The following is a 288,358-nucleotide window of genomic DNA, read 5'->3' on the forward strand; positions in this document are numbered from 1 at the left end:
TAGTATAGGGCTGGTACCTCCCGCCAGCAGAGTGAGTGAGAACCGAGGAACATGTTTCTTCTCGGGATTTTAGGATGATTCTCAACGATGTGTAGCTCTTACCAGAGCAGGCTGTCGTAGCTCAGGAGTTTTTACAAGCTCAGTTTTCCTATCGAAGGATTATTTAGCTAATTTACACAGCGTATTTGAACTTTCGATTTCATTTTCTCACAACACTCAAATGTCTTCCAGTATTGGAAACAAGATTTTCCTCTTTGATTCATACATCACATTCTGTTCAAATGGCTCTAAGCACAATGGGACTTTACATCTGAGGTCATCAGTCCCCTAGACTTAGAACTACTTAAACGTAACTAACCTAAGGACAGCACACACATTCATGCCCGAGGCAGGATTCGAACCTGCGACCGTAGCGGTCGCGTGGTTCCAGACCGTAGCGCCTAGAACCGCTCGCCCATAAAGGGCGGCCGAGTGCATTAAAAGACACAGTCAACTTCGTTCGAACCCCTCTTCTTCCCAGGGCGGCTAGCCGTAACTAGTTGTCACTGATATGTTCCTCTGGTTTTATAAGTAATCAAAAGCTAAGGGTGCTTGCGAAAACAGTATTTTTGTTGTTTTGCGAAGTTTGGATACTGTTAACGCACAGTGTGAAAGACAGCATATATTCCATCAAGATAATAATAGAAATGGAGGAGACCTGTTACTTTTTTCTGGATTCTGTGCGGATATTGCTCTGAATAAAATGACAACGATTATGTAGCATATATAAATCTTGCTGGATATTACATGGACATTTTCTTGTAACCTACCTTTCCCATTTCTTTTACTCGGATATTGACCGAAAATGGTTGATAAACTGATAACATTGTGAAATACAGAAAGGAGGTATTGAAATTAGTATAAGAGTTGCACATGTACAGAATTCTAGTTACTAAAGAATAAGAAATATGAAAATGACAAACTAACAGAGACGTAATTGTCTGTGGTTAGAGATGCTAAATCGTAGTGTCCAGATAGTTTCAGTGAAGGCCATGGCAAATTCCCCCAGTATCACAGAATGTTCAAAAGGCTGTCGGTATAATCAGTTGAAACCATAAAGTCTGTAAATGAGTCTGCCATCATGTTATGGTACTTTATTTGAAAAGATCCGTGTTGATGACGTAAACTGTAGATTTCATAATTACCGGTTTCGCTATTGCTTCGCAAATCTGTTACAATTAGAAAACCGATGGATTAACTATCTAAGTTCCATTAGCTGAAGCAAAATTTAAAACAGGCCTAGAGATACATAACAAAAATGAGATACGATTATCAGCTATGCGTACGAGCCATACATAAAATACAAGTATGTTGGTGTAGGTATCAACGTCAAAATCTAAATATCTAGGTACACACTACGTGCTGATGATGGTCTGGATCCGTCCAGTATTTACACATTTAATTGGGGCCCAGTTTGGGGAACTAATTCAGGTTTGTGTGGCCAACATGTATCGTAAATTCAGTAGTTAAAATGCATTGTGCATAGTCGCAAATAAAATTATTTCTTACGTCAAAATGAGAGTCTTACAGTAAAACACCGACTTAAATAAATATCTGAAAAGCAAACCAATACTGAAACACACGTGAAACGTGTAAAGATTAATAATAGAAAACTGCTAGCTTGGCAGCGTAAATAACAGATAACTGTATGAAAGCCGTCCACAGCTCGTGGTCTAGCGGTAGCGTTCTCGCTTCCCGGGTTCGATTCCCGGCGGGGTCAGGGATTTTCTCTGCCTCGAGATGACTGGTGTTGTGTGTCTATCATCATCATTTCATCATCATTAACTCGCAAGTCGCCGAAGTGGCGTCAGCTAAAAAGGACTTACAAAACGGCGGCCGAACAACCCGACATTGGGTCTTCCGGCCCGCAATGCCATACGATAATTTCATTTCATTTTTTGTGTAAAAGCCAGAAAAAACATATCCATATGTGTAAGATAATTAACAAAACAGTGACCCTTAATTAAAATCTCGACTGTAGAAGACACAGTCGAATAGGAATCCCAGTGGCGCAACCACGAGGCTTCAATGTAGGAAGTTTTTGTTTTCCTGTAGGGGAGCTTACAGAAGAAGGCCTAGTCTCCCCAAAGCTGGTGGCCGGCGCACACCACCGCACACCAAGCTGCTGAAGCGATGTATTCTGCTTAAACTAGTAGGTTTCTGAATCTATCAGAATAAGTATTCAAGTTCAACTCAATCTGTTCATTCAGCAGTAATTAGGTTTGCCTCTTTCTATGTACGTAAATCCCCATTTCTTCCTGTAGGTTCAGTAACTGTTCTTTTGGCGCCTTATATTATCTTCTAAATTCCCTTCTATCAGTTTTTTTTTTTTTTCATTCACAGTGTACGTAATATGTAAATTCTGTGAAATGCGACCGGAATTTTCTTCTTGTCTGACAATATAAAACCTTTCACAGACTTGGCAGTTCATCTTGTAGACACTCAATTCTAAATATTGGTTTCTATTGCTGCCAACTTTGTTACATGGCATAGAACCAGCTGTCCTTTAGTTTGAAATAAGATGTTTACTTTTGTTTTTCTAAAGGCTTGTGCAACTCTGCGTGAAACTGCACCATTGTATTACATAGCGACAAGAAACTTCAAGCCCACTGTATCTATTGTCTCCATCTTGCCAACAATTTTTCGTTTTAGTTTGCTATAAAGGTTCGTTACATCACGATCCCTATACCCGTTTGTCTTGGCTACTTGTTTAACGCATTTAATTCTTCCCCTTTATTGTTATGGGAGAATGTTAGATTTAACATCCTGATGATCACGGCTCTGAAGTACGCCCGTTTAGGCTTCTTAGCATGACAGGATTTCGCATTTATAGTCGTGTCAGTAGCCGTCGTCTTCCTAGATATGCTAATCTTATACCTTCTGTCATTTCTAGTTAGCCTAAGATCCAAAAATATCAGTGCTTCCTTCTTCTTTCAGTACCACTGTGAAATTAAATTTTTCGTGCACCCTACCCATTCATTCTGCTACCTCACGTATTTCATTTTCATTACCTTTGTACAGTAGTATGACGTCGTTTACATAACGTCATCTTTCTCCGTTTGCTCTTCGCCGCTCACACTGTTCGTCTCCAGCACATCCCCTCTCTCAGTTTCCATTTCCTTCTCCCTCTTCTCTCTGTTTATCTCCTTCCCCCTCATCTTTCTGTCCAGTTCCTTCTCTCGCTCTCCCCCCTCTGTCCATCCCCTCCTCCCCTCTCTGTCAATCTCCTCCTCCCCGTCTGTCTCTATCTCCTCCTTCCCTCTTCGCTTTCTGTCCATCATATTGACTGCCTACCTTCTCTGTCCATCTCCCTTTGTGCTCCATTCTTCTGCCTGTTGATCTGCTCTTGAACCCTCTCTCTGTCCATCTCCTCCTTCTCCTATCCCTGACCATTTCCTCCTTCCGTCTCTGTTCATCAACACCTTGCCCCTCTCTCTCTGCACATCTCTTCCTCTCGTGTTCTCTCTGCCTATCTCCTCCTCTTCCCTATCTCGCTGTCCGTTTCTTTCTACCTCTCTGTCTATGCGCCTCCTCTTCACCATCCTCTCTGCATCCAACTCCTTCCGATCCCTCTTTGTTTGTCCATCTGTGTCTTAGTTCACACCATCCTCAGACTATCTGTCCATCTCCTTCACCGCATTTTCTCTATATCTCCTGCTCTTCACCTCTCTCTATAACCACCACCTTCTCCTCGCTCTCTATCTGTCCATCTCCCTTCCCTCATACCTCTGTCCGCTTCATCCTCCTGCATGTAACCATTGCAAGCGGTATGTGTACCGTATTTTGTTGAAAATGTGGCAGTGGTTTAGGAGGAGATGTTGAACATATGCGTATACATGTATACCTCTAGTTTTATACATACAAGAATAAAGATACTATTAAATTTTACTTACGAATTAGTTCTGCTATTTATCACACCAACAATGTTTACAGTAGGTGTACACAAGAGTTGCCTTATAGATTGATTGACGATCTTTCTGTTTACTGCACCACAAAAGCATTTGGCACACGAATGCTGAATCTTTTAAGGTTTTATACCTACAACCTGCCAGGCAGTATTTACCAGCCCAGCCGATATGCTACTCGAGAAATCCACTTGACGGTATTATTGGCACTATGACTAAACACTTCGGGCAGTCGGGACTTCGCGATTCCCGTCCATGGTAGAGTGCATGGAACCGCTAACGCAGTCTGCCCTAGAGTGAGGTAATAGTTTAAACATGGGTACTTACGTATTACCGATAAAATCGCACGTTTCGAATTTAAACGGTCCTGGCAACTCGTTCGGAAGCAAAGGAGGCCACGAAAAGCAGACGGGACAAGTACATTGAAGCTGACTTACTCGTCCCCCTCCAGTAGGACTACGTTAGATGCGTAGCTACACTACTGGCCATTAAAATTGCTACACCAAGAAGAAATGCAGATGATAAACAGGTATTCATTGGACAAATATATTATACTAGAACTGACATGTGATTACATTTTCACGCAATTTGGGAGCATAGATCCTGAGAAATCAGTACCCAGAACAACCACCTCTGGCCGTAATATCGGCCTTCATACGCCTGGGCATTGAGTCAAACAGAGCTTGGATGGCGTGTACAGGTACAGCTGCCCATGCAGCTTCAACACGATACCACAGTTCATCAAGAGTGCTGACTGACGTATTGTGACGAGCCAGTTCTCGCCCACCATTGACCACACGTTTTCAATTGGTGAGAGATCAGGAGAATGTGATGGCCAGGGCAGCAGTGAAACATTTTCTGTATCCAGAAAGGTCCGTACAGGACCTGCAACATGCGGTCGTACATTATCCTGCTGAAATGTAGGGTTTCGCAGGGCTCAAATGAATGGTAGAGGCACGGGTCGTAACACATCTGAAATGTAACGTCCAGTATTCAAAGTGCCGTAAATGCGAACAAGAGGTGACCGAGACGAGTAACCAATGGCACCCCATTCCATCACGCCGGGTGACACGCCAGTATGGAGATGACGCATACAGGCTTCCAATGTGCGTTCACCGCGATGTCGCCAAACACGGATGTGACTATCATGATGCTGTAAACAGCACCTGGATTCATCCGAAAAAATGAAGTTTTGCCATTCGTGCACCCAGGTTCGTCATTGTGTACACCATCGGAGGAGCTCCTGTCTGTGATGCTGCGTCAAGGGTAACCTCAGCCATGATCTCCGAGCTGATAAGGTCCATGCTGATGCAAACGTCGTCGAACTGTTCGTGCAGATGGTTGTTGTCTTGCAAACGTCCCCTTCTGTTGGCTCAAGGATCGAGAGGTGGCAGCACGATCCGTTACAGCATGCGGATAAGATGCCTGTCATCTCGACTGTTAGTGATACGAGGTCGTTGGGACCCAGCACTGCGTTTCGTATTACCTCATGAACGCACCGATTCCATATTCTGCTAACAGTCATTGGATCTCGACGAACGTGAGCAGCAATGTCGCGATACGATAAACCGTAATCGTGATAGGCTACAATCCTACCTTTATCAAAGTCGGAAAAGTGATGGTACGCATTTCTCCTCCTTACACGAGGCATCACAACAACGTTTCGCCAGGCAACGCCAGTCAACTGTTGTTTGTGTATGAGAAATCGGTAGGAAACTTTCCTCATGTCAGCACGTTGTAGGTGTCGCCACCGGCGCGAACCTTGTATGAATGCTCTGAAAAGCTAATCATTTGCATATCACAGCATCTTCTTCATGTCGGTTAAATTTCGCGCCTGTAGCACGTCATCTTCGTGGTGTAGCAATTTTAATGGCCAGTAGTGTGTCAGGGAATAAGTAATCGAGCTTAATAGCTCAAAGCGTTCGGTCACGCCGCCATTCTGTCTGCATCTTGAAGAGTCGAGAGTGGTGGGCTTTTGAGTTTCAGAGAAAGCAAGACCAACCGCTGGTGATGGAAATCGCTAGGCAACCTGTCTGTTGGCTAACTTATCGAGTTCCAGCACGAGGCTCGCCATACTTGTGCATGGCGGCTGCAGGAGCTGGGGAAGTTTCACCAATGTGGGGAGCTGGTATCTAGTTAGCCAGTGCCCTGTGAGCGACTTTGGCCGACGGACTGCAAACTGTCTACTATCCGGGTGGAGGAAACGTAACCTCGCGGCCTCCTAGCCACCTAGACGTCTTCAGGCATCGTCCCGGTCGGCGTAGGAGGCGACTAGGACGTCGCTGCCCGGCATCAGGACATCCAGCGCCGGCTAATGCACGCAGGCGCACGACATGGGGCAGCGAGTACGCACAGGATGCTCACCGCACACGACTCCGCAGGGCCTGGGGAGCCGGCGCGCGACTTTGCGCCTGGCGTCCCACGGGCGCCGCGATAACAGCCACAGCGACCCAAGACAGGCGTGCGTGGACCTGATCGAGGCGGCAGCGCATTCCGCAGTCGGCTGTGTCCGCATGCACGCACTTCTGCTCTGAGGCTGGCCGTAGTGGTGTGCAACTGTGCATACACAGGAAAAGAAATCCACTAGTGTACAGCTGCACTGTTGATGACAGGGCGGCCGGAGTGTCCGTGCGATTCTAGGCGCTTCAGTGTGGAACCGCGCGACCGCTACGGTCGAAGGTTCGAATCCTGCCTCGGGCATGGATGTGTGTGATGTCCTTAGGTTACTTACAAGGGAACCTCACCATCGCACCCCCCTCAGATTCAGTTATAAGTTGGCACAGTGGATAGGCGTTGGAAAACTGAACATAGATTGTTGTGGACTGGCAAGACAGCCAATCCACAATGACGGGTAGCCGAAAGGCACGCGTTTAAGCTCACGCAGGCTGGCGTGAGGTCTGGAACAGGTAAGGGAATTTATAGTAGCAAAGAACGTAAGTAACTACTGGAATACTTAACTTTAATTCATAATTGGTGAACAGCGGTCTGACGGTACATGCATCACAAGATAAATAGCAATTGATAATGGCGCCTTGCTAGGTCGTAGCAAATGACGTAGCTGAAGGCTATGCTAACTATCGTCTCGGAAATAAGAGCTTATTTTGTCAGTGAACTATCGCTAGCAAAGTCGGCTGTACAACTGGGCGAATGCTAGGAAGTCTCTCTAGACCTGCCGTGTGGCGGCGCTCGGTCTGCAATCACTGTCAGTGGCGACACGCGGGTCCGACGTATACTAACGGACCGCAGCCGATTTAAAGGCTACCACCTACAAGTGTGGTGTCTGGCGGTGACACCACACAGATCAATCGAGGAAACAGGAAGAAGTTGTGTGGACGTATGAAAAAATAAGCACAACATACAAACTGAGTAGTCCAAGCAAAGGATATGCAACATCAAGGATAATCTGAGCTCAGAGGCGCCGTGGTCCTGTGGTTAGAGTGAGCGCCTACGGAGCGAGAGGTCTTTGCTTCAAGTCTACCCTCGAGTGAAAATTTAATTTTTTGTTTTCAGACAATTATCAAAGTTCAGGCACTCACACGTAATCAACTTCGCTCTCCAAAATTCCAGGACATGTTCAGATTTGCTTGGACATACGCAGGATTTGACGGTCTACACAAGGAAAAAAATTGAAAACGTTGAAAACGTATGTTTTGACAGAGCACAGGGAAAACTGTGAGACTGTGAAACTGTTGCATTCATTTGTTGCAGTTTATATGACAAACTCTTACGTTTTCAACACTTTTTTGGGAGTGATTATCACATCCACAAGAAAACCTAAATCGGGCGAGGTAGAAGAATCTTTTTACCCTAAAATATTAACTCGAGGTAAGACTTGATCCAAGGACCTCTCGTTCCGCAGGTGTTCACGCTAACCACGAGACCACGGCGCTAATGACCTAAAACTTTCCTTGATGTTCCTTATCTTGCGCATGCACTACCCAGTTTGTATATTTTGCTCATTTTTTTCGTAGTTCCACACAACTTCTTCCTGTTTTCTCGATTGATCTGTGTTCAGTATTTCAAGGCCTATACACTGTGCCAACTTATAACTAAATCTGAGGTGGGTGCGATGGGGAGGTTCCCTTGTTAGGTTTAAGTAGTTCTAAGTTCCAGGCGACTGATGACCTCCGCTGTTATGTCCCATAGTGCTCAGAGCCATTTGTTGATGACAAACAGCTGGAGGCACCGTCTGGCGTAAAATATCTAGGCGTAACAGTCCAGAGGGATCTTAAGTGAAATGCCTACTTAAAACGGATGGTGCGAAAATCAGACACTAAACATAGATCGATCGGAAAAATCTTAAGGAAATGTAACTCATCCGCGAAAGAAGTGCCTAATAACGCGCTTGTTCGGCCGATTATTATTGGTTCAAATGTTTCAAATGGCTTTGAGTACTATGGGACTTAACATCTGAGGTCATCTAGCCCCTAGATTTAGAACTACTGAAACCTAACTAACCTAAGGCATCACACTCATCCACGCCAGAAGCAGGATTTGAACCTGCGACTGTATCAGCAATGTGGTTCCGAACTGAAGCGCCTAGAACCCTCGGCCACCACGGCCGGCTGACTCATACTGTTCATCTATCTGGGATCCCTGTCAGGTAGGACTGATAGAGGAGGTAGAGAAGATCCAACGAAGACCGGCGCGTTTCGTCACGGGATCGTAAAGCTGGCGAGAGACCGTTACGGAGATGGTAAACAAACTCCACTGGCACACGTTACAAGAGAGGCCTTGTACGTCACGGAGAGATTTACTACTGGAATTTCGGGACAGAACTTTTCAGGAGGAGTCAGACAACGTATTATTTTCGCCCACATACATCACGCATATTGACCACGAGGAGACAATTTGTAGAAATTGCAGGCAGTACAGAGGCTTACCAGCAATCATTCTTCCCACTCACTATTCGCGAGTTTGAAAGGATCAGATCGCGGTACCGAAAGTACCGTCCGCCACACACAATTAGGTGGCTTGCAGAATATAGTGTAGATGTAGATGTAGATGTATAACCCTACGTGAGTAAACGTCTGTCGGTACTGCCACTGATTCACTGCACGCCCCGACGTATATTTACCGCTCACTCAGCATTGCTCTCGCATCCTGACGGGTATCGACCTAGAATTTGCCGTGCCTCTGTGCTTCTACATCACCATGTATGTGGCTAAGTAAGACCGATGTACACGGCGGTCCATTGATCGTGACTTGGCCAAATATCTCACGAAATAAGCGTCAAACGAAAGAGACTACAAGGAATGAAACTTGTCTAGCTTGAAGTGGGAAACCAGATGCCGCTATAGTTCGCCCGCTAGATGGCGCTACCATAGGTCAAACGGATATCAACTGCGTTTTTCTAAATAGGAACCTACATTTTTATTATACATTGGTCTAGTACGTAAAGTAATATGAATGTTTTATTTGGACCACTTTTTTCGCTTTGTGATAGATGGCGCTGTAATAGTCACAAACATATGGCTCACAATTTTAGACGAACAGTTGGTAACAGGTAGGTTTTTTAAATTAGAACGTAGGTACGTTTGAACATTTTATTTCGGTTGTTCCAATGTGATACATGTACCTTTGTGAACGTACGCTGTTACAGCTTGATTACCTGTAAATACCACATTAATGCAATAAATGCTCAAAAAGACGTCCGTCAACCTCAATGCATTTGGCTATACGTGTAAATACATTCCTCTCAACAGCAAGTAGTTCGCCTTCCGTAATGTTCCCACATGCATTATCAATGCGATGACGCATGTTGTCAGGCGTTGTCGGTGGATCACGATAGCAAATATCCCTCAACTTTCCCCACAGAAAGAAATCCTAGGACGTCAGATCCGGTGAACGTGCGGGCCATGGTATGGTGCTTCGACGACTAATCCACCCGTCACGAAATATGCTATTCAATACCGCTTCAACCGCACGTGAGCTATGTGCCGGACATCCATCATGTTGGAAGTACATCGTCATTCTGTCATGCAGTGAAACATCTTGTAGTAACATCGGTAGAACATTAAGTAGGAAATCAGCATACATTGCACCATTTAGATTGCCATCGATTAAATGGGAGCTAATTATCCTTCCTCCCATAATGACGCACCATACATTAACCGGCCAAGGTCGCTGATGTTCCACTTGTCGCAGCCATCGTTGATTTTCCGTTGCCCAATAGCGCATATTATGCCGGTTTACCTTACCGCTGTTGGTGAATGACGCTTCGTTGCTGAATAGAACGCGTGCAAAAAATCTGCCATCGTCCCGTAATTTATCTTGAGCCCAGTGGCAGTACTGTACACGACGTTCAAAGTCGTCGCCATGCAATTCCTGGTGCATAGAAATATGGTACAGGTGCAATCGATGTTAATGTAGCATTCTCAACACAGACGTTTTTGAGAATCCCCATACTCGCGCAGTTTGTCTGCTATTGATATCCGGCGAACGGTCCGGAGACTTGGATGATGTCCAGGATGCCGAGCAGCATACATGGCACAGGCCCGTTGGGCATTTTGATCACAATAGCCATACATCAACACGATATCGACCTCTTCCGCAATTGGTAAACGGTCCATTTTAACATGGGTAATGTATCACGAAGCAAATACCGTTCGCACTGGCGGAATGTTACGTGATACCACGTACTTACACGTTTGTGACTACTACAGCGCCATCTATCACAAAGCGAAAAAAGTGGTCCAACTAAATTATTCATATTTCTATACGTACTACACGAATATGTAATAGAAAATGGGGGTTCCTATTTAAAAAATCGCAGTTGATATCAGTTTGACCTATGGCAGCGCCATCTAGCGGGCCAACCATAACGCCATCTGGTTTCCCCCTTCAAGCTAGAGAAGTTTCGTTCTTTGTAGTTTTTTCGTTTGACGCTTATTTCGTGAGATATTTCCCCGGTCTCGATCAATAGACCACCCTTATTTACTGACGGTTAGTTATCAAAAGTGTCCAGACACCTGTTAGCGGCCATTAATATGGCGTGTGTCTTCCTTTCGCCTGTGTGGCGGCTTGAATTCTGCTGTAGACACTTTCAATGAGATATCTGAATGTTCGTTGAGGAATGACAATATTATTGGGCACACGTTTGTTGGGGGTGCAGCACCAGAATGACCTTAGGGAAGAGTTGAAACGTCACTGCCAGCAGTGTACAAGATTGTCAAGAATGTCTTTCTGTTACTCATCGCACTGCGACGTGTCGTCTCTGACCGCGGTCTGTTTCAGAATCAACGGCCCAGGGAAAGATGTGGTTTCAGCGATGCCATTTGTGTCGTCCCATACGGAACTTTCGTGTCGATTTTGACCGACGGTGCGTCTGAAATGACACCTATAACAAAACCGCGTCATTTCGACAGTGGTTGTCACGGTTCTGACCTCCTACGCAGAGAATTCAATAGAAGGGATGAAATGTGAATAAGAGGTGGTTGTCACTACCTCCTCATCGTGTGACATGTCCACCGTGGCACTGCGCAGAATTGTGGTGAAATTTGCTGCCAATATGGCATCCGTAACCCACCTTACACTCAGATGAACTTCTCGGCAGTGGCCTTCTTTCCGCGTTTGTCGACAACTTGCCGTCCGATGCGTGGCCGAGACCGAGAATGACGTCACAGGCCGCCACGTTTGCACCATTACAGAAGGATGTGCTAGGCACGTTCGAGCCAAATTTCAAATTTCCGCGTTGCAATGGAATGCAGTTACGGGGTTTCTAAAAAGTGAACCTTTAATTCTGTTGCACTGTGTAGTTTGCGAGTGATTTTCCTGTGGCTGGCCTGATACACCTGGCGTGTAATCGCTTGTTTGCATTTGTATTGGGCTATCTCTAGCTGTTTTTAGCATGTTTCGCAACTTCTGGTGGACGTGAGTTAGCCATCAGATTTACTATTTTTATACTGCTAAGTGGTGTGGTCTGTTAGTGTTTGCGCAAACTTCGCGTTTTAGTATTGTCTAGGGAGCTGCATGCTCAAATAATTGCTCGACAACTTTCTTGATGGTTGTATTTCTTGTACTCGCCAACCTGGCGTCACTTGTTGGTGCATGTGTTTTCTTGATTTTAAGGTCTAGGATGAATGCAGTTTGCATATTGCAGGGCAGCTAATTGTTATTTTACAGTTATTGTACTGAATTTAAGAGGAACTCCGAAGAAACCTTGCTGTATTGTTCTGTCTGTCTACGAATGGAACCAAGTTCAGAGATAATTTTAAAAAACAGAAAGGTTAATAGAGGCACTACAGGGTATGTTTAATCCCTTATACACCATTAGACAAAGGCATTATACGTCTTTGTGAAACAGCTGGCCATCTAATTTCATGTATGCACTTCGTTATAAGTTGTTTACAGGTGCACTACATTTGAGAGTGGTTCCCTCTTGTGCTATTATCGCGTTGCGTGTTTGTTGGTCTCGCTCTCTTACCGCAGAGAGCTTAAAGCGATGTATTTAGTGTTTTTGTTGCTGGCTGTAGACATCCACTAACTGTTTTAACGGTTAGTATCTCTAATTGGGCACTGAACGCAGTTTTTTTGCCTCAAGGTGGGTCTGTTTTAATTGTAAGGCGCTAGTAGGTAATCTTCTGCTATAATGTCTGATAGTACTCCCAGTTAATTCTACAACTTTATTAATAATCTGAATTACTGGTATTATGGTTAATTATTCATGACCGTTAGCGTCAAGTCTTGTGGCTCAAGCTATTTGTGAAAATCTTTGACAGCGCCAACTCCATTTGCCGATGGCGGAGTGAATTTCGCGTTCACAGTTGGTCTCATCTGTACCCAAGTTCAGTACTCGAGAGATTTCACTTACTACAAATATCTTATTGACCGTGAGCCAGGAATTTAACCGTGTTGAAAAAAAAGTTGTAACCCGTCCGCCAGCAGGGGCGTATTTGAATTAATATTATACACATATTTATGGGGGGCATTCTTGTGTTCTAGAGAACTGTTTTGTACCAACCTGATTAGACCTAGGCCACTAATTTAATAGTTCAAGATTATTCAGCAACACGATAAATCAGTTTAATCTAAAAGCTGTAAATTCAACTAAATACCTAGGTATTACAGTTGCGAACAACTTAAATTGGAAAGAACACACAGAAAATGTTGTGGGGAAAGCCAACCGAAGACTGCGTTTTAAAGGCAAGACATTCGGAAATTGTAACAAAACTGCTAAGGAGACTGCCCACACTACGATTGTCCGTCCTCATTTAAAGTACTGCTGCGCGGTGTGGGATCCTTACCAGATAGGCCTGACGGGGTACATCGAAAAAGTTCAAATAAAGGCAGCACTATCGCGAAATACGGGAGAGAGTATCACAGAAATGAAACAGGATTTGGGCTGGAAATCATTGAAAAAAAGATGTTTTTCGTTGCGACGGAATCTTCTCATGAAATTCCAATCATCAACTTACTCCTCCGAATGCGAAAATATTTTGTTGACACCGACCTGCATAGGGAGGAACGATCACCACGATAAAATAAGGGAAATCAGAGCTCGTACGGAAAGACATAGGTGTTCATTCTATCCGCGCGCTATACGAGATTGGAATAATAGAGAACTGTGAAGGTGGTTCGATGAACTCTCTGCCAGGCACGTAAATGTGCTTTCAAGAGTATGCATGTAGATGTACATGTAGACTATTATTATTATTATTATTATTATTATTATTATTATTGTCGTTGGACCAGAAGATCTTGGTCGAAAATTGCTAATGTTGTCTTGACTTGTTTTTGTATATTATTTCAAGGCACTGCAATACTCGTACAGTTGTTTTGTATTTAAAAATTGTGAACATTGTACTTAATTGTTTTTGAATTAAAATTTTTGGTTAATGGATATTGACTCTTGCAACTTAATTGCTATCCCTTACTAGTAACAGATTGTTTTGTTTAAAATATAATAAATTGTTATAATTGAAATGCCATTTAATTTGTCCAGTGCCTTAAGACAAACCAGCCACCTCATTATCACTTCAACTGTGTGTGTGCAGGGTGACAATTATTGAAGCGTAAATTAGTAACAACTTACAACGTGCACACACCTCATTCATGTAAACGTCACTACAGATATTTGGATTTAGATTATGACATGTTGGATAATTGTCACCCTGTGTGTACCGTTTATCAGTCATCTAGCGACTGGATGGTGCAGAATTCGAACCAACATCGTTTTAAAAAAAGCTTGAGCTACATAGGGCATGGAGATATAGGCTACAAGGAAAATGTGAACATGTGAGTAAGCAAATCCGATGTCTATTATAAAACCGTTGGTCATTTTATTCAGAGTAACATCCACACAGAATCCAGAAAGCTCATCAGGATTTCTCCATTCCTGTTATTATGTTGTTGAAACATGTGCTCACATTCATACTGTGTTTTAACATCCACCACACTTTGGTAAACAAGAAAACACTCTCTTCACAAGCACTCTCAGTTGATGAATACTTCTCAGAAACACAGCAAAATGATATCTGGGACATGCTAGTTACGACTAGCCAACATTACAGGAAGTGGGATTGGAGCAAAGTTGATCGTATCTTTTAATGTGCTCAGAGATGCAGCATTAACAGGGACACCGGCGAAGTTAATGGTGTCTGGATACCAGCTGAGTGGTGCTGCCGCAACTTGCGCTCCTGAGTGAAGTGCGACGCCACCGAAGTTCACTTTGTCAGGATACTGGCTCACTGGCAGAGCTGTGGTCCGCACAGCTCCGTGCACAGGGACTCCAGCGACGTTTATAGTGTCCGGATACTGGCCCACTGGTGCGTCCTGGAGCTGCACACTGCCGTAGACTGGGACACCACCGAAGGTGACGGTTTCTGAAGACCAGGTCCCTGGTACAGCTGCTGGTCCAACCTGGATGGCAGGCGAAGGCACAGTAACGGCAGCGTTTGTGGTGCCAGGCTTACCGAGGGTTGTTACCTGCACGGAGATTTCCATACATATAGATATCTGTTGGCACTCCAGTAAATCTAAAAAAGGCGGCTATATTAAGCACTGGAGTATTTAATGTAACAAACAGGCAGTATAAGTTAGAGATGATCTGAAAGAGACTTCTTATCAGTTCACCAACAATTAGGCCCACTTTGCCAATGGCTCAGTGGTTTGTCAGTGAAATGAAGATGCTCTTACAAAGCATACTGTATGGAACGGCTAACGACCAAACGAAAATAACGGAAATAATATGCTTTACTAATGTGTGAACCACCTGCATGTTGAAGGAAAAAAGATAAGAGGTTAACGTCTGAACAACGAAGGGATCATTAGAGTGAAGAAGAATCCTCGATTGGGAAAGAAAAAGAAAGCAACCGAATCGTGCTCTTTGAAATGAACCATCGTTGCATTCGTTATATGTGATACAATACAAGGAAATCAACTAAACCTTTACTCTCAATATTACAGGAGCTGAACCACCCTCATGTCCAATACAGTTCCTGTGTTTCAATACTTCGACACTTCCCTTGGTATTCACATTATAGATACCTACGTATCATCCAGTGACTACAGCTATCCTATTACTACTGTTGTTAAGGTAGACCAGCACAACTATCCAGAGCGACCTTCAGTGGAATGAACACATAAGATAAATATTGGGAAAAGCAGACACCAGACTCATATTCACAGGAAGGATCTTAAGGAAATCCACGAAGGAACTGGCATGTAAGGCGTTTGTTCCACCGAATCTTGGTACCGTAAATCTGTCTGTGACCCCCAACAGGCAGGACTGATAGAAGAGGTAGAGAAGATCCAACTAAAAGCTGTACGTTTCCTCATGGGATCGTTTACCCGGTACGAGAGCGTTTCTGTGCTGCTTTAAAACTGCATTTACAAGGGAGGCGTCGTGCATCGCGGGGATATTTACTATTCAAATTTCAAGAAAGCACTTTTCGGGAAGCGACGGACAACATGTTACTTACCCCCACATACTACTCGCGTAATGTCCACGAGGAGAAAATTCCAGAATTTAGAGGCAATACACAGGCTTAGCGACAATTATTCTTCCCTCTTGGTATTCTCGAGTGGAACAGGGTTGGAGAGCTCAGTTAGTGGTACGAAAAGTAACATCCATCACACACCATTAGGTGGCTTGAGAAGTATGACGCAGATTTAGACGAACATTTTTTTTATTGTTAACTGTCGTTCAGAAAATTTTCTTTGAAGGAAACGAAACATAATACTCAATATATACACGCGCCAGCACACATACACAAACACACACAAACAGACACACACGCACACACATACACGCACACACACACACACACACACACACACACACACACACATACAAACATATGTTCAACCACAGGCACATACGCAAACGCAACAGGCCTTTCGGTATTTGTCTTTGATTTCACCACCAGTTTTTTCGGTTGACTATATATTTATGTGATTAGGGCTAGATGACTAGGACGGGCGTTTAGGATTCCATGAATACGGACTCGATAGGTGCAACATTTCGCAGCTTTTAGTTTCAAAATTAACTTTACGGAATTAGTTACTGAAAGTAACAAGCAAAACGTTTCCTCCTTCCATCAGTTCCACAGAAGTATCGTACTCGTATTTTACACCAGTACTTGATTAGATAGAACGCCAGAGACCCTGTGACTGACAGTGATTAACTCTGGTCAGTGCTGTCTCACATTTACACTTCACTCTGTCGACAAAAGGTTAAAAACAAGATCTAAAGGACGTCAAGCCAGTTGTTTGCAAATGTTGCTGTATTATACAGGTGATTAGTAAAATCAAAGAACGTCTTAAGTAGCCATGTTATGAAAACATAAAGATAGAAATATGTCACTCAAAAAGTCTCAAGTATTCTCAAACACGTAAGAATGAGTTTAGTTGTGCAGAAAGAAGTTACACATTATTTTCAGAATCGACAGAGAGTACAGAAATACACCGGTGAAAAAATTTCATACCTTATACACTTCATTAAGCTGCAGTTGTTGAGGAACACCTGCATAGCTGGTATGCCAGTTATTGAGGACTGCTCCTTGTTCAGTGTTGATGGTATTCAAGGAGTCAGGCCGAAGAAGAGAGACAAAGGGAGTACCAATAAAAGAACTGACAGGGAAGTTGACACTGGAACTCTGAATAGGGAGACAGTAACGAGCAATTGCATCAGTTTCGCTGGGAAGGGGAAATGCGGGTAGGGGAGTGAAGGGCGGGTATACGCTAACGCTGCTGCCAGGAAAGTTGTAGGATAGCTTACTGCAGAGGGACACGATGTCGGCACTGGTCCAAGGATGTGAGGTAAGTGGGTTATTTCCAGGTACAGTAACTTGGATGGATTTGTCAGAAGGTTTAGTGCCAGTCATTTCAGTCAGTCGTGGATTGACTGGTTCAGAGTGTTGGGGTTTAACTGGTACGGCAGGTTTACTTTCTCCACTGTCGGCTGCCTTATCCTCAAGGCTGACAGCGCGGGATGTTTCGGCCGATGTTTCACACTCAACTTCAGCGTCGACAGGAATGGCGACGGCTAGCGCGAGCACTGCACTCAGGATCACCTGTGACAGAGCCAGTCGACAAATTTCGTTACAGATTTTTGTATAATGTTTTGTTTACAAAGTGAAAGCGACATTCATCATTTCATTGTCAAAATAATGGTTGCTTTGGCTGTCAGCGGAACTACTATCTGTTACGTAGAGCTACAACTGACTTCATGTTAATTCAGTCTACGATGGAATGGGGTGTTGATTAAGTGTTGTATTAGACTTTCAAGTCTTTTCATGCGTGAACAAATGCATAACACATCTACAAAGGTTTCCCGAAATGTATGCACAAGAATAATAATTTTGTCAAACGTGAACGTAAAATAATCTTAGTGGAAATTTATATAAGTTTCGAAGCCTAAATACTTAACATTTTATTGCCTATGACGACATAAAAGTAAAATATAAGCACGCTCTACATTTAATTTCCTTCTGTTTCCGAGGCACAGGTTGTCGGAATTTGTTTTGTCTGCTGTGTTTTTATTTCTATGCATACGTAGATTTCACACCAATTATGCCAAAGAGGTGAAACGAACTAGCTTAAAATACTTCGTTCTTTAATATTTGGTTCATTTGTCTGTTATAGACTGCTTCATATGTGTTTAATAAATTTTGTTTATGTTATGAAGAGATTATATCGGAAGAAAAATAATTTTAAGTCCACTAAAATTGCAAATAAAGCTAGTATCTGCAAGTACATCTGGATACTTGACTATAATAACAAAAAACAATACAAATAATCTTTGTAAGCAATCAAATCGAAAGCGATGTGATGGTGGATATTGTATGAAACAAATAGAGAAATTTACAGTTACATATGATGACAATGCCTAAACTCGTACGTGTCTTCAGTAAAGGTGAAACTGAAAGCTTAAATATGTTGTTTAGAGTACCTAGATATTTCGTAGCTGAGAATACTGAGTTGGAGAAAACTTCTCAACTACGAGAACCGGCTCTGGCAAGTGTATCACGTTGTAGAGCATCGAACAAACTTATTAACAAAGGAAATGAATATCTGTATGAGTCTGCGATCATTGCGGACCATTCGTGAACTTCTCAATTAGGCATATGTTTCAGTACTGACACAAACCCTTTTTCTGTAATTATAAGCCTTTTCGTGATTGTACCTTTAAAAATATATTTAACCTTACAATTTGTTATCTCTTATTAGCTTGTTGTTACGTTACAAAGGGCTAACTCTCTGTGTGTTCCTGTCATCTTAATCTGGTGATGGAAGTAGCCGAAACGTTGCAATAAACAAAAAAGTATTTTAGTAAGCGATCTAGACGTTCCTATTCACCACCAAGTTAAAACTGAGCTGTAGCGTGTTCCTCGGTTCTTCACTCACCAGAGTCCTCATGTCTGCTGGTGTGGAATTCCTGCACTGTGCTGCGTAGCCTCCTGTGATGGCTTAAATAGCTGCCGAGAAGGGGCAATCACTGTCCGGTGTGTTATCTCTCACGTCCCCCTACCCTGTTATCACATACACAGTCAGATGTACGTCTCGTATCGTAGCATTGAGAATGTGCACGTACCGTTGATAATGCCTACCTCCATTCTACTTTCTCGTCCGACTGAAACCGACGTCCACGCATATCTTTCTTCAGGTCGCAGAAGGTGCGAAAATCCTACGGTTAAATATCCGGGCTGTAAGGAGGATGTTGCATCTTTTCCCAACCAAATCAGTGAAGCATAGCCTTCACCCAACTGGCAGTGTGGGGGCGGGAGCTATCGTGCAAAGGGATGATGCTGTCCGACAGCGGTCCTGGGCATTTTGACTTTTTGGCACATCGCAGTATTTGGAAAGTGTTTTCATAGCGCAGCGCATACGTTGTGGCTGCACGCTCTAGAAACTCGACCAACAGAGGGCCCCTGCGGTCGAAGAAAAAGGTCATTATTACCTTACGAGAACTTGGGGGAACAGCGCTGCATTTCTTTGGCGGGGGAAGTGTGGTATGTCTCCACTGTTGGCTTTGCCGTTTGCCCTCTAGCTGTTGGGATGCTGTCGGAAGGAATCATCCTGTTACACGCTAATGCCCGCCCCCACACTGCCAATCGGACGAAGGCTACGCTTCTGCGATTTGCTTGGGAGACCCTGAAACATCCTCTGTACAGCCAGGACCTTTCAGCGTGTGATTTTCACGTCTTTGGCGACCGAAAGAAAGATATGAGTGGATGCTGGTTTCAGTCGGACGAAGAAGTGCAAGAGTTGGGGCCGTTGTGGATACCTCAGCGGCCGACAGAGTTCTACGAAACAGTGGTTGATACTCTCGTCTCCAGGTTGGGTAAATGACTTAACACGTGCTGGGACTACTTTTTAATGGAACTATTCCGTAGTCCATTGTGGTGAGTGTTTGGTTTTCATTTGACTGCCCCTCATAGTTATTTTAAGTCATTACGGTAGAGGTTGTTACTGTCAACATCACATGTAATGTGCTCTTCATACAAGTTCAGTTTACTCTCAGTTTCAAAGCAGTTAAGTACAGATTGTTGTCTATGGAATCGAAACCAGAAATATCATATTTTAATCAAACTGAACACCGCTAGTATCTTATACATATATGTATATATCTACAAAAAGAGGTTAACATTTCCCCAACGGACACCAAGCTCGTATTTCTCAAGCATTCATACCTAATATTGGAAATTTAGGCGAACTTTCGAACGCGATATCAAATTTTGAATTTATTCTTGCTGGCATAACAATCTAAGCGGAATAGGCAGAAACGAAGGTGTCATACGTTAAGTTTCATTTAAATGATTTTGTTGGCTAAAAAGTTCTTTCCTAATCATTAGATTTAGATTCAAATGACATTGTCCAACTTTAATGTGCCATCTTTGTGACACCTGTAGTAGGAAGAAGTTATTCGAAGTACAAAGCTTTGTTGGCTGACAATAGGAGCTCTTTTTAAATTGAAGATATGCTCAGGGTCATGAGTGTATATTGCAAGTCAGAGCTTGTAAATTTAATTGAAAATGAGGATGTGAAAGAAAAATTTGTTCTGTTAATAAAAAGCGTGATATAATATCAAATTTCGTAGTATAACTTGCTTCTCATTTTTGTTCATATCGCGATCATTTTAGGTCACAAAAATCATAACCCTACTGATCAACACTAGTAACACGTACGGTAACGTAACATGTACTGAATAACCTCACTCAGGAACAGTGCTATCTGTCGCCAGATTTTGTGAAGCAGTACCTACGACTGATGAAATAACCAACACCATGGTTACATGAAACATAAATAGAACACGGAAAATATGATCACTTACTTTAAATATTCTACGTCACTATGCATTGTCAATATTTTGAAGTTACTTTCTCACTGTGCCCCGTATTCTGTGATCATCAGAGCCTGCATTTAGAACCGCTGCATTGTAACACGAATTTTAGTAGTTGTCAATGCTTCTCGCAGCTGAATCAATTGACTTCCATTTTAAATTTTAAATGAATGTTATGTGCTCGATGCTTTCATCGTACTATGTGATACAGGTACATGCCTGCTGACTCAGATAATGCATTCCATTATATTGATAATTTATGTTTATGGATCGTCTGACAGCAACTGAATAAAACACAATATTAATGCCATACGCGTTTCGCCTTTATTTTCTGCAAGGAATCGTCAGTGGCAGGGCGTTCATAAGAGGGAGAACAACACGAAAAATGCAACAGGAGCATAAAATGTAAGAAACTGTCCACGCAACCTGCCACTGATGATGCCTTGCAGAAAATAAAGACGAAACGCGTATGGCACTAAAATTGTGTTTTATTCAGTTGCTGTCAGACGGTCCATAAGTAAAAATTATCAATACACCGTAATATTACACGCAAATGAGGAAGACAGGACTACAAAAGTTGAAGATGTCAATGCATTCCCTCTTCGCGCGTATGAATTCCGTCATTACAACATTGTGTGTGAATGCTTCGTTACACATATCCATTATACTTATTCAGTTAATGATAATTGCTGACTAAATATTAAAATACTTTTATCTTCAGAAAAGAAAATTAAAATTGCAGAAGTAAATGAAGTTTGGGGGCATTGTGAGTGCTTTAAATATATTTACTGTACTATAACTACGATTTGCAAAAGCCCGATTTAAGCATCCATAGTGCATAGTAAAGAAGAGATGTAAAAGTGAATAAGTGTAGAACTGGTTATGCAACACAGTGGAGCTAGATTCTTATCGTGGACTCGTGCACGCTGGGGGACTGATGACCTTCGCTGTTTGGTCCCCCCTTAAACATCCAACAACCACCACCACACGTGCACGCTCTTCACGCTACGATGCTAGAGAGGACTAGCGTTGGTTATCAGATCATGTCCGCTGCCGCAGCAGGTGCACACCTGTCTGTATATATGATAGCAGGGTAGGAGAACGTGAGAGATAACATACCGGGCAGTACATACCCTTTCTCTGCGGCTGTTTAAACCCTCGGGTAAGGTGACATAGTATAGGGCTGGTACCTCCCGCCAGCAGAGTGAGTGAGAACCGAGGAACATGTTTCTTCTCGGGATTTTAGGATGATTCTCAACGATGTGTAGCTCTTACCAGAGCAAGCTGTCGTAGCTCAGGAGTTTTTACAAGCTCGGTTTTCCTATCGAAGGATTATTTAGCTGATTTACACAGCGTATTTGAACTTTCGATTTCATTTTCTCACAACAGTCAAATGTCTTCCAGTATTGGAAATAAGATTTTTCTCTTCGATTCATACATCACATTCTGTACAAATGGCTCTAAGCACTATGGGAGTTTACATTCGAGGTCATCAGTCCCCTAGACTTAGAACTACTTAAACGTAACTAACCTAAGGACAGCACACACATTCATGCCCGAGGCAGGATTCGAACCTGCAACCGTAGCGGTCGCGTGGTTCCAGACTGTAGCGCCTAGAACCGCTCACCCACAAGGGGCGGCCGAGTGCATTAAAAGACACAGTCAACTTCGTTCGAACCCCTCTTCTTCCCAGGGCGGCTAGCCGTAACTAGTTGTCACAGATATGTTCCTCTGGTTTTATAAGTAATCAAAAGCTAAGGGTGCTTGCGAAAACAGTATTTTCGTTGTTTAGCGAAGTGTGGATCCTGTTAACGCACAGTGTGAAAGACAGCATATTTTCCATCAAGATAATAATAGAAATGGAGGAGACCTGTTACTTTTTTCTGGATTATGTAACATATATAAATCTTGCTGGATCTTACATGGACATTTTCTTGTAACCTACCTTTCCCATTTCTTTTAATCAGATATTGATCAAAAACGGTTGATAAAACTGATAACATTGTGAACTACAAAAAGGAGGTATTGAAATTAGTATAAGAGTTGCACATGTACAGAAATCTAATTACCAAAGAAGAAGAAATATGAAAATGACAAACTAACAGAGACGTAATTGTCTGTGGTTAGAGATGGTAAATCGTAGTGTCCAGATAGTTTCAGTGAAGGCCATGGAAAATTCTCCCAGTATCACAGAATGTTCAAAAGGTTGTCGGTATAATCAGTTGAAACCATAAAGTCTGTAAATGAGTCTGCCATCATGTTATGGTACTTTATTTGAAAAGATCCGTGTTGATCACGTAAACTGTAGATTTCATAATTACCGGTTTCGCCATTGCTTCGCAAATCCGTTACAATTAGAAAACCGATGGATTAACTATCTAAGTTACATTAGCTGAAGCAAAATTTAAAACAGGCCCAGAAATACATAAAAAACAAAAATGAGATATGATTATCAGCCACGCGTACGAGCCATACATAAAATACAAGTATTTTGGTGTAGGTATCAACGTCAAAATCTAAATATCTGGGTACATACTATGTGCTGATGATGGCCTGGATCCGTCCAGTATTTATACATTTAATTGGGACCCAGTTTGGGGCACTAATTAAAGTTTGTGTGGCCAACATGTATCGTAAATTCAGTAGTTAAAATGCAATGTGCGTAGTCACAAATATAATTATTTCTTATGACAAAATGAGAGTCTTACAGTAAAACACCGACTTAAATAAATATCTGAAAAGCAAACCAATACTGAAACACACGTGAAACGTGTAAAGATTAATAATAGAAAACTGCTAGCTTGGCAGCGTAAATAACAGATAACTGTATGAAAGCCGTCCACAGCTCGTGGTCTAGCGGTAGCGTTCTCGCTTCCCGGGTTCGATTCCCGGCGAGGTCAGGGATTTTCTCTGCCTCGAGATGACTGGTGTTGTGTGTCTATCATCATCATTTCATCATCATTAACTCGCAAGTCGCCGAAGTGGCGTCAGCTAAAAAGGACTTACAAAACGGCGGCCGAACAACCCGACATTGGGTCTTCCGGCCCGCAATGCCATACGATAATTTCATTTCATTTTTTGTGTAAAAGCCAGAAAAAACATATCCATATGTGTAAGATAATTAACAAAACAGTGACCCTTAATTAAAATCTCGACTGTAGAAGACACAGTCGAATAGGAATCCCAGTGGCGCAACCACGAGGCTTCTCTGTAGGAAGTTTTTGTTTCCCTGTAGGGGAGCTTACAGAAGAAGGTCTAGTCTCCCCAAAGCTGGTGGCCGGCGCACACCACCGCACACCAAGCTGCTGAAGCGATGTATTCTGCTTAAACTAGTAGGTTTCTGAATCTATCAGAATAAGTATTCAAGTTCAACTCAATCTGTTCATTCAGCAGTAATTAGGTTTGCCTCTTTCTATGTACGTAAATCCCCATTTCTTCCTGTAGGTTCAGTAACTGTTCTTTTGGCGCCTTATATTATCTTCTAAATTCCCTTCTATCAGTTTTTTTTTCATTCACAGTGTACGTGATATGTATATTCTGTAAAATGCGACCGGAATTTTCTTCTTGTCTGACAATATAAAACCTTTCACAGACTTGGCAGTTCATCTTGTAGACACTCAATTCTAAATATTGGTTTCTATTGCTGCCAACATTGTTACATGGCATAGAACCAGCTGTCCTTTAGTTTGAAATAAGATGTTTACTTTTGTTTTTCTAAAGGCTTGTGCAACTCTGCGTGAAACTGCACCATTGTATTACATAGCGACAAGAAACTTCAAGCCCACTGTATCTATTGTCTCCATCTTGCCAACAATTTTTCGTTTTAGTTTGCTATAAAGGTTCGTTACATCACGATCCCTATACCCGTTTGTCTTGGCTACTTGTTTAACGCATTTAATTCTTCCCCTTTATTGTTATGGGAGAATGTTAGATTTAACATCCTGATGATCACGGCTCTGAAGTACGCCCGTTTAGGCTTCTTAGCATGACAGGATTTCGCATTTATAGTCGTGTCAGTAGCGTCGTCTTCCTAGATATGCTAATCTTTTACCTTCTGTCATTTCTAGTTAGCCTAAGATCCAAAAATATCAGTGCTTCCTTCTTCTTTCAGTACCACTGTGAAATTAAATTTTTCGTGCACCCTACCCATTCATTCTGCTACCTCACGTATTTCATTTTCATTACCTTTGTACAGTAGTATGACGTCGTTTACATAACGTCATCTTTCTCCGTTTGCTCTTCGCCGCTCACTCTGTTCGTCTCCAGCACACCCCCTCTCTCAGTATCCATTTCCTTCTCCTCCCTCTCTCTGTTCATCTCATTCCCCCTCACCTTTCTGTCCAGTTCCTTCTCTCGCTCTCTCCCCTCTGTCCATCCCCTCCTCCCCTCTCTGTCAATCTCCTCCTCCCCGTCTGTCTCTATCTCCTCCTTCCCTCTTCGCTTTCTGTCCATCATATTGACTGCCTACCTTCTCTGTCCATCTCCCTTTGTGCTCCATTCTTCTGCCTGTTGATCTCCTCTTGAACCCTCTCTCTGTCCATCTCCTCCTTCTCCTATCCCTGACCATTTCCTCCTTCCGTCTCTGTTCATCAACACCTTGCCCCTCTCTCTCTGCACATCTCTTCCTCTCGTGTTCTCTCTGCCTATCTCCTCCTCTTCCCTATCTCGCTGTCCGTTTCTTTCTACCTCTCTGTCTATGCGCCTCCTCTTCACCATCCTCTCTCCATCCAACTCCTTCCGATCCCTCTTTGTTTGTCCATCTGTGTCTTAGTCCACACCATCCTCAGACTATCTGTCCATCTCCTTCACCGCATTTTCTCTATATCTCCAGCTCTTCACCTCTCTCTATAACCACCACCTTATCCTCGCTCTCTATCTGTCCATCTCCCTTCCCTCATACCTCTGTCCGCTTCATCCTCACCCTTCCCTCAGTGTTCATCACCAGCCATCTACCCCTCACTCTGCTCAGCCACGCCCCTCCGCAAATGTAACCATTGCAAGCGGTATGTGTACCGTATTTTGTTGAAAATGAGGCAGTGGTTTAGGAGGAGATGTTGAACATATGCATATACATGTATACCTCTAGTTTTATACATACAAGAATAAAGATACTATTAAATTTTACTTACGAATTAGTTCTGCTATTTATCACACCAACAATGTTTACAGTAGGTGTACACAAGAGTTGCCTTATAGATTGATTGACGATCTTTCTGTTTACTGCACTACAAAAGCATTTGGCACATGAATGCTGAATCTTTTAAGGTTTTATACCTACAACCTGCCAGGCAGTATTTACCAGCCCAGCCGATATGCTACTCGAGAAATCCACTTGACGGTATTATTGGCACTATGACTAAACACTTCGGGCAGTCGGGACTTCGCGATACCCGTCCATGGTAGAGTGCATGGAACCGCTAACGCAGTCTGCCCTAGAGTGAGGTAATAGTTTAAACATGGGTACTTACGTATTACCGATAAAATCGCACGTTTCGAATTTAAACGGTCCTGGCAACTCGTTCGGAAGCAAAGGAGGCCACGAAAAGCAGACGGGACAAGTACATTGAAGCTGACTTACTCGTCCCCCTCCAGTAGGACTACGTTAGATGCGTAGCTACACTACTGGCCATTAAAATTGCTACACCAAGAAGAAATGCAGATGATAAACAGGTATTCATTGGACAAATATATTATACTAGAACTGACATGTGATTACATTTTCACGCAATTTGGGAGCATAGATCCTGAGAAATCAGTACCCAGAACAACCACCTCTTGCCGTAATATCGGCCTTCATACGCCTGGGCATTGAGTCAAACAGAGCTTGGATGGCGTGTACAGGTACAGCTGCCCATGCAGCTTCAACACGATACCACAGTTCATCAAGAGTGCTGACTGACGTATTGTGACGAGCCAGTTCTCGTCCACCATTGACCACACGTTTTCAATTGGTGAGAGATCAGGAGAATGTGATGGCCAGGGCAGCAGTGAAACATTTTCTGTATCCAGAAAGGTCCGTACAGGACCTGCAACATGCGGTCGTACATTATCCTGCTGAAATGTAGGGTTTCGCAGGGCTCAAATGAATGGTAGAGGCACGGGTCGTAACACATCTGAAATGTAACGTCCAGTGTTCAAAGTGCCGTAAATGCGAACAAGAGGTGACCGAGACGAGTAACCAATGGCACCCCATTCCATCACGCCGGGTGACACGCCAGTATGGCGATGACGCATACAGGCTTCCAATGTGCGTTCACCGCGATGTCGCCAAACACGGATGTGACTATCATGATGCTGTAAACATCACCTGGATTCATCCGAAAAAATGAAGTTTTGCCATTCGTGCACCCAGGTTCGTCATTGTGTACACCATCGGAGGAGCTCCTGTCTGTGATGCTGCGTCAAGGGTAACCTCAGCCATGATCTCCGAGCTGATAAGGTCCATGCTGATGCAAACGTCGTCGAACTGTTCGTGCAGATGGTTGTTGTCTTGCAAACGTCCCCTTCTGTTGGCTCAAGGATCGAGAGGTGGCAGCACGATCCGTTACAGCATGCGGATAAGATGCCTGTCATCTCGACTGCTAGTGATACGAGGTCGTTGGGACCCAGCACTGCGTTTCGTATTACCTCATGAACGCACCGATTCCATATTCTGCTAACAGTCATTGGATCTCGACCAACGTGAGCAGCAATGTCGCGATACGATAAACCGTAATCGTGATAGGCTACAATCCGACCTTTATCAAAGTCGGAAAAGTGATGGTACGCATTTCTCCTCCTTACACGAGGCATCACAACAACGTTTCGCCAGGCAACGCCAGTCAACTGTTGTTTGTGTATGAGAAATCGGTAGGAAACTTTCCTCATGTCAGCACGTTGTAGGTGTCGCCACCGGCGCGAACCTTGTATGAATGCTCTGAAAAGCTAATCATTTGCATATCACAGCATCTTCTTCATGTCGGTTAAATTTCGCGCCTGTAGCACGTCATCTTCGTGGTGTAGCAATTTTAATGGCCAGTAGTGTGTCAGGGAATAAGTAATCGAGCTTAGGAGCTCAAAGCGTTCGGTCACGCCGCCATTCTGTCTGCATCTTGAAGAGTCGAGAGTGGTGGGCTTTTGAGTTTCAGAGAAAGCAAGACCAACCGCTGGTGATGGAAATCGCTAGGCAACCTGTCTGTTGGCTAACTTATCGAGTTCCAGCACGAGGCTCGCCATACTTGTGCATGGCGGCTGCAGGAGCTGGGGAAGTTTCACCAATGTGGGGAGCTGGTATCTAGTTAGCCAGTGCCCTGTGAGCGACTTTGGCCGACGGACTGCAAACTGTCTACTATCCGGGTGGAGGAAACGTAACCTCGCGGCCTCCTAGCCACCTAGACGTCTTCAGGCATCGTCCCGGTCGGCGTAGGAGGCGACTAGGACGTCGCTGCCCGGCATCAGGACATCCAGCGCCGGCTAATGCTCGCAGGCGCACGACATGGGGCAGCGAGTACGCACAGGATGCTCACCGCACACGACTCCGCAGGGCCTGGGGAGCCGGCGCGCGACTTTGCGCCTGGCGTCCCACGGGCGCCGCGATAACAGCCAAGCGACCCAAGACAGGCGTGCGTGGACCTGATCGAGGCGGCAGCGCATTCCGCAGTCGGCTGTGTCTGCATGCACACACTTCTGCTCTGAGGCTGGCCGTAGTGGTGTACATACACAGGAAAAGAAATCCACTAGTGTACAGCTGCACTGTTGATGACAGGGCGGCCGGAGTGTCCGTGCGATTCTAGGCGCTTCAGTGTGGAACCGCGCGACCGCTACGGTCGAAGGTTCGAATCCTGCCTCGGGCATGGATGTGTGTGATGTCCTTAGGTTACTTACAAGGGAACCTCACCATCGCACCCCCCTCAGATTCAGTTATAAGTTGGCACAGTGGATAGGCGTTGAAAAACTGAACACAGATTGTTGTGGGCTGGCAAGACAGCCAATCCACAATGACGGGTAGCCGAAAGGCACGCGTTTAAGCTCACGCAGGCTGGCGTGAGGTCTGGAACAGGTAATGGAATTTATGGTAGCAAAGAACGTAAGTAACTACTGGAATACTAAACTTTAATTCATAATTGGTGAACATCGGTCTGACGGTACATGCATCACAAGATAAATAGCAATTGATAATGGCGCCTTACTAGGTCGTAGCAAATGACGTAGCTGAAGGCTATGCTAACTATCGTCTCGGCAAATAAGAGCTTATTTTGTCAGTGAACTATCGCTAGCAAAGTCGGCTGTACAACTGGGCGAGTGCTAGGAAGTCTCTCTAGACCTGCCGTGTGGCGGCGCTCGGTCTGCAATCACTGACAGTGGTGACACGCGGGTCCGACGTATACTAACGGACCGCGGCCGATTTAAAGGCTACCACCTAGCAAGTGTGGTGTCTGGCGGTGACACCACACAGATCAATCGAGAAAACAGGAAGAAGTTGTGTGGACGTATGAAAAAAATAAGCACAATATACAAACTGAGTAGTCCAAGCAAAGGATATGCAACATCAAGGATAATCTGAGCTCAGAGGCGCCGTGGTCCTGTGGTTGGCGTGAGCGCCTACGGAGCGAGAGGTCCTTGCTTCAAGTCTACCCTCGAGTGAAAATTTAATTTTTTGCTTTCAGACAATTATCAAAGTTCAGGCACTCACACGTAATCAACTTCGCTCTCCAAAATTCCAGGACATGTTCAGATTTGCTTGGACATACGCAGGATTTGACGGTCTACACACGGAAAAAATTGAAAACGTTGAAAACGTATGTTTTGACAGAACACAGGGAAAACTGTGCGACTGTGGAACTGTTGCATTCATTTGTTGCAGTTTATATGACAAACTCTTATGTTTTCTACACTTTTTTGGGAGTGATTATCACATCCACAAGAAAACCTAAATCGGGCGAGGTAGAAGAATCTTTTTACCCTAAAATATTAACTCGAGGGAAGACTTGATCCAAGGACCTCTCGTTCCGCAGGTGTTCACGCTAACCACGGGACCACGGCGCTAATGACCTAAAACTTTCCTTGATGTTCCCTATCTTGCGCATGCACTACCCAGTTTGTATATTTTGCTTATTTTTTTCGTAGATCCAAACAACTTCTTCCTGTTTTCTCGATTGATCTGTGTTCAGTATTTCAAGGCCTATACACTGTGCCAACTTATAACTAAATCTGAGGTGGGTGCGATGGGGAGGTTCCCTTGTTAGGCTTAAGTAGTTCTAAGTTCCAGGCGACGGATGACCTCCGCTGTTATGTCCCATAGTGCTCAGAGCCATTTGTTGATGACAAACAGCTGGAGGCACCGTCTGGCGTAAAATATCTAGGCGTAACTGTCCAGAGGGATCTTAAGTGAAATGCCTACTTAAAACGGATGGTGCGAAAATCAGACACTAAACATAGATTGATCGGAAGAATCTTAAGGAAATGTAACTCATCCGCGAAAGAAGTGCCTAATAACGCGCCTGTTCGGCCGATTCTTATTGGTTCAAATGTTTCAAATAGCTTTGAGTACTATGGGACTTAACATCTGAGGTCATCTAGCCCCTAGATTTAGAACTACTTAAACCTAACTAACCTAAGGCATCACACTCATCCACGCCAGAAGCAGGATTTGAACCTGCGACTGTATCAGCAATGTGGTTCCGAACTGAAGCGCCTAGAACCCTCGGCCACCACGGCCGGCTGACTCATATTGTTCATCTATCTGGGATCCCTGTCAGGTAGGACTGATAGAGGAGGTAGAGAAGATCCAACGAAGACCGGCGCGTTTCGTCACGGGATCGTAAAGCTGACGAGAGACCGTTACGGAGATGGTAAACAAACTCCACTGGCACACGTTACAAGAGAGGCCTTGTACGTCACGGAGAGATTTACTACTGGAATTTCGGGACAGAACTTTTCAGGAGGAGTCAGACAACGTATTATTTTCGCCCACATACATCACGCATATTGACCACGAGGAGACAATTTGTAGAAATTGCAGGCAGTACAGACGCTTACCAGCAGTCATTCTTCCCACTCACTATTCGCGAGTTTGAAAGGATCAGATCGCGGTACCGAAAGTACCGTCCGCCACACACAATTAAGTGGCTTGCAGAATATGATGTAGATGTAGATGTAGATGTATAACCCTGCGTGAGTAAACGTCTGTCGGTACTGCCACTGATTCACTGCACGCCCCGACGTATATTTACCGCTCACTCAGCATTGCTCTCGCATCCTGACGGGTATCGACCTAGAATTTGCCGTGCCTCTGTACTTCTACATCACCATGTATGTGGCTAAGTAAGACCGATGTACACGGCGGTCCATTGATCGTGACTTGGCCAAATATCTCACGAAATAAGCGTCAAACGAAAGAGACTACAAAGAATGAAACTTGTCTAGCTTGAAGTGGGAAACCAGATGCCGCTATAGTTCGCCCGCTAGATGGCGCTACCATAGGTCAAACGGATATCAACTGCGTTTTTCTAAATAGGAACCCACATTTTTATTATATATTGGTCTAGTACGTAAAGAAATATGAATGTTTTATTTGGACCACTTTTTTCGCTTTGTGATAGATGGCGCTGTAATAGTCACAAACATATGGCTCACAATTTTAGACGAACAGTTGGTAATAGGTAGGTTTTTTAAATTAGAACGTAGGTACGTTTGAACATTTTATTTCGGTTGTTCCAATGTGATACATGTACCTTTGTGAACGTACGCTGTTACAGCTTGATTACCTGTAAATACCACATTGATGCAATAAATGCTCAGAATGATGTCCGTCAACCTCAATGCATTTGGCTATACGTGTAAATACATTCCTCTCAACAGCAAGTAGTTCGCCTTCCGTAATGTTCGCACATGCATTATCAATGCGATGACGCATGTTGTCAGGCGTTGTCGGTGGAACACGATAGCAAATATCCTTCAACTTTCCCCACAGAAAGAAATCCTAGGACGTCAGATCCGGTGAACGTGCGGGCCATGGTAGGGTGCTTCGACGACTAATCCACCCGTCACGAAATATGCTATTCAATACCGCTTCAACCGCACGTGAGCTATGTGCCGAACATCCATCATGTTGAAAGTACATCGCCATTCTGTCATGCATGAAACATCTTGTAGTAGCATCGGGAGAACATTACGTAGGAAATCAGCATACATTGCACCATTTAGATTGCCATCGATAAAATGGGAGCTAATTATCCTTCCTCCCATAATGACGCACCATACATTAACCGGCCAAGGTCGCTGATGTTCCACTTGTTGCAGCCATCGTGGATTTTCCGTTGCCCAATAGCGCATATTATGCCGGTTTACCTTACCGCTGTTGGTGGATGACGCTTCGTCGCTGAATAGAACGCGTGCTAAAAATCTGTCATCGTCCCGTAATTTATCTTGAGCCCAGTGGCAGAACTGTACACGACGTTCAAAGTCGTCGCCATGCAATTCCTGGTGCGTAGAAATACGGTACAGGTGCAATCGATGTTAATGTAGCATTCTCAACACAGACGTTTTTGAGAATCCCCATACTCGCGCAGTTTGTCTGCTATTGATATCCGGCGAACGGTCCGGAGACTTGGATGATGTCCAGGATGCCGAGCAGCATACATGGCACAGGCCCGTTGGGCATTTTGATCACAATAGCCATACATCAACACGATATCGACCTCTTCCGCAATTGGTAAACGGTCCATTTTAACATGGGTAATGTATCACGAAGCAAATACCGTTCGCACTGGCGGAATGTTACGTGATACCACGTACTTACACGTTTGTGACTACTACAGCGCCATCTATCACAAAGCGAAAAAAGTGGTCCAACTAAATTATTCATATTTCTATACGAACTACACGAATATGTAATAGAAAATGGGGGTTCCTATTTAAAAAATCGCAGTTGATATCAGTTTGACCTATGGCAGCGCCATCTAGCGGGCCAACCATAACGCCATCTGGTTTCCCCCTTCAAGCTAGAGAAGTTTCGTTCTTTGTAGTTTTTTCGTTTGACGCTTATTTCGTGAGATATTTCCCCGGTCACGATCAATAGACCACCCTTATTTACTGACGGTTAGTTATCAAAAGTGTCCAGACACCTGTTAGCGGCCATTAATATGGCGTGTGTCTTCATTTCGCCTGTATGGCGGCTTGAATTCTGCTGTAGACACTTTCAATGAGATATCTGAATGTTCGTTGACGAATGACAATATTATTGGGCACACGTTTGTTGGGGGTGCAGCACCACAATGACCTTAGGGAAGAGTTGAAACGTCACTGCCAGCAGTGCACAAGATTGTCAAGAACATCTTTCTGTTACTCATCGCACTGCGACGTGTCGTCTCCGACCGCGGTCTGTTTCAGAAACAACGGCCCAGGGAAAGATGTGGTTTCAGCGATGCCATTTGTGTCGTCCCATGCGGAACTTTCGTGTCGATTCTGACCGACGGTGTGTCTGAAATGACACCTATAACAAAACCGCGTCATTTCGACAGTGGTTGTCACGGTTCTGACCTCCATTCGCAGAGACTTCAATAGAAGGGATGAAATGTGAATAAAGGTGGTTGTCACTACCTCCTCATCGTGTGACATGTCCACCGTGGCACTGGGCAGAATTGTGGTGAAATTTGCTGCCAATATGGCATCAGTAACCCACCTTATACTCAGATGAACTTCTCGGCAGTGGCCTTTTTTGCCGCGTTTGTCGACAACTTGCCGTCCGATGCGTGGCCGAGACCGAGGATGACGTCACAGGCCGCCACGTTTGCACCATTACAGAAGGATGTGCTAGGCACCTTCGAGCCAAATTTCAAATTTCCGCGTTGCAATGGAATGCAGTTACGGGGTTTCTAAAAAGTGAACCTTTAATTCTGTTGCACTGTGTAGTTTGCGAGTGATTTTCCTGTGGCTGGCCTGATACACCTGGCGTGTAATCGCTTGTTTGCATTTGTATTGGGCTATCTCTAGCTGTTTTTAGCATGTTTCGCAACTTCTGGTGGACGTGAGTTAGCCATCAGATTTACTATTTTTGTACTGGTAAGTGGTGTGGTGTGTTAGTGTTTGCGCAAACTTCGCGTTTTAGTATTGTCTAGGGAGCTGCATGCTCAAATAATTGCTTGACAACTTTCTTGATGGTTGTATTTCTTGTACTCGCCAACCTGGCCTCACTAGTTGGTGCATGTGTTTTCTTGATTTTAAGGTCTAGGATGAATGCAGTTTGCATATTGCAGGGTAGCTAATTGTTATTTTACAGTTATTGTACTGAATTTAAGAGGAACTCCGAAACAACCTTGCTGTATTGTTCTGTCTGTCTACGAATGGAACCAAGTTCAGAGATAATTTAAAAAAAAAGAAAGGTTAAAAGAGGCACTACAGGGTATGTTTAATCCCTTATACACCATTAGACAAAGGCATTATACGTCTTTGTGAAACAGCTGGCCATCTAATTTCATGTATGCACTTCGTTATAAGTTGTTTACAGGTGCACTACATTTGAGAGTGGTTCCCTCTTGTGCCATTATCGCGTTGCGTGTTTGTTGGTCTCGCTCTCTTACCGCAGAGAGCTTAAAGCGATGTATTTAGTGTTTTTATTGCTGGCTGTAGACATCCACTAACTGTTTTAACGGTTAGTATCTCTAATTGGGCACTGAACGCAGTTTTTTTGCCTCAAGGCGGTTCTGTTTTAATTGTAAGGCGCTAGTAGGTAATCTTCTGCTATAATGTCTGATAGTACTCCCAGTTAATTCTACAACTTTATTAATAATCTGAATTACTGCTATTATGGTTAATTATTCATGACCGTTAGCGTCAAGTCTTGTGGCTCAAGCTGTAAGTAGGCTGTTTAGGTTTTTTTATTGGTAACGCCACCTCTGTATGAAAATCACTGGCTGTGCTGTGGGCAGTCTGTGTCTGCTTTGCATTGTTGTAATACTCGCCATTGTAGTGTTAGGCAGCTGGCTGTGAACAGCGCGTAGCGTTGCGCAGTTGGAGGTGAGCCGCCAGCAGTGGTGGATGTGGGGAGAGAGATGGCGGAGTTTTGAAATTTGTCATGAACTGCTATATTTATATATGATGATATCAAGGTAAATACATTGTTTGTTCTCTATTAATATCATTCATTTGCTAACTATCCCTTTCAGTAGTTAGTGCCTTCCATAGTTTGAATCTTTTATTTAGCTGGCAGTAGTGGCGCTCGCTGTATTGCAGTAGCTTGAGCAGCGAAGATTTTTGTGAGGTAAGTGATTTGTGAAAGGTATAGTTTAATGTTAGTCAGGGCCATTCTTTTGTAGGGAATTTTGAAAGTCAGATTGCGTTGCGCTAACAAAATATTGTGTGTCAGTTTAAGCACAGTCATGTAGAATTGTTCAAAGGGGACGTTTCATATGTCGACCCTTAGCCGAGGATACCTCACTGGAATCTTCTGATTTTTTCTTGTAGTTTGTGTAATTAGTGTAGCTATTGTTTATTGCTAGCGCGTAATTGTAGAGAAAATCTCCTTTGTAGTTGCAGTCTTTCATTGTTGTACAGTAAAACAGTTGTGGCATGCATGTAGATTTGCACCAAGTGTTTCGCAGCTGCAATTAACTAGATATTATTTTCAGTGCTATGTTAATGTGTTCTCTTATTTTTGATCTTCAAATTGTGTTTTTCTGTGTTGGCGTGTGAAATACTGTGACAATAATGGCGTGTGAAAAACGTAATACTAGGCTCCAAAGTAAACTGAGAAATGACAGTGAAAATGAAAGCAGTGTGTTAGCGCCGCCGAGTAATGAATTAACTGATGTTCAAAGTAGTAATTTGGTAATTGTGCATAGGGAAATGGAGCGGGCTGCAAACAATGGTGTAGACAGTGAAACAGGTAGTGAACAGGGAAGCATTATCGATCGATCGGTCGGCAACAGCTCGCCTCAGGAATCCGAAATGACAGGACACAATTTCGCAAATACTGTAGATTCAGGTTTTGGGTCATCACCGTTTTCTCAAATAAGTAAAAACACATTTTCTGCTTGTCAAAATGTGAATGTTGGCGGTGCAAATGCACTGCCGAAAAGCGTAGAGAAACAGATTCCAGACACTAATATATTATTATTGCAATTAATGCAACAAATGGAACAAAATCAGAGACAAATGGGACAAAATCTTAAAAAGTGAGACACAGTGGAACAAAATCTTAAAACGTTAGACACAATGGAACAACATCAGAGACAAACACAGCAACAGTTAGACACAATGGAACAAAATCAGAGACAAACACAGCAAAAGCTTCAAAAGTTAGACACAATGGAACAAAATCAGAGACAAACACAGCAAAAGCTTCAAAAGTTAGACACAGTGGAACAAAATCTTAAAAAGTTAGACTCATTGGAACAAACACTTGAACAAACACGTGAAGATTTAACTACTGAGTTACATAACATTGAATCGAAATGTCAAAAAGTCTGTAATGACGTAAAAACACAAATTTGTGAGCATTTTCAAGCTATTTTTTCGCGGCATGAAAATGCATTACAGAATCACGTAGCAGCCATAAAAAAACTGCAAACCATTGTTCATGAAAATCATGAGACCTTGTGGGCTAAAATTGACTCAGTTGCATCTACCGATACGGTTACACAACTTGCAAAAACTCAGGAAAACTTAAAGGACACAGTAGATTCGATTTCAACACAAATGGACACTCTGAAACTTGGTTCAGAAAAACACACTGAGGAAATGTGTTCACTATCGGAGAAAGTAGCCGAACTTTCGGATCAGGTCACTAACTTATCTACAAAGGTAGATGATGATCTGAATGACACAAGACCTGTAGCCTTCACTGACACAGAAGAGTATGAACAAATTAGAAAATTCAAACAGAATCAAAATCAAATCAATACACAGTACAAAAGAGATATCCGGGAAGTACAAGATCAGCTGACACAGGTAGTACAAGAATTACGTATTTCAGAGGATACTCGCCCCCCAATACGGGAAGAGGGACACAGAAATACGGAACAGCCACAAAATAATAACACAGGGCATTTCGGAAGTTATGAAAGAAATTGGCAATGTGCACCGAATTTTGAGATGGAACGGCCGACACGACCTAACAATGACCGATATGCGACTCGGCGACATGATGATTTTGACTATAAGCTGTTCATTACTACACGTAAATTCAAAACATTTAAGAATTCTGGCAACGACATTCATCCACAAGCATGGCTCCATCAATTCTCGCATTGTTTTCCTCCCAACTGGTCGTTAGAACACAGATTAGAATTTATGTGTGGCTACTTGGAGAATGAACCAGCTGTAAGAATGCGATCGGTAATTCACGATTGCCACGTTGAAGGAGAGTTTTACCATGCCTTCCTCTCAGCATATTGGTCTCAAGCCACACAAGACCGAGTAAAACATAGCATCATAATGATGAAACGTTTCGAACAATCTGAATTTTCCAGTCTTATGAAATATTTTGAAGACATGTTGCATGAGAATCAGTATCTTTCAAACCCATACAGCCCTTCAGAACTCATCCGCATTTGCTTAATCAAACTGCCTGAACATTTAAGACATATTATTTTGGCAGGACGTTGCAAAGACGACATTGAAGCATTTCAGGGACTCTTACAAGAATTAGAAATTGACACTGACAATCGCAGAACGCGAAACCAGGAACACAACAATTACAGGTCACATCCGTCGCAATTCCGCGATGAAAGAAGTAATAACTTGACACGACAAGGCTATTCTCACAACACAAATCGTGACCAAAACAGACACCACCCGTATGACAACCGTTGGCAGAGTAGTAATAACTACAGGGAAAGATCACCTCTCCGTGGTAATGACTATCACAGAGACAATAAGATAAACAGACAATATGGGAACCAAAATAAATACTATCAAGGGAGACAGAATAACTTTAGACGCAACGGACCAGCGCGCAGTTACGATTCAGGGAGAAATTCTCCACCATGTGACCGACAAGAAAGAAACTATGGAATCTACCGACGTGACGACAGACGATATGATCGTAACGACAGACCTGAATTGCATCAGAACTGGCGGGATTCAAACAGAGCAGGGCCCTCTCGTCACGGTGGATTTGTAGAAGTTAGGTCTCCAAATCCCAATAACGACGCGCGCCAACAAAGAGACAATAGGCAATGACTCACACCGCTGGCAGCAACAAAACGTACTTATGAAACTGATGACGCAGCTGCCAAGCTAGTAATTACGTAAAAATGGAAGACATTAGGGACATCTTACTCCAGGAACACGACGTAAAACTTAACAACATTGCATATCCTGTGATTCACATTACTGTAAATGACGTAAAATTTACGGCAGTACTTGACTCTGGCAGTCCCATCTCAGTAATTAGTGAAACAGCCTTTAGCAAATGCAACAAATCGAACGATGCCCCACACTTCCGTTACGTAAGATTAAATTACAAGGTGCAATCTTTGGAAAAAGTGTAGATGTACGCCAACAAACCAACTTAGAATTCTTTTGTCAAAGCCACAGCTTCTCTACGAACTTTCTTATTGTTCCATTATTGTCGACGGAAATTATATTGGGAGTAGACTTTTTGAATGAATTCAAAGCAATCTTAAACTTTCACGATGCTGAAATAAGTTTAGAGAAAGAAGGTAAGTCAATAGCTTTGAAACTTGAAGACTGGCTCTCAAACCATGATGAGGAAATTAATCGGCTTTACGTTCTGTTAGACAACAGTTCGGAATTTTCTACGGAACTAGACACTAACAATCACTCTGCAAGTACTGACAGGGATGACATCGACGGCATATTTGAAATTAATGAGTTAATTCAGAATAAAATTTAAACAATTGAGAATTGTAATGACACTGATAGGCAGGACCTTTTTGAGATTTTACAAGCACATTCCACAGTTTTTACTCACAAAACAGGAACAATCAAGGGATTTCAATACCAATTTCGTGTTCGTGAGCATACTAAATTTTGTGTTAGACCATACGTAATTCCGGCGCATTATAGGGACCGTGTTGGAACAGAAATACAATCTATGCTTAATGAGGGCATTATTGAGCCTGCAGTAAGCTCATACAACAACCGATTACATGTTGTTGAGAAGAAAAATGGATCGATCAGGCTTGTTTTAGATTCGAGACAAATCAATACTATCATCATTCCTGAAACAGACAGGCCGCAGACGATGGAAGAACTTCTTCAAAATTTTAATGGTGTAAAAGTGTTGTCTTCCATTGATCTCAGATCCAGCTTTTATCAGATCGAACTTCATCCAGAATGTAGAAAATACACAGCTTTCCTTTGTTTCGGCGTTTGTTATCAGTTTCGGAAACTTCCTTTTGGTTTGAACATTTCTTCGGCAGCATTCATTCGTGGGTTAAATACCATATTACCTGAGTTCTTAAAACGTCACATCACCTTATATGTGGACGATATTCTGATAGCAGAAGCTTCATGGGAACAACATAATCGCATCCTCAACAGTTTGTTACGTATTTTTGCAGAATCTGGAATTACAGTTAACTTGGAAAAGTCTGAATTCGGTAGGACAAAGGTGAAGTTTTTGGGACATATTATTTCTTCTGAAGGCATTCAGCCGGATCCTGAAAAGTTAGAAGCAATCAGAGCCATTCCAGTTCCATCCACAAAAAGACAAGTCCGCAGTTTTCTAGGTCTCGTAAATTTTTACCGTCGTTTTCTGAATATGCAAATTCTTGTTACACCAAAACTTTGATCTCTCACTGGAAAAAATACTACTTGGAACTGGGACGAACAAGCACAATTGGAATTCAATTCTTTGAACGAAGCGTTACTTCACGCGCCAATCTTAGCTCATCCAGATCTGTCACAAGATTTCTGCCTTAGCACGGATTCTTCTAAAGTCGGTCTTGGTGCCCATTTATTTCAAGAAGCCATAGAAAATGACACTACCATTCAGAAAACCATTGCTTTTGCTAGCCGAGTGCTAACAAAATCTGAAAAAAATTATTCCGTTACTGAATTAGAAGCTTTAGCTATAGTTTGGGCATTTAACAACTTCCGTTTCTTTCTTTCTGGTAAGCACGTAAAAGTATACAGTGATCATCGTGCATTACAATTTCTTATGTCTTCAAAATTAAATCATGACAGGTTAAAACGTTGGGCATTGTTTCTGCAAGAATTCCGCTTCACAATAGTCTACATTCCCGGCAAGGAGAACATTGTAGCGGACGCGCTGTCACGCGCACCGGCTGGGCTTGAGAAAAGTAACACAGAAGGCAATCTCGAGAAAAATTTCAGTATTCTTTACATTCAGAAAGTCGCCTTTGAAAACTTCATCACCACATCTTTAAAGGACATTGCTCATGAACAAGATAAAGATCCGATTTGGAAAGACATCAAAAGTAAATGGCATGAAAAGACATACACTCAGATTCGGCATTATTACCTGGTTAGAAACAACATACTCTTCAAACGCTGCACTGTTGATGACAAGCTATGGGTACTTTGCATTCCAGACGATTTTGTTAATAAGCTCATTTGGTACATTCATTTCAGCTACGCACATTTTGGTCCACGAAAATGTTATCATATTCTTCGAACGACTTGTTATTTTAACAATATGGAAAAGCGAATTCGAAGAGTCTTGTCTATTTGTAAACTTTGTCAAAAGGCGAAACCATCTACTATCTCACATCGTGCTCCGTTGTTTCCTATCATTCCTTCTAAATTAAAAGAATTTGCTGCTGTTGATCTCGTGGGACCCCTTGTCAGAACATCCAATGGATTTTCGTACGTTCTAGTCGCTGTTGAACTTACTTCAAAATTTGTTTCTTTCACTCCGTTACGTAAAGCCACTGGACGATCGGTATCCAACGCCTTTGTTAAAAATTTCTTACGTGAAGTTGGCCACGTTGCTAAAGTCATTTCAGATAACGGACCGCAATTTAGATCTGCTGTTTGGTCACGCACGCTTCGGAATCATAAAATCAAACCTGTTTTTATTTCATTGTACTCACCACATTGCAACCCATCTGAAAGGATTATGAAAGAAATCAATAAGCTTTGCAGACTTTATTGTCACAGAAAGCATCAGCATTGGGACAGATATTTACACTTATTTCAAAATGTGCTGAATGAAATGCCTCATGATTCCACTGCTTTACCACCTATTCTTGTACTGAAGAATGAAGAACCACCGAACAGAATCAGAGAGCTTGTACCTTTCCCGAATACACGTAAACTTCGACACAAAGACATAATTGATTTGGCTCTTAAAAATATTAAATCTGCAGCAGACAAAAGGAGAAAACTACACGATAAAGCAAATGCAAAGAAATTTTATATTGGTCAGAAAGTTCTCATTAAAGCTCATTCATTGTCACATAAGAAGAAACACTTGGGTCACAAATTCTTTCTAGTTTACCATGGACCTTACAGAATCCGTCGTATACCACATGATAATTGCGTTGAAGTTGAAACTCTGCATACTAGGAAGAGTAAAGGTTTACACCACATTTCACATGTAAAACCGTTTATTGAAAGATAATCTGCTTTTTAACTTTGTCTTTGCCATAAAACTTTTCACTTCACATTTCTAGTATGCTTTGTCAGACTTAAGAAACTGTTAACATGCAACAATGTTTGAAGTTAAATATCCAGTCTAGAAACTAGGGAACATTTTTAAACAGAAATTACGAATGCATTGTTATAGTGAACAGACGACACAGTGTTGTATTTGTACATTCTTGCTTGTTAGTTGCACGATTATGTAACGACTATCAGGCTTACATACTTAGGACACATACTGGTACTGCTAATGAGATTTTAATGCAACATTTTGGTTTACTTGAAAATACATTCTGGGTTTAATGTACTTTCTGTGAGATACCAGACGACACAGTGGTTAGTTTCAGTGACAACTACACGGTTTTATCACGACGCTACTAATGAGTGACAATTTACAATGTTGCTTTTGCGGTGTATCTGTTTTATATCTGCACAGTTTTTCTGAATTCTTCTGGAAATCAAAACATGTTTTATTAGTAACTTTTGTGGTATAGCTACAAGGAGACAGCCTTTTCCATAGCACAACAATACGTTACAGCACAGTACTTTCATCATCACAACAATAAGCGTAATAACTAAGATATCTCTACGCAAAGCATTTCACTTTTGTTTATCATGAGGTAAGTACATTGGCTTCTGCAGAACTTAGCTTTCCGAGGAAAATAACTACGACACTTCCACAGAGATTATCTTACAACAAGATGCACATTTAGCGCTACAGGACACGCATTTCAGTGATTAATTTTGTACTTAAAACATTTATTTTTAAAGATTTTTGAATTACAAAGAAAGTTTTCCGTGATACATTTCATTCCATTGCTGTAATCTGTAACACCTGAGGGTATAATTACATTAATCCTCAGGGGGGTACACGCTTACTTTGTGTACCATGTGTGTGGCAACCACAAGGAACCCTAGCTAATATGGTATTTGCTTATACAACTTTACACATCGGTACCATATTTCTCCAACACATAATTACACAGCTATCTGATCATTTAACTGAGAGATAAACATTTTTTTACTACATCAGTGTCACATGTTTACGGAATACACAGTTGGGTAACTTCACACTTATGAAACTGTATTTTGTCTGTACTTTGTAAACTGTTCATATTTTTTCAGAACCATTGTGATACTATGACAGCTTTGAATGATATATTTGGTAAGGGAGCATGATTTTAAAGTACGTTTGAGGCAGATGACACTATTGAAATGAGCAGAGAATATTTTTTTAGGTTTTGAAATTATTGCAGAAAGCTACGACGTTTTTGAGATTTGACTGAGGTGTTATGATGTTATTATTACGACGACGATGTGTACTATGCTGTTGAGATATGTTTATGATCAATAAGATGATGCTACCGCATATGAGGAATAACAAGTATGTTGGAAACCAAGAATCGTACTTTAAGGGTTATGAAATGTGTGTAAATGCGTGACTGTATCACAATGCTGACGAATATTTTATTTGGACACCTATATTTATAGGATTTTCTTTCTACATATTTGCAACGCTAATTCTTGACCTGTGAAATATTTTTATGTGAGACTGTCACTGTAGCGGAAACTGCTGTCGTAAATATTTCCGTAAGAAAGTTAAGTGACCACCTGCACGTGTGTCGTCGGCACACCGCTGTGTCAGACACCTGGAGAACATGCCATTAAGGTGTGCCTTTCCGGAAGCACAGGTAGAAAAAAAAAGAGGGGAGGCCATTATCCTCGCTATTGACATTTCCTTGTTGAAAGCATACTGTGGAGCTCGTAATTTATGATATTTACTGAAATGCCTAACGAAATGACGAGAAATATTTTTACATCTGCATACCTGATTATGACAAGTGTCTTTCTACGAGAGTTGAGAGCTACTGACTTACGAAATGCCACATAGCTATTGAAAAATGTTTTTATGCTTTGGTTTGCGTAATTGCTTATTTCATTTGACATCTGTTTCCCAGCTGTGTTGTAGCATTGGTTTCATAAAATAAAATTAAATGCATTTGCTAATGTGAACACTTTCTGTCAACAGATCTATTAAATAATAATTTTGTGATCCACATTCTTCAAAAAAGGAGCACTTGGAAAGGAAAGAACAATAAGAAGGGACTAGTAACAGTAACTGGACACATAATTTTCTTTTCAAGTACATGGTAATACACTCCTGGAAATGGAAAAAGGAACACATTGACACCGGTGTGTCAGACCCGCCATACTTGCTCCGGACACTGCGAGAGGGCTGTACAAGCAATGATCACACGCACGGCACAGCGGACACACCAGGAACCGCGGTGTTGGCCGTCGAATGGCGCTAGCTGCGCAGCATTTGTGCACCGCCGCCGTCAGTGTCAGCCAGTTTTCCGTGGCATACGGAGCTCCATCGCAGTCTTTAACACTGGTAGCATGCCGCGACAGCGTGGACGTGAACCGTATGTGCAGTTGACGGACTTTGAGCGAGGGCGTATAGTGGGCATGCGGGAGGCCGGGTGGACGTACCGCCGAATTGCTCAACACGTGGGGCGTGAGGTCTCCACAGTACATCGATGTTGTCGCCAGTGGTCGGCGGAAGGTGCACGTGCCCGTCGACCTGGGACCGGACCGCAGCGACGCACGGATGCACGCCAAGACCGTAGGATCCTACGCAGTGCCTTAGGGGACCGCACCGCCACTTCCCAGCAAATTAGGGACACTGTTGCTCCTGGGGTATCGGCGAGGACCATTCGCAACCGTCTCCATGAAGCTGGCCTACGGTCCCTCACACCGTTAGGCCGTCTTCCGCTCACGCCCCAACATCGTGCAGCCCGCCTCCAGTGGTGTCGCGACAGGCGTGAATGGAGGGACGAATGGAGACGTGTCGTCTTCAGCGATGAGAGTCGCTTCTGCCTTGGTGCCAATGATGGTCGTATGCGTGTTTGGCGCCGTGCAGGTGAGCGCCACAATCAGGACTGCATACGACCGAGGCACACAGGGCCAACACCCGGCATCATGGTGTGGGGAGCGATCTCCTACACTGGCCGTACACCACTGGTGATCGTCGAGGGGACACTGAATAGTGCACGGTACATCCAAACCGTCATCGAACCCATCGTTCTACCATTCCTAGACCGGCAAGGGAACTTGCTGTTCCAACAGGACAATGCACGTCCGCATGTATCCCGTGCCACCCAACGTGCTCTAGAAGGTGTAAGTCAACTACCCTGGCCAGCAAGATCTCCGGATCTGTCCCCCATTGAGCATGTTTGGGACTGGATGAAGCGTCGTCTCACGCGGTCTGCACGTCCAGCACGAACGCTGGTCCAACTGAGGCGCCAGGTGGAAATGGCATGGCAAGCCGTTCCACAGGACTACATCCAGCATCTCTACGATCGTCTCCATGGGAGAATAGCAGCCTGCATTGCTGCGAAAGGTGGATATACACTGTACTAGTGCCGACATTGTGCATGCTCTGTTGCCTGTGTCTATGTGCCTGTGGTTCTGTCAGTGTGATCATGTGATGTATCTGACCCCAGGAATGTGTCAATAAAGTTTCCCCTTCCTGGGACAATGAATTCACGGTGTTCTTATTTCAATTTCCAGGAGTGTATTTTTTTTACAATAAGTTGTTGTGGTGCACCACTTTAATTACTTAGACATTAAGATGTGATTATTCATTTCCCTTATCTGCATTGTTATCTTTAGTGTACTATTTTTTCTGCGTGAGCTATGTCATGTTTAGATATAAGCTGCTGTTTGCCAGGCATAGTGCTACTGAACTTTAATTTGTGTTACTCTGCTAAGCCATATTTATTTTTTGTTTGCTGCGCATTGCCTCATATTAGTTGTAATGTTGAATTGCTTGGTAATTTAGATTTACTGTAGCTTGCTTTGCGATTTTCCATTTTTTAATTGCTGTTTATATTAATTGTTTTATGTGCTGCTGCATTGCCTCGTCCCTTAGTTTAGCATCTGAGCTCAGTAGATCTAAGTTAGCTTAAGAGGGGGTAGACTATATAAGAAACTGACTATGGAGAATAGGTAAAGAATGCATTGCGAAGTTATATGAAAAAGATTTGGGCCCAAATGAGTATTGTACAAGCAGAAATAATTATTTTGAAATAAATATGAACAGAATACAGAAAGCAGGCTTAGATAGGACTTTTTGGGAATAATGATGAACAAAGGGAGATCTCCATGCAAAATACTGCAGTAAAACAAACCCTGTCCTTTCCCTTTTGTGTTATCCCACTATATGTTTGTGTACTCTTGTGTATTTGTTTTCTTCCTGTCTCTGTGTACTGTTTCATAGAACTTTTTTCTCTTCTAATACTAAGCTACATTCACTATGATGAGGAATACTGTTATCCTCAAATATAATTGGCATTAATAATATGTAATTTACCTTGTAAATATGCTTAGACATTATTTATTCTGTTTTGTTTTAATGCTCATGTGTAAAGTTGATGTTCCAAAAGCTATTCTGATCTTTTATGTATCTACTTATCTCATAATTCCTGTAACATTGATGTATATGTTTATTTCTATTCTTTTGTAAAGCCTGTTTTACTACAAATGTTATCTGTATTCTTATGTTCTTTAATGATGTATTTTGTACCTTTGTTATTGTATACTTATGTTATAAAATTGTAATTGTCACCAGTTCATGATATTATTAACTTGTTAGTTACATTTCACTGCACACGTTTCTGTTGGTCATAGTATATGGACAATATGTGAGAAGTAGGGACTGTTAGTGTTTGCACGTGTGTTGATAATTCAGCAAGGGACTGGATAACAGCATTGCTCGTTCTAAGGACAATTCCAAAAAACTTTGTGAGTGCACAAGTGGTGGTTTATGGACTTGCTATATTCTCCGCAAGACTCTTCGATGGTGAATGTGCACCTGCACAATCGCAACAGATGGCTGCTGGCCATCTCTACAAGGACTACAGTGGGTCTGCACCTCTGGTGGCCCACCAATACCATTATCTCTACAAGGACTACAGTGGGTCTGCATCTATGATGACGCACCAACGCCATTATTTCTACAAGGACTGCAGTGGGTCTGCACCTCTGGTGGCCCACCAATACCACAATCTCTACCAGGACACCAGTGGGTCTGCTCTGTGATGACCTACCTACCAATATCCTTCAAAACTTCGAATGACTCTGCTGTGGGTTTGCTCCATTGTGGCCAATTACCTGTCAGCATGTCAAGAGTCAGCACTGTCTTTCCGTTGGAAGGACAACACTACTTCTTCAAGACTGCATGGAAATCCACTACTTCCGTGTGCATTTTCTTCTACTGCTCAGACTTTGAGAAAAACACTACTATTTTACCGTGATGAACGATCAGGACTGTCTTTATGGACTGTGAGAAAATTTAAGCTTTTGACCAACATTGTATTAATAAGTGTGTGCATTTGATTTCTTTGCTATTGTAATTATGAAAAATTTTTTCAAATCTGTATTGGCCACTGCCCAACCCAATTTGTAAAATTTTTTGTGGGGAGCATGGGGGCTATGTAAGTAGGCTGTTTAGGTTTTTTTATTGGTAACGCCACCTCTGTATGAAAATCACTGGCTGTGCTGTGGGCAGCCTGTGTCTGCTTTGCATTGTTGTAATACTCGCCATTGTAGTGTTAGGCAGCTGGCTGTGAACAGCGCGTAGCGTTGCGCAGTTGGAGGTGAGCCGCCAGCAGTGGTGGATGTGGGGAGAGAGATGGCGGAGTTTTGAAATTTGTCATGAACTGCTATATTTATATATGATGATATCAAGGTAAATACATTGTTTGTTCTCTATTAATATCTTTCATTTGCTAACTATCCCTTTCAGTAGTTAGTGCCTTCCATACTTTGAATCTTTTATTTAGCTGGCAGTAGTGGCGCTCGCTGTATTGCAGTAGCTTGAGCAGCGAAGATTTTTGTGAGGTAAGTGATTTGTGAAAGGTAAAGTTTAATGTAAGTCAGGGCCATTCTTTTGTAGGGAATTTTGAAAGTCAGATTGCGTTGCGCTAACAAAATATTGTGTGTCAGTTTAAGCACAGTCATATAGAATTGTTCAAAGGGGACGTTTCAAAGCTATTTGTGAAAATCTTTGACAGCGCCAACTGCATTTGCCGATGGCAGAGTGTTTTAAAATGAAAAGTGAATTTCGCGTTCACAGTTGGTCTCATCTGTACCTAAATTCAGTACTCGAGAGATTTCACTTCCTGCAAATATCTTATTGACCGTGAGCCAGGAATTTAACCGTGTTGAAAAAAAGTTGTAACCTGTCCGCCAGCAAGGGCGTATTTGGATTAATATTATACACATATTTATGGGGGGCATTCTTGTATTCTAAAGAACTATTTTGTAACAACCTGATTAGACCTAGGCCACTAATTTAGTAGTTCAAGATTATTCAGCAACACGATAAATCAGTCTAATATAAAAGCTGTAAATTCAACTAAATACCTAGGTATTACAGTTGCGAACAACTTAAATTGGAAAGAACACACAGAAAATGTTGTGGGGAAGGCTAACCGAAGACTGCATTTTAAAGGCAGGACACTTAGAAAATGTAACAGAACTATTAAGGAGACTGCCTATACTACGATTGTCCGTCCTCATTTCAAGTACTGCTGCGCGGTATGGGATCCTTACCAGATAGGACTGACGGGGTACATCGAAAAAGTTCAAATAAAGGCAGCACTATCGCGAAATATGGGAGAGAGTGTCACAGAAATGAAACAGGATTTGCGCTGGAAATTCCAATCATCAACTTACTCCTCCGAATGCGAAAATATTTTGTTGACACCGACCTGCGTAGGGAGGAACTATCACCACAATAAAATGAGGGAAATCAGAGCTCATACGGAAAGACATAGGTGTTCATTCTACCCGCGCGCTATACGAGATTGGAATAATAGAGAACTGTGAAGGTGGTTCGATGAACTCTCTGCCAGGCACGTAAATGTGATTTCAAGAGTATGCATGTAGATGTACATGTAGACTATTATTATTATTATTATTATTATTGTCGTTGGACCAGAAGATCTTGGTCGAAAATTGCTAATGTTGTCTTGACTTCTTTTTGTATATTATTTCAAGGCACTGAAATACTCGTACAGTTGTTTTGTACTTAAAAATTGTGAACATTGTACTTAATTGTTTTTGAATTAAAATTTTTGGTTAATGGATATTGACTCTTGCAACTTAATTGCTATCCCTTGCCGGTAACAGATTGTTTTGTTTAAAATATAATAAATTGTTATAATTGAAATGCCATTTAATTTGTCCAGTGCCTTAAGACAAACCAGCCACCTCATTATCACTTCAACTGTGTGTGTGCAGGGTGACAATTATTGAAGCGTAAATTAGTAACAACTTACAACGTGCACACACCTCATTCATGTAAACGTCACTACAGATATTTGGATTTAGATTATGACATGTTGGATAATTGTCACCCTGTGTGTACCGTTTATCAGTCATCTAGCGACTGGATGGTGCATAATTCGAACCAACATCGTTTTAAAAAAAGTTTGAGCTACATAGGGCATGGAGATATAGGCTACAGGGAAAATGTGAACACGTGAGTAAGCAAATCCGATGTATATTATAAAACCGTTGGTCATTTTATTCAGAGTAACATCAACACAGAATCCAGAAAGCTGATCGGGATTTCTCCATTCCTGTTATTATGTTGTTGAAACATGTGCTCACATTCATACTGTGTTTTAACGTCCACCACACTTTGGTAAACAAGAAAACACTCTCTTCACAAGCACTCTCAGTTAATGAATACTTCTCAGAAACACAGCAAAATGACATCTGGGACATGCTAGTTACGACTAGCCAACATTACAGGAAGTGGGATTGGAGCAAAGTTGATCGTATCTTTTAATGTGCTCAGAGATGCAGCATTAACAGGGACACCGGCGAAGTTAATGGTGTCTGGATACCAGCTGAGTGGTGCTGCCGCAACGTGCGCTCCTGGGTGAAGTGCGACGCCACCGAAGTTCACTTTGTCAGGATACTGGCTCACTGGCAGAGCAGTGGTCTGCACAGTTCCGAGCACAGGGACTCCAGCGACGTTTATAGTGTCCGGATACTGGCTCACTGGTGCGCCACCGAAGGTGACGGTTTCTGAAGACCAGGTCCCTGGTACAGCTGCTGGTCCAACCTGGATGGCAGGTGACGGCACAGGGACGGCAGCGTTTGTGGTGCCAGGCTTACCGAGGGTTGTTACCTGCACAGAGATTTCCGTACGTATAGATATCTGTTGGCACTCCAGTAAATCTAAAAAAGGCGGCTATGATTAAGCACTGGAGTATTTCATATAACAAACAGGCAGTAGTAGGTAGAGATGATCTGAAAGAGTATTCTTATCAGTTCACCAACAATTAGGCTCACTTTGTTGAAGGCTCAGTGGTTTGTCAGTGAAATTAAGATGCTCTTACAAAGTATACTGTAGGAACGGCTAACGACCAAACAAAAATAACGGAAATAATATGCTTTACCAATGTGTGAACCACCTGCATGTTGAAGGATAAAGAGATAAAAGTTTCACTCCATGAAGAAGGAAATAATACGTTTTACCAGTAAGTGAACCACCTGCATGTTGAAGGAAAAAAGATAAGAGGTTAACGTCTGAACAACGAAGGGATCATTAGAGTGAAGAAGAATCCTCGATTGGGAAAGAAAAAGAAAGCAACCGAATCGTGCTCTTTGAAATGAACCATCGTTGCATTCGTTATATGTGATACAATACAAGGAAATCAACTAAACCTTTACTCTCAATATTACAGGAGCTGAACCACCCTCATGTCCAATACAGTTCCTGTGTTTCAATACTTCGACACTTCCCTTGGTATTTACATTATAGATACCTACGTATCATCCAGTGACTACAGCTATCCTATTACTACTGTTGTTAAGGTAGACCAGCACAACTATCCAGAGCGACCTTCAGTGGAATGAACACATAAGATAAATATTGGGAAAAGCAGACACCAGACTCATATTCACAGGAAGGATCTTAAGGAAATCCACGAAGGAACTGGCATGTAAGGCGTTTGTTCCACCGAATCTTGGTACCGTAAATCTGTCTGTGACCCCCAACAGGCAGGACTGATAGAAGAGATAGAGAAGATCCAACTAAAAGCTGTACGTTTCCTCATGGGATCGTTTACCCGGTACGAGAGCGTTTCTGTGCTGCTCTAAAACTGCATTTACAAGGGAGGCGTCGTGCATCGCGGGGATATTTACTATTCAAATTTCAAGAAAGCACTTTTCGGGAAGCGACGGACAACATGTTACTTACCCCCACATACTACTCGCGTAATGTCCACGAGGAGAAAATTCCAGAATTTAGAGGCAATACACAGGCTTAGCGACAATTATTCTTCCCTCTTGGTATTCTCGAGTGGAACAGGGTTGGAGAGCTCAGTTAGTGGTACGAAAAGTAACATCCATCACACACCATTAGGTGGCTTGAGAAGTATGACGCAGATTTAGACGAACATTTTTTTTATTGTTAACTGCCGTTCAGAAAATTTTCTTTGAAGCAAACGAAACATAATACTCAATATATACACGCGCCAGCACACAAACACAAACACACACAAACAGACACACACACACACACATACAACCATATGTTCAACCACAGGCACATACGCAAACGCAACAGGCCTTTCGGTATTTGTCTTTGATTTCACCACCAGTTTTTTCGGTTGACTATATATTTGTGTGATTAGGGCTAGATGACTAGGACGGGCGTTTAGGATTCCCTGAATACGGACTCGATAGGTGCAACATTTCGCAGCTTTTAGTTTCAAAATTAACTTTACGGAATTAGTTACTGAACGTAACAAGCAAAACGTTTCCTCCTTCCATCAGTTCCACAGAAGTATCGTACTCGTATTTTACACCAGTACTTGATTACATAGAACGCCAGAACCCTGTGATTGACAGTGATTAACTCTGGTCAGTGCTGTCTCACATTTACACTTCACTCTGTCGACAAAAGATTAAAAACAATATCTAAAGGACGTCAAGCCAGTTGTTTGCAAATGTTGCTGTATTTACATTTGTAAAATCAAAGAACGTCTTAAGTAGCCATGTTATGAAAACATAAAGATAGAAATATGTCACTCAAAAAGTCTCAAGTATTCTCAAACATGTAAGAATGAGTTTAGTTGAGCAGAAAGAAGTTACACATTATTTTCAGAATCCACAGATAGTACTGAAATACACCAGTGAAAAAATTTCATACCTTATACACTTCATTAAGCTGCAGTTGTTGAGGAACACCTGCATAGCTGGTATGCCAGTTATTGAGGACTGCTCCTTGTTCAGTGTTGATGGTATTCAAGGAGTCAGGCCGAAGAAGAGAGACAAAGGGAGTACCAATAAAAGAACTGACAGGGAAGTTGACACTGGAACTCTGAATAGGGAGACAGTAACGAGCAATTGCATCCGTTTCGCTGGGAAGGGGAAATGCGGGTAGGGGAGTGATGGGCGGGTATACGCTAACGCTGCTGCCAGGAAAGTTGTAGGATAGCTTACTGCAGAGGGACACGATGTCGGCACTGGTCCAAGGAAGTGAGGTAAGTGGGTTATTTCCAGGTACAGTAACTTGGATGGATTTGTCAGAGGGTTTAGTGCCAGTCATTTCAGTCAGTCGTGGATTGACTGGTTCAGAGTGTTGGGGTTTAACTGGTACGGCAGGTTTACTTTCTCCACTGTCGGCTGCCTTATCCTCGAGGCTGACAGCGAGGGATGTTTCGGCCGATGTTTCACACTCAACTTCAGCGTCGACAGGAAAGGCGACGGCTAGGACGAGCACTGCACTCAGGATCACCTGTGACAGAACGAGTCGACAAATTTCGTTACAGATTTTTGTATAATGTTTTGTTTCCAAAGTGAAAGCGACATTCTTCATTTCATTGTCAAAACAATGGTTGATTTGGCTGTCAGCGGAACTACTATCTGTTACGTAGAGGTACAACTGACTTCATGTTAACTCAGTCTACGATGGAATGGGGTGTTGATTAAGTGTTATGTTAGACTTTCAAGTCTTTTCATGCGTGAACAAATGCATAACACATGTACAGTGGTTTCCCAAAATGTATGCACAAGAATAATAATTTTGTCAAACGTGAACGTAAAATAATCTTAGTGGAAATTTATATAAGTTTCGAAGCCTAAATGCTTGCATTTTATTGCCTATGACGACATAAAAGTAAAATATAAGCACGCTCTACATCTTATTTCCTTCTGTTTCCGAAGCACAGGTTGTCGGAATTTGTTTTGTCTGCTGTGTTTTTATTTTTATGCATACGTAGTTTTCACACCAATTATGCCAAAGAGGTGAAACGAACTAGCTTAAAATTCTTCGTTTTTTAATATTTGGTTCATTTGTCTGTTATAGACTACTTCATATGTGTTTAATAAATTTTGTTTATGTTATGAAGAGATTATATCGGAAGAAAAATAATTTTAAGTCCATTAAAATTGCAAATAAAGCTAGTATCTGCAAGTACATCTGGATACCTGACTATAATAACAAAAAACAATACAAATAATCTTTGTAAGCAACCAAATCGAAAGCGATGTGATGGTGGATATTGTATGAAACAAATAGAGAAATTTACAGTTACATATGATGACAATGCCTAAACCCGTACGAGTCTTCAGTAAAGGTGAAACTGAAAGCTTAAATATGTTGTTTAGAGTACCTAGATATTTCGTAGTTGAGTATACTGAGTTGGAGAAAACTTCTCAACTACGAGGACCTGCTCTGGCAAGTGTATCACGTTGTAGAGCATGGAACAAACTTATTAACAAAGGAAATGAATATCTGTATGAGTCTGCGATCATTGCGGACCTTTCGTGAACTTCTCAATTAGGCATATGTTTCAGTACTGACACAAACTCTTTTTCTGTATTTATAAGCCTTTTCGTGATTGTACCTTTAAAAATATTTTTAACCTTACAATTAGTTATCTCTTATTAGCTTGTTGTTACGTTACAAAGGGCTAACTCTCTGTGTGTTCCTGTCATCTTAATCTGGTGATGGAAGTAGCCGAAACGTCGCAATAAACAAAAACGTATTTTAGTAAGCGATCTAGACATTCCTCTTCACCACCAAGTTAAAACTGAGCTGTAGCGTGTTCCTCAGTTCTTCACTCACCAGAGTCCTCATGTCTGCTGGTGTGGAATTCCTGCACTGCTGCGTAGCCTCCTGTGATGGCTTAAATAGCTGCGGAGAAGGGGGAATCACTGTCCGGTGTGTTATCTCTCACGTCCCCCTACCCTGTTATCACATGCACAGTCAGATGTACGTCTCGTATCGTAGCATTAAGAATGTGCACGTACCGTTGATAATGCCTACCTCCATTCCACTTCCTCGTCCGACTGAAACCGACGTCCACGCATATCTTTCATCAGGTCGCAGAAGGTGCGAAAATCCTACGGTAAAAGATCCGGGCTGTACGGAGGATGTTGTATCGTTTCCCAACCAAATCAGTGAAGCATAGCCTTCACCCGACTAGCAGTGTGGGGGCGGGAGCTATCGTGCAAAGGGATGACTCCGTCCGACAGCGCTCCTGGGCATTTTGACTTTTTGGCACATCGCAGAATTTGGAAAGTGTTTTCATAGTGCTGCGCATACGTTGTGGCTGCACGCTCTAGAAACTCGACCAACAGAGGGCCCCTGCAGTCGAAGAAAAAGGTCATTATTACCTTACGAGAACTTGGGGGAACAGCGTTGCATTTCTTTCGCGGGGAAAGTGTGGTATGTCTCCACTGTTGGCTTTGCCGTTTGCCCTCTAGCTGTTGGGATGCTGTCGCAAGGATTCATCCTGTTACACGCTAATGCCCGCCCCCACACTGCCAATCGGACGAAGGCTACGCTTCTGCGATTTGCTTGGGAGACCCTGAAACATCCTCTGTACAGCCAGGACCTTTCAACGTGTGATTTTCACGTCTTTGGCGACCGAAAGAAAGACATCAGTGGATGCTGGTTTCAGTCGGACGAAGAAGTGCAAGAGTTGGGGCCGTTGTGGATACCTCAGCGGCCGACAGAGTTCTACGAAACAGTGGTTGATACTCTCGTCTCCAGGTTGGGTAAATGACTTAACACGTGCTGGGACTACTTTTTAATGGAACTATTCCGTAGTCCATTGTGGTGAGTGTATGGTTTTCATTTGACTGCCCCTCATAGTTATTTTAAGTCATTACGGTAGAGGTTGTTACTGTCAACATCACATGTAATGTGCTCTTCATACAAGTTCAGTTTACTCTCAGTTTCAAAGCAGTTAAGTACAGATTGTTGTCTATGGAATCGAAACCAGAAAGATCATATTTTAATCAAACTGAACACCGCTAGTATCTTATACATATATGTATATATCTACAAAAAGAGGTTATCATTTCCCCAACGGACACCAAGCTCGTATTTCTCAAGCATTCATACCTAATATTGGAAATTTAGGCGAACTTTCGAACGCGATATCAAATTTTGAATTTATTCTTGCTGCCATAACAATCTAAGCGGAATAGGAAGAAACGAAGGTGTCATACGTTAAGTTTCATTTAAATGATTTTGTTGGCTAAAAAGTTCTTTCCTAATCATTAGATTTAGATTCAAATGACATTGTCCAACTTTAATGTGCCATCTTTGTGACACCTGTAGTAGGAAGAAGTTATTCGAAGTACAAAGCTTTGTTGGCTGACAATAGGAGCTCTTTTTAATTTGAAAATATGCTCAGGGTCTTGAGTGTATATTGCAAGTCAGAGCTTGTAAATTTAATTGAAAATGAGGATGTGAAAGAAAAATTTGTTCTGTTAATAAAAAGCGTGATATATTATCAAATTTCGTAGTATAACTTGCTCCTCATTTTTGTTCATATCGCGATCATTTTAGGTCACAAAAATCATAACCCTACTGATCAACACTAATAACACGTACGGTAACGTAACATGTACTGGATAACCTCACTCAGGAACAGTGCTATTTGTCGCCAGATTTTGTGAAGCAGTACCTACGATTGATGAAATAACCAACACCGTGGTTACATGAAACATAAATAGAACACAGAAAATATGATCACTTACTTTAAATATTCTACGTCGCTATGCATTGTCAATATTTCGAAGTTACTTTCTTATTTTGCCCCGTATTCTGTGATCATCAGAGACTGCATTTAGAACCGCTGCATTGTAACACGAATTTTAGTAGTTGTCAATGCTTCTCGCAGCTGAATCAATTGACTTCCATTTTAAATTTAAAAACAAGTCCTTTAAAAAAAAAAAAAAAAAAAAAAAAAAAAAAAAATGTGCTGCATGCTTTCATCGTACTATGTATTACAGGTACATGCCTGCTGACTCAGATAATGCATTCCATTATATTGATAATTTATGTTTATGGATCGTCTGACAGCAACTGAATAAAACACAATATTAATGCCATACGCGTTTCGCCTTTATTTTCTGCAAGGAATCGTCAGTGGCAGGGCGTTCATAAGAGGGAGAACAACACGAAAAATGCAACAGGAGCATAAAATGTAAGAAACTGTCCACGCAACCTGCCACTGATGATGCCTTGCAGAAAATAAAGACGAAACGCGTATGGCACTAAAATTGTGTTTTATTCAGTTGCTGTCAGACGGTCCATAAGTAAAAATTATCAATACACCGTAATATTACACGCAAATGAGGAAGACAAGACTACAAAAGTTGAAGATGTCAATGCATTCCCTCTTCGCGCGTATGAATTCCGTCATTACAACATTGTGTGTGAATGCTTCGTTACACATGTCCATTATACATATTCAGTTAATGATAATTGCTGACTAAATATTAAAATACTTTTATCTTCAGAAAAGAAAATTAAAATTGCAGAAGTAAATGAAGTTTGGGGGCGTTGTGAGTGCTTTAAATATATTTACTGTACTATAACTACGATTTGCAAATGCCCGATTTAAGCATCCATAGTGCATAGTAAAGAAGAGATGTAAAAGTGAATAAGTGTAGAACTGGTTATGCAACACAGTGGAGCTAGATTCTTATCGTGGACACGTGCACGCTCTTAACACTACGATGCTAGAGAGGACTAGCGTTGGTTATCAGATCATGTCCGCTGCCGCAGCAGGTGCACGCCTGTCTGTATATATGATAGCAGGGTAGGAGAACGTGAGAGATAACATACCGGGCAGTACATACCCTTTCTCTGCGGCTATTTAAACCCTCGCGTAAGGTGACATAGTATAGGGCTGGTACCTCCCGCCAGCAGAGTGAGTGAGAACCGAGGAACATGTTTCTTCTCGGGATTTTAGGATGATTCTCAACAATGTGTAGCTCTTACCAGAGCAAGCTGTCGTAGCTCAGGAGTTTTTACAAGCTCGGTTTTCCTATCGAAGGATTATTTAGCTGATTTACACAGCGTATTTGAACTTTCGATTTCATTTTCTCACAACAGTCAAATGTCTTTCAGTATTGGAAACAAGATTTTTCTCTTCGATTCATACATCACATTCTGTTCAAATGGCTCTAAGCACTATGGGAGATTACATCTGAGGTCATCAGTCCCCTAGACTTAGAACTACTTAAACGTAACTAACCTAAGGACAGCACACACATTCATGCCCGAGGCAGGATTCGAACCTGCGACCGTAGCGGTCGCGTGGTTCCAGACTGTAGCGCCTAGAACCGCTCACCCACAAGGGGCGGCCGAGTGCATTAAAAGACACAGTCAACTTCGTTCGAACCCCTCTTCTTCCCAGGGCGGCTAGCCGTAACTAGTTGTCACAGATATGTTCCTCTGGTTTTATAAGTAATCAAAAGCTAAGGGTGCTTGCGAAAACAGTATTTTCGTTGTTTAGCGAAGTGTGGATCCTGTTAACGCACAGTGTGAAAGACAGCATATTTTCCATCAAGATAATAATAGAAATGGAGGAGACCTGTTACTTTTTTTTGGATTATGTAACATATATAAATCTTGCTGGATCTTACATGGACATTTTCTTGTAACCTACCTTTCCCATTTCTTTTAATCAGATATTGACCAAAAACGGTTGATAAAACTGATAACATTGTGAACTACAAAAAGGAGGTATTGAAATTAGTATAAGAGTTGCACATGTACAGAAATCTAATTACCAAAGAAGAAGAAATATGAAAATGACAAACTAACAGAGACGTAATTGTCTGTGGTTAGAGATGGTAAATCGTAGTGTCCAGATAGTTTCAGTGAAGGCCATGGAAAATTCTCCCAGTATCAAAGAATGTTCAAAAGGTTGTCGGTATAATCAGTTGAAACCATAAAGTCTGTAAATGAGTCTGCCATCATGTTATGGTACTTTATTTGAAAAGATCCGTGTTGATCACGTAAACTGTAGATTTCATAATTACCGGTTTCGCCATTGCTTCGCAAATCCGTTACAATTAGAAAACCGATGGATTAACTATCTAAGTTACATTAGCTGAAGCAAAATTTAAAACAGGCCCAGAAATACATAAAAAACAAAAATGAGATATGATTATCAGCCACGCGTACGAGCCATACATAAAATAAAAGTATGTTGGTGTAGGTATCAACGTCAAAATCTAAATATCTGGGTACATACTATGTGCTGATGATGGCCTGGATCCGTCCAGTATTTATACATTTAATTGGGACCCAGTTTGGGGCACTAATTAAAGTTTGTGTGGCCAACATGTATCGTAAATTCAGTAGTTAAAATGCAATGTGCATAGTCATAAATATAATTATTTCTTATGATAAAATGAGAGTCTTACAGTAAAACACCGACTTAAATAAAATATCTGAAAAGCAAACCAATACTGAAACACACATGAAACGTGTAAAGATTAATAGTAGAAAGCTGCTAGCTTGGCAGCGTAAATAACAGATAACTGTATGAAAGCCGTCCACAGCTCGTGGTCTAGCGGTAGCGTTCTCACTTCCCGGGTTCGATTCCCGGCGGGGTCAGGGATTTTCTCTGCCTCGAGATGACTGGTGTTGTGTGTCTATCATCATCATTTCATCATCATTGACTCGCAAGTCGCCGAAGTGGCGTCAGCTAAAAAGGACTTACAAAACGGCGGCCGAACAATCCGACATGGGGTCTCCCGGCCAGCCATGCCATACGATCATTTCATTTCATTTTTTGTGTAAAAGCCAGGATAAACTTAACCATATGTGTAAGATAATTATCAAAACAGTGACCCTTAATTAAAATCTCGACTGTGAAAGACACAGTCGAGTAGGAATGCCAGTGGCGCAACCATGAGGCTTCTCTGTAGGAAGTTTTTGTTTTCCTGTGGGGGAGCTGACAGAATAAGGCCTAGTCTCCCCAAAGCTGGTGGCCGGCGCACACCACCGCACACCAAGCTGCTGAACGGATCGATTCTGCTTAAACTAGTAGGTTTCTGGAACTATCAGAATAAGTATCCAAGTTCAACTCAATCTGTTCATTCAGCAGTAATTAGGTTTGCCTCTTTCTATGTACGTAAATCCCCATTTCTTCCTGTAAGTTCAGTAACTGTTCTTTTGGCGCCTTATATTATGTTCTAAATTCCCTTCTACCAGCTTTTTTTTTCATGCACAGTGTACGTAATATGTCTATTCTGTAAAATGCGTCCGGAATTTTCTTCTTGTCTGATAATATAAAACTTTTCACAGACTTGGCAGTTCATCTTGTAGACACTCAATTCTAAATATTGGTTGCTATTGTTGCCAACTTTGTTACATGGCCTAGAACCAGCTGTCCTTTAGTTTGAAATAAGATGTTTACTTTTGTTTTTCTTAAGGCTTGTGCAACTCTGTGTGAAACTGCACCATTGTATTACATAGTGACAAGAAACTTCAAGCCCACTGTATCTATTGTCTCCATCTTGCCAAGAATTTTTCGTTTTAGTTTGCTATAAAGGTTCGTTACATCACGATCCCTATACCCGTTTGTCCTGGCTATTTGTTTAACGCATTTAATTCTTCCACTTTATTGTTATGGGAGAATGTTAGATTTAGCATCCTGATGACCACGGCTCTGAAGTACGCCCGTTTAGGCTTCGTAGCATGACAGGATTTCGCATTTATAGTCGTGTCAGTAGCGTCGTCTTCCTAGATATGCTAATCTTTTACCTTCTGTCATTTCTAGTTAGCCTAAGATCCAAAAATATCAGTGCTTCCTTCTTCTTTCAGTACCACTGTGAAATTAAATTTTTCGTGCACCCTACCCATTCATTCTGCTACCTCACGTATTTCATTTTCATTACCTTTGTACAGTAGTATGACGTCGTTTACATAACGTCATCTTTCTCCGTTTGCTCTTCACCGCTCACTCTGTTCGTCTCCAGCACACCCTCTTTCTCAGTAACCATTTCCTTCTCCCTCCTCTCTCTGTTCATCTCCTTCCCCCTCATCTTTCTGTCCAGTTCCTTCTCTCGCTCTCCCCCCTCTGTCCATCCCCTCCTCCCCTCTCTGTCAATCTCCTCCTCTCCGTCTGTCTCTATCTCCTCCTTCCCTCTTCGCTTTCTGTCCATCATGTTCACTACCTACCTTCTCTGTCCATCTCCCTTTGTGCTCCATTCTTCTGCCTGTTGATCTCCTCTTGAACCCTCTCTCTGTCCATCTCCTCCTTCTCCTATTCCTGACCATTTCCTCCTTCCGTCTCTGTTCATCAACACCTTGCCCCTCTCTCTCTGCACATCTCTTCCTCTCGTATTCTCTCTGCCTATCTCCTCCTCTTCCCTATCTCGCTGTCCGTTTCTTTCTACCTCTCTGTCTATGCGCCTCCTCTTCACCATCCTCTCTCCATCCAACTCCTTCCGATCCCTCTTTGTTTGTCCATCTGTGTCTTAGTCCACACCATCCTCAGACTATCTGTCCATCTCCTTCACCGCATTTTCTCTACCATGGCTACCCGTCCATGGCAGAGTGCATGGAACCGCTAACGCAGTCTGCCCTAGAGTGAGGTAATAGTTTGTAACAAGGGTACTTACATATTACCGAGAAAATCACACGTTTCGAATTTAAACGTTCCTGGCAACTCGTTCGGAAGCAAAGGAGGCCACGAAAAGCAGACGGGACAAGTACATTGAAGCTGACTTACTCGTCCCCCTCCAGTAGGACTACGTTAGATGCGTAGCTACACTACTGGCCATTAAAATTGCTACACCAAGAAGAAATACAGATGATAAACGGGTATTCATTGGACAAATATATTATACTAGAACTGGCATGTGATTACATTTTCACGCAATTTGGGAGCATAGATCCTGAGAAATCAGTACCCAGAACAACCACCTCTGGCCGTAATAACGGCCTTCATACGCCTGGGCATTGAGTCAAACAGAGCTTGGATGGCGTGTACAGGTGCATATGCCCATGCAGCTTCAACACGATACCACAGTTCATCAAGAGTAGTGACTGGCGTATTGTGATCAGCCAGTAGCTCGGCCACCATTGACCAGACGTTTTCAATTGGTGAGAGATCTGGAGAATGTGTTGGCCAGGGTAGCAGTCAAACATTTTCTGTATCCAGAAAGGTCCGTACAGGACCTGGAACATGCGGTCGTACATTATCCTGCTGAAATGTAGGGTTTCGCAGGGATCAAATGAAGGGAAGAGCCACGGGTCGTAACACATCTGAAATGTAACGTCCACTGTTCAAAGTGCCGTAAATGCGAACAAGAGGTGACCGAGACATGTAACCAATGGCACCCCATTCCATCACGCCGGGTGACACGCCAGTATGGCGATGACGCATACAGGCTTCCAATGTGCGTTCACCGCGATGTCGCCAAACACGGATGTGACCATCATGATGTTGTAAACAGAACCTGGATTCATCCGAAAAAATGACGTTTTGCCATTCGTGCACCCAGGTTCGTCATTGAGTGCACTATCGGAGGCGGTCCTGTCTGTGTTGCTGCGTCAAGAGTAACCTCAGCCATGGTCTCCGAGCTGATAAGGTCCATGCTGCTGCAAACGTCGTCGAGCTGTTCGTGTAGATGGTTGTCGTCTTGCAAACGTCCCCATCTGTTGACTCAGGGATCGAGACGTGGCTGCACGATCCGTTACAGCCATGCGGATAAGATGCCTGTCATCTCGACTGCTAGTGATACGAGGCCGTTGGGATGCAGCACGGCGTTCCGTATTGCCCTCCTGAACCCACCGACTCAATTTGCTGCTATCAGTTATTGGAACAGGAATGTCACGATACGATAAACCACAATCGCTATAGGCTACAATCCGACCTTTATCAAAGTCGGAAAAGTGATGGTACGCATTTCTCCTCCTTACACGAGGCAGTATGAGAAATCGATTGGAAACTTTCCTCATGTCAGCACGTTGTAGGTGTCGCCACCGGCGCGAACCTTGTATGAATGCTCTGAAAAGCTAATCATTTGCATATCACAGCATCTTCATCATGTCGGTTAAATTTCGCGTCTGTAGCACGTCATCTTCGTGATGTAGCACTTTTAATGGCCAGTAGTGTGTCAGGGAATAAGTAGTCGAGCCTAGGCGCTCAAAGCGTTCGGTCACGCCGCCATTCTGTCTGCATCTTCAAGCGTCGAGAATGGTGGGCTTTTGAGTTTCAGACAAAGCAAGACCAACCGCTGGTGATGGAAATCGCTAGGCAACCTGTCTGCTGATTAACTCATCGAGTTCCAGCAGGAGGCTCGCCATACTTGTGCATGGCGACTGCAGGAGCTGGGGAAGTTTCGCCAATGCGGGGAGCTGGTATCTAGCCAGCCTCTGCCCTCTGAGCGACTTCAGCCGACGGACTGCAAACTGTCTACTATCCGGGTGGAGGAAACGTAACCTCGCGGCCTCCTAGCCACCTAGACGTCTTCAGGCACCGTCCCGGTCGGCGTAGGAGGCGACTAGGACGTCGCTGCTCGCCATCAGGACATCCAGCGCCGGCTAACGCACGCAGGCGCACGACATGGGGCAGCGAGTACACACAGGATGCTCGGCGGACACGACTCCGCAGGGCCTGGGCAGCCGGCGCGCGACCATGCGCCTGGCGTCCCACGGACGCCGCGATAACAGCCACAGCGACCCAAGACAGGCGTGAGTGGACCTGATCGACTCGGCAGCGCATTCCGCAGTCGTCTGTGTCCGCATGCACACACTTCTGCTCTGAGGCTGGCCGTAGTGGTGTGCATACACAGGAAAAGAAATCCACTACTGTACAGCTGTACTGTTGATGACAGGCCGGCCGGAGTTTCCGTGCGATTCTAGGCGCATCAGTGTGGAACCGCGCGACCGCTACGGTCGAAGGTTCGAATCCTGCCTCGGGCATGGATGTGCGTGATGTCCTTAGGTTACTTACAAGGGAACCTCACCATCGCACCCCCGTCAGATTCAGTTATAAGTTGACACAGTGGATAGGCGTTGAAAAACTGAACACAGATTGTTGTGGACTGGCAAGACAGCCAATCCACAATGACAGGTAGCCGAAAGGCACGCGATTAAGCTCAAGCAGACTGGCGAGAGGTCTGGAACAGGTAAGGGAATTTAAAGTAGCAAAGAACGTAAGTAACAACTGGAATACTAAACTTTAATTCATAATTGGTGAACATCGGTCTGACGGTACATGCATCACAAGATAAATAGCAATTGATAATGGCGCCTTGCTAGGTCGTAGCAAATGACGTAGCTGAAGGCTATGCTAACTATCGTCTCGGCAAATGAGAGCATAATTTGTCAGTGAACCATCGCTAGCAAAGTCGGCTGTACAACTGGGCGAGTGCTAGGAAGTCTCTCTAGACCTGCCGTGTGGCGGCGCTCGGTCTGCAATCACTGACAGTGGCGACACGCGGGTCCGACGTATACTAACGGACCGCGGCCGATTTAAAGGCTACCACCTAGCAAGTGTGGTGTCTGGCGGTGACACCACACAGGTCAATCGAGAAAACAGGAAGAAGTTGTGTGGAAGTATGAAAAAAATAAGCACAATATACAAACTGAGTAGTCCAAGCGCAGGATATGCAACATCAAGTATAATCTGAGCTCAGGAGCGCCGTGGTCCCGTGGTAGCGTGAACACTTACGGAGCGTGAGGTCCTTGGTTCAAGTCTACCCTCCAGTGAAAATCTAATTTTTTGTTTTCAGACAATTATCAAAGTTCAGGCACTCACACATAATCAACTTCGCTCTCCAAAATTCCAGGACATGTTCAGATTTGCTTGGACATACGCAGGATTTGACGGTCTACACACGGAAGAAATTGAAAACGTTAAAAACGTATGTTTTGACAGAGCACAGGGAAAACTGCGCGACTGTGAAACTGTTGCATTCATTTGTTGCTGTTTATGTGACAAACTCTTATGTTTTCATCACTTTTTTGGGAGTGATTATCACATCCACAAGAAAACCTAAATCGGGCGAGGCAGAAGACTCTTTTTACCCATTCGCCAAGTGTACAAGTTATGTGGGTCGACAACATATTCCTGTCATGTGAAGCACATGCCGTCACCAGTGTCGTATAGAATATATCAGACGTGTTTTCCTGTGGAGGAATCGGTTGACCTATGGCCTTGCGATCAAATGTTTTCGGTTCCCCTTGGAGAGGCACGTCCTTTCGTCTACTAATCGCACGGTTTTGCGGTGCGGTCGCAAAACACACACACTAAACTTATTACAGTGAACAGAGACGTCAATGAACGAACGGACAGATCAAAACTTTGCGAAAATAGAGAAATTAAAATATTAACTCGAGGGAAGGCCTGAACCAAGGACCTCTCGTTCGGCAGGTGTTCACGCTAACCACGGGACCACGGCGCTAATGACCTAAAACTGTTCTTGATGTTCCCTATCTTGCACATGCACTACCCAGTTTGTATATTTTGCTTATTTTTTTCATAGTTCCACACAACTTCTTCCTGTTTTCTCGATTGATCTGTGTTCAGTATTTCAAGGCCTATACACTGTGCCAACTTATAACTAAATCTGAGGTGGGTGCGATGGGGAGGTTCCCTTGTTAGGCTTAAGTAGTTCTAAGTTCCAGGCGACGGATGACCTCCGCTGTTATGTCCCATAGTGCTCAGAGCCATTTGTTGTTGACAAACAGCTGGAGGCAACGTCTGCCGTAAAATATCTAGGCGTAACTGTCCAGAGGGATCTTAAGTGAAATGCCTACTTAAAACGGATGGTGCGAAAATCAGACACTAAACATAGATTGATCGGAAAAATCTTAAGGAAATGTAACTCATCCGCGAAAGAAGTGCCTAATAACGCGCTTGTTCGGCCGATTCTTATTGGTTCAAACGGTTCAAATGGCTCTGAGTACTATGGGACTTAACATTTGAGGTCATCTGGCCCCTAGATTTAGAACTACTTAAACCTAACTATCCTAAGGCATCACACACATACACGCCGGATCAGGATTTGAACCTGCGACTGTATCAGCAGTGTGGTTCCGCGCTGAAGCGCCTAGAACCGCTCGGCCACTAAGGCCGGCTGACTCATATTGTTCATCTATCTGGGATCCCTGTCAGGTAGGACTGATAGAGGAGGTAGAGAAGATCCAACGAAGACCGGCGCGTTTCGTCACGGGATCGTAAAGCTGGCGAGAGACCGTTACGGAGATGGTAAACAAAATCCACTGGCACACGTTGCAAGAGAGGCCTTGTACGTCACGGAGAGATTTACTACTGGAATTTCGGGACAGAACGTTTCAGGAGGAGTCAGACAACGTATTATTTTAGCCCACATACATCACGCAAATTGACCACGAGGAGATAATTTGTAGAAATTGCAGCCAGTACAGAGGCTTACCAACAATCATTCTTCCCACTCACTAATCGCGAGTTTGAAAGGATCAGATCGCTGTACCGAAAGTACCGTTCGCCACACACAATTAGGTGGCTTGCGGAAATTGATGTAGATGTAGATGTAGATGTGTAAGCCTGCGTGAATAAACGTCTGTCAGTACTGCCACTGATTCACTGCACGCCCCGACGTATATTTACCGCTCACTCAGCATTGCTCTCGCATCCTGACGGGTATCGACCTGGAATTTGCCGTGCCTCTGTACTTCTTCATCACCATGTATGTGTCTAAGTCAGACCGATATACAGGGCGGTGCATTGATCGTGACTTGGCCAAATATCTCCCGAAATAAGCATCAAACGAAAAAACTACAAAGAATGAAACTTGTCTAGCTTGAAGGGGGAAACCAGATGCCGCTATAGTTCGCCCGCTAGAGGGCGCTGCCATAGGTCAAACGGATATCAACTGCGTTTTTCTAAACAGGAACCCACATTTTTATTATAGATTAGTCTAGTACGTAAAGAAATATGAATGATTTATTTGGACCACTTTTTTCGCTTTGTGATAGATGGCGCTGTAATAGTCACAAACATATGGCTCACAATTTTAGACGTACAGTTGGCAACAGGTAGTTTTTTTAAATTAAAATGCAGAACGTAGGTACGTTTGAACATTTTATTTCGGTTGTTCCAATGTGATACATGTACCTTTGTGAACTTACCATTTCTGAGAACGCACGCTGTTACAGCGTGATTACCCATCAAATCCACATTAATGCAACAAATGCTCAAAATGATGCCCGTCAACCTCAATGCATTTGGCAACACGTGTAACGACATTCCTCTCAACAGCGAGTAGTTCGCCTTCCGTAATGTTCGCACATGCATTGACAATGCGCTGACGCATGTTGTCAGGCGTTGTCGGTGGATCACGATAGCAAATATCCTTCAACTTTCCCCACAGATAGATATCCGAGGACGTCAGATCCGGTGAACGTACGGACCATGGTATGGTGCTTCGACGACCAATCCACCCGACACGAAATATGCTATTCAATACCGCTTCAACCGCACGTGAGCTATGTGCCGGACATCCATCATGTTGGAAGTACATCGCCATTCTGTCATGCATGAAACATCTTGTAGTAGCATCGGTAGAACATTACGTAGGAAATCAGCATACATTGCACCATTTAGGTTGCCATCGATATTCCTCCCATAATGACGCACCAGACATTAACCGACCAAGGTCGCTGATGTTCCACTTGTCGCAGCCATCGTGGATTTTCCGTTGCCCAATAGTGCATAGTATGCCGGTTTACCTTACCGCTGTTGGTGAATGACGCTTCGTCGCTGAATTGAACGCGTGCAAAAAATCTGTCATCGTCCCGTAAATTATCTTGACCCCAGTGGCAGAATTGTGCAGGACGTTCAAAGTCGTCGCCATGCGATTCCTGTTTCATAGAAATATGGTACAGGTGCAATCGATGCTGATGTAGCATTCTCAACACCTACGTTTTTGAGATTCCTCATTCTCGAGCAGTTTGTCTGCTGTTGATATCCGGCGAACGATCCGGAGACTTGGGTGATGTCCAGGATGCCGAGCAGCATACATGGCACACGCCTGTTGGGCATTTTGATCACAATAGCCATACATCAACACGAAATCGACCTTCTCCGCAATTGGTAAACGGTCCATTTTAACACGGGTAATGTATCACGAAGCAAATACCGTTCACACTGGCGGAATGTTACGTCATACCACGTACTTACACGTTTGTGACTACTACAGCGCCATCTGTCACAAAGCGAAAAAAGTGGTCCAACTAGAATATTCATATTTCTATACGTACTACACCAATATGTAATAAAAATGGGGGTTCCTATTTAAAGAATCGCAGTTGATATCCGTTTGACCTATGGCAGCGCCATCTAGCGAGCCAACCATAACGCCATCTGGTTTCCCCCTTCAAGCTAGAGAAGTTTCATTCTTTGTAGTTTTTTCGTTTGACGCTTATTTCGTGAGATATTTGCCATGTCACGATCAATGGACTACCCTGTATAATAACCTTATTTACTGACGCTTAGTTATCAAAAGTGTCCAGACACCTGTTAGCGGCCATTAATATGGTGTGTATCTTCCTTTCGCCTGTATGGCGGCTTGAATTCTGCCGTAGACACTTCCAATGAGATATCTGAATGTTCGTTGAGGAATGACAATATTATTGGGCACAAGGCATCTTTATGCATCTGTTGCTTAACGAGGGGGTCCATTTTAATCTGAAATAAACAGTAGTCGGCTGCAAACGATTCCTCAACTGTATGCAGCACACTACGGTGTAGAACGTGTTTGTATCTTTCCACATTTATAATATTCTTAAGCTCAATAAGGTGACCACACCCTAACCGAGCAAAACACCGTATACCGTAACATCACATTCTTTATACTTCACTTCTGGCACGACTCACTATGGCAGGTAATGTTCTCTTGGCATTCGCCAAACTTGAAGCCTTTCATCGTATTGCGACGGCATATAGCGTAATTCGTCCAAAGGCCGATGGCGCTGCAGTTTACACCAGCTCTACCGTCGCTTAATACTGACTACAGGAAGATTTCAAACACTATCTCTTGTTATTGCTGTCTCTACGCGCACAATCGTTACTGTTGCTGGACTGCTGGTGGCACTTTGGATCTCACCATTAATTCCTCGTGCTTATTTCGTGCCATTATTTACTGTCATCCTCCGCAATAATCGACGGTCTCTACCAGTTAGTACATGAGGTTATCTGCTCGTAGCTTAATTGCTGTTATACCTATGCCTGTCCTATGGTCTAGGGATGCCGGCATGGTAGCTCAGCGTAATCGGTGGGAGGGTTATCTGCTCTTTGTAATAAAAAGAACTGAGTGAGCGGATCAACGATGAACTTCGACAGCTGTCATGGGACGTCCTTCCCGAACAAATGCAAAGAGAAAAAAAGGAGTGAGGTTGCGCCTTTCATTAGTAATCAAGACGTCCTCGGTCCCGGGTTCGAATCCTGCCACTGCTTAAATTTTGACTAATAATCAGCATTTACGGCTGAAGACTTCCGGCATAATAAGTCACCCTCATTCTGTCAACGGACTTGTCAAAGAGAGCGGAGGAGCGGAAAGAGGTTCACGGCGCTCTCTTGTCCTAGGGGTGAGAAACAGCTCCTAAAGGCGGAAGTATCAGCAATGATCAACGGCATGACTAAGCAGAAGGTAGTGGAAACCGCTGCATTAAAGAGACGTAACGCGTAACCACAGGACATGTGGCCTGTAATTGAAGAAAAAGTGTCATGATGGTCTCTCCACTGGCAAACGATTCTGGAATAGTCTCCCATTCGGATCTCCGGGAGCGGAACGCCAAGGGGGAGTTGACCATGAGTAAAAGACTGAATAATCAACGAAAGTTTAACGTTCTACTAGTTGGGGCGTGGAATTTCAGAGGCTTGAGCGTGGTAGCGAAACTAAAAAATCTGAAAAGGACAATGCAAAGGCTCAATCTAGATATAGGTGGGGCCAGTAAAGTGAGGTGGAAAGAAGACAAGGATTTCTTGTCAGATGAGTATACGGTAATATCAACAGTAGCAGAAAAATGATATAACAGGAGTAGGATTCGTTATGAATAGAAAGGCAGGGTAGAGAGTGGGTTAATGTGAACAGTTTGTAAGGGGTTCACCACCCTGCTGGAGCAAATTTAATCTCAATCTATTCCTCATTCGCTAGAACGACAATTCACAGTCGCTGCCTGAGACATAAAATATCTTTGCCCCTGTTAAAAGAGAGCTGCAATAGAGTCGCACGTGACAGCACACTATGCCGCAGTTGCAGTCGCTCGCTGCTACAGTGTAGTTGTACTCTGTCGCTCGTACAGCGGAGTTAATAGTTAGTAGTTGTTAAAGTCACAATGCAGAACAAATTCTAAAATTTTATTACAAGGAACTGAATAATAATTGTGATCAGCCGCAGAGCCAAATGATACCATGGAATGAGATGATGGTGAACAAATAAATAATTGTTAGTGTAATGAAAAATCAACAGTGTAATTAAGTCATCCATCTATTGTAAGGTAAATTTTATTATTTTTATTGGCATGCGCGTAGTTAAGTCACTTTTCTGAGATGTTAATATGTATTTGTTTCAATCTTTTCTTTTGTGATTTGTCAGCACCAGTTGACTCAGATTTGTAATATATTCAATTTTCCCGTGGAATGGATAGTACATCTTTATCTATAACGTAAAAAAGTTTTTAGAATATAATTGTTTTTCCCCTTAAGTCATTGCCAGTCCCGATCCAGTCATTTATCTAAATTAAAATATTCCAGAATTTTTGTCAGATCATAGTCACGTGTTCCTTAGTAATCAGACGAGCAACTGTGGAGCTGTGTCACTAACTAAAGTTAGTTTTTCTAATAATTCAGATCTCAGGCAAATGTCATCCAGTATTAGTTGATAGGCCAGCATTGCACTAAGCTGTCCCATTTACGAGCATATATCAAGACAGCGTTATCCGGCGACACCATGACGAGGTAAGAATTTTTCAGTTTATTTCTCTCGGACGGATTCAGATTGATTTCACAGAGCCATGGCATAGCGCTGCTAACGTCAAAATGTATCAGTTTTTCATGAGTTAAGATTTACCGGTTTTCATAGGTCAGAATTAAATTATTCAAATTTAATTGTCTTTATTTTTCATTTTCTGTTTGAGAAGGTTACACATGATTATTTAATGTCTAATGAGTACAGAATATGAACTGACAGTAAATCGAGGAAAGACAAAAGTAATGAGAAGTACCAGGAATGAGAACAGCGAGAAACTTAACATCAGGACTGATGGTCACCAAGTTAGATGAAGTTAACGAATCCTGATACCTAGGCAGTAAAGTAACCGATGACGGACGGAGCAAGGACGACATCAAAAGGAGACTAGCAATTGAAAGAAGGGCATTCCTGGCCAAGAGAAGTCTACTATTATCAAACATAGACCTTAATTTTGAGGAGCAAATTTGTGAGGAAGTACGTCTGGAGCACAGCTTTGTACCGTAATGAAACATGGACTGTGGGAAAACCAGAAGAGAAGAGAATCGAAGCATTTGAGATGTGGTGCTACAGACGAATGTCGAAAATTAGGTTGTCGACGGGACGTTAAACACTAACCACCACCACCACCTCGAAAATTAGGTGGACTGGTAAGGTAATGAATGAGGAGGTTCTGCGTAGAAACGGAGATTAAAGGAATATGTGGACCTTAATTTTTTTGCTGGGGGTTCACAAATAACAATTGGCGATTTTTGTAATGTACTTATGTCTGAATTGGATGCAGTGTATTAATTACTACCAGTATAGGCTTTTTCTTTCTTTTGATAGCCTGTATGTTGTGTTCGACAGCGTTATGTTTTGATATGGTTTTGTGGATCAAAGTCACTGAAATATTTCGTGATGCCTCTAAAAATTATTAATAATGATATCCTTCTGAACTTTCTTCGGTAGTGAAAGAATTTTCCATAGTCCTAAATGAAACCATCTGGACATTCCGGTTTACCTTCTGTCGCCGCAGAATGTCTCTATTAGATTGTTATCATTTTTATTTCTCCTCTTTTAATAAGTATCATTCTGCATGTGTTTCTAGATATTACTGTCTTGTTAACATCTCCTTTTTGTAATTCCCACTGTTGTCGATCTTATCACCCTTTTTTTGATCAAATCTTGGGTAAAGAGGAATTGGAGACATTGGTTACGTGTAACAAGAGTAATTAAAATGTATGTGCTTTACAAAATGGTTCGTCATTTTATTCAGAATAGCATCAACACAGATACCAGAAACCTGAGTCAGTACTACTCCATTTCTATTGTTACGTTAATGGAATATATGCTTACATTCACACTGTTAACAAGAGCCAAACTTAAATAAACAATAAAAACTGTCTTCATAAGACCTTTGGGTTTTGATTGCTTCTCAAAACCAATGGAAAAGGATACCTGCGACAATCTAATTACGACCAGCTGACATGACGGGCAGAGGGATTTGACCAAAGTTGGTCACATCTTTTAATGTGCTTGAAGATGCAATTTTAACAGGGACACCAGCAAAGCTAAAAGTGTCTGGATACAAGCTGAGTGCTGCTGCGGGGCCTTGCGCTGGAAGCCGAACTGGAACGCCCCCGAAGGTGATGGCTTCTGGAGACCAAGTCGCTGGTACAGCAGTTGGTCCACCCTCGATGACACCTGGCGTCTCTGTGACGGCGGCTGCTGTCATCCCTGGCTTCCCGAAGGTTATTACCTGCACAGAGATTTCCATTCATACAAATGCATGTTGCCATTCCACTAAATATAAATAAATTTGGAAAGGCGAAAAAATTAGCTAACCAATTGAGTAACAAAAATTGTTAGAACGCTTGACCTAGCTTTCTATCACTATAAAATTATCTTATTCAGAAGGATATTGTGGCGCTTGTTATATAACTTTATCATTATTGAAACCAAGGTCAAGAGTTCCAATAAAGCCATGTTTCGCAACTGGTTGGCTGATTTTTGTCACCCTTTCTAAGAATATCACTTTGCAGTTGCTGTTTACAGCCATATTCAAGGTTTAAAATAGAAATAAGATTGAAATGATTGTGCACTGGAGTATTCCATACACCACACAGCTGAAAATAGAGCCGATTTGTTCCCCACCAAACATCAATCTCCCTTTAGAAAAAACTCAGTGGTTTGTGACTCAAAACCAATACGCTCTTGGATATCACACAGTACAAATCTACTAACGACGAAACTTATGTGACGGAAATAATATGCTCCACCGGAATGTGAACCATCTACTCTTTGAGGGAAAAAAGACAAAGGTTTAACGTGTGAACAGCGAAGGGATCATTAAACTAAAGAACAATCTCCGACTGGGGAAGAAAGAGAATGGAACAAATCAGTGCTCTTTGAAATAAGGCATCGTTGCTTTCGTTCTATGTGATATGCGGACATCAATTAAAACTTTATTTTGCATGATGTTACAGGAATTTGATCCACCCTCATCCCCAATACGAATTTAGTGCCTTACCTTACCACAACATCTGACTTGGTATTTACACTATGAGTAAGCATCATCCAATGAAGCCAGCCATCCGATGACTACTGTTGTTTAGGAAAAGTAGTATAATTTTTGGCCCGCTAATGGGCAGTTTCGAAACTTTTGTCCGAAGGCAACGAAAGAAGATACTCAGCACACACCCACACCGCCACCCCCCCCCCCCCCCACATATATATATATATATATATATATATATATATATATATATATATATATATCTGTGTGTGTGTGTGTGTGTGTGGCTTTTCAGGTATAACATTTCGTTGAGATTTCTTTTGGTATGTAAATTAGACATTCAAATTAACACGATACAACATATGACTTAACAAGCTGCACATACCCTCTTTCCTCTTATAATCATAATAATTTATAACATTTTTTGATTACATGTGACGCCAGATAACTTGTGTTTGGCACTGATTAATTCTGGGCAGTATTGTCAGTTATAAGGACAGAAGGTAAGAGTCTGTCAAGAAAAGATTAAAAGTAATGTTTAAAGAACGCAACCCAGATCTTCACAAATTTAGTTATACATATAGCTGTTTAGTAGAACCAATGAACGCTATATCTATGTTTTAATGATACAAATATATAAATCTGTAACGAAAAAAGCCTCAAGCGATCTAACAAGAGAGAGGAAAAAGTTTACTTATGTAAAACAATTTACTGCCAATTTTCGAAAGGAAAAAATAGTACAAAAATATATCAGTGAAAAATTCCATACCTTATACACTTCATCAAGCGGTAACTGTTGTGGAACACCTGCATAGCTGGTAGGCCAGTTTTGGAGGACTGCTGCTTGATCAGTGTTGAGGCTATTGAAGAAGGACTCAGGCCGAAGAACAGAGGCAAAGGGAGTGCCAGTCATAGAACTGACAGGAAAGTTTACTCTGGAAGTCTGAATGGGGAGACAGTAACGAACAACTGCATCGGTTTCTCTGGGAAGGGGAAATGCGGGTAGGGGAGTGAAGGGCGGGTACATTCTAACGCTGCTGCCAGGAAAGTTGTAGGATAGCTTACTGCAGAGGGAGACGATGTCGGCACTGGTCCAAGGAAGTGAGGTAAGTGGGTTATTTCCAGGTACAGTAACTTGGATGGATTTGTCAGAGGGTTTAGTGCCAGTCATTTCAGACGATCGTGGATTGAGTGGTTCAGAGTGTTGGGGTTTAACTGGTACGGCAGGTTTACTTTCTCCACTGTCGGCTGCCTTATCCTCGAGGCTGACAGCGTGGGATGTTTCGGCCGATGTTTCACACTCAACTTCAGCGTCGACAGGAATGGCGACGGCTAGGGCGAGCACTGCACTCAGGATCACCTGTGACAGAACGAGTCGATAAATTTCGTTACATAAGTTACTATATACAATTTTGTTTTCAAAGTGAAATCTTCACACATCGTATTTCGTGAAAAGGATAGTAGCTGTTACTGTAAGTGGAATTCCTGTAAGTGGAAATACAAAAGTAATATACATAACTTGATGATTGCTAAGGAACAGAGACATGGATGGACAGGATTAATCAAGGCAGTGATGGAGGAGATGAAAACCACAGTACATACGTAAGAGAGGTGAAGTGGTAAATATACAACGAGAAATGGTACAGATTTCACCACATGGGAAACCAGGATAGCAGTCATAAATAATGTTCGTGTTTGACACAGATTAGACACCCAACACAAAGGCCAATATCAGAGTCTCAGTAAGGAATATGTTCCCCCCGGACACTAATGTACATTTTATACCTGTTATCCATGTTGGCTACCAAACTGTTAATGAGTCCAGAATGAGATTTTCACTCTGCAGCGGAGAATGCGCTGATATGAAACTTCCTGGCAGATTAAAACTGTGTGCCTGACCGCGACTCGAACTCGGTTCAAATGGTTCAAATGGCTCTGAGCACTATGGGACTTAACTTCTGAGGTCATCAGTCCCGTAGAACTTAGAACTACTTAAACCTAACTAACCTAAGGACATCACACACATCCATGCCCGAGGCAGGATTCGAACCTGCGACCGTAGCTGCGTCGCGGTTCCAGACTGTAGCGCCTAGAACCGTTCGGCGACTCCGGCCGGCTCGAACTCGGGACCTCTGCCTTTCGCGGGCAAGTGCTCTACCAACTGAGCGACCCAAGCACAACTCACGCCCCGTCCTCACATTTTCACTTCTGCCAGTACCTCGTCTCCTACCTTCCAAACTTTACACAAGCTCTCCTGCGAACCTTGCAGAACTAGCACTCCTGAAAGAAAGAATATTGCGGAGACATGACTTAGTCACAGCCTATGGGATGGTTCCAGAATGAGATTTTCCCTCTGCAGCAGAGTTTGGAAGATAGGAGACGAGGTACTGGCAGAAGTGAAACTGTGAGGACGGGGCGTGAGTCGTGCTTGGGTAGCTCAGATGGTAGAGCGCTTGTCCGCGAAAGGCAAAGGTCCCGTGTTGATGAGTCGTTTCGGAAGGCAGTTTTCCGCTCTTGCACGGTTTAGGGAAGGGTATTAGTGGGGAAAGACGCCTGCAGAAAGCATCCCAGACATGCCTGATATGGTTTCGATCCGGGGAGTACGCAGGGCGTTCCAACTTTCAATACCTTCACTTTCCGGTGTGTCCGACAACTCAGCGCTCTTGTGTGGTCGAGCATTGTCGTCCTTAGACAGACTGTCGGGATTTACCGCAGTTGTAAACTGGCGGCAATGGTCCAGAATAACCTCCCTACAATAGCACTGTGCTGTAAAGGAACCTCTCACAAAAATATGCAACAGTGTTCGGGCATTAGGCATAATGCTTGACCAGATCATGACGCTTAGGCCGTACCGAAGACGTTCATGTGCATTCTGTGGTGTGTAACGTGCTGCTCTTTCTCTCCACATCAACTGGTGGCGAAAATCACTTTCCACAGTCAAACGGGGTTTGTCGGTGAACATCGCTCTGGATCACTGTTGCTGATCCCAACCAATATGCTCCCTATACCAGTGAACCTTTTTCTCGACGATGACGATGTTGAAATGGGATGCATTTAACAGGTTTTCGAGTGAATAGGTTATGGCAGACAAGTGCGCCGGTAGCGGTTGCAAGGTCTGTGCAATCTGCCTCAGTGGTCTGTTGCTTTTCGCCACCAGGGCTACGTATCGATCTCCTCGTGGTGCGGTGGTCCGTCTACGAGCACCGCCTTTTTTTCTCTTAGCCTTTCCGATTTCGGCTGCCTCTTTCGATAGCAACATGTAATTGTCGTATGACAAGAGCCTCCCGTCGGGTAGACCGTTCGCCGGTTCAAGTCTTTCGATCTGACGCCACTTCGGCGAGGTGTGCGTCGATGGGGATGTAATGATGATGATTAGTACAACACAACACCCAGTCCCTAAGCGGAGAAAATCTCCGATCTAGCCGGGAATCGAACCCGGGCCCTTAGGATGGACATTCTGTCGCGCTGACCACTCAGCTACCAGGGGCGAACTTTTATGATAGTGAGATGGCACTTTAGGATATACTCATCACTGTGACTGACAATCCCGACACTGTGATCAGCTTCGAGCCGTCCAACGTCTCGTCCAAGACCGTAAGCTCTCAAATAATGTCTTGCAGACATGTTACCGCACCACACGAAATGTCACAGTAATCAGTTCAACAAGAACCGTTGTCAAACAATGTACTTCATGAACTGTAGAATGAATAAAGGACCTTCGTGCACAGGCTTTGCTTCAGTTAACATGTCCCGCCCTCTACATGGTCGAGCGTTCCGTAGGAATCAGATGTTGTTCGTAAGCAGTTGTGAAGTAGTGTGTATACCTCATGGCATGCTTCATGCTTCTCGTTTAATTAACTTCAGCGCCTGACCTGACTTTGATTGATTCTACGTAGGTAATATTAATAATTAAGTGCGTAAAACATCTACTCCAATTTTCCGATATGTACACGTACAAATAATTATTATACGCAAGAGTTTTATCAATAATGAACGTAAACTCATGTAACTGATAATTTCATGGAAGGTTTCAGGACTAAATGTATATACTTTAAGGACTATGAGGACATGAAACTATCACATAACCAAACTGTGTATTTTATTTCCTTTTGTATATTTTATTTCCTTCTATTCCCGAAGGGCACATTACAGAAATTCACTGCATTATTAGTGCTTTCTGTTTTGTGTATACGTTATTTTGTCAGTTTGTCTATTATAGACCGTATTATACTGAGGACATAATAGTCATGGGGTAGCGATATGCACATACACTGAGGGCGGTAGTACTGTGCATACAAGGTATGAAAGGGCCGTGAAGTAGCGGAGCTATCATTTGTACTCAGATGACCCGTGTGAAAAAGTTGCCTACGTGGTTACGACCGCGCAACTGAAATTAACAGACTTTGAACGTGTAATGGTAGTCGAAGCTAGACTAATAGGACTTTCCATTTCGGAAATCGTTAGCGTAATCAATATTCCGAGAGCCAAAGAGAAAAGAGTGTGCCGAGAATACCACATTTTAAGCATTATCTCTCGCCACGGACAACTCAATCTCCGATGGCCATCACCTGAACGAGAGCAGCGGCGTTTGCGTAGAGTCGTCAGCGCTAACAGATAAGCAACGCTGCGTAAAATAATCGCAGAAATCAGCGTGGGCAAACGACTCACGAGGACAGTGTGGGGAAATTTGTGGTTAATGGCGTATGGCATCAGACGACCGACGCGAGTGCTTTTGCTAACAGCACGGCATCTGTAGCACCTCTCCTGGGTTTGTCGCCATACCAGTTGAACGCTCGACATCTGGAAAACAGTTGTCTCGTCAGATAGGTCCCGATTTCAGTCGGTAAGAGCTGTTGGTTGGGTTCGAGTATGTTGAGACCTCCAGGTTGTAAACCGTTCACTGACTGTAAACGGTATTGTTCGCCTACTTGGAGAGCATTTGAAGCCATTTGTGGACTCCATTCTCCCAAACAACGAAGGAATTTTTATGCGTGACAATGCGCCATGCCACTGAGCCACAACTGTTCGCGATTGGTTTGCAAGACATTCTGGACAATTCGATCCAATGATTTGGCCACCCAGACCACCCAACATGAATCCCATCGAACATTTACGGGACATAATGGAGACGTCCGTTCGTGCACAAAATCCTGCACCGGCAAGAGTTTCGCAACTACCGGCGTCTATAGAGGCAACAGGGCTCACTATTTCTGTAGGGGACTTCCAGCGACTTGTGTAGTCCATGCCACTAGAGCTGCTGCATGCACTACGTCGGGCAAAAGAAAGTCAAACACGATATTCGGAGGTATTCCACGACTTTTGACACCTCAGTGTACGTGTATTTTACTAATTCCAATCCCAAAGAAAGCAGGTGTTGACAGACGTGAAAATTACCGAACTATCAGTTTAATAAGTCACAGCTGCAAAATACTAACACGAATTCTTTACAGACGAATGGAAACACTGGTAGAAGCCGACCTCGGGGAAGATCAGTTTGTATTCCGTAGAAATGTTGGAGCACGTGAGGCAGTACTGACCTTACGACTTATCTTAGAAGAAAAATTAAGGAAAGGGAAACCTACGTTTCTAGCATTTGTAGACTTAGAGAAAGCTTTTGACAATATTGACTGGAATACTCTCTTTCGCATTCTAAAGGTGGCAGGTGTAAAATGCAGGGAGCGAAAGGCCATTTACAATTTGTACAGAAACCAGGTGGCAGTTATAAGAGTCGAGGGACATGAAAGGGAAGCAGTGGTTGGGAAGGTAGTGAGTCAGGGTTGTAGCCTCTCCCCAATGTTATTCAATCTGTATATTGAGCAAGCAGTAAAGGAAACAAAAGAATAATTTGGTGTAGGTATTAAAATCCATGGAGAAGAAATAAAAACTTTGAGGTTTGCCGATGATATTGTAATTCTGTCAGAGACAGCAAAGGACTTGGAAGAACAGTTGAACGGAATGGAAAGTGTCCTGAAAGGAGGGTATAAGATGAACATCAACAAAAGCAAAGCGAGGATAATGGAATGTAGTCGAATTAAGTCGGGTGATGCTGAGGGAATTAGATCAGGAAATGACAAACTTAAAGTAGTAAAGGAGTTTTGCTATTTGGGGAGCAAAATAACTCATGATGGTCGAAGTAGAGAGGATATAAAATGTAGACTAGCAATGGCAAGGAAAGCGTTTCTGAAGAAGAAAAATTTGTTAACATCGAGTATAGATTTAAGTGTCAGGAAGTCGTTTCTGAAAGTATTTGTATGGAGTGTAGCCATGTATGGAAGTGAAACATGGACGATAAATAGTTTGGACAAGAAGAGAATAGAAGCTTTCGAAATGTGGTGCTACAGAAGAATGCTGAAGATTAGATGGGTAAATCACATGACTAATGAGGAGGTATTGAATAGAATTGGGGAGAAGAGGAATTTGTGGCACAACTTGACAAGAAGAAGGGACCGGTTGGTAGGACTTGTTCTGAGGCATCAGGGGATCACAAATGTAGCATTGGAGGGCAATGTGGAGGGTAAAAATCGTAGAGGGAGACCAAGAGATGAATACACTAAGCAGATTCAGAAGGATGTAGGTTGCAGTAAGCACTGGGAGATGAAGAAGCCTGCACAGGATAGAGTAGCATGGAGAGCTGCATCAAACCAGTCTCAGAACAGAAGACCACAATAACAACAACAACATACTGGCGTTTTGAAATGACTGTATAGAAAGCTCCAGCAAAAAAGTAATTTTAGGTGCATCATAGTTGCAAATTAATGTAGTATCTAAAAGTACATATGAAGGCTTGACGCATAACAACACAACAACAGTAATGTTTGTAAGCAACCTAACGGAAAGCTATGTAACTGCAACTTATGATTCAAAGAGAGAAAGTTTCAATTTAATATGGTTATGAGATCTGAACACATCTAAATATGCTGTAAGGCTGAGTACGATCGTTTAAGTATTCTGTAGAGACTGGTTAAATACATTGTAGGTAGGAAACATAAATTGGTGAATACGCCAGGACCATGAGGTCTGTGTTTGTTAGGCGCTGCAAGTCGTAGGGAATCAACCGAAAACCTGAGCTGCAACATATTCTCCTGTTCTATGAGGTACTCACCAGAATCTTCATGTTTGCTAGCGGCAAATAGCCGCACTATACTGTGCCACCTTCCGTGAGGGCTTAAGTAGGCGCAGGCAGGAACAAACCACGGTCCGGTGTGTTATCTCTCACGTTCTCCTACCCTGTTATGAGATATACTGACAAGTTTACGTCTGATACGCAGTCTGAAATGAACGATAACGAACGTTATTCCTCTCCCGTATCGTACTCCTAAGGCTGTGCACGTACCACTGATAAGGGTCTCCCTCCATTCCGTTACATGTCGAGTTATTTAGTTATTCATTTTCAGCTTGATATCTCTCCTTCACCCTCACGTACACACGATGGAGGCAGTATGTCTGGGTTTGCAAACCATTGTTGTAATACACAGACCACGTCCCTAATCTCACTCCACAAGTTTCACTTACTCTCTTCTCCACTCTGAATCTGTGATCTCATTCCGTGAACTGTATATGGCATGAAAACTTCAGGACATTCGATTAAATCTCGCTAATCGGTCCTGTGCCAGTGCTTCCGTATTGTGATTACATGGAGAATAATTTTTTCTCAGTTTTAGCGGTATAATTCGAACAAAGAAAGAAGAGGAAATGCCGCGTTAGGTAAAGAACTTCGTCTTTTAATGTTCTTTCCCATCGTTGTTTTCACTGATTCCATAGCACCTCCACCTCTTCTGCTTCGAGCTAGGCATTTAATTTTTCAGTTCTAACATACCGCAATACGATTTTACGTATCCTATCTTTACATCATTACTGTCCCTATTATAGGTTAAATCTTCAGCTGCTTCTTGGTGTGCAAACATTGATAATTCATTAATACTTAACAAATGTCAAAGTAAACGGACACTCAGAATTATCAACTAATACAGCAACTACCCTTCACCAGGAAAATGTATTAGTTTGAAAACTAACTATGAATTTTTTGACAGATGTAACTTTACCTTGTAAAATTCCAGAACACTGAGAGAGGGCTGAATGGCTTTCAGGTCTAAAGCCATAAAATTTGAAGTAAACAAGAAGTCATCTTCGGAGATGCAGTGAAGAAATGTTCTCGATATTAAGTCAATATAGCAACTATCGTAACTTGTGGCGTTCACAACGAAATTCTGATTTTCATATGTATATGTTAACCTGTAGAAAACTGAAAACGGGTATGCAAAGGCTCAATCTAGATTGAGTATGCGTTAGTGAAGTGAAATAGATTACAGGTGAAGCAATAATTAGGTGTTCGTCATACATAGATAACACTTTTTGATTTACCTAGCTCAAGATTTGTTTGTACTCTTGTCTGACTTCCTGCTTCATGTTGTGTATCATACTATACAGGATTTTATCGTCTGCTGGTAGCAACGTTCTCAGTTTCGTTGATAGTTTTACAGCCATACTTGTAGCTTCAATAATTTAGTAGTCCTCAACTGTCCCCAGGAGCCGCTGAGGAAAATTTTGTTGAAGTTGTTTTCGGCGACTCGATCTCAGTAGTAGGACAGAAGCGTATTTAGTCGATACAGGCTGTAGCGGAGCAATTCGTGGATTGCTCATAAGTTTCGCCAGCAACATTTATATATATATTTTTTGTACGTCAAGACTTTTTGGTTAATCAGAGACACCTGCTGCGTAATGTCCTACATTGCTTCTCTAAGACACTTGTAATCCGCCATTCCTCTCACATTTCGTTTGGGTCCTGGTGGTATGAGCAAGTCATACTGAGATAGTTTGTTGTATTTCATTGTTACGCCGAAAACTCTGTAGCTTCAGTTAGAACATGACAGTACTTTAATTCGGGCTTGAAATCCTTTTTTCTCCGATTCTGAAGCTTTAAAACTATAATGTTTTATATTTTTCTTTCTACGGTAGTTTAACAGTATTAGCAACGCTTTGAGTGTAAGAGAATTAAAAGCTTTTAGTTCAGATACATGGATAAATGCTGATGCTGGAATTTTAAATATGACTCCACATTACGATACACAGCCGAACTATTGTAAGTACCACCTACACAGTTTTTATCGTTCGAAAAACAGGTGGAAATCAATCTTGAGGGAAATGCAGTCGGATGAATTTTTACTGGCATATGTTTATTAATTTCGCTGTAGGTAAAAGACAAGTGTACAAGTACTTCAGGCAGTTGTACTTAGGAACCGTGCATGGATACTTTGTATTTTTCTTGGTGGTCATTTTGTACATGCAAAACTCAATAATCGTTTCCATGATGACGTATAAGAAAAGTCAAAGTTTTGTATAATCTGACCTCTCCAAACAATCGGGATTTATTTCCTAGTGTACCATGGAAGACTGAAGTTGTATTTTTAAACTGTTTTTCATCGTGTTCTTTCCCATTGCGTGGATGATTTTGACTTTCCATACAGATGCAAGATGAAAGTTATCAGGTGTGGACATACAGATTAAATTATCTCCTAAAGTTACCTTCATAATTTTGTGGTTATCTTCAAGAAATGTCTCCAGTTCTGGTATCATTTCTCGCATCACAAACGCGGAGAACGTCACAAGAGAGTGCAAAACAAAATGGTGTAACCAATTGATAAGGTGGAACACCGTGAAATAATTAGTTTTCCGCAACTGAAGTGTAGCAGCTCTACAAAAAATCATGTTGATATGGCAGAATTACACTCCTGGAAATTGAAATAAGAACACCGTGAATTCATTGTCCCAGGAAGGGGAAACTTTATTGACACATTCCTGGGGTCAGATACATCACATGATCACACTGACAGAACCACAGGCACATAGACTCAGGCAACAGAGCATGCACAATGTCGGCACTAGTACAGTGTATATCCACCTTTCGCAACAATGCAGGCTGCTATTCTCCCATGGAGACGATCGTAGAGATGCTGGATGTAGTCCTGTGAAACGGCTTGCCATGCCATTTCCACCTGGCGCCTCAGTTGGACCAGCGTTCGTGCTGGACGTGCAGACCGCGTGAGACAACGCTTCATCCAGTCCCAATCATGCTCAATGGGGGACAGATCCGGAGATCTTGCTGGCCAGGGTAGTTGACTTACACCTTCTAGAGCACGTTGGGTGGCACGGGATACATGCGGACGTGCATTGTCCTGTTGGAACAGCAAGTTCCCTTGCCGGTCTATGAATGGTAGAACGATGGGTTCGATGACGGTTTGGATGTACCGTGCACTATTCAGTGTCCCCTCGACGATCACCAGTGGTGTACGGCCAGTGTAGGAGATCGCTCCCCACACCATGATGCCGGGTTTTGGCCCTGTGTGCCTCGGTCGTATGCAGTCCTGATTGTGGCGCTCACCTGCACGGCGCCAAACACGCATACGACCATCATTGGCACCAAGGCAGAAGCGACTCTCATCGCTGAAGACGACACGTCTCCATTCGTCCCTCCATTCACGCCTGTCGCGACACCACTGGAGGTGGGCTGCACGATGTTGGGGCGTGAGCGTAAGACGGCCTAACGGTGTGCGGGACCGTAGCCCAGCTTCATGGAGACGGTTGCGAATGGTCCTCGCCGATACCCCAGGAGCAACAGTGTCCCTAATTTGCTGGGAAGTGGCGGTGCGGTCCCCTACGGCACTGCGTAGGATTCTACGGTCTTGGCGTGCATCCGTGCGTCGCTGCGGTCCGGTCCCAGGTCGACGGGCACGTGCACCTTCCGCCGACCACTGGCGACAACATCGATGTACTGTGGAGACCTCACGCCCCACGTGTTGAGCAAAATGGCGGTACGTCCACCCGGCCTCCCGCATGCCCACTATACGCCCTCGCTCAAAGTCCGTCAACTGCACATACGGTTCACGTCCACGCTGTCGCGGCATGCTACCAGTGTTAAAGACTGCGATGGAGCTCCGTATGCCACGACAAACTGGCTGACACTGACGGCGGCGGTGCACAAATGCTGCGCAGCTAGCGCCATTCGACGGCCAACACCGCGGTTCCTGGTGTGTCCGCTGTGCCGTGCGTGTGATCATTGCTTGTACAGCCCTCTCGCAGTGTCCGGAGCAAGTATGGTGGGTCTGACACACCGGTGTCAATGTGTTCCTTTTTCCATTTCCAGGAGTGTATACGGCACAACGTACCATCATGTGACATTGTGGCTAACCGGTGCTGCCTCCTCCAGAGCGGTCAAACAAATCTAAATGTCGACGAACGAAGTGGCGGACCATCTTCAGTGCAGAACCTGGCGACCTTGGTGCTCTAAAACCGACCTGTCGTTATCAAGACGATAGTGCAAAAACATGAAAAACAGTCATCGACCATTTTTAACACCTTGTATGATATTTTGAATATGGAAAACGTTATCGCCTGATGAGGTACACGTCAGCCGCATCCTTTCAGAAACAATGCCAAACCGAGACAACACATGAAGTATTGCAGCTACGTCAGGCGAAACAAGCTAACTTCCTTAGCCTCTCAATCACCCTGGGTGAGTGCTGAATGTATCACTACGATCTCAAAACAATGGCGCCATCCAAGGAGTGGAAACAGGTGTATTCACCACCGCCGAAACAGACGATGACCTAACGTAATCGAAAAATGAAGATATGATACCTTTGGAGACCGTCATGATAGTAGATTATCTGACAGTTCTTGGCCTGTATCCTACGTAACTTTACAAACTCGAATACAAATGAGTGATTGTTGTGCCTGCAGCAGTGTGAGCACTTAGGAGAACACTCTATGGGATTTTGCGCTGTTCGAACATGGAGCGGATAGTGGGCCTGATGCATTAAAGACGCTGAATCGCAAAGTAGCTCTGAGAAACGAATAGATGTGATGCATGTTGAACGATACTGGAGCGGTAATATCCACGATGGCCGAGGAACCTCGCAAGACGTTCAACTACACTCCTGGAAATGGAAAAAAGAACACATTGACACCGGTGTGTCAGACCCACCATACTTGCTCCGGACACTGCGAGAGGGCTGTACAAGCAATGATCACACGCACGGCACAGCGGACACACCAGGAACCGCGGTGTTGGCCGTCGAATGGCGCTAGCTGCGCAGCATTTGTGCACCGCCGCCGTCAGTGTCAGCCAGTTTGCCGTGGCATACGGAGCTCCATCGCAGTCTTTAACACTGGTAGCATGCCGCGACAGCGTGGAAGTGAACCGTATGTGCAGTTGACGGACTTTGAGCGAGGGCGTATAGTGGGCATGCGGGAGGCCGTGTGGACGTACCGCCGAATTGCTCAACACGTGGGGCGTGAGGTCTCCACAGTACATCGATGTTGTCGCCAGTGGTCGGCGGAAGGTGCACGTGCCCGTCGACCTGGGACCGGACCGCAGCGACGCACGGATGCACGCCAAGACCGTAGGATCCTACGCAGTGCCGTAGGGGACCGCACGGCCACTTCCCAGCAAATTAGGGACACTGTTGCTCCTGGGGTATCGGCGAGGACCATTCGCAACCGTCTCCATGAAGCTGGGCTACGGTCCCGCACACCGTTAGGCCGTCTTACGCTCACGCCCCAACATCGTGCAGCCCGCCTCCAGTGGTGTCGCGACAGGCGTGAATGGAGGGACGAATGGAGACGTGTCGTCTTCAGCGATGAGAGTCGCTTCTGCCTTGGTGCCAATGATGGTCGTATGCGTGTTTGGCGCCGTGCAGGTGAGCGCCACAATCAGGACTGCATACGACCGAGGCACACAGGGCCAAAACCCGGCATCATGGTGTGGGGAGCGATCTCCTACACTGGCCGTACACCACTGGTGATCGTCGAGGGGACACTGAATAGTGCACGGTACATCCAAACCGTCATCGAACCCATCGTTCTACCATTCCTAGACCGGCAAGGGAACTTGCTGTTCCAACAGGACAATGCACGTCCGCATGTATCCCGTGCCACCCAACGTGCTCTAGAAGGTGTAAGTCAACTACCCTGGCCAGCAAGATCTCCGGATCTGTCCCCCATTGAGCATGTTTGGGACTGGATGAAGCGTCGTCTCACGCGGTCTGCACGTCCAGCACGAACGCTGGTCCAACTGAGGCGCCAGGTGGAAATGGCATGGCAAGCCGTTCCACAGGACTACATCCAGCATCTCTACGATCGTCTCCATGGGAGAATAGCAGCCTGCATTGCTGCGAAAGGTGGATATACACTGTACTAGTGCCGACATTGTGCATGCTCTGTTGCCTGTGTCTATGTGCCTGTGGTTCTGTCAGTGTGATCATGTGATGTATCTGACCCCAGGAATGTGTCAATAAAGTTTCCCCTTCCTAGGACAATGAATTCACGGTGTTCTTATTTCAATTTCCAGGAGTGTATTAGATAGCATGTTACCATCCCAACAAGTGAACATCCCTTACGCATAAAGGGTAAGCGAGCACTGAACGAAAGAACGTCACGACTGTTCATTGTTTTACTGAAAGTGATTGTGGAAATGTGGATTGGAAGAAGTTACAGTGAATTGTCAAGTCAGTTGTCACAATGGAAACGCTACTGATGTGTTGCCCTATGACCAGTGAATTCAGCATATTGTAGCAGCACCACCGTTTAGGATGGGGAAAGTTAGTTTTCTCCGATATTCGGAGCACGAGTTACAGCCAGGTGCGGGCTGGATTGCAGTAAGTTACGCATACCAGCAGTTGCGAAGGCAAAAAGAGGCCCCGGGGGGCGTAGAACTGCTGGAGAGGGCACACAGCAGTTTCCCTGGCGCAAGTCACAGGCAGATGAGGGCCACTGGCAAACCTAAGTGTTATGCATACGTGATGTGAAGCGACACACTTGACAAAACAGGGGCACACAGCCGAGTATAAATAGGTATCGTTTTCTAACGAGATTCATTGAAATGTGACAGCTCTCCTGGATAGTGGGGCGTGTCACACCACCGGCTACACGCAGAGCAAATGGGGTGCCAGCATTCCACTCCACAGTGGGTCACTGGTTCGACCCTCTGAGGCCGATGCGGGTTCCGCAGCTAGCCAGGGCGGGCCACTCATCGTCTCGCTGCCACAGACAGTTGTCTCAGTTCCCAACACATGCCGGAGACTTCCGAGGCGAGGGCCGCAGATTCGGACGCTGGATTGCGGGCGGACGTTGCCACTGCGTTCTCAGCTATGATAGCGAGGAAGAATCAGCAGTGGGGCTGGCCTACAGCTCCCGGGGGAGCAGTGCGGAGTCAACAGGGATGGTGGCCACTGAGTTGGTTGCTGGTACAGCCATCCTGACATCATTGGAACTAAGTTGGCCGGCCAAGGCCGCCATGACACAGCGTTGCGTTGCACAGGCCACGGGGGTGCTTCCTCAGCATTGTGGGGCCCAGTGACACATACCAAGGTGAACCGAGCACTGTAATGGAAGCAAATAAATCATTTGGAAAGTTCTCGCTAAGTTTCAGTATGCCACATTTGGCATATGATAGCACTGCAATGCAGATGTTTTGACAGCAGCAGTTCGTGAATAGTTCCAGTTGCAGAAGCAACCTTCTGTAGTTGAGATGTATTAAGTCTGCAAGAATGATGGTCCCAACGTATAAATACACTCCTGGTAATTGAAATAAGAACACCGTGAATTCATTGTCCCAGGAAGGGGAAACTTTATTGACACATTCCTGGGGTCAGATACATCACATGATCACACTGACAGACCCACAGGCACATAGACACAGGCAACAGAGCATGCATAATGTCGGCACTAGTACAGTGTATATCCACGTTTCGCAGCAATGCAGGCTGCTATTCTCCCATGGAGACGATCGTAGAGATGCTGGATGTAGTCCTGTGGAACGGCTTGCCATGCCATTTCCACCTGGCGCCTCAGTTGGACCAGCGTTCGTGCTGGACGTGCAGACCGCGTGAGACGACGCTTCATCCAGTCCCAAACATGCTCAATGGGGGACAGATCCGGAGATCTTGCTGGCCAGGGTAGCTGACTTACACCTTCTAGAGCACGTTGGGTGGCACGGGATACATGCGGACGTGCATTGTCCTGTTGGAACAGCAAGTTCCCTTGCCGGTCTAGGAATGGTAGAACGATGGGTTCGATGAGGGTTTGGATGTACCGTGCACTATTCAATGTCCCCTCGACGATCACCAGTGGTGTACGGCCAGTGTAGGAGATCGCTCCCCACACCATGATGCCGGGTGTTGGCCCTGTGTACCTCGGTCGTATGCAGTCCTGATTGTGGCGCTCACCTGCACGGCGCCAAACACGCATACGACCATCATTGGCACCAAGACAAAAGCGACTCTCATCGCTGAAGACGACACGTCTCCATTCGTCCCTCCATTCACGCCTGTCGCGACACCACTGGAGGCGGGCTGCACGATGTTGGGGCGTGAGCGGAAGACGGCCTAACGGTGTGCGGGACCGTAGCCCAGCTTCATGGAGACGGTTGCGAATGGTCCTCGCCGATACCCCAGGAGCAACAGTGTCCCTAATTTGCTGGGAAGTGGCGGTGCGGTCCCCTACGGCACTGCGTAGGATCCTACGGTCTTGGCGTGCATCCGTGCGTCGCTGCGGTCCGGTCCCAGGTCGACGGGCACGTGCACCTTCCGCCGACCACTGGCAACAACATCGATGTACTGTGGAGATCTCACGCCCCACGTGTTGAGCAATTCGGCGGTACGTCCACCCGGCCTCCCGCATGCCCACTACACGCCCTCGCTCAAAGTCCGTCAACTGCACATACGGTTCACGTCCACGCTGTCGCGGCATGCTACCAGTGTTAAAGACTGCGATGGAGCTCCGTATGCCACGGCAAACTGGCTGACACTGACGGCGGCGGTGCACAAATGCTGCGCAGCTAGCGCCATTCGACGGCCAACACCGCGGTTCCTGGTGTGTCCGCTGTACCGTGCGTGTGATCATTGCTTGTACAGCCCTCTCGCAGTGTCCGGAGCAAGTATGGTGGGTCTGACACACCGGTGTCAATGTGTTCTTTTTTCCATTTCCAGGAGTGTAAAAAGAGGAAAGTGCCGATTTCAGCTTTGAAGAACTAACCTCAGGAATGTTATTAGTAGACGAGTAGTTTGTTATGAGATTGACAGGAAGTTTTGTAGTAGTGGAAGTAGTACTTTTCCATATGTTTTTGTTGAGGTATTCTTTTTTCTTTGTAGTATTAGTATGAGTAGTGTTATAATCTTTTTCTTCGTAGTATTTCTAAAACCAAGTAATAATAATTATCATACACGCTTTACATTACCTACAAAAATATTTATGTGCTAGATAATAGCCTTAATTCTGAAGAATGAGATAAAACTATTGAACACCATTCGAATCATTCCAGGTACTTCTATTGATGTACTGTCGAAGGTGCATTGCGCTGTGTTGCCAACTGAGAAAAAGATTCGGGCCAACTGTGATAGTAGTCGATGCTCCAGCAAAAAACTGCAGGCGGTGCTAGCTGGCAGTGTGGTTGCAGTACTCCTAGTTACTGTTCTGCGGCCGCTAGCTGGCTGCTCTTCTGATGCGGCAGCCACGACGCTGTACTCGGCAGACCACTGGAGCCAACAGCTGAGCAACTTCCTTACAGCAACGATATCAATACCGATACACCACTGATGCCTTAAATTTATTATCGTGGACCATTTCTTGAAATATCTAGAACTACATCCTAAGTAAAAGGCAAGACTTGTTGTCATTCTGTGGTGTGTCAGTATTATTCTGAGTTCAGAAACTACTGTTCTTATGGTGCATATAATGTTCCGATACTTCAGTAACACATCACTGGCTGCAGAATCCCGAACCACACTGTTTTCATAGAAGATATTTGCATATTTAGTACCACAACTCTTTTAATACACACGAAATCGATCCTTAATTGCTTTCATTGTATTTGCAAATTTATAAATCTGTACAAATCTATGTTTGTATTTTGTATTAATCGAATAATTTATTACTTTTTTTGTAAATGCTGTCGCAGAAGCCGCATGGTAATTATTAGGTCGGTGCGTACGTTCGTAGTGCTTTTGTTTTGGATGTTGGTATTCTGGTTGCTATGGATTGCTTTATCGAATGCCTTTTTTATTAGTAGTTCACCGTTGCTATTGAAGTTTGCATATTGAAATAGTGAGTGTAGCTGTGGACGCTAGACAATGGAGTGCCTATGGGGAAATCGGAACATTTCCTACACAATACTGTTTTGTCTAAAACTGACATGGTGTGACCGTGGATGTGTACAATTAATGTAGGTTAATTCTTACAAAGAAGAAAACAGCACCAGCCACTGGCTGCGCCTTGAATGGACGTAATGCCTTTGGACAGAGCACGGCAAGTATATTGTTTTTTGGTTTTGACGTTGGTGGCTCTCCACCTTCAGGAAGACTTTCGCGGTTTGATGATCGTTTAAATGCATTAATCCACAAATGTCCACATCAGTGTACTCGAGAACTGCCAAATCCGATGAACTGTGGCCATTACACCATCGTGCTACATTTGCATGCAAAGGGGAAGGTTCGAAATTTGGGTGTGTGGGTACCACATGCTCTAAGCCAAAATCACAAAAATCAGCAGGTGACCATGTGTGCATCTCTGCTTGATAGTCATCAATTTGCTCATAAACAACACCAACCATTCCTATCCTATCTCTTTACTGGTGACGATAAATGATTGTCTGTGCTAACATTAGGATAAGAAAGAAATGACTCAGCCCAAATGGTGTAGCAACTACATATACATAGACCTGCGCGCATCCACAAAAGATAATGCTATGCATCTGGTGTAACAGCGACTCTGTGGTGTATTACGAATGCTTCCACGAGGTGTAAGCATAACTGCCGACAACTATTGTTAACAACTGAGACGTCTTGAAGATGCAATCCAAGGAAAATGACCAGGAAGAGTGGTTGAATTGATGCCACTCCACGACAATGCCCTCAATCATTCTGGCACACTGACAATAACAACAATACAGGACGTCGGTTGGGAAGACACACCTTATTCACCTGGTTTTGCGCCATCAGATATTCACGATTTTCGCACTCTATCGAACAACCTTAAGGAAACATACTTTCGGGATGAGAATGCTCGACGAATTCTTCGCCTCAAAAGCATGTGATTTCTGTAGTCATAGAATCGAAAAGCTACCCTAGCGTTGGCAGTATGTTGTAAATAGTGAACGAGACCACATTATTGACGACTAAAGCCTGTGTTGTTCATCTGTTGTGTCTAGCAAAGTTAAGAGAAAACGCCACTAACTTATCCACCAAAACAATATGTAGCCTCCTACATACCCTTTCATAAATCATTTTGTCTTGTTTACATCTCAGATAATTATTTCATTTAATGTTCTTGTTTTCTAATAAATAAATGAGAATAAATAATAAAGTCATTATTTAGGAGTAGAAATCCGCATGCAAGCGTAAATAACACATATATCATAGAGAAATGTGAAAATACTTTTATTCAGAACAGGATACAGACAAAAAGTTCACTGTCTTTTTTTGGTTCTTTCAGCTTCATGGTAAACGAGGGAAAGGACTGACTATACAATTTAGTATGAAGGAGCTCCCAGAACACGAATAGGAACACCGCCAAAGTAGATCAAGTTTGGAGAATGGCTGTTCGCTGCTGCGTCTTGTTGGATTCTAGCGCCGACGGGGACACCACCGAAATGCATGGTGTTGGGGTACAGGGTGAAAGAAGCAGCAGAAGTCCGTAGTGCGATGCGAGACTCGAGGCTGTCTGCAGGCTGGCCAAGTGGCAGAGACACAGGTCTGGCCTCGGTGCTCGAGTCTCTACTTGTGGACTCGACGGCGTCTGTGGCGGCGTCTGTGGAGGCGGCGGTGGAAGCGGCGGCGCCGACTTTGGCCGTGTTACTCGCTGTGTTGGATGCCAGATCCTATGCAGATTATAAGAGTTTCCGTTACCTACAGGTGCATGGTGACTTACCAGCCAAGGTACTGAGCACATCGTAGAAGAGCTTTGTAGCAAGTTCATGGTCTTAATTTAATGTTGGAAGGAAATAACATAATGTAATCTGTATAAAAACTGCGAGACAGAGAAATTAAATTCTTTGCAATCATTATCAATACGTGATACACTGATATCGCTGGGACACTGGCAGGTTGTTGTGACCCTCACTCAGTACATGCTCAGCAAACGCGGAGTCTGAATTCTGCAACCTCCAGCTGCGTTCATGTTCAGCCAGCCTTGTTGCTATGTCTCTGCCTGACTGACCGATGTAAAATTTGTCACAATCAGGACAGGTGATTTTGTATACCCCACTGTTGGCTAAAAACTGGATCATCTTTGCCATTAAAGTACGCTGGGTTGTCGTGTTCTTAACATAGTAGAAAAGCCTAAACTTTCAGGCTTTCAGTATTTTAGCTACATTCTGTGATACCTCACCTAGATATGGTAGGGTACACCAATTCTTGCAGGTAGCGGATGGGGAAGCAGATGGGGCATATGGGAGGGGTACAATTATCCGTTTTTGTTTCCTGTGCAAGATCTGGTCAATAAGAACTGGACTGTAGCCATTGGCTGTGGCAATAAATTTTATTGCATCCACCTCTGCTTTAAAATCATCTCTGGACATAGGGATAAATTTGAGACGGTATACCACTGAGTAGAAAGCTGTAAGTCTGTGAGCTATAGGGTGTTTTGAGCAAGAAGGTATTACTGTGTCTGCAGTTGTAGTTTTTCTATAAATTTTGAAATAATGTGTGTGTGTACTGATGTCAGTAGTGGGATCTAAGAACTTTATGGGTATGTTGCCAATCTCCATTATAAACTGAATATTTTTATGTTAACTGCTTAGGTTTTTCAAAAATGTGTTGAATTGTCTTGTAGAACCAGTCCACATACACAGACAGGACATCATCTATATATCTAAACCAGTGTTTGATATTTGCACTCCAGGTTTCTGTTTTTTTTTTTGGAAATTTTGTTCAAAACGGTCTGCCAATACTGGACTAAGAGGGTAACCCACAGCTAAGCCATCTAATTGTTTATAAAGAGTCTTTTGGAACTGAAAAGCCAAGCAAGTCTGTGTGGTCAGTCTCAAGTCATCCAATTCCACAGAACTGACATTAGACTTCTGCAACAGCTCTGTCAGAATACCAATGCATTCCACCCCTGGTATGTTGCAAAACAAAATGCAAACATCAAAGGATACTAATTCATCACTTTGTGAGACAGTGTGCCGCTGCCACCCTTGAAAGAGAGTATTCGAGTCGACATTGTCAAAAGCTTTCAGTAAGTCTACAAATGCAAGAATCGTAGGTTTGCCTTTCCTCAACCTGTCTTCTAAGACGTAGGGCCAGTATTGCCTCACATGTTCCAACATTTCTACGGAATCCTAACTGATCTCCCCGAAGTCGGCTTCTACCACCGTCTTCATTCGTCTGTAAAGAATTCGTGTTAGTATTTTGCAATCGTGACTTATAAACTGGTAGTTCAGTAATTTCCACACCTGTCAACACCTGCTTTCTTTGGGATTGGAATTATTATATTCTCTTTGAAGTCCGAGGATATTTCATTTGTCTTATACATGTTGCTCACCAAATGGAAGAGTTTTGTCAAGGCTGGTTCAGTTGCTCTAATGGAATGTGGTCTGCTCCCAGGGCCATGATTTGACTTAGATCTTTCAGTGCTCTGTCAATTTCTTCACCCATTATCATATCTCCCATTTCATTTTCCTCTACGTCCTCTTCCATTTCCATCATATTGCCCTCAAGTACAAAGCCCTTTTATAGACCCTCTATATAGTCCTTCCAACTTCTTGCTTTCCTTTCTTTGCTCAGTACTGGTTTGCCATCTGTGCTCCTGATATTTATACAGGTGGTTCTGTTTTCTCCAAAGGTCTCTTTAATTTTCCTGTAGACAGTAACTATCTTACCCCTAGCGATATGAGCTTCTACATTCTTACATTTGCTCTCTAGCCATTCCTGCTTAGCCATTTTGCACTTCCCAACGATCTCATTTTTGAGACGTTTGTATTCTGTTTCATTTGCTTCATTTACTGAATTTTTATATTTTCTCCTTTCATCAATTAAATTCATTAAATTTGTACTAGACCTTGTATTTTATATACTTGATTCTTTGCTGCCTTTACTATTTCATCTCTCAAAGCTACACATTCTCCTTCTACTGTATTTCTTTCCCCTGTTCTTGTCACTCGTCTCCTAATGCTATCTCTGAAACTGTCTACAAACTTTGGTTCTTTCAGTTTATCAAGGCCCCATATTCTTAAATTCCTGCCTTTTTGCAGTTTCTTCAGTTTTAATCTACGGTTCATAACCAATAAATTGTGGTCAGAGTGCACACCTGTCCTTGGAAATGTATTACAGTTTGAAATCTGGTACCTAAATTTCTGTCTTACCCCTGGATAATCTAATTGAAACCTTCCAGTGTCTCCAGGCCTATTCCACGTATACAACCTTCTTTCATGATCCAAGTGTTAGCTATGATTAAGTTGTGCTCTGTGCAAAATTCTACCAAACGGCTTCCTCTTCCATTTCTTACCCCAGTCCATATTCACCTACTACTATTCCTTCTGTTCCTCTTCCTACTATCGAATTCCAGTCCCCCACAAATATGAAAGTTACGTCTCCCGTAACTATCTGAATGACTTCTCTTATCGCATCGTACATTTCTTTAATCTCTTCATCATCTACGAAACTAGTTGGCGTATGAACTTGTACTACTGTTGTAGGCGTAGGCTTCGTGTCTGTCTTGGCTACAATAATGCGTTCACTATACTGTCCATAGCAGCTTATCCGTGTTCTTAATTTTTTATTCATTATTAAACCTATTCGAGCATTACTGTTATTTGATTTTGTATTTACCCTATATTCACCTGACCAGAAATCCTGTTCCGCCTGCAACCGAACTTCACTAGTTCCCATGACATCTAACTTTAACCTACCCATTTCCCTTTATAAATTTTCTGAGCTACCTGTCCGATTAAGGGATCTGACATTCCACGCTCCGATCCGTAGAACGCCAGTTTGAGTTGCTCCTGATAACGACATCCTCCTGAGTAGTCCCGGCCCGGAGATCCGAATGGAGGACTGTTTTACTTTTGGAATATTTTACGCAAGAGGATGCCATCATCATTTAACCATGCAGTAAAGCCGGATGCCATCGGGAAAAATTACGACAGTAGTTTCTCTTTGCTTTCAGCGGTTCGTAGTACAAGCACTGGAAGGCCCTTTTCGTTGATGTTACAAGGCCAAATCAGTCCATCATCCACACTGTTGCGCCTGCAACTACTGAAAAGGCTGCTGCCTCTCTTCAGGAACCACAGGTTTGTCTAGCTTCACAACAGACACCCCTCCGTTGTGGTTGTACCTACGATACGGCTATCTGGGTCACTGAGGCACGCAAGCCTCCCCACCGACGGCAAATTCCATGGTTCATAGAGTCAGTGGGCTTGGCGGTGGTGGGAGGGGGAGTGGGGGAGCCACGCATATCTGTATCATTTCCGTAGTGAAAATTATATTGCCCATTTATATATATTTCTGCAACATATAAGAGGTACATATGATATTGATACACCACTTTGCAGCTTAAGTTCTAAGCTAAATACCAATGCTACGTATTTTGCGGGATACTAACACCGTTTTCCACAGGGAAGTCGAACCTATATGCGCGAACTGTCACAAGGACTGGTGATTAATACTCATTGATATTACAAAAGAAATAAACTTAGTAGGGAACATTCCACCTTTTTGCAATGAATTACTTAAAACTTACTAAGTAAAACGAATATAACGACAACATTGCAATTAATTACTCATAGGTAACAAAATTACGGCAAATAGACCAGGAATATGGTCTTTGGAGTGACAGAAGAGTTTTCGTAAAAGAAGGAAGAGGGTTGTACAATCTTTGACGGAACATTAGCTTTTAAGAGATTCGAACGAAATGCCACAGACAGGTGACACAGATACGTGAACACGCCAACTTTGGAGAAGGAAATTCTCATTATTAAGTCATCTGTACTGGCAGTTATCTTTTACGATTTTGTAAAAAACGAGGAAAGGCTAATCTGGATGATCCTGTCCAATAAAGAGAGCAAGGCAAGATCAAGTAAGTATGAAACTAACATATTCTGTGGTTAACGCTAAATCGTCGTTTGAAATTACTATTCACTATGTCTGTGTCTGATTATTGGAATACATTTGAGCCTAATTCATTCATTTGAGCGACGTTTATTTATTTATTTATTTATTGTTCCGTGGGACCAAATCTCCATGGTCATGGAACGAGTCAATACATGAAATTATAACACGATAGTAGAAACAGATAAAATGAAATACAAGAAACGTATTCAGGCGACAATTCGTAAGATTAAATATAGAAAATCAACAATGGAACACTGGAATTTGCTTAATTTTTCAGCTCTTCCAGGAGCTCCTCGACAGAATTGAAGGAGTGAGCCATGAGCAAACTCTTCAGTTCAGACTTAAAAGCGTTTGGGCTACTGCTAAGATTTTTGAGTTCTTGGGGTACCTTATTGAAAATGGATGCAGCAGAATACTGCACTCCTTTCTGCACAAGAGTCAAGGAAGTGCATTCCACATGCAGATTGGATTTCTGCCTAGTATTAACTGAGTGAAAGCTGCTAAGTCTTGGGAATAGTCTAATATTGCTAACAACAAACGACATTAAAGAAAATATGTACTGTGAGGGCAATGTCAGAATTCCCAGACCATTGAATAGAGGTCGACAGGAGGTTCTCGAACTTACACCACATATAGCTCGAACAGCCCGTTTTTGAGCCGAAAATACCCTTTTTGAATCAGAAGAATTACCCCAAAAAATAATACCATACGACATAAGCGTATGAAAATATGCGAAGCAGATTACTTTTCGTGTTGAAACGTCACTTATTTCAGTTACTGTTCTAATGGTAAATAAAGCAGCATTTAGTTTCTGAACAAGATCCTGAACATGGGCTTTCCACAACAGCTTATTATCTCTCCGAACGCCTAGGAACTTGAACTGTTCCGTCTCGCTTATAATGCGCCCATTCTGTCTGATCAAAATATCAGTTCTTGTTGAATTTTTGGGTTAGAAACTGTAAAAACTGAGTCTTACTGTGATTTAGCATCAAATTATTTTCCACAAACCACAAACTTATTTCATGAACTACATTATTTGATAATGTTTCAATATTACACACAAGATCCTTCATTACTAAGCTGGTGTCACCAGCAAACAAATATTTTTGAATCACCTGTAATACTAGAAGGCATATCATTTACATAAATAAGAAACAGCAATGGCCCTAGCACTGACTCTTGGGGAATACCCCACTTAATAGTGCCCCATTGGGACTGAACATCACTACCACTCTCAATATTGCGGAGAATTACCTTCTGCTTTCTGTTCTTAAAGTAAGAGGCGAACCAATTGTAAGCTACTCCCCTTACTCCATAATGGTCCAACTTCTGCAGTAATATTTTGTGGTTAACACGGTCAAACGCATTCTTAAATCAAAGAAAACACCTACTTTTCGCAACCTTTTATTTAATCCGTCCAAAACCTCACAGAGAATATAGCATTTTCAGTTGTTAAACCGTTTCTAAATCCAAACTGTACATTTGACAGCAAATTATGTGAATTTAAATGCTCCAGTAACATTGTATATACAACCTTCTCGATAACTTTAGCAAACACCGATGGCATAGAAATAGGTCTATAATTGTCAACATTATCCCTGTCTCCCTTTTCATAAAGTGGCTTCACTACCGAGTACATTAATCGGCCTGCAAAACGAACACTCCTAAAGGAAAAGTTACAGATATGACTAAGTACTGGGCTAACATACATAGAACAATACTTCAGTATTCTGCTAGATACCCCGTCATATCCATGAGAGTTCTTGGTCTTTAGTGATTTAATTATTAACTCAATCTCCCTCTTGTCAATGTCATGGAGGAGCATTTCAGGTAACAGTCTCGGAACACTTTTTTCTACGAGCGCTGTATGATTCCCTGTTGGGACATGGTTTCTATTTAGTTCACCTGCTATATTCAGAAGGTGATTATTAAATACTGTACATATATGCGACTTACAGGGTGTCTAGAAAAGGACTCCCTGATTTAAAAATTAAATATCTCAAAAACAAAGTTCGATTGAGGAATGCAGTAAACGGTATGTTTATTGTGAAAGCTGTAAGAAGTTTATACAGCAGTTTGAAATAATAGTGACAAAAGCTGCTAACAGATGGCGCTGTACGCTGTACAGCTCATATCAGCATACATAAGTGAAATAATCGTATGAAAACAATCTTAGCAAACAATCACGTCACAATGTTTTCAAAATGTTCACCATTAGCACTACAGAGGTGGTGCAAACGAAGAATGAAATTCGCCAATCACATTTCGTAGTGTCTCAACCGAAATGGATTCACATGCCACAGAGATCGCCGATTGAAACTCGTCCAGCGTGGCGGGATGCTTCGGGTAGACCATGTCTTTCACTGTGCCCCACAAAAAAAAAAAGTCACAGGGAGTCAAATCCGGCGAATATGGAGGCCAATCCATGCCTGCACCAGTGAACTTGGGATATTCCAAAGCAATTACTCGATTCCCGAAGTATTCCACAAGAAAGCGAAACCCTTGTTCGGTCCGATGTGGTCTGGCTCCATCTTGCGTAAACCATTCAGTACCTGGTAGATCCTGTAACGTTTGCTGTGTGGCGACAAATTGTTCCAAAATTGCAACGTAACGTGCACCAGTGACCGTTTCTCAAATGAAAAAAGGGCCAATAATGCATCTGCTGCATACTGCAGCCCACACAGTAACTTTAGGACAATACAGGGGTTTCGCTTCACACCAATATGGCTTTTCGGAACCCCAAAATCGCCAGTTCTGCTTATTCACGTATCCATTCAGGTGGAAGTGTGCTTCATCTGTAAACCAGATGCAGCCAACATTAAATCCTTCACTATCAATCATTATGAGCATCTGATTAGCAAAGGCAACCCTTTGTTGCACAGCTTGTACGGGTATGGCCCGATGCGTTTGAATTTTGAATGGAAACATGTGTAGGCTCTTTCTCAGTATTTTAAGCGTGCTGGAACGCTTCAAACCAGTCTCAGATGCAATTCTACGGACGGATGACATTGGATTTCGCTAAATAATTCCAGAAACTGTGGCGATATTTTCAGGCGTAACTGCGGTTTGCTTGCGGCCAACATGCCACACTAGATCATCAGTTACGCTGCCTGTTCGTTGAAATTTTGCGAAGAGCGTACGAATGGTTTTCGCATCGGGTCCTTTTGGAACATTAAATCGTGCGTGAAAACTTCGCCTTGTTGCCGTAGGACTCTCTTCTAACCTGTGGTACTCTAGCACCAGAAAAACGCGTTGTTCAATGGAGTACATGGTTTTAATCTCTTCCTTCGGTACGCTAACCTCCTTTCACTTTTCAATAGTGGAACTGATCGCTCTGGGCTTCGGATCACTATTTATACTAGGCATTACGTATGGCGATTACAGCGCCATCTGTTAGCAGCTTTTGTAACTATCATTTCAAACTGCTGTATAAACTTCTTACAGCTTTCACAATAAACATACCGTTTACTGCATTCCTCTATCGATCTTTGTTTTCGGGATATTTAATTTTGAAATCAGGGAGTCCTTTTCTGGACACCCTGTATCAGTAACACGGACATTCCCACTACGCACTGATTCTATATCCTCAACCTGTCTCTGCAGACCAGCCACTTCCTTTACGACTGACCATATGGTTTTAATTTTATCCTGAGACTTAGCTATTCTATCTGCATACCACATACTTTTTGCCTTCCTAATTACTTTTTTAAGCACCTTACAATACTGTTAGTAATGGGCTGCTGCATTTAGATTTTGACTGTTTCTAACGTTTTGATATAATTGCCAGTTTGTTCTACAAGATATTCTTATCCCTCTAGTCAGCCACCCAGGCTGCCTGCTTGTGCTAGTACCCTGTTTTGTACATTCTAACGGAAAGCAACTTTCAAAGAGCACGAGAAAAGTCTTGAGGAAAGCATTATATTTATCGTCTAATGTATCAGCACTATAAACGTCTTGCCACTCTTGTTCCTTGATAAGGTTTACAAAGGTCTCTAGAGCAACTGGATCAGCTTTCCTAAAGAAGTTGGTAACTATATTTAACATGTGTTACAGCACAAAAATCTTTTAGAGTAAAACTTGTGCATCATGATCTGAAAGGCCATTCACTTATTTGCTTACAGAATGCCCTTCTAGTAATGAGGAATAAACAAAAATTTTGTCTATGGTTGATCTACTGTTCCCATGCACTCTCGTTGGAAAGAATACGGTTTGCATAAGATTATATGAATTAAAGAGGTCTACCAGCATCCTTTTCCTTGCACAGTCACTTATACAATTAATATTGAAGGCACCACATATAACTAACTTTTTATATTTCCTATAAAGTGAACCAAGAACCTCCTCTAGCTATGGCAAAAATGTTGTGAAATCGGAGTCTGGGGATCTATAAATAACATCAGTTAGAAGTTTAACTCCACTAAATTTAACCACACCTGCACAACATTCAAACGCCTTTTCAGTGCAGTACTTTGAAACATCAATTGACTCAAATGGGATACCGTTTTTCACCTACATGACTACTCCCCCATACCGCAAAGAGCTCCTAGAAAAGTTGCCAGCCAACCTGTATCCTGATAAAGGATGCCTCTGAATTATCTCCTTATTTAAGAAGTGTTTAGATATAATAAAAATTTCAGAGTCAACATCTATAAGCAGTTCACTAACTTTATCTCTAATACCTTGTATATTTTGATGAAATATACTAATTCCCTCGTTACTCGGATACCTAAGCTTTGTCGAAAGTGGTTTCTTTGTTAGAGAGACTTCCCTTAAGCAGGAATACCTATCAGCTGACTTCAGTCTAAAAAAGGTACAGCTCTAACACCCACAACTACCGGAATTTTCCCATGAGTGATCCCACCACCCCCACCTATTCTGTCACTTATAAATATTGCCAACCTCCCCATTTAACACCTGTTGAGGTGCAGGCCATGTCTAGTGAAACCCGTCCTGCTGATAGACTCCACCGACACCATTGAAATATGACTCATGCCTTCTGTCATCAGCGCACCCCCAAGTCTCATGTCATTACGTTTGATAGCTGTAATCCCACAATCACTACCTGATCCTCTTTAGTAAAATCCCTACATAACCCCCCTATGTTAACAGTCACCTGAGCCAATCCTGCGTTATGCTTCACAATGCTGGTGACCTGGCACTCACTCCCCAACACTTCCTGCAACCGCTGGCCTACACCTCTACCATGAGAACTACCTAACAGGAGAACCTTCTTCTTTCTCTTAGACTTTGCAACTGTCCTAGCCACCGTAACTGCTGAGGTCTGCGGCATACTTCTTACATCTACAGCTACTAGAGATTCCTCTCCACTAGACTCTGACAGTTGGTCATATCTATTGCAAACACCAATAGTAAAATTATCTTAAAATCTCCTTCTCCTAGCAGATCTCTTGCTAACAGCCAGCTCCCATTCCCCAACCCCCTTCTCCCTCCTCATCCTATCTAGCTCCTCCTGTGCGTTTTTCAACTGCACCTGAAGGGCACAGATCTTGCGCTCCTGCTCCTCTATCAACTTACTCTTGCTACGTAACCTGCAGTTCCAGGAGAGGATCTCACCAGAATGCCCACTGCGTTCCCCCCAGTGAAAATACTTCGAACAAGTCTCACACCGCAATCCACTACTCACGAACCTATGGTAAAGCCCACACTTCTCACTCATGGTAAAATTTTACAGTTATTGAAACAAGAAAACTACTTTATCGAAGTTCCGCTAGTACCATAAGAAGATTTTAAAAAGCTGACTACAATAATCACAAAATTACTCTGCAAGGGAAGTTACTACTTTTATTAACAGTATTAATAAACAGCAAATGAGAATATAACAAAAGACTAACACAGAAAAAAAATCAAACGTCTCATGACACAGTAACGAAACTGAAAACAGTTCACAAAAATTTCTTCTGAAATTATTTCACCAGAAAACACCAAGAATACCGGTTGAAGACTACTAAAGTTCCTAAATAAACCACTATACACAAACAATTAATTAGAACTTAGCTGTCGATGCGCCGCTGCAGCTGCAACTGGTCAGCGCGGAATGTAAACACAGGTAAGAGGTTAAGTTGCTCGATACGAAACACTCACAAATATCAGGTCACAACACAAGAAAGGCGGAGGTGAATGAAGAAACCACTAATAAGTCACTTATATAGTAAATATTACCACAAAAACCGTTAAAATATGTATCTGAAACCTAAAAATATATGAAAACTTAGAGAACGATCACCCACGTAGTCACGCGCTTATCACGTCACATGATGATTCCTAGATAGTTTTGTTAGTTGAATTTTTGGAAGCCATCTTATAATTGTGTTCTTCGCCAAAACACGAATTAGGAGGGATATTCTTCGCAGGAATGGCTGAAATCAATCTAGCAAATGTCACTCGGCTCAGGACTTCAGTTTATTCTGATCTCTCTCTTTCTAAAGCACTACCACACCCATCCTGTCGCAGGGTAGCCACAGGTAATTATAACAACCAAGCATATTTCTCAGATACACCAATTTCTACAAGTAAATAGACAAAAAAATTAATTTTCAGAGTATAATGTGATCTATTTAACAGGGGCGAGACAGAGAAAAAAAATTCTTTGCAGGAATTAACAATACGTGATACATCGATATCCCAAGTTAATAATCTGAAAAATGTCTTCCACATGGAAGAAAGTTCATGCTGATTTTAATTATCGTACCTTACTAAGATCGTTGAGTGACAAATATTCGGGAGCAGATACGTAGATGGAAGGCCGATTAAGCATAACTGCCTCTTGGGCAGTATTCATCACGTTGCCGAAGGAACCGCCGTTGTCAGGTGAGACAAAAACAGGGTGCAGACCAGTAACTGGGTATCTCATCGGGAAACCATGTTGCGGACTCGTGACAACGGAACTCAGAACAGGATACGTGGAAGGGACGCCAACATCGGAAAGGAAGCAGAGTACAGATGAACTAAATGGAAAACTTAAGTCCCCACTGCTGACGGGAAGGCTGCTAGGTGAAGTGTAAATGGGTAACTGGGTAGACTTGGCGGTGTGGAACGGGTAATAAGGATTCGGATAGACAGGTAGGTTGCTAGATGCAACGCCGATGAGGGATCTGTCCTGAAGGTCTCCACTTCCGGATGTCTTCACGTTTGATACCTGCGGCGTCGCACTGGGCACATCATCAAGGATGTTAGGTCTGGCTGCAGCAACTGCGAACAATGCCAGCAGGATTCTCTGTGAAAAAAAAAAAAAATACAATTTGCTTCATTAATCTCGATGAACTTAAAAGTCTCCAAGTACACTGCCATCACGCATTACTGTTGCCATCTGTCCTTACTGTACAAAGGGGAGGCAACTAGTAACTACTGCGTTCTTGTAACTGGTCGTGATTACTGCCGACTGAATCCATTCCATGGACACATGTAGTCCAAACACACACAGTCACGTACAAGCCAAATTATTCGCGCAAAAACACATAAACACTCACACACACACACAAACACACACACACACACACACACACACACCCATGCGCACTCTCGCACAGTAAGAAGTATGCAGCTCTGTTTAAACTAATAACTGTTAATTTAAAACTGAATCAACGATTTACTATTGACGACTTTACTACATCAGGAAGCGTATAATCATTAGATTATTATATCAATGATGTCGGAATTTTGAAACGTGTAAAAATTGTTTGAAATGCTGTAATTAGGTACAGCCAACATAAATTTCAAAGAGGAATATTGGGGTATGAAAGTAAAGCCAATAACACACGGCATTCTTAGCACTGCGTCTGTTGATAAATTTAATTAAAATAGTTTACTGCTTCACTCACTCGTTTATTGTACCACTAAGGTTAGGATGTTTCACACTATCGTGTTCCGGAATGTTGTTGTGGTCTTCAGTCCTGAGACTGGTTTGATGCAGCTCTCCATGCTACTCTATCCTGTGCAAGCTTCTTCATCTCCCAGTACCTACTGCAACCTACATCCTTCTTAATCTGCTTAGTGTATTCATCTCTTGGTCTCCCTCTACGATTTTTACCCTCCACGCTGCCCTCCAATACTAAATTGGTGATCCCTTGATGCCTCAGAACATGTCCTACCAACCGATCTCTTCTTCTGGTCAAGTTGTGCCACAAACTTCTCTTCTCCCCAATCCTATTCAATACTTCCTCATTAGTTATGTGATCTACCCATCTAATCTTCAGCATTCTTCTGTAGCACCACATTTCGAAAGCTTCTATTCTCTTCTTGTTCAAACTATTTATCGACCACGTTTCACTTCCATACATGGCTACACTCCATACAAATACTTTCAGAAATGAATTCCTGACACTTAAATCTATACTCGATGTTAACAAATTTCTCTTCTTCAGAAAAACTTTCCTTGCCATTGCCAGTCTACATTTTATATCCTCTCTACTTCGACCATCATGAGTTATTTTGCTCCCCAAATAGCAAAACTCCTTTACTACTTTAAGTGTCTCATTTCCTAATCTAATTCCCTCAGCATCACCCGACTTAATTAGACTACATTTCATTATCCTTGTTTTGTTTTTATTGATATTCATCTTATATCCTCCTTTCAAGACACTGTCCATTCCATTCAACTGCTCTTCCAAGTCCTTTACTGTCTCTGACAGAATTACAATGTCATCGGCGAACCTCAAAGTTTTTATTTCTTCTCCATGAATTTTAATACCTACTCCGAATTTTTCTTTTGTTTCCTTTACTGCTTGCTCAATATACAGATTGAACAACATCGGGGAGAGGCTACAACCCTGTCTTACTCCCTTCCCAACCACTGCTTCCCTTTCATGTCCCTTGACTCTTATAACTGCCATCTGGTTTCTGTACAAATTGTAAATAGCCTTTCGCTACCTGTATTTTACCCCTGCCACCTTTAGAATTTGAAAGAGAGTATTCCAGTCAACATTGTCAAAAGCTTTCTCCGCATGCAGCTAGCTTCCGGAATGTAGCAACAAATATTTCGATATTATCTGTAAATCTAAATTAGTGTTCTCAACGATCCTTTACCTTCGGAGCTATTAATGCAGCAGTAGGCTGTGACTGGCAGTAAATGGCTTCTTAAGTGCAGCAAGATTGAGAACATCCTGTACCGTCTATAACCAATGTATAAAACGTGAGGGAAAATATAAGCGAATTAAATTAGCAGCTGTATCTCTGTTGGGTAGTGACATTACAGAAAATAACATATAGTAGAAATGAACATGTTACGAAAAAGTGTGATCAGGAAGACACTCTGCCTTAACGAAACTGCACCAGGTGTGAAAATGTTCAGCTAAGCCGATGGTGTCTTCAAGACCCAGAGTATCTCTACGTTAAGGATAAATTTACTTCTTCGGACAATCTCGCGTTTTTTGTACGCTGATGAAATTACTGCCCAAAGTAGGAATAGGAAAGTTTATTTTAATAACGAGATACATGGGAAATGAGCCGCTACTGAATTTATTAATTGTAAGTTTGTGACCTACTGATGCAGTCATATCAGAAAGAAACAAATACGCAGCTGAAATTGAGATATTACACAACTGCGCAAGGTACTCACCAGAGTCCTCATGTTTGCTGACGAAGTGTAACGATGTTGTTCTGCGCCGCTGAGCCGCTGACCTGAGGGCTTAAATAGTCGTGGACGGGGATGGCGCACTGCCCGGTGCACCATTATCTCTCACGTCCTGGTTCCTCTTTATCTCGTTCACAGCTAGGTCTACGCAATCTGTAGTTTCGCACATGAGCTGATAAGCTACGTTTCCCCACGCTCGTATGGCAGAAATCTGCACGTATAAGTGATAAGTCTCTGACATCAGAGTTTCAATTCATCTGTTAACTTCGTCACATAACTCTCCCTACCTCATTCGCTATTAGTGTTATGAACTCCGAGTGCTTCCACTCACCGGAGAAATAATCAGCTAAATGTGTTCGTCGTTTATTCATAGATTACAGAACACCGCCTGTCTGCTTTGTTTTGCAGTTCTTTACTTTTGTCAGTACAGATATACAGCAATATGATACGTCGCTTTCTTAAGTCCGTATTTTCCGCTCTTAACTTTCTTGTTGACTATCTGATTTACTATAGGAATGAGTGAGGTGGCATTAGCTATATGACTCGTTTCTTAGTGAATCAGATTTAAATAGGCCGTCATCTTGATTTACGTCTTAGCTGTTCTCTTAAATCATTCTCTTCAATTGAAAGGGACTCTCCGCTTCTTTCCCGTCAATAACTTTCTCTCTTACTATGAAACTGCGATCTGTTTCACCAGTTTCCCAAACAAGCTACTAATCGTAGTGGTTCAGAGCTTGGCGGTCCGGAGTATTAATGCAAATAGATGGCTGTAACCCAGGCATTATTATGGTATGAAGACAGTAAGTATGATGAGCCCTGATGGCCTGAAACTTTCATTATAGCAGAACACACTCATTCCGCTAACGACTGTATTAATTCTTTAGATAACAGCATATACAGTGTATCTCCAGAGCCTTAGCGTCAAGCCGAGACGCAGTAGCTGATCCAGTGCTGAGTTTCGCTTCGCGTTACGCACGGTTGAAAACGAATGTTTGAGGAGGTGCTGGGTCTTGATTGTGACAGAAACTTTGGAATTATTGAGTGCAGTAGAAAAACTTCAGAAAGGGGTATTTACGTTCCTCAAGACTGGATTGATGTAATCACCAAGGCATCAAGACGTTTAGAGGAAGTGAAAGTGGGTGACAAGGATTTTGTCACACTAGACGTGATAGAATCATTTTTTCTCAAATCTGTATAGGGAATTCAGAAAATACAGTGGTTGCACTTCAAAAAAGATGAACCATGGATATTGTTTTACAAATGTATCTTCAACGAAGATTTTGAATTCTACACCTACAATATGAAAGCAAAAAGCATTGGAAGATATGTTCAGATACTCCGAAGACTAACTCACAGAACAACTCCGCCAAAAATTAAGGAAAAAAAGTACAAAGACTTACTGAACCGTCTACCATTTGTGCCTCCTGTGCATCATAGTTTTTACACAGAACTCAGTTCTGCAGTCCCTCCACAAGAAGAAAGAAATCGATTAATCCTGCAGAGGAAAACCACAAGAGAAACTAATAAGTGTCGGTCCTTGTCAACACCACGTGCAGCACGCGATCAAGAACAGTCGATAATAGTGAGTGATAACTCGAAAGATGAAAATGACATTATTTTTGACAGTGATTCAAATTAAGAATGCAGTAGTAGAAGAAAATTATTATAGTTGTTTCCATTACTTTCCTAAATTTATTTTTTTTAATCAAAAGGAAAGATTAGGCATTTTCAGTTTTTCTATAATTTGCAAAGAAACATTTTTCTAGATTTTTCAACATTAATTATTACTGTATTTAATGTGCATTATGTATTATGATTCATAATAAACTAAATAATTTGAAAATACTTTTAATATTTCTTTGAGATCATACCTGTCTAACTCTCACTTGAAAGCCAAGGGGTACAAATTATCAATGACAATTGTTAAATGACTAATTATTTTGGTGTAGATATATGAGGGACACAAACATAAAACTATATCTTCAAATGATATGCAATTATGTTTTCTATATTTATGTCCTAGAATTAACTATTCAACTTTAACTTTAAACTTTATTATCTCAAAACTAACTTTTTGTCTCTTGTGCCCCTTGGCCTCTCACCTCCTCATATAATAACAGAAAAATAAGTATACAAACAACATTTTAATATATCAGTATTTTAGTTGGAATAGGTTTTGCCTCCGAAACAAGGCTTCAGTATGACAACTTGTAACGCAACGGCGTTACATTTTCGTTGTCATAGTATGTTGGCAATATCTGAGATTAATGATTATTTCGTTGTGAATATGCGGAGAGTGACATTACAAGATCATCGTAGAAGTATATTGTGAATAGCAGTTTAAGACATTCTTTCGTTGCTATACGCTTACGTACGTAAATCTTTCAAATTTGTGAAGTGTGGTCTCTTCCCGGGGAAACGATAATGTACTATATTGAAAAGAGTGGTACTCAGATAAGATATTGCCCCGCCGTTAGGCCTATGAACTGACGTACTTTTTCCGTGGCCGTTTCAATTTGTGGAACGCCTTTTCTTCAGGAGAGACCAAAGAGACGGTGTAAAGTTAGCAGGTGGGCTGGTTGTTTCCGTTTCCGGCACACCTTTTCTTTTGAATGGGGCGTGCGGTAGCAATCTGAAGTGGGAGAAGTAGCCAGCTAGCAGTGGTTGAGTAAAATGATGGAATGGTGTATTCATCAAAACTTTAATGGGTTTTGCTGACTTTGGTGAAATTTATGGTGGAAGGTGATAATTAGTACTTCTGCAGTAATAAGTCCTCTCACCTAAATTTTAGCTATGGATGCAGGATATTTCCGAGCAAAATTATGGTGATGTAATAAATGTATCATTTTATTTCAAGAATGGTTCCCAAAGTTAGACAATATGCTCTGTCTAAACAATATGAGACGTGAAGGTACGGTGGATGCAAATTTGCACCACATTCTCATCTGCATTGTTCTTCACAGGAGCTACTGACAGTTAATCTCGTAACACACAATGAAATTTTCACTCTTGAGGAGTATGCGCTGATATTAAACTTCCTGTCGGAGTAAACTGTATGTCGGATTGAGACTCGAACTCGGGACCTTTGCCTTTCAGGAGCCAGTATTCTACTGCCGGAGAACGTCTGCGATGTTTGGAAGGGATGAAATGAAGCACTGATGGAAGTAAAACTGTGAGAACAGGTTCTGAATCTTGTACAAACGTTCAAATGTGTGTGGATTCCTAAGCGACCAAACTTCTGAGAGGTCATCGGTCCCTAGACTTACACACTACTTAAACTTATTTAATCTAACTTATGCTAAGAACAACAGACTGTAATATAATAAAAATATTTTAAAAAATTTAAATGAAGGAATTACATTGTCTCGTCTATTGAAAACATTGTATCGTCAAGGTTATTCTGTTGTGAAACGTCGCTATCATTTGTCACTCTGCGACACTCATCTCTGATCTACTTAAACTTTCTGCAGTATGCATGCAATGCGCCTGAACTATTGTTCGATCTCGCAGTTCTAATCCATCTTGGCTGATTGTGTTTTCGCCATCGCTATCAACAATGGGCATATATTTTTCGGTCGTGTTATATGAATTTGCAAAAAATGGAAATTTCACAAAAATGTTAAAAATTTCATACACTAATTATTACGCTTGATAAATGTAAATTACGTAATGTCAAAATCTGTTTTACGCCTATTATGATGCTCAAATAATTGTGTCACAAATCTTGTATGTTTTACTGTCAGTGCGTATCACACTGTAAAATTTCTCTAAATTTTTCGCCAGTAAAATTCAAGGAAGGAAATAATGAGGAAATGGTTTCTATCTACATCAAAAGAGGCGTTACGAAGCATAACCATTCAAACAACTTGCGTAGCCGTCCTACCTTTGCTGCGCCGAATAAAACAGCTTACTACGGAAAATTTTACGTGATCTGGTTCCAATTCTTACTCGTTTCAAAACGTTTCTCCTCGTCTTTTGCCTTTTTGTAATACTTGTTCATCGTCGTGATTCATGCAAACAGAAAATACAGACAATTAGTTTTTATGACGAATAACAATATCATAGAAATTTCTTACGATAACAATACTTAACAAACCCTACTTACAACTGGGATTCTGAAGTCGTGGCACATAGGTCGATTGCAATGAAGAGAGAATATTAGTGCAATTGCATTATTGTGAAATGTTCAACGTGAACAAAATTAAAATTGTGCTATTGTTCATTCACTTTGCCTTGGGTCGTTACTTTTTCTGTGTCCATATATATATCGTCTTCTGAAAACTTCTTCTTCTGTTAATTTTACGAAAATATGACCGCGGACTTCTTTTCCTCCATTTCAATTGTAGATGCAGGCAGCCGACTCCAGGGAACACCAGTAACTCCCAAGATGATACAAAATATGAAGGAATTTTTCTTGACTTGGTTGTATTTCACATTAATAAAAATGCTTAACTCTGTTATTAAGCCGTCTCTTATTCACAAACACATATGATAGAAAAGACTCGTAGCCCATCATGCTTATTTTTTTCATAGTTACACACAACTTCTTCCTGTTTTCTCGATTGATCTGTGTTCAGTTTTTCAAGGCCTATGCACTGTGCCAACTTATAACTAAATCTGAAGGGGGTGTGATGGGGAGGTTCCCTTGTTATGTTTCTGCACTAATTTACAAATGACTTGAACATTCTGCTGGAAAACTAATTTAATTTTTTTTTCTCTTCTGTTATGGGAGTCATTCTTTCGAAATGTGTTGCTACAGAAGAATGCTGAAGATTAGATGGGTAGATCACATAACTAATGAGGAGGTACTGAATAGAATTGGGGAGAAGAGGAGTTTTTGGCACAACTTGACAAGAAGAAGGGACCGGCTGGTAGGACATGTTCTGAGGCATTGGAGGGTAGCGTGGAGGGTCAAAATCATAATCAAGTGATGAATACACTAAGCAGAGTCAGAAGGATGTAGGTTGCAGTAGGTACTGGGAGATGAAGAAGCTTGCACAGGATAGAGTAGCATGGCGAGCTGCATCAAACCAGTCTCAGGACTGAAGACCACAACAACAACACCATGGGAGTCATTAGCCTCAGACCAATCACCAGTATGAGGTGAGAGCCTGGTGGTGAGAGTATATTGGCTTTCTTTGGGGTGCCGGGAGAAAGTCCGGGCCTTTCTTCGTGCCTGGCTGAAAGGAAAACTCTTAACGACTTAATCCAGCCTTCTCGCCATTTTTGAAGCAGCGTTAATTGACTGGCTCTGCAGCATCGATATTTCGAGAACTTCCAGCAACTTCTTATTGTTCAGAGAAAGCCTGAGAGCAACTGATGGCCGCGCTTCTTGAACTGTTCTGGTTAGCTCATCGGCCCTCATTTTTAAGAGATGCTGGGCGTTGGCTAGTTGCTGGCCTTCCATAAACAACGGATCCAGAACAATCACACGGGTGGTAGGGGTGAGGGGAAGGGATGGATTTAAGGGGGGCGGAAGTAGTGAAACTTTTGCGGGCGATGCTTGGAGACAGCAGCAGCCAGTAAGTATACATGTTTCTGATGGATAGTGTTAGCTTCTAAATTGGAATGTACACATGCTGTACAGTGGGGCGATCAGTATGGTAGAAAATTAACACACTTGCGATCGCAGTTTAGACACTTTTATTGTTCCAAGGTCACCGGTTTCAACAGTCTTACGTTCCCATCATCTGATCTTATGCAACTTGCTGTAAAGCAGTCATATTATATTCCATTATATCAAAGCATAACAGGCCCTCCCCCGTGTACATATCTTGATAAAATTCCAGCTGATAAAAGACACACAGCTGGTAAAACGCACACGGATGCAAAAAGCAGACAGTTGGAATTTCGTATCACTCAAGCATGCCGGTGGCGAACATCATATAATCCAGCGACACAGCACTACGCTCATATCTGAGTCCTACGCTCAGTGTAGTGCTGTTCGCCAACTTATTGACGTGTGAAATTGTTGCGGCGAGTGAGGCCGTTGGCTCGCTAACTGATAGAGCTGCTGCATCAACCTCGGACAGGGACAGAAACCGGAAATCTTGTGCGACTTTTTGAACATGAAAAATATTGTCGCTCCTGAGTTCCTCAACAACTGACACCCTTTCAAAAACTCCGCCAAACCGAGGCGGCAGATGAATTGTTGCAGCTATATCACGTCAATCAAAGTGTTTTGCTTAGCTTTCCAGACGAGTGCTCGATGTATCGCTATGACCTCAAGACAAAGGAGAAATACAAGCAATGGAATCAGCTGCATTCACCATGGCAGAAAGTGACGAAGACCTAACATAATCGGAAAAGGAAGAGGCGATGTCTTTCGGTACTATGTAGATTAATACATTATGTGACTGCTGGTCTTGGCCCGTATGGTACGTAACTGCATAAAATCAAGAGACAGGTAAATGATAGCTGGGCCTGCAGAAGTGTGAGCACTCTGAACACACGCTGTGGGTTTGTGCGCTCTTTGAAGGTGAGACACGTATTAGGTGTCAGTCGTTAAGGACGCTGAGTCAAAAATAGCGCTTATAAACGCATAGATATGGTGCACGTTGGGATATACTGCAGCAGCAATATCCAAGGAACACTATACAAATAAAAAAAATACTTACATAAGTAAGTACTACTGGAAACTATTCGAATTATTCCAGGTACTTCTATTTTCATAACCCCTAAGGTGCATAGCGCTGTGTTGCCAAATAAGGAAAAAAATGCGTGCTCATCTGTGATAGTACCCGTTCTTCCAACAAAAAATTCCAGGTAGTCTTGGTTGCAGTAGTCCTAAACTGTGCTACCGCCACTGAGCTGGCTTCTCATACGGCAGCCATGACACAGTACTCAGTAGACGATTGGAGGCAGCAGAACTGCAACTTCCTTATAGCAAAGATACCAATAGCGATACATCTGTGATGCCCTAAACTTATTATCTTGGACAATTCTTTGAAATATCTGGAACAACAGCGCGAGTGAAAGGCAAGAATTCTTGTCATTCTGTTGTGTGTCAGTATTAGCCTGACTGTATCATCTGCTCCTCTTACACTTCATACAGTCTTCCTCTACTTTAGTAACACAGTACTGGCCGCAGAATCCAGAACCACATTGATGTCATTGAAGACATTTGCATATTAAGCTCTCCACATGAAATCAATCCTTGATTGCATTCACTGAAATTGCAAATTTATCAATCTGTATGAGTCAGTTTTTGGATTTTCATCTCGATTGAATAACTTATTACTCTTTTTATTGGTAAGTGCTGTCGCAGCAACCGTATCGTGTTTATAAGGTCGGCGCGTACGTTGGTAGCGTTTTTGTTTTGCCTGTTGGTTTTCTGGTTGCTGTGGATTTATTTATCGAATTCCTATTCATTTGCAGTTCACCAAATTGGTTCAAACGGCTCTAAGCACTATGGGACTTAACATCTGAAGTCATCAGTCCCCTAGACTTAGAACTACTTAAACCTAACTAACGTACGGACATCACACACATCCATGCCCGAGGCAGTATTCGAACCTGCGACCGGACTGAAGCGCCTAGAACAACTCGGCTACAAAGGCCGGCCTGTAGTTCGCCATTGTTACTAATGTTTACTTATTGAAATAGTCAATGTAGCTGTGGACGTTAGAAAATGGAAGGCTAAATTGAGAAATCGGAACGTTTCCTACATATTCTTCTGTTTGAGTTGAGTGGAGCATAGACAGCCAGAAACGTATGCGCCTTGAATGGACATAATGCCATTGGCCAGAGCACGGCAAGTATTTGATTTTTTCATCTTGACGTTGGTGTCTCTCCACGTTTAGGAAGAATTTCGCGGTTTCGTGAAGATCGCTTAAATGCATTAATCCACAATGGTCTACGTCAGCGTACTCGAGAACTTGGAAATGCGGTGAACTGTGATCATGCCACCATGTTGGTACATTTGCATGCAATGGGGAAGGTTCGAAATTCGGGTGTGTGGGTACCGCATGATCTAAGCCAAAATCACAAGAATCAGCAGGTGGGCATATGTGTATCTCTGCTTGCTAGTCATCAATTGGCTCGTAAACTATACCGACCATTCCTATCCCATTCCGTTAGTGGTGACAAGAAATTGTTTTCTATGAGCCCAAACTGAGTAGCAACTCCATATACAAAACCCTGCGCGCATCCACAAAAGAGAATGTTGGGCATGTGGTGTAACAGCGACGGTCTGGTGTACTACGAATTGCTTCCTCGAGGTTTAATTATCACTGCTGACAATTATTGTCAACAACTGAGACGTCTTGCAGACAACGACCAGGAGGACTCCATTAAGTGATGCTACTCTACGACGACGCCCTCCTGCACTCTGCTAGACTGACAGAAACCAGTACACAGATGTTGGGTTGGGAAGTTATTTCGCGCCCACCTTATTCACCTGATCTTGCCCCCACAGATTTTCACCTTTTTCTGTCTCTATCGGACAACATTCAAGAACCTTACTTTCCGGACTCGACTAGTTCCTCGCCTCAAAATCATGTGATTCATACAGTCGCGGAATCGAAAAATTAGCACACTGTATTAAATAAGTAAGCAGTACATATTATTGATAACTAAAATCTATGTTCGCCTTGGTTTGTGTTTATTAAACGCAACGAACTTACGCAGCAATCCAATATTTTGTATCCCACCTGAAAACTGAGGGTAGGACGAATGTAGGAAGCTAGGAGGAGCAGGTGAGGTAGAACACTTGGTACGGCTAATATAAATAGTTTCACTATGTACTTAACTCTGCCTGACTTGAGCACGTAGGTGCAAAGCCGTACAGCAAATCTAACAGCTACTACACTTCTGGCCATTAAAATTGCTACTCCAAGAAGAAATGCAGATGATAAAAGAGTATTCACTGGACAAATACATTATACTAGAACTGACATGTAATTACATTTTCAGGCAATTTGGGTGCATAGATCCTGAGAAATCAGTACCCAGAACAACCACCTCTGGCTGTAATACCGGCCTTGATACGCCTGGGCATTGAGTCAAACAGAGCTTGGATGGCGTGTACAGTACAGCTGCCCATGCAGCTTCAACACGATACCACAGTTCATCAAGAGTAATGACTGGCGAATTGTGGCGAGCCAGTTGCTCGGCCAACATTGACCAGATGTTTCCAATTGGTGAGAGATATGGAGAATGTGCTGGCCAGGGCAGCAGTCGAACATTTTCTGTATCCAGAAAGGCCGTACAGGACCTGCAACATGCGGTCGTGCATTATCCTGCTGAAATGTAGGGTTTCGCAGGGATCGAATGAAAGGTAGAGCCACGGTTCGTAACACATATGAAATGTAGCGTCCACTGTTCAAAGTGCCGTCAATGCGAACAAGAGGTGACCGACACGTGTAACCAATGGCACCCAATACCATCACGCCGGGTGATACGCCAGTATGGCGATGACGAATACACGATTCCAATGTGTGTTCACCGCGATGTCGCCAAACACGGATGCGACCATCACGATGCTGTAAACAGAAACTGGATTCATCCGAAAAAATGACTTTTTGCCATTCGTGCACCCAGGTTCGTAGTTGAGTACACCATCGCAGACGTTCCTGTCAGTGATGCAGCGTCAAGGGTAACCGCAGCCATTGTCTCCGAGCTGATAGTCCATCCTGCTGCAGACGTCGTCGAACTGTTCGTGCAGATGGTTGTTGTCTTGCAAACGTCCCCATCTGTTGACTCAGGGATCGAGACGTGGCTGCACGATCCGTTACAGCTATGCGGATAAGATGCCTCTCATCTCGACTTCTAGTGATACGAGGCCGTTGGGATCCAACACGGCGTTCCGTATTACCCTCCTGAACCCACCGATTCCATATTGTGCTAACAGTCATTGGATCTCGACCAACGCGAGCAGCAATGTCGCGATACGATAAACCGCAATCGTGATAGGCTACAATCCGACCTTTATCAAAGTCGGAAACGAGATGGTACGTACTTCTCCTCCTTACACGAGGCATCACAACAACGTTTCACCAGACAACGCCAGTCAACTGCTGTTTGTGTATGAGAAATAGGTTGGAAACGTTCCTCATGTCAGCATATTGTAGGTGTCGCCACCGGCGCCAACCTTATGTGAATACTATGAAAAGCTAACGTTTTGCATATCACAGCATCTTCTTCCCGTCGGTTAAATTTCGCGTCTGTAGCACGTGATCTTCGTGGTGTAGTAATTTTAATGGCCAGTAGTGTAGTAGTTGGACAAACTATCGTTGAGGTAACAAAGTCAGTTATGCTAGCCCCCTATGAAGTAGAAACAATGTTGCTTGGTCGTCTCCTCGGAATCGAATGGGCTGAATCCGGAGCGACGCTCGTAGAGCTCCACAGCGCCGGCCATAGGGCGCTGTCGTCGGTGTCTCGTAGTGCCAACTTATGAACTTGCGGCTACGCCGTGGCATCATTACTATCGATGCCACACAATATGTAACCACCAACGTACCCTTTCACAAATCGTTTTATCGTGTTTACAATGTAGATAATTATTTCCTTGAAAGTTCTTGATGTCTAGTAAATTAATCGAAAGGTAAAATAAAACATACTTCATTGAGAAATAACAAAATACTTTTATTGTTAACAGTACGAACGAGGGATGTAGACAAAATGTTCATTGCCTATTTTCGGTTATCTCAGCTTCTTGGGAAAGGGGAGAAAGGACTGACTTTACAAACTAGCATCAAGGAGCTGCCAGAACACGAACAGGAACACCGCCAAAGTAGATTATGTTTGGTGAAGGGCTGTTTGGTGCCGCGTCTTGCGTAACAGCGCCGACAGGAAAACCTCCGACAGCCATGGTGTTCGGATACAGGCTGTAAGGAGCGGCAGCATTTCGGAGTGCGATGCGAGACGAGAGGCTGACTGCAGGCTGGCCGAGTGACAGAGGCACAGGTCTGGCCTCGGGGTTCGATTCTCTGCTTACGGACTCGACGGCGTCTGCGGCGGCGTGTGTGGCAGCGGTGGTGGAGGCGGCGGCGCCGACTTGGGCCGTGTTACTCGCTGTGTTGGATGCCGGAGCCTGTACAGATAATACGAGTTTCCGTTAGTGGTGTATTGGGGCTTACCAGCCAAGGTTCTGAGCACTTTGTAGAAGAACTTTGCTGCATATTGATGGTGTTGCTTTAAAATCGGTTGTAAACATTAGAATTGTGTCCAACAGTGATATCATCTATGAAAGCCCTCCTCCCACGACTGGCTCTGTCGGATTTCAACAGTGCTGATGCAAAGTTAGCAACGTATTACAATAGTAAATAACTGTTTTTCCCTGAGACGTTGAAATCTCTTCATTATCTACGATCGAAGCAAAAGAAATGAATTAAAACTTGTACTATGACGGGGACTCGAACCCGAGTCTTCTGGCTTGTTAAACAGAAATGCTAACCAATACACCACCGCAGTACAATGGTCAACATTCCTGCACCAACTACCCAAGTTGATTGCCCTCCCCAACACAAACTTCAGTTCATATCTTCTGCTTATTTCCCTTTACTTTGTCAGTAGTGGCAGTAGTGACGACATAAGTGGAAATAAGCAGAAGAAATGAATTGAAGTTTGTGTTGTGGAGGGCAATCAGCTTGGGAAGTTCGTGCAGCAACATTGGCGATTGTATTGCGGTGGTGTAATGGTTAGCATTTCTACCTAGCAAGCAAAAAGACTCGCCCTCTGTAATAAAAAAAAAAAACTGAGTAAAGGAATCAACGATCAACTTGAACGGATGTCTTGTGAGGTCCGCCCTGACCAAACGGAACGAACTATATCGAACAAAAAAAGTCCCGGCCGTAGAATAAATTTTAATTCATTTCTTCTGCTTCGATCATTATTACATTAAGTTTGATTCAGCGTGGGTGCTCATACTATTCTCTTTATTTGACGTAGAAATCATATCAAAGCCCATATATCCGTGTCACTTTCGTTGCGATAAATACATTGCCCAGTTTCATACGTTTATTTTAACATATAAGTGGTACATGTGACATTTTTATACCACTTAGCGGCTTAAGTTCTAAGCTAAACAAGTCTACTATGTATTTTGCGGGATATCGACAACTTTGTCCACAAGGAATTCGAACTTATATGTGCTTATTGTCGTAAGGACTGGTGATTAATCCACATTCATACTAAAAAAACATAGAAAGTTGGTAACGACGGCAAACATATTAATTACTCACAGGTAGCAAACAACAATACCATCTTTGGAGCAACGGGAATGTTTTCGTAATAGAAAGAAGAGGGTTATACAGTATTTGATCGCGTCGTTGCTTTCGGAGATTCGAACTAAATGCCACAGACTTGTGACACAGCTGCGTGTAACATACAAGATTTAGAGAAGGGAACCGTCCTTCTTACTATCAAGCGAACCATGCTAGCAATTAACTTTTATGATTTTATAAAAAACAAGGAACGTCTTTTCCGGATGACCCGACGGGTATTTGACCCTCCGCACTCTACAATTCTGATCCTGCGTGTAAACAATTCCCCACCTCATTCCCTTTTAGCTCACCGTATCTTCTTCAAGAAAGAGAGCCAAGCAAAATCAAGTATGAATTTTAAAATTACTATTGGTTATTCCAACGTTTGATCACTGGCATAAATTTAAGCCTAATTTACTCATTTGAGCGACATGACTATGCCTAGACACCTTTGTTCACTGCATTTTCTGAAGCCATCATATAATTACAAGCTGCACCCGAACTCTAATTGAGAATGACACTTTTCGTATTCATGGCTGATATCAACAGCGAACGTGTCACAACTCGGTTTAACCTCTGTCTCTTCTGAGTTTTTTCTTTCTAAAACGCTACCAAATCCATCCAGTCGCAGGCCAGCCACAGGTAAGTTTCAAGATACACAAATTTCTACAAATAAATTGAGAAAAAAAATCAGTTTTCAGAGTATAACGTAATCAATATAAAAAGGGCGAGGCAGAGAAATTAAATTCTTTGCAATAATTAATAATACGCGATACATCGATATCCCAGGTTAATAGATCTGTAAAATGTCTTAGTTCCTGTAACGGAGATGCTACTGGGACAGCATCCATAGGGAAGGCAGTTCATCCTGATTTTAAATATCGTACCTCACCAAGATCGTTGAGTGACAGATATTCGGGAGCAAAGACATAGATGGAAGGCCGATTAACCATAACTGCCTCTTGGGCAGTATTCATCACGTTGCTGAAGGAACCGCTGTTGTCAGGTGAGACAAAAACAGTCTGCAAACCAGTAACTGGGTTTCTCATTGGGAAACCATACTGGGGACTCGTTACAACGGAGCTCAGAAATGGATACGTGTATGGGACGCCGACATCGGAAAGGAAACAGAGTGCAGATGTACCAAATGGGAAAGTTGTGTCCCCACTGCGAATGGGAAGGCTGCTAGGTGCAGTGTAAATAGGTAACTGGGTAGTCTTGACGGTGTTGAACGGGTAACAAGGATTCGGATGGACAGGTAGGTTGCTAGATGGAACGCCGATGAGGGATCTGTCCTGAAGGTCTGCACCTCCGCATGTCTTCACATTTGTCTCGTGCGGCGTCGCACTGGACAAATCATCAAGGATGTTAGGTCTCGCTGCAGCTACTGCAAACGCTGCCAGCAGGATCGCCTGCGAAAAAAAAATACACTTGTTTTATAATTCGCATTGAACCTAAAAAATGTCCAAGTACACTGCCATCACCCATACTATTGTCATCTCTCCTGACTGCAAAAAAGAAAGGCAACTAGTGACGCACTGCATTCTTTGAACTTGTCGCCATACTGTTCCAATCCTTCTATGGATTCAAGCACACAGACACATACAGACACGCAGAAACCAACCTATTCAGCCAACCATATACGCACGCGTGCGTACGTACGCGAATACGCGCTGTCTCTCTCTCTCACACACACACATACACAACACACACACACACACACACACACACACACACATACGCACAGTAAGAAGTATGCGGCTCTGTATAAACTAATAACAGTTGATGTAAAACTTTAACAATGGTGTCCTACTGACAGCTTTACCACATCAAGAAGTCCGCTCACGTCTGTTTACATTTTCCACAACATCTGCTTTGTTTACTATTCAAGATGTTCGGCAACTTATTTTCTCATTTATCCTGATTGTAGTTTTCGTCACATCTTGATGGCACCATGCTGGAACTTAAATGAAATATCTAAAACAGCGTAACATTTACCGTATTTACGCGAATCTAGTGCAGATGCCGGCCGGAGTGGCCGAGCTGTTCTAGGCGCTACAGTCTGGAACCGCGCTACCGCTACGGTCGCAGGTTCGAATCCTGCCTCGGGTGTGGATGTGTGTGATGTACTTAGGTTGGTTAGGTTTAAGTAGTTCTAAGTTCTAGCGGACTGATGATCTTAGATGTTAAGTCCCATAGTGATCAGAGCCATTTTATTCTAGTGCAGACTTTTTTTTGCTATACGAAGTACACAAAATTGGGACGCGCATAAGATTCGATTGCGCATCGAATACAAGCTTGAACCGTTCAACGGTATTTATTACCCTTTGTGATACGAAGCGGCAACACATTTATTAAACTCTAGCAAGAAAATATAGGAACGGGATCGGTAAATTAAATAAAGGAAGATTCTGTTTGCAGGCGTTACAACAAAATCCGTTACTGCCACGATTCGAAATTTTCTTTAGTCGTCGGTTCAAATTTTTTTTAATCGTTGAAATTTAGGTAGGGTCCCGTACATTATAACGCATTGTTGTACTTCTCAACCTCATTTCATTATTGTTGGCCTACTACAGTACTTCGCATTGTGTTGGCATTAGGTAGTGACGAAATGGAATGCAAGCAGAGAGGAATATGGATGAAGCTACTTTCAAGCGTAAAGTAATTCTTTTTTCTGAAAAATATCGTAACAGAAGGGCAGGAAGAGGGTTCAATGTAGGTGAGAGTAACATTCGCTTATGGAAGAAACAGAAATTTTGATTATTTGCAACTATCACTAGTAGAAAGAAATTTACTGGAGCTCGCAGAGGAAGACATCCTGACGTTGAAGTAAATGTTTTGGAATTCGTCCCAGAAAGGAGGAACAATGGACAACCTGTGACAAGTAACACCATAATAAAGAAAGCAAAAGAGGTGGTATCAACTGTTAATATACCGAAGCAAGAGTTTAAGGGCAGCCGTGGATGGATTGAACGCTTTATGAAACGAGCGGGCCACGCCATACAACAATATGCCAAAAGCTACCACAGGATTTTGAGAAGAAACTTCAAGAATTACAGCGGTATGTTATTACACTTCGGAAAGACAAGAATTTATCGATGGGCCAAATAGGCAACGCTGATGAGATTCCAATTTCGTTTGATATGCCACATAATTGCACGATTGACGAGAAGAGTACAAAAGAAGTTACCATCAAAACGTGGGGTGGGTGTGGAAAACAGCGCGTAACAGTAATGCTGGAAATCACAGAAGATGGGAACAAACCTCCCCCTTTTTTAATCTTCAAGCGAAAAACATGCCCCAAGACTCCAAAAAATAAAAAGCTACTCCCTGATGACGTCATTATTCGGAGTCAAGAGAAGGGACGGATGACTGAAACTTTGATGCTTGACTGGCTCCAAAACGTATGGGAACTCCGTCCTGGTGGACTTTCCAAGCAACGATCAATGATTTGTGTTGATGCATTTCGTGGTCATCTCACTGACGACGTATGAAAGGAGATCCCAGTCTACTCAGTGACCTTGTTATTATTCATGGAGGAATGACTTCTGTATTACAACTCCTGAGCGTTAGTATAAATAAACCTTTCAAAGGTTACCTTCAGGAACAGTACGAAAAATAATGTTGCGAACCAAATCGTGAACTGACTCCGACAGGAAACATTAAGCGTGCCGCACCCTACATTATGGCTCACTGAGTTTCTGCTGCCTGGAAACGCATCGAAGCACCAATGATCGTAAAATCATTCAGGAAATGCTCTGTTTCAAATACTCTAGATGGTAGTGAAAATGATGTCCTCTGGAACGACACCGAGGATGATGTAGACTCTTCCGAGCGTTGCAATAATGATGACATTAGTGAATAATGATGAGTAAAGCTTGTCGTTTACAGTATGTTTCTTTGTGTGTCATGTAGGTAATCAAGTTAGGCGATCTCTTTTAATAGAGAAAATATCACTTATTACCGTAATGAGTAACTTAATAAATTATTGTGGTTTTTATAGTTCATGTATACATTCCTATTGTTTGAAATAAAGTTAGCATTATAAAACCAATGTCAGCAATACAGAAATACCTTACCAGCGATGCGCCAAAATTCCTTCTTTTTACTAATTTAATTTTTTTAAATGTTGTGCGCATTTCATTCGATGGCGCATTAGATTCGCGTAAATACGATATTTGCCATACATTCCCTCCATCGGCCTTTTTGTAATTATGTCAATGTAGTCGGACTGTGGAAACGTTTATGATATTTTTCCAAACGTTATAATTAGATATAAGTATCAAATTTAAGAGAGGAATACTAACGTATGAAGATATGGTCAATAAAGGACGGCATCATGGGCAATGCGACTGTTGATAAATGTAAATAGAACAGTTTACTGCTTCGATCACTCATTGGTTTTATCACTGGCGATTCCATGGTTGGCAGTATCGTTCCAATGGCTCTCAGCACTATGGGACTTAACTTTTGAGGTCCTCAGTCCCCTAGAACTTAGAACTACTTACACCTAACTAACCTAAGGACGTCACACACATCCATGCCCGAGGCAGGACTCGAACCTGCGACCGTAGCGGTCGTGCGGTTCCAGAAGTTAGCGCCTAGAACCGCTCGGCCATCTCGGCCGGCTGACAGTATCGTGTTCAGGAATGTAACGTCACATTATTTATACATCTAAGTGAGGGAAAGTATAAGTGAATTACTGTAGTGGTTGCACCTCCTGGGTAGTGAAATCACTGAAAATCAGTCGTAGAAATGAACGATTTAGGAAAAAGTGCGTTCAGTAAGATATTATGCCTTAATGAAACTGCTCCAAGTGTAATAATACTACAGAGGTGCCGATAGTGTCGTCAGAAGCAAGCGTACCTCTACGTTAAAAATAAATTGACTTCTTCAGATATCCTCGTCTGTTCTGTACGCTGATGATATTGCTGACCAAATGCACATACCAAAGTTTATTTTAATGCGAGATACGTTGGAAATAAGACATTGCTCAATAAGAAACTGGTAATTTTGTGACTTACTGAGGCAGCCAAACAAGAAAGAAACAAATAATCAACTGAAATTAAGATATTGCTCAACAGTAGAAGTTACTCACCAGGCCCCTCATTTCTGCTGCTGAAGTGTACCGAATGGGTTCTGTGCCGCTGAGACGCTGACCGGAGGGCTTAAATAGTTGTGGACAGGGATGGCGTATTGACCAGTGGGTTATTATCTCTCACATTCCGGCTCCTCTTGATCACGGTCACAACCAGGGCTAAGCAGTCTTCAGTTCCGCTTACGAACTGATAAGCTACGTTCCCTCACGCTCGTATGACAGAAATCTGCACGTCTAAGTGATAGGCATCTGACTTCAGCGTTCCATTCATCTGTTTACTTCGTCAGACAACTCTGCCTGTCTCATTCTGTCTTAGCTTTACGGACTACGAGTGCTTCCACACACCGGAGAAATAACCAGCTAAATGTGTTCGTCGTTTCTTCATTGATCACGTAACGTCCGCCTGTCTCCTTTACTCTACAGCTCTTTACTTTTATAGTCCAGATATACACAAATATGATACGCCACTTTATTTAGTTAGTATTTTCTGGTCTTAACTTTTTTGTGGAGTATCGGACCGCGTGAGGCGGCGTTAGTTACATGTCTCATTTCCGGGAGAATCACATTTAAACATACCGGCGAGTCATCTTCATTTACGTCATTCATGTTCGCCTAAATCACTCCCGTCAATTGAAAGGGATGCTCTGTGTCGTCTTTCCCGTTCAGAACTTTCTCTGTTGCAATGAAATTGCAATTCCTTTCACTAGTTCCCTAAACTAGCTACAAATCGTAGTATTTTTCGGAAAGGTCGCTCAAACCCACTGCTTTCTAAGTTCTAAAGAGAAGAAGTAAGATGTGTCCTGGCGGCCTAAGGCTTCCATTATAAGAGGACGCACACGTTCGACTAATGATTGCGTCAGTACAATAGAGAACGGCATATAGAGTGTGCCGAGTTGAACTCACGAGGGCATAAGTCAGGTGGTATAGCACTCAGCAGCCCCATCAGTCAAACAAATCAGTAACAGTTTGCACTGTACGTGCTTGAGCATTGTCCTGCAAAATGATGGTCAGGTCCTGCAGAAAGTGTCATCACTTATGTCTCTATGCTGTTCATTTTTGGAACACAACCTACGACCAGCTTAGAGACAGAAGTAATGACAGTTCCTGCAGGACCTGACGTGACCATCATTTTGCAGAACAATGCTCAAGTACGTACAGTGCAAGCTGTTACTGATTTCTTTGACTGATGGGGCTGCTAAATGCTATTCACCTACTGCACTCCAATGACTTTAGCCCTCGTGAGTACAACTCGATTTCTAAACTGAAGGAAACACTTCACAGCATTCGCTTCAGAACTGCTACAAATTCGTCGGGCAATAGACCACGCCGCTCGAACTGTCAACACAACTGGCACTGCTAAGAGTATCCTAAGACTTCCACATCGCTGGCAACGTGCTATACACAATGCTAGTAAGTCAGTAAAACTTTGAAACGCGTATCTATTTTGTACGAGCTGTAAATAAATAGTTGCCTCTATTAAAGTTCCAACCCTTGTATTTGATCCCAAATACGATTTACGTCTTTTATAATTGCTTCAAAAGGCAGATGAATATTTCGTATTAACTAGCCTGAGTACAATGTTTAATAAATGCGATTAAATGTTGGTTGAGTCGCTAATGATGTTCAGTACACTGTTCACTCAGTCCTTCCGATACCAAGGCAACCAGGCACGCAAGCCATGTACCACTTTGACGACGAAAACTGTGGTGATTGTCCTCTTGTATTCGTATTAATTCGTAGTTAATAGTCAAACTGTAACGTTCTCATTTGAAGTTCGTATATTTACTTTGAATGAATCCTGTCTCGAGATTATTGTTTGTGAAGTTGAAAAGTAATTGAATTTAATGCTATATTCGTGTGGCTCAATTACTTGAGAAAGTGCCGATACAAATCTTTGATGGATCACATTGTAACAGTACTTGATATAATTTATTTGCTTTGTTTCTCAAGACTGAAGTAAATTCATCCTGGGAGAAATAATTAACATCATTTCTATATCATAAGTTTCTTAGAGGGATTGTTTAAAAAGGAGTTAATTTTTTTCCCCTCAGAACTGGAGCCCGGTATTAAAAGGCGTGCTTATTTATCATTGCTAGCAAGTTCTCTGCATAAGTTGGTACTGGTTCCTACTCTATGGTAAATACTGACACCGTGTTTTAGTGCGAAACTTTACATGTACAAACTGTAGTTATAAGCGAGGAATGATGTGAAATGATAGACGTCGTTTCTGGATAGAACGACACTCCAGTTTTGCATTAAATGCCCGAGAATGAAAACCGTAACCTAAACAATATTCAAACAGGTTTAGACGTGGTTAGTAGTTATCTGACAATTCAGTTCGAATTCGAACAGTCACAACACGTAAAACGTCGGTACGCCACTTTCGACAGAGTGATCCCTTATGCGGGTGTTTGGCGAATTAGTGGGGGTCTTTTTATTTGACACCAGTTCCGTCGATGATGATGACAACACACATGCAGCCAGTCTCAAGTAGAGAAAGAGCCCCGTACCTGCGGGGGATGGAACCCGGGCCCCGGTAACCGAGACACAGCAACGCTAACCAGAAGTCCACGGGCGGCTGACTACGACAATGGAAAGTTTGTTATACTTTACAGTTCCGTAGTTATACACTGCAAAATCTATTCAACGCTGCTACAAGGTTATGCAGTTTTGCGAGTCCGAACAGCCGCTCGTAATGGTTCAAATGGCTCTGAGAACTATGGGATTTAACATCTGAGGTCATCAGTCCCCTAGAACTTAGAACTACTTAAACCTAACTAACCTAAGGACATCACATACATCCATTCCCGAGGCAGGATTCGAACCTGCGACCGTAGCTGTCGCGCGCTTCAGGACTGAAGCGCCTTGAACCGCTCGGCCACACCGGCCTGCCGACTAGTAATAAATGACGATAAAAGTACGCTATGCTTACTAAAAGAGTAGGGTCGCGTAAAGCTGTGTACGGTCATTGTAAACTACCTACAGCAGCGTCTGACGTTAGTTGGATAAAAAACATTTTATTTAGGATTCTACAGCATTATTCAAATTACTTGTAGTTTCTGCTGGACAACTGGCTTTAATTTATTTTCCGTTGTGTTACAGGAGTCAGCAGTTTCGGTCCTTTTCAAAACCAAATACCAATCGAGTCTCCGGTGTGAGGTTATTAGAATCTAGAAATTAATGGTAATTCTGAATAACTATGTTCTGCAGGTAGGTTATTTTGTAATTTATTATTGACCTTATTAGGAAATACGGGGCCATCTATAGCAATAAATTTAATTTCATTGACTGTATGGTGGTGAGAGTATGGTGGCTTTCTTTGCAGTGCCAGGGCGAAGTTCAGTGACCTTCCTGTGTTCCTGGCTGACAGGAAAAATTCTTAACGGCATAAACCAGCTTTCTATCCATTTTTAAAACTGCGTCCATTTAATGGCCCTGCAGAATCTCGCAACGAATGTTTTAAGACTTTCTACCTCTTATTATTGGTCAGAGAAATACCGAGGACAACTGCTGCTTGTACGTTTTCAGCTGTCCTGGTTAGCTCAACGGCTCGTATTTCGTAACAGATGCTAGGCATTGTCTAGCTGCTGTACGTGCAAATAGAATTGATCCTGAACACTGCATGCGAGGAGATGGGCAGCAGCCAGAAGATTCACATGGTTCTGATGGAAAACTGTGTTAGCTTTTAAGTTGGAAAGTACACTTGCTGTGCTGTGCTTTTACTGTTCTGAGACAACCAATTGCAATAGTCTTACCCTGTCATCATCTAATCTTATGGGACTTGCTGTACAACTACCATGTTACATTAGATGAAGTCACAGAATAAAAGGCACTGCACTGTAAAGGTGTCTTGATAAAAGTTCAATTGATAAAACGCAGACAGCTGGTATAATGCACACGGACGATAAAAAGCGCACAGTTCCAATTCTCGTAGCGCCCAAATCTAGCGGTGTCGAACATGATTCTCAGAAGGTGGGCGCACAGCAGTACGCTCACATCTGAGGCCTTTTTTTTTTTTGGTCATCAGTCTACTGACTGGTCTGATGCGGCCCACCACGAATTCCTTTCCTGTGCTAACCTCTTCATCTCAGAGTAGCACTTGCAACCTACGTCCTCAATTATTTGCTTAACGTATTCCAATCTCTGTCTTCTTCTACAGTTTTTGCCCTCTACAGCTCCCTCTAGTACCATGGAAGTCATTCCCTCATGTCTTAGCGGATGTCCTATCATCCTGTCCCGTCTCCTTATCAGTGTTTTCCACATATTCCTTTCCTCTCCGATTCTGCGTAGAACCTCCTCATTCTTTACCTTATCAGTCCACCTAATTTTCAACATTCGTCTATAGCACCACATCTCAAATGCTTCGATTCTCTTCTGTTCCGGTTCTCCCACAGTCCATGTTTCGCTACCACACAATGCTGTACTCCAGACGTACATCCTCAGAAATTTCTTCCTCAAATTAAGGCCGGTATTTGATATTAGTAGACTTCTCTTGGCCAGAAATGCCTTTTTTGCCACAGCGAGTCTGCTTTTGATGTCCTCCTTGCTCCGTCCGTCATTGGTTATTTTACTGCCTAGGTAGCAGAATTCCTTAACTTCATCGACTTCGTGACCATCAATCCTGATGTTAAGTTTCTCGCTGTTCTCATTTCTACTACTTCTCATTAGCTTCGTCTTTCTACGATTTACTCTCAAACCATATTGCGTACTCATTAGACTGTTCATTCCGTTCAGCAGATCATTTAATTCTTCTTCACTTTCACTCAGGATAGCAATGTCATCAGTGAATCGTAACATTGATATCCTTTCACCTTGTATTGTAATTCCATTCCTGAACCTTTCTTTTATTTCCATCATTGCTTCCTCGATGTACAGATTGAAGAGTAGGGGCGAAAGGCTACAGCCTTGTCTTACACCCTTCTTAATACGAGCACTTCGTCCTTGATCGTCCACTCTTATTATTCCCTCTTGGTTGTTGTACGTATTGTATATGACCCGTCTCTCCCTATAGCTTACCCCTTCTTTTTTCAGAATCTCGAACAGCTTGCACCATTTTATATTGTCGAACGCTTTTTTCAGGTCGACAAATCCTATGAAAGTGTCTTGATTTTTATTTAGCCTTGCTTCCATTACTAGCCGTAGCGTCAGAATTGCCTCTCTCGTCCCTTTACTTTTCCTAAAGCCAAACTGATCGTCACCTAGCGCATTCTCAATTTTCTTTTCCGTTCTTCTGTATATTATTCTTGTAAGCAGCTTCGATGCATGAGCTGTTAAGCTGATTGTGCGATAATTCTCGCACTTGTCAGCTCTTGCCGTCTTCGGAATTGTGTGGATGATACTTTTCCGAAAGTCAGATGGTATGTCGCCAGACTCATATATTCTACACACCAACGTGAATAGTAGTTTTGTTGCCACTTCCCCCAATGATTTTAGAAATTCTGATGGAGTGTTATCTATCTCTTCTGCCTTATTTGACCGTAAGTCCTCCAAAGCTCTTTTAAATTCCGATACTAATACTGGATCCCCTATCTATTCTAAACCGACTCCTGTTTCTTCTTCTGTCACATCAGACAAATCTTCACCCTCATAGAGGCTTTCAATGTATTCTTTCCATCTATCTGCTGTCTCCTCTACATTTAGCAGTGGAATTCCCGTTGCACTCTTAATGTTACCACCGTTGCTTTTAATGTCACCAAAGGTTGTTTTGACTTTCCTGTATGCTGAGTCTGTCCTTCCGACAATCATATCTTTTTCGATGTCTTCACATTTTTCCTGCAGCCATTTCGTCTTAGCTTCCCTGCACTTTCTATTTATTTCATTCCTCAGCGACTTGTATTTCTGTATTCCTGATTTTCCCGGAACATTTTTGTACTTCCTCCTTTCATCAAATAACTGAAGTATTTCTTCTGTTACCCATGGTTTCTTCGCAGCTACCTTCTTTGTACCTATGTTTTCCTTCCCAAATTCTGTGATGGCCCTTTTTAGAGATGTCCATTCCTCTTCAACTGTACTGCCTACTGCGCTATTCCTTATTGCTGTATCTATAGCGTTAGAGAACTTCAAACGTATCTCGTCGTTCCTTAGTACTTCCGTGTCCCACTTCTTTGCGCATTGATTGTTCCTGACTAATGTCTTGAACTTCAGCCTACTCTTCATCACTACTATATTGTGATCTGAGTCTATATCTGGTCCTGGGTACGTCTTACAATCCAGTATCTGATTTCGGAATCTCTGTCTGGCCATGAAGTAATCTAATTGAAATCTTCCCGTATCTCCCGGCCTTTTCCAAGTATACCTCCTCCTCTTGTGATTCTTGAACAGGGTATTCGCTATTACTAGCTGAAATGTGTTACAGAACTCAATTAGTCTTTCTCCTCTTTCATTCCTTGTCCCAAGCCCATATTCTCCAGTAACCTTTTCTTCTACTCCTTCCCCTACAACCGCATTCCAGTCGCCCATGACTATGAAATTTTCGTCCCCCTTTACATATTGCATTACCCTTTCAATATCCTCATACACTTTCTCTATCTGTTCATCCTCAGTTTGCGACGTCGGCATGTATACCTGAACTATCGCTGTCGATGTTGGTCTGCTGTCGATTCTGATTAGAACAACCCGGTCACTGAACTGTTCACAGTAACACACCCTCTACCCTACCTTCCTATTCATAACGAATCCTAGACCCGTTACACCATTTTCTGCTGCTGTTGATATTACCCGATACTCATCTGACCAGAAATCCTTGTCTTCTTTCCACTTCACTTCACTGACCTCTACTATAGCTAGATTGAGCCTTTGAATTTCCCTTTTCAGATTTTCTAGTTTCCCTACCACGTTCAAGTTTCTGACATTCCACGCCCCGACTCGTAGAACGTTATCCTTTCGTTGATTATTCAATCTTTTTCTCATGGTAACCTCCCCCTTGGCAGTCCCCTCCCGGAGATCCGAATGGGGGACTATTCCGGAATCTTTTGCAAATGGAGAGATCATCATGACACTTCTTCAATTACAGGCCACATGTCCTGCGGATACACGTTACGTGTCTTTAATGCAGTGGTTTCCATTGCCTTCTGCATCCTCATGTCGTTGATCATTGCTGATTCTTCCGCCTTTAAGGGCAATTTCCCACCCCTAGGACAAGAGAGTGCCCTGAACCTCTATCCGATCCTCCGCCCTCTTTGACAAGGCCGTTGGCAGAATGAGGCTGACTTCTTATGCCGGAAGTCTTCGGCTGCCAATGCTGATTATTTATCAAAATTCAGGCAGTGGCGGGGATCGAACCCGGGACCGAAGACATTTTTGTTTATGAACCAAAGACGCTACCCCTATACCACGCTCAGTATAATGCTGTCCGGCCACCTAGTCACGTGTGTAGTCTTCGCTGTGGGCGATGTCGATGGCTCGCTAAGTGCACGTGTTAGGAGAGAGGCGCTGCATCAACCTCGGACGGAGTCAGAAGCGTAAAATTTGCATATTGTGCAACATTTTCAACATGGAAAATGTTGATTACTCTCAGTTCCTCGAAACCTGACAACCATTCGGAAGCCCAGCCAAACGGAGAAAGGAGATGAAGAGCTGCAACTATGTCAGGCGAATAAGGTTTAGTTCCTTAGCTCCCGAACCACCATGGCTGACTGTTGGATGTATCACTATGGCCCAAAACAAAGGAAAAGTGCATGCAATGGAAACAAGTGTGTTGCTAATCGTCGATAAAGACGAGGACGTAACACAATCGGAAATGGAAGGAATGATGTCTTTTGGAAATGTCAAAAGGTGTAGATTAATGCACTACTGGCCATTAAAATTGCTACACCACGAAGATGACGTGCTAAAGACGAAAATTTAACCGACAGGAAGAAGATGCTGTGATGTGCAAATGATTAGCTTTTCAGAGCATTCACACAAGGTTTGCGCCAGTGGCGACACCTACAAAGTGCTGACATGAGGAAAGTTTCCAACCGATTTGTCATGCACAAACAGCAGTTGACCGGCGTTACCTGGTGAAACGTTGTTGTGATGCCTTGTGTAAGGAGGAGAAATGCGTACCATCTCGTTTCCGACTTTGATAAAGGTCAGATTGTAGCATATCGCGATTGCGGTTTATCGTATTGCGACACTGCTGCTCGGGTTGATCGAGATCCAATGACTGTTAGCAGAATATGGAATCGGTGGGTTCAGGACGGTAATACGGAACGCCGTTATGGATCACAACGGCCTCGTATCACTAGCAGTCTTATCCGCATGGCTGTAACGCATCGTGCACCCACGTCTCGATCCCTGAGTCAAAAGATGGGGACGTTTGCAAGACAACAACCATGTGCACGAACAGTTCGACGGCGTTTTGAGCAGCGTGAACTATCAGCTCGGAGACCATGGCTGCGGTTACCCTTCACGCTACATCACAGACAGGAGCGCCTGCGATGGTGTACTCAACTACGAACCTGGGTGCACGAATGGCAAAACGTCATTTTTTTTTCGAATGAATCCAGGTTCTGTTTACAGCATCATGATGGTCCCATCCGAGTTTGGCGACATCGCGGTGAACGCACATTGGAAGCGTGTATTCGTCATCTTCAAACTAGCGTATCACCAAACCTGATGGTATCGGGTCCCATTGGTTACATGTCTCGGTCACCTCTTGTTCGCATTGACGGTACTTTGAACAGTACACGTTACATTTTAGATGTGTTGCGACCCGTGACGCTACCCTTCATTCGATCCCTGCGAAACCCTACATTTCAGCAGGATAATGCACTACCGCATGTCGCAGGTCCTGTACGGCCCTTTATGAATACAGAAAATGTTTGACTGCTGCCCTCGCCAGCACATTTTCCAGATCTCTCACCAATTGAAATCGTCTGGTCAATGGTGGCCGAGCAACTGGCTCGTCACAATACGCCAGTCACTATCCTTGATGATCTGTGGTTTCGTGTTGAAGCTGCATGGGCAGCTGTACCTGTACACGCCATCCAAGCTCTGTTTGACTCAATGCCGAAGCGTATCAAGGCCGTTATTACGGCCAGAGGTGGTTTTCTGGGTAGTGATTTGTCATGATCTATGCACCCAAATTGCGTGAAAATGTAATCACATGTCAGTTCTAGCATAGTATATTTGTGGGATGAATACCCGTTTATCATCTGCATTTCTTCTTGGTGTAGTAGTTTTAACGGCCAGAAGTGTAAATGTAAGGCATGGGCGGTGTATCGGTATTGGTACCAGGCTTGTAACAATGCGTTCGCCTGGTGGCTCCGGTCCTCTGTTGACCTCAGAATGGTGGTTGGACAGCCACATCAGAAGTGCAGCCAGCGCAGCAGGCGCTGGCTGCCGGCCATCACTACATGGATATTTTTGTCGGAGCGCCGGGAACCATCACATTTGGCACGCATCTCTGCAACAGAGCTCAATGCACCTCAGACGGTACGTCAATAGAATTATCTGGAATGATTCCAATAAAGTTTAACAGTGCTTAAGTGTTAAGTACTTTTTCCATTCTTCAAAATTACAGGCTTCCATCTGGCAAGCTAGAAATGTTGTGGGGTAATAAGAAGCATGTATGATAATTATTATAACTAGGGTTTAGAAACACTACGAAGAAATACTTCAAAGAAAAGAGAGGAATATCTCAACCAAGGACAGAAAAAGTAAAAATACTAGTTTCCACTACTCTAAAAAGTTCTGTGAACGCCTTAAAAAATAGCCGACTGCTAATAATATTGTTGATACTACGCCTTTTAAGACCACACTTCTCTCTTTGTTTATTCATTAGGTCCGTCGTTCCTTGCAGAAATAATACGTCTAAGCTACAGAAGGTTGCTTCTGCAGCTGTATCCTCTCACAAAACTGCTCCTATCGCAACAACTACACTCCTGGAAATTGAAATAAAAACACCGTGAATTCATTGTCCCAGGAAGGGGAAACTTTATTCACACATTCCTGGGGTCAGATACATCACATGATCACACTGACAGAACCACAGGCACATAGACACAGGCAACAGAGCATGCACAATGTCGGCACTAGTACAGTGTATATCCACCTTTCGCAGCAATGCAGGTTGCTATTCTCCCATGGAGACGATCGTAGAGATGCTGCATGTAGTCCTGTGGAACGGCTTGCCATGCCATTTCCACCTGGCGCCTCAGTTGGACCAGCGTTCGTGCTGGACGTGCAGCCCGCGTGAGACGACGCTTCATCCAGTCCCAAACATGCTCAATGGGGGACAGATCCGGAGATCTTGCTGGCCAGGGTAGTTGACTTACACCTTCTAGAGCACGTTGGGTGGCACGGGATACATGCGGACGTGCATTGTCCTGTTGGAACAGCAAGTTCCCTTGCCGGTATAGGAATGGTAGAACGATGGGTTCGATGACGGTTTGGATGTACCGTGCACTATTCAGTGTCCCCTCGACGATCACCAGTGGTGTACGGCCAGTGTAGGAGATCGCTCCCCACACCATGAAGCCGGGTGTTGGCCCTGTGTGCCTCGGTCGTATGCAGTCCTGATTGTGGCGCTCACCTGCACGGCGCCAAACACGCATACGACCATCATTGGCACCAAGGCAGAAGCGACTCTCATCGCTGAAGACGACACGTCTCCATTCGTCCCTCCATTCACGCTTGTCGCGACACCACTGGAGGCGGGCTGCACGATGTTGGGGAGTGAGCGGAAGATGGCCTAACGGTGTGCGGGACCGTAGCCCAGCTTCATGGAGACGGTTGCGAATGGTCCTCGCCGATACCCCAGGAGCAACAGTGTCCCTAATTTGCTGGGAAGTGGCGGTGCGGTCCCCTACGGCACTGCGTAGGATCCTACGGTCTTGGCGTGCATCCGTGCGTCGCTGCGGTCCGGTCCCAGGTCGACGGACACGTGCACCTTCCGCCGACCACTGGCGACAACATCGATGTACTGTGGAGACCTCACGCCCCACGTGTTGAGCAATTCGGCGGTACGTCCACCCGGCCTCCCGCATGCCCACTATACGCCCTCGCTCAAAGTCCGTCAACTGCACATACGGTTCACGTCCACGCTGTCGCGGTATGCTACCAGTGTTAAAGACTGCGATGGAGCTCCGTATGCCACGGCAAACTGGCTGACACTGACGGCGGCGGTGCACAAATGCTGCGCAGCTAGCGCCATTCGACGGCCAACACCGCGGTTCCTGGTGTCTCCGCTGTGCCGTGCGTGTGATCATTGCTTGTACAGCCCTCTCGCAGTGTCCGGAGCAAGTATGGTGGGTCTGACACACTGGTGTCAATGTGTTCTTTTTTCCATTTCCAGGAGTGTATATGCTGAACTCCCTGGGCATAGGGCCATATGTCGGTAGCGTTTCCATTTTGGTAACAGATTTCATGATTCATTGTAATTTCTTGGAAGCCACATTTCCCTATTCATTTTCAGTAACACAGTCAACAGTACTGAAGACCGTTTCATTCCGTGGTCGCCGACTTCACTATGCCACCCATGACCTCCATCTGTAGAGAATGTTCGCTCATATCTATCGTTTACCTGTCGGTTGCTTCTTTACATAGCATACAGGCCAAGAGCATTCAGAGAATGTACTAATCTACAGGTTACGACAGTCCCAAAAGACATATTTTCTGCCTTTTCCGATCAAGTTAGTTCTTCGTCTTTTTCGGCTATGGTGAACGCACTCGTTTCCAGTGGCTGGATTTCTGCTTTGTCTTGGGCTAATAGTGGTACATCCAGCAGTCATTCATGGTGGTTGGGAAGCTAAGAAAGTGACTTTGATTAGCCTGACGTAGTTGCAACTCTTCATCAGCTGTCTCGGTTTGGCGGGGATTTTGAATAGCTGTCAAGTTTCGAGGAACTCAGGGGAGTCAACATTTTTCATGAAACTTCCTGGCAGATTAAAACTGTGTGCCAGACCGAGAGCCGTGCAGAGTTGCCGAGCGCTTCAGTCTGGAACCGCGCAACCGCTACGGTCGCAGGTTCGAATCCTGCCTCGTGCATGGATATGTGTGATGTTCTTAGGTTAGTTATGTTTAGTAGTTCTAAGTTCTAGGGGACTAATGACCTCAGATGTTAAGTCCCATAGTGCTCAGAGCCAGACCGAGACTCGAACTCCGGACCTTTGCCTTTCGGGGGAAAGTGCTCCACCATCTGAGCTACCCGAGCACGACTCACAATTTTACTTCCACCAGTACTTCGTCTCCTACCTTCCAAACTTCACAGAAGTTCTCCTGCGAAACTTGCAGGACTAGCACTTCTGGAAGAAAGGATCTTGCGAAGACATGGCTTAGCCACAGCCTGGGGGATGTTTCCAAGCTCATATGGTAGTAGAGCACTTGCCCGAGAAAGGCAAAAGTCCCGAGTTAAAGTCTCGGTCCAGCACACAGTTTTAATCTGCCAGAAAGTTTCATATCAGCGCACACTCCGCTGCAGAGTGAAAATCGCATTCTGGAAACATTTTTCATGTTCAAAATGTCGCGAATATGATGCTAAAATGTCCGGATTGTCTTGTCGACAATCAGATAATTATTTCCTTTATTATTCTTGTTTTCCAGAAAATAAATCGAGGGCTAAAATAATTATTTAGGAGTAAAAAACACATACAAGGGTAAAAAATAAATATTTCGTTGAGAAGAAAATATTTTTATTCCGAACAGTATGAACAGGAGATACAGACAAAAAACCAGTGTCTTTTTCGGTTTAAAAAAAAACAATAAAAGACTGACTTTACAACCTAGCATCAAGGAGCTCCCAGGACACGAATAGGAACACCGCCAAAGTAGATCACGTTTGGTGAATGGCTGCTTGGTGCCGCGTCTTGTTGGATTCTAGCGCCGACGGGGACACCACCGAAATCCATGGTGTTGGGATACAGGCTGAAAGGAGCAGCAGCAGTCCGTAGTGCGATGCGAGACGTGAGGCTGTCTGCAGGCTGGCCAACTGGCAGAGACGCAGGTCTGGCTTCCGCGCTCGATTCTCTGCTTACGGACTCGTCGGCGTCTGCGGCGGCGTGTGTGGCAGCAGTGGTGGAGGCCGTTGTACTTGCTGTGTTGGATGCCGGATTCTAGGCAGATGAAAAGATTTTCCGTTACCTACAGGTGCACGGTGGCTTACCAGCCAAGGTGCTGAGCACATCGTAGAAGAGCTTTGTAGCAAGTTCATGCCGTTAGTTTAACCTCTGAAGTAAACAACGTAATGTAATCTGTATGAAAATTGCGAGACACAGAAAAATAAATTCTTTGCAATAATTAACAATACGTGATACACTGATATCTCAGGCTAATAGATCTGAAAAAGTCTTAGTTCCTGTAACGGAAATATTACTGAGACAGCATTCCACATGGAAAGCAGTTAATACTGAACTTAACTGTCTTACCTCACGAACATCGTTGAGTGACAGATATTCGGGAGCGAATACGTAGATGGAAGGCCGATTAAGCATAACTGCCTCTTGGGCAGTATTCATCACGTTGCCGAATGAACCGCCGTTGTCAGGTAAGACAAAAACAGACTGCAGACCAGTAACTGGGTTTCTCATTGGGAAACCATATTGGGGACTCGTAACAACGGAGCTCAGAGGAGGATACGTGGAGGGGACTGCGGTATCGGAAAGGAAACAGAGTACAGGTGTACCAAATGGGAAACTGATGCCCTCATTGCTGATTGGAAGACTGCTAGGTGCAGCGTAAACACCAGACTGGGAACTCTTGCCGATGTTAAAAGGATAATAAGTGTTCGGAAAGAAAGGCAAGTGGCTGGGTGGAACGCTGATGAGAGATCTGTCTTCAAGGCCTGCACTTCCGGATGTCTTCACGATCGGCACGTGCGGAGTCGTACTGGGCACATCATCAAGGATGTTAGGTCTGGCTGCAGCAACAGCGAAAACTGCCAGCAGGATCGTCTGTGAAAAAAATTCAATTTTTTTGAAAAGTCGCGTTCAACTTCAGAATCTCTAAATGCACTACCATCACCCAATACTGCTGCCATCTAGCAGACAGTTAGTAATCCACTGCGTTCTTGGAAGCGCTTGCCGGTACTGTTCACCACATGGACACAAGAAATCCAGACCCAAAGACACGTACAAACAAACCCATTCACCCAACCACACACAGACGCGCGGTTAAGCCCGCACACACACACACACACACACACACACACACACACACACACGTACGCAAAATAAGAAGTGTTCTGCTCTGTTTAAACTAATAACAGTTAATTAAAACTGTACTAATGTTTTCCCCCTGACAACTTTACTACATCATTAAGTGCGCTTATCTGTATTTACTTTTTTTTTACCTATAACGTGTGCTTTATTTACTACTGAAGATACACGCAAACTTATTTTCTGATTTAACCTGGTAACAATTTTCATCAAAACTTGACAACAGCATGCAGGAACCTTTAATGAATCATTTGAAATAGTTCACATTATTTACCACACATTACTTCCACCAGTCTTTTTGTAATTATATCAATGCAGTCGGACTGATGAAACGCTTGGATATTTTTTCAAATGTTGTAATTAGATACATGTAACAAAATTTAAAAGAGGAATAGTAATATATGAAAACATTGTGAAAAAAAGGAGGCATGATGAGTACTTCGACTGTTGGAAAATGTAAATGAAACTGTTTATTGCTTCACTCACTCGTTTCTTGTACCACTTGGGTTTCGATGGTTCACACTATCGTGTTCCGGAATGTAATATCACAAATGGCTTTGTTATAAGATAGTTTTCTCAAAATTTTCTGAATGATCCTTTACCTTCAGAGCTACGAATGCAGCAGTATGTGTGATTGGCAATAAACGGCTACCTAACGACAGCAAAATTGGGAATATCCTGCACCGTCTCTTACCAATGTATAAAAATGAGGGAAAGCGTAAGTGAATTAAAGTAACAGTTGTATCTGCTAGGTAGTGAAACTACGGAAATAATGAATCATGTAAATGAACATGTTAGGAAAAAGTATTTACAGTAAGATTTACGATTTAACGAAGCAGGTCTAGGTATGAAAATATTACAGTGAAACCGATGGCGTCTTGAAAAACAAGTGTACCTCTGCGTTAAGAATAAACTAATATTTACAAAATCCTCGTGTTTTTGAACACTGATGATATTACGGACCAACATAGGAAATAAGACTTTACTTGATATGAAACTGGTAAGTTTGTGACAGTGATGCAGCCAAGTCAGAAAGTAACAAATACGCAATTGAATCGCAAATATTGCACAGCTGCGGAAAATACTCACCAGAGTCCTCATGTCTGCTACCGAAGGGTACCGAAGGGTTTCTGTGTAGCTGAGCACCGACCGGAGGGCTTAAATAGTCGTGGACGGAGATGGCGCGCTGACCCGTGGGTTATTATCTCTCACGTTCTGTCGTCTCTTTATCACGTCCACAGTCAGGTTTACGCAGTCTGCAGTTTCGCACGTGAAATGATAAGCTACATTTTCGCACACTCCTATGACAGAAATCTGCACTTGTAAGTGATACGCGCCTGACCTTAGAGTTTCATTTCATCTGGTACATTTGTCACATAACTCTCCCTAACTCATCCGCTCATAGTTTCATGGATTATGAGTGCTTCCACACACCGGAGAGATAGCTAGCTAAATGTGTTCGTCGTTTCTTCGTAAATCCCCTATTGTCCGCCTGTCTCCTTTTTTCTGCAGTTCTTTGCTTTTATTAGTACAGACGTACACAAATATGACACATCACTTTTTTGAGTGCGTAGTTTCTGTTCTTTGTTACTGAACATGGGATCGCGTAAGGCGGCATGAACTACGAGTCTCGTTTCCGCGAGAATCAGATTTAAACATGCCACTGAATTACTTTGATTTACGTCTACCATATTCTCTTAGTTCACTCTTGTCAATTGAAAGGGATGCTCTTTGTCTTCTTCCCCGACGGGAACTTTCTCTATTGTTATGAATTCGGAATCCTTGTCACAAGTTTCCTAAACTATCTGCAAATCGTGGTGGTTCGTAGGTTGGTGGCTTTGAGTATTCACTCAAAACGAAGGCTCTAGCCCAGTAACTACTATGGTCGGTCTAACGAAAGAAGTAGGACGAGCACAGCCATTATGAGAAATCGCACACATTCCAGTAATGGCATACACAGTGAGTTCCAGAGTCTTTGCATCAAAGAAAGACACAGTATCTGATCCAGTGCTTAGTTTTATTATGTGTTACGAACTATTCAGAACGAATATTTGTGGAGGCACAAGGTCTTGGCTGAGGAATGTGGGTGAGCTTCATGGCTGCAAACTGCTTACGCTTCATTACAAACAGGAGCTCCCATTTCAGTATAGACGGTGCATTGTCGACACGCTACACGTACTGGTCTCTGAGGTGTCCACGATCGTATTTAAGACTCCCAATTGTTTCCGAAGACTGAACATTACGGTTTACATGAACTAGCGGAAGTTCACATAACATCAGGAAAACGGAAAGTGTAGAATGGAAAGTCTCGCACTGAACGTTATCCAAATTGCAAGAAATTTATTTTCATGGACTAAAACTTCCAGCATATGGGACAGCTCGAGGAACAATCATCTAGCGAAGGTCCTAAGCGAATAATTTTTTCCATTGTGAAATTTAAAAATACTCTGTAAGAACATGCGAGATCAATAAGCACAAGATAACTTGTTCACGAAATGCACACCTGGACAAACATATGAAATTTGGCGCAGTTGTAATTACACTCCTGTTATGAAATGAGGGAGCGCTGCTCAGTGAAGGAAACCTCGGTATCTAAAGAAATTGTAGGAATCTCAGTCTTGGTAATGATTTATATTATCTGAATATGTAAATGGTATCGGGCATACAGCGCGCAGAAGGACGAAAAAATGACATTATCTATTTGTGAAACATAAACATCAAATTCATACGTACAAGAGGAAAAACAAGTAAGCTTATTACCTTACAGGCCAGTGACAAACTGAATCGTACTATATATCTGAATGATAATATACCTGATAGTTAAATAGCCGTAAAAAATTACAAAGTTTTAACTCCTACCGCAGCTGTTAGGAGTGGGAGATTTGAGTGAATATTTACTGACAGTAATAAAATGTCGTAAACTGGAGCTAAAATTAAGTGGGGAAGATGAACCAGAGGCTTATTTTTTGCTGGAAGGACCCTTAGAAGGTGAAACAAACGTACTTAAGATGCTGCTTCACTACGCTTGTCCTACTTCTTAAGGAGTATCTTTGTGCGGTTTGGACCGTTAACAGATAGGATTGACGGAAGACCTCGAAAAATATTAATGAAAGGCACCTCGTTCTGTGTTGTATATTACTCAAATAGGGGTGTCAGTCATTAAAACGAAGTCGTTTTCCTTTGCACCGCGATGTTTTCACAAAATTTCAATCAGCAGATTCTTTCCTTAATGCGAAACTATTTTGTTAACCTGCACCCAGATAAGGAGTAACGACCATTATAATAAAACAAAAGATATGAGAGCTCACACAGAAGTAATGTGTTCTTCTTGCCACGTGTTATTCGAGAGTGAAAGGAAGAGAAATAGCCCGAAACTGGTTCTACGCAAAATTTCCCAATTACTTACGTGTGAATTGCAGAGTAGCCATACAGAGGCAGATGTAAAAATGGAGTAAATACATTGGCTTACTATAGGGAACAAAAGTTCAATAAAATAAGACCATGTACTGGAACTAGCGTTTCTGAATTACACATTATAACAGACAATTTCGTATTCAGACAACATTTCAACATACAATTTTAGTTGAAATGGGTTTCAGATCCGAAACAGATATTCTGTTCAAATGGCTTTGAGCACTATGTGACTTACATCTGAGCTCATCAGTCCCCTAGACTTAGAACTACTTAAACCTAACTAACCTAAGGACATCAGACACGTCCATGCCCGAGGCGGGATTCGAAGGAGCAGCTTGGTTCCAGACTGAGGCGTCTAGAACCCCACGGCCACAGCGGCCGGCAGGCCTTCTGTATGACAACTTGTAACGGAACAGCGTTGCATTTCCATTTCCATAGTCGGTATCTGAGATTAATGATTATTGCGATATGATAATGGCAAGAGAGCTGTAATGAGACCATTGCAAAAGTATACAGTGAACAGCAATTGAAGATATTATTTCGTTGTTATACACTTATGTATGTAAAACAACCAAATTTGTGGAAAGTGTTCTCTTTTCGAGGAAGCAATGAGAGTGGTATTCAGATAACGGTAGTGGTACGCTGTTAGGTCTACTAACTGACAAACCTTTTCCGTGAGCGTTTACATTTGTGGAACGCCTTTTCTACGTTAGAATTGCTCAGTAAGCTGACCCAGATTACAGCGAAGTTATAGGATTAGCAGGTGGTCTAGCTGTTTTCGCTTCCGGCACGCCTTTCCTTTGGAATGAGGGGTGCGGCAAGCAGACTGAAGTGAGAGAGGTAGCCAACTAGCAGTGATTGAGTGAAATCGTGGAATGATGTGTTCTTCAAAATTTTTATAGTTTATGGATGCAAGATATTTGCCAGCAGAATTATGGTGGTGTAAGAATACTATCATCTTCAAGAACGGTTCCCAAAGTTAGACAATATGCTCTGTCTGAATAGTAAGAGATGTGATAGTACTGTGGAATCATTTTTGCACCACATTTTTAGCTGCATTGTTCTTAGCAGGAGCTAATGTCAATCTCGTAACAAAGAATGAAATTTTCACTTGTTTACGGAGTATGCGCGGATATCAAACTCCCTCGCAGATTAAAATTGTCAGCCGGATTGAGACTCGAACTCGGAACCTTTGCCTTTCACGAGCAAGTGCTCTACTACAGGAGAATTTCTATGATATTTGGAAGGGATGAGTCGAGGTACTGGCGGAAGTAAAGGTGACAGGACGAGTCGCAAGTTGTCCTTGAGTAGCCCAGTCGGTAGAGAACTTGCTCGCGAAAGCAAAGGTGTCCAGTTCGAGTCAGCGTCCAGCACACAGTATCAATCTGACAGGAACTTTCAATCTCCTAATAATATATGTAACAGGAAAGTCAGACTTTTGTGAATCGTGCCGCGTTTCTAAAGCTCGCTTCACGCTCGGAAGTGATTATATTTGTCCACAGGGAGCGGGGCGTGAGGCGCGGTCTGTGAAGACGGCGGGAAGCGACTTGGACGCGCAGGTGCTTGGACTGAGGATGGGGAAACTATAGTTCAATTCTTTTATCTTGGCGGGAGATTGCTGCGTTGCCAGTTGCACGCGCCAAGTGAAGCAGTGCCATAGTATAGTATAGTTCACAAACTTACGTTTAGGGTGGAGCGCGCAGTTTATGTAGTAAAGCTACCACGGCCGCATTAACCCTTTAGCTGCTACAGAGACGTGCTCCCCGCATTCCGCGCTGTGCGCGATTTTGTCATCACTGCACTGCTCGCCTGTGCTGACACATTGTGTTCCGACTGCTTTGACACACTTATCATTCGATTTCACAAAAACTATTTGGCCCAAAAATTTGATTTTTACACATCTTCTTGACTGGTACCTTCCCCCCCACAAATGACTTAATATTGTTTCATGTTCAACGCAGTCATTGTGCAGCATTAAATGTAGTAAACCATTGCACGAAATTTTGGTGAGTTTGCAGTGGTGAAAGTCCACAGCGTATACTTTCCATATGGTCGATTTTGGTTCCCACTAGAAATTTCAAAAAGTTACAGTCAAACGAATACAATTCATGAAGTAAGACACTTTGATATTGTTTTTAAATAAAGGAAGTATGAAGCACCGAAAAAGATTTGAACTCAGAATCTTTTGCTTAGTAGCCAAACACCTTAACCGTTACACTACCACAGCTCGTCGTTCATTACAGTTCCTGGAGTACTTTAAACAATGAAGCAAAATACTGACAAACACTGTTGGTATGACTATGAGCTATTCACGTTTCGTCGAAGTACAATAGGAAATAAACAATTACCACTGTTCTTTATTACGAAAAAGCGGTTAGTGGGAATGAATTTCCTTGCTATCGCCTGAATTAGGAGGCTTATTGCTCGTTTGATTTAATTAATTAATAGAATTTGAAACAGTTGGTATAAAGAATCCTTTTTCCAAACTTTCTTTTTTAGAATGTCTGCTATCAAGACATTGCTTTTGTTCAATTACTTTATTTATGACTGAGCGTTTCTAAAACTAAAGACACTCGTCCATGCTCTGTACTGCAGTCGAACTCTGGCAACGTCGTTCTCTGTTCATTGGCTGACTGTGTTTTGTGACGTAAGATGCGCAGAACGAACCTAAACTCGGCCACCGTCATAAATGGCGCGCACTTTGGTGCGGCCCAAGGACGACGGACAGCGACGATCGGGTCGGTCTGTGTTGCGGCCGCGTGGGCCACATCCGTGGATCCTGAGGTCCGTTGCTGGTGTGTAGCCCGAGCACGTGAGGCGTGCATCTGTGGTGGTTAGTGGAGGCAACGTAAACGGATCAAGATGGAACCTCCCGACTGGCAGGAAGATATTGGTCGTTAGTGTCCGTGGGATTCTCACGCCAGACGTTGCTTTGGGGAGCAGTTCAATTTGAACCTTTTTTTTGAAGTGACCTCGACTTTAAGGCTTCGTGCTCACCTTGTAAAAGTCCGAGATAATATAGATGTGCTCGTGTGTGTCTGTGTCTTTTTCCAAGATGGTCACTCAACCCCATTTCGATTTATGCTCGGAGCGGTTAATTATGCCGTACCGAGGATTTGGTAGTGAAATTCTTAACGATCAGGTCGCAATTATCGCTCAGCCATCTTAGCTCGAAATGCAATTGATGTGTATGTGTGTGAAGAGTATTAAATTTTAGTGCCCGCCCCTGGTAGCTGAGTGGTCAGCGCGACGGAATGTTAAACTTAACGGCCCCGGTTCAGTTCTCTGCTGGGTCGGGGATTTTCTCCACTCAGGTTCTGTGTGTTGTGTTGTCTTTATCATCATCATTTCATCCCCATCGACACGCAAGTCACCAAAGTGGCGTTAACTCGAAAGACTTGCGCCAGGAGAACGGTCTACCCGACGGAGGCCCTAGCCACACGGCATTTCCATTTAATTTTAGTGTTCCTTTCCTTTAAAGACCGTTGCTGTGCGGATTGTGTATTTTTCTATTTTAAGGTGTTTTTCCTTAACGCTTTAGGTCTTGAAGAAAATTCGCTGGCAGTTTATTCCTTTCCTAATGAGCTTAGTAAATACGCCTGTACCATAACTGGGCACTGCGTGGGGCTGCACGAGTTGTGTATCATCACCGTGGAGTCCAAAATTATTGTCGTACCTTTATTGCATTTAGATGGTTCTGTATCAAGGATTTATTGGGCTGCCTCAAAGTATTCGAGTGAACTATTAGACCATGTTGCCTTGACGGTTACCAAGCTCTTATACCAGCATTAACGACTCCAGCTTCCATTACGAATTAATAATCCCTTCATTTCTCGAGAGTATTTCGAGGTGTTTTTAAGTTTGCAAAGAGCTCTGGACTACCCTTTTGTATAAATTAATCTTCTTTAGTTTGATCTAGTTATTTGGCCGCATCTTGTGTTTTATGGGAGGGGCGTCACCCTCTGTTTAACAACCACCTTTCACTTAGTATGTTTTGTCTTGTTAAGCTTTGAAAAGGCTACTGAGCCTTCCTTGTGTTTTAAGATGGTTATTACGGTGTGTTGTCTTGTATGAGAGAGCATGATGCTAACGCTGTAATTGCGGGTTTCTGCAGTGATTTATCACTATAGCTCCTTTGTCGTAAATTGTTATAGTACACTTAATTTGGTCATTGGTATAACTGCCGCTTTTCCTGACCCACCAATGGGCTTATTGTATCGCTGTGTAATACATGTGGATGCGCACCAGCCTAACTGTTCCTTCTGAACTGAAGCTTAACGAAAGTTGGCGCATTTCTGCCTTTGCTCTTTCTTTAGTCATTTAAAGGTAAGTGGATATTGCGACCGAGCCTGCACTGTCAGTAAGTGTTCATGTGTGTGAGATATGTTTGTCGTATCTATATTCTAGAGAGTCGGAGCAAGTGTAAAGGTGTTGCTGGTGTGGGGGGGGGGGGGGGGGCATATTTGCGCGGCGTCTGAATTTTCTGGTGACGTTGGGACATGTTATCAGCCACTGCATGGTTTCCTTACGAGTAAAGTTTGTTGTATTTTTGAATGCTTCACTTCCTGTTAAGCTGCTTCTTTACAAGTATTTTTTTCAATCCCAAGCACTGACGTTTAATGATTCGTTTGGACAGGGATTGATGTGTCTGACCAATTTGTTCTAAAACAGTGAATTAAGGTTTTCCAGTAACTTTCGTTAAAACAGGTACTGAAATTTGATAATTTTCTCAGACAAGTATTCACCTCTTTAAATAATTTGTTTTAAATCACGGATTAATATCGATGGGATTTACCGTAAAGCAAGTATTTCTGTGCCCTGTTAATATTTGATCCCAAAACAGATTGATGTCTTTTAGATTTGCTTCAAAGGAAAGATCAATATTTTGTATTAACTAGCCTGAAGACAATGTGCTATAAATGCGATTAGGGTTTGGTAGAATCACTAATGATGTTCTGTGCCGTGTTCACGCAGACCTTCCGATAACAAGGCAACAAGGCATGGTAGCCGTGTACCATTTTTTCAACAAAAACTGTGGTGATAGTCCTCTTGTATTATACAGTAATAGTGAATGCTCAAACTGTTACGTTCTTATTTCAGATTCGTATATTTACTTTGATTGAATCTTATCTAGAGATTATTATTTGTGAAGTTGAAAAGTAATTGCATTTAAAGCTATGTTCGTATGGTTCAATTACGCGAGAAAGTGGGGACACAGAAATTTGATCCTACACATTATAACAGCAGTTGATTAAATTTGTTTGCTTAGATTGTTAGACTGCAGCAAATTTGTCCTGGATGAAATAACTAACTTCATTTTTATATTAAAACTTTCTTAAAGGGATTGTTTAAAAATAATTTAAATTTTTCCTTTGAGGACTTGCAACAGGTATTAGTAGGCATAATTATTTATCTTCAAGGGAAAGTTGTGTTGGTAAGTTGGTACTCGTTTATGACTCTATGGTAACTACTGGCATCGTGTTTTAGTGCGGAACATTACATGTAGAAACAGTAGTTACAGGTGAGGAATGATGAGACGTGTTAAACGTCGTTTCTGGATAGAACGACACTGCAGTTTTTCATCAAATGCTCCAAAATAAATACCGTAGCCTAAACAATATTGAAGCAGGTTTACACGTGATTAGCAGTTATCTGACAGTTCAGTTCTAATTTAAACAGTCACAAAATGTAAAATGCGAGTACGGCAATTTCGACCGGGAGACGCCTTCTGCGTATTTTCGGCCAATTAATGCAGGTCTTTTTATTTGACAGCAATTCGGCGATTTGTTGAAATGATGAAGACAACATACAAGCACCCAGCCCCAAGCAGAAGAAAATCACCAACCAGACTGGGAACGCTACCCAGAAGACCACAGCTAGCTGACTATCACGATGTGAAGTTTATTATTCTTTACGATTCCGTAGTTAGACGATGGAAAATCCATTCAACATTGCTACAATATCTCGCAGTTTTGAGGGTGCGACCAGCGACTCGTAATAAATGGCGATTAAAGTACACTAAACTTACGAACACAGCAGAATTGGGTGTAGCTGGGTACGGTCGTCGTAAACTTTCTGCAGCAGTGACTGACGTTAGTTGGATAAAAAGACGACTTCACTTAGGATTCTGCTCTAACGTACTTTTTACTTGGATTTTCTGCTGGAAATTTGATTTTACTTTAATTTCTGTTTTGTTATAGGAGTCGGAAGCCTCAGTCCTTTGCTTATACCATGCCCCAGGCGAGTCACCTGCATGAGGTGACAGTATGGTAGTGAGAGTATGGTGGTTCCTTTTGGAGGAGCCATGGCAAAGCTCGGTGGCCTTTCTTTGTGCCTGGCTGACAGGAAAAAGCCTTAACGGCATAAGCCAGCCTTCTCGCCTTTTTTGAAACCGCGTTCATTGATTGGCCCTGTAGAATCTCGCATCGATTTTTCTAGAACTTCCAGCAACTTCTTATTGTTCAGAGAAAGCCTCAGAGCAACTGGTGCCCACTTCAGTGGCCCACATTTTTTAACAGATGATAGGCGTTGGTTGGTTGCTGTCTCTACATGAAGAATTGACCCAGAACACTATATGCAGGGATGGGGTGGGGGGAGTGTGGTGAGGGGGTAAGGGCGGTAATGATATTTTTCCGAGCGACAGTAGGACAGTAGGAGGTGGGCAGCAGCCACTGGCTACGCGCGATTCCGGTGGAGGGTTGTGTTGCCTCTTGAGTTGGAAGGGGCACGCGCTGTGCTTGGGGTGTACAGTATGGTTGAAAATGAATAAACTTTTTTACACTGCAGTCACAGTGTGGACACGTTTAGTGCTCTTGCGCTGCCATCATCTGATATTGTGGAACTTGCTGTGAAACTTCATTGTTACACTACATTAAGTCAAAGCACAAAAGACACTCCACCATATACACGTACTGATAAAAATAAAGCTCATAAAATAGACAGAAATGATAAAAGGTGCACAATTAAAATCTCGCATCGCCCATGCATGCCGGTGGTGAACACGACTCGCACAAACTTGCCACACGGCACTGAGGCCAGATCTGTAGCCTACACTCTACGTTGTCCTGTGCGGCTGGCTTGTGAAGTGTGAAAGTGTTGGCTGCGAGTGATGCCGATGGCTCGCCAAGTGCACGCGGTAGGCCACACGTCAACCTCGGAAGGAGTGTGAACCAGAATCTTTTAACATATTCTACGACAATTGGCACATGAAAAACTTTGTCACCTCTGGGTTCCTCGACAGCAGACACACATTCAAAAACCCCGCCAAACCGAGAAAGCAGATGAAGAGCTGCAGCTATGTAACGCGTATCAAGGTGACTTCCTTAGCTTCCCAGGCATTATGGACGAGTTCTGGATGTAACGCTATGACCTTCAGACAAAGAAGAAAGCCAAGCATTGGAAAAAGATGTATTCGTCACCGCCGAAAAAGACGAATACTTAACATAACCGGAAAATGAAGTGATGGTGTATGTTTGGATTGTCATGATATGTGGATTGATACATTATCTGACTGCTCTTGGCCCGTTGTAACAACAACGACGCTGTACTATTGTACATATAAGTAATCTTTTTTCCATCTGGTTTTTCGATAAACTAGTGTAACTGATGTTCTGATTTCATTTCTTTTTTGTTTCATGTCATTGTGTTAAGAAAACTGTAAACAAGTTTCAATGTGAAGATTAATGTTTATGTCAAACGTCAAGCAATATTGTAATAGAATTGAAATGTAACAAGTGTTGAGACTGTGGTAAGATGTTTAAAATTGTAACTGTGTTCAATGTGAAGATTAATGTTTATGTCAAACGTCAAGCAATATTGTAATAGAATTGAAATGTAACAAGTGTTGAGACTGTGGTAAGATGTTTAAAATTGTAACTGTGCGTCTGGTCCATACGTAGCAATGTGTTAGAATATGTAGAATGCAAAACCTCGGGTGAATACCCGGCGTGTCAGGGAGCGGTAAAAGGTGGATGGCAGGCGAGCGCGGGAAAATGCACGCGGGCACTGTACGGCACAACGGGCTCAGCAGTAGTAGTTGGAGTTTGGCATTGGTCTGAGCAACACCTTCTGGAGCGAGGAGGCTCTCCTGGAAGACGTAGTTTCACTGAGCCTCGGGAATGCCGTTCCAAAACCCACACAGCATGGCAAAATTCCATAGGCACTAAATGGAAAAGTATTGCGACGGTAACAAGAATTAAAGTGCCGATACGTCAAGAGCCATAGCTGTGGTTGTTATGTGTGCTCTGTGCCTCGCCATATCGCCGCTCGCCAACCGCAGCATCGATACAAGCAGGTTGAAACTTTTAGTACTGTATGCGTATGGACCATAGAGTGAACTGTTCAATAAAAACCTAAATTTTACCAGAACTTTTCCCTCATTTAATTATCCTCACAATTAACCTAGGCAGGGTCCTTTCCAAATGTTGTGCAATCCGAGTGTCCCGAAATGAAAAAATTAAATTTTGTGTTAATAATAATTACTTGCAGACCTAATTATGTTAGAATGGTGTTTAAAGAACTGTTTTGTTAATGAACCAGTAAATGAATAACGAAGGTCTAACGAAGTTGAAAGCTAACTTTAATATTGATATAGTAATGAAGTTTAATTATTTCGAGACAGATATAAAGGTATTTAAATGAGAAGTAAATAAGATAAAAAGAGTAGTAACTCATATACTGGAAATCTTGAACGCATGATAATTTCAGTAATCAATTTTTTTTAATGTAGTGATCATTACAGTTTCATGGTTCCCCCCCCCCCCCCCCCCCCTTTTTTATTCATTTGAATTCTGAAGTGTTCCACATTGGTTTGACCAGCAAAAGTTAAAGTCAATATAAAAGCCAAAATTTATCAGTGTTTTATCTTTATCAAAATTGACATTTTGTGTGTGGCTCGAAAGTGCTATTTCTAGGGTAACCTATGCCCGATTTTAATTAGATCAATAGACAGTACGAAGCTTTGTGGTATACATTATAGTGTAGTGTTATGTATTCATGGTTTTTCCATATCAGTACAGAACGTGAAACTATCAGTTCAATAGATTTTCTGGTTCTAAAATTCTGCTATATTATGCAGTGTTACTACTTGTGGTTTTGCATGAATATCTGCCAACTTGTACAGGGAAGAAACTCAGTTAATGCCTAATTAGGCTGGTGACCGTAGTACGAGTATTATCAAATTCGTAGCATCTTCTGTGTTGCTTTTGGTACATACTGACGTGTAATTGGAATTTGTACTTACTCGACGGATCATTGTTATTACAGAGTGGGTGTAACTCTGATTTGCCACCATTCAGGTACACGCGGTCGATATCTATACGAAAATCCTGTCTCGTAAGGTGAACCCCCCTCACTTACCATAGTACAGGCTTTAATGAGTATTGTGTGCCCCACGCGCACGTTACACCGTATGCTACATAAGTCTGCAAAATCAAAAGACAGATAAATGATGGTTGCGCCTGCAGCAGTGTGAGCACGTTATGAGACTGTGCGCTCTTTGAAGATCCAGCGGGCCATTAAGGACGCTGAATCGCAAAATAGCTCTGAGAAACGAATAGACGTGGTGCATGTTAGATGATACTGCAGCCGCAATATTCATGGCGGCCAAGGAACTACACGAGACATTCAACCTCACGATAGCGTAATGCCATCCCTACAAGTGAACGCTCCGTGCACATGGAGGGTAGGGAAGAAAGGCTGTCGACCACTGAATGAAACGGTCTTCAGAAGTATTCATTGTGTTACTGAAAGTGATTAGGGAAATGCGGATTCCACAAAATTCTAATGAATCATGGATCGGTTGTCACAGTATAAACGCTACTGACATGTTGCCTTACGCCCAGGGAATTTAGCATATAGATGTTGTGACAGGAGCAGCCGGGAGAAGGATCCAGTTGCAGAAGCAATCTTCTGTGGTTTAGATTGTAATGCACATGTGCATTCCCTTCACGTGGTCAAGCCAAGTATTATGCATATTTATGCGATCGGGAATGCTCAGTAGCAGCAGGCTACATGTACATTTAACAATTAAGCGTCAACAAGGAGCATTAGTGATGAAATCATAGGGGGCAATGTTGTGCAACCTTAGTAGGGACAAGATCCGAGTATTCGGGAGTAGGATCTTACAATCTGAGACAGTGTTCCGAAACAAACTTCCGTCACAATGTCCGCAAACGTGACGACAGATCCACCTAGCAACAGAGATCTGAACGCCCATTGGCTGAAAGTTCATACGTAGGAAACGAGAGAAGTGTCCTTATTGGCTGAGGGAGAAAGGTGGGGTGGTCTCTCTTGTCCTTCGGGAAGACAGGGCGAGTGAGTCGCGAGGAGCCACGCAAAACGCACGGTCGAGTAACCGGGGCGGCTCTAAAAGAACGGTCGAGAGTGCATATTTCAGATGTTAAACAAGATATAAAGTGAAGTTATTAGTTTCAGAACACGTGTCTATTGTTATGTAAAGTCAGAAAACTGTGTTAATGTGTTGCAAAGGGTCGAATGTAACGGCGTAGCCCAGGGCCGCCGTATTGCAAATTCTAATTCTGTGGCGTGTGTGACAAACCAATTTCTTTATTAATACAAGTACAGTACAAACGTTGTTGAGAGTTAACATCTAACACCCCTAAGCACTCCACTTCTTCTGGATCGCCACCTAAGTGGAACCTGGCGACTGAGCGCTACCGCAGTGCTACCAGGGACTTTCAAAAGCAGCAAGACACCAGGTTGGAGATATCGCCCACAGAAGCACTTCCTTCTCGCTACAATGCCAATGAGGGTGTTGTGAGATGTATTAATATTGCAAGGAATGAAGGTGCTAAGGAATAAACAGAAAGAGGAGGGAAATATGGATTCCACAAAATTCTAATGAATCATGAGATCGGCTGTCACATTATAAACGGTACCGACAGGGAATTCAGCATATAGATGTTGTGACAGGAGCGGCCGGGGAAAGGATCCAGTTACAGAAGCCATCTTCTGTGGTGCAGATGCATTAATATTGCAAGGAGCGAAGGTCCTAAGGAATAAACAGGAGAGAAGAGTACTAATTGTAGTCTTAGAAGAAGTAATGCCAACAATATTATTAGTAGTCTGGAAGTTTATTAAGGGGTTAACATATGTATTAATAGTATTGCAAAGCAGTACTTTTCCTTTCTCTGTTTTTTGGTTGAGGTATACTTCTTTATTTGAAGTGTTTGTACTTTTTCCTTATAGTGTTTTTAAAACCAAGCAATAATAATTGACATACATGCTTTTTAGTACATACAAAAATTTTTGCTTTCCTGATACTAGCCTGTAATTCTAAAAACTAAAAAAATAATTAAATACATTAGCACCGTTCAACACTATTCGAATCATTCCAGGTACTTCCATTGACGCACTGCATAAAGGTGTGTGGCGCTGTGTTGCCATTTAAGGAAAAGACGAGTCGAACTGTGATGTAGCCGACGCTCCAGCAAAAAAATATCCAGGTGGTCGTGTGGTCGTGATCGGCAGCCTGGTTGCGGTGGACCCGGTTACTGTGCTGCGACCGCCGTGCCGGCTGCTCTTCTGATACGGCTGTCCAGCAACTTCTCTCTATACAGCATATGATCGGAGCTAGCAGACAAATGTCCTCCTTACAGCATCGGTACCGATATTGATACGCTGCTGACACCTTACATTCATTATCTCCGACAACTTCCCGAAAATTTTAGAACAACAATCCCAGTACAACGCAACTGTGGTCATTCTGTTGGGTGTCTGTATTATTCTGACTTTATCATGTGTTGTTCTTACACTTCATACAATGTTCCTGTACCGCAGCAACACATCATTGGGCACAGACTCCTGAACCAATTTGAATTTCTTGGAAGACAAATGGCTCTGAGCACTATGGGACTTATCATCTGTGGTCGTCAGTCCCCTATAACTTAGAACTACTTAAACCTAACTAACCTAAGGACAGCACACAACACCCAGTCATCAGGAGGCAGAGAAATCTTGGAAGACAATTGCATACTAACTTTTCCAACTCTTTTAATACGCTCACAAACGGTCTTTGGTTGGTATCGTTTCATTTGCAATTTACCAGTCCGTACCAGTACTACGTCTGGATTTTTTACCAATTGAATTATTTATTACTCTCTTTTTTGGGAAGTGCTAGAGTAGACAGAAAACTTTCGGGGTTCGATGAAGAGCGCTTAAACGCATTAATCCACAACCGTCCACGCCAGTGTACTCGAGAACTGGGAAATGAGGTGAACTGTAATCATTCCACCATCGTGCTACAGTTGCATGCAATGAGGAATATTGAAAAATAAGGTGTATGGGCATCGCACGCTCTAAGCCAAAATCACAAAAATCAGCAGGTGGCCATATGTCCATCTCTGCTTGCTCGTCATGAATTTCCTCGTGATCTGTACCGACCATTCCTATCCTGTATCGTTACTGGTGATGTCACTGTCTCTACGCCAACATAAGGAAAAGAAAGGAACGGATGAGGGTAGAGTAGCAACTCGCAAGACCTGAGCACATCTGGAGCAACAACGACGGTCTACTATGAAATGCTTCCCCGAGGTCTAACAATCGCTGCTGACAGTTATTGTCAACAAATTGGGAAATTTGCAGACACAACCCCAGAACAACGACCATAGGGCTGCGTGAAGTGATGATAATCCAGGATAACGCTCTCCTGTATTCTGATACACTGACAGAAACCACTATACAGAAGTTGGGTAGAGAAGTCATCCCTCACTCACATTATTCACCTGATCTTGAAACGTCCCCTTAGAAAAATTAATGAATGCCTGTGCTCATAAACCTCTTAGATTGTGTGATTTTCACACAGCTGAGCAAAACTGAACATACTCAGACATTACTCTCTTTACTTATTCTGATCATCACTAAACTGACACAACATTTTTTTAGCGCAACGCAATCTGACTTTCAATAATCCCTACAAGAGAATGGCCCTAACTAAATTAACCTATACGTTTCACAAACCACTTACCTCACAAAAATCTTCGTTACTCCAACTACTGCAATACCGCGAGCGCCAATACTGCCAGCTAAATAAAAGATTCAAACTACTGAAGGCACTAACTACTTATAGGCATAGTTAGCAAATGAAAGATTTTGATAAAGAACAAACAATGTATTTACCTTAATAGTGTTCAAAAGTCATAATATATATAGCAGTTCACGACATCCCTTCTTACAAATGTACTGTTTCTGATGGACACACGTCCAGATCACCCGCTCTCAAAAATCCGCCATCTCACTTCCCCACATCCACCACTGCTGGCGGCTCACCTCCAACTGCGCAACGCTACGCGCTGTTAACAGCCAACTGCCCAACACTACAATGGCAGACAACAATGCAAACTAGCCACAGACTGCACACAGCACAGCCAGTGATTTTCATACAGAGCGTTACCAATAAGAAAACATAAACAGCCTACTTACAATCTTACACCCTCAGATGTTCTCCTTGATCGCTCTCCATCGAATTAGCCTTCAAGAAATTTACTTTCCGGATAAAAATGCGCTCCGAACATGGCTCGAAGAGATGTTACCCTCAAAACCCTGTGTGTGAGGAAACGAAAAATTATCCTAGCGTTAGCAGACTGTTTTAAACACGGAAGCAGTATATAGAGGGTGACACAGAATAACGGAAATGTTTTGAAATGAATAGTGGCAATCATGGGCAGGTGGCAGCACTGCGGTTTCGTGACAGCAAGTAAACAGTCCGCCATTTCAGTAATCATGGATCAGTGGAACGGACAACAGCGTGCATTAGCCGTAAAAATGATTTATATATGGTTCAAATGGCTCTGAGCACTATGGGACTTAACATCTGAGGTCATCGGTCACCTAGACCTTAGAACTACTTAAACCTAACTAATCTAAGGACATCACACACATCCATGCCCGAGGCAGGATTCGAATCTGCGACAGTAGCGCTCGCGGGGTTCCAGACTGAAGCGCCTAGAACCACTCGGCCACACCGGCCGGCCAATGTTTTGTAAAAACAGTGGTGGTTTGGTAGCGGCGCAAAGGGAGTTTCGACGTTTTTACAATTTAGGACGTCATGATGCCTTTCCGTCGAAACACACGACAAAATGTAGGATTGATAACTTTGAAGAGACTGGATCTGCCCTCAAGAAGAAACCAACAGGACGACCAAGAAGTGTGCATTCTCCAGCGAACATTGATGTTGTACGCGAGTCTGTCTTACGGAACACACGGCGTTCAATTCGTAAACAAGCAGCAGTGGTCTGAATGTCCCGGGAGAGTGTTCGCAGAATTGTTCATCTTGATTTGAAATTTCATCGGTACGAACTGCAGATGGTTCTGCAATTGAAGGACAACGATTACCGGTTACCATTAGGATTCTGTAAACAAATTATAAAAATAAACAAGGACTACGAATTTCTAGACAAGTTGTGAATATCAGACAAGACATATTTTCATCTCACAGGTTATGTGAATAAACAGAACTACCTTCACTGGACAAACGCAAATTCTAATGACGTTCATGAGAGCCCTTTACACGCTAGTAAAGTGACAGTATGGTGTGGTGTTTCATCACATGGAATTATCGGACCGCATTTTTTCGCAAATGAACATGGACACAATGCCAATCGTTGTATGGAGATGTTACGAACTTTCATCACACCGTCACTGAACAACTTTTCAAACGTTCAAGAAGCCTGCTTTCAATAGGACGAAGCGACATCACACACTGCATGACAATCAGTGGCATATGTCGAGAACTGTTTGGAAACCGTGTGATCTCACGATTCGGTAACATTCCCTGGTCCCCTCAATCTCCAGATTTGTCCGTTTGTGATTTTTTCATGTGGGGCTACCTCAAGAGCAAAGTCTACACGACTCGACCAAGAACCCAGGATGAGTTAAAACAGAGAGTTCGGGATGCAATTCACAGTACCCCAGCTGAGATGCTGCAGCGGTCAATGAGGAATCTCAACAGCAGATTTCACGAATGTATTCGTATAGGCGAACTCCATCTAAAGAATGTAATTTTTAAAAATGTTAAATGCCATGAATGTTTCGTAAGTGCCGAAGTTGTTAGGTTTTAATTACTATGAATGCAATTTCTTTCCTTTATCACCTCCAGTTTTATTGGATAGTGGAAATTTTCCCGTTTTTCTGTGTCACCCTTGTACTACAGACGACTAATGTCTGTGTTCGTCTATTTGTTGTGGTTATGAAACTTGTGAAGAGAACGCTACAAACTTACGAGCCAATGCATACAGCTTCTCACATACCATTTCCTAAATAGCTTTGTCTTGTTTAAAACTCAGATAATTATTTCCTTTAATGTTCTTGTTTTCTAGAAATAAATCGAATGCTAAAATAATTATTTAGGAGTAGAAAAACACACGGGAGATAAATAATATATATTTCATTGTGAAATAGGAAAATGCTTTTATTCGGAACGATATGAAAAAGGGATATAGACAAAAAGTTCAGTGACCTTTTCCGGTTATTTCAGCTTCTTGGTAAACGAGAAAAGGCTCTGACGTTACAATCTAGTATCGAGGAGCTCCCAGAACACGAACAGGAACACCGCCAAAGTAGATCATGTTTGGTGATGAGCTGCTTGGTGCTGCGTCTTGTTGGATTCTAGCGCCGACAGGAACACCACCGAAAGCCATGGTGTTGGGATACAGGCTGAAACGAGCAGCAGCAGTCCGTAGTGCTATACGAGACGCGAGGCTGTCTGCAGGCTGGCCGAGTGGCAGAGACACAGGTCTGGCCTCGGCGTTCGATTCTCTGCTTACGGACTCGACGGCGTCTGAGGCGGTGTCTGTGGCAGCGGCGGTGGAGGCGGCGGCGCCGACTTTGGCCGTGGTGCTCGCTGTGTTGGATGCCAGATCCTATGCAGATGAAAAGAGTTTCCGTTACCTACAGGTGCATGCTGACTTACCAGCCAAGGTACTGAATACATCGTAGAAGAGCTTTGTAGAAGGTTTATGGTGTTACTTTAAAATTAGAAGTTAACAACGTAATTGTGTCACGTACTCATATCACCTACAAAAGCCTTCGTCCTCCCATGGCTGGCGTCTGTCCTATTTCAACAGTGCTGATACGACGATAGCAGCTTATTACATTAATTTGTTTCGATATAGGATGTCATAGTATTCTCCTGATCTGACGCGGAAATCACTTCAAAGCAAGTATATCTGTGGCATTTCCGTTGTGAAAATTACCTTGCCCATTTCCATATATTTCTGCCAAGATATAAGCGGTACATGTGGTATTCTTATACCACTTTGCGGCTTAAGATCTCATCTAAATACCCCATGTATGTATTTTGCCGGATATCGAAATCTATGAAACTTCCTGGCAGATTAAAACTGTGTGCCGGACCCAGACTCGAACTCTGGACCTTTGCCTTTCGCGGGCAAGTGCTCTACCATTGGTAAGAAGTTTCATATCACCGCACACTCCACTGCAGAGTGAAAATCTCATTCTGGAATCATCGACATCTTTGTCCGCAAGTCGAACCTATACGTGCGTACAGTCACAAGGACGGGCGATTAATGCACACTGACATTATTAAACAAATTAACTTAGTAGGCAACATGCCGACTTGGTCAAAATGCATTATTTAAAATTTACTGATCAAAACAAATACAACGACGACAAATTATTAATTACCCGTAAGTATCAAAACTACGACAAATAAAATAGTTATATCGTCTCTGGAGCCACGGAAACGTTTTCGTGGAAGAAAGAAGAGGGTTACACAAAATTTGACAGAGAGTCGAACGAAATGCCACAACTTTGTGACACAGATGTGTGCAACAAGCAAGTTTTGTGGAAGGAAACAGTTCTCGTTATTATCAAGTGCACAGTGCTATCAATTACCTACTGCGATGTTGGAAAAACCAGGAAAGCCTAATCTGGATGACCGGACAGGTATTTGAGACGCCACACTCAGGAATTCTGGGTCAGTGCGTCACCAATTCCCCACATCATTCGCTGTTAGCTCACTTGGTGTTGCTCAATAAAGAAATCAAGATAGAATCAAGTAAATCTGAAACTGATGTGCTTTATAGTTAACGCTAAATCGTCGACTGAATGTACTATTGATTATGTCTATCTCTCATCACTGGAATATATTTGAGCCTAATTTGAGTGTCATTAGACAGGGTTGTAGCCTCTCCCCGATGTTATTCAATCTGTATATTGAGCAAGCGGTGAAGGAAACAGAAGAAAAGTTCGGAGTAGGTATTAAAACCCATGGAGAAGAAATAAAAACTTTGAGGTTCGCCGATGACATTGTAATTCTGTCAGAGACATCAAAGGACTTGGAAGAGCAGTTGAACGGTATGAATAGTGTCTTGAAACGAGGATATAAGATGAACATCAACAAAAGCAAAACGAGGATAATGGAATGTAGTCGAATTAAGTCCGGTGATGCTGAGGGTATTATATGTCATGTATATATGTCATGTATTGGAAAATTTGACACGTTCCACATCATTACGAAATATCGTATTCATGATCCATGGAACTAGTATTAATCTAATCTAATCTAATCTTAATCTAATTATGGAATGAGACACTTATAGTAGTAAAGGAGTTTTGCTATTTGGGGAGCAAAATAACTGATGATGGTCGAAGTAGAGCGGATATAAAATGTAGACTGGCAATGGCAAGAAAAGCGTTTCTGAAGAAGAGAAATTTGTTAACATCGAGTATTGATTTAAGTGTCAGGAAGTCGTTTCTGAAAGTATTTGTGCGGAGCGTAGCCATGTATGGAAGTGAAGCACGGACGATAAATAGTTTAGACAAGAAGAGAATAGAAGCTTTCGAAATATGGTGCTACAGAAGAATGCTGAAGATTAGATGGGTAGATCACATAACTAATGAGGAGGTGTTGAACAGGATTGTGGAGAAGAGAAGTTTGTGGCAGAACTTGACTAGGAGAAGGGATCGGTTGGTAGGACATGTTCTGAGGCATCAAGGGATGACCAAGTTAGTATTAGAGGGCAGCGTGGAGGGAAAAAATCATAGAGGGAGACCAAGAGATGAATGCACCAAGCAGATTCAGAAGGATGTAGGTTTCAGTAGGTACTGGGAGATGAAGAAGCTTGCACAGGATAGAGTAGCATCGAGAGCTGCATCAAACCAGTCTCAGAATTGAAGACCACAACAACAACAACAACACCAACAACGACTATTCCTAGATACTTTTGTTTACTGTATTTTCTGAATCCGTCAATTAACTATGTGCTGCACCAGAACTCATATTAATAATGATATTTTCGTAGGAATGGCTGATATCAACCGAGCACTTCTCACAGCTTTAGTCTATTGTGAATTCTCTCTGTCTAAACAATACGAAACCCGGTTCGTCGCAGGCCAACCACACGTAATTATAACAACCAAACACATATTCAAGATACACTTTTTTCCAACGGTAAATTGAGAACGAAATCAGAGTTCTGAGTATAATGTAATCTATTGAAATAGGGTGAGACAGAGGAATTAAATTCTTTGCAATAATTAACAATACATGATACATTGATATCTCAGGCTAATAGATCTGAAAAAGTCTTAGTTACTGCAACGGAGATATTACTGAGACAGCATTCCACATGGAAAGAAGTTAATACTGGACTCAACTGTCTTACCTCACGAACATCGTTGAATGACAGATACTCGGGAGCGAAGACATAGATGGAAGGCCGATTAACCATAGCTGCCTCTTGTGCAGTATTCATGACGTTGCCGAAGGAACCGCCGTTGTCAGATGAGAAGTCAATAGCGTACAGACCAGTAACTGGGTTTCTTATTGGGAAGCCATACTGGGGACTCGTAACAAAGGAGCTCAGAGGAGGATACGTGTATGGGACGCTGACGTCAGAAAGGAAACAGAGTGCAGATGTACTAAATGGGAAAGTTGTGTCCCCACTGCTAAAGAGAAAATTGCTACGTGCAGTGTAAATAGGTAACTGGGTTGTTTTGGCGGTGTTCAACGGGTAATAAGGGTCTGGAAGGTGTTCAACGGGTAATAAGAAAGGTAACTGGCTAGACGGAACGTTGATAAGGGATCTGTCCTCAAGGTCTGCACTTCCGGATGTCTTCACGTTTGGCACGTGCGGCGTCGTGCTGGGCACATCATCAAGGATTTGAGGTCTGGCTACAGCAACTGCGAACACTGCCAGCAGAATCGTCTGTGAAAAAAGAAATCAGTTTGTTTCATAGATCGCGCTGAACTTAAAAATCTCCAAGTACACTGCCATCATCCAATACTGTTAACATCTCTCCTTGCCGAATGAACGGAACACAATTAGTAATCCACTGTGTTCTTGAAAAAGCGCTCTAGTGCTGTTGACTGTACTAACTCCGAGGGTACAAGAACTCTGGACATCTACAAACAAACCCATACACTCAACCACGCACAAACACTCACACATACACGCACACAAACACGTTTGCCCATGCACATGCGCGCGCTCACACACACACACACACACACACACACACACACACAGTAAGAAGTATGCAGCTCTGTTTAAACTATTAGCTGTTAACGTAAAACTGTACCAATGTTTTCTTATTGACGACCGTACTAGATCAGAAAGGGCTCTCATCTGTATTTACTTTTTTCATTTACAACGTCTGCTTTATTTACTATTCAAGATACGTGCAAACTTATTTTCGCATGTAACCTGATTATAGTTTTCATCACAACTTGATTAACGCATGCTGGAAACTTTAATGAATTACTTAAAAGAGTTTTACAATTATTTGCCATACATTACTTCCATCGCTCTTTTTGTAATTATATCAGTGATGTCGGACTTTTGAAAAGTGTAGGTATTCTTTCTAATGTTGTAATTAGATACAAGAAAGGAAAATTTCGTACGGAAATACTAAGGTGTGAACATACAGTCATCAACGGATGGCATCTTGAGCGCTGCGAATATTGGTTAACTTAAATAAAACGATTTATCGCTTCAGTCACTTGTTTATTTTATCGATGGGTATTCGATGGTTCACACTATCGAGTTCCGGAATGTAACAACACAAATGTCAACCGTATTTATAAGTCTAAGGTATTCCGAATTATCCTTTGCATTCGGAACTACGAATGCAGCAGTAGGCTGTGATTGGCAATAAACGACTACTTAAGTGCAACAAAACTGAGAATATCCTACACCGTCTATTAACAATGTACGAAAAGTTAATGAAAGTATAAGTGAATTAAAGTAGCATTTGTATCTCTGTTGGGTAATGAAATTACAGAAAATAATATATCGTAGACATGAAAATGTTAGAAAAAGTGTGTACAGTAAGATACGGTGCCTTAACGACACAGCTTCAGATGTGAAAAAACTACAGTGAAGCCGAGGGTGCCTTCAGCCCTGGTCCGTTTTGTAGGTTGATGATTTTACTGACCAAAATCAGCATAGAAAAATTAATTTTAATCAGAAAATACACTGCAGAAAGCCGTTACTCGGTATGAAACTGTTAACTTTGTGCCAATGATGCAACCAAATCAGAAAGAAACAAATGCACAGCTGAAATACAAATATTTCACTACTGAGGAAGGTACTCACCAGAGTCCTCATGTCTGCTGCCGAAGTGTACCGACGGTATGCAGTGCCGCTGGTCCGCTGACATGAGGGTTTAAATAGTCGTGGACGAGGGGGGTGATGCATTTCCTGGTGCATTATTATCACTCGCGTCATGGTGATTCTTTATCACGCTCACAGTCAGGTCTCAGCAGTCTCCTGTTTCTCGCATGAACTGATAAGCTTCGTTTCACCACGGTCGTATGACAGATGTCTGCACGTATAAGTGATAGGCGTTTGACGTCAAGGTTCCAATTCATCCATTAACTTCGTCACAGATCTCTCTCGCTCTTAGCTTTATGGACTCCGAGTGCCTCCACACACTGCAGAAAATAACCAGCTAAATACGTCCATCGTTTCTTCTTAGGCTACAGAATGTCTGACTGCCTCTTTTTCTGCATTTCTTTACTTTTACTAGTCCAGATATACACAAATATGATGCATCGTTTTCTCATGTTCATATTTTCTGGTCTTAATATTGGAACGTGTGAGTTTCCATGAGCTACATCACTTGTTTTTGAGAGAATTAGATTTAAACATGCCGACAAACCATCTTGTATTTACGTTTTCCATGTTCTCTTAAATCACTCTCGTCAATTTTTTCCGTCCAGAACTTTCACTGTTGGTATGAAACTGCACTTACTTTCACTGCTTTCCTGTACTAGCTACAAAACAAAATAGTTCAGATGATGACGACTTTCAGTATTTTTTTTTTTCAAAAAGATGGTTAAAATCCATTAACTACTATGATCTAGAGACAGTAAGTATGGTGAGTCCTGACAGCCGAAACTTTCATTATAAGAGAACGCATACATTCCGCTAACGGTCTCGTTAATACTTTAGGGAACAGCACATACAGTGTATCCGCAGAGTCTTGGCACCGAGCGAGAAACAGTGGCTGATCCAGTGCTGAGTTTTGTTAAGCGTGTGCACGGCTGCAAACGAATATTTGAGAAGGTACTAGATCTTGACTGAGGAATATTCATGGCTCACGATTGCAAACTGGTTACGTTTCATTACAGACAAGAGCTTGCACTGTGCCGGAATTGCGATTACAAGTGTCCGCCTACCTAGCATTAAGGTTTACATGAACTAGCAAAAGTTCTTTTAACATCATGAAAACGAGAGGGTGCACAGAGGAAAGTTGCGCAATGAAGATTATCCAAATTGCAAGCAGTTTGTTTTCTTGGTCAAAAACTTCCACCAAACTGGGTAGTTAAAGGAAAAGTCAGCTGTGGAAGCTCCTGAACGAAGAATATTTTTACTTAGTGAGATTTAATAATACTGTGTTGTTCAAGGGAGATTAATAAGTACAAAATAAGCATTTCACCAAATGCACATCTAGAAAAATACATTGTGATGAGATCAGTAGTTAAACTTCGGTCATGAAATGAGGGTGCGCTACCCAGTGAAGGACATCTCGGTATCTAAAAAAATCGTTGAGATCTCGGTGTTGGTGATGTCGTGAATCATTTGAATAGCTAAACAATTTTAGGAAAAAAGTGATATTACAGAAGTTGTGAAGCATGGACAATAAATTCATAGATACAAAAGGAAAAACAAGTAAGCTTTATACCTTAGAGGTTAGCGACAAAGGGGATCGTACTATATAACTGAACTGATACGTGATAGTTAAACAGGCGTTAAAAATTACAAAATTTTAACTCCTGTTGTAGTTGTTACGAGTGAGGCGTATGTACTGAGAGTAATTAAATTCATAAAGTGGAGCTAAAAATAATGTGGGGAAGGCGAACCAAAGACTAATTTCTTATTAGTAGGACTATTAGAATATGAAACAAATCTATTAAAGATGCTGCCTCACTACGCTTGTCTTTCCCCATATGGAGTGTTACTGGGATCTTCACCAGACGAGAGTGACGGACGAAATCGAAAAATATTAATGAAAGGCACCTCGTTTTGTATTGTATGATACGCGATTAGGGGTGACAGTCACTAAAACAAAGGCGTCTTCCGTTGAAGCGGGACATTTTCACAAAATTTCGATTAGCAGCCTTTTTATGAATGAGAAATTATTTTGTTTGCATGCACCTAAATAGGGAGAATGACCATGATAGTAAAACAAGAGATATCAGAGCTCACATGGAAATAATACGTGCTGATTTTGTCACATGGAACGAAGAGAAATATCCTGAAACTGGTTCTACACAACCTCTGCCAAGTACTTAAGTATGAATAGCAGAGTTGCCATGCATAGGAAAATGGAACATTGAAGTTTATACTTTTGCTTACTAAGGGAAACAAATACTTCAATAAAATACCACAACGTTCTCGAACGAGCGTGACTGAATTACATATAATAACAGACAATTACGTATGAAAACTATATTTTAACATAGAAGTGTTTTAGTTGCAATCGGTTTCACATTCGGAACAGGTTATCTGTATGACAACTTGTAACGGAACAGCGTTGCATTTCCGTTTCCATAGTGTGTCATCATTAATTGAGATTAACTATTATTTCGATGTGTATATGAGAAGAGAGATGTTTTAAACTCTCTGTAAAAATATATTGTGCTTAGGAACTGAAGACATTTATTCGTTGGTATACGCTTATCTATGTAAAACATTCAAATTTACGAATGGTGGTCCCTTCCTGAGGAAGCAGTAATTTACTAACTGAAAAGAGCGCTATTCAGACAACGATGGTGGCACGCTGTTAGGCCTATGATCTGACAAGCTTCTCCCTGGCCTTTTCTGTTGGTGGGATTCCTTTTTTAAAGGAGAAATATTGAGCAGACTGATCCAGACCGTACCGACAGTACGGGGTTAGCACGTGGACTGCTTGTTTTCGTTTCTGGAAAGCCTTTTCTTTGGAACGAGGGGCAGACCGAAGTGGAAGACGTCACCAGCTAGCAGTGACTGAGTGAAATAGTGTAATGGTGTGCTCTCCAAAATTTTAATAGTCTATGCTAACACTGAAACAATTTCTTGAGAAAAGTAATAATTAGTACTTCTACTATAAGAAGTCTTCTCACGTAAATTTTAGCCATGGATGCAAGATATTTTCAAGCAAAATTATGATGAAGTAAGAATGGCATCATCTTCTTTCAAGAATGATTTCCAAAGTTAGACAATATGATGTTCTTTCTCTCTTTAACTAATGAGAGGCATGAAAGTACCGAGGAAGCATTTTGGCCCTTTGAAATAATTTGTAAAACCGAACCTTTAGCCTTGCCAAGACGCCGTTTAGTTGGAACAATTGCTTATAACTTAAATGAAACATTATATATATATATATATATATATATATATATATATATATATATATATATATATACTAATGGTGCTTTGCCAGATAACTATCTGCAGTGATAGCAGATATGAATCCGGGCAGGATGGCTTCCAGAACAAAAAAGGTGCCGTCTTCTTGGCAAGACAAGTGAACCGCGTAATTATTTTAATGTTTCAGCGGTTGCACGCCACGATCGATACAACCGCTTATACTGATATCTTATGTAATTCTTTACTTATATTCTGAACTTATATCTACACTACTGCTATACATCCACGCCCATCCTGCAAATGTGCCATTAAATGTTGCTTTCCTTTAAAGATTTCTGCTGTGCGGACTGGGTATTTGTCTGTTTGAAGGTGCGTTTCCTTAATGCTTTAGGTATTAAAGAAATTTTGCTAGTAGTTCATTCCTTTGGGAATGAGCTTCGTAAACATGCTTGAAGTCTGTGCGTCGCGCGTGGCTATACGAGTTGTATTTTATCACGCTAGAGCTCCAAATTATTGTCGCCACCGGTTTGTTATGTTCGCCACCCTTAGATGGTTTTGTAAAAACAGTATTTATTTGGTTCTCTTAAAGTATTTCAGTGAACTCTTACACTGAGTGGCCTTGTCGGTTATCAAGCTGTAATGCTCGCACAGGCGATTCTAACTTCCATGAGGAATTGATAATCATCTCTCTTTTCTAGAGTATTTCTAGGTGTGTTTAACTTTGCGAAGAGTAGTGGACTGCCCCTTTGCATAAATTAATCTTCATTTCTATGTCCTTGTTATTTGAGTGCATGTTATGCCTGTCTTTTATGGGAGGAGCTTTATCCTGTGTTTAATACCTATTCTTTACTTAGTACGTTTTGTGTTGATAAGTTTTCAAAAGGCTACTGATCCTGCCTCGTGGTTTGGAGGATTACTGCATTGTGTCGTCTTGTTGTATGAGAGAGTGTGACGCCAATCCTGTAATTGCGGGTCTAACATAGTGACATAGCACAGTAGCTCCTTTGTCGTAAGATTTCTTAGCACATTTAATTTGGTCAGGGAAATAACTCCCACTCTCCCTGCAGATCCTGGGCGGTCCCACCAATGGGCTTATTTTGTCGCTCTGTAATACACGTGGATGGGCACCAGCTTAAATGTTTGATCTGACGTGAAACTTGTAGAAAATTACCAGGGCTCTGGCGTTGTTCGCTCTTTAGTCATTTAAAGGTAACTCAGTTTTGTGACCGAGCCTGCAATGTCAGCAAATATTCATGTGTGGGATATCTGTTTATGTCTATGTTATAGAGAAGCGGAGCCCACGTACTTTGGGAGCCCGATTGTGTGTCGTCCCAAATTTTTCTGGAGACGTCGGGGCATATTATCAGCCCCTGGGTGGTTTTTTTTTATGAGGGCAATATATTGGATGTGTTCATAATCCCCCTCCTGTTGAAGTGCCCCTTGACTAGGAATTTTCTCTAACCCAAGTACTGATGTTTTAATAATCCGTTTATACAGGTATTGTTATCCCTGAGCAACTTGTTATAAAACAGTGATTAATGTTTTCTAATACCTTCCCTTAAAGCAAGCATTGAAATTTAACAATTTTCTGAGACAAGTATTGACGTCTTTAAATAATCAAGGTTTACTATTGTTGTAATTTACCGTAACAGAAGCATTTGTGTGTTGTTGTATTCAGTCCAAAGAGTAGTTTGTTAAGCAGTTAAACTGTCTTTGTCAACCAGGATCCACCCAGTGGAGTGGCAAATGACGTGTTAGTTGTTTAAGGTATTCAATCTATAACTTATTTAGTATAATTTATGTCTTGTTTGGAAAAATAAATTTTGCCAACATTCTCAATCATTTAAATAGTCCCACCAGAGTTACCTTTCACAGTCCACATACACTCCGCATGGTTATGAATTTGATCCTGTACTTTAGTGTGCTATTTTTCTCAGGATAGTTCTCTACCTATTCAGTGACAGGTGGAGGGCTAGACAGACTATATGAGTACTGAAAAAATGTATACGTATCTTTCACAGAGCGCGAAAATCCCATGCTTCTCTTGATCTCTTGCAAAAGCTTGAAATTTGTAAAGCCAATAAGAAACACGATTTTGTACCCAGGGTATACTTTTCCTTGTTTGACAATTTTTGCACTAACGATTAAGCACCTCTCATAACTTGCCCTGTTGCTATATAGTATAGACTGCATCAGCCGCACGGGGTAGCCGTATGGTCTGAGCCGTATGGTCTGATGCGTCTTCCTGTTTATAAATTATGCTATGAGGACATCAGTCCTATAAAATTATCGTCAGCAACGTAAATTGCATGAAACAACGGCATCTTATGTGGAAATAGACAAATGAAAAACCTCGGTGTTTGATGTGTGAAATTACGCCCCGTGGAGCGCTAATTCCATGAACAGAACACAGTCTCTTTCACATACAATTACTGTGAAGCAATTATGTACACATGGATTGCAGTAACTCACAGACCCCTACCACTGACTTACAATCACTGCAGTTATGAAACTGAACACTTGATTTATGTCCAAGATGTGGCAGGAAAATGGCTCTGAGCACTATGAGACTTAACTTCTGAGGTCATCAGTCCCCTAGAACTTAAAACTACTTAAACCTAACTAACCTAAGGACAACACACATCCATGCCCGAGGCAGGATTCCAATCTGCGACCGTAGCGGTAGCGCGGCTCCAGACGGTAGCGCCTAGATCCGCTCGGCCACTCCGACCGGCTGTGGCAGGAAAACAGTGTATTTTGCATATCCGTTCGTTCGTCTAGAGCAAGGTGCCGATATAGGTTTTCCATCAAATTGGTGGACATGAATCATCATACACGTCTTGGAAGTCCTCCGCTGACCGTGATATGAGGAGGTTTGCTGTTAAGGACTGGAGGTAGATACAGCTCTAACTCACACCCAAAACAAACAATTGTATACGAGTCGAACGCAGACTATACCACACAACCGGTACATCCCAAGATAAAAAGGTTAAATGTGCGATACATGACCTGCCGCAACATCTCCTTCTCCCTAGAAGCAGTTTACCATTAAACTCTACCTCGTTACAACTCATCTCAAACGATTGCTGCATCTACATTCTATCATCTTTTAACACAGATTCCTGTCAATTTAGAGGCAGGTGGTTCTCTTTTCTAGGAGAGCATCGAAGACTGCAGACAGCTTTCATGTATTCCTATTACCACTGTAGACATACAACAGAATGCACCAACTGTTCTCTTAGCTGACACCGCATGCTTGTGATTGATAGTGCATACAGAGAAGCTCGCTTCAAATTTGCTAATCCGACGCTGTCTCTTTTCGTCGGCTCCCCACGTCTGCTCACAGCTCTTTGCCATAGCCTGGGTGCTCTGCCCAGCGCCAAATCTGACTCAACAGGCCCAATCATATCGCAGCAATTTGCTAGCATACACCGCTCAACCAAATATTCTGCATTTACACTGATGGGTCGGTCGTAATATCACAGAGCAGGCAATAATAATACAAGAGCACAGGACAATGAGTATGACAATTCGTGCGTGCAGTTTTCTGATATAAATAATGTGGGAAAGAATAGAAAGATAACTTAGAGTTAGATAATGATCATTTTGGCTTTGCAAAAGGTAAAGACACGAAAATCATTGGTCTCTCTGTACAACAGAACTCAGATCAAAATTTTGTCGACGTAGAAAACGGTTGGTCAATGTATAGTGTTACACCATGTTTGAAATCATCCGATAAAATTATATGCGCTGTAGATGAAGACGTGTAATGTGAAAAAAGGCGGAACAATAAGAGTGAAAAACCAAAATAAAATTGATTGCTTGAAGCATAAGATAGGGATACTACTCTCCTCTTCCCCTGTGCAGTTTATAGCGAGAGAATGGTTGCTGGGTTCGGTTTTAGCACATGATCTACCTGGCCATTGAACACTTCTTATCCCCACTCCAATGGAATATTGCAATAGGTGACATCTGTCTCCAGCTGAACGAACTTCAGACAAGCAACTGTGCCCAAGGCCTCTAACGCATGAGGTGTGGCAGGCACGATTATCATTTTCAGACACGTTTCCATCTCATCCTGCGCAAGATCTGTCTACATAAAGTCTGCCTGCTGTAATGTTGTGACTGTAGATATCGAAGACGTGGATATAGGTCACATGTGCTGATTTATTTTTCAGAAGAGCAGCTTCTTACTGTGTTATATTAAATACATACTTATTTTGTGAGATTCATGAAGGATTAATCGTTTGCCGAAGGCCAACATTAACTATACTGAATAAGTCATATGTGATTTCAGCATGAACGTACTTTAAGCACGGAATTTGCTTAACACGCTTGTACAAGACTGTTTGTTGACGGATAATACTAAAATCAGCTATACGAATTTATGTCTGATCTGAGACTAGCAGCTCCATCACCAAAACTTAATTACGATTTTAGGTCACATTTATGTTCCTCGCAAAGAATAGCTATTCCTATTATTCCACTTAGATGTATCTCTGGAACTGTTGTTTATGACGTCGGTCGGCTTAACAGAAAAGAAGGAAGGAAAATTTAATGTTCGATTACCCCTTATTATACAAGGTCATTATCGGCAGAGGCATAGTACACACACACACACACACACACACACACACACCACACACATGCGCGCACTCACAGACACAGATTGTGGAATCGACCATCCCAACATTTGCCATTAAGCAATTTACGGAAACCACGAAATATTTCAATCAGTCCTTGATTTCAGCTGGTGTTGAAATGTCCCCTTAGAAAAATTATGAATGACTGTGCTGGTAAACTTTTACGTTATTTGATACAAAGACAGCTGCGTAAAACTGAACGTACTCAGACAGTTCTCTCTTTACTTATTCTGATCATCACTAAACTGACACACAATATTTTTTAGCGCAACGCAATCTGACTTTCAATAATCCCTACAAAAGAAGCCCTGATTAACAATAACCTATACCTTCCATGAATCAATTACCTCACAAAAATCTTCGTTCCTCGAACTACTGCAGTACAGCTAGCGCCAACACTGCCTTCTAAATACTGAAGGCACTAACTACTGGTAGGCATGGTTAGCAAATGAAAGATTTTGATAGAGAACAAACAATGTACTTACCTTAATAGCGTTCAAAAGTCTGTATAAAATTTTGTGATATCCAATGAAACAAATTTCCTTTTTCTAACAGACACAAGCCCACATCGTCCGCTCAAAACTCTGCCATCTCTCTCCCCACATCCACCACTGCTGGCGGCTCACCTCCAACTGCCCAACGCTACGCGCTGTTAACATCCAACTGCCCAACACTACACAAGCGAATATTCCAACAATGAGTCCAACCAGCCATGGACTGCACACAGCACAGTCAGTGATTTTCAGCGCTACGTGACGTTACCAACATAAAAACCTAAACAGCCTACTTACACTGTATTTACGAAAACGAGTCAACTCATTGTGTTTTTCCAGGTATAAAGCTGAAATGTTCTTTCTGTTTTATGCACAATATTTCTAAGAGCGACCCTGTCGTCCTTTTCGATGCTGGGGTTTGTGCTGCTGTGTTTACTCGCTACCAGTCTTGTTGTAGTCCCAGCCGTTAACGTATAATGACGTCCTTTATCATTAAGCTGTATTAAAGTGTTAACACTTTCAACTTTCTTCTACATTTCAAGATTATAGCTTCTGATGTTGTCAAAGAGTGACATGATAATTAGCTCTATTTTCCATGCTCTTGCATTATAGACTTATACAAGCTCTTTGAAATGTAAAGTTGTCTGCCTTTCAGCTCTAAAATTATTTCTTTAAGTGTTCATCATTCTACAGTGAATAATTCGAAAGTTAAATGATTATTAAGAAGTGCAGTGAAAATGAAGGTATAAATAATTAAAACTCAATAGTCAAATGAAAGGCACTTTTATTCAGAATGACATTAACACAGGATATTGACAACTAACTCAGTGTTGGTTAACTTATTTCAGGTTCTTGCTAAACGAGGTATTCTACTGGCTTCACAAGTTAGCAGCAAACAGCTCCTGGGACGTGAACAGGGACACCACCAAAATAGATAGTGTTTGCTGATAAGCTACTTGGAGCTGCGGCTGGTTGTGTGTCGGTGCCAACAGGAGCTCCACCGAAAGTGACTGCGTTTGAGTACAGGCTGAAAGACTCAGCGCGATTATGTAGTACAGTGGGAGAGGGGACGACATCTGCGGACTGGAGGAGCGGCAGCGGCGCAGGTCCGGGCTCGGCGCTAGAAGCTTGGTCTACAGCGGCGACGGCATCTGAGATGGAGGCTTCAGCCATATTACTCTCTCTGTCGGATGCCGGAGACTGTGCAGACATTACAGTTTACATTAGTTGCTGGGGTTTGGTCAATTACACTACTGGCCATTAAAATTGCTACACCAAGAAGAAATGCAGATGATAAACGGGTATTCATTGGACAAATATATTATACTACAACTGACATGTGATTACATTTTCACGCAATTTGGGTGCATAAATCCTGAGAAATCAGTACCCAGAACAACCACCCCTGGCCGTAATAACGGCCTTGCTACGCCTGGATATTGAATCAAACAGAGCTTGGATGGCGTGTACAGGTACAGCTGCCCATGCAGCTTCAACAACACGATACCACAGTTCATCAAGAGTAATGACTGGCATATTGTGACGAGCCAGTTGCTTGGCCACCACTGACCAGACGTTTTCAATTAGTGAGAGATCTGGAGAATGTGCTGGCCACGGCAGCAGTCGAACATTTTCTGTATCCAGTACGGCCCGTACAGGACCTGCAGCATGCGGTCGTGCATTACCTGCTGAAATGTAGGGTTACGCAGGGATGGAAAGAAGGGTAGAGCCACGGGTCGTAACACATCTGAAATGTAACGTCCACTGTTCAAAGTGCCGTCAATGCGAACAAGAGGTGACCGAGACGCGTAACCAATGGCACCCCCTACCATCACGCAGGGTGATACACCAGTATGGCGATGACGAATACACGCTTCCAGTGTGCGTTCACCGCGATGTCACCAAACACGATTCCGACCGTCATGGTGCTGTAAACAGAACCTGGATTCATCCGAAAAAATGACGTTTTGCCATTCGTGCACCCAGGTTCGTCGTTGAGTACACCATCGCAGGGTCTCCTGTCTGTGATGCAGCGTCAAGGATAACCGCAGCCATGGTCTCCGAGCTGATAGTCCATGCTCTTGCAAACGTCGTCGAACTGTTCGTGCAGATGATTGTTGTCTTGCAAACGTCCCCATCTTTTGACTCAGGGATCGAGACGTGGTTGCACGATCCGTTTCAGCCATGCGGATAAGATGCCTGTCATCTCGACTCCTAGTGATACAAGGCCGTTGGAATCCAGCACGGCGTTCCGTATTTCCCTCCCGAACCCACCGATTCCATATTCTGCTAACAGTCGTTGGATCTCGACCAACGCGAGCAGCAATGTCGCGATACAATAAACCGCAATTGCGATAGGCTACAATCCGACCTTTACCAAAGTCGGAAACGTGATGGTACGCATTTCTCCTCCTTAAACGAGGCATCACAACAACGTTTCTCCAGGCAACGCCGGTCAACTGCTGTTCGTGTATGGGAAATCGGTTGGAAACTTTCCTCATGTCAGCACGTTGTAGGTGTCGCCACCGGCGCCAACCTTGTGTGAATGCTCTGAAAAGCTACTCATTTGCATATCATAGCATCTTCTTCCTGTCGGTTAAATTTCGCGTCTGTAGCACGTCATCTTCGTGGTCTAGTAATGATAATGGCCAATAGTGTATCAGCTAAGGAAATGAGTATATAGAATAAGAGCTGTGCGGCAAATCGGTGATGCACATTACAATCGGCAGTAAGGCAAGTAATAGTGACCGTCACACCATCAATAAAAACATTTCTCCTCCTGAAGCTGGCATCCATCGCATTTTAACAGCGCTTATGGAGAGGACCAATTAATTTTTTTATTCAGTGTAGAATATCATAGTACTCTCCGCCCCCGGTAGCTGAGTGGTCAGCTCGACAGAAAATCAATCCAAACGGCCCGGGTTGGTTCCCGGCTGGGTCGGAGATTTTCTCCGCTCAGGGACTGGGTGTTGTGTTGTCCGAATAATCATCATTTCATCCCCATTGACGCGCAAGTCGCCGAAGTGACGCCAATTCGAAATACTTGCACCCGACGAACGGTCTACCCGACGGGAGGCCCTAGTTACACGACATTGATATTTATTTATCATAGTACTCTCCTATTTCGAATCGGTCTGTCACTTAAAGGCAGCCATATCTATGTTTTTTCCAGTGTGAAAGTTACCTTGTCTGTTCTCGTACGATTGTTGAAACATTCAAATTGTACGTTTAGTATTCTTATACGGTTTTGTACTTCAGGTTCTAAGCTAACTGCGCCTGCCACGTATTTTGCGGAATAACGACAGATTTTTCGGCTCTAGAAGACCGACCTAACACATGCGTACTGACAAAGACGGGTGTTGACTGAACGTTGACAGCATGAACTACATAAAAGTGGTATGCCTTCTGCGTATTTTTCGAGTGTAATTTTTAAAAATCGTCAGGCTAAATAGATATATTACTATTAAAGTTATTAATTACTCAGAAAAATAAAAAATACGACAAACAGATTTGTAATATCGTCTCTGGACGGGCAGAAAACTTATCATTAAATGAATAAAAACTTTATGAAGCTTTTGACCGAGCCACCAATTTAAAACCAACAAAATGATGCGAATCGACTTGAGACACAGACGCTTGCAACATACACGCTTTGGAGAACGAAATGATCAGCGTTCTTACCATCTGAATTGTCCCGGCAGTGACCTTATGCGATTCTGGACAAAATGGGTTAGCCTAATCCGGATGACGCGATAGCGTTTCCACCCAGCGCCCTGCTCAGTTCTGATCCCGTACCTCAGCATTGCCCCAACTCATTCCCTATTAGCTTTTCGGATCTCGTGCAATAAAGGGGGCAAGGTAAAACGTGTAACTATGAAACTCGTGTGCTTTGTAGTTAACACTAAATCATGATTCAAAATTTCTATTGATTATGTCTGTACCTGACCACTGGACTTAATTTCAGCCAAATTTAAACATTTGTGTGACCTTTCATGGTTATCCTCTGCGTTCTGTTGCCATCTTAAAACTACGTGCTGCGCCGCAACTCGAAATCAGAATGAGTCCTTTCATGGACATCGCTGGTAAAATCTGAGGACGTATCACAACTGGATTTAAAAGTTCGCTCTATTCCTTCCTACATCTTAGTGAAGCAGTAACGCACCTATATCGTTGCTGGTCTGCCAGAGGTGAATCCAACACAGAATGTTTTCAAGATGCAACGGTTTTTACAAGTAAATAGATAAACAAATGAGTTTTTTGTTAAAAAGATAGTCTATTTCAAAAAAGGTAAGACATGGAGAAAATAAAACCACTTGAAATAATTGGCAGTTAACGATAGATTGGTACACTATGTGATCAAAAGTATCCCGACACCCTCAAAAACATACGTTTTTCATATTAGGTGCACTGTGCTACCACCTTCTGCCAGGTACTCCGTGTCAGCGACCTCAGTAGTCATTAGACATCGTGAGAGAGCAGAATGGGGCGCTCCGCAGAACTCACGGACTTCGAACGTGGTCAGACGACTGTGTGTCACTTCTGTCATACGTCTGTATGCGAGATTTCCACACTCCTAAACATCCCTAGGTTCACTGTTCCCGGTGTGATAGTGAAGTGGAAACGTAAAGGGACATGTACAGCACAAAAGCGTACAGCTCGATCCCGTCTGTTGACTGAGAGAGACTGCCGATAGTTGAAGAGGAGCGTAATGTGTAATAGGTAGACATCTATCCACACCATCACACAGGAATTTCAAACTGCATCAGGATCCACTGCAAGTACTATGACAGTTAGTTGGGAGGTGAGAAAACTTGAATTTCATGGTGGAGCGGCTGCTCATTAGCCACACATCACGCCGGTAAATGCCAAACTACGCCTCGCATGGTGTAAGGAACGTAAACATTGGATGATTGAACAGTGGAGAAACGTTGTGTTGAAAGACGAATCACGGTACACACTGTGGCGATATGATGTCAGAGTGTGGGTATGGCGAATGCCCGGAGAACATCATGTGCCAGCGTGTGTGGCGCCAACAGTAAAATTCGGAGGTGGTGGTGTTATGGTGTGGTCTTGCTCTTCATGGAGAGGGCTTGCACTCCTTGTTGTTTTGAGTGGCACTATCACAGCACAGGCCTACATTGATCTTTTAAGCACCTTCTTGTTTCACGCCGTTGCAGAGCAATTCGGGGATGGCGACTACATCTTTTGACACGACCCAGGACCTGTTCATAACGCACAGCCTGTGGCGAAGTGGGTACACAACGATAACATCCCTGTAATGGACTGGTCTGCATAGAGTCCTGATCTGAAACCTATAGGACACCTTTGCGATGCTTTGGAACGACAACTTCGTGCCAGGCCTCGCTGACAGACACCGATACCTGTCCTCAGTGCAGCACTCGGTGAATAATGGGCTGCCATTCTCCAAGAAACCTTCCAGCACCTCATTGAACATATGCTTGCGAGAGTGGAAGCTGTCATCGAGGCTAAGAGCGGCCAACGCCATACTGAATTGCAGCATTACCGATGGAGGGCGTTACGAACATGTAAGTCATTTTCAGCCAGGTGTCCGGATACTTTTGATCACATGATGTATTTCTTCCCAATCGACCATAAAAAAGTCTTAGATACTGAAACGCTGATGTTACCGACACAGCGTTCCATGTAAGAGTCAGTTTATACTGAGATTACATATCGTACCTTACTAAGATCGTTGACTGAGGAATATTCGGGAGCGAATGCATACACGGGATGCCGACCAGTCACAAGAGAACCTTGGGCAGTGTTCATCACGTTGCCAAAGGAGGCGCCAGCAGTCGACATACTGGTGACTGGGTCTGTTGTTGGGAAACCCTGCTGGGGTCTCGTACCAACAGAACTGAGAGGAAAGTACGGGGAGGGGAAGCCAGCACTGAAAGGGAAGCAGAGTACAGTTGTGCCAAAAGTAAAACACACGTCCTCGCCTATGGGAAGACTGCTAGGTACGGGGTAGAAGGGAAAGTGGGAACTCTTGAAGATACTTGAAGGGTAGTACAAGCTCGGAAAGATGGGCAGGTTATTAGATAGAAAGTTGACGAGGGGTAAGGATCCAGGTGACACAACTGTGGGCTTGTCGAGTACTTGGACGGTACTGGAAGTATCCATGTTCTTAGGGGTTGCTGGCGCCAGGGAGACAGGAAGTGCCGTGGATGTCTCTGGGTTAGCAGGAAAGGGTGGCACCTGAACTGAGACTGTGGGTTTTCCTGCTGGAGGAAGCTCTGGACTAGATGGTGTGGTGGGCTCATTTTGTCTGCCTGCAGCAGGTTTCTCTCCTGGGTCTGCAACTCCAGACGTCTTCTCCTTTGTCACGCACGGCGTCGGACTGGGCACTCCATCATAGACCCCAGGTCTGGCGGCAGCAACTACCAACACTGCCAGCAGGATCATCTGTCAACAAAAGGTTACTATTAATTTCACAAGTTGCGATGAAACGTACATGCACACTTCCGTCTCTCGTAATTGTGTGAACAGGAGCCACCTACTAATCCACAGTGAGCCATATTTCCTTCTAGTATGAGCAAGAGGCATTACTCGTCTTTGGTACCACTTGCCAATAATGTTGACTGAATTCATTCGGTAGATACGTACACACAGGCAAACGCTACATACTCGCCCACACGTTGTCAAATATGCAGCCCTGTTTTAACTGGTAGCCCTTATTCTAACATCATACAAACGTTTTTCTACTGACAGATTCACCACGTTTAAAAGTGCACCACTCTTTATTTTCTCTTTCTCACCTACAACATCTACTTCATTTACTAACTTAGCTATGATTTCAGTATTTTAAACATAGCTGCACAACAGCAACGGTTCCACGTAATAAAATTATAAACAGCCGACCAGTTGCAATGGATAAAGAATTCTTTACCTAGGTTTCAACAAATTTAAATTTGTCTTCTTCAGAAGGTGCCAATTTTACATTAGTAAGGACTAATGTACCATCGCCGTTTTTACAAATGTCGGCATAGATCCATTTGCCAAAATTAAAATATAGCCCTAGGAATAGTGTTTGTCACGTAAATATAAATTAGTACATGGATGTTGCAGCCCTATTTCTAGGACTATATTTTAATTTTGACAAATGGATCTATGCCGACATTTGTAAAAACGGCAATGGTACATTGGTCCTTACTAATGTAAAATTGCCACCTTCTGAAGAAGACAAATTTAAATTTGTTGAAACCTAGGTAAAGAATTCTTTATCCATTGCAACTGGTCGGCTGTTTATGATTTTATTATTTAGCTATGATTCCTCTTGCTTCCTTATAGTTCTTAATCTTACTATACCATATCGGAAATGTGAATGTATCTCTACTACAGTGTGAAAAATCAAGCAGTTAACTGTGATGTATCATTTCCGTCGCTTCTTGTACCTGTAATAATATAATCAGACTATAGATGCGTTTAGATGTTTCTTGAATTTTGTTATTACATTAGAATTGGACCAATCAAAAGAGCAGTATTAGGGAGGTTTTCTAAACCATCCTTCACTAATACGAATGCAGCAAGACGTTATGAACGGAGGAAGCCACCCACGTAATAACAGAGGAACTGAGAATATTAAACAGCGTTTATAAGTAAACTCAGTTATAAAAAGTGAGGTTTAGGCCAATAATTAGCAACTTTCTCTTTCGTCAGTTGAACAAGTGGAAACAGTTCTGAAATCAGTACATTATCGAAAAATGGGTTTAATAAAACAGTATGCACAGTATCATATTAAAAATGCATTGATCAAGCGTACCCCAAAGTCGAGTTAAACGAAAGAGAAGAAAATATTATGCTTTTATGAAATATATGCCAGACGTGGGATAGCTAAAGTGCATGATGGGACGCTTTCGTCTATCCTTCTCCTATTTTCTGGACAGCAATGCAATTCAAAACAAAAAATGCATAGGAAAAAAAGGAAAAGAAGGATGCTAAAAGTTGGAACCAAGCTGCTACTCGAACTAAAATTGGTAAATGACTTATTGATGCCACCATGTAATTACACAGCTGAAATGCAAGTATTCCCCAACTGTGGAAGGCACTTACCAGGGTCCTCATGTCTGCTGCTGAAGAATAATGACGCTGTTCTGTGTCGTTGATCTGAGGGCTTAAGTAGTCGTGGACGATGTTGTCGCACTGCCCGGAAGATTATCTCTCACGTTCCGGGCGCCTCTTTATCAAGTTCACAGTCAGATCCAAGTGGTCTGCAGTTTTAGCACATGAACTGATAAGTTATGTTTCCGCTTGCTCGTATGGCAGGTGTCTGCACGCATAAGTGATAGGAGTCTGACTTCGTGCTTTCCATATACCTGCTGACTTTGTCGCATACACTGATTAACCAGCACATTATGGCCACCGATACAGTATCGGTGTAAACACATCTAGGCGGTAGCAGTGTCACCTGGCGAGGAATGACTGTTAGTCAGACACAAGCACGTTGCATGTACTATCAGTGAGCGTGATGTCCGTGTGTAGAATGAGGAAGGCGCGCGATCTATCTGATGCTGACCGAGGGCAGACTGTGATGGCTCGGAGGATCGGCACGATCATTTCGGAAACTGCAGAACCTGCCGAGTGTGCGAGGAGTGCAATGGTGAGCGTCTTCAACTGGCGAAGCCAAGATGAAACCACGTAAAGACGTCGGGGCGGCCAAATGTAGGGTTGGGTTGGGGTGTTTGGGGGGGGAGACCAGACAGCGAGGTCATCGGTCTCATCGGATTAGGGAAGGACGGGGAATGAAGTCGGCCGTGACCTTTCAAAGGAACCTTCCCGGCATATGCCTGGAGCGATTTAGGGAAATCACGGAAAACCTAAATCAGGATGGCCGGACGCGGGATTGAACCGTCGTCCTCCCGAATGCGAGTCCAGTGTGCAAGCCCCTGCGCCACCTCTCTCGGTCCCAACGTAGGACTGGTAAAGCAAGACAGTCGGCAAACTGTCCCGGAACTAGCATCAGACTGTAATGCCGAGCACAGTGCAAGTGTGTCTGAACACACAGAGCACAGAACGCTCCTAACGATGGGCCTCCACAGCCAACGACCCATGCATGTGCCGATGTTAATACCACGATGTCAGCAAGTACGACTGAAATGGGCACATGGCCATCGGCACTGGCGCAATGGCAGAACGTTGCACGGTCTGATGAATCCCGGTACCTCCTTCGTCATGGCGATGGGAGGGCGAGAGTCAGTCTTCTTCCAGAGGAACAGCTAATTGATACCTGTATTGCGGGACGGAGACAAGCCGGCTTCGGCCCCATTTTGCTCTGGGCAACATTCGTGCGGCCATCCGTGGGTCCAGTGGAGCTCGTGCAAGGCACCATGATGGCCAAGGGATATTGTGAACTTGTTGTAGACCACGTACACCCCTTCATGACGATCATGCTTCCCCACGGAAATGGCATTTTCCAACAACATAATGCGCCATGTCACAAGGCCAAAAGTGTGATGGAGTGGTTCGACGAACACAGTGACGAGTTTCACTTGATGTGCTGGCCTCATAACTCAGCAGATCCTAACCCGATCGGACATATCTGGGATGTGTTTGAACCTGGCGTCAGAGCTTGTTGGCCCCCCTCCCGGAATTTACAAGTATTTGGTGACTTTTGTATGCAGGTGGGGTGCCAACTCCCTACAGTGCCTACCAAGGGCTCATTACTGCCGGCCGGAGTGGCCGAGCGGTTCTAGGCGCTACAGTCTAGAACTGCGCGACCGCTATGGTAGCAGGTTCGAATCCTGCCACGGGCATGGATGTGTGTGATGTCCTTAGTTTAGTTAGGTTTAAGTAGTTCTAAGTTCAAGGGGACTGATGTCCTCAGAATTTAAGTCCCATAGTGCTCAGAGCCATTTGAACCATTTTTGAGCCTCATTACTTCCACGACGCTTCGCCTCTATCAGCTGAGCCCAAGTTGGACATACCGGTTATTACACAGGTGGTCATAGGTTTCTGGCTGATCGGTGTAATCCTCCCCATATTATTCGTTCTCAACTCCATGGACGCCGAAAGCTTTCACAGACAAACTGAAGAGTTTCCTCATGGGTCACTCCTTCTATATTGCTTTGGTGTTCCATGAAAAATTAAACTGACTCTTGTTGCACAGTTGATTCCGTTTACTTAAACTTATGGCTTGACTTTTTTCAGGTTCATAAGCATTTTATTTTTATCTGTTATTACTCTTATGTTGTAGTTTCGTGTACTGACACTTTCCATGACGTTGGAAATTTGGTCCTCAATTTGGTCCTACAGAGCTTGGCGTGTAAATACGAGGGTTATTTGGAAAGTAAGGAACGATAGGTCGCGAAATGGAAACCACAAAGAAAATCAAAACTGTTTTATTAGCAATGGTTAGCTATAACTTCCAGCTACTTAAGTCGCCTATCCGACTTAGACGTTTGTCGTATCGTTGAACCAACTTTCCAATACCCTCTTTATAGAAGGCAGCCGCCAATGCTTTCCGGCAATTCTCTACGCTGGCCTACATCTCGTTGTCTGTGCCAAAATGTTGTCTTCATAACCAGCGGTTCATGTGAGCAGAGATGAAACTGAGAGGGAGACGATTACGGGTTGTATTGTGGGTAATCAAACGTTTCCGACAGAAAACGATGCAGATGCATCTTCATTGCCCCTGCAGAATGTGGATGAGAATTGTCTTGAAGAAGAAAACGCATGACAGTTATGTAATGTTGGCTGCATAGCTTCAGGCGAAATTTTTCACCAGGCCCTCGCACTTGGCGAGAGACACTATTTTTCTAGGTACCTTTACGTGCTCCCTGTGTTCTCACAACCAAAAAAGAGCGACGTAATGCGATCACCGGGCATATTGGAGACACTGCCCAACACACCTGTGTAAAACTTCATCTGATTTTCACTTTGGTTTCCATTTCGTGACCGATCGTTCCTTACTTTCCGAATAACCCTCGTAGATAAATGAAAACAAAATGTGGGAAATTTTAGAAATTTGTGGTGAGTTCCTATGAGACCAAACAACTGAGGTCATTGTTCCCCAGACTTACACGCTACCTAATCTGACTTAAACTAACTTACGCTAGAGAGAACATACACATACTCATGCCAGAGGGAGGACTCGAACCTCCGACGCGGGGAGCCGCGCGTGCCGTGGCAAGGCGCTTCAGACTGCGGGCCTAACCCTCGCGGCTAACAAAACGTGGGAATATTCATCATGAGATTGAAATTCGCGTTTCATACCCATGTTTACTTACAATTAAATCCGATTTTGGATAGGTATCACATTGAGCAAACAGTCTTTACTGGATATGTTTCCCTTTGCACCATGAAGGAGGACATCAAACAGAACACCCCTTCAGAGACCTATAAGACCGTTGCCATGACATTACCGGGTGAGGGGGTGGCTTTCAACTTTTTCCTGGGTGGAGAGGTGGTGTGATTCCGTGGACTGCCGTTTTGTTTCAGGTTCGAAGTGATGGACGCCTGTTTCGTCGCCTGTGACAATGTTAGACAAAAACAGATTTGACTGTCAGCCTTGTAAAGAGCGTGCAATTTCGCACTGGTGGTCCATCACTGCTCTTTATGCTCTGCCGTTGAGAGCTGCGGAGCTCATGGGGCACACACCTTTGAGTACCCCAACTGGTAGACCGCCAGGTTAGCCATGCGATTTAACGCACGGCTTTCAGGACTGAGAATGAGCAGCTGGTCCCCGGCACTAATCCGCCCGGCGGAGTTGGGTTGCGGACCAGTGAGCTGGCCAGTCTGTGCATGGGTTTTAGGCGGTTTTCCATCTTCCTCGGCGAATGCGGGCTGGTTCCCCTTATTCCGCCTCAGACATACTATGAAGGCGATTGCTGGAAAAACAAGTTCTCCACCTACGCATACACCACCATTACTCTACCACGCAAACATAAGGGTTACACTCGTCTGGTGTGAGACATTCCCTCCGGGGGCGGGGGGGGGGGGGGGGGGGGGGGGGTGGGCAGTGGCTCGGTGTGGGGTCGCAGAGGGGTGAAGTGAACTGCAGCAGTCGTTTTGGGGTTGTGGACCACCGCAGCTGCAGCGGGGACGGAGTCTCTCCGCCGTTTCTAGGCCCCCCCGTTAACAACCGATACATATAATACAAACCAGAGCTGGCGGACAACTTGTGTCGGCGCTGCCAGGTCAGACTTCCAGTCGTGCAGCAAGGTGTTTGATTGTGATCCGTTGAACACCTGCAGTGAGGGTGTCCGCACGTTTCTACATTGCAGGAGTGACAGATGTGTGTTGCCGGCTGGCGCGCGGCAAATCGGAAGGGTTTGTGCGACTGTGTATTTGTTCACTGCCAGGTCTCCGTAGACGCTTTGCAAGCGCCTATGAATATCTGCGATTCTCTGGTTTTCCGCCAAAAGAAACTCAATAAGAGATCTCTGCTTGTATCGCAACTCCGTTACAGACACCAGTTTGAAGCCTATGTATAGCGTCGCCACCATGGGAACTTCGTGAAACTACAGGGGCCTTAACGAGAATATTTCACGATATCCCACAACAAATTCCGAATTTTTTCAACCGAAATTGTCCAAATGGTTCAAATGGCTCTAAGCACTATGGGACTTAACATATGAGGTTATCAGTCCCCTAGACCTAGAACTACTTAAACTTAACGAACCTAAAGACACCTCACACATCCATACCCGTGGCAGGATTCGAACCTGAGACCATAGCAGCCGCGTGGTTCCGGACTGAAGTGCCTAGAAACGCTCGGCCACCGCGTCTGGCTTCCGAAATTGTCCGTGAAAAAATGTGTTCCATTGCTTGCTGACCGTCCCATGTACACTCAGTTCACATCCATGGTCCGACAAAAACCAGCATTTATGGATATCATGTTCAGGAACACTCCTCTTTAAGTTAGAAAATTACTTGACTGTGTCTGTTGTATAACCACATTAATTTACAGCGCACCATTTTCTGGATTCTTTTTGAAAAGGAGCTTTCAGCATTATTAGAAGAGATTCTTATGGCTTCAAGTATGGATATTTCGTTCCAGAAATAAGAGGCCGCTGCACATTCTTGTAGTCAGGTCACACACCATCTACGCAAACAATCTGATCATTAAATATTGTGAAGAAATTATGTATAGAAGCACTGTTTCATTTAAAAAGAGAGCATTAAGGTAATAACATTGTAGGAGCAATGGGATCCACATATTCCAAATGACAATAGCCTACCGCACTGCTTGCCGTTGGCTTCTGCCTGACCAATGTCGATGGTTTAAATGACTCTGAGCACTATTGGACTTAACATCAGAGGTCATCAGTCCCCTAGAACATAGAACTACTTAAAACTAACTAACCTAAGGACATCACACACATCCATGCTCGAGGCAGGATTCGAACCTGCGACCGTAGCAGCTTCGCTGTTCCGGAATGAAGCCCCTAGAACCGCTCGGCCACAACGGAAAGCAATGTCGAAGGTTTAAGGAAATCAAATACATCTATACATCCTTATGTTAGTTAGATTAAAGTAGTTCTAAGTTCTAGGGGACTGATGACCTCAGATGATAAGTCCCATAGTGCTCAGAGTTATTTGAACCATTTGAAAACCTTGGTGATGTAAGTGGAGAGCAGGGCGAAAGATTCCACCAAGACATGAAAGAAATGAAAAGAAGATATCAGGGAAGATGGAACGTCAACATGATAGCGGACTACTGCTGAATGATAAAAAGAGATGATCCTCAACGAATCCACAGCCAGAAAAGCAATAAAATCAGCTTTGACATAAAGCGAAAGTGTTATTATAAGGACTTACGAGCTTAAAGAGAAATGGAAGTGTACTGGAAATGTAGTTCAGTACATGATGTATAAATAAAATAAAATTTTATAACGTTGGGAAAAATGTTATAAATTGCTTAAATTTTATTATTATACACAATTTGTGAGAAAACCTGACGCGATAGAAAAAAAGTGGATTGCATTTTTGAAATCAGCGCTGAAAAGTACATAAAAGTCAGTTATCAAATTTCAAACAACTTTCCAAAAATACTTTTTTGCAGACCTGTGTAATGGACAAGTTCCACTGGTCCGGCATCACTTGTTTATCCCATATTTCAACGAAGAGCTGATGGATAAGACTCCTCAGAACCCCCCCCCCCCCCTCCAACCCCCCACCCCGCTACCGTTGATCATCATCTGTGCTGCAATTTTATCATTCCCTGTTTGTATTTACGTTTGCACATTTTGATTGCAGTGTTTATTTTAGGCAGGCCTTGTTGAATTTTATATCAAGTCATGTTTTAAGTAAAGTTTATCTCTTGATTATGAAGCCATATCAATTACCATGAAACAATCTGCAGTCTTCATACGCTGTGTTATCAGTCACAGTAACGAGACATAGTTCCACGCCAGCAGAGGACTACAATGGACATTAATATGATGACGCACTGCTCACAATCCCTTCTAAATGCCCCAGAATAATCCAGCAGGAGAACAGTAAACAGAACAATTCTAGATTAAATTCCACCTATCGTCCGCGACTCTTTCGCAGTGTCAAAGCGTAATCTCATGCTGCTACTTCGCCTGTATATTGAAGACGTCGGTCCACAAGCTTTCAGCCTTGCTCGCCGAGCTTACAACGGGGGTCAGCGGAATTCCTCCATGTCACTTGCAAGAGGCTTCTGCCGAGTCTGACGAGAATACACGGAACTGTAAATCAAACGAATAAATATTAACTTGCTCATCACTTTTGATTAGCGCCGAAAAACACTCTACAAATTCCGCAACTCCATCTTGACAAAGGAGAGGAGACTCCATTCGGCAAGTCTACAATGCTTTAGAATACTTATGGCAATTCCACATATACCTTTTCTGCGGTCGTCTTGACGATGTTTAATGGGGGGAGCACTATTAGTAATCCAAACACTCAGTTCGTTTCTTGTGTTTATGTTTCCTCTCTTGACTTCCCGACACACAGAAATATAAAGGTATAAATCTACATCTACATCTACATGACTACTCGGAAATTCACATTTAAGTGCTTGGCAGAGGGTTCATCGGACCACAATCATACTATCTCTCTACCATTCCACTCCCGAACAGCGCGCGGGAAAAACGAACAACTAAACCTTTCTGTTCGAGCTCTGATTTGTCTTATTTTATTTTGATGATCATTCCTACCTATGTAGGTTGGGCTCAACAAAATATTTTCGCATTCGGAAGAGAAAGTTGGCGACTGAAATTTCGTAAATAGATCTCGCCGCGACGAAAAACGTCTCTGCTTTAATGACTTCCATCCCAACTCGCGTATCATATCTGCCACACTCTCTCCCCTATTACGTGATAATACAAAACGAACTGTCCTTTCTTGCACCGTTTCGATGTCCTCCGTCAGTCCCACCTGGTAAGGATCCCACACCGCGCAGCAATATTCTAACAGAGGGCGAACGAGTGTAGTGTAAGCTGTCTCTTTAGTGGACTTGTTGCATCTTCTAAGTGTCCTGCCAATGAAACGCAACCTTTGGCTCGCCTTCCCCACAGTATTATCTATGTGGTCTTTCCAACTGAAGTTGTTCGTAATTTTAACACCCAGGTACTTAGTTGAATAGACAGCCTTGAGAATTGTACTATTTATCGAGTAATCGAATTCCAACGGATTTCTTTTGGAACTCATGTGGATCACCTCACACTTTTCGTTATTTAGCGTCAAATGCCACCTGCCACACCATACAGCAATCTTTTCTTAATCGCCTTGCAACTGATACCGGTCTTCAAATGACCTTACTAGACGGTAAATTACAGCATCATCTGAGAGATGTTCTTGCTTTGAGAAGTTCAGCAATGGGAAAAGTAAATCTCTGTTTATGTAAACTTATATAGCTTCGAAAACAGCCAGATATATATATATATATATATATATATATATATATATATATATGTGTGTGTGTGTGTGTGTGTGTGTTCCCAGTCCACTACGCAAATTCTTTGTGTAATATGTGGATAATGAGCCGCAACTGTCAGTTAAATCGGCAGCTATGTAGGTATTATAGGCAACCAACCAATTTCTGAATTTCAATCGAGTTATTCAGGCACATTATTTGTTGGTAAGATTTGTCCGTGTCAAGTTCTACTCAGCCGAGTCACAGTAGAAACTTGTATGAGTGTTTAATCCAAGGCCACGGGTTACCGACGGCACTGCTAATGTAGGATATTGGTTACAAGAAGTTGGGGTATGTTACGTAACGTTAGTCTCTTTCTTTGTCTGAGCGGACGACTATCTCAATACTGCGTCTAATTTTCATATAGTCTTACAACCTTTGGGTCCTCGTTTGTGTTTTTCTGCAACTAGTCACATTAAATTATTTTATTTTTAATATAAACATTAAAAGGCGTTTCAATCGTGTTTTGCTCATCATCAGGTGTTTGTACAGAAGGATGTTATTCAAAGCCAAAATATGGCCAGAAATCAGCGCCCAGAGTTGTCTTCTGCTGGAATGGAGTAGTTGTGATTGATGACAGGCCTGTACAGGGTGCCGGTAGTTTTACATCAGCTGTTATGCTGTGATAATCATATGATATGTTGGTTTTTCACTTAGTAATTTGACGTTCCTAGGCTTCATCTGCATCGTTGTTACACTGGTGGAACCGTTTTTCATCATCACCTGTTTTTCATCATAATGGCCAAGCTCCACTGATACGGCATCGCTTGCTTTTCCCTTGTTTCAAGGAACAACGAAGACCCGTCAGAAGTTCACTCGCCCCCCTCCCCCTTCCTTTGATCGTCTCTACTGCAGTGTTACAGTTCCCTGTTTGTCTTCATACGTTTTGGCACCAGATTTTCTTTTAGGCAGATCTTGTTGAACTTTATTTCAAAACATGTTTTAAGTAAACTATATCATCTGATTATGAACCCATATCAATTAATATGACACTATCAGCATCCTACATACGCAGTGTTATCAGTCACAATAACGAGGCCTACTTCCAAGCCAGCAGAGGACAACACAGGACATCGTCCTAGTGACGCACTACTCACACTCTCTACGAATAATTCAGCAGCAGAAATTAGACTAGTTGTATGAGATTTTATCATTAACATCTCTAGTGAAAAACACCTGATGATGGGTAAAATATGTTTGTAACGTGTTGCAATGAGTTAAATTGAAGACAAAATAAACAAATGAGACTGTCAGAAAAAATTAAAAATAATTATCCCACACAGTCACAGTTCCTAAACTTAGCCAACATGCCCACCGTCCACACTGAATACTTGTCCAAATCGAATCTCGACAGGTATTTTGTTGGATCTGGGCCATTCGTCGTTTATAGGGTGCCTAAAGGATGCTGTATTCTCGGAATGCTATACAACTATTCAAACAAATAACATTAGTCGTTTTATTTCTATAAATCAAATTGACAATACCTAACTTGTATTTACAAAGGTGTCGCAAGTATCATACAAACAGTAATATTCTTCGTTATAGACAAAGTTCCTGCAAGTTGCACACGTCACTGATAACTAACGTCCGCGATACTAGTGGTAGTGGTAGTAGCTTTATTCATCTGTAAATCTCTTTTTACGAGGATATAGGACATGTCAAAGAATTTACATGTTTAGACCAATTTAAAATAAGCTAATTTGTATACGTATACTTTTACAGACTTGTAGTTAGTGACAATCAGTAGATTTACTCCTGGTGTACAATCCGTTTTTACAAATAACTTATTAAATAATGTAGTGCCACATTGTTCACTCATATCTCACTATCAGTCACTCCACACACTATACGCACATTCCAGAATACGCACATTGTTTCATAACACTACACTCATTACACACACACACACACACACACACACACACACACACAGACACGCACTCACACACACTGGTGATCTCTGGGCCATTTTCTGTATCGTAACTTCCCATTTTCTATCCTGAAAAACTGAGTCAGTAGCCCTCCATAATAAGTGAGATGTTAAGCTCAGAAAGAGGAAGAGGTGTTAGTATTGAGCAATGCAAGGTCTGGGAGTAAGTTTTTCTAAAAAAGAAAAAAAGAAGGAAAAAACCCTTCAATGTATAAAATGTATTGCATAACTGGTACTTTTTAGCTGCCTTTTTAAATAAGCGTATTATTGCAATATTTTCATCTCTTTTGGAGATTTATTGAACAGTTTTATTCCTTGGTAGATATTGCTGTTTTGAGTTTTATGTTTATTTTTTCTTGGGAAATGAAAGTTGAGTCTAGCTCTTGTTCCATGGTCATGGATAGAACTGTTTGTAGAGTAATTACCAATGTTATTTTTGATGTGTACAACAGTCTTGTAAATGTATTCACACAGTGCAGTTAATATCCCCAATGGTTAGAACAAATCTTTACAGTGAGCTCGACTACCATTTTTGGTTATGATTCTTATATCTCTTTTCTGGATTTTGAAAACTGTGTTCATATTTTGTCATTTGTTCCCCAAAAAAGAATGCCATACCTAAGAATTGAGTGTACATATGAATAGTACGTAACTAAAAGCCATTGCATGTTACACACTGATGATAGGATTCTAAGGGCATAACATGCTGATGACATTCTGTTTTCAAGTACCTTTGTGTGTTCACACCACTTCAACTGAGAATCAATATTCATTCCTAGAACTTTTGTATTTGTTACACAGCCCATAGAGGTGCCATCTACAATTAATTTAACATTGTCAGTTTCCATCTTCAAACTGAAATTCATGGCATTAGTTCTCTTTATGTTCAATGTCTCTTTATTGCTTATTGACCAACCGTAAACTTCCTTGAGAGCTTCATTTGATTTCTCTGCAAGGAGTTCTCTTGTTTTCTCAGTGAATATAATATTGCAGTCATCAGCGAAGAGAATTTTTTCACCATAAGTAACACTACTGCGAAAGTTATCGATGTATGTGTATCAGGAACAGTATTCGTCCTAATATGCTACCTTGCGGAACCCCTATATTAATGTATATAAGAGTTTTACTAAGTGTTTGGATCTATTCGAAGTATGTGTTATCTCTACTCTTCGCACCCTATCTGCTAGGTATGATTGAAACCAGTCATTAGCTACCCCTCTTATTCCAAATGCTTATAATTTATTTAACAAGAATCTTGTGCTCAGCTGTATCAGAGGCCTCAGAAAGATCCAAAATATGCTTGTGACACATTCATCTTTGCCAAGAGAATCAAGTACAACCTTTGTGAATTCTGATATGGCTGACTCCGTATTTTTGCCACTTTGGATACCAAATTGTGATTTGCTTAAAATATTGTATTTATTCAGGTAATTCATTAATCTGTCTTTCATAATTGCTTCTATTGTTTTTGAGAATGGTGACAGCATGGAAATGGGCCAGTAATTTTCTTTGTCTTCTGCGTTTCGTTTCTTAGGCAAAGCTACAACTATTGCCTGTTTTAACTGCTCTGGAAATATCCCTGATGTGAAGGATTCATTTATCATATTTGTTAAGGGGCCTTGTATAATCTCTAACCATTGTTTCAGTACACACACTGGTACTTCATCTAAGACTACTGACATTTTATTTTTTAGTTTTTGAACAGTTTTATTGACTTCATTCTCTGTGGTTGGAAGCAACATCACTGTATTTAGTGCAACATATTTACAAGTGTTACATTGTTTCGGGGAATTTTTGCTATAACTTCTCTGCAATACTTGATAAATGCGCATTTACATAGTTTGCCAAGTGTTGTGGATCATTTATTACCTACCCCTCTCCCTTAGCAGTATGTTATTCTGCTTTTCTTTGCCTCTCCCTGTTTCCATTTTAAAACATCCCGGACTGCTTTGCATTTATTCTCTGGATGGTATATTATTTTGTCATTAAATGACTTTTTTGCAGCAATCACCACATTCCTAGAGATATTTCTGTATCTATGATAGAAATTTAAGATTTCTGGATCACTGCGGTTTTTTGTCGAGGAACTGAGGTATTTAAGTGTTTCAAAGGACTTCTTTATACCTGCTGTTATCCATCTGTTTTTGTGCGATGTTGATACGGACATGCATACTTTTGGAAATGCCTTTTCAAAGTTCAATTTAAATAATCTGGATAATTTAGAGGATTTCATATCCGCATTGGTTTCCTTATACACTTCATCCCAGATTAGCTTTGCTAGTACCTTTGAAAAACCTTTTACAGTGATTTCTGATAGATGTCGTTTGTAGGCTTTTAGTGCCGATCTGAGCTGTCAAGGCTGGCAGGAGCGGCACTTGTGTTAACTTGTTGCAGGGGGCGCTCCTGGCGCGGCTCGGTCCTTGTCAGCGGCTATTGGCTGACGTTTCCTTACTGGCTTCTCCGGTCTTCCGTTCTTCATCTTCGTTCCGGCGCTTGTGGTTACTCCAGAACATACATGGACGGCTTAACAAAGTTATTTCCATGTTTTATGGTGTCATTATGTTTCCCATGTAAGAGGACATCCTAGCCAATTACCGGTAGGTATGTGATTCGTAAGCTGCCAAAATTACCGGTGTAAGTTTTGTGGTTAGATAGGCATCTCTTGCGAAGTACTTCCGATAAAACCTACGGTGCTATCAATTGATCGTTCAAGCTACTGTGAACTTTATAGCACCCTCTTACTTTTCGATGCAGTTTATTTTATTGCGTTCTATTCCTTCGGCCGTAGTAGCTCGAATAACTTATCAGTTTAACATTTTAATCAGATTTTAATCACGATTTCATAGTTCGTTAATGCCCACTGCCCGCGTGTACTAAGCGTAATGATATAAGTTGCACTCCGTTATCTGGTCATTTCACAACATATTAATTAAAACAGTGCAGCTGGAGACTGATTAGTACGACCGAAGTACAGAATTTCGGACTTGCCACTCCTAAGATTACGATACTTTCTCTCATGTAGCGCGCTACGTGGAATCTACTCCTTATTTCGCTTTCAATTTCTAAGGCAGATGCAGAACGTAGATCAGTTCTGCAGAGACTGTCTAGCGCCAGTAGCCATTGACTGAACGCGTTATTTAATCTAAGTACTGTTTTTAGTGAGATGTGGTGCGGAAACAATTCACATACAAACTTCACCGACTGGTAAATCTGGTGTCTATTTTAAGTAATTTAAGGTGTCTCTTTCCGGTAATATGGGACCAAGGATGGATTCGTAAGCTGCCCAAATTACCCATGTAAGTTTTGTGGTTAGATAGGCATCTCTTGCGAAGTACTTGCGATAAAACCTACGTCCATGAAGGCTACGGTGGGACATATTTTTTCACTGGAACTAATCGTAGAGGCAGCTGTCAGTATCGTGCTCGAAATTGCAATGGTCACTCTGACACTAATGCCATACATTTGATGCTCGGTTTATTACTCTGCTCCCTTGCTAATAGAGTAGTGTGTGTGACAAATAAACCGAAGACGTTCATTAAGAGCAACTACGTACAAGATCCCCACCGCATGAATTGCTGCAACCACACTAAGTGCTCTCGCACTAGTGTGGCTGGTCGTAAACAAGTGTTTACATCCTGCCACCTTGAAGAAGGTTGGTTCTTATTGTCAAAAATTTAAATGCTACGTAAGATTAAGAGAAAACTGCGGCAGTGTTATGTAAAATATATGCATTCCATTACATCCCACGTCAGGCCTAAACCGTTAGTCGGCGATGCAAATTGTGTATTACCCTACAAGAAACTGAATATCAGTAAACGATAACATTCTTTAATGTACTGAAACTAACAAATTTCATTAATACGGCTCTAGAAGCAAATCGTTGACATATAGTAATAAGCTGTGCCCAGTGTGATGTGTGAACAGACAGCTTCTACTGTGATTTTACTTCTCATAAGTATACTTACTCATTTTTGTCCACTATGGCGCATGTATGTATGCATTATGTCCTGAGTAAGATATCATTTTGTTCTCCTAATCTGAATGGCTGTTTATGTTGCACACACATTGACCACTTAGAATGTCGAGACATCAATTACACATTCTATTACAAAAAACTGTAAAAAGGATAAACTTGGATCTTACAAATGTATATTAACAGTTAGTCCAAATGTTAAGTTACATGTATAGCATGCTGCCTGAGCGTGCTGCAGTCATAGCAGAGATACCTACTAGCGAGAACCTCCGGCTCACCAAAAGATATACCACTCTGGTCGAGAAAAGGGGCAGGCATGGTTATTAAAACGACTCCAAACCATTAAAAGACACTCCTCTTTCAGTAAAAAAATGTTCTATGTCAGTTTTTATAGTCAATAGATATTCAGAGCCAGCCACTGGAATTAGGTGAGGTTTAACATTTTACACGTCTATGTTAATACACAGGAAGACAGTAAAACATGCGTGTTCTAATACCCATGACACATAGCGGAGTTTGAGTGTATTTCGCAGAACACTACGTAGAGTCATATTGGGATATTTTTTTATGATTGGCCTTACGTGGAGAAACGCCTATTTTGTTTGATGCGTAGGTTGATGGTGGCAATGACAGTTTAGACTAGCATTTATTTCTCAACTTTTTTAATATGACTAACTATATTAATTTGGAAATATTTCAGACGAACTGGGATAATTACATATTTTTTTACTCAAAACCACGCCAACTACTATACACGTTTACATTAAAGATATAACTCGCCTGATGCAGCATCACTTGTTTGGCATTTGTATTTAGAACAACTGAAATCTCTTGTCCGCTTTGCAATGTTAAAGTCAGCCTAATAACATGAAAGTGTTAATGACATTTAAATGACAATAGCGTGAAGGGACATCTTTAAAAAAAAAGATGAAAAAAAGAAGGTTTAAGATAAAGATTGCAGGTTTCATTACATGCTCTTGCAATGAGGTAGTAATTCCTACGCACCACCTTTTACACATTACAGTAATAAAAATTCTTCTACAGAATAGACGTAGTTGTCAAGAAGAAACTTTCTGCACTATATCGAAGCTCAGTCTATTCGACCGTGGGCAAAATGTTGGTGATCGTGTGCTGGATGTATCCGCAGTCAAGATAGCGATAGTTTTTGGTGTTTCAAGAGGCATCGTATTGAAGATTTATACAGAATACCGGGAAATTGGAAAAACATGTCCACTAAGTCATAGCGTGGATGAAATATGTATGTTCAGTGATCTTGACACACGCTCTTTGAAGAAGATAGTGACGGAAAGGAAGGGGAGCTGAAAAAACTGCAGAACTCAATGTTGCAGTCTGGAGCCCAGTCAGCACCAAAACTAAACGAAGGAAGCTCAACAAGCAGGAAATTCCAAGGAGAGCTGCAGCTCCAAAACCGCTAAACGGTAACTTATAAATCCGTAAAATGGATACATGGTGCCAAAGATATAAAAGTTCGAGGGTGGAGCAATGGAATCATTTGATCGGATGAGTTTTGCCTTCCACCGTTTCAAGGTTCTCTTGGGCAACCATATCATGGCATTCTAAGGGCCCCGCAGTTACTCTGCAGAAGTCACATTACCGCCAAGGATTATGTCACCCTTTTGGCTCATCAGGTCTAGCCCATGGTTCGGTGTTCGTTCCCCAATGGTGATGCTGTGTTCTACGAAGACATGGACCATGTTCATCCAGGGCTGCTTTTTTGAACACGAGGATGATTTATCGCACCTCTCCTGGCCACCACAATGACAAGATTTCAATAGTGTTCGCCTTTAAGGTTTATTTTGCAGAGGAGAGAGTGTGATCGCTATCGATCTCCATCAGCGTTACCTGAAATGCTCACGGTTTAAGAGGACCAGCGTTTCGTGTAATAACGGAAAACATAAGTCATGATGGTCTGATGTGTTTTTAAACGCTGTCCTCCAGAACACTGTACCACTGAGCTACCACTGAAGTACCTCGCTCGGCACTGCAAAAGAAAATTTTTGATTTTAATTGTGAGACGTTTATTGTGACAGTTATCATACCTTTGTGTCACTGATAGCACCATTTTGAATTGCAACTGTATATTAATGTCGTTGATTTCGTATAAGAGTTTCCCTTATACGGAAAATTTAGTAATTTCTTGTCATTTGGCGTTTACTCATTTTAGCTGTAGTATCTGACGGTTAATTTATGGTAAAATATGGTACGTAACGAATTAAACCAGGTAGGAGTGCTAAGCAAACGAAAAGTGGAAAAAACTGTACAGAATTAGTCTAGCTGGTATATAGGATTATATGTTCACTCATTGCTACAATATATTCTATGAACATAAGAATTTCATCTTCCTTCAAAAGCTTCAGTCTCACTTTTTTTTTCTTGATGCTGTAGTGGAGTTGGTTCTGTTTTTTTGACCTTCCATTATAGACTTCTGTTTAGTCTTATCGCTCCAAAGAAAATTTTCCTTGCTTGAGGTTCATACAATTATATACTGTCATGTGATTGCCTAATAAATAAACAATAAATTAAAAACTAGTTTATATTCCAATCATATATGCAAAAATATGTAACTGAAACTCCATTGTCAAAGAAGAAAACGGTTTTATTTGATACAGTACGTTCAAAAGTTATGGGTAAATAATACATTGATCCTTCCAGTTTTTATACATTTTATCGTTGAGACAATCGACTGGGTTTTCAGCTAGCAACAAGAGTTGTCAGCTAGCAGCAAGTAGCTTCAGGAACAGGTACCGGGTCACCAGCAACGTCGATCTTGTTTGGTGTTGAGCTGCCTGCTGCTGCAGTCATTTGGAAGAGAAAGTGGTCCGGTGAGATGCCAACAGCAGGCATACTAGTAGCTGGCATGAGTACTGGAAGACCATTTTGGGGCCTCTTCATGGCAGCAACAAGAGGAGAGTACAAGGAGGGGACGCCAGCGTTAGAAGGTAAGCAGCGGACCGTTGTACCAAGTGGAAAACATACGTATCCTGTGCTGATTGGAACATTGTTAGGTACAGTGTAGAAGGGGTAGTGGGAATTCTGGACATAACTACATGGGTAAGAAATGCTTGGGAAGAGAGGTGGGTTACTGGCTGGGAAGTGGCCGTGGAGTATGGATTCGGGTGAGGCAGGCATGTGGCTGTCGACTATGTGAGTCGTACTGGTGGTAGCAGTGTCCCTAGGGGTGGGTGGCGTTTGGGAGACGGGGACTGGGGAGGACGTCTGAGAGTCAACAGGGATGGGAGGTACACTGACTGTTTTGAGGTCAGCCATGTCTGGCACTTTGGGTTTTCCTTGTGGAGGCACTTCTGGATCAACTGGAACACCGGGCTCATTTGGTCTGCTTGCAGCGACTTTGTCCTCCAATATTCCAACTCTGGAGGTCTTTGCCTTTGTCACGCACGGCTTCGATGTGGTCTTAACGTCGAGGATATCAGGCCTGGCTGTAACAGCTGCACAAACTGCGAGCAGGATCGTCTGAAAAAAAAACAATATTTATTTTTTTCTACTTTGTAGACTGTATTAAGAACTCATTACTAACGACCACTGATTCGCTCTAAACTGACACTCACATTTACACAGACACACACAAACACACACACACACACACACACACACACACACACAAACAAACACATTGATAAAATCGTTGCCCTGTTGAAACTAGAAACAATATTGTAATAAGGCACTAAACCGTTTTACTGACAACTTTAACACCTAGGAAAGTAAACATTGGGTCATTTCATCTAATTTACCTACGTCATCTCTTTCGATCAAATTAAAAGCACGATACTCCCGTAGAATGTACACAATATCGTGCTTTTCATTTGTAGTTTTATTGTTCTACCAACAAACGACAGAATAATCCGTTAATGTACCTCATTTTATGTTAAAACTATGAAGGCTGTTGTCTTCTGATAGTACTTAAAATGGGAGAATGGCCATCGTAACTGGAAAATAACTTATTCAAATTGATAATGCGGTTTTTCGTTTTTTAGATTTTCGGAATACAAACCCTTAGTTAGGAAACAGTGGCTTCCAAGGATCATTTTGTGTATGTTACAGTCTACTTTGACTATTGTCACATTTAGACATAAACTATTTTGGATTTTTATAACTACATACAAGATGTACCTTGCGTGATGTTCCTCTACATTCGGAACATATAAAAGCAATAATACTCGTACACTATGGATGATGTTAATCGGCAGTATAACTGGAGTGAAAGATTGAATAAACTGCACTGTCTGTTGACTGAATTTAATCAATGGGAAACGAGAAGACCGATATTTTAACCGAATGGTGAGAGGGGTTGTATCTTTGGGAAATCTAGTAGGAGCAATTAGTGTAGAAGGCTACATTTTAGCGTACATGTCCTAATGTCAAAATGCTAAATTCGAAGAAAACATGGACGTCTTCTTTATCTCCCTCTTGTTAGACCATCAGCAAGGATATTTTTTAAGAAAATCTTCACATTTGTATCTCATGGGATTAATTATGAGCTTGGGAGAAATTAGAATTACACCGTTAGTTGATGTATTGGGTTCGACTTCATTTCGTAGCGATTTCCCATAAGTTTTATAAACAAAACAGATACACGTAGCATTGACGTATTCATCAATAATACATTCTCCTTCACTGTTAACTACAGTATGTGAACGTTGAGTTACTTTTCAGTTCCGTATTTTCAGTTCCGTGACTGTAGAAATCAGTTGTTTTTGAGACGAAGAACTCGTCGAGCTATGTGCGGAGCGCATTTTCATCGGGGAAGGTAGTTCCTTGAAGGTTGTTCGATAGACAACGGCACAGGTGGAAATACGACGGTGCAAGATCAGGTGAATTATTTACGTACGGAATGACTTCCTAATTCAACTCCTGTACAGTATATTTTTTCAGTGTAGCGCAATGCAGGAGGGTGTTATTGTGGAGTAGCTTCATTTCACACAGTCGTTGTTCTTGGTCTGCGTCTTCAAGACGCCTCAGTTGTTGACAGGAAATGTCAGCAGTGATGGGTTCACCTTGGGGATGCGGTGAGCTACTGCTGAGTTAGGGCCTAACCTTTCCTTTATGTGCCTTGTTGTTGTTGTTGTGGTCTTCAGTCCTGAGACTGGTTTGATGCAGCTCTCCATGCTACTCTATCCTGTGCAAGCTTTTTCATCTCCCAGTACCTATTGCAACCTACATCCTTCTGAATCTGCTTAGTGTATTCATCTCTTGGTCTCCCTCTACGATTTTTACCCTCCACGCTGCCCTCCAATACTAAATTGGTGATCCCTTGATGCCTCAGAACATGTCCTACCAACCGATCCCTTCGTCTGGTCAAGTTGTGCCACAAACTTCTCTTCTCCCCAATCCTATTCAATACTTCCTCATTAGTTATGTGATCTACCCATCTAATCTTCAGCATTCTTCTGTAGCACCACATTTCGAAAGCTTCTATTCTCTTCTTGTCCAAACTATTTATCGTCCATGTTTCACTTCCATACATGGCTACACTCCATACAAATACTTTCAGAAATGACTTCCTGACACTTAAATCAATACTGGATGTTAACAAATTTCTCTTCTTCAGAAACGCTTTCCTTGCCATTGCCAGCCTACATTTTATATCCTCTCTACTTCGACCATCATCAGTTATTTTGCTCCCCAAATAGCAAAACTCCTTTACTACTTTAAGTGCCTCATTTCCTAATCTAATTCCCTCAGCATCACCCGACTTAATTAGACTACATTCCATTATCCTTGTTTTGCTTTTGTTGATGTTCATCTTATATCCTCCTTTCAAGACACTGTCCATTCCATTCAACTGCTCTTCCAAGTCCTTTGCTGTCTCTGACAGAATTACAATGTCATCGGCGAACCTCAAAGTTTTTATTTCTTCTCCATGAATTTTAATACCTACCCCGAATTTTTCTTTTGTTTCCTTTACTGCTTGCTCAATATACAGATTGAACAACATCGGGGAGAGGCTACAACCCTGTCTTACTCCCTTCCCAACCACTGCTTCCCTTTCATGTCCCTCGACTCTTATAACTGCCATCTGGTTTCTGTACAAATTGTAAATAGCCTTTCGCTCCCTGTATTTTACCCCTGCCACCTTCAGAATTTGAAAGAGAGTATTCCAGTCAACATTGTCAAAAGCTTTCTCTAAGTCTACAAATGCTAGAAACGTAGGTTTGCCTTTCCTTAATCTTTCTTCTAAGATAAGTCGTAAGGTCAGTATTGCCTCACGTGTTCCAGTGTTTCTACGGAATCCAAACTGATCTTCCCCGAGGTTGGCTTCTACTAGTTTTTCCATTCGTCTGTAAAGAATTCGTGTTAGTATTTTGCAGCTGTGGTTTATTAAACTGATTGTTCGGTAATTTTCACATCTGTCAACACCTGCTTTCTTTGGGATTGGAATTATTATATTCTTCTTGAAGTCTGAGGGTATGTCGCCTGTTTCATACATCTTGCTCACCAGATGGTAGAGTTTTGTCAGGACTGGCTCTCCCACGGCCGTCAGTAGTTCCAATGGAATATTGTCTACTCCGGGGGCCTTGTTTCGACTCAGGTCTTTCAGTGCTCTGTCAAACTCTTCACGCAGTATCGTATCTCCCATTTCATCTTCATCTACATCCTCTTCCATTTCCATAATATTGTCCTCAAGTACATCGCCCTTGTATAGACCCTCTATATACTCCTTCCACCTTTCTGCTTTCCCTTCTTTGCTTAGAACTGGGTTTCCATCTGAGCTCTTGATATTCATACAAGTCGTTCTCTTATCTCCAAAGGTCTCTTTAATTTTCCTGTAGGCGGTATCTATCTTACCCCTAGTGAGATAGGCCTCTACATCCTTACATTTGTCCTCTAGCCATCCCTGTTTAGCCATTTTGCACTTCCTGTCGATCTCGTTTTTGAGACGTTTGTATTCCTTTTTGCTTGTTTCACTTACCGCATTTTTATATTTTCTCCTTTCATCAATTAAATTCAATATTTCTTCTGTTACCCAAGGATTTCTACTAGCCCTCGTCTTTTTACCTACTTGATCCTCTGCTGCCTTCACTACTTCATCCCTCAAAGCTACCCATTCTTCTTCTACTGTATTTATTTCCCCTATTCCTGTCAATTGCTCCCTTATGCTCTCCCTGAATCTCTGTACAACCTCTGGTTCTTTCAGTTTATCCAGGTCCCATCTCCTTAAATTCCCACCTTTTTGGAGTTTCTTCAGTTTTAATCTACAGGTCATAACCAATAGATTGTGGTCAGAGTCCACATCTGCCCCTGGAAATGTCTTACAATTTAAAACCTGGTTCCTAAATCTCTGTCTTACCATTATATAATCTATCTGATACCTTTTAGTATCTCCAGGGTTCTTCCATGTATACAACCTTCTTTCATGATTCTTAAACCAAGTGTTAGTTATGATTATGTTGTGCTCTGTGCAAAATTCTACCAGGCGGCTTCCTCTTTCATTTCTGTCCCCCAATCCATATTCACCTACTATGTTTCCTTCTCTCCCTTTTCCTACACTCGAATTCCAGTCACCCATGACTATTAAATTTTCGTCTCCCTTCACAATCTGAATAATTTCTTTTATTTCATCATACATTTCTTCAATTTCTTCGTCATCTGCAGAGCTAGTTGGCATATAAACTTGTACTACTGTAGTAGGTGTGGGCTTCGTATCTATCTTGGCCACAATAATGCGTTCACTATGCTGTTTGTAGTAGCTTACCCGCATTCCTATTTTCCTATTCATTATTAAACCTACTCCTGCATTACCCCTATTTGATTTTGTGTTTATAACCCTGTAGTCACCTGACCAGAAGTCTTGTTCCTCCTGCCACCGAACTTCACTAATTCCCACTATATCTAACTTCAACCTATCCATTTCCCTTTTTAAATTTTCTAACCTACCTGCCCGATTAAGGGATCTGACATTCCACGCTCCGATCCGTAGAACGCCAGTTTTCTTTCTCCTGATAACGACATCCTCTCGAGTAGTCCCCGCCCGGAGATCCGAATGGGGGACTATTTTACCTCCGGAATATTTTACCCAAGAGGACGCCATCATCATGTAATCATACAGTAAAGCTGCATGCCCTCGGGAAAAATTACGGCTGTAGTTTCCCCTTGCTTTCAGCCGTTCGCAGTACCAGCACAGCAAGGCCGTTTTGGTTATTGTTACAAGGCCAGATCAGTCAATCATCCAGACTGTTGCCCTTGCAACTTATGTGCCTTACGTTAGCATAAAGAAACTACGTATCGTCACTAGTAACAATACAGTATAGGAATGTCTGGTGTTGTTCATTAACCAGTTAATTATGAAAAATATTGATGCATATATGGCCAACTGCTGATTTTTTGCTATTTTCGCTTAGAGCATGCGGTACCAACACATCCGGTTTTTGAACCTTATTCGTTTCATGCAAACGTCGCACCATGATAGAATGATCACATTTCATCGCTTTTACCAGTTGTCGGGCGGCACAGACGGGAAACTCTGAGGATTGGTTACTCATCAAACCCTAATGTCTACCTGAACGTGGGGACTGGCCAATGTCAAAACGATCATGCATAAAATGAGAAAATCATTTTTTGTCATTCTCTGTTCAATGGCAAATGTTTCTGGGTTCCTCCGCTACTGTCATTCTTCTATTGAATGCAAACTTAATAATACGTCGGGAATGTTGCGGTTTCTCCGTATTCTAGCGTCCACTGCTCCACTCACTGTTTCTAAATGAAAAAAATGGCGATTTGTAAACTGGAAAAGCAACAGTGAACTACAAATAAAAAACGACAATCGATAAGTAAACTCATAGCAACCGAAATACCGACATGCGTAACTGAAACACAACGAATATATACAACCCTAATGAAACTGGTAATGTGAGTCGATGATACAATAAAATCAGAAGGAAGCGCTTATACAGCCGAAGTTCAAGTGGTCCGTCTAAATGAAGGTACTCACCAGGATCTTCATGTCTGCAGACGGAGAATCCAGACGGTGTTCTGTGCCGCTTACCTGACGGCTTATATAGTCGAGGAGGAGGGTGACCCGCTGCCGGGTTCATTATCTCTCAAGCTCTGGTGTCTGATTATCAGACTCAAAGTCATATCTCAGCCAGCAAGCTACATTACTCCACGTTCGTATCACAGGTATCTGCACGTGTAAGCGATAGGCACATGCCTACAGATTTTTCATCCACCTATTTATTTCTTCAAGTAATTCTTTCAGCCTCATTCTCCCTCATCTCTCTGGATCTCGATTGGTTTGAGAAGCATAAGCAATAAACAGAAAAACTGATTGGTGTTTCTTCGTACACCTTAATCGTTCCTTACTTCGCTGGCGATTTGCACACAAATGCTATTTACCTGTTTCGTAGATAGTATTTAATGTCTTAACATTCTTTTTGTTGAACGGAGGTGGCAAATGCTACAGAACCCATTTCCGGGATAAATATAGGGAATCCCACCTCAAACCTTTTCATTTGAGTTTTCCGTGTTTCAATACTTGCTTCAATGTAACAATATGTAGTTCGCTCGAAAGATTATCGCTCTATCTTTTTTCGGCGTTGACTCTGGCCATGAAATCGTTATCGCGGTTATTATATGCTTAAACTTTCATTACATCGTAGTGGTGAAGAATTTTACGTTTTTGACTACTTTATAGTAGTATAGGGGGCTCAATTCAGGTCACTGTTACGGTATTTTTAAAATCAAAATGATTAGTCATGACTGGTAAACACTAACATAATAAGATATCGCCCATATTCCTCCGAAACGCGGCGCTAAAGCACACACAATTTTCCTCAAGGCCTTCGAGTCAATATTAGAGAGACAGTTATCGGACAATTATTAATTATGTATCGTACTGAAGTATTGTTGTTATAATGTCTAGAGCTAGCCTAAAAGAGGAAGTCGCGGTTGCTCTATTGTTTATTGTAGCAGTTTAAATATTACGAATAAAAGTTGCTATGTTATGATGAAAATATTACATAATCCAAATTCTTGTTTTTTCAGTTTTTCTTAGTCGGTTTACTTATTGCGGACCGACCTGACTTCATTTCTATATTCCTTTCTAAAGTAATTGAATTTTCGTCTAGACGGCTCCATCCACAGCGATTTTTATCTCTTGAAGAGATATTCCGATAATTTTTGTTCAGTTCGACCATCCATTTACTTTCCGCTGTTCCTCATTATGTTCTGCCTTGCTAATTGATCTCTTCTCAAATAAGTGGGAAAGAAACGGGGCCGGCCGGTGTGGCTGTGCGGTTCTAGGCGCTACAGTCTGGAGCCGAGCGACCGCTACGGTCGTATGTTCGAATCCTGCCTCGGGCATGGATGTGTGTGATGTCCTTAGGTTAGTTAGGTTTAATTAGTTGTAAGTTCTAGGCGACTGATGACCTCAGAAGTTAAGTCGCATAGTGCTCAGAGCCATTTTAACCATTTTTGAGAAAAAGGGAAGATAATCGTCTCGTGATGATAACTTCTTCTATAATGGAAGCATAAGGTTACCTTTTTGCACATTGTGAGATATTCAGCAGACTCCACATCTCAAAGGCATAAATTCAGCTCTTGCAATAGTATCCACAGTCCACGTTTTGCAGCCGTACAAAAACACAAATGACACCAATGATTTCACCAAGCGCATCTTCGTTGCCTGCGAAGGTGATCGGGTCTGTAAGATACGATCTTAGTGAGTTTAACCAAGGAAGATTCGTAATTTCGTTTAGTTATTGCAGATAGACTGTTACTTGAGTTGCCACCTATTTTTTTCACTCTCGGGTACTTTTATGTTTAAACAGCGCCTTTTGCCGATCACAGACAGCATATTATCTATCCCACGAGAATTCAACAATAATAATTTTGAATAGGCATGTCCTCTTTACAAATGCTGTGCTCTCGGGCCAAACCTTATTTGTCTCCAAATGAAATACATTATACTAAACTCACACTCTGTCAGCTTTCACTAAACGGTTAATAGCGATTACAAGAAGAATTTAAAAAATCAAATTATGTATCTTTATCAACGTTGCCTGTGTTCATTTGTCTCTGTGGAATTCACAAAATAATTCAAATTTTGTTTCTGACTGAGATTATCTTTCAACAAATTATCTAAAAATCGAAAGTACGTCAACGTGTTAGCTGGCTTTTGCTATTAAGACTTGTGGAACTGATTAGCTGAATATAGTTGCTGAATTTAATCTTGTTTTTCAAAATTAGGTTATATTGCTTAAGAAAAATCGTCTACCACGAAATAATTTCTAAATTTTGCAAGCAAATAGATCAGTTACAAAGTCCAAAAGATTAAAATTACTGTTAAATTAATATGGAATAATGACGGAAGGTGGTCATGAGCAGAGCCTAGATTTTTAACCAGAATCAAATTGTAAAACATGCATACGTTCATGCAGTATTATACCCAAAATGACCTTCTTACTTCAAGAGAAGTGACAGTGCATAGTTCAATGAAGAAATGTCGGACAAAGACAGATCCAGTTGAAAGTGTTTTACATGTTTGCCACAATACATTTTGTTACAATTTCATAAACTCAGACTGGGAATTTGCACAGTTAATGTCGTTGGTCTTACCTTTTTCTGCAATTCTCACTTCTCCATACGATCACATAAACGTATTTCAACCCCTTCAATAATTGTCAGAGATTCTAAGAGTTACCTCTGCTTCCCACTTCGTTATTGTCGCAGGAAAACGTGCAAAATTTGATTTGTTGTAAATCAGTTCTGGTTTCATACGTCTTTTTCTAGGGCGCTACTTCTGTGTTTTCAACCTAAGCTGCATTAGTGGCTTCTAAAGTTTCTATGATCCAAAACACAGAAAGAAAGGTGGTGGTTGTTGGGATGTTTAAGGGGGGACTAAACAGCGAAGGTCATCAGTCCCCCATTCCAAAACAGGCGAGCCGAAAATTTGAGGAGCAGGTAAAAACCCCAGGGGGAAGGTGACTCCCCCCCCCCCCCCCAGGCACTAAAAGAACACAAAGAACACAAATGCAGCAGAAAGAAAGTTCCGGATCAGTAATTGAGGCTTGTGAATAGAAAAAGCAAGCAGATGTTAAGTTCAAAAAATTTTGTCAGAATTTAAGGTCTCTTTCCCAACCAATTTCATGAGAAGTATCATAGTAAAAGATGGCAGTACTTAAGTAGATACCCCTTCATGTTAAAGTAGGTTGTCGTTGCAGGATATCTCTAAATGCGGTAAAATGGATACGTGTCTTCAATGGTAACTTATGTAGGAGGAAAAGCCTTGTTCGTGTACGATATCAGAGTGTTCACATTATCATATTTTAGATGAACTGTTTCAGCTACACGATGTTGTTTAAACATGTAACGTGCTTTAGGTCAGGATAAAGTATTTTAATTGCATTCTCGGCCTTCATCTGTATGGAGTATAATCGCTTACCAATAATAGAACGCTGTGTTATTCAAATTTGTTGGTACAAAATAGAGGATCTTCATAAATTAGTTATACGAAAATAACGTTTATTAGTGCGAAGGGTAAATAATTTACGGAAAGGTTTAATACTTCAGTGAATGCAGTTTGCCTTCAAGATTTATTCCCTCACATTACTGTTAGGTACGGAGGTTCCCGCTAGGTGGCATTCGCAGATGAGTTATGCCAACAGTAATCATGGAGTCGTAAAATCCGCTTCTATGGTTCAGTGACCATTCAAGTCACCACCTCAAAAAAACTATTATTAAGTGGTACAATTATTTCACCGAGCTGGCTGTGCATCACATAAGGACGCTGGGTCATGATGGCTAGCAATCCTTGATGCAGTAATTGAACAAGTTCGGCAGTCTTACATTTGCAGTCCAGGTACATCAAAGAGATTTTCCAGGGTCGAACTGAATATGTTTATTATTACAATACTGAAGGTAGTAGAGACCAATAGCGGATACAGAAAAATCCCAAGGGCGGCGGGGGGGGGGGGGGGGACTAAAAGTATCTTGAGCTATCTTTAGTGTACCATAATTAAAAATAATCAAGTCACATTCGAAGTTTAAGGAAGTTTTATTTAAACTGATTATACCCATATAGATGACAATCCGCCAGGTTAGCTGAGTGCACTAACGTGCTGCTTCCTGGACTCTGGTAGGTGCGCCGGCCCCGGATCGAATCAGCCCGGCCGATTAACGACTGAGGCCGGTGTGCCGGCCAACCTGGGCTGATTCCCACGTCACGACACAGTTACATGGCTCGCAGAAATCTGAACACATTCACAATTTTCCATGGATTACACTCTACGCAGACAGTTGGGGTACACTAAATCCGTCCCAGTGGGTACGGGGTGGTGGAAAGAAGGGCATCCGATCACCCCTTAAATTAACCTTGCTAAATCTGATTAACCATGCCGACCCTGCATCATTGCGGGAGAAAGGCACAAGCGAAAGAAAGAAAGAAAGAAAGACACATATAGAAGACAATGCGATCTTACTGTTGTGATTCACAACCTTAAATGATGAATTCTATCCTCCTATTCTTTCTGCCAAATTGGTTAATTACATCATCAATAGGACAATCAATGTGAGGCTGAGTGTTCAACAGAGCAAAGCCATTAAATCGATCCATCTTCATTGTCGTCCTCAGCCATGCCTTTGTACGCTGCATTGTTGACAAACTTCTTTCTACTGTAGCAACAGAAGCAGGTGGACAAGCAAATATTTAGCACAGCGTGTGCAAAGTAGGATAGTCAGATCTAGGATAATCAGACAACGTTTGCATAACAGAATCATGATCATTAAGGGTGTTTATGCTCGTTTGCTTTTAGAGAAGAATGTCTCCCATCAGACTCATTTTAGTCACAAGGAGTGATTCTTTGCAAACAACGGTCGTTTGGTTAACAACTAATTAATTTTATGTGCCTGATCATTACTGTCATGTTTCAGTTGTTGTGAGGGCAAATGTATGTTGAATTTTAAATGATAAATATTTTCTTCAGCAAGACGTCCTCTCATGTCAGTCGTAACGTAGTCCAGTGTGCGAGCTAACACCCCAAAGCAGTTCGGGCTCACATGCGATTCCTCTTCGTCCAAACGTCTTGGCGCAGACTTCAATGACAGTCAAATGGTTTTAACTCACAAGCAGTTCTTTTCCAATATGTCATAGCATCTGTCATTAGGATCCCAGTTTTCCCTGTGTCTTTGTCTGCCTGTAAGACGAGGAACACTCATCTCCTCGTCTAACTTTTCCGTAACTGCCTTCGCCTCTTCAACAATAAGAGCAAAGTGGCTGTCAGCATTAACCTTTATGCCGTCGTATACCTTGCGCGTCGAATCAAATTTTGCTTTTGCCATCGCGACGTCCAAACTAGGATCTTGTAAGATTTTGCCGACTGGATATCTTATGCTCATAATGGTACTCAGTTTAAACAGTCTGATAATGAACACGCAGTTAAAGAGAGCTCGAAGGAGAATATTGGCTTTCGCAGCCTTTGTTATTTCCCTCCAACACTGTATTTGTTTAAAAACTTCGCAAACTGTTCCGAGATAAGCTGCGAATTGAATTACACAATCATGTCGCTCAGTCTGTCTCGTATGACTATGTGACTGTAGCGAGTGTTTAGATGACTCTTGAATGTTGCGAACCCCCTTGCAATAATACTTCTTCAATAGTACCAAGTGAGTTTCTCACACTTTTAGCTTTGCAACTGCGAGAGACAGCTTGTTGAGCTGATGACTTCGACACGGTGCTACTTGCACGTTGATAGCTTTCTTTTTTATTGTAGACACAGCTCCTATCAATTCTGACAGATAACTGAGCAACCACCACAGCCTATCCCCACACAGTTCTACAGTGACAGAGAAAGACTTTCCGTTCTCCGTACAACCGTAGTACCTAATAGGTCACCAGCCACGCTACGCTCTTCTTGACTCTCTTGAGGTTCACCGTCAATGTTTCCACTACAATCATTGTCTTTATGGATGTCAACGAAGCCCTAAAATATTTCGTATAATTAGCCGTCACCATCAACATTTCTTGCAGCTAAACTTGGTTGTCGATGCGCGCTATGTCCGTAGTCTCATCGAAGATTATCCCGTAATAACGAGAATCTTTCATTTCCTCCAGTATTCTCGATAACATCACTGTTTCACAGCATGAAATAAATTCGTTACATATTGTTTTACTATGTAAGTGGCGTTCGCTTTAGTGATCTCAAGGTGATGTTTTAGTTGCAAGCCACCAGCGTCAATTCTAATTCGTAGAAGAGCTCTAAAGTTTCCCTCGTTACTCTCTATTCTTTCACGAGCATCCTCGTTTTCTAATAGACTCCCATCATTTTTATTATGGGTACAAGATGGTCTCAGTTTTCCCTAATGCTTTCCATTCTCCGTCTTGACAACTGATTTACGACCTCAAGTTCGCGGTTTATTGTCGCCAGAGATAATGTTACATCAGTTGGCGCTTCAACGTTTTACTTAAGCTGAGAGTGGCTCTCAAGGTCACCATCGTTACCAGTAAGTTTGGCAAACTTTGTTAGTGGTTCAGTCACAAGTTTCTCGGCGATAAAGGAGTTTTTTCCTCCAGCCATATTATTACTCCGAAAAACTGAGCAGTTAATTGAAAGAAGTCCCTTTTTAGCTCGTGAGAACACCACCCATGGATACTGTTCAGAGTGATTATGGTGCACTTGTCTGCGTTCAACATGTCCCCTCTTGTTGGGCTCGGAAGTAGGGAAGATCTAACCTTTTCCATGTTTCCTTGGAGCTGTGACAAGCTTGTGTTTTATATCGTCACTAATATTTCCTGACCCTAATATATTCAAATAATTGGCAATATCCGTGGGGTTAAAGGAATCTGTCGATGAACCTTGTTGTGGAAGTTTCGACGAAGTGCTGGGCTCTGCTTGTACATTTGGTGATGTTTTTGTGGCTGAATGGAGACCGGAATCTTGAGATGTTTCTACTTTTATTTTTTATTTTTACATAACGATCCATTTTATTATATTGTTACAACATAGGTAAGATAGATGTTAAGTATTCTCGAGTAAACACTCTATTCGCATTGAAAAATGCAACAATAGTACACTTATCGCTAAAACACACACAGTCACTTTCTGCGCATATCTAATATCACTAAGCATAATACTCACTGAAGACTGTGGTAGTAGCCAATAATGGCAGTTATTCACTTTTTATGACTTCCAAGTTATCGCGACAATTGTAGCTTTCAAACTGACTACCTGGCAGCTACTCTGCTTCCCTTATATATGGGGCTCGGTTGTTTCGAGAACATTCGCTGCCAGAATGTTCGATCCCAGGCTTTAAAGGAGTGTGAACAAATTCCTACTGTGGAAGCGACAAGTCAATACGTATAATACGACGTATTATATTAGGGCGAGTTTCCAGTGATGACGTCATCTGGCAATTTATGTGTGTGGAACATTTTCTGTCGATTCCCTTCCTTTCTAGAGCATTCGATAGAGGCCCTAAATAATAACAACCAGTTTTTATTAATCTTCTCGAGAGTCATTATTACCGGAGATATAAGCATCAATAGTTTCCCATAATTAACTCGTGTTATTATTGTGACTTTATTACTAAAAATATTATTACGAGTCTCGCAACAACTATTGTTACGTTACGTTATTAGCAAAAATATTATTACGTGTCTCGCAACAATATTTTTACTGAGAAATTACCATGAATTGCTATTATTAATATTTCGCAATAAAGTGATCACTCTCACTCTTCACTAATCTTCACAGTCTTAATATTTCTGCTTATGAATGTAAACTGCTTCCTCCTGTTCGGCGAATAGTCCGTATTTATAACGCTACGTATCGTAGGTTCTAAGTACAAGAAAATAGTAGCATATTCCCGACTTTTCTCGAACAAATGCCAGACGGAATAACGTATCGAGATCACTAGAAGGGCCGCGACTTCTCTCATATATATGTGGGTTACAAACTATAGACTGAATAGTTCATAACAAAAGTGTATTCAGTGACGAATAACACCTATCATACCTACAGTAAAGAGGATCAGCATAATGTTCGGATGTCTGGTGATCTAAAACCCCGTCATGTAATCTAACATGTATGGGACTTGCTTAAGGTTGCGACATTTGTCGTGTTCCAAAACGTAGCATCATTGAATATCCGTAAGCAAAACATTAAGATATACTTTATTGAGTCCTGTATCAAATATGTCTGTAAGTTATTTGTCTTTTTCACAACTAAAGGTTACTTTTGTACAACATTTATAAACAGTTGTACACTGATTTTTATCAACATATACCGGGCCGAGGGCACTTGTGCTCACTATGAAGTTTACAGGCAATATAAAATTCGCAAAATTTGCTTTGTTCTGCACTTTCGGCACAATTCATACGAAAAAAATCATTAATAAAATATGCTAGTTTGCAAATTAGTAGTAGTAGTAGTAGTAGTAGTAGTAGTAGTAGTAGCAGCTTTATTCATCCGTAGATCTCTCAAAGTATTTACAAATTTAGATCAATTTAAAATAAGCTAATTCGTATACACATATATTTACAGACTTCTAGTTAGAGACAATCATTAGATTTACTCCTGGTATGCAATACTTTTTTTACAAATAACTTATTAAATAACGTAAAGCCACATTGTTCACTCATATCTCACTATCAGTCAGTGCACACACTATACACACATTGTTTCCTAACACTTCACTATCTACACACACACACACACACACACACACACACACACACACACACACACACACATATACACTGGTGATCTCTGGGCCATTTTCTGCAACATGTGCACTAAGGCTACGAAAATCATATCACATGCAGTATAAATGTAGTGCGGTTATGTTCATGAAATGTTTGTAAAATGCATTTATTCTCCTAACGCTCAAAAACTACAAACATTCATGCAAGACGCATCTGCATGGAAATCCGAGCCCTAGTCATGAGGTTGAACTGTGTTTTATGTTGTTGCTCGATAAATACTCCTTATAACATATGTCAGCGTTTATTTCAAGCCTCCACTACGCTATTGCATTGCTATTAACAACCAGATTTTGCACACCTATGTGTCTGTTTGATTTGTCGTTTTTCTTATAGTATGGGTGTGGCAGTTCTGTTCACACGATAACTGCAACATTCTTACCTTCTCAGGTACCTTCTTCGATAATCTGCCTTCTTTTTACAACGATCTTTTCCACCGACGTGTAATGTGGCACCTTCAGTTCGAATAGGTGAAAAACATTAGCTATTGTATCGATACATCCACGGGCACAAACATTTTATGGAAAGTTTTGTCCTTCTGAAAAGTGGAAAACACTTCAAAGAACCAGTTAGGGTAAGGGAGAGAATTTATCTTTACGAAATAGAAAGACTTACTTATTGACATTTCTGGTACGTGAACAGACACTGCAGTTTTGTAATTTGTATCTGCGTATTTATTCCACAAAAATTATAAATCCCCACTGTTACAATTACTCCACTGAAAAAAAGCAGAAACATCGATATCACTGCTGTATCCATTTTCACACATATCTCCCTGTCTTTCACTTATCTCCATTTCCCCCTTCCTCCACCAGTCTCCCTCCCTCCCACCCATCTCTTTCTCTCTCTCCTTTTACATGTGTTTCTCTTTTTTCTTTTTTTTGGTTGGGGGCAGAGGGAGGGGTCATTAGCCCTCCGAGTGGTTTGATATCTTCCGGGCAGCTACACACCACGGCCTTTGTTGCGTGTATTCCAATTTCTTTCTTGCTCTACAGATTTTAACCCCTGCAGCTCCCCCTAGCTACCATTGTAGGTATTCCCTACTGTCTTAATATGTGTCCTATCATCCTTTCCCTTTCTCTTGGTTCATTTTCAACATATTTCTTTCCTTGCCAGTTCGGCAGGAAACCTTGTAAGGTGATTACATTTCGCACTTTACAAGCGCTCATCTACATCTTTTGCTGTGATTTACAACCGCAATTAGGTATCAGTTGATAGACTGTACACAGTATATATGAATATTTAAGGAAGACTGACATTGTCACATACACCCTGTAAATAGTTGTTAACACTTATTTGATGAAAGGTGATGGAGTGTCTTCATTATCAAAATGGCATAATGAATGATTACCTATCCTGGTAGAGGTTGGAACGCCAGTGGAAATAAAACAGCAGCTGACACTGAAGCTTGCGCAGGTGTGTTAGTTGTGCTTGACACATGAAATTGCCAAGACAGACGGTTGGGACACCTGAGCGCTGAAGCACAGTACAGCGGCGGCTGGCCGGTGTTATAGCAGGGCTGGATGGATAACTCTGAAAATCTTGGACGCAGCAGACAGGAACGAGGAAGCGTTACCACAGAAATCACGCAAGCTGGGTTATTTCTGAGGATTTTTACTCTCAGAAACATACCATAGTATGTATTCCTAATTAATGGGGATAGGTATTTCCTTGCAAACTTTCAGCACTGGACAACAAAAGACTAAATGTGCGCAAATTAATAATTTGAATCTTGCGTGCATTATTCTCAAAAAACAACTGTGTTCTGTGAGCGCTCCATGCCATATCCGGCCAAGCAATACCTTTCGTGTGGCTTAAAACGTCTTATTTTGCGTCAGGCATTGATCTGGTGTATGATATCTCAGCATAAAATATTTTCCAAAATGGCTACCGAGGGGCATGATTTGCAGAACGATGACAGTGTACCACAGTGGTAGAGCAGCGGATATGGAGCTATCTACTTTCTTCAGCAGCGATAATGGCAACCATATAAGAAGATTATATCGCTGGGAACAGGAACAAAACAGTAATAAATGAATAGCATGTTGACTGTCTACTAAATGCCGTACTTACAATGATATTGCAGTTAATCCACCTAGAGACTGTGCAGTTCTTTATGGCTTAAGATTTTCGAATGTATATGTTTTTAAGTAGTAAGCCATGTAGTTCTCTCACTAATTTGTTGGTTGATCTCTTGAATTTTTGGTTGCGCCCTACCTTAAAGGGTTGAGGAATTCATTACAAATAGCTCTATACTCCATTCTTAGTGACTGGAAATTTTCCTATTTTGGCTTGATATTTTGGTGTTGGATCAACCTAGACTTCTTGTATGTAGCTGTCTGCCAAGAGTTCCATTGTTTGTACTACTGTATACTACCATCTTTAAGCATAATTACTGTTGTGGGACCTTTATCCGCTCTTACTGCCAGGGCATCGTGTATTATGTTTTGTTCAAATGGTTCAAATGGCTCTGAGCACTATGGGACTCAACTGCTGAGGTCATTAGTCCCCTAGAACTTAGAACTAGTTAAACCTAACTAACCTAAGGACATCACACACATCCATGCCCGAGGCAGGATTCGAACCTGCGACCGTAGCGGTCTCGCGGTTCCAGACTATGTTTTGTTACTTATGGATTTAAGTATAAGTACTAATTTGTTTTTGTTGCTTTAATGATCATGTTTCTTTTATAATTTTAGTAGCTTTGTGGTCAAGTGCTGTTTGTTTGTTCACTGTGGGTAAATTTTGCAAAATGTACTGCTGTCTTTAGTGAATATATGGTGTCTTTTATGCTGCTTCGATTCTTATTTGGATTTAGATTGCGCTTCACGCTCTTATTTAACAGCGCACTTTCATTTTGATTGGGTTGGATTCCAGTTGTATTTAAAAGTCTTGGAAGAAAGTTTTGGCGCTTACTGGCCTTATTTACATATTTAAATAAAGGTAACTTGTTTGTCTTTTTCAAGTTGTTAAGCATGGTTTGCCGAATGCTATAGTTTTTCCTCATCAGCGCTTATGATTAAGTTTTATTATGTTTATTACATCACAAAGAAATGGGATCTGTTCTGGATGTGCTACTAACTTTAATTCCGGATGGGGGCAATAAGGTAATCCATTGAAGTGTTCTTTTTTTTTTACACAGTTGTTTCGCTTCAGATCTTTGCCCGAATTTCTCGACCTTACCTTTGGGAAATAGTTCTGAATCAGATACGATGCTTGCCTTGCATACTTACTTACTTACTTACTGTTGGGCGCTACAGCACATGTAGGAACTTTGGCTCTCAGACGATTACAGCCTAACCTTGACATCCTCCTGCTCGTTTCCCCCATCTTGCTACATACATCATTCTCAAGTCATTCTTCATGTCATGCAGTTCCTTGTTTTTCTGTTTTCTCTATTGCACTAGCTTACTCACTGCTCATAAAATTCATTTTCCTCTCCAGTCTTCTCATAAACACTTCTTCTGCCACAGTTATTTTCCATGTTTCTGATCCATGCGTTACCACCGACCTTATAACCGTTCGAACGCAAATCACCTTCAGTTTTATGCACAGGATAAGTTAAATCGGGGCCAGTAAGCTCTTATTTCCCGCTGACGTTCTTGCTTTTATTTCTTCACATGCTGTTAAGCTTTCCATTCAATTTTATGTGTTTATCTTTAACAGCAGAGTTCACGTGGAACCGAAGATACACTGTGCTTTGGTGTGTATTACCCACTTCTTCTGCCTCCTTTCCTAATCTGACAAATCCTTCTTCCAGTTCTCTGTAGAGAGCATACAGACATATGCTAGACTTTGGTTAAAACTGTTAAACAGACTGCCAAGTGAGTTATTGATACATCTCCCTCAAAACTATGTTGCGGGTAACACAGCCCTCTATCGTAACCATTTGTTAACCTCATATTCTTTAACGAGCTTTCCATCTGCTTTCACCTGACGTTTCTTGCTGGTGAGGATCACTGACCGAAATCTATGATCTTGACACACGCCTATTGAAGAAGATCGTGACGAAAAGTCAGTGAAGCTGAAAAGACTGCAGTACTGTATATTGCAGTCGCGAGCCCACTCAGCACCAAAACAAAACGAAGGAAGCTCAACAAACAGGGAATTCCATGGGGAGCTGAAATGCCGAAACCGCTAATCGGTGAATTATAAGCCCGTAAATTCGATACATGGTGCCGAAGCCATAAAACATTGCGCGAGGAGCAATGGAAGAATCTCATTTGGACGGATGAGTTTTGCTTTCCTCCGTTTCCATCTTCTGGCTGAATTTGCGTCCCCAAGTGTGAAACATGGCGGGCTCTCGGTTCTTACCTGGGCAGCCATATCTTGGCATTCTAAGGGCCTCACAGTTACTTTGCAAGCTCACTTTACAGCCAATTATGTCACTCTTCTGGCTGATCCGGTCCAGCACGCGGTTCGGTGTTCGTTCCCCAATGATGATGCCGTGTTCTAAGAAGACAAGGACCATGTTCAGCCAGGGCTAATTTTTTGAACACGAGGATGATTTGTCGCACCTCTCCTGGCCATCACAATGACAAGATTTCAATAGTGTTCGCCTTTAAGGTTTATGTTGCAGAGGGGATTGTGTGAACGCTGTCGATCTCCATCATCGTTACTTGAAATTCTCACCGTTTAGCACGACCAGTGTTGCGGGTAATAACCGAAAAAATAAGTAATGATGGTCTGATGTGTATTGGAAGCGCTGTCCTCCAGAACACTGGAACACTGAGCTGCCACTGAAGTACCTTCCTCGGCACTGCAAAATAAAATTTTTCATTTTCATTGTGAGACGTTTATTGTGGCAGTTATCATACCTTTGATTGGTAACTGTATATTAACGTCGTTGATTTCGTATTGTAGTTTCCCTTATACGGTAAATTTAGTAATTTCTTCTCATTTGGCGCTCACTTATTTTAGCTGTAGTATCTGACGGTTAATTCATGGTAGAATATGGTACGTAACGAAATCCACCAGGTAAGAGTGTTATGCAAACGAAAAGTGGAAAAAAATGTACAGAATTAGTCTAGCTGCTATATAGGATTATATTCATTCATTGCAACACAATATACTAAGAATATAAGAATTTCAACTTCCTTCGCAGACTGATGTGGCCGAGCAGTTCTAGGCGCTACAGTCTGGAACCGCGCGACCGCTTCGGCCACAGGTTTGAATCCTGCCTCGGGCATGGATGTGTGTGATGTCCTTAGATTAGTTGGGTTTAAGTAGTTCTAAGTTCTAGGGGACTGATGACCTTAGAAGTTAAGTCCCATAGTGCTCAGAGCCATTTTTTTCAACTTCCTTCTAACGTTTCCTTCTCACATATTTTTTTCTTTGCTACTGTACTGGAGCTGGTTCTGTTTTTTTGACTTTCCACTATTGACTTCAGATTAGTCTTACCGATCGTAAGAAAATTTTCCTCGTTTGAGGTTCATACACTTATATACTATGAGAGGCCCCATGTCTTTAAGATGCACAAAGTGACTCATATTTATATCTTACTCTGAGTAATTTGATTTGGGGAAGTATGGCCGAGTATTGTCATTACAAGGCTAGTATTGAGAACTCAGAAGATATGAATATTTTCCTCTCTAACTGCATGTAGTGAAATGTTGCTATTGCTTCACACGTGGACTTCCCATGCAGCGTGTTTCGTCACCCGGGTGGTCCAGTGACAGGCGGGTTCTGCTAATCTTGAAAGGATTATGCCGACAGGTGTGAGGGAGTCGAGTGGATGCTGTCCAGACGCTGACATTGTCATAAGAGCGGGGGCGACCCGCCCACAGGGGCCTGAAGGATCGGCTGGGGCTAGAGATTGCGTTACTTCGCATAAACTTAGTGTAAATTCTTTCTGACAAGCTACCAGCGAGGCGTGAGAATGTCTTGTGTTCCCAGGCAGTCTTGGCGGGCAAATTCCCGCGTTTTCTGCAAAATCATAACTGTTATTGGCTTGCTCAGGGGATAGCTCCGTGACGTACCAAAATCGGCGCAGAAATTGGTGCCAAGTATTTCAATTAGTGGAATAGTAGTGCTTCGGCAATAGAGTGGAATTTTCCGCCGGTTTTCGAGTTGCTGATTGTAACATTTAACCACGGCCACGGTCGTGGGGGCGGAAATGTTCTGTGTTCGGCTTGTATTGGTGCTCTTGAGTGGGTCGGCGCTCGCCTTTCGGTCTGAGTCGGTTACAAGACTGACCTCTCGCTGCTCTGGACAGCCTGCCTTCCAATGGCTGTCTAATATACTTTCATTTAATTGTAACTGTTTGACGAAGTTGCTGAAGTTTCGACTTCAACGTAACTTTCCGAGTACAGTTGGCAATTGAGCGTTGTGCGTACAAGCGGCCTATGTTGTCCGTCTTGAGCAGTTTTGGCTAAAGTTGACTGTATCGGAGTGACTGTGTGATTTCGCTTGTTAAAATCAATCACTGTACTGTAAGTGATTGTGTAGCGAGCCTTCTCCGTCTCCCTCAGAGGCGTATTTGTATTGACAGGAAGTCTTTAGTCTGGAACAACCAGACCAGGACAATTGTTTCGGGCTGTACTCGCGACATTATCAACACCATAACGGGATGTCGAAGTAACCACCCATCGTCTATGCCAGATCGTGTCCTTGCAGTTAAGAAGACAGCTTGGTAATGTATGTCCGCAGCACGGGCAGATTAGGGAATTTTTCTATGTGACAATCAGAGCTCAGCAGAGAGCGCCTGTTTCCGTCTTTTCTAACGTGGTTCTGTCTTGAGTGTTCATTGTCTGAGTTCTCACTACTGTAGCAGCAATTAATGTTGGGTTGGCTGGTTGTTTCTCTTAAAATTTGAGTTGCAAGGAATTGGCTCCACATACCACTTGGTCATAAATCTCACAATCTAGTTTATGACCAACTTCACCTTCATAGCATTAGTTTGAGTATCCAATTTGATTGTAGATGTTTCATGTGTTTTGTTTATTATTTTGAGTTAGTCATAATAAATGAAATTGTAATTTGGACAGAACTTTCATTCTGTTGATCGGCAGAGTAACTCTTTCATTTCTCACTACCTTAATGAAACTTTCCTTTATCAAATTAATTTCTATCAAATTAAATTATTGCAGGTGCCAAACTCTTTTCTACTCCACTTGCAGGGTCGATTACAGTCAGTTCGTGTTTCTTCTTAATTCATGTGCAACAGCAAAAGTCAGAGCTGGAAAAGAAGAAGATTCTAGAAGAATTTAGTGTTAAATACACTGCGAGCCCTAACACCTCACAACTATCATGTGATTGCCTAATAAAGAAACCATAAATTAAAAATTAGTTTGGATTCCAAACATATACGCAAAAATATGTAGCTGAAACTGCATTGTCAAATAAGAAAACTGTTTTATTTGATACAGTATGTTCAAAAGTTATGGATAAATAATAGATCTATCCTTCCAGTTTTATACTTTTTATCGATGAGACAATCGATTGGGTTTTCTGCTAGCAGCAGGAGTTGTCAGCTAGCAGCAAGCAGCTTCAGAAACAAGAACCTGGTCACCAGCGATGTCGATCTTGTCGATTGAACAAGTTCGGCAGTCTTATTTTCGTAGATCAGGCACATCAAAGAGATTTGCTAGGTTAGAATTGAATATGCCTAGTGCTACAATGTGGAACGTAGTAGATATACATCTGTCATTCAAACCCTACAAACTAGTCTGTTACAAGTTTAAAGAGAATATATAAAAATAACGCTGAGTTTTGCGTGTGAATGGTTAACAGAATATACACTGAATATATCATAATGAAAGTGTATTCAGTGACGAAGACCCCTTTCATACCTGCGGTAAAGTGGATCTGTATAATGTTCGGATGTTTGTGAGTCGAAAGCATGTCATGTAATCGAATGTGTACGGGACTCGTATAAGGTAAGGACATTTTTCGTGTTCCAAAAGGTAGCCACATTGAATATTTGTAAACAAAACATGAAGATATACTACATTAAGTGCTCTATCAAATATGTCTGTAAGTTTTTTGCCTTTCTCACAATTAATGGTTGCTTTTATACAACTAATTTATAAACTCCTTTGCACTGATTTTTATCAGCGTATACCGAACCCAGGGCACTTGTGCTAACTTTAACGTTCACAGGCAATACAAAATTAGCAAAATTAGTTATATTCTCCACGTTTGGCGCAATTCTTACTCAAAGAAAACGTTAATAAAAGATGCCAGCATGCAAGTTATTGCCATATGTGCCCTGAAGCTAGAAAATTTATATCATTTGCAGTATAAACCCAATGCAGTTATATCAATGAAACGCTAGAAACGTGCATTTACTCTCCCAATGACGGAAAAGTGCAAGCATTCATGTAACACACATCTGCATGGAAATCCAGGCCCTAGTCATGAGTTTGAACTGTATTTTGTGTTGTTGTAGAGTAAATACTTCTCGTAACATATGTCAATGTTTATTTCAGGCCTTCAATAAGCCATTGCATTACTAACAACAACCCGATTTTGCACATCTATTTGTCTGTTTCATCTGTTGTTTTTCGTATACAGTGAATGTGGCAGTTTTGTTCAGACGATGACAGCAGCAACGGTCTTACCTTCTCAGGTACCTTCTTCAATTGTATGCCATCTTTTTACAATGATCTTTACCGTCGATGTCTCATGTGTTACATCGATACATTCCCCAGGCACAAGCCTTTAAATGGACAATTTCGTCCTTATGAAAACTGAAAAATACTAGAAAGAACAGCAGTTCAGTCGAAGAAGATGACTTACTTATGGAGGATTCTGGTACGTGAACAGACATTGTTTTTTTGTATCTGTGTACTTATTGCACAATAATTCTGGCTCCCCACCATTACACTTCACTAAAAAAAAGCATGTAACATTGGTATCCATTTTAAGACCTATCTCCCACTCTTACGTTTATATCCCTCTCCCCCTTCCTCTCCCATTCTCTGTCCCTCCCACCCTGTCTCCTTCTCTCTCTCTCTTTGTATGTGTGTGTATTCTTTTTTGGTGAGGGAGGAGGGGTCATTAGTCCTCCAACTGCTTTGATGCGGTCCACGACTCCTCCTCTGCGCCAGTCTCTTCATCTTAGAATAGCAGCTACACACAACGGCCTTTGTTGGACGTATTCCACTGTCTGTCTTGCTGTACATCCACTGCAGCTCCCCCTAGTACATGGAAGGTATTCCCTGTTGTCTTAACATGCGCCCTATCATCTTTTCCTCTTCTCTTGACCGGTTTTCTACCTATTTCTTCCCTCACCGATTGTGCAGAAAATCATCTTATCCCTGACCTCATCAAGCCATCTAATTTTCACAATCTTCTATAGCACCACATCACAAATGCTTCTATCTCTTCTTTACTGGCTTTCTCAAAGCACATGGCTTATTATGATACAATGTTTTACTCCAAACATGCAGTCTCAGTAATGTCTTCCTCATCTTAAGGTCTATGTTTGATGCCAGTATTTCTTCTGAGCAAGGGTGCTTTTTGCCTGCACTAGCCGCTTTCTATGTCTCCCTTGGTTCGTTCATCTGGTGTTATTTTGCTCACAAGGTAGAAGAAATAATTTCGTCTACCTCACACATGCACCTAATTAAAATTACTAACTTATGCATACCATTTTTACAAGAAAGTTCTGCACATCATAAAAAATATGGGCCTACGGATATAACACGTAATTATTAGTACATCGAAAAATTATATGAATTATATCCATAAACTGATATTTGAGATAAGAAGCTAATGATTGGAAATGGATGTTTATGTTGTTGCCATCTATTGATTGAACAATACGTGTGAGGCTCATATTTATAAAGTGCTTCTGTTTAGTTAAAAGCTAACCCCTGCTGCTTCGATGCGGTTGGCACAATCTTGAAAGTTGGTAAACAATCGTCTGTGATGTCCACTGTGGAATCTACTAATGTTTACGTTTGTATGCAGGGCAATGTTTACAGCTCATGACAGATTTTCGAAGATGGATCATTACAGTGTTGATGAAAGGAACATGGAACGAGGAGGATGTTCATGTCTCCCACTTAGGATCCATGCTCAGAAAGTACATTAAAAGACGTTCGAAAGAACTTCAATAGCTTTACAGTATGGATGTTGTAGGGAGATGGACGGAAGGGTGAACTGTGAAGAAACTGTTAGCATCATTATATTAACAATTGTCGTAATCAGGTTACCTTCCATTCAAAAGGCTGTTGCACCCAGCGACTGTTATATTGACTTGTATATAATAGATTTCAGCTATCAGTCGCCCTTTTGAAAATTTATTGGCAGTTCTAGATATCAGCTAGAAACCAGCCATTCTCAGTGCTAAGAATACAACAGGTACAACAGCAGGTACATAGTTAGATGATATAATAAAAAGTTGCAAATAAAGGCTTAACTCATATTTTACTTGTATATTACATACCACTATCATTTTGGATCAATGCATGTAATGCCTGTTGGTAGGGTTTCACCCACAGTTCATTGAATACTAACGGTTGCGGAAGGCGGGCTGTGTGGAGAACACATCGATTGGTTACGTAATTTTCGTAATCTTGTTCGAAGAGGATGTATCATGTACGAGAACGAAGTGTGCTGGTAAAATAAAATGTATTATGTGATCATTCAGGCTGGGTTTCTAAATCTGAATTATCAAATAATTATGCAGACTACCAGGGGTCTGAAGGCATGGACGTTTTTATTATATGTGTGCAAATTAATAATTTGATTCTTACGTGCATTATTGTCACAAAAGACTTGTCTTCTGTGAGTGCTACGAGCCATATCCTGCCCAAAAATCCCTTTCGTATAGTTTAAAACTTCTTATTTTGCGTCAGACATTGATTTTGAGCCTGATATCTCAGGGTAATATAGTTTCCAAATGGCTACCGAGGAGTGCCATTTGCAGTGACAACGATAGTGTGCTACAGAGGTAGACAAGCAGAGATGGAGCTATGTACTTTCCTACGCAGCCTCTGGTGATGGTTCCCAGATAAGAAGATTATATCGCTGGGAATAGGAAGAAAACAATAATAAATATATTGCGTGTGGACTAACTACTAGATTCAGTACTTATAAACATACTACAGTTGACTCACCTAGTGAAAATTAGTGTTACGTTATCAGGTATACTGGATTGATTGTATTTTACCGGAAATGTTTCAAAAGATAGTTAATGTTCAAGAGAAACCACTTACAGAAAAATATTGTAATTCTACTTAGCCGAAAGTTTGATCAAATTCGGTCAGAACACGACGTTTCCTAGCAGATGAAACACTTATTAAACAGTATTCTTAAATTCACACTCGCTTTAGGGATGAGGTTTCGAAATAAGATATTTTTTAACAGTATGTATGAACATTAATCAGATGAATTTTGAAAGTGAATATTTTAATAGTACTGTTTAACGAAAAATAATAAATGGTAAATTTTGCTACAATGGCAGCATTCTAGCAAATCAGATTTATAAAAAAAATTGAATCAACATCAGATTTCTTTATGTAACGTAACTCATACACTGTCGCTTCATTTGTTTATCTGTTCATACGGTTGTAGTGCCAATGTTTCCTTATGATTATGGTTCACTGCAAGCTATACAGTGTTCTCGCAAGATGTTTGATGGTTCAAATGGCTCTAAGCACTATGGGACTTTTCATCTGAGGCCATCAGCCCCCTAGACTTAGAACTACTTAAACCTAACTAACCTAAGGACATCACACACATCCATGCCCGAGGGAGGACTCGAACCACTCGGCTAATCCCGCGCGGCACGTCGGTCCACAAGCTTTCAGCTGAACTGCTGCCGTAGCAGCCTTGCCCGCCGAGCTGAGAAAGGGAGTCTGCGGAATTCCTCCATGTCACTTGTAAGAGGCGTCGGCTGAGGCTGACGAGAATACGCATAACTGTAAATAAAACGAATAAATATCAACTTGCTCATCACTTTTGATTCGCGCTGAAAAACGCTCAACAAATTCCACAACTCCATCTTGACAAAGGAGAGGAGACTCCACTCGGCAAGTCTACAATACTTTAGAATTCTTATGGCAACACCACATGTACCTTTTCTGCGGTCGTCTCGATGATCTCTAATGGTGGCAGCACTATTCGTAATCCAGACACTCACTTCGTGTCTTGTGTTTATGTTTCCTCTCTTGACTTCCCGACACACAAAAATATAAAGATATATGGTCCATAGATGTTTTGCCTTGAGATGTTCAGCAATGGGAAAAGTAAATCTCTGTTTATGTAAACACGTATAGCTTCGAAAACAGCAAGAGCAACAATTTATATACGTGTTCCCAGTCCACTACGCCAATTCTTTATATTATTTGTGGATGATGAGCCGGAACTGTCAGTGAATTCGGCAGCTATGTAGGTACTATAGGCAACCAACCACTTTCTGAATTTCTATCGATTTACTGCATCACATTATTTGTTGCTAAGATTTTCCCGTGTCAAGTTCTACTCAGCCCAGTCCCGGTAGAAACTTGGATGAGTGTTGAATCTGAGGTCACTGGTTACCGACTGCACTGCTAGTATAGGATATTAGTTACAAGAAGTTGGGGTATATTACGCAACGTTAACCTAATTCTTTGTTTGAGCGGACGAGTATCTCAATACTGTGCCTTATTTTCATATAGTCTTACAACCTTTGGATCCTTGTTTCAATTTTTCTGCAACTAGTCACACTTAAATATTTTATTTTTAATTTAAACAATAAAAGGCGTTTCAATCGTGTTTTTCTCATCAAAAGGTGTTTGTACAGACAGATGTTATTCAAAGACAAAATATGGCCAGAAATCAGCGCCCAGAGTTGTCTTCTGCTGGAATGGAGTTGTTGTGATTAATAGCAGGCCGGTACTGGATGCAGGTAGTTTTGCATCAGCTGTTATGCCGTTCTAATCATGTGATATGTTTGTTTTTCACTTAGTAATTTGATGTTCCTAAGCTTCATGTGCATCGTTGTTACACTGGTGGAGCCGTTTTTCATCATCACCTGTTTTTCATCATAATGGCCAAGCTCCACTGATACGCCATCACTTGTTTTTCCCTTGTTTCAACGAACAGCTGGTGGGTAAGACCTATCAGAATTTCATTCGCCCCTCTCCCCCTTCCCTTGATCATCTCTACTGCAATGTTACAGTTCCCTGTTTGTCTTCATACGTTTTAGTACCAGGTTTTCTTTTAGGTAGATCTTGTTGAACTTTATTTCAAAACATGTTTTAAGTAAAATGTATCATCTGATTATGAACCCATATCAATTAATATGACAATATCAGTACCCTACATGCGCAGTGTTATCAGTCACAATAACGAGGCCTACTTCCAAGCCAGCAGAGGACAACACAGGACATCGTCCTAGTGACGCACTACTCACACTCTCTACTAAACACCTCCGAATAATCCAGCAGCAGAAATTAGACTAGTTGTATGAGATTTTATCATTAACATCTCTAGTGAAAAACACCTGATGATGAGTAAAATATGCTTGTAACGTACTGTAATGAGTTAAATTGATGACAAAATAAACAAATGAGACTGTCAGAAAAATTAAAAATAATTATCCCACACATATCTTAGCCAACATGCCCACCGTTCACACTGAATACTTGTCCAAATCGAATCTCGACAGGTATTTTGTCGGATCTGACCCATTCGTCGCTTATAGGGTGCCTAAAGAATGCTGCATTCTCGGAATGCTATACAACTATTCTAACAAATAACATTAGTAGTTTTATTTCTATAAATCTAATTGACAATAGCTAACTTGTATTTACAAAGGTATCGCAAGTAACATACAAACAGTATTCATTATAGACAAAGTTCCTGCAAGTTGCACACGTCACTGACAACTAACGTCCGCTATACTAGTAGTGGTAGTAGTAGCTTTATTCATCTGTAAATCTCTTTTTACAAGGATATAGGACATGTCAAAGAATTTACAAGTTTAGACCAATTTAAAATAATACTAATTCGTATACACATACATTTACAGACTTGTAGTTAGAGACAGTCATTAGATTTACTCCTGGTATACAATCCGTTTTTACAAATAACTTATTAAATAATGTAGTGCCACATTGTTCACTCATATCTCACTATCAGTCACTCCACACACTATACGCACATTCCAGAATATGCACATTGTTTCATAACACTACACTCACTACACACACACACACACACACACACACACACACACACACACACAGACACACACTCACACACACTGGTGATCTCTGGGCCATTTTCTGTATCGTAACTTCCCATTTTCTATCCTGAGAAACTGAGTCAGCAGCCCTCCATAATAAGTGAGATGTTGAGCTCAGAAAGAGGAAGAGGTGTTAGTATTGAGAAATGGATGGTCTGGGAGTAAGTTTTTCTAGAAAAGAAAAAAAGAAGGAAAAAACATAGCATGAAGGTGTTATGTGGAGTGTTGAATGTTTTATTATCATTATTATTATTGATTTATATAACATATTTTTACGAAATCCATACTCTGATTTATCTAAGTAACCCTTCAATGTATAAAATGTATTGCATAACAGGTACTTTTTAGCTGCCTTTTTAAATTGGAGATTTATTGCACAGTATTATTCCTTGGTAGATATTGCTGTTTTGAGTTTTATGTTTATTTTTTCTTGGGAAATGTAAGCTCTTGTTCCATGGTCATGGACAGAACTGTTTGTGCAATAATTTCCATTGTTATTTTTGATGTGTACAACTGACTTGTAAATGCATTCACACAGTGGAGTTAAAATTCCCATTGCTTAGAACACATCTTTACAATGAGCTCGACTACCATTTTTGGTTATTATTCTTATGGCTTTTTTCTGGAGTTTGAAAATTGTGTTCATATTTTGTGCATTTGTTCCCCAAAAAGGAATGCCATAGCCAAGAATTGAGTGCAGATATGAATAGCATGTAAGTGAAAGACGCTGGATGTTACACACTGATGATAGGATTCTTAGGGTATAACATGCTGATGACATTCTGTTTCCAAGTATCTTTGTGTGCTCACACCACTTCAACTGAGAATCAATATTCATTCTTAGATATTCTGCATTTGTTACACAGTCTAAAGAGGTGCCATCTACATTTAAATTAACATTGTCATTTTCCATCTTCAAACTGAAATTCATTGCATTAGGTCTCTTTATGTTCAATATCAGTTTATTACTGAAACTTCCTGGCAGATTAAAACGGTGTGCCCGACCGAGACTCGAACTCGGGACCTTTGCCTTTCACAGGCAAGTGCTCTACCATCTGAGCTACCGAAGCACGACTCACGCCCAGTACTCACAGCTTTACTTCTGCCAGTATCTCGTCTTCTACCTTCCAAACTTTACAGAAGCTCTCTTGCTAACCAGGAGAGCTTCTGTACAGTTTGGAAGGTAGGAGACGAGATACTGGCAGAAGCAAAGCTGTGAGTACCGGGCGTGAGTCGTGCTTCGGTTGCTCAGATGACACATTCCGCCGCCGCCGGCCGTGCTGTGCGGACGTGCGGAGCGCCGTTTGCGGTGTTTACATCGTCGCTGCGAGCGGCCGGCGCTGTGTGTTGAGTGCCCGCTTTCTGCGTTAGTCATAGTCCACGATCACATTTCTAGAATGACATAATGGAACAGACATCGCGACGCGATACTTTGAGGTTGATTTTCTATCCGAACTACGCCCGACCGAAATCTTACGAAATTGAGGCATTTATCGAAGAAACTTTTCAGATCAAAGTGGATGAATTGATTGGAATTCACCTGTCGATTGTCAGTCCGACTGTGTTCCTTAAGTTATCCAGTTCTGACAAGTGCGACCAAATTGTAGAAGCATGTGGTGGGGTGGCAAAATCCAAACATTCAGACTGACACATAGGGCAGGTCACGGTTTCGCGTGCCGGAATGTGAATAAGAACGGTTCGAATCTTTGAGCTCCCCTTTGAAATAACGCCCGAGGAGATTAACAACAAACTGAGAGACTATGGCGCCATTATCAGCAATGTCGACGAAAAATGGTCTAGCTTGCACAAGTATCCAGTATTAAATGGAGTCGGGCAAGTTAAGATTGACATGCTGAAACATACCCCATCGTATCTCTGGATTGGTGGATATCGAGCGATCATCATTTACGATGGCCAAACGAGAACCTCCCCGGTTTGTGGTTTCGACCCAACACGTCCGCGCGCAGTGTGTTCAACGGCGTTTGACGCAACTGCCGACTGGGGAGCGAGACCCGCCTAGTCAGATGGCCACGCTACACGTGACGTACGCCGCCGCAAGTCGCAGTGACGTCGCCCCAGACATGTGTTTCGACAGGGCGGTAGTTGCTTATGCCGACGTTCCTGATGGTAACGTAGCCATGGATACTAGCAGCACAGAAGCTACAGGTCCAGCGCACTCACAAGACGAGGAAACTGACAGGCGTGAAGAACAAGACCAGGCTAAGACGGCAGAAGAAGGCAGGTGCAAACCACTCGAAGACGTCGGGCAACACGAAGAGGACACGGTTGCCACGTCGGGGGATAATGACCAGCAGCCTACAACTGTTTCACCAAAGAAACGGAAGAAACGTCGAATAGCCCGTCAGGGAGCAGCAGAAATCGCGCCAATCCTGCGTGAAAAGGTAAAACAGATAGGCCATGAATTGGTTGAGACGACACAGGCAACTCCTCAGGAAGATCGAACAACAAAAATAAAGACCCGAAATGAGGACACTGAACCCGACCGTGGAATCCACATTCCAGATGGTACAGATAGTCCGAAGGAACCTCCACCTGTACCAAAACCGGACGCGCGGGAAGTTACGTGCACGCGAGACTGGGCGGATGACATGGAGGAGCAAAGCCATGATGCAGAGAAGGCTGACATACCACAACATTCAGGACGTACGGCACCCGACCGTCGACAAGATGTGTCCACCCGGCAACAAACCACCATCAAAGACGGTCGTGCAGCAGATGATGATGCCGACTTCTTCTAAGTGGAGCAAACATCCACTTCACCTGGCAAACAGTATCCCACCTGACACGGTATAGTCGACATGACGACCTTGCAGGCGTACAGAATTGCGACCTTGAATATAAATAAAATTAGCAGCACCGTCAATCTGAGAAATCTCCAAGATTTTCTGTACGCCGCTGATACTGACATCTTAATGCTGCAAGAAGTAACGGCTATCCGGTTGGACGACATCACTGGCTACAACGCCGTCATCAATCTTGGCAATGACAATAGCCTCGGCACAGCGATTTTGACTAAAGAGGGGATCCTACTTGGCGAAACTGCCTAACAGTAGAGGTCTCGCTGTCACGATAAACAACACCAGGTTTATCAACATATATGCCCCGTCAGGAACCGGAAACAAGCGCCGCAGGGCCGAATTTTTCAAGGAGGACATCGCCCCCCTTTTCGCGGTGCGATTTGAACCAATAATATTTGCGGGTGACTTTAATTGCTTGCTGAGTCCCAAAGATCAGACGCCAAATTTTAACAAATCTCTGGAGCTGGAGAACATCGTCAGAGACTTCCATCTGTTTGATACTTGGGAACTAAAACACGGTGATAGGCTAGGTTTCACCTATATCACCAGCCATTCTGCCAGTCGTATCGACAGGATTTACGCAACATCCAATTTAAGGAGACACGTTTTACAGTCCGAGCTATGGCCCACTATTTTCTCTGATCATATCGCGTACATATGTACGGTAAATTTAGAGAAACAAGGAACTTACAGAGCGAGAGGTTAGTGGAAGCTAAACGTTGCTCATCTTTCGGATCCTGGATGTCACGCCGCCTTCTACACCACTTGGGCTAAACTTCGCAAAGCCCGCAATAATAAAGACAATGAAAACTTACTCCCGTGAAAAAGTCGCCTGGCGGAAGGGGACATTAGACTTTTACTTCAGCTGTCTGAGAGACTTGTGCTTTCGGGATGCTACAGTCATAACAAATTATGGGCAAATCAACAGAATAAAAGCAAAATTGCTCATCCTGCAGAGACATCATCTAAAAGGCTGTAAAATACGAACGCGTTTGCATAACGGTACACGAGAAGAAACAACATCGATGTACCACATCCTCCAAGAGAACAAAAGACAAAAACGGAAAATTCTGACGGAACTCAAAACCTCCGACGGGATACTCTTGACAGATCAAGCTGCAATACGAGACAAGATCCATCGACACTTTAGTGAATTGCTGGCCAACACACAGACAGATGAAACAGCGCAGCAAGCTCTCACTGCTAGGACGACAGAGCGACTCACTCCAGAAGAAGCTGATATGCTCGCAGCGAGAATAACGGACGAAGACGTCGAAGATGCCATCTCGAGGAGCCCAAAGAATAAATCACCTGGACCAGATGGGCTACCCGCTGAATTTTATCAAACTTTTCGCGAACAGATAATTGCTAAATTGACACTCGTCTGCAATGAAATACTAAATGCCTACACTGACCTTCCGAAGGAATTCTGTGAAGGTACAGTGGTCTTAGTCCCCAAAACACCAGGAGGCAAAACCATGGAGAATCTTCGACCCATAACACTTCTCAATAGTGATTATAAAATCTTCGCCCGTATCATGATGCAAAGGTTCAATTCAGTTATTCGTACAGTGACAGGAGCTTACCAGACAAGTGTGGGAAAGGATAGAACGATATTTCAGACCTTATGCGACTACAGAGACATTATAGCGGTATCGGAAGCCTGAAACATTCGCTGTGCTCTAATGTCGCTTGACTTTGAAAAAGCTTTTGATGAAGTTAATCATTCGTACCTGCTCCGGTGCATGACATCCATGCACTTCCCCCAGAAAATTATAGCCTCCGTGAAAAACATACTGACGAATAGCACGTCAAGAATCAGTGTCAACGGACAACTCAGTCACCCGATCAATATACAGAGTTCGGTAAGACAAGGTTGCCCCATGACCATGACGCTTTTCGCGATTGCGCTTGAACCTCTCTTAGTATCCCTGACTCGGCAACTCCGTGGACTACATATACACGGACAGAAGATCATATGTCAAGCCTACGCAGACGATGTAGGGGTACTTGTGAATGACGAAAGCGTGGTGGAAACAGTATTTGAAGTTGTGGCGACCTACGAACTGGCGTCAGGAGCTAAACGCAACCGCAATAAATCTGGTATTATGAATCTTGGTCGGGGTATAGAGATCAGAACCGCTGGACGTATCAACACTGTGGAAAAAATAAAATGCCTTGGAATAGAATATACGAGTAACATCAGCCGCACGGCCACTCTCAGTTATAGTAAATTACTTGCCACATTACGAGCAAGCATAAAACAACACAGCTTGCGTAATTTAAACGTAATACAAAAAGTGCAACTGGCCAATACATACATCACTTCCAAAGTCAACTATGTTGCTCAAGTGCTGCCTCTGCCACGAACCATAGCACACCAAATGCAAGCAGCGCTTGGTTATTTTGTCAGCAGAGGTCAGATATTTAAGGTTTCATATGATACCTTGACGCTATCGACACGCAATGGAGGGCTACATCTGACAGACATCTACCTTAAAGCGCAAGCGCTATACGTTAGCAAAACTTATAAACAGTGGCAACGATCGCCGCGGACCTTAGTGGCTCATCTCTTACGTGAAATCACCCCAGTCAGCAGAGATCCACCAATCGATGTGCATCACATCTCCCACGAGATGTACCACTATAAACATTTTCTTGTGGAATACAGCTATGTACGCCATAGAATACGGGAGAAGGACATATATCGGGTTAAGGAAGTTTACAACACCTTGCTGGAAGGAAAATTGCGCAATCGAATAGAAAACAAGTTTCTACATTATAACTGGAAAAACATATGGGACAACATATCTGACCCCCATCTACCATCCAATGTACGATCGACGTGGTACCTCGCAGTCAATAGAAAAATCCCCACGAACTCCAAATTGCACGCGATACGTCTGCCCCACACACCAAACTGTTCCAGCTGCAATGTCGTCGACACTGAAGAACATCGCTTCGTCTGTGACGATGTGAAAGACGTGTGGAATCTCTTCCGGCAAAAACTAGCACATGTGCTCCGCACGTCTCCTGACACGATTACACCGACACACGTCCTTCTGCCTGATGACGTGCCATATCCTAACACTAAAAGAAGGTCAGCCAACTGGCTCAAAGGACTGACAGTCCATTACATCTCAACGGCTATGACGAAGACTGAAGCAGATTATTGGGTGTACCTGATGACAGAACATCAAAAGCTCGAACGACAAAATAAATACAAAGAAAATTACGCAAATTTCTTGAACCAGACATTGTCTTACCGACAGAGGTGAAGAACGATCAAACGACATTTTGTTCAATCTCAGGATTCCTTTTTTTAAATTTTTTAATTTTTTTAATGAAATTCTCTATTCAGTTTCTCATTCATTTTACGCCAACAAGGTGGCTATTTCGTTTACCCTTTGCCCTCGTGTAGCAGCACTAATAGACGCCAGCAGGCTGAAGTACGCCTGGCTCTCCTATAAAAATCACTGCCGCACAATGATGAAAGAATGTAGCGGACCTATTTTCTTTCCACAACCCCAAGAGAAAGGATTTTGTTTACTTGTATACATTTACTTCGACAGTCAACTATCTCAGATTTAATCTGCCAGGTAGTTTCATATCAGCGTACACTCCGCTGCAGAGTGAAAATATCATTCTCACTTTATTACTTATTGACCAATCGTAAACTTCCTTGGGAGCTTCATATCATTTCTCTGCAAGGAGTTCTCTTGTTTTCTCAGTCATCAGCGAAAGGAATTTTTTCACCATGAGTAACACTACTGGGAAAGTCATCGATGTATATCAGGAATAGTATTCGTCCTAATATGCTACCTTGCGGAACCCATATATTAATGTATTTTGGTTCTGATAAGTGTTTTACTAAATGTTTGGATCTATTTGACGTATGTGTTAACTCTACTCTTTGCACCATATCTGCTAGGTATGATCGAAACCAGTCATTAGCTCCCCTCTTGTTCCTAATTCTTCTAATTTATTTAACAGAATCTTGTGGTCAGCCTTATCAGAGGCCTCAGAAAGATCCAAAATATGCTTGTGACACATTCACCTTTGCCAAGAGCATCAAGTACAACCTTTGTGAATTCTGTTGCCTGTTTTAACTGCTCTGGAAATGTTCCTGATGTGAAGGATTCATTTATCATATTTGTTAAGGGGCCTTATATAATCTCTAGGCATTGTTTCAGTACACACACTGGTACTTCATCTAAGCCTACTGACGCTTTATTTTTTAGTTTTTGAACAGTTTTATTGACTTCATTCTCTGTGGTTGGAAGCAACATCACTGTATTTAGTGCAACATTATTTACAAGTGTTACATTGTTCCGGGGAATTTTTGCTGTAACTTCTCTGCAATACTTGAAAAATGCTCATTTGCATGGATTACTAAGTGTTCTGGATCATTAATTACCTTATACCACTCCCTTAGCAGTATGTTTTTCTGCGTTTCTTTGCCTCTCCCTGTTTCCTTTTTTATAACATCCCAGACTGCTTTGTATTTATTCTCTGAATTATATATTATTTTGTCATTAAATGACTTTTTGCAGTAGTCACCACCTTCCTATAGATCTTTTGGTGTCTATGATAGAAATTTAAGCATTCTGGATCAATACGACCCTTTTTCATGGAACTGAGGTATTTAAATGTTTGGGAGTATTTCTTAATGCCTGCTGTTATCCATCTGTCTTTGTGAGATGTTGATACGGACATGCATACTTTTGGAAATGCCTTTTCAAAGTTCGATATAAATAATGTGGAGAATTTAGAGAATTTCACATTCACGTTGGTTTCCCTGGACACTTCATCCCAGCTTGGCTTTGCTAGTTCCTTTGAAAAACATTGTACTTTGATTTCTGATAGATGTCGTTTGTAGGCTTGTAGCGCCGATCTGAGCTGCCAAGGCTGGCAGGAGCGGCACTTGTGTTAACTTGTTGCAGGGTGCGCTCCTGGCGCGGCTCGGTCCTTGTCAGCTGCTACTGGCTGACGTTGCCTCACCGCCTCCTCTGGTCTTCCGTTCTTCATCTTCGTTCCGGCGCTTGTGGTTACTCCAGAACATATATAGACTGCTTAACAAAGTTATTTCCATGTTTTTTGGTGTCATTATGTTTCCCATGTAAGAGGACATCCTAGCCAATTACCGGGAGGTATTTGATTCGGAAGGTGCCCAAATTACCTGTGTAAGTTTTGTGGTTGGATAGGCATCTCTTGCGAAGTACTTGCGATAAAACCTACGGTGCTATAAATTGATCGTTCATGCTCCATGTGAACTTTGTAGCACCCCTTACTTTTCGATGCTGTTTATTTTATTGCGTTCTTTTCCTTCGGCCGTAGTAGCTCCAATAACTTATCAGTTTAACATTTTAATCAGATGTAGCCTTAAGGAACACACGATCATGTATTTCATAGTTCGTTTTTGCTCACTGCCCACGTGTACTAAGCGTAATGATACACATTGCACTCCATTATCTGGTCATTTCACTACATATTAATTAAAACAGAGCAGCTGCAGACTGATCAGTACGACCGAAGTACAGAATTTCGGACTTGCCACTCCTAAGATTACGATACTTTCTCTCATGTGGAATCTACTCCTTATTTCACTTTCAATTTCTAAGGCAGATTTGCTGCAACCCGCGAATACAGAACGTAGATCAGTTCTACAGAGAGACTGTCTAGCGCCAGTGACCATTGACTGAACACATTATTTAATCTAAGTACTGTTTTTTGTGAGCTGTGCTGCGGTAACACCTCACATACGAACTCCACTGCCTGGTAAAGCTAATAGCTACTTTAAGTAAGTTGCAGTAATCAGTTCTTCTAGAATGTTAAGGTGTGTCTTTCCAGTAAGATGGGAAGCTGTCAGCCAAAAACCAAAGAGAACATCCATGAAGGCTACGGTGCGACATATCGTTTTACTAGAACTAATCGTAGAGGCAGCTGTCAGTGCCGTGTTCAGGACTGCAATGGTCCCAGCGACAGTGGGGTCATACATTCAGCGCTAGGTTTATTATTCTGCTCCCTTTCTATTAGAGTAGTGTGTGTTACAATTTGCACAAGACACGCATTAAGAGCGACTACATCCAAGGTTTCTCCTGTACTAATAACTGTAGCACACAACGCACACTCATACAAGTGTGTCTGGTCGTAAACAAGTGTTTACATGTTGCCATCCTAAAAGGGGGGGGGGGGCTGGGGTGTTGGTTCTTATTGTCAAGAGAAAAGTCTACGTAAGATTAAGAGAAAACTACAGCAGTATTACGTAAAATATATGCATTCTATTACATCCCAAATGAGGCCTAAATCATTAATTGGTGATACAAATTGTGTATTACACTACAACAAACTGAATATCAGTAAACGATAACATACTTGAATGTACTTAAACTAACAGATTTCATTAATACGTCTCTAGAAGCAACTTGTTGCCATATAATAGTAAACTGTGCGTTGTGTGTTGTGAGACTAGAGAGTTTCTACTGTGACTTTACTTCTCATAGGTATACCTACTCATTTTTGTCCACTATGACGCATGTACGTAAGCATTATGTCCCAAGTAAGTCACCACTTTGTCCTCCTAATCTGAGTGGGTGTTTTTGTTTCACACACAATGACCACGTAGAATGTCGAGACGTCAAGAACACATTCTTTTCCGAAAAACTTTAAAAAGGATAAACTTGGATCTTATAAATGTATATTAACATTTAGTGTAAATGTTGAGTTACATGTTTAGCGTGCTGCCTGAGCGTCTGGGACGATAGCAGAGATACCTACTAGCGAGAACCTGCCGTGTACCAAAAGATATAGCATCAGAAAACTACGGTCGAGGAAAGGGGGCAGGTGTGGTTATTAAAACGACTGTAAACTATTTAAAGACACTCCTGTGTAAGTTTTTATAGTCAATAGATATTCGGAGTTAGCCACTGGAATTCGGCGAGTTGTAACACTCTTATGTGTATTTTTATACACAGGAAGACAGTTAAAGATACGTGTTCTAATTCTCATGCCACATAGAGGGGTTGACGTAGAGTCATATTGAGAGATTATTTTAATGATTTGCAGAAGGTAACACCTTAAGTGGAGAAAAGCCTACTTTGTTTGATGGGTAGGTTGAAGGTGGTAGCAACAGTTTAGACTAGCACTGATTTCTTAATTTTTTTAATATCACTAAGCTTAATTTTGAAATATCTGAGATGTATTGGTTAGACATTCTGTTACTCAAAACCACGCCATCTAATATACACATTTAGATATCCGCCCATGGTAATTGAGTGGTCAGCGCGTCAGAATGTCATGCTTAAATTCTTAACAGCCCGGGTTCGTTTCCCGGCTGGATCTGAGATTTTCTTCTGTCAGGGACTGGGAGTTGTGCTGTCCTTATTATCAGCATTTCATCCCCATCGACACGTAAGTCGCCGAAGTAGCGTTAACTCGAAAGACTTGTACTAGACGAACAGTCTACCCGACGGGAGGCCCTTGCCACATAGCATTTCCATTTTTTATACACGTTTAGATGAAAGATATAGCTCCTGTGGTCTAGCGTCACTTGACTGGTTTTTGTGGTTAGGAAAAGCGAAATGTCTTGCCAGCTTTGCGATGTTAAAGTCAGTGTAATAACATAAAAGTGTTAATGATATTTAAACGACAATAGCGTGAGGGGACGCCATTGAAAAAAGAGCGACGAAAAAAAGAATGTTTAAGACAAAGATGGCAGGTTTCATTACATGCTCTTGCACTAAAAGAACAACTAAAATATTTTTTCTGGAGAAATTAGTTGCGCTGTGACATATCATCGTGAAAAATAATCCTGAATGGCTAGGCGCACAATTAAAAAAAATAGCACTGCTCAGAATGCGGTAGGAAGTTCTTTCTTGAAGTCTAAAGAAAGCCCTTAGATCTGCTGAAAATTTTTAACGAGTACGCGCCGATCTTTGAATACCTGTAATAAACGTAATTGATTCACAAAAGAATTATTAAGTGAAAGCTCCTTCGAAACCTTAATACTGATCTGGCTACGATTATCTCTATAGTGATATGAGATACCACTACGTATGAGCTACAAAGGGCCAAAATCATTGATAGCTATTGATGGCTATTGTTACAGCTGCTTTTCGTACGCGGAAGTAAGAAAGAATACTTAGATACCTAATACATCACCAGTACCGAGAAATGGAAGAAGATTAGAGTGCAACATGCCGTGCACGACGGGATCATGTTTGACCGAACATGCACACAGTTTGGGGAAAACAAGGGGAAGGTAATTGGCCGTGCCCTAAGTAGAGGGCTTGGACGAAATGATGGGAACATCGAGGGAAATCCATAGTTGAACGTAACTGCAGATGCTAGCCGAGACTACCGGTTGCGCTGTTTTATTTCATCACGAACGCCACCCGTGCTTTCCACCGTTTCCATCTTCTGGTTGAATTAGCGTCCCCAAGAGGTAAACATGGCGAGCGCTCGGTTCTTACTTGGGCAGCCCATATCATGGCATTCTAAGGGTCCCACAGTAGCTTTGCAAGGTCACTTTACCGCCAACGATTATGTCACCCTTTTGGCTGATCAGGTCCAGCCCATGGTTTGGTGTCTGTTCCCCAATGGTGATGCCGTGTTCTAAGAAGACATGGACTATGTTCATACAGGGCTAGTTTTGTGAGAACGAGGCTGAATTGTCACAACACTCCTGGCTGCCACAATGACTAGATTTCAATAGTGTTCGCCTTTAAGGTTTATGTTGCAGAGGAGAGCGTGTGAATGCTATCCATCTGCATCATCGTTACGTGAAATTCTCACTGTTTAACAGGACCAGTTTTTAGGGTAATAACCGAAAACATAAGTCATGGTGGTCTGATGAGTATTTTAAACGCTATTCTCCAGAATACTGTACCACTAAGCTACCACTGAAATACCTTGCTCTGCACTGCAAAAGAAGATTTTTGATTTTCGTTGTGAGACGTTTATTCTGGCTGTTACCGTACCTTTGTGCCACTGACAGCACCAATTTGATTTGCAACTGTGTATTAACGTCATTGATTTCGTATAGGAGTAAATTTCGTAATTTCTTCTCATTTGGCGCTTACTCATTTTAGCTGTAGTATCTGAGGATTAATTTATTGTAGAATATAGTAGAATTGTAGAGAACTAGTTTAGCTGGTATATGGGAATATATTCATTCTTTTATTTTTTTATTTTATTTTTTTATTTTTGCTACTGTAGTGTAGCTGGTTCTGTTTTTTGACCTTCCATTATAGAATTCTGTGTAGTCTTAGTCATCCAAAGAAAATTTTCCTTGTTTGAGGCTCATACAATTATATACTACGATGTGAATCCCCAATACACCATAAATTAAAAATTGGTTTATATATTGCAACCATTTACTCAAAAATATGTAACTGAAACTCCATTTTCAAACAAGAAAACTGTTTTATTTGATACAGTATGTTCAAATGTTATGGATAAATAATACAGCGATCCTTCCAGTTTTGTACTTTTTACCGATGAGACAATCGACTGGGTTTCCAGCTAGCATAGCAGCAGCAGTTGTCAGCTAGCAGCAAGTAGCTTCAGGAACAGGAACCGGGCCACCAGCGACGTCTATCTTGGTTGGTGCTGAGCTGCCTGGTGCTGCAGTCGGTTGGAAGAGAAACTGGTCTGGTGAAATGCCAACAGCAGGCACACTAGCAGCTGGCATTATTAAAGGAAAACCATGCTGGGGACTCTTCATGGCAGCAACAAGAGGAGAGTGCAAGGTGGGGAAGCCGACTTTAGAAGGTAAGCAGCGGACCGTTGTACCAAGTGGAAAACATACGTAACCTGTGCTGATGGGAAAACTGTGAGGTACAGTGTAAAAGGGAAAGTGGGAATTCTGGACAGAACTGCATGGGTAAGAAATGCTTGGAAAGACAATTAGGTTACTGGAGGGGATGTTGACATGCAGTTTGGATTCGGGTGAAGCAGGTATGTGACTGTCGACTATGTGAGTCGTACTGGTGGTACCAGCATTCCTAGTGGTGGGTGGCGTTTGGGAGACGGGAGCTGGCGAGGAAGTCTCAGAGTCAACAGAGAAGGGAGGTACACTGACTATTTTGAGGTCAACCATGTCTGGCACTTTGGGTTCTTCTTCTGGAGGCACTTCTGGATCAACTGGAACACCGGGATCATCTAGTCTGCTTGCTGCCATTTTGTCCTCCAAGACCCCAAGTCCGGAGGTCTTTGCCTTTGTCGCACATGGCTTCGATGTGGTCTTAACATTGAGGATGTCAGGCCTGGCTGTGACAGCCGCACAAACTGCGAGCAGGATCGTCTGAAATAAAAAACAATATTTATTTTTTTCTGCTTCATAGACTGAAAAACCTTACTAACGATCACTGAATTCGTTCTAAACACACACACACACACACACACACACACACATTAAAAATTCGTTGCTCTGTTGAAACTAGAAATAATACTCTAGTAACGTACTAAATCTCTTTACTGACAACTTTAAGACCTAGGAAAGTAAACACGGATGCATTTCATCTAATTTACCTACGTCATCTATTTCGATTAAAATAAAAGCACAGTTATTGTGTAGAACACAATATACCTCATTTTATGATATAACTATGAAGGTTGTTGTATTCTTAGAATACTTAAAATGGTAGAATGGTCATCGTAACTGTAAAATAACTTACACAAATCGATAATGCAGTTTTTCATTTATTAGATTTTGAGAATATAGACCGTTAGTTTGGATACATTCGCTTCCAAGGATCATTTTGTGTATGTTACAGTCTACTTAGACCATTGTCTCATTTAGATATAAACTGTTTAGATCTTTGTAACAACATGCAAGAGGGAGCTTGAATGATATTCGTCTACATTCGGAACATACAAAAGTAATAATACTCGTACACTGTGGATGAAGTTAATCGGCAGCATCGCAGCAGAGAAAGTACGAGTAAACTGCACTGTCTGTTGACTGAATTTAATCAATAGAAAACGGGGAGACCAATATTACAATCGAATGATGACAGTGGTTGTATCTTTGGGAATCTAGTAACAGAGTGTAGTGTAGAAGGATACATTTTAGCGTCCTGATGTCAAAATGCTGAACTCGAAGAAAACACGGAGCCTTCATTATCTTCCTCTCGTTAGAGGATATTTTTTAAGAATATCTTAATATTCGTATCTTATGGAAATAATTATGGGCATGGGGGAAATCAGAATTGCACCGTTACTTGATGTATTGGGTTGGACATAATTTCGTAGCGATTATCCATATGTTTTATAAACAAAACAGATACACGTAGCATTGACGTATTCATCAGTAACATATTCTCCTTCACTAAATACAACAATATGCGAACGTTGGGTTAACTTTTCGATTCCGTGACTGCAGAAATCAGTTGCTTTTGAGACACAGAACTCGTCGAGTTGTGTGCGGAGCGCATTTCCATCTGGGAACGAGGTACCTTGAAGGTTGTCACACGGACAAGGGTGCTGTGTAGTATTTATTGTCAGTTTAGCGGAATGCGGGAAGGTGAATGCAAACTTAAGAATATGTCTGGAATGTTCCGGTTTCTCCGTATTCTAGCGTCCACTGCTCCACTCACTGTTTCCAAATGAAAAAATGGCCATTTGTAAACTGGAAAAGCAGCACTGAACTACAATCGATAAGTAAACTCATAGCAACCGAAATACAGACATGCGTAACTGAAACGCAACGAATATATACAACCCTAACGAAACTGGTAATGTGAGTCGATGATACAATAAAATCAGAAGGAAGCGATTATACAGCCGAAGTTCAAGTGGTCCGTCTAAATGAAGGTACTCACCAGGATCTTCATGTCTGCAGACGGAGAATCCAGACGGTGTTCTGTGCTGCTTACCTGACGGCTTATATAGTCGTGGAGGAGGGTGACCCACTGCCGGGTTCATTATCTCTCAAGCTCTGGTGTCTGGTTATCACACTCAAAGTCATATCTCAGCAGTCAGCAGTTTAGCACTTGGCGCTGCCAGCAAGCTACATTACTCCACGTTCGTATCACAGGTATCTGCACATGTAAATGATAGGCACCTGCCTACAGACTTTACATCCACCTGTTTAGTTCCTCAAGTAATTCTTTCCGCCTCATTCTCCCTCATTTCTCTGGATCTCGACTGCTTTGAGAAACATAAGCAATAAACAGAATAACTATTTTGGTGTTTCTTCGTACATCTTAATCCTTCCTTACTTCGCTGACGATTTGTACACCTTTTTCGTAGATAGTATTTAATGTCTTAACATTCTTGTTGTTGAACGGAGGTGGCAAATGCTACAGAACCCGTTTCCGGGATAAATATAGGGAATCCCACCTCAAACCTTTTCATTTAGGTTTTCCGTGTTTCAATAGTTGGCTTCAATGTAACAATATGTAGTTCGCTCGAAAGATTATCGCTCTATCTTCTTTCCAATGCTCCGCGTTGACTCTGGCCGTGAAATCGTTATCGCGTTTATTAGATGCTTAAACTTTCATTAAATCGTAGTGGTGAAGAATTTTACGTTTTTGACTACTTTATAGTAGTATAGGGGGCTCTATCCAGGTCGCTATTAACGTATTTTTAAAATCAAAATGATTAGAGATGACTGGTAAACACTACCATAATAAGAGATCGCCCATATTCCGCCCAAACGTTGCACTAAGGCACGTACAATTTTTCTTAGGGCCTTCGAGTCAATATTAGAGAGACAGTTATCGCACAATTATTAATTATGTTTAGTACTGATGCATTGTTGTTAAAATGTCTAGAGTTAGCCTCAAACAGGTAGACGCGGTTGCTCTATTGTTTTTTGCAGCAGTTTAAATATTACGAATAAAAGTTGCTATGTTATGATGAAAATATTACATAATCCAAATTCTTGTTTTTTCAGTTTTTCTTAGTCGGTTTACTCATTGCTGACCGACCTGACCTCATTTCTTTATTCCTTTCTAAAGTAATTGAATCTTCGTCTAGACGAATCCGTCCACAGCGATTGTTATCTCTTCTTAACATAATGTGAAGAGGTATTCCGATAATCTTTGTTCAGTTCGACCATCCATTTGCTTTCCGCTGTTCCTCATTATCTCCTTCCTTGCAAATTGATATCTTCTCAGATATGTGGAGAAGAAATGGGAAGATAATCGTCTCGTCATGGTAACGTCTTCTATAAGGGAAGCATAAGGTCACCTTTTGAGCCTATTGTGAGATATTCAGCAAACACTACACCTCAAAGGCATAAATTCAGCTCTTGCACTAATATCCACAGTCCACGTCTTGTAGCCGTACAAAAACACTAGGGACACCAATGATTTCACCAAGCGCATCTTCGTTGCCTTCGATGGTGCTCGGGTCTGTAAGATATAATCTTAGTGACTTTAACCAAGGAGGATTCATAATTTCGCTTATTTATAGCAGATACACAGTTATTCTACTTGCCACCATTTTCTTCACTCTCGGGTACTTTTAGGTTTAAACAGCGCCTTTTGCCGATCACAGACAGCATATTTTCTTTCCCACGAGAATTCAACAATACTAATTTTGAACAGCCATGTCCTCTTTACAAATGTTGTGCTCTCAGGCCAAACCTTATTTGTCTCTAAGTGAACTACATTACGCTAAACTCACACTCTGTCAGCTTGCACTAAACAGTTAATAGAGATTACGAACAGAATAAAAAGATCTAATTATGTACATTTATCAACGTGGCCTGTGTTCATTTGTATCCGTAGAATTCACAAAATAAATTGAATTTTGTTTCTGACTGAGTTTATATTTCAACACATTATCTAAAAATCGAAAGTACTTCAACGTGTTAACTGGCTTTTACTATTAAGACATGTGGAACTGATTAGCTGAATATAGTTCAAGAAATTTATCTTGTCTTACAAAATTAGGTTATGTACTTAACAAAACCCTTCTACCACGAAATTATATCTCAATTTTTCTATCAAATAAATCACCTACACAATCCCAACTGCTAAAATTACTGTTAAATTGATATGAAATAATGATGGAATGTGGTCATGAGTAGAGCCTAGATTTTCAACCAGTATCAAATTGTAAAACATGCCTATGTCCATGCAGTATTATACCCAAAATGACCTTCTTATTTCAAGAGAAGTGACACTGTTTAGTTCACTGAAGAAGTGTCGGACAAAGACAGATTCAGTTGAAAACGTTTTACATGTTCGCCACTATACATTTCGTTACAATTTCATAAACTCTTATTGTCAAAAGTCTGACGTCTATGTAATATTAAGAGAAAACTACAGCAGTATTACGTAATATACACGCATTCAATTAAGTCTCACGTGAAGCCTAAATCATTAGTCTGTGTTGCAAATTGTGTATTACACTACAACAAACTGAATATAAGTAAACGATAACATATTTTAATATAATTAAACTAACGAATTTCATTAACACACTCGCTAGAAGCAAATTGCTGATATACAGTAATAATCTGTGCGTGGTACGTTGTGAGACTAGAGGGCTTCTACTGTGATATTACTCATTTTTGTCCACTAAGGCGCATTTATGTAAGTATTATGTCCTGACTAAGACACCACTTTTTTCTCCTAATATCAGTGGTTGTTTTCGCTTCACAGCTTCCACCACTGAGAATGTCGAGACGCTACTTAAATCTTCGTCTACGAAAAACTGTGAAAAGAATAAACTTGAATCTTCTAAATGTGTGTTGGTAATTGGTGTAAATGTTACGTTACATGTAACGCACGCTGCTTGCGAGAGGTTGGATGATAGCGGAGATACCTACTAGGGAGAACCTGGAGTGCAGATGCTGTCAGACGCCAAAGATACAGCGCCAGAAAACTCCGATCGGAATAAGGAGACAGACATGGTTATTAAAATGACTGTAAAGCATTAAAAAATGTCTATGTAAGTTTTTATCATCAGTGTATATTCGCAGCCAGACACTTGAATTCGGTGACATGTAACATTTTATACGTTTATGTTAATATGCAAGAAGACATTAAAATGAGCGTGTTCTAACTCCCATGCCACATAGAGGGGTTTGAGTGTATTTGTCGGAACACTACGTAGAATCATACTGGGAGATTCCTTTATGGTTTGTAAGAATTAACACCTTAAGTGGAGAGAAGCCTGTTTTCTTTGGTAGCATGAAATGTGGCGGCGATACTTTAGACTAGCACTGATTTTTTAAATTTATTGTAATATGAGTAAGCTTAATTAGGAAATATGTGAGACGTATTGGAAAATCAGATATTTCTTTTATTCAAAACCACGCCAACTACTGTACAAGTTTAGATGAAAAATAAAGCTGCAGTGTCCAGTATGACTTGTTTCGTATTTGTAGCTGGAACAAGTAGAATCTCTTGCCAACTATGGAATTTTAAATTCAGTGAAATAGCATTATAACATAACGACAAGTGACGTCATTAAAAAAAGAACTCACGAGAAACAAGAAAACTTAAGATAAAGATTGCACGTTTTGTTATATGCTCTTGCACTAAAACAACAACAAAAATATTTTTTTCTGGAGCAACTGGTTGCTGCGACATCTCAGTTTGAAAATTAATCCTGGGAAGACAGCCGCACAATTAAAAAAATTAGCACTACGCAGAATGCGTTGGACGTTTGTTGGACGTTCGATTTTCAAGCCGAAAAGAAAAAACCTCAGACATGCTGAAAATTTTTAACGATCACGCATCGCACTTTGCATGTCTGTAAAAAAGTAATATATTCATAAGCAACTATAACGTCAAAGTCCCTTCGATCCTTAATGCTCATCTGCTACGTTTAGCTCTATAGTGGTACCAGAAACCATTAGATATAAGCCAAAAAGGGCCAAAATTATTGATAGCTAGTGCAACATATTTGTCGTTTGTCGTCACAGTTGCTTTTAAGGCGCAAATAAGAAAAGAATAAGAAACTTCCTGGCAGATTAAAACTGTGTGCCCGACCGAAACTCGAACTCGGGACCTTTGCCTTTCGCGGGCAAGTGCTCTACCAACTGAGCTACCGAAGCACGACTCACGCCCGGTACTCACAGCTTTACTTCTGCCAGTATCTCGTCTCCTACCATCCAAACTTTACAGAAGCTCTCCTGCGAACCATGCAGAACTGCACTCCTGAAAGAAAGGATATAGCGGAGACATGGCTTAGCCACAGCCTGGGGGATGTTTCCAGAATGAGATTTTCACTCTGCAGCGGAGTGTGCGCTGATATGAAACTTCCTGGCAGATTAAAACTGTGTGCCCGACCGAGACTCGAACTCGGGACCTTTGCCTTTCGCGGGCAAGTGCTCTACCAAATGAGCTACCGAAGCACGACTCACGCCCGGTACTCACAGCTTTACTTCTGCCAGTATCTCGTCTCCTACCTTCCAAACTTTACAGAAGCTCTCCTGCGAACCATGCAGAACTAGCACTCCTGAAAGAAAGGATATAGCGGAGACATGGCTTAGCCACAGCCTGGGGGATGTTTCCAGAATGAGATTTTCACTCTGCAGCGGAGTGTGCGCTGATATGAAACTTCCTGGCAGATTAAAACTGTGTGCCCGACCGAGACTCGAACTCGGGACCTTTGCCTTTCGCGGGCAAGTGCTCTACCAACTGAGCTACCGAAGCACGACTCACGCCCGGTACTCACAGCTTTACTTCTGCCAGTATCTCGTCTCCTACCTTCCAAACTTTACAGAAGCTCTCCTGCGAACCATGCAGAACTAGCACTCCTGAAAGAAAGGATGTAGCGGAGACATGGCTTAGCCACAGCCTGGTTCTGCATGGTTCGCAGGAGAGCTTCTGTAAAGTTTGGAAGGTAGGAGACGAGATACTGGCAGAAGTAAAGCTGTGAGTACCGGGCGTGAGTCGTGCTTCGGTAGCTCAGTTGGTCGAGTACTTGCCCGCGAAAGGCAAAGGTCCCGAGTTCGAGTCTCGGTCGGGCACACAGTTTTAATCTGCCAGGAAGTTTCATATCAGCGCACACTCCGCTGCAGAGTGAAAATCTCATTCAAGAAAAGAATACTAAGGTATCTGACACATCTTGGCCGAGTTATCATGAAATGAAGGAAGATTAGAGTTTAACATCCCATATATAACGAGATCATGCTTGATCGAATACGCTTACGGTTTGCGGAAAAGAAGGGGAAGGTAATTGGCTGTAATCTTTAAACGATAAAGGGCTTGCGTACAAATATGGAAAGACAGTGGGAAATGCATATGACTGCAGATTCCAGCTAAGTCTACATGTTGCGCAGTTTTATTTGACCATGAACGGCACCTTTGCCATGTCCATAATACGTTTCAACGGTCGGTCATGGTCAGATTAATACTCTGTGTAGTTTTGGGTAGTTCCATATTCCATAGATCATTTTGCAAGGTAGATAATAGAGGTGCGGAACGAGTCATTTTGCATTCAAATCGCAAGTTGGTTTGTACATGTAGTTGCATTTTGGATATTTCTTAAAGAAAATGTATGCAGATGTGAGTTAGTAATTCCCATGCACTACCTTTCACAATAATAGAAATTCTGCTACAGAATAGAAGTAGTTGTCAAGAAGAAAATTTCTGAATTACGCAGAGGCTCATTGGATACCAACGTGGGCAAAATTGTGGTGGTCATGTGCTGGGTGCTTCCGCAAACAAGGCAACCATAGTTCTTGTTGTTTCAAGGGGCACCATATTGAAGGGTTATATGCATACAGGGAAATTAGAAAAAACGTACGTATTTAGTCACAGCGCAGACGAAAATAAATGTTCAGTGATCCTGACGTACAGTCATTGAAGCAGATCGTGACGAACGAGGAGGGCAGCTGCAAAAATAACTGCAGAACTGAATGTCGCAGTCGCGAGCCCTGTCACCACCAAAACAAAAAGAAGGAAGCTCAATAAACAGGGAATTCCAGGGCGAGCTGAATTCCAAAATCACTAATCGCTTATTTCGAAGCCCTTAAAATGGATACCTGATGCCGAAGCCATAATACTTCGAGTGTGGAGCGATGGAAGAATGCTTTTTGGTCGGATGAGTCTCGCTTTCCACGGTTTGCAGCTTCTTCTGGCTATGTTTGCGTCCTAACAGTGAAACATGGCGGGGGATCCGTTCTTACTTGGGCAGCCACATCATGGTAGTCTATGTATCCAGTGGCTTCTGTTCAAGGTTCCATTATCGCCAAAGATTATTTCAGTCGTATGGCTGATCAGGTCCAGCCCATGGTTCGGTGTGCGCTCCCCAAAGGTGACGCCATGTTCTAAGAAGGCATTGTAACAACAACGACGTTATACTATTGTACATATAATAATTTTTTCTTCTGAATTTTGATAAGTTAGTGTAATCGATGTTCTGATTTCATTTCTTTTTCTTTTCTTCTCATTATGTTAAAGAAAGCCGGCCGAAGTGGCCGTGCGGTTAAAGGCGCTGCAGTCTGGAACCGCAAGACCGCTACGGTCGCAGGTTCGAATCCTGCCTCGGGCATGGATGTTTGTGATGTCCTTAGGTTAGTTAGGTTTAACTAGTTCTAAGTTCTAGGGGACTAACGACCTCAGCAGTTGAGTCCCATAGTGCTCAGAGCCATTTGAACCATTTTTTGTTAAAGAAACTGTAAACAATTTTCGATGTGAATATTAATGTTTATGTCAAATTGCAAGCAATATTATAACAAAATTGAAATGTAAGAAATGTTGAAACTGTTATAAGATGTTAAAGTTGTAATTGTGCGTCTGGTCCATACGTAGGCAATCTATTAGGATATGTAGAATGCAAAACCTTTGGTGAATACCCTGTCTGTAGGGGAGCGGTAAAAGGTGGATGGCAGGCGAGCGCGGGAAAATGCACACGGGCGCGGCACGGCATAACGGGCTCAGCAGTGGTAGTCGGAGTTGGGTATCGGTCTGAGTAACACGTTCTGGATCGAGGAGGCTCTCCTGGAAAACGTGATTTCGTTGAGCCTCAGATGTGCCGTTTCCGACGCCTATACAGCATGGCAATATTCCATAGGCACTAAATGGAAAGTATTGCGACTCTATGAAGAAGTAAAGTGCCGATACTTCAAGAGCCATTGCTGTGATTGTATGTGTGCTCGGTGCCTCGCCATCTCGCCGCCCGCCCACCGCCGCATCGATACGAACAGGTTGAAACTGTTAGTACTGTAATCGTGTGGACCAGTGTTACTTTTGTTCCATACTGTTCAATAACAACTTAACTTTTACCAGAATTGTCCTATCATTTAATTATCCTCATAACTAACCTAGACAGGGTCCTCTCCACATGTTGTACAATCCGAGAGTCCCGAGATGAAGATTTAAAGTTTATGTTAATAATAATTACCTGCAGACCTATCTAGGTTAGAATGATGTTTAAAGAACTTTGTTGTGTGGACCAGTGTTACTTTTGTTCCATACTGTTCAATAACAACTTAACTTTTACCAGAATTGTCCTATCATTTAATTATCCTCATCACTAACCTAGACAGGGTCCTTTTTACATGTTGTGCAATCCGAGTGTCCCGAGATGAAGATTTAAAGTTTATGTTAATAATAATTACCTGCAGACCTATCTAGGTTAGAATGATGTTTAAAGAACTTTGTTGTTAATGAATATATAGGTAAATAATATAGGTCTGACAAAGTTGGAAGATAATGTTGAAATTGGTTTAGTAATGAAGTTTAATTATTTGAGGCAGATAAAATGGTAATTAAATGAGCAAGAAATAAGCTAAAATGAGTAGTAACTCATCTATTGGAAATCTTGAGTGCTTAATGAATCCTATAATCAATATTTTCAATACAGTGATCATAACAGTTTCAGGGTCTCCCCCCCCCCTTTTTTTCTTTTCTATTCATTTGAATTCTGAAGTGAACTGAACTGATTTGACCAGCAAAGTTAAAGTCAATATAAAACCTAAATTTATCAGTGTTTTACCCTTTTCAAAATTGACATTGTATGTGTGTTTCGAAAGTGCTATTTCTAGGGTAACCGATGCCCGAATTTAATCAGATCAATAGACAGTACTAAGTTTGTAGTAAACATTATAGTGTAATGTTGTGTATTTATGGCTTGTCCATATTAGTACAGAAAGTGAAATTATTAGTTCAGTAGATTTTCTGGTTCTAAAATTTACCATATTATGCAATGTTATTACGTGTTGTTTTGTATGAACGTACATCAACTTGTACAGGGAAGAAACTCAGTTAATGCCCAATTAGGCTGGCGACCGTATTATTAACAATTTGGTAGCATCTGCTGTGTTGTTTCTTGTCCGTCCTAACGTGTGGTTGCACTCCGGAATTGCTTGACGTATCATTGTTATTACTGAATGGGTGTACGTCTGACTTTGCCTCCATTCAGGTACACGCAGTCAACATATATACCAAAATCCTTTCTTATAAGGTGAAGCCCGTCAACTTACTATAGTACAGGCTTTAAAAAGTATCGTGCGCCCGAGCGTAGTGCTACAACATGGCCCATCTTCACACAGCTCGCGATATCGAGGACTGTCTTTGTGAGCAAGAGCAAGAAATTTCACACCTCTCCTGGCCGCCACAATGACTTGTATTCATTATTGTTGAGCCTCTGTGGTTTACTTTGTCGAGGAGAGTGTGTGATCGCTATCGATCTCCATCATCGTTACCTGAAATTCACCCTATCTAGCAGAACCAGTGGTTAGGGAAATAACCGACAACATAAGTCAGGATGGTCGGATGTGTACTGGAAACGCTGTCCTCTAGAGCACTGGACCACTGAGCTACCATTGAACTACCTTCATTCGCACTGCAAAAGAAAACTTTTGATTTTCATTCTGAGACGCTTATTACGGCGGTTATCGTACCTTTGTCTCACTGATAGCACCGTTTTGATTTGTAACTGTATATTAAGATACTCTCAGACTTCAAGAAGAACATAATAATTCCAACTCCAAGAGAAACAGGTGCTGACAGACGTGAAAATTACCGAACTATCAGTTTAATAAGTCACAGCTGCAAAATAATGACGCCAATTCTTTACAGACTAATGGAAAAACTGGTAGAAGCCGAAATCGGGGAAGATCAGTTTGTATTCCGTAGAAATACTGGAACACCTGAGGCAATACTAACCCTACGACTTGTCTTAGAAGATAGATTAAGGAAAGGTAAACCTACGTTTCTAGCATTTGTAGAATTAGAGAAAGTTTTTGACAATGTTGACTGGAATACTCTCTTTCAAATTTTGAAGGTGGCATGGGTAAAATACAGCGATCGAAAGGCTATTTCCAATTTGTACAGAAACCAGATCACAGTTATAAGAGTCTAGGGGCATGACATAAAGCAGTTGTTGGGAAAGGAGTGAGACAGGGTTGCAGAAATGAGACACTTAAAGTAGTAAATGATTATTGCTATTAGGGGAGCAAAATAACTGATGATGGACGAAGTACAGAGGATATAAAATGTAGATTGGCAATGGCAAGGAGAAATTTGTTAGCATCGAGTATAGATTTAAGCGTCAGGAAGTCTTTTCTCAAAGTATTTGTATGGAGTGTAGCCATGTATGGAAGTGAAACATTGACTATAAATAACTGCAACAAGAAGAGAATAGAAACTTTCGAAATGTGGTGCTACAGAAGAATGCCGAAGATTAGATAAGTAGGTCACGCAACTAATGAGGAGGTATTGAACAGAATGGGGAGAAGATGAATTTGTGGCGCAACTTGACTAGAAGAATGGATCGGCTGATAGGACATGTTCTGAGGCTTCAAGGGACCACCGGTTTAGTATTGGAGGCTGTGGAGGTAAAAATCGTAGAGGGAGACCAAGAGACGAATACACTCAGCAGATTCAGAAGGATGTAGGTTGCAGTAGGTAGTGGGAGATGAAGAATCTTGCACAGGGTAGAGCTGCATGGAGAGCTGCATCAAGCCGGTCTCTGGACTGAACATAACAACAACAATAACAGGAGAAACAACATTAAGATCGTTTATTTCGTGCAGGAATTTCACTTACATGGTACATTTAGTAATTTATTCTCAATTGGCACTTACTCACTTTAGCTGTAGTATCTGACGATTAATTTATGGTAAAATGTGATGCGTAACGAATTAAAACACGTACAAGTGGCATGTAAACGAGAAGTGTAAAACAATTGTACAGAATTTACGTAGCTGGTGTACAGAATTTTATTTATTCATTGCAAACTATATTCTAGGAATATAAAAATTTCAACTTCCTTCAACCTCATAAAAGTTCGCTTCTCACTTTTTTCTTTCTGGAACTGTACTGGAGCTAGTTCTGATTTTTTGTCTTGCATTAGAGACTTCTGGTTAGTCTTACAGATCCAAAGAAAATCTTCCTTGTTTCAGGTTCATACAATAATATACTATCATGCGATTGCCTAGTAAATAAACCATCAATTAAAAGTTAGTGAGGATTTCAAACAAATACGGAATAATAGGTAACTGAAACCCCATTGTCAAATAATAAAACTGTTTTATTTGATACACTATGGTCAAAAGTTATGAATATGTAATACATTGATCCTCACAGTTTTTGTACTTTTTATCGATGAGACAATAGACTAGGTTATCAGCTAGCAGCAAGAGCTGTCAGCTAGCAGCAAATAGCTTCAGGAACAGGTACCAGGTCACCAGCGACGTCGATCTTGTTTGGTGCTGAGCTGCCTGGTGCTGCAGTCGGTTGGAAGACAAGGTGGGCGGGTGAGATGCCAACAGCCGGCACACTAGTAGCTGGCATGATTAAAGGAAAACCATGCTGGGGGCTCTTCATGGCAGCTACAAGAGGAGAGTACAAGGAGGGGACGCCGACGTTCGAAGGTAAGCAGCGGAACGTTGTACCAAGCGGAAAACATACGTAACCTGTGCTGATTGGAAGACTGTTAGGTACAGTGTAAAAGGGGAAGTGGGAATTCTGGACAGAACTGCATGGGTAAGAAGTGCTTGGAAAGACAGGTAGGTTACTGGCTGGGAAGTTGACGTGCAGTATGGATTCGGGCGAGGCAGGCATGTGGCTGTCGACTATGTGAGTCGTACTGGTGGTAGCAGTGTCCCTAGGGGTGGGTGGCGTTTGGGAGACGGGGACTGGGGAGGACGTCTGAGAGTCAACAGGGATGGGAGGTACACTGACTGTTTTGAGGTCAGCCATGTTGGGCACTTTGGGTTTTTCTTGTGGAGGCACTTCTGGATCAACTGGAACACCGGGATCATTTGGTCTGCTGGCAGCGACTTTGTCCTCCAAGGCTCCAACTCTGGAGGTCTTTGCCTTTGTCACGCATGGCTTCGGTGTGGTCTTAACGTCGAGGATGTCAGGCCTGGCCGTAACAGCTGCACAAACTGCGAGCAGGATCGTCTGAAAAAGAATAATATGTGTTTTTTTCTACTTGATCGATTGTGTTAAGAAAACCTTACTAACGGTAACTCAATTCATTATAGACATATCCATCCACCCACCCACACACCTACCCACCCACCCACCCACACACACACACATACAGACACACACACACACACACACACACACACACACACACATTCACACACACGCGCACACACACTAATAAATTCTTGCTCTGTTGAAACTAGGAACAGAAACTGAAATAAGGTACTAAAACTTTTTACTGACCCCTTTAACACCTAGGAAAGTAAACACAGGTACTTGTCATCTAATTTACCTACGTCATCTGTTTTGTTTAAATTAAAAGCACAATAATCCAGAAGAATGTATACAATATTGTGCTTTTCATTTGTAATTACGTTCTTCTACCAATAAAAGACAGAAGAATCAGTTAACGTACTTCATTTGATGTTATTACTATGATGGTTCTTGTCTTCTTAAAGAACTTAAGCTGGTAGAATGGGCATCGTAACTGGAATATAACTTACTCAAATTGATAACGTGGTGTTCCGTTTATTAGATATAACGGTTAGTCTTGATACAGTCGCTTCCAATGATTATATTGTGTATTTACAGCCCACTTATACTGTTGACTGATTTAGACATAAACTATTTTACATTTTTATAACTACATACAGAAGGAATCTTGTGAGATGTTCCTCTACATTCGGAACATATGAAAGCAATATTACTCGTACACTGTCGATGATGTTACTCGACAGCATCACAGCAGTGAAAGTACGAGTAAACTGCACTGTCTGTTGACCGAATTTAATCAATAGAAAATGAGGAGACTAAGATTATGACCTAATGATGACAGTTGTTGTATCTTTGGGAAATCTAGTAGGAGAGAGTAAAATAGAAGGATACATTTTACTGTACATGTCCTGGCGTCAAAATGCTAAATCCGAAGAAAACGTGGACACCTTCATTATCTTCGTCTTGTTGAGCACGGATATTTCATAAGGAAATGTTCATATTCGTATCGCTTCACTAAATAATTATGAGCATGAGAGAAATTTGAATTACACCGTTACTTGATGTATTGGGTTGAACATGATTTCGTAGCGATTTTCCATAAGTTTCATAAACAGATCAGATACACGTAGCATTGACGTATTCCACCAGTAATATGGCCCAATGCAACTCCTGTACAGTATTTTTTGTCAGAGTAGCGCGATACGGGAGGGTGTTACCGTGGAGTAACTTCACACACTCGTTGTTCTTGGACAGCGTCTGCAATAAGTCTCACTTGTTGACACCGAATGTCAGCAGTGGTGGTTACGCATCGGGGGAAGCAATTCGTAGTACATCACACCGTCACTGTTTCCTAGATCATAACTTTACCTTTTAGTGTATGCGCCCAGGTTCTTGTACGGTGATTGTCTGCTTAGTTTTGACTCGGGCTTTCCTTTCTTTTCCTTATGTTAGCATAAATAAACTATTTGTTGTCACTAATAAGATACCGGACAGGAATTGTCGGTGTTTTTCACTAGCCAGTTGATGATGACCAACAGAGATCCACATATGGCCATCTGTTGTTTTTTGTTGTTTTGGTCTGAGGCAAGCGGTACCCAACACCTGGTTTTTGAACCTTCCCCGTTGCAGGGAAATGTCGTACCGTGGTGGAATGATCATGGTTTGTGGGATTGTTGTCAAGTATACAGACGGGAACCACTGTGGATTAATACGTCTAAACGATGTTCATCAAACCCCGAAGGTCTTCCTGAATGTGGAGACTCGTCAATGTCAAAGTGATCATCATTAAAACGAGAAAATCATTTTTTGGCGTTCTCTGTTCAATGGCATTATCCCCATACACAGCGCAAATATTTGTGGCTACTTCCGCAGCTGCCACCACTCAATATTACTCAAACATGAGAATACGTCAGAAATGTTCTAATTTCTCTATTTGGCACTCCAATTTCTAGCGTCCACAGCCCCACTCATTGTCTCAAAATGGCAAAATGACAATATTTAAACTGGAAAAGCAACAGTGAACCACAAATAAAATACTACAATCAATAAATAAACCCATAGCAACCGAAATACTGACGCGCGAAACAAAAACGCAACGAATATGCACCACCCTAATGAAACTGGCAATGTGAATGATTGATGTACCAATATCCGAAGGAATCGGTTATACAGCCGAAGTTCAAATTTTCCTTCTAAATGAAGGCACTCACCAGGGTCTTCATGTCTGCAGACGGAGAATACCGACGCTGCTGTGTGCCGCTGATCTGACGGCTTAAATAGTCGCGGAGGAGGATGACCTGCTGCCGTGTTCATTATCTCTCAACCTCTGGTGTCTCTGTTTATCACGCTCACAGTCATATCTCAGCCCTCAGCAGTTTTGCACTTGCGCTGACAGTAAGCTACGTTACTCCACGTTCGTATCACAGGTATCTCCACGTGTAAGTGATAGGCACCTGCCTACAGACGTTTCATACACATGTTTACTTTTTCAAGTAATTCTTTCTATCTCATTCTCTCTCATCTCTCTGGTTCTCGACTGCTTTGAGAAACATAAGGAGTAGACAGAGAAAGTCATTTGTGTTTCTTCGTAGATCATAATCCTTCCTTATTTTTTTCCCCATTTGTACACAAATGCCGCTCACTTGTTTCATAGGGTAGTATTTCCCGTCTTACCATTCGTGTAGTTGCACAACAGAGCAACTAACGTGACATAAGCTACAGAACTCGTTTCCAGGATAAATGTACGGAATCCCACCTCTATACATCTTCATGTAGATTTTCCGTGTTTCCCTAACTGGCTTCAACCTAACAATATTTAATTCCCTTGAAAAAATATCCCTATGTCTTCTTTCCCATATTCCGCTTTAGCTTTGACAATGAAATCGTTATCTCGTTTACTAGATGCTTAAATCGTAGTGTTGAAGATTTTTGCGTTTTTGACTACTTTATAGTAGTATAGTGGGCTCTATCCAGGCCACTGATAAGATCTTTTAATATATCAAAATGTTTATCGATGACTGGTAAGCACTTCCATAATAAGAGATCGCCCATATTCCGCCAGAACATGGTAGTAAAGCGCATACGGTCTGCCTCAGGGCCTTTGAGTGAATATTAGAGAGACAATTATCGCGCTGTTATTAATAATGGTTCGCACTGATGTCTTGCTGTTAAAACGTCCAGTGCTAGCTTGTAACTGGTAGACGCGGTTGGTCTAATGTTTATCAATGCAGCTGTTTAAATATTAAGAATAAAAATAGCTATGTTATGATGAAAATATTACATAATCGAAAATCCTCTATTGTCTGTTGAGCTGCAGGCGATGTCGTGCTGGTAGCAAGGGCACTCGCGTCGGTTATCTGCTACCACAGCCTATCAACAGCAGCAATTTGCAAATTTGTGGTATGTTCCTATTGGACCAAACTGCTCAGGCCATCAGTTCCTAAGCTTACACACTGCTTAACCTAACTTAAACTAACTTATGCTAAGGACGTCACACACATTCCCGAGGGAGGACTCGAACCTCCGACGGGGGGAGCCGCATGGACCGTGACAAGTCGCCATAGAACACGTGGCTACCCCGCGCGGTACCTAAGTGATAAAATTACTGTTAAATTAAAATGGAATAACGATGGAATGTGGTTATGAGTTGAGCCTAGATTTTCAACCAGTATCAAATCGTAAAACATGCATACGTTCATGCGATATTAAACCATCAAACATGCACGAAGCAATAAAAATATGTGTTATCAAAATTCAGTTCAGTATTTTTTATTTTATTTTTATTTATTTTTTGTTGTCTTGTAAATGACTACACAACGACCTGCTGCTCCAAACTTTCTTCACTTATACTCATGCCTTTGTGATACAGAATGTTTTTGTTCATACTGTAGTGGTACTTGAATTAGGTAACCATTACGGCAGCTCACCTGAACCTCTCGATGCCAGCAATATTCTACTGTGTTTCTGTAAAGTAGTTGACATATCTCTGAGACAACATTCAGATTTGATTTCATTAATGTAGAGGTACTTTGATACATCGATATGTTTATATTGCAATGATATTATTCTTATGTGAACTCTTTCTTTTGTCATTATGATCTTTGACGTACTTGTAACTCTGGTTTCTGGGCGCGTAAGCGATTATTAGTTAGTTAGAGTCGGACCTTGAAAAAGTCAAGTCTTGGACGTCATGTTGGAAAGACGCATATTGTAGTTAGATTATAAAATGTGAACTTTAACAGTGAGGAAGATGTTTTCAAGTATGTTTTGTATTGTGAAGTGATCCTTTGTGTGTTACGTGATATTGCAGCAAAAGTAATAAAAAAGAAGTGTAGCTTAAATTCGGAGTGCCGATTACTTTTTTTACATCACCATTGTCCTGCAAAAGTGTAATCTTCAAGAATGGTTTGTGAAGCGCATCTACAAAACTTTTGAATATCGCAGAATAAAAACCTAGGCCTCTTTGCATCCGAGCTTGGAATCATCACCACCTAGATTTTCGACGATTGAGCCATGATTTTACAACGAGACCAGCGTGGGAAACACGAAAAGATGAGTGCCTAGTTTATTCATTATTACATGAAATGACTTTATTAACTGTGCTCTAATGACACCTGCCACATAATAACTTTGTTGTTGCCCGAAAATGTAGTATTTAGCAGCGTGAGCAACACCACAATCATTATTAAATTTTGACCTTTGTTGTGGTAGGGTTGTTAGAATACGAAATGACCTTTTTTACTTCAAGAGAGGTGACAGTGTGTAGTTCACTGAAGAAATGTCGGACAAAGACGGATTGAAAGTGTTTTACAAGTTCGACACTACGCATTTTTTTAACAAATTCATAAAATCAAAATCTGGATTTACACAGATAACTTGGTTCGTCGTATCTTTTCCTGCAACTCTCACTTCTCCATAAGGTGACTACAATGGTATTTCAACCCTTTCAATAATGTTCGGAGATTCCAAGAGTTACCTGTGGCTTCCAGCTTCGTTATTGTTGCAAGAAAAGGACCAAAATTTGATTTGTTGTAAATCTGGTCGTGCTTCATATGAATTTTCTATCACGCTACTTCTATGTCTTTAACGGAAGCTGGGTTAGTAGCTTCTGAAGTGTCTACGACTGAAAACGGAGTAAAAAAAGTTTGGGAGCAGAAATTAAGGATTCTCAATACTACAAAGCAAACAGTTGTTAACTTCAACAAATTTTTCCCGGAATTTACAATCTCTTTCCGGCCTAATTTCATCAGAATTATCATAGCAAAAGATGGCAGCACTTAAGTAGGTAACTCTTCATGTTGCACTCAAGAATAACTTCAGTAGGAGGAAAAGCCGGCATATGACTTTCTGTCAGAATTATCACACCTATTTATTTTGGGCGTCCACACTGCTTTAGCTGCACGATGTAGCGCATGTGTTAAACATGTAACGTGATTTAGGTCAGGATAAAAGTTTTTAATTGCATTTTCGGCCTTTGTTATGTGCGGATTAAAAAAAATCTATTGTTAACTGGTACAATTATACCACCAAAACTGCCTGTGCATCACATAGGACACTGGGTCATGGTAGGTCAGCTATCCCTGATGCAACAATTGAACAGTTTCGGCACTCTTACTTTCGTAGTCCAGGTACATCAAAGAGATTTTCCAGGTTAGAACTGAATACGCCTAGTGTTACAATATGGAAGATAGTAGAGATACGCCTGCAATTAAAACCCTCAAACTAGATCTGTTACAAGTTTAAAGCGAATATATACAAATAACGCTGAGTTTTGTGTGTAAATGGTTAACAAAATATACACTGAGTATTTCATAATAAAAGTCTGTTCAGTGGCGAAGACACCTTTCATATCGGCGGTAAAGTGGATCAGTATAATGTTCGGACGGCTCATGAGCCGAAACCACATCTTGTAATCGAATGTGTACGGCTCTCGCATAAGGTAGGGACATTTTTCGTGTTCCAAAAGGTATCCACAATGAATATTCGTAAACAAAACATGAAGGTATACTACATTCAGTGTTGTATCAAATATGTCTGTAAGTTATTGGCCTTTTTCACAACTGAAGGTTGCTTTTTTATAACTAATTTATAAACACCTGTGCACTGATTTTTATCAACGTCTACCGAACCGTGGGCACTTGCGTTCACTATAACGTTTACAGGCAAAACAAAATTGGCAAAATTAGATATATTCTGCACTTTTGGCAAAATTCCTACGAGAAAAACGTTAATAAAAGATGCTAGCATGCAAGTTGCTGCAATATGTGCGCTGAGGCTAGAAAAACCATATCATTTGCAGTATAAAAGTAATAAATGAAATGTTTGAAATATGCAATTACTCTCCAAATGGCGGAAAAGCTCATGCATTCGTGTAACACGCATCTGCATGGAAATCCAGGCCCTAGTCATGAGTTTGAACTGTATTTTATGTTGTTGTACAGTAAATACTTCTCGAAACATATGTCAATGTTTCTTTCAAGCCATTGCATTCCTAACAACAACCCAATATTGCACACCTATGTGTCTATTTGATTTGTTGTTTTTCTTATACAGTGGGTGTGGCAGTCTTGTTCAGACGATGACAGCAGCAACGTTCTTACCTTCGCAGGTACCGTCTTCAATTTTATGCGTCTTTTTACAATGATCTTTTCTGTCGATGTCTCATGTGTTATATCGATACATTCAAACATGTTTCAAATGGCTCTAAGCACTATGGGACTTAACATCTGAGGGCATCAGTCCCCTACGTAAAACCAACTAAGGACATTACACACATTCATGCCTGAGGCAGGATTCGAACCTGCGACCGTAGCAGGCGCCTGGTTCCGGACTGAAGGGCCTAGAACCGCTCGGCCACCGCGGCCGGCTCGATACATCCCCTTGGCACAAGCCTTTTATGGACAATTTTGTACTTTTGAAAATTGAAATATACTTTGAAAGAACCACAGTCCGGTCGAAGGTCAGAATTTGTCTTTACATAATAGAAAGACTTACTTATTGACAATTCTGTTTCGTGAACAGACAGTGAAGTTTTGTAATTCTATCTGTGTATTTATTCCACAAAAAGTATGGAACGTTACAATTACTTCATTAAAAAAAAGCATGAAACATTGATATCACTGTTGTATCAATTTTAAGATATATCTTCCACTCTTTCTTTTACCTCCCTCTCCCCCTCCCTCTCCCCCTCCCTCTCCCTCCCACCCCTTCTCTTTCGCTCTCTCTTTGTACGTGTGTGTCTCCGTTTTTTTTTGGAGAGGGAGGGAGGGGATCATTAATCCTTCAAATGGTTTGATGCGGTCCACTACTCCCTCCCCTGTGCCAGTCCCTTCATCTTAGAACAGCAGCTACACATAACGACCTTTGTTGGATGTATTCCAGTGTCTGTCTTGCTTTACAGTTTTTAACCACTGTAGCTCCCCCTAGTACCGTGGAAGATATTCCTTGTTGTCTTAACATGCGTCCTATCATCCTTTCCTTTTCTCTTGGCCCGTTTTCTACGTGTTTCTTCCCTCGCCGATTGCGCAGGAAATCATCTTATACCTGACCTCATTAAGCCATTTAATTATCATAATCTTCTGTAGCATCACATCAGAAACGCTTCTATCTCTTCTTTTCTAGCTTTCTAACGCACATTACTTATTATGATACAATGTTTTGCTCCAAAGGGACAGTCTCAGTAATGTCTTCCTCAAAGTAAGATCTATGTTTGATGCCAGTAAATTTCTTTTGTGCAAGGCTGCCTTATTTGCCTGCACTAGTCCCTTTCTATGTCTCACTTGGTTCGTTCATCGGGTGTTATTTTGTTCTCAAGGTAGCAGAAATAATTTCGTCTACCTCACACATGCACGTAATCAAAATTACTAACTTTTGCTTACCATTATTCAAAGAAAGTTCTGCACATCATAAACGATATGGATTTACAAATTTACCACATAGTTATATGAATTAGATCCTTAAACTGAGGTTTGAGATAAGAAGCTAATGCCTGAAAATGAATGTTTTTGTTGCCATATACTGATTGAACTCGTGTTTATAAAGTGCTTGTGTTTAAATAAAAGCTGCTTTGATGCGGTTGGCACAATCTTAAAAGTCGGTAAACAATCGTCTGTGATGTCCACTGTGGTATCTACTAATGTTTACATTTGTAGGCCGAGCAATGTTTACAGCTCATGACAGATTTTTCAAGTTGGATCATTATGGTGTTGGTGAAAGGAACGTGGACGAGTTGGATGTTCTTCTCCCCCAGTGAACATCTAAGCTCAAGAAAATTGATTACAAGACATTCGAAACAGTTTCAATATCTTTATAGTATAGAGATAGTAGCAAGATGAATGGAAGGGTGAAGTGTGAAGAGACTGTTATCATCATTCTGTTAATAATTTTCATAATATTGTTCGAAGAGGAAGTATCATGTATGTGTGCGAAGTGTGAAGGTAAAATAAAATTATAAAAGTGTATTACGTGATTATTGAAGTTCGTTCGCTAAAGGTGGAAAGACTACCATGGGTCCGAAGCCATGGAAGATTTTATTCAATGTGTGCAAATTAATAGTTTGATTCTTGAGTGCATTATTGTCACAAAAGACTTGTGTTCTTTGAGTGCTACAAGCCTTATTCTGCCCAGCAATCTCTTTCGTGTGGTTTAAGACTTTTTAATTTGCGTCAGCCATTTATTTATTTGGGGCGTGATAGATCAGCTAGTTATATTTTCCAAAATGGCTACCGAGGAGCGTCATTTGCAGTGACAACGATCGTGTAGTACAGCGGTAGAGCAGCGGAGATGCAGCTATGTACTTTCCTACGCAGCTTCTAGTGATGGTAACCAGGTAAGAAGATTATATCGCTGGGAACAGGAACAAAACAATATTACATTGAGTGTGGACTAGCTACTAGATTCAGTATTTGTAAAGATATTACAGTTAACCCACCAAGTGACAATTAGTGTTAAGTTATGAGGGATACTGTATTGATTGTATTTTCCCGGAAATGTTTTAAGGCAGTCAGTCAGTTTTCAAGGTAAACCAGTTACAGAAAAATATTGTAACTATATTGAGCCGAAAGGCAGATGAAATTCAGTCAGAACACGAAGTTTCCTAGCAGTTGAAACACATATTAAACAGTATCCTTAAATTCACACTCGCTGTAGAGAAGATGTTTCGAAATTAGATTTTTTTAACACTATGTATGAACATTACTTAGAAGAATTTTGGAAGTGAATATTTGAACAGCACTGTTTAACGACAACTACTAATTGGCAAATTTTACTACAATGCAATCTAGCAAACAGATTAAAAAAACAAATTGAATTAACATCAGATTCCTTTATGTAAGTTAACTCATACACAGTCACTTCATTAGTTTATCTGTTCATACCGTTCTAATGTCAATGTTTCCTTATGATTATGGTTCAAATGGTTCAAATGGCTCTGAGCACTATGGGACTTAACATCTATGGTCATCAGTTCCCTAGAACGTAGAGCTACTTAAACCTAATTAACCTAAGGACAGCACACAACACCCAGCCATCATGAGGCAGAGAAAATCCCTGACCCCGCCGGGAATCGAACCCGTGAACCCGGGCGTGGGAAGCGAGAACGCTACCGCACGACCACGAGATGCGGGCGATTATGGTTCACTGTAAGCTATTCAGTGTTCTCGGAAGCTGTTTGATGCATGAATGAGTGTAAGAATGTGTTTGTCTACGCAGTTTAAGGACAGCGTATTGAGGAAATAATGTGTTTCGAGCCTAACAGCTTATTAAAGAGAAGAAAGCGAAAAGTTTCAGTGATAGCAGCGAGGACTAGCAATTTTTAGCAATATTTAGTAGAAGATTAAGCTATTATAGCGATTGTAACATCAAGTCGCAAAGGAAACAGCTTTTCCCCGTTTCATGATTTCTGAAAATGTGTGGCATGGTAAGACACATAATCAGCTGGTTTGACCTATTGTGTGAAGATATCGTCTTACAGGGGACCAGTTGATCGAAGACTTTTCTTGACAACGAGACTGCATCAATACTGGGAGACGTTTCTTGGGCCGTAAGGATAACCAGCCTCAAAGACTAAATGACATCGAATGCACGAATGGCTCCCAGCTCAATGACCTTCTTGATTTTATAATGGATGAAGTAAATCTCTGTTTATCTAAACATATACCCTAACGCGACAGAAGCCATGGGACACCTCCTAATTTCGTGCTGGACTTCCTTTAGCCCGGCGTAGAGCAGCAACAAGACGTGAGATGGACTCAACAAGTCTTTGGCTGTCCCCTGTAGAAGTATTGAACCGTGCTGCCTCTATAGCTGGGCACGGTTGCGAAAGCGTTGCCGGTGCAGGATTTTGTTCACAAACTGACCACTCGACAATGTCCCATAAAAGTGCAATGAGATTCATGTCGGGAAATCTGGATGACCAGACCATTCGATCGAATTGTCCAAAATGTTCTTAAAACAAATCGCGTACATTTTTAGCCGGATGACATGGCGGATTGTCATCCATTAAAATTCCATAGTTATTTGGGTACATGAAGTCCATGAATAGAGGAAAATGGTCTCCAAGTAGCCGAATATCCAGAGGACCTGGTCTATCCGTGAAAACACAGCCACGCAATTATGGAGCCACCACCAGCTTTCACAGTGCCTTGTTGACAACTTGGGTCCGTGGCTTCATGGGGTCTGCTCCACACACAAACCCAACCATCAGCCCTTACCAACTGAGATCTGGACTCATCTGACCAGGCCTCACTTTTGCAGTCGTCAAGGGTCCGACGGATTTGGTCACGAGCCCAGGCGAGGCGCTGCAGCCGATGCCGTGCTGTTGGCAAAGGCACTCGCGTCAGTCGTTTGCTGCCATAGCCCGTTAACCCCAAAGTTCGCCACACTATACGAGGTGCATTCAAGTTCTAAGGCCTCCGACTTTTTTTCTAATTAACTACTCACCCGAATTCGATGAAACTGACCTTACTTCTCGACGTAATCGCCCTGCAGACGTACACATTTGTCACAACGCTGACGCCATGATTCCATGGCAGCGGCGAAGGCTTCTTTAGGAGTCTGTTTTGACCACTGGAAAGTCGCTGAGGCAATAGCAGCATGGCTGGTGAATGTGCGGCCACGGAGAGTGTCTTTCATTGTTGGAAAAAGCCAAAAGTCACTAGGAGCCAGGTCAGGTGAGTAGGGAGCATGAGGAATCACTTCAAAGTTGTTATCACGAAGAAACTGTTGCGTAACGTTAGCTCGATGTGCGGGTGCGTTGTCTTGGTGAAACAGCACACGCGCAGCCCTTCCCGGACGTTTTAGTTGCAGTGCAGGAAGGAATTTGTTCTTCAAAACATTTTCGTAGGATGCACCTGTAACCGTAGTGCCCTTTGGAACGCAATGGGTAAGGCTTACGCCCTCGCTGTCCCAGAACATGGACACCATCATTTTTTCAGCAGTGGCGGTTACCCGAATTTTTTTGGTGTCGGTGAATCTGTGTGCTTCCATTGAGCTCACTGGCGCTTTGTTTCTGGATTTAAAAAAGGCATCCACGTCTCATCCATTGTCACAACCGACGAAAAGAAAGTCCCATTCATGCTGTCGTTGCGCGTCAACATTTCTTGGCAACATGCCACACGGGCAGCCATGTGGTCGCCTGTCAGTATTCGTAGCACCCACCTGGATGACACTTTTCGCATTTTCAAGTCGTCATGCAGGATTGTGTGCACAGAAACCACAGAAATGCCAACTCTGGAAGCAATCTGTTCAACAGTCATTCGGCGATCCCCCAAAACAATACTCTCCACTTTCTCGATCATGTCGTCAGACCCGCTTGTGCTAGCCCGAGGTTGTTTTGGTTTGTTGTCAAATGATGTTCTGCCTTCATTAAACTGTTGCACCCACGAACGCACTTTTGACACATCCGTAACTCCATCACCGCATGTTTCCTTCAACTGTCGATGAATTTCAATTGGTTTCACACCACGCAAATTCTGAAAACGAATGATTGCACGCTGTTCAAGTAAGGAAAATGTCGCCATTTTAAGTATTTAAAACAGTTCTCATTCTCGCCCCTGGGGATAATATTCCATCTGCCGTACGGTGCTGCCATCTCTGGGACGTATTGACAATGAACGTGGCCTCATTTTAAAACAATGCGCATGTTTCTATCTCTTTCCAGTTCAGAGGAAAAAATTCGGAGGCCTTAGAACTTGAATGCACCTCGTACTTACGGATACGTTCGTCTATGTCCCTTATCGATTCCTGCAGTTATTTCATGCAGTGTTGCTTGTTGACTAGAACTGACAACTCTACACATACACCGTTGCTCTTGGTCTTTAGCCGGCCGCTGTGGTCGAGCGGTTCTAGGCACTTCAGTCCGGAACCACGCGGCTACTCCGGTCGCCCTTTCGAATCCTGCCTTGAGCATTGATGTGTGTGATGTCCTTAGGTTAGTTAGGTTTACGTAGTTCTACGTCTAGGGGACTGATGACCTCAGCAGTTAAGTCCCGTGGTGTTCAGAGCCATTTCAACCATTTGTAGTGGGTTTTGAATTTCAAACGATCTGTAAGATTTTTCATCTTGATTTCGCACACTTCCGTTCAAGCCAGCGCAGGCACAAACGAGGGTGAATGCCGAACCTACTTGCCACCACGTGTGTAGAAGAAATTATTGGCCGACTTGTGATCTCTGGCCATGCACTAGTGTTTGCACTTATTGTATTGGAGTTTGGTAATAAAAACGTGAGGTATATTATGCGTATAGTGAATCTGCCTTCGGTCAATTTCTCGTTTGAGCAGAACAATAACTAAACATCGCAGTTACTTTTCGTATAGTGTTGCAACCATTGAATCCCTGTTCACGCCGATTCTCAGCGGGAACGTAGAGTGTGTAGCAGGGTTGTTCCGATATTTAACGCTGTCTATATACTTCAGTTATAAGATAATTTTATAGTTAATCATCGGCAGAAATTAGATTCGTAAGCCGGCCAAATTATTTGTGCAGGTTTTGTGGTTCGATAGCGATCACGTGCCAGGCAATCGCGATACAATTTTCGTTATTGTCATTTGAGAGTTCAAGTTGTATACAGGTGTATGAGAATATTGTAACTTTCTCCTTCTTTCTTACCTGATGTTTGTTTTACGCCGTTATCTTCATCCAGTTATAGCAGTTTAAGTAGTTTAGCATTCCGAAGTGTTGTTCAGATTCAGCCTTACGGGAAACTTGACCACGTACTTGATCGTCTGCCTTTTCCCTGACCCGGAGTATTAAAAACATTAACGCACGTTGCACAACTATTATCTGGTAATTTCACAATATATTAATGTAAATGAGGCAGTTGCGTATGCGTGATCTGAGTATAAACTTTCGCACTTTCCCTCTACCACTCTTAAGGTTGTAACTATTTTCCTGTTCCGGTAAGCAGAATTTTTCTGTGGCACGTTTACCACAGGTCGAGGGTACAAGCCGTGGAGTGAGTGTACGGACAGATTCCCTTGTGTAAAATATCATTAACTGATCACCTTAAAAAATTTCGTGGCTATTTATAGAAAGCTGCATTGCTGCTACGTACTCCACCCACTGGAAGAAGCTGTTTTTATTCTAATTAAGGTAAAGTATTCTCTTAGAGAGATGTTGCGTATATTATCAGAAAGTTCGTCCATAAATAAAAGACACCACCCATGAAGATTATAAACGGACATATACTGCTAACAGGGGTTATCGTAGTCATGTGTCAATATCGTGGACAAAATGAGATTTTCACTCTGCAGAGGAATGTACGCTAATATGAAACTTCCTGGCAGATTAAAACTGTGTGCCGGACCGAGTCTCGAACTCGGGAGCTTTGCCTTTCGCGGGCAAGTGCTCTACCAACTTTTTTTAATAAATCTTATTTTGTTCTATATTGTTCGTTGAATTGGTTCTTGCCGGACGTCGGATGACACACGCTCTGGTTGTTCGTTGGTCCGTTCACTCAGTTTTTTTATTACAGAGGGTAACCAAGCCCTCTGACCGAACACGCTGATCTACCGTGCCGGCGGCCAACTGAGCTTCCCAAGAACCATTCACGACCCCTCCCCACAGCTTTAATTCCGCCGGTACCTCGTCTCTTACCTGGTTCTGCAACGTTCGCAGAAGAGCTTCTGTGCAGTTTGGAAGGTGGACGGGTCGTAAGTCGTGCCTGGGTAGCTCAGTTGGTAGAGCACTTGCCCGCGAAAGGCAAAGGTCTCGAGTTCGATTGTTGGTCCGGCACACAGTTTTAATCTGCCAGAAAGTTTCATGTCAATACCGTACTACAAAATGCTGTTGTCCCATTGACTGTGATGTCAACCAGTTGAGTTCGATGTACCACCATCCTTCCCACCTACCACAATGACGCACAAGACACGCATTGATAGAAGCCCAAGGTGTGCCCCACACGAATTGTTCAATCATAAGTCCTCTCGTACTAGCGTGGCTTGCCATATTTTAACATGTGTTTTCATGTTGCTCCACCGAAACTCAGTCTCCATAAAGTCACTATGATGTTATGTTTTTTCATATACGCGAATGCCAGAATTAAAGAAGCTTGTTCTGATTTATTGCTTAGCGGAGATGGTTCTTGCTATCACAAGTGTATGTAAGATTATGAGAAAATTCTAGCAGAGTTGTGTTAAATATATCATGCTTGGAGGCAAGTGAAGGCTTGATTAAGGTTTTAAACATGGCTGCGTAGTCAGCGACCGTTTACAAATTAAAGCAATTACTGCCCTCGGTTACAAATTTTAAGTCTTTTGACCAGGTTTCGACACTTCTAAGAGTGTCTTCATCAGAAATAAAATATTCAAATGGATCTACAACATGAGTACAAAATTATGCAAAATTTTTTTATGTAAAAGTGTAAATGCTGAATAACAGTACAAGAAAGAAATAGTACATGTCACGTGTAAGATAAATACCAAGCGATAAGGCTTTAGTCACAAAAATTTTAGAAAGAAGACATGTAAGGCGAGCCACTATGGGCTGCTCATACATATAAAGATACAGGCGCCTGTTGCTACCTGTGGCTTTATATGTATAACCAGCCCATAGCGGCTCGTATTACATGTATTCTTTTTAAAATTTTTGTGACTAAAGTCTTATCGCTTGATATTTATCTTATACGTGACATATAAGTACTGTTTCTTTCTTGTGCTGTTAGTGAGTACCAACACTCTTATATAAAAAATTTTCCCATAGTTTTGTACTCACATTGTACGCCAATTTCAATATTTTATTTCTGATGAAGACACTCTTAGAAGTGTCGAAACCTGGTGAAAAGACTGAAATTTTATAACCTATGGTATTAATTGCTTTAACTTTGAAGGCTGGATTGTCTGTCGGCAACGGAAACTGTTTATTACGCTATGACAAAGTGGATATCTGCACGGAATGAAGATAGTTTAATATATTTAAACCTATGTATTTTAGTAATATGCTCACGAGAACAGTGCTACAATATTTTTCATTTCTCCTTTTATGAATTTAATTTATGTGGCGTTTTTCTGCTCTTCTGCACAACAGCTGACACAATCTATACATACTACGGTTAACACAGAGAGAAAATAAAAACTCACTCCCGCAACGTAATATAGAGCAATCTACCTGGCAGTGTGAGCAGGGGACTGAGAGTGGTGCGCGATTGAGTTACAGGACAGGCCAACCTTCTTACGTTGCTGAACTGAAGTCCACCTGCCAATACTCGCCTTGTTAACCTTATGTCATCTTAAACTGTTATGCATATGATAATACGCTGTGCTCCTTTACGTGAAAAAAGATTAACCTTTGGATTAAAACAACAATATACGTTAGAGATGTTGTTACTCCATCAAATTAAGGAAAAGCTAATCTGGTGAAATCGTATTATGTTGTTGAGGCCCTTTGTCCTCCAGTATGGTTGGTGGACAGTAGCTACAACAAATATGCAAAGCTACAAGCAGCACTTACAGTAAATCAGTCTAATCTAAAAGCCGTACATTCAACTAAATACCTAGGTATTGCGATTATGAACAACTTAAATTGGAAGGAACACATGGAAAGCGTTGTGGGTAAGGCTAACTAAAGACTGCGTTTTATTGGCAGGACACTTAGAAAATGTAACAGATCTACTAAGGAAATTCCCTACACTACGCTTGTCCGTCCTCTTTTAGAATACTGCTGGGCGGTGTGGGATCCTTACTAGATAAGACTGACAGAGTACATCGCAAATGTTCAAATCAGGGCAGCACGTTTTGTATTATCTCGAAATATGGTAGAGATTGTCATCAAAATGATACAGGATTTGGGCTGGACATCATTAAAACAAAAGCGTTTTTCGTTGCGACGGAGTCTTCTCACGAAATTCCAATCACCAACTTTCTCCTCCGAATGCGAAAATAGTTTGTTGACACCGATCTACATAGGGAGGAACGATCACCACGATAAAATCACAGCTCGTACGGAAAGATATAGGTGTTCTTTCTTTCTGCGCGCTATACGAGATTGGAATAACAGAGAATTGTGAAGGCGGTTCGATGAACCCTCTGCCAGGCACTTAAAAGTGATTTGTAGAGTGTCCATGTAGATGTAGATGTAGATCAGGATTCAGGAAGCTTACGCGACCATACATTAATTCTCGTGGAAAGGTACTTCCACCTTTACGGAAATAGCTGCTCGATAATATTCGGACTTGATTTACATAAAACGATCACATAAAAAAGTTTGTTATGCAGGTGGGTTTGGATTTCAGTTTGACGCAGGTCCTGCCTCAACCAACAGCCGATGCGTTTTCTTCCACAGAACGGTCTGTCACACCTGCCATCAATTTCTGGAGTACTTTGCCGTCAGACAACCCACTTTGTTAATGTTGTCCCTTACAATAATGCAATCTCCTACACCGGTTTTTCCAGCGAAGAACTGCTTGACATAATTTTTCCTTCATGCTGACTCTCAGAGAAAACGTAAATTCTTGATAGGCAATTTATCCTTTCCTGGTCTTCAACGCTGTGGGACAGGTCGATCTGCTTGTTGCCAAAGGGTGATTGTCCCTGGAAACTATGTCTAACTTCTAGTTCTACCCATCGTATTGTTGCGTTAGCCCTCCAGAAAACTTTCCGTCACCGCGTTCAAAACGCTCGCCATTGTGATTTGCTGTTCTCGGGCGCTTAACCACCCCACCACATGGCTAGGGATGCCCTCGAGCATCACTTGGTACATCGAATTCGGATTCCAGCGATTGATCAAAACTGAAATATCTCGTGAACCATAGTTTACACCATCGATTTAATAATGTGATTCCAGACTTTACGGAAACGAAAATGGGTGAGGTTAGTGAGATTATATATAACTGCCACGTCCCATTCTATTAAGAATAACAATTATGCAGTAGACGAATATGTGGTGTGGGACAGAATATCTTCATTAATTGGATTGCGATTTTGATTCACAAGTATAGTAACTATGCATTTTATTCTCCATTGTTGCATTTGTGTAGGCAATATTTGCCACGTGGGTTAGCTCACTAAAGAGAGGAAGGAAGATTAGAGTTTAACATCCCTTTCCCAGTGAGACCATTACTAACCGAACAAGCACACGCTTTGGAGAAAATAAGGGGAGGTATATTAACTATACGAATTAAAAGATAAGTTTCGAGCATTCGCCTTAAGTGATTTAGGAGAAACTGAAAACTTAAATCAGATGTCCCTGCAAATAGAAAAATGTTTTAAAAAGTCTCATGTCAGATATGACTATGATAAATTGCCTCTTCATATTTAAAGCGCACAAATGTAAATTTTGCCAGTACTACTTTTCATTATGGTCTATCTATTGTTCTTAAGCTGTAGACAGTTTGCGAGTGTATTTATCTTTCACCCATTTTTGCTGCAGATCTGATGATGGTGATTAAAGACCGAAATCGGTAATCTGTTAACAAAAAGTTTGTGACCACAGACGCAAATTAAAGAAAACTTACTAAATCAGAGCGATGGGATGGCTGTTGGGAGCCCCATAATATAGAATACCAGTACACAGTCCTACCACAGACCACAGAACCATCTCGGTCGGTACAGAAAAAAGATAACTTTTGATTTTTTCTAAATGAGATGCTCATTCCAGTGGTTAACAACCCTTTGTGTCCATGAAGGTACCGTAGTGTTTTGATTTGCAACTGTGTATTGAGATTTATTGTTGATTACGGCCGGCCCGTGTGGCCGAGCAGTTCTAGGCGCTTCAGTCTGGAACCGCGCGACCGCTACGGTCGCAGGTTCGAATCCTGCCTCGGGCATGGATGTGTGTTACGTCTGGTTAGTTAGGTTTAAGTAGTTTTAAGTTCTAGGGGACTAATGACCTCAGATGTTAAGTCTCATAGTGCTCAGAGCCATTTGAACCATTTTTTTGTTGATTACGTAGAGCAGCGTTGTTCATACGCTATCGCTAATATTTTCTTCTGGCTTTTAACTTGGCATTTATTTTATTTGCGACATATGAAGATATTGTATCGTAAAAAAGGTGAGATAACGAACTGAAACGAGATGAATGCGCTATGTAGACAGAAATTTACAAAAAAGAAACAATGTACAGAACTTAACCCACCTCGAGTGTGTGTAGATTTTAATTCCTTCACTGCTATATTGTATTATAGGCAATTCAATATTCAACTTCCTTCTGCATTATAAGATTATTTTTTTCTATCTACAGTGTTGCAGCTGTGTTTGAAGTAGTAATATTTTTCCTTGCTCTTTCGTTGTGGGCTCTTATTTGCTAATTTCAGTTTCCAATCAATTTCGTCTTGTTTGCAATTCACTTGATTACTTGTTGCAATGTGAGTAATTTGCTCTTAAATGAATCACAAGTTAAAATCTAGATATACTGAGTTTTATTAAAAATGCAAGTGATTGAATCTTCAGAGTTAAATAAGAAAATATTTTATTCAGAACAATAGGATCAGTTAAGTGAAGTAGGTCAATGTTTCTTTCAGTTCTTTCAGCTTCTTGGTTAACGAGCGAACCGACTTCCAATATAAACTAGCAGCGAGCAGCTCCAGGAACACGAATAGGAACACCAGCGAAGTCTGTCGTCATTGGTGAAGAGCCAGTTGGTGCTGCAAATGGTTGGGAGACGAGACTCTCAGCTGAAATGCCAGCAGTGGGCAGACTAACAACTGGGCATCTTACTGGGAAACCGAACTGGGTGCTCTTAATGACAGAACTGACAGGAAGTAATGTGGAGGGAACGCCAACACTGAAAGGGAAACAACGTACTGTTGTACCAAATGAAAAACAACGTACCCAGTGCTGACAGTAAGATTACTAGCTACGTTGTAGGACGGTAAGTTATAAATCTTGATAGGACTGAACGGGTAATAAATGCTCGGCAAGGCAAGTTGGTTGTTAGATGGAGGGTTGATGTGGTGTACGGAGACAGGTGAAGTAGTAATTGAGCTGTCAGGTGTAGAATTGGTGGTGGGTGGCGTTTGGGTAACAGGAGCTGGGGAAGAAGCCTCAGGGTTAACACGGAAGGGAGTCAAATTTACTGTTGTGGAGTTCAAATGGCTCTGAGCACTATGGGACTTAACATCTATGGTCATCAGTCCCCTAGAACTTAGAACAACTTAAACCTAACTAACCTAAGGACAGCACACAACACCCAGCCATCACGAGGCAGAGAAAATCCCCGACCCCGCCGGGAATCGAACCCGGGAACCCGGGCGTGGGAAGCGAGTACGCTACCGCACGACCACGAGATGCGGGCAGTTGTGGAGTCAGCGACGTCTTTGGGTTTTCCTGGTAGAGACATTTCTGAATCAACCGGAACGCCCGGCTTATTCAGTGTGCTTGCACCAAGTTTGTCCTCCAAGGGTGCTACTTCGGATGTCTTGGCCTCTATCACGCAAGGCCTCGATGTAGGCACAACACGAAGGATGTCGCGTCTGGCGACAACAACCGCGCACATAGCGAACAGGATCGTCTGTGGAAAACAAAGGAAATATTCTTTAGCTATTTCACACATTTCATTAAACAAAACTTTAATACAGATTGCCGAATTCATAAAACGTAAACAAGCTGTCGAAACACACACACACACACACACACACACACACACACACACACACACACATATACAGTATTAAATATGGAGTCTCTTTAAAACTGAAAACAGTTATTGCGAAAAGGATTCAAAAATTTCTCTCTGACAGCTTTATGACTTATGACAGTAAACTCACGTACATGTATATACGATGGCCATGTTTTTAAAATTCAGTCGGTAAATGCAAGAAACGAAATAGAAAATAAAAACAATGAGAACTGACAAACGTTTTGTTTGTAAGATTTAGCTACACCCTCCAGATACTTCTCTACACAGTCTTTGCTCCGACTTAGACATTTGTTGCAGCATCGTTCCAACTTTCCTGTATCCTTCGTCATGGAAGCTAGCCGCCTCTGCTTTCTGCCTAGTGTTTACCCAGGTCTGCAGCTTGTTCTCTTTGTTAAAATTCCGTCGTCGTAGTCTGCGTTTCATGTGAGCAAAGAGATGAAAATCAGAGGGAGCAAAGTCTGGGCTCTGTGATGGCTGATCGAACACTTCCCATCGAAAAGCCGTAGGAGTGTCTTTGTTGAAGCTACAGCGTGCGGTAGGGGCTTGTCGTGATTAAGGACTATGATAACATTCTTCTGCGCGTGTTCTGAGTTGCCCTTCACAGCCTATTTTCCAGAATAGCCTGACCCATTCGCTGAACAAGGTCCTCTGATGACAGTCGCTTTCTTCCCTGATGGTCTGCGTCACGGACGTACTGTAAGTAGGCTGTTTAGGTTTTCTTATTGGTAACGCCACGTAGCGCTCTGTATGAAAATCATTGGCTGTGCTGTGTGCATTCTGTGGCTAGTTTGCATTGTTGTCTGCCATTGTAGTGTTGGGCAGCTGGATGTTAACAGCGCATACCGTTGCGCAGTTGAAGGTGAGCCGCCAGCAGTGGTGGATGTGGGGAGAGAAATGGCGGAGTTTTGAAACTTGTAAGACTGGATATCATGAACTGCTATGTATATTATGATTTTTCAACACTATTAAGGTAAATACATTGTTTGTTCTCTATTAAATTCTTTCATTCGCTAACTATGCCTATCAGTAGTTAGTGCCTTCCGTAGTTTGAATCTTTTATTTAGCTGGCAGTAGTGGCGCTCGCTGTATTGCAGTAGTTCGAGTAACGAAGAATTTTGTGAGGTAAGTGATTTGTGAAAGGTATAGGTTAATGTTAGTCAGGGCCATTCTTTTGTAGGGATTTTTGAAAGTCAGATTGCGTTGCGCTAAAAATATTGTGTGTCAGTTTAAGGACAGTCATGTATAATTTTTCTAAGGGGACGTTTCATATATCGACCCTTAGCAGAGGATACCTCACTGGAATCTTCTGATTTTTTCTTGTAGTTTGTGAAATTAGTGTAGATTTTGTTTATTGCTAGCGCGTAATTGTACAGAGAATTTCCTTTGTATTTGTAGTTTTTCATTGTTGTACAGTAAAACACTTGTGGCATGCATGTAGATTTGCACCAAGTATTTCGCAGCTGCGCTTGCAATTAACTAGATATTATTTTCAGTGCTATGTTAATGTGTTTTCTTATTTTTCTCTTCAAATTGTGTTTTTCTGTGTTGTTGTGTGAAATATTGTGACAATAATGGCGCGTGAAAAACGTAATACTAGGCTCCAATGTAAACTGAGAAATGACAGTGAAGACGAAAGCAGTGTGTTAGCGCCACCGTATAATGAATTAACTGATGTTCAAACTAGTAATTTGGCAATTGTGCATAGGGAAATGGAGCGGGCTGCTAATAATGGTGTAGGCAGTGAAACAATTAGTAAACAGGGAAGCATTATCGATCGATCGGTCGGCAACATCTTGCTTCAGGAATCCGAAATGACAGGTCACAATCTTGCAAATACTGTAGATTCAGGTTTTGGGGGCTCACCGTTTTCTCAAATAAGTCAAAACACATTTTCTGCTTGTCAAAATGTGAGTGCTGCCGGTGCAAATGCACTGCCAAAAAGCATAGAGGAACAGATTCCAGACACTAATACATTATTACTGCAATTAATGCAGCAAATGAAACAAAATCAGAGACAAACACAGCAACAGTTAGACACAATGGAACAAAATCTTCAAAAGTTACACACAATGGAATAAAATCTTCAAAAGTTAGACACAATGGAACAAAATCTTCGAAAGTTAGACACAATGGAAGAAAATCTTCAAAAGTTAGACACACTGGAACAACACCAGACACAAACACAGCAACAGTTAGACGCAATGGAACAAAAGCTTCAAAAGTTAGACTCAGTAGAACATAAGCTTGAACAAACATGTGAAGATTTAACTACTGAGTTACATAACATTGAATCGAAATGTCAAGAAGTCTGTAATGACGTAAAAACACAAATTTGTGAGCATTTTCAACCTATTTTTTCGCGGCATGAAAACGCATTACAGAATCACGAAGCAGCCATAAAAAAACTGCAAACTATTGTTCATGAAAATCATGAGGCCTTGCTACCTAAAACTGACTCAGTTGCATCTACCGATTCGGTTATGCAACTTGCAAAAACTCAGAAAACTTAAAGGACACAGTAGATACTCTGAAAATTGGTTCAGAAAGACACATGGAGGAAATTAGTTCATTATCAGAGAAAGTAGTTGAACTTTCGGATCAGTCCCGATGGCGCAACCGGAAGCTGAATTTTCCAGTAACACGGGCCTAGTAATACACTCCTGGAAATTGAAATAAAAACACCGTGAATTCATTGTCCCAGGAAGGGGAAACTTTATTGACACATTCCCTGGGGTCAGATACATCACATGATCACACTGACAGAACCACAGGCACATAGACACAGGCAACAGAGCATGCACAATGTCGGCACTAGTACAGTGTATATCCACCTTTCGCAGCAATGTAGGCTGCTCTTCTCCCATGGAGACGATCGTAGAGATGCTGGATGTAGTCCTGTGGATCGGCTTGCCATGCCATTTCCACCTGGCGCCTCAGTTGGACCAGCGTTCGTGCTGGACGTGCAGACCGCGTGAGACGACGCTTCATCCAGTCCCAAACATGCTCAATGGGGGACAGATCCGGAGATCTTGCTGGCCAGGGTAGTTGACTGACACCTTCTAGAGCACGTTGGGTGGCACGGGATACATGCGGACGTGCATTGTCCTGTTGGAACAACAAGTTCCCTTGCCGGTCTAGGAATGGTAGAACGATGGGTTCGATGACGGTTTGGATGTACCGTGCACTATTCAGTGTCCCCTCGACGATCACCAGTGGTGTACGGCCAGTGTAGGAGATCGCTCCCCACACCATGATGCCGGGTGTTGGCCCTGTGTGCCTCGGTCGTATGCAGTCCTGATTGTGGCGCTCACCTGCACGGCGCCAAACACGCATACGACCATCATTGGCACCAAGGCAGAAGCGACTCTCATCGCTGAAGACGACACGTCTCCATTCGTCCCTCCATTCACGCCTGTCGCGACACCACTGGAGGCGGGCTGCACGATGTTGGGCGTGAGCGGAAGACGGCCTAACGGTGTGCGGGACCGTAGCCCAGCTTCATGGAGACGGTTGCGAATGGTTCTCGCCGATACCCCAGGAGCAACAGTGTCCCTAATTTGCTGGGAAGTGGCAGTGCGGTCCCCTACGGCACTGCGTAGGATCCTACGGTCTTGGCGTGCATCCGTGCGTCGCTGCGGTCCGGTCCCAGGTCGACGGGCACGTGCACCTTCCGCCGACCACTGGCGACAACATCGATGTACTGTGGAGACCTCACACCCCACGTGTTGAGCAATTCGGCGGTACGTCCACCCAGCCTCCCGCATGCCCACTATACGCCCTCGCTCAAAGTCCGTCAACTGCACATACGGTTCACGTACACGCTGTCGCGGCATGCTACCAGTGTTAAAGACTGCGATGGAGCTCCGTATGCCACGGCAAACTGGCTGACACTGACGGCGGCGGTGCACAAATGCTGCGCAGCTAGCGCCATTCGACGGCCAACACCGCGGTTCCTGGTGTGTCCGCTGTGCCGTGCGTGTGATCATTGCTTGCACAGCCCTCTCGCAGTGTCCGGAGCAAGTATGGTGGGTCTGACACACCGGTGTCAATGTGTTCTTTTTTCCATTTCCAGGAGTGTACTAGGGCCCCTGTCGCGCGGCTGCCTCGCTCAGTGGCTAAGTCCGCCTTACACAGCTACGTGCAGTAAATGCACACATCTACGAAGATAGATGATAATCTGAATGACACAAGACCGGTAGTCTTTAATGACACAGAAGAGTGCGAACAAATTAGGAAATTCAAAGAAAATCAGAATCAAATTAATAAGCAACACCAAAGAGAAATCCGGGAAGTACAAGATCAGTTGACACAGGTAATATAAGAATTACGTATTTCAGAGGACACTCGCGCCCCAATATGGGAAGGGGGACATAGAAATACGGAACAGCCACAAAACAATAACACAGGGCATTTCGGAAATTATGAAAGAAATTGGCAAGGTGCACCGAATTTTGAAATGGAGCCGCCGAAACGACGTAACAATGACCGATTTGCGACTCGCCGACATGATGATTTTGACTATAAACTGTTCATTACTACACGTAAATTTAAAACATTTAAGAATTCTGGCAACGACATTCATCCACAAGCGTAGCTCCATCAATTCTGTCATTGTTTTCCTCCCAGCTGGTCATTAGAGCACAGATTAGAATTTATGTGTGGCTATTTAGAGAATGAACCAGCTGTAAGAATGCGATCTGTCATTCACGATTGTCACAGTGAAGGAGAATTTTACCATGCCTTCCTCTCAGCATATTGGTCTCAAACTACACAAGACCGAGTAAAACATAGCATCATAATGATGAAACATTTCGAAAAATCTGAATTTTCCAGTCTTGTGAAATATTTTGAAGACATGTTGCACAAGAATCAGTACCTGTCAAACCCATACAGCCCCTCAGACCTCATCTGCATTTGCTTAATCAAATTACCTGAACATTTACGACATATTATTTTGGCAGCACGTTGCAAAGACGACATTGCAGCTTTTCAGGGACTGTTACAAGAATTAGAAATTGACACTGACAATCGCGGAACACGGAAACAGGAACACAACAATTACAGGTCACATCCGTCGCAATTCCGCGATGAAAGAAATAATAACTGGACATGACAAGACTATTCTCACAACACAAATCGTGACCAAAACAGACACGACCCGTATGACAAACGTTGGCAGAGTAGTAATAATTACAGGGAAAGATCACCTCTCCGCTGTAGTGACTATCACAGAGACAATCAGAGAAACAGACAATATGGGAACCAAAATAATTATTATCAAGGGAGACAGAATAACTTCAGACGCAATCCAGTGGGCAGTTACGATTCAGGGAGAAATTCTCCACCACGTAACCGACAAGAAAGAAACTACAGGAACTATCGACATGACGACAGACGATATAATCGTAACGACAGACCTAAATTGCATCAGAACTGGCGAATTTGTAGAAGTTAGGTCTCCTAATCCCAGTAACGTCGCACACCAACAAAGAAACAGACTCGTACCGCAGGCAGCCATGTGCGCCCGCTGGCACAGGGAAAAATAACATAGACGCTAACCTTGAGAAAAATTCCAATTTTCTTTACCGACGTATACCACATGATAATTGCGTTAAAATTGAAACTCTGTGTACTAGGAATAGCAAAGGGTTACACGACATTTCACATGTAAAACCATTTATTGAGAGATAACCTGCTTTTTAACTTAGTCTTTGCTATAAAATTTTTCACTGCCCATTACTAGTACTCTTTTTCAAGCTTAGAAACTGTTAACATGCAACGATGTTTTGAAGTTAACTATCCAGTCAAGAACCAAGAGAACTTATTTAAACAGTAATTACAAATGAATTGTTATAGTGAACAGACGACACAGTGTTATTGTGTGTGTTCATTCTTGCTTGTTAGTTGCACGATTACGTAACGACTATAAGGCTCACATACTTAGAACATATACTGGTACTGCTAATGAGATTTTAATGCAACATTTACTTGAAAACACATTCCGGATTTAAAGTACTTTCTGTCAGATACCAGATGAGACAGTGGTTAGTTTATGTGATGCTACTAATGAGTGACAATTTACAATGTTGCTTTTGCAGTGTTTCTGTTTTATATCTGCACAGTTTTTCTGTATTATTCTGGAAAGTAAAACATGTTTTAGTAGTAACTTTTGTGGTATAGCTACAGTGAGACTGCCTTTTCAGTAGCATAACAATACGTTACAGCACAGTACTTTCTTGATCATGGTAATGTACGTAATAACTACGATATCTATACACAAAGCATTTCACTTTCGTTTATGATGAGGTAAGTACATTGACTTCAGCAAAACTTTGCTTACAGAGGACAATAATTTCGACACTTCCACAGAATTATCTTACAGCAAGACTCACATTTAGCGCTACAAGACACGCATCTGAGTGATTAATATTGTACTTAAACCATTTATTTTTCAAGATTTTTGAATTACAAAGAAAGTTTTCCGTGATACATTTCATTCCATTGCTGTAATCTGTAACACCTGAGGGTATAATTACATTAATCCTCAGGGGGGTACACGCTTACTTTGTGTACCATGTGTTTGGCAAGCACAAGGAGCCCTAGCCAATATGGTATTAGCTTACACAACTTTACATATCGGTACCATTTCTCTAACACACAAATTACACAGCTATCTGATCATTTAACTGAGAGATAAACATTTTTTTTACTACATCAGTGACACATGTTTACACAATTACACAGATGGATAACTTCACACTTCTGAAACTGTATTTTGTCTGTACTTTGTGAACTGTTCATATTTTTTTGGAACCATTGTGACACTATGACAGCTTTGAATGTCATATTTGGTATGGGATCATGATTTTTAAAGTACGTTTGAAGTAGATGACACTTTTGACATGAGCAGAGAATTTTTTTAGGTTTTGAAATTATTGGAGGAAGCTACGACGATTTTGAGAGTTGACTGAGGCGTTATGATGTTATTATTACGATGACTATGTGTATTACGCTGTTGCGGTATGTTTATGATCAATAAGCTGATGCTATATGAGTTATTTGATTATGCTACGTATCTGTTACGATGAAATATTGAAGAAGTGTCGACGACTAAGGTAAGGAATAATGAGTAGTGGTTAGGGACTCTGGTTTGTGAAAAAGGTTTTTGGAAACCAAGAATCGTACTTTAAGAATTATGAAATGTATGTAAATGTGTGAATGTATTACAATGCCAACCTAAATTTTTTGGACACTGTTATATAAATAGGATTTTGTTTCTACAGATTTGTAACGCAAATTCTTGAGCTCTGAAATATTTTTATATGAGACTGTCGCTGTAGCGGAAACTGCTGTCGTAAATATTTCGGTAAGAAAGTTAAGTGACCACCTTCGCGTAATGCGTCGTGGGCACCTAGCTGCACGACAGACGCCTGGAAAATAGCCATTAGTGTGTGCCTTTCAGAGACACAGGTGGAGAAGAAAAAAAAAAGAGGCCATTATCCTTGCTATTGACATTCCTTTGTAGAAAGCATCGTAAATACGACAACCTCAAACTTGAAAACATGATAACACTGTGGAGCTCTTAATTTATGATATTTACTGCAATGCCTAATGAAATGACGAGAAATATTTTTATGTCTATACACCTGATTATGACTACTGTCTTTCTAGTTGAGAGATTTTTTTTACTACCTTATGAAATGCCATATTGCTAATGAATGATGTTTCATGCCTTCCTTTGTACATATTTGCTCATTTTCTTTAATATCTAGTATCTAGCTCCACTGCAGGATTGGTTAAAATAAAATTTTATAGATGTACTAATATAAATATTTTGTGCCTACAGATCCAGTTAATAATTTTATGATCTATTTAAAAAACGAAGGAGCATAAAAAGACATTTCCCTTCACAGGAATTGCACACGGAATTTTCTTTTCAACTACTTGGTAATTTTTTTGGTAGAATAACTTCTTGTGGTGCACCACTTTAATTACATAGACATTAAGATGTGAATATACATTTCCCTTATCTTCATTGTTATCTTTAGTGTAATATTTTTTTGCTTGAGCTTTGTCATGTTTAGATATAAGTTATTGCATTTGCTGCTGCTGCTTGCCAGGCATAGTGCTACTAAATTTCACTTTGTATTACTCTGTGAAGCCAGTTTTACTACTGATTTATTTTTCTTTTTGCTGCACATTGGCTCATATTAGTAATAATGTTGCATTTGCTCTGCAAATTTAGACTTACTGCTGCTTGCTTTGCAAATTGGCATTTTTTGTCATTGACGTTTGTGTTAATTGTTTTATGCTACTGCATTGCCTCGTCCCTTAGTTTAGCATCTGAGCTCAGTAGATTTAAGTTAGCTTAAGAGGGGGTAGACTATATAAGAAACTAACTATGATGGGTTGGAAGAAATGCATTGAGAAGCTATAAGAAAATGGTTTGGCCAAAAAAGTAGTGTACAGAGGAGAAAAACTAATTTTGAAAGAGGATATGAACAAAATACAGAAAGCATGCTTGGATAGAATTTTTTTGGTGGAAACAAATGTTGAAATAAGAAAAAAAAGATCTATGGAATGAAGTTTAGGGTTTGACTGCAGTACCAAATGTTACACTGAAAACGAACCCTGTCCTTTCCTTTTGTGTTATCCCACTATGTGTTTGTGTACCCTTGTGTATTTGTTTTCTTCCTGTCTCTGTGTACTGTTTCATTGAATTTGTTTTCTCTTCTAATACTAAGCTACATTCACTATGATGAGGAATACTGTTATCCACAAATATAACTGGCATTGATATTATGTTATTTACTTTGTAAAGATGTTTAGACATTATTTATTCTGTCCTGTTTTAATGCTCATGTGTGAAGTTGATGTTTCGAAAGCTTTTACGTATTTACTTATGTCTTAATTCCTGTAACACTGATGTATATGTTATTTCGATTCTTTTGTAAAGCCTGTACTACAAATGTTATCTGTATTGTTATGTTCTTTAATGATGTATTTTGTACCTTTGTTATTGCATTCTTATGTTATAAAATTGTAATTGACACCAGTTCATCAAATTAAGTAACTTGTAAGTCACATTTCACTGCACACGTTTCTGTTGGTCATAGTATATGGACAATATGTGAGAAGTAGGGAGTGATAGTGTTTGCACATGTGTTAATAATTCAGCAAGGGACTGGATAACAGCATTGCTGGTTCTAAGGACAATTCCAAAAACTTTATGAGTGCACAAGTGGTTGTTATGGACTTGCTATATTATCCGCAAGACTCTGCAATGGTGATTGTGCACCTGCACAGTCACAACAGATGGCTGCTGGCCATCTCTACGAGGACTACAGTGGGTCTACACCTCTGGTGGCTCACCAATACCACAATCTCTACCAGGACTACAGTGAGTTTGCACCTCTGGTAGCCCACCAATACCATAATCTCTACCAGGACTACAGTGGGTCTGCTCTGTGATAACGTACCTACCAATATTCTTCAAAACTTCGAATGACTCTGCTGTGGGTTTACTCTGTTGTGGCCCATTACCTGTCTGCATGTCGAGAGTCAGCACTGTCTTTCTGTTGGAAGGACAACACTACTTCTATAAGACTGCAAGGAAATCCATTACTTCCGTGTGCATTTTCTTTTATTGATCAGACTTTGAGAAAAACAGTGCAATTTTACTGTGATGGATGATCAGGACTGTCTTTATGGATTGTGAGAAAATTTTAGGTTCTGACCAACATTGTATCAATAAGTGTGTGCATTCAATTTCTTTGTTATTGTAATTGTGAAAAAATTTTTAACAAATATGTATTGGACAGTGCCCAAAAAAATTTGTAAAATTTTTTGTGGGGAGCATGGGGGCTATGTAAGTAGGCTGTTTAGGTTTTCTTATTGGTAACGCCACGTAGCGCTCTGTATGAAAATCACTGGCTGTGCTGTGTGCAGTCTGTGGCTAGTTTGCATTGTTGTCTGCCATTGTAGTGTTGGGCAGCTGGATGTTAACAGCGCATACCATTGCGCAGTTGGAGGTGAGCCGCCAGCAGTAGTGGATGTGGGAAGAGAAAAGGTGGAGTTTTGAAATTTGTAAGACTGGATGTCATGAACTGCTATGAATATAATGATTTTTCAACACTATTAAGGTAAATACATTGGTTGTTCTCTATTAAAATCTTTCATTCGCTAACTATGCCTATCAGTAGTTAGTGCCTTCCGTAGTTTGAATCTTTTATTTAGCTGGCAGTAGTGGCGCTCGCTGTATTGCAGTAGTTCGAGTAACGAAGATTTTTGTGAGGTAAGTGATTTGTGAAAGGTATAGGTTAATGTTAGTCAGGGCCATTCTTTTGTAGGGATTTTTGAAAGTCAGTTTCAGTATCTACGTCCTGCTTCAAAGTTCCTGCATCAGAGGCGCACTTTTCTGTCATACATGAGAGTTACGTTGTGTAGGCTGCACGAAATCAACCCCTCAGCATGAAGAAATTGAGTGACAGCGCCGGCCTTGTGACAGAGTGGTTCTAGGCGCGGAACCGCGCTGCTACTACAGTCACAGGTTCGAATCCTGCCTCGGGCATGGATGTGTGCGATATCCTTAGGTTAGTTAGGTTTAAGTAGTTCTACGTCCAGGAGACATATGTTAAATCCCATAGTGCTCAGAGCTTTTTTTTTTCTAGTGACAGCATGCACTTAAGACCTGGGGGATGACTTTATTGTCCTAGGCATCTTTGCGTGACCACTGAGCTCTCATAATTTAAAATGCAACCGAAGCGATCGACGGTCATACTAGAGACATGGGGTAACACATATGCCAAAGCTTCATCGGATTATCGCTGTGGTTTTAATTTTGCAACCGATCAGACCCTAAAAAGATGTAGCCCGTTGCATTTTATTTACATCAGCTACTTCAATTAATGTTAATACTATGAATGAATTTGTTTTCTTAAAGTATTTTAAATGATTGTAGTGTACATAATAATTGGATTAGAGTTTACTTGTAACGATGATTTAGTTTTTGAGTTTATACAACATGACAATCTTACGGTCTAATTTGGAAGCAATCCCATCCAATGCGTTAGAGTCTACACATGACACTCACAGGATCTGATATGTTTTAAACCATTGTAACTAAATTCAAAGTTGGTTACGTTACGATCACTGGCACTGGACGCTTAATACAGCAGTGATATGTGTACGCTGAACATTAATAGCTATGTAACAGCCGTAAAATTGAGAACACTCTGCACTATTCCTGAGGAAAACAATCCTATAAGCGAATGACAACACCAGTTGTATCTTTGGAAAATCCTGTACTATAGAGCAGTGTAAAAAGACATAGTTTACGGAAATATTCGGATTTCTGAAAACTAAAATTGCATGCGTTTGTGGTTTCAGCAACAGGCGGACAAAGATAACATGGATACATTCACCTTACCTTCTGCTGTTTGTTCGACTGCGATGCTTAGAAGAATGTGCATAGAAAAGCCATAATAGACAAAAATATAATTCGATGAAATAATTACGACCAAGTGAAACAGCAGGAGTAAGCTACTATTCTACGTGAAACTGGAAATGTAAGTGAGCAGTGTAGGGAAATCATAAGGAACCGGTTGTGCTGCCGAGTTTAAAATATTCAGTACCTCCGAAGGTACCGACCAGAATCCTCATGTCTGCTGCCGAAAAATATCGACGCTGTTCTGTGCTCCTGATCTGAGGGCTTAAACAGTTATAGATGTGATAGTGGCATTGCTCTGTTGATTATCTCTCACGTTCTAGTGTCTCTTTATCGCGCTCACGGTCATATTTAAGGTGCCTGGAGTTTCGCTCATACACAGATAAGCTTCGTTATCCCATGCTCGTATGATAGTCATCTGCACGTTTAAGTGATAGGTGTCTGACTTCAGACTTTCCATGCATCCACTTGCTTGGCCACGTAATTCTTCCTGTCTCGTTAGCTGTCTTCTCTGTGGACCCATATTGCTTTGACACACGAAAAAAATAAACGGGAAAATGGGTTCGAGTTTGACTATAAATTTCGACACTGCTGTAGCCCGCTTTTCTGCAATACTCCTTAATCTTTCCTGACTTGTTTCTCCATTTGAACACATATGTTGAGTCTTCAGGCTATTAGGCCGTTTCATGTTATAAAATTTCTTCTAGATGCTCAACCTTACGACACGTTTGCTGTGATCTTCAGGACGCTCATGTATCGACCGTTAGCTGATAACTTGGATATAGTTAAAAATGTGTAGTTTGTGCTTCCAAAATATGTTAAACGATTTAATAAAATTCTTCCAACAGCAATTTTTTTTAAAAATTTTGTTATATCATTCAGACCCAACTCATTAGGACACATGGGAGTCTATCGTAGTTCTCAAACACATTACATACACAATCGCAACTCCGGGATTTACTCTTGCATTAAGGTGAGTAGGACGTCAAACGGCCCGACTTGGAGCAGGAGAGGCATCACAGGACATTTTAAATTCCACTGTCTATACTTTTACAAGTAAATTCATAAAACTTTGTCAACATGACCAGGAAGGATTCCGGATTCACTCTCATACCAGTGGAAGTGCGGAAACATAACAAAATAATTTTTTTTTATATGAAATTTTATCATTTTTTCACTTAGTGTTGGCTGTACCTGTTGCTATAGGTAAATTTTTTTTCACAAGTAAGAGAGATTCTTTGATGAATTTTGCACAGCACACAAACCATACTCACAGGTGTCTGAAACTCGAGAATCTATTTAATTTATGAAAAAATGAATGAGCTGTTACGTTTTAAACTTTATGTTTGGAAAAAAATCAAATTTTGTATTTAATTATCTCAATTTTTACCACAGTTTTTAATGGATTTGGAAAATTCTATGGTTTCATACACTTCCACTGCTATGAGTGTGAATTCTGAATCCTTCCTGGTCATGCTGACAACGTTATATGAATTTATTTGTATGAATGTAGACAGTAGAAAATAAAATGTCCTGTGGTGCCTCTCATACTCCAAGTCGGCCTGTTTGACGTCCTAGCCCGCTTAAGGTGGAATGTTGACGGTGTTGTTACTTAGTAAATATTCGTCTGAATTTACGTTACTGTATATTGCAAGTCTTTACTAAGCTCCTCTTCCAGCATTAAAGGCGTTTAATGCATACCTATGTATTCGATTGTTGTTTCTCATGAGTATGGCCGATTTTCTCAGACGATGACAAGGTCAACCACCTTATCTTCTTAGGACATCTTTTTCGCTGACCTCCAACTTCTTAGAATGATCTTTGACCACCGATTCTCTGTGCAGAATTGTTACGTAGCACTTCCAGTTTCAAATGGCGAAAATTGCTAGCTGTTATATCAAGTTATCTGCGTGAATAAACATTCTGCAGCCAATTTTACTGTTGTGATAACTGAGAAGTATTCTGGCAGAATCACAGCTCGGAATGTGGTTGCAATGTAGCTCTACAAAGCAGCTAAACTTTTCTATAGACGTTCCTTATACGTAAACAGACAGAAATTTTGTAATTAATATCTACGCTTTTGTTCAACATAAAAAGTCGAAATTATGTAGACATTCTGTCACAGTTACTTCTTCATAATTAGCACTGACACCTCTTCTTCCTCACAGCCAAAAGGAAGTATCTTTCATTCTTTGCAAAACGATTTTACCTACAACTCAGCACTGATTCTCCTCTATAACAAACTCGCTGCTTTGCGCTTCGATAACCCGCTTCTTGATGAATTTCAACTGTTTTATTTGTAAAAACTACACTGAAAAATCGTAAGACGTCGATGGAGCTGTTGTATCTTTTTTAACACATGCGTCCCACTCTCTCGAGAACATGCGTCCCTCCCTTCCACCCACCCTCTTTATCTCTTTTTCTCCTACCACTCCCCCCCCCCCCCCCCCAATTCCTCTCCCTGTCCTCTCGTGTAATGCGGTCCACTACTGTTCTTTCCTCTCCCATACCATCGTCTTCATCTCGGAGTGGCACCCGACTGCCTCACTTACTTGTTGCATGTAGTTCTATCACCGTTTCCCTGAAAAGTTTTTAGCGCACTTTAGGACCATGGAAAGTATCCCCTGGTGTCTTACCATATCTTCTATCACCCTGTCCCTACTCTTTGTCAGTATTTCCGACATACTGTATTTCTTTCCTCGCCGACCGTGCTGGGTAGAAATATCTTACAGTATCAGTCCATCTAATTTTAAACTTATTTCTGTAGTTGGACACCTAAAAGGATTCGATTCTCTTCCTTTCTGCTTTTTCCACTGGTCATTATTCATGACATACGATTTGCTCCAAACATTCATAATCGGAAATTACTTCCTCAAATCGCTGCCTATATTTGATACTAGTAGACTTCCTTTGCCTCTAATGGTCCTCTTTTAACATCTTCCTTGGTTCGTTCTTTCCTTCACTTCGTTTAGCTCTCTTATACATATGTTGTTGTTGTTGTGGTCTTCAGTCCTGTGACTGGTTTGATGCAGCTCTCCAATATTTCAAATTACAAAAATTTTACATCTCACACTTACAGGAAAGTTTTACATTTCATGACGGACATGCACTTGAAACGGTCCAGCCAATGGCTGGCTAGGACGTTTCATTAATTTCCATGACAAACTCTGCTTAACATGTAATTTCTGTCCCCTGTAACGGAAGGAGTAGCATGACGATAACAATTAGTAAGAACACTGGCAGAGGGTCCATAAATAATACCTTACTTAGTCCAGCTTTCTATTTTAAATGCATGTTATATTCAAGAGAAATCATAGACCTGTTCTCTCGATGTAAGAGAACAGTAATCTTACAGATAATTTAGCCTTTCGACTTCCAGCCACAGTCTCTAACCACGTGATGGTGTTTCTAGAGATACGGACGATGCAAGGACTGAGACTGCACTACGGGCAAGCCCACAGACAAAAGAAAAATAGTGTCTGACTCAGGTCACTGGTATCGTTGCTTCGTCTAATAACGGCTTCGGCATGCTCATTGTGACAAGCTGCGACGATCAGGGAGGAGTCGAGCAAATATGTCTCCTTACTAGGCGGTCGGACACCACTCGGCCTAACATAGTGAAATGGCGAAGAGTTTCTTTGTAGGTGCCGGTGTGAGCTAACGACTGAAGGTTTTCTTAAGGGCTTAAAATTCTCCGACACCGAAGTGGCAGAAAATTGGTCATGAAACATTTACTGTCTCTATTGCATCTTACCTTTCTTCTCTGTGCAGCCGTGCGTAGTACTTGTCTGCTGGAGATGGGTGGGAGGAGGGGAAGGGAGGGGGCGATGTTTACAAATGGGTTTTTCTCGGTCCCACTGGGTGTCCACCAAAACAGTCTGTCTTCCAACAGGGGCAAAAAATTGTTCTTGGTATGCCTGTGGCTAGTGAACAGGGATACGCATTTTTTTACTCGGGGAGTCGAAGTTGAGCTCGGGGACTACGCTAAAACAGTCAAGGTCATTGGAAGTCTGGTCTTGATCAGAGAAGGGAGCAGCTTGCCGTTTCATGTTCGTAGCTACATAGAGGACCAAGGTATTCTATTGCTGGGCCAAGATTGCTGAAGGAAGCAGACCTGAGACGCCTGAGAGAGCGATTTGTTGACCACATGCGTTTCCACACTGTACCCGCATGACGATGCAAGGCAGAGGGTGACACACCTGTCGGTAGACATTCATTCAGCCTTCGTGGCGTGGACGAGGAGCTCGTGTTCACGTAGATGTGTGAATCGTGGAATGAACGTCACAGGCAATCAACCGCAAAAATTAGATCACAGAGAGGCAGATGTAAAAGTATCAGGTCTCCCTCATCGATAATCTTTCAAAACATTTAAGAGACTTTCAGATAAGGTGCTGTTTGAGGTTTTGCCGACATGATGACTTCCTGAATGGTTCTAGGGCGTTGCGTCGAAATGCACAAGTTCAGTTGGAGGATCTGACAGAACGATGTAGACGAGTTTGCTGGTACCTTTACAACTCGAGAGTGTTCGCTGTGGCTGTTAATTTTGAATACTCTGATGAAAAAATAGAACAACTTTATCTATTTATAATGACGGTAGATGTCAAGCTCCGATCATTATGTAAATATTAATAGGCTGAAAATTAAATAATTTTAACCCTCAATAATTAAATTGTAGCCATGTTCATTAAGCTGTTCATTTTTGAAACACAACCTACGACCAGCATAGAGACAGAAGTGATGACACTTTCTGCAGGACCTGACCATTATTTCGCAGGACAATGCTCAAGCACGTGCAGTGCAATCTGTTACTGATTTGTTTGACTGATGGGGCTGCTAAGTGCTATGCCACCTGCTGCACTCCCCTGACTTAAGCTCTCGTAAGTTTAACTCTATTTCTAAACTGAAGGAAACACTTCAAGACATTCGCTTCAGAAATGCTACAAATTCGTCGGACAATAGACCACGCTGCTCGAACTGTCAACACAACTAGCACTGCTAAGAGTATCGTACGACATCCACATCGCTGGCAACGGGTTATACATGATGCTGGTGACTACTTTGAAGGTCAGTAAAACTTTGAAACACGTATCTGTTTTGTACGAACTGTAAATAAATAGTTGCATTATTAAAGTTCCAACCCTCATATAATTTATATAATGCAAATGTACGAGGGTCACTTCAAAAGAAATGCACACTATTTTTCTTACAATCCATCTTTTATTATACATGTTTTACAGTGTGTAGATACATCATTTAGGAACAATATTTTCATTTCTCCACACAATTTACATCCCTGTCAACTGCCTTACGCCATCTTGGAACCAGCGCCTGTATTCCCGCACGGTAAAATTCTGGACCAACCTGTTGGAGCCACTGTTTGCCATCGTGCAAAAGGGAGTCATCATCTCGAAACTTTGTTCCACGAAGAGAGTCTTTCAGTTTCCCAAAGAGATGAGACACACATGAAGCTAGGTCAGGACTGTAAAGTGGGTGTTTCAGTGTTGTCCATCCCAGTTTTGTGATCGCTTCCATGGTGTTTTGACTGACATGTGGCCGTTCATTGTCGTGCAAAAGCAAAATATCCTGCTTTTGAAGATGTGGGCGAACACGACTCAGTTGAGCTTGAAGTTTCTTCAGTGTCGTCACATATGCATCAGAATTTATGGTGGTTCCACTTCGCATATGTCCACAAGTAAGAGTCCTTCGGAATCGAAAAACACCGTAGCCGTAACTTTTCCAGCAGAGGGTGTGGTTATGATTTTTTTTCTTGGGTGAATTTGCATGATCCACTCCATCGATTGCCTCTTCGTCTCTGGTGAAAAATGATGAAGCCATGTTTCATCACCTGTCACAATTCGTCCAAGAAATTCATCTCCACCATTCTCGTACTTTTCCAAAAGTTCACTGCATACCGTTTGTCTTGCTTCTTTGTGAGCCACTGTCTACATCCTGGGAGCCCACCTGGCACATACCTCTTTTAACGTCAACATTTTCACTATTCTGCAAACACTTCCTTCCCCTATCCCAACGTAGCGTGACAATTCGTTCACTGTGATGCGTCTGTCAGCAGTCACCAATTCGTTAACTCTCTGAACATTGTGTGTAGTGTGTACAGTACGAGGTCTGCCGCTGCGAGGACAATCCTCAACATTGCTGTGCCCGCTTTCATCACGTAACCTACTTGCCCACTGACTAACTGTACTGCGATCGACAGCAGCATCTCCATAAACCTTTTTCAACCTCTTGTGGGTGTTTGCCACTGTCTCGTTTTCACAGCACAGGAATTCTATGACAGCACGTTGCTTCTGACAAACGTCAAGTGTAGCAGCCATCTTGAAGACATGCTGTGACGGCGCCACTCACGGGAACAGGTTGAACTAAGTTTGCAAACAAGCGGGAAGGATGTATCTACACACTGTAAAACTTTCATACGTGCAGAATGAAAAATGTATTTTACAAAAATAGCGTGCATTTCTTTTGGAGTGACCCTCGTAAAAAAGGAAAAGTTAATACATTAAGTGTGGTGAAAATAAGTTGCACCAAGTGATGTACTTCATTTGGATGTGTAATATAGTCTAAGTAGCTTGTTGGTTGCTAATAGCCTATTTCTACCTATTTCACGTGAGAAGGTGTTAACCTTGAGCTATTCTCATCTGAAATGGCGTGTGTTTATGTATGTTTGTTGTGTTGGTTAGTTGGAGCGTTGCATGTCAGGACATTAAATAATAGTCCTTAGCTGTTTGTTTGTCTAATTGTTAGTAGTTGAGGTATAGACTGAGTTATATCTTAGATATATACACACCTGGTGTTATACAGATTATATATTGGTTGAGCATTAGATACATGACATACATGAATTTTAGCTTTACATAAAGAATACACTCACGGTCGTAAATTTGTAAGTAGAAATAGAATGTAGTTTATTGCTACTGGAGGACAGAATTCCTTAAATAAGTTTATGAATTACATTTTTATTTTTATACGTAGTTTACACAAAAAATAGATTTGATACAGAAAATACATTGATTGTAGCTTTACGTAAAGAGAGAATATACTTATGTATACACGTAATAAGACGAATAATGCATTACTGCTTGTTTACTAGAGTCTCAGTATGTGGTGTCACTGCTTCTGTCGGTGTTCATTTGTTTTATGATTGTTACTCCCTGTTGTATTGTGTATGTCCTTGTTACGGCATGAAGTGCCAAATGTTGTTGGTTTGGGTCCCATACATATTGACTCCTTCTGAGTCTTGTTCACTTAGAGTATTGGTTCCTTCCTCGGTTTCGAAATCTGTTGTCCTGCTTTTGTCCTCCCATGTGGTTTGTTGTGTCGTTTGTGCTTGTCTGTGCCACCTTACATCTGGGTTTCGATGCTTGTGTTCTTCGTGCAGTGTACACCAATCATCGGGATTTCGTACTCGTATTAGTCTGGTGATGTCACTGTCGTTTTGTGTAGGTCTCACATGCACTAGCGTGTTGCATAGCAGTGTGGCATGTTCTGGTGTTCTGGTGCTCCACGAATGCATAAGTCACAGTTGGTCCCATGCGGATTAAGTGTACTGGGTACGGCACAACTTGGGTCGACATGTTTTAGTTGTAATCCTTCGCGCACGTCATCAAAGAAAGAGTGTACTCTGCGACCCTTATCGGATGCTTTCCCCTCTCTCTGCCGTTTGAATCCACCATTGTTTCATTTGTGTTCGGTTTATAATGTTGGTTCTAGTAATCTCGGTGACTTTATCGAGCCTGCCCCTTTTAAGCAAGTAAAGTACAGCTCTATAACGTATTGTTATGTCTATGGGCAAGAACTCATCACAATGCAAAGTGCCTCTAGTGATGTGGCGTTGAAGTCTCCGCTCATTCTCAGGAGTACGCTATGTTGGCCTCGTCTTGCAATTGTCTCATTCGTCTGTATATTCAGTCTGAGAGCTCAAGAACTTGTGGCGAAGCATACGATGGATTCAGTGTGGTAGGTTCCCATCGTCTTAATAGATGATTTTTACTGCTTTTTGTTAAGTCCTTTTGAGGCTTTGTTAATTGTCAGTTTGATACAATCGTTGATAGTGTTTTTCGTCAATATGCAGTCCTAGAAAACTGTGTGGCCTGCTTCCTGTGTATGCTAGTGTTGTATAATTTAGGAATTTCGTTCCTCTCAGCTGTAAATATACAGTTTTGTCGGGAGCTTGTTTGTTGGGCGCTAGGTTATTTTCTTTGTACCAAATGTTTCTTTTCAAAAGAAGTGTGTGCCTTTTGCCTTTAGTGCTGCTCTCGAGTTGGCTGACACCACTACGAGCAGGTTATCTGCGTACGCCACCACACATCTTAGCCTGTGGTCACCGTCCAGGGTGTTGATCATGGGCTCGATTGCGATATACCAAAA

At 42.0% G+C, this 288,358-nt stretch overlaps 1 protein-coding gene across 1 annotated transcript; it reads right to left on the bottom strand.

Annotated features, from left to right (window-relative positions):
- Window positions 1-71,032: 71,032 nt before the first annotated feature.
- On the bottom strand, window positions 71,033-199,372 carry LOC124606508 (uncharacterized protein PB18E9.04c-like). Its single transcript, XM_047138492.1, has 9 exons — window positions 199,361-199,372; window positions 193,663-193,884; window positions 174,289-175,014; window positions 158,262-158,804; window positions 117,858-118,382; window positions 102,335-102,412; window positions 88,109-88,267; window positions 73,302-73,439; window positions 71,033-71,323 (listed from the first exon to the last, which is right to left on the bottom strand). The coding sequence occupies exons 1-9, from the start codon at window positions 199,370-199,372 to the stop codon at window positions 71,033-71,035; spliced, it is 2,694 nt and encodes an 897-aa protein (XP_046994448.1).
- Between the last annotated feature and the right edge of the window lie 88,986 nt (window positions 199,373-288,358).

This window comes from Schistocerca americana, chromosome 3, assembly GCF_021461395.2.
Source record: "Schistocerca americana isolate TAMUIC-IGC-003095 chromosome 3, iqSchAmer2.1, whole genome shotgun sequence".
Classification (NCBI taxonomy): Eukaryota; Metazoa; Arthropoda; class Insecta; order Orthoptera; family Acrididae; genus Schistocerca; species Schistocerca americana.

Bases quoted from the DNA above. Each gene is read 5' to 3' on its own strand.
- LOC124606508 (XM_047138492.1), bottom strand. The intron at 158,805-174,288 runs GTACGATATGTA...CTTTTTTCACAG, and splicing joins CAGTCAACGATCTTAGTAAG to ACGATTCTGCTGGCAGTGTT. The intron at 71,324-73,301 runs GTACCAGTTAAA...ATCTCTGTGCAG, and splicing joins GTGGAGAAAGTAAACCTGCC to GTAATAACCTTCGGGAAGCC.